The sequence below is a fragment of the Dipodomys merriami genome, unplaced genomic scaffold (genome assembly GCF_024711535.1).
Source record: "Dipodomys merriami isolate MVZ:Mamm:240054 unplaced genomic scaffold, mDipMer1.0.p SCAF_36, whole genome shotgun sequence".
NCBI classification, from domain to species: Eukaryota; Metazoa; Chordata; class Mammalia; order Rodentia; family Heteromyidae; genus Dipodomys; species Dipodomys merriami.
The window spans coordinates 3606425-3894782 of record NW_027205159.1 but is presented as its reverse complement, the minus strand read 5'-3'; the positions used below and the strand labels follow the sequence as shown (position 1 = coordinate 3894782).

Here is a 288358-nt window from a genome sequence, read left to right as displayed (position 1 = left end):
GGAGAGGAAGGGAGAGGAAGGGAAAGAAAAAAAGAAAAGGCTCAGCACAAAGGAACACTCAGCACACGTCAGCAATGACAACAAAACTGATGATGACTAATGTACAGAACACAATGACCCAGCCTGATCTATGCCTTGAGGGACCAGAGACCACAAATGTGGAGGGACTTACCTAGAGGCAAGCCCAGCCTTAGTTACATGTGTTCTTGGCACCCATATACACAGCCCCATCCCAGGTGCTGGGGCTCTGCCTACTTAAGACAGAGGGAACTTGGGGAGCCCCAGGCAGCTGGCTCAGAGTTCCATCTGCCTTTCCAAGTCCTGACTTTGTTCCTGCCCAATCCCACTCCCAGGTCAGGCCAGGACCTGCAGGAGCTGCTCTGCACAGACATTTGGGGCCAGGTTCCTGGAGGAAGCCAGGGCATAGGTCAGGATCCAGCCCCAGGTGCTCAGGAGGTGGTTCCATCCATGAAGGGTAAAGGTGTCCATGGCAGTAGGTAACGGGAGGTTGCTACCATCTAGGGACATCTTGGGTCACTTTTCTTCCTACACCAAATAAAGAATTATGAGACGGGAAAAGTTAGGACAGAAGCAGAGTTTATTTGAAAGCAAGAATAAGGCTCTAGGGAAACAGGGAAATCTCTTAGCTACTGGAGGGTTGGTACAAATGCCTAATTAAAACTTCCTGCGAGGAGGCCCACCTTGTGCCATATGAGGTCTCGTCTACCTGCTTCTTGAGCAACAAAGGGGGGTAAGAAGGAGAAGGAAGAGGAGGAGAAAAATACAGCCGGCAAGAAGTGGGACCTGGAAATTGATAGCTCATGGTAGGATTGTTGGAGCTCTCTGTTATATCCTTTTTGGGCAAGTCTCAGTTGCTCTAGCATCCAGTTGGCTCACTGCTCACTTCACCCCAAGGGGAAGGCTCCCATCTCTGTACGAATGTGCTCCAGGGTCATCAGGACCATGGCTTCTCTTGGGGCCTAGCTCTGCCTCCCAGAGTCTTCAGGAAGAGAAGGGGTGTAGTCTGTCGCTTTCTATCTGCCTCGTCTTTCCCTTGTGGCCTTTTCCTCAGAGCAGGGTAGGAATTGATGAAGTTGGCTTCTATTTCCCCTCCCACAGCCAACCAGGATATCTGTGGAATACAGCAGCACCTGGGTTGGCCTTGGGGACTGGTCTTCTAAGGAAACAGCAATACCCACAGGTAGACAGAGCCCCTAATGATAGAGCCCATCACTTCCTCCTGCCAGGTCCCCCCAGGTACCAGAGTTCCCACTGAAGAAAAGGCAGAAATTGGTGTCTACTACCCACACTGAGTGCCACAGCTCTGAGGTCTATATACAACATGCAGTCACTTACCTTTCCAGTATGGACCAGACACTGGGTAACAAAGCCAAGTCAGCAGCGAGTAAGGAAAAGAAGGGATTCTGTCTGACAGCATCTCAAGGTCCAAACCCTGTTCCTTTCTAGCCAGTGTCACCCTCTGCAGTTCCCTGCTCAAATAGCCATTGCCTTGCCCTGGCCTCTGTCTCGTGACCTTCTCTAGGACCTCCTCCTTTCATTACCAGGGTGGTAACACCTCTCCCCAGCCTGACCAGGTCTGCAGTCCTGGAAGCCTGGGTTCTCACAGTGGTGAACCTTTAGTAACCTACTGCTCTAGCTGTGTGGAAGAAGCAGAAAGGACAGAGCCACAGGGCTTGGAGGAATTCCTAGGTTTCAGAGTGGCAGCTGGAAGGATGAGGGTCATCAGCACACCACATACTTCAGCAAGTCTAAGCGCGTTGTTTTGCATATGGTCAGAAGTTAAAAGCGGTTCCTTCTGCTAAACATTGGTGACTCCTACCTATAATTCTAGATATTCAGGAAGCTGACATCTGCTATTCAAAGCCAGCCTGGGCAGAAACATCCGCAAGACTCAATTTCCAAAATAAACAACAAAAGGCTGGGCTGGAGGTATGAGCAAGTAAGCTAAGCTGAGCAAGCACAAGGCCCTTAATTCAAGCCACAGCACATGTGCGTGTGTGCGTGCGCCCGCGTGCACACACACACACAGCACACACACACACACAGCACACACACACACACACACACACACACACACACACAGAGCAGCAGCAGCCCCTTTTGAGTTGGCAATGCTTCTCATATTCCCAGATCTTGGTTAAAAGAGGCCCCAGAATGTGTACTTCTGCCTAGGGAGTGTGAGCGGGGTCAGACTGGCAGCTAATCCAGACCAAGGGAAAGGAGTCCCTGGTGGTCTCCCTAGACATCAAAATCAGGACACATAAGACAGCCACTTATACCATCAGCCTGCTGGCCTCTGTCATGTTGACCTGCAACCACAGACCTAGACCTAGGAGCCCTAATTCATCCATCGAATCCCACCCTCCCTCCCTTCACCCCTGCTCCAGCTCTGCCCTCATGCAGGCCTGGCCCACTTACTCCCTCCTGCCTCTGGGGAAAAGGCCCCTTTGGGCAAAGCACTTTCAGAAGGCCCTCACTCCCAAATCACCTAGGAGCACTGGCTCTGGTGGACCTTGGAAGGAGTTAAAACCTAAAACTGTGGCCTGTTGTCCTCACTCTGCATTTGCCTTCCCGCCCTCTCTGCGTCCCCCTCCCACCTGCCCCAACTGCCCAGAGAATCAGGCAGAAAGTAGGACTAGGCCATATGGAACATTAGCACTCTGCCTAGGGTCACCAGGGGGGAAGTAAGTGGTGCCAGTGTCCTATGTCAGCACCACAGGCCATGGGCAGGGAGAGAAAAGAGATGAATGGACAGGAGACACAGTCTTGCCTTGTGGAAGGAAAGTAACCGGACATCCTTAAACCCAGCCCTCTCCTCACTGACCTTCCTCCCACAGGGAGCAGAGCCACTGCCTCTATCCTTGAAGGCAGCTATGTGACAACTGTATCTGGCCAATCCGGGACACGAAACTTCCCTTCCACCAACTGATCAACGAAGCCTTCTTTGTCAGAGCTGTCCTCTTACCATTAAGCACACCTAGACCCTTCCAAGATGTTGCCAGAAGACTCCCCCAAAAGCGATGAATAGTGGATCCCGTTTGAAGGTATCTGCATCCAGTCTCTGCAGCTCTGATAGATTCGAGTCTCTTGCTGCCGTCTTCCATGCATCCTACCCTGGCAGGAAGGTGCCTCTCAGCTGTCTCATCTCTGGTGGGACCAGGATTCTTTCTCCTAACCGGGCCGCACATGCTCATCAGCTGAGGTTGAAAAACTGCTGCTCACAATGTGTTCCCCAGCTCCACCCCGGCCCTCCCTGCCTACCCCACCACCACCACCACCACCACTAAGGCAGACCTTCGCATCTCCTCACTCTGAAACTGGCCTATCAAGACAGGAGAAGTGCAGTGATTTGCTGAGTCGGAGACTCACACACTACCTTCTGGACAGGACTTAGCATTTGTACAGATTGAGCATCTGAAACTTCTGAAATCTGAACATCTTAAGCAGAAAACTCCATCATGCAACTGTTGTATACACAATATTATGTATAATCCGGTTACTGGTGACTCACGCCTGTCATCCTAGCTACTCAGAAGGCTGAAATCTGAGGATCACAGTTCAAAGCCAGCCCGGGAAGGAAAGTCCATGAGACTCTTATCTCCAATAAAGCACCAGAAAACCCGAAGTGGCGCTGTGGCTCAAGCAGTAAAGCACTTGCCTGGAGCTGAAGAGCTGAGGAATAGTGCCCAAACCCAGAGTTTCAAGCCCCACGACCAAAAAAAAAAAGTGTATAATATTCCATGAAATAACCTTCAGGATATGTGTATAAGGTATATATGAAATAAGTGAATTTCATGTTTACACTTGGGTTGCATCTCCCAAATATTTCATTCTGTATATACAAATCTTCCCAAAACATTTTTAATCCCAAACCAAAACTCTTCTGGTCCCAACTATTTGTGACAGGGGACACCCCAGCCTGTATTACCACTGATTTGGATTGCCTGTTAATATAGGATGACGTGAGAAAATCCCCAGTAAATTCACATCCCAAACTTAAGTCATGCTTTTCTATGGTTTCTAAAATAACAAATTCTTTGCTACATGGCCTAAGATATGTTTTGACATGTTTTAAATCCTTGGTCATCAGCTAGTTCCTGGAACATGTGTACCAGGTGGATCCTTGGGCATATCGTCAGCAATATTACTCCTCCAGGGCTGCCATTGCTCCAGCATCTCAGGTCAGTTAACCAGTCACAATTCCAGCCCTCCTCCTAAAAGTGGCATGTCATGCCCCTAAAATGTCCTCAGTGCTATAGAGATGACCCATGAGCATCAAAAAAGTTAAGACAAAAGTCTCCCCTTGTTCCCACTCACGATGTTACTTAGGGAATCCCCCCTTTTCTTAAAACTCTTTCTGTTTGTAGGAATTGGTAGTCTTATTTATTTTTATTTGTTTATGGGGGTTTTTTTGTGTTGGCCCTGGGCTTGAACTCAGGACCTGGTCACTGTTTCTGAGCTTTTTTTTGCCACTACTCTACTTCACTTTTTTTTAGTGGTTAACTAGAGATAGTCTCCTGAACTTTCCTGACCTGGCTGGCTCTAAATGAAGATCCTGAGATCCAGCCTCCTGAGGAGCTAAGCTTACATGTGTGAGCCACCAGCATTGGCTGGTTGTTTTATTTTTAGGAAGCTTTTGTGTTAAAATTGTTGCTGCTGTTTTTCAGTCATTCCATCCTCTTTCCCTTCTTAGCAAGGGGGCAGGAAAACCTGCCTTGATAGAAGTCATCTGGAGTTATGAGTTGATGCAGATAGCAGTTGTACAAATGATCTTTGGAAGCCCAGAACAGCTCCCAAAAATCCAGTGACCACACATAGCATTTGTTCTATAACTCTCACATGCAGGAAACAACACATTTTTTAAAGTTTTGCCACAGGAAATTAAATTTTTCTCTGAGTACTTCCCAACCCCTACCACAATTACAGACATGTACACCTTACCACCCATGAAATTCAACCTCACTTAGATCTTGGCAGGGCCCATGCTGTCCCAGAGCCAAACAAAAATCCATAGGATTCACTACCCTGGTCATCTCTCTCTGCCTTGGAGTCTGAACAGGTCAACCTCAGATGCTCATGAAGCACGCAAGGCTACCCTGCTTGGTGATGTCCATGGCCAACCATCATGTCTCCTATACATCCCCCATATACATTCAGTGTTAAAAGATACTTTTTTTTTTTACAAAAAAGGTGAAATCATGAAACTTATGCAAAGATAAAAACAAATTTGTAAAAGCTTTTATTTTCCTGATTCTATGAGGAATGCAAGCAGATGTGGTACCTGCACTAAAAAGAACAAAAATAAGTCAAAGCAGTAGAGATTTGGGCGGGGGGGCGAGGGAAGCAAGGCTGAGATGAACTGCAAGTAGAGACAAAACTTTAAGGAGGAGGAGAAAGCTGATTTAATCACTATCAGACAGTACACAGCTTATATAGCTACTAATTGACTACAGTAGTGGTAAAACAATTCCAAGATAATGATCAGAGCGAGATGGATTTCGATAACCTAAACCAAGAGGATACACAATGGATTGTACATAGTTTTCCAATGAAACACACTTTTTTTTTCTTCAACTCAAACATAGATTCTACCTTTTACTTCCTGGTCTAGATTGTTCTAGAAAAGGTGCTTAGACAGTGCTCTTGGAAAATAAAATCACTGATTCCTCACTTGGGCCCATAAGTTAACTGAAAGCAGGAGAAAAGCTCAAAGCTCCTTATCAGTGCCACCAAACCTCGATCTGTTCTAATTACACAGCCATGTTTGAATCTAATTTCTCTGCCAATCATGACTACTATTGTGGTTAATTGGTATATTGGGCAGATGGTAGATGGTGGAGACTTAAGGCTTTTGCCCTAAAATTCTAGTAACAATTAAAAAAGACAAAGCTGGCAAAGAGGTGAAGGAAAAATAAACTCTTACACAAAGTTGGTGGGAATATAAATAATGCAACCACTATGTAAATCTAGATGAAGTTTCTTCACAAAAACAAAATAGAATTACCATATGATTCAGTTATACTACTGCTAGGTAAATACTGGAAGAAATACAAGCCAGCATACCATAGAGGTATCTGTCTACCCATGTTGAGTGGCACTATTCAGAAGACAGCAGCTAATGTGAGGGATTAAGACAAAATGCCTGATTCCTCTGGCCTTCACCAGAAGTAAGCCATCTACTGTTCTAGGCCCAGTCGGCCACCTCCCCATCAATCTTGAATGGAATCAGAGCACCTTTGAGTTTCTTTCCTTCACAGAAATATATCAAGACCATGCCTGACCAGCTCACTCAATTGACAAACAGAGAGTATGTGAGGGTGCTTTGAAAATAGTTAAAAAGTAACAACCCCGCCCTTCCCCCAACACACAAATAAATACATAAATAAAACCAGTAAGTCCTCTTTGGGTGCTCTCCAGGCTGGCCTTCCATGCCAGGACCCAAAGCACCTAGCCAAAGCTGCAGCATATACCATTTCCTTATATAGAGTACACACAGTGAGCCCATGCTCTCCAGGCTCATCAAGCCAAGGCCTGGAGGAGGTGCAGCATGAGCCCCTGACCTCCAGCACCGCTGTAGGGGTCTCCTCCCTAGGTATGTCCACCTTTCATCCCTAGGGAGATCTGAAAGTTGAAGAACAGAACAGGTCTCTTGCTAAGGAAGCAGGAGAAATACATGCTAAATTCACTAATGGTGTGGATTCATTTGGCAAGCCCAGATTCTGCTGGCCCTTTAAGAAGAGGCAGAAGCATCTCTGGTCCACCTCTGTGCAGCTGTTCCTCTCTTCTCCTTACACACTGGCTGGCACAGTCACTCTCATGCAGCTGGCCAGGAGGAAAAACCCACTCATATTGAGATACGCTGTCATATCTCTCTCCAGATGATACTTGAGCCTCTCTAGACCCAGGACTAGATCCAGTGGGTCTGAGCTGCTGTTGGACTTTGCTGTCTCTGCGTGTACGCATTTTCCATCAAATCCCAACACATTTCAAAAGGCTTGAAAAACATTTATTTGCACTTACAAGGCTCCATGAACAACATTAGTATTAAAAACATCGGATCTACTCTGCTAGAGGAGGATAGTGTTATTTTAGATCTTTCTGTACCATATCCATTTTTACCATCTATTTATTTCCACTTTTATTGAAAATACAGGGGTAAATTAATGGTAGAAACACTTCCATCAGCTGTATAGAAAGACCTGGTCCCTTCAGCACACAAATCTTGTTCTGGTTCCATCTTATCATCTATGTCTGTCAGCAAATGTGTAGCATTTCCAAATTCGGTTAGGGTTGAAATAGAAAATCTTTCTTATTCTCGGTACTGAAGACTTAACCCAGAGCCTTGCTATGGGCACTCTCTATAGATCTATACCGTCAACCTGAAAAACAAAATCAATAAATCTGTCTGACTCCTTCTTGTAAATTCCTATCGAATCATCCCCAAATTTTAATTTACAGAATTTAACATTTTGTTCCTAGTTACCAATCTTACAAATATCAGTCCAAGATTTTAAAGTACTCTTTCAATGTTTCATGGATACATTTGTACATTTGTGAAGAAATCATAAAGATAGTTCTTTCGTTAGAAAATAAGGGCTGAGAGTGTGATTCAAATGTTAGAGCATCTACCTAGCAAGTTCAAACCCAATACCAAAAAAAAAGCTCTCATAGCATATAGAGACTGTGAAAGTTTTACTTTTTATATTGTTATTATTAAGGTGTTGTACTGAGGATTTGTCATGTCATAAGTCAAGTAATGAATACATTTCTTTTTGGACACTGTCACCTCCTCCTTCGCTTTCCCCAGTTTCTCCCTCCAATCTTTGCCCAGAAGTTTCATAGTTCATTTTCAATGTAGTATCTGCTTAATGCTGCTCTGCATCCCTCTGTTTCTGCATGCCCCCCATATCTACCTTAAATGACAGACAAAACAAAAACAAGAAACAGAAAATACAAACAACACCATTTCTATCCACAGCAAACAATCAGAAAAACCATGTTACCATTTCCTGGATTTCATTTCAATCAATAGTACTTTAAATATTCAGAGGCATTGTGCCTTTGGGTTCTTCCCATAAGAGTATCTTCTTTTAGTCCCACTAAAAGAAGTGTGAATGTCTAGAATCCTGTATCTTGTCTGGTATATTTTAGATCTAGCTTCCACGTATGAATGAAAACATGCTGTTGGTCTCTCTGAGCCTGGCTTATTGCACTTAACATGATTTGTTTCATTTCCCTGTAAATGACATATATATATATACATATACATATATATATATTAATCTTTCAAAAAATGTGGAAAATTCCACTATGTATAAGTACCACAGTTTTTTGAACCACTCATCTATTGTAGGGTATCTGAACTGTTTCCATAACTTTGATATCGTGAATAGTGCAGTAATGAACAAGCATGTGTAAGTATCTTTGTGGTATCTGGGCTTATGATGTTCTGGTTAGATGCCCAGAAGTGGTATGGCTGGGTCGTAGGGAATATCTATGTTTAGTTTTTTGAGGAACCTCCAGACTGCTGTCCAGAGACTAATTTACAATCCTACCAACAGTGCAATAGGGTTGCTTTTTCCCCACGTTCCTGCCAGCATTTGTTGTTCAAATTTTTTAATTTTTTGTTGTTATTATAAAGGTGATACACAAAGGTGTTCAAATTCTTGATGTTGGCCAACTTAACTGGGGTGAGATGGACTCTTAGAGTTGTTTTGATTTGCATTTCCTTTATGGGCAAGGATATTGAGTATTCCCTCATAGGTTTATTTGTCATTCTACCTCTTCTTCTGAGAAGTCTCTCCTTAGCTCCTTTGCCCATTTAGAGAGTAATTTATTAGCTTTGAGAGGAATTAATTTCTTGAGATCTTTGATATTTTGGATATTAGACCTTTGTCATATGCATTTCTAGTAAAGATCATCTCCCAGTCTGTTGGCTGTCATTCTAGTTTAGTAACTATGTCCTTTGCTATGCAGAAATGTTTTATTTTTATATAATCTTAAGTCTCTCTCCTATCTGCTGTGCCCCTGGAACTCTTTTCAAAATGTTTCTACCTGTGTTTATAAGTTCTAGTCTTTTCCTATTCCCTCTTGCAGTAATTTCAAAGTTTCAAGTCTGATATTGAGGTCTTTGATCCACTTTGAGTTGATATTAGTGCACAATCACAAACAAGGACCCACTTTTACTTTTCTACATGTGGAAGTTCAGTTTTCCAACACCAATTACTGAAGAGGCTACCTTTTTTTCCACTATCTATCTCTTGGTTCCCTTACCAAATATCAGGTAATTGTAAGTATAGGGCTTTATTTCTGAGTGTACTAGTCCATTCCATTGATGGTCAGGTCTGTTTTTGTGATAGTACCAAGCTGTTTTTGTTATGATCTGTAGTATGATCTTCAAGTTGCTTCTTTTGCCTGGAATTTCTTTGGCTATCACGGCCTTTTGTTGTTCCATATGAATTTTTAGATTGTTTCATCTGTTTTGTCCACCATTTTATCACATTTTGTATACCATTTGCAAATGGTTATAATTTAAACGTGGAATTGAGGGATGTAGGTTTGCTGGTGGAAGAGAGATGAATGTCTGACAATCTTACTTTCTGTTATAGATGAAAAATTTGTGAGGTTTCAAGAGAAATGGGAAGTATCACCTTCTGTTGTAAATGAAAACAGTGTGTGGGGTTTCCCAAGAAATGGGAAGTGCCAGCCAAGGATCTGAGAGAGGTAGGTGATGAAATGGACAATGAACACAGACTACTAATAATGATGTGCCAGCCAACCACAATAGATAAAGGCCAAAGGGAAACACCAACTTTTACAGTTTAGTAAAATGTAACCCTTTTGGGAGAAAAATTCTTCTTATTTGACATCAGGCTGTTTACTCAGACATCAAATATAAATTAAATGAAACCAAAAGCACATGTATGTATGACCCATTGCCTACAAAATGTGTCACCTTCTTTCTTGCCTAACTGGGAGTCAGTAGCAGCCATCACCATCATAATTCATTATGTAAAGAGCTATTTATTGATCCAAGAAGAAAAAAAGAAGAATCAGAGAGGAAGACACTTAGATTCAAACTCGACTCCATTGGCTAGAGTAATATGAAACTGGACACTTAATTTCATTGCTATGAGCCACAGTTTCCATGCTGGTAAATTACTAATTGATGGTGCTAACATTATAAGTAGCCAGAACGATTTAAAAAGTGATTTTAAAGATGACACACTTAGCTTTAGTGCCAGAGTTAGCTTTTTGTGTTTGCTTATTTTATCAACCAAGGAAACACTCCAAACTCCATTACTGTTATCAAGTGGGAGAATGAATTGGACTAGAATGACCTCTAAATACTACCAGCTTCAGACTCCTTAATTAAGGGCTTAAATTTTTTACTATAAATGTTATAGTAAATTCTTAATAATCTATGGGGGTGGTGATAATTGAAAATCTGTTTTATCAAATCCCCACAGGATTACCTCTCAGAAAATCAGGGCACCAAAGCCTCTTTATCAAAACATGTGGAGTGTCAACATTTTGCCAAGTATTATATAGAAAGAAGAATCAACCAGGCACTGGTGACTCATGCCCGCAATCCTAATTACTCAGGAGGCCAAGATCTAAGGATAGTAGTTCAAAGCTAGCTGGGCAGAAAGTCCCCAGAAGACTCTTATCTCCAATTAAGCAAAAAAATCAACCCAGCAGCTATATCCAGACATCTAAAATCCCTCTGAAAAGGCCATCACATCCCTGAAGGCAGGGTCTATGAGAATCTAGATGTGTATTTCATTTCCATTTGTGTTTTCTCCTCAGGAGCCCTAGAGAAACCCGGACAAAAGGATAACCATGCAACCTTGCCCTTGGTCCAGTGACCACTGGAGTCCTCAGACTACTCTGTTGATGACTTTACAAGTCAGCACACAGAGTAGCACATGCGCAGATGGTGGGACCTTGTGCTCTTGCCCCAGAAGAGCAGGTTGGTGGTGAAATTCCTTTTGCAATCTCCTCTGAATGTCTTTTAGTTGTTCTTCTAGTACTAGGGCTTCAACTCAGGGCCTAGGCGCTGTCCCTGAGCATATTTTTCCCAAGGCTAGCAGTCTATCATTTGAGCCACAGCTCCACCTCTGGATTTTGTTTAGGGAGAAGAGGTTCACAGATTTTCCTACACGGGCTGGCTTGAACCCTAATCCTCAAATCTCAGCCTCTTGAGTAGCTAGGATTATAAGAATGCGCCACTAGCACCTGACTGAATGTCTTTTAAAACAAAACCCTCCAATGGCACCCAGCAGGAGAATGGAGGGTTAGATGATTTAGAGAACTCCAGACATTCCCAACAACCACTGCAAGGTGCAAAAGATCCTCAAGGTCTCAGAGCAGCACTGTGCTACCTTTCTTGCCAGTTTGTTCCAGGGTGTGTGTGTGTTTGCCAGGCTTGGGCCTGGGCACTCTCCCTTAGCTTTTTCACTCAAGGCTTGTGCTCCACCACTTGAGCCATAGCTCCTTCTCTGGTTATTTGCTGGTTAACTGGAGATAAGAATCTCAAGGTCTTTTCTGCCAGGGTTGGCTTTGAACTGTGGTTGTCAGATATCTCCCCTGATTAGCTAGGATTACAGGCACTAGCTACCAGCACCTGGTTCCTCTTTCAGTTTTTAAGACTTGTTGTGCACTCATTTCCCTATACCCTCATGCAGCATTCTCTTCCTTAGTGGTTTGGTTGTGATGTCAACACAAGGGCCACTCCACTGATCCGACTCAGAGGACACTGCCCTTCCCAGCCCCCAGGGGAAGCAAGTGAGAAGTACAAATTCCTGCATCCACAGCTGCCCCACCATCTTATCATCTAGAATGTACAAGATGCAAGCATCTTCATTTTAATGATCTAACCAGGTGAATCTCTATCGCTCTTTAGACTTCCAGTAAAGAAAATTAATGATTGGGCCTCCTTTCTCCCTCTCTCTTTCTGCTAGCTCTGAAGAAGGAACAAAGGCAGTCATTCAAAACAGAGCAAGGGTTGGCAAACAATGTGGGTATTTCCTCTAGGTACCAAGGTGAAAGCTGTCAGAGAGGGGACAGGAAGAGAGGATGAGGAACTAGAAGGGGCCCTCCACTACCACTCTGATTCTAGCCAGGCTCGGGCACTGTGTTCACTGCCTGAGTGGACAGGCACAGGTCTGTGTACCTGTGTACCTGTGTACACAGAGTACCCCAGCTCTGTCTAAATCCCTCTTACTGATGGCTTCCATGTATGAGTTTAGCATGGAAAGCGAGTATCTGAACCCCACTTGGGTGGCTCTCTGACTATACAGACATGAATACTATATATTTTCAGACACCTGTCTTGGCTCTCTAGTTCAGTAGGTCTTGGCATCCCATCTCCCATGTTTCAGACACTCTATTAGCCACAAAGAACCCATAAGAGAACAAGTCTACTGCTGCAACACAATCCTGCCCTTCTCTGAGTATGATACTCAAAGACTGCAACAACTAAATCAGGTCCTTTGTCTCCTTTGAATCCATGGGTACAGAGGGAGAAGTAAAATGGCAAAACGGCACTTACTGAAGCAAATGGTAAGCAGTGCTCCTGCCATACAGGAGGGATTTCAAGGAAGGGCACCGCATGTGGGAGGGGGCTGTTGTGTACGGGTTAATAAGGTATCTGTCTCTTAGAATAAGCTACATGGCTCTCAAGATCATTGGACAGCCTGTGGACCATATCAGTTCCCAGATCCAACTAGATTCTCCACACAATCTTTGCAAGCTCTCCATATGTCCTTTAACCCCTCTTAATTGTTCTGGTTCACATTCTGTCCAATTGGGGTACAATCAGCCCAGTGTGCACATGCAAATCTTCCAAGGGCAATAGGCAATGACATCACTGTTAAACCCATTGTTCATGTGAAAATCTTCAAGGGGTCCACACTCAAGGCCAAGGTGATGTCCTGTCTAATAGCCTGCACACAGGACTGCTGGAGGCCATGGTGAGGGTAAGGAATGCAAAATCTCTATGAACAAGGGTGCTTGATTGCTTAGTCTGGCTCTTTTTCTGCTCTCAACTATTCATCCTCACTCACCCTAGTCTAAATCACAGGCAGTCTACAAGAGAAAAGCCCAGTTAGCTAGAGATGGAGACCCTCCCCCTTGGAACTTGCTGCTGTACTTCAGTTACTGAAGCTCAGTTCTTCTGCTTAGGGGCTGAAGGTCAAATATGAATGACACAAAAAAGGTTGAGTTTTCCTTATTGACAATGAGAAGAGATGTCTTTCTCTTATAGCATTTACTTCACCAAAACTTGTAGATATACGATTTTTTTTCTCTGTCTCTTTGAAATGTATGCAAATATATTTCAAATTTAAACAAGCCTCTTGCCAGCCTTTTGGCCTGGAATGTCCTTCTGTAGGAGCCGGGAACCATCGTGTTGAATTACAAACATAAGGGAATGAGCATCTCTATCTCCCAATTTCTATGGAAGATGGGAACCCAATACAGCACTTCAGCTTGAAAGGCAGATTGATTCCTGTGGTCAGCTTTGGAGTTCATCTTTCTTTGTATAATTGACTAACACAAAAGACAATCTGTTATTTGGGATGAACAGTATATTATAAACAGTGTTGGCCTGTCCCATATTTAGAAGTCCATATTAAGAATATATATGTAATTATGCAATAGGTTGTATCTCATTGGCCATATAAAAAACTGAAATTTCTTTCTCTTTTTTTTTTTAATTTTATTTTATTTTATTTGAGAACATACTGTACAGAGGGGCTACAATTACATGGGCAGGATAATGCATACATTTCTTACCAAGCATTGCAGCCTCCTCCTTTGTTTACCCTTCACCTCCCTTCCCCGCCTCCCCCCTCCCCCCACCCAATTATACCCCCCTCCCCCACCCAATTATACCCCCCTCCCCCCCCCACACCGACATTGTAAAGCTGGTTTTGACATGACATTTTGTACTTCTCATTGTTGCAACAGGTCCACCTGAATCCTTAAAACGACTTTTCTTTTTTTTTTTAATTAATTTAATTTTATTGTAAAGGTGATGTATGGAGGGCTTATAGTTAAATAGTAAGGTAATGAGTACATTTCTTGTTCAACAGTGTTACCCCTCCCTCATTTTTCCCACTTTCCCCCTCCCCAACTCCTCTTTCTCTCTTTGCAGTCTCTCTGTGTCTCTCTGTCTGTCTGTATGTCTCTCTCTCTCTTCTCTCTCTCTCTTTCTCTCAGTATTGGGGATTGAATTCAGGATCCCTTCTGGGACCTTCTATTTCCAAGATGGTTTCCTATGGCAGATTGAAATCTCCTAGCTGCCAGGCAGCATGGACCCCTGATAGCTCTCAGAGCTGCATAGGAGTGGACTCCCAGCTATGTAATGGACCCTTCAGGACCACAGATCCTCAAGATTACAGTTCCTAGGAGTTGGGCTACTAAAGCTGGAAGATCCCAGAAGTGACATGAAGCCACAGGTGAAGCGTATTTTAACTTCTTAGAACCCAAAGTCCTAATCATTTAAAAAACATGCTTTGGGAAACAAAAATATGGGGATTATACAGTGCGTGTAGAGTCAAGATTTCACTATGACTTCTCTACTAGCACAAGAAAGGACCAATATGCTCATGCGTCATCTTTGAGGCTGGGTGCTGCCTTTGTCATCCACACCCCCACTCCCTGGTGGAGACAGCTGAGCTGACAATGGGAAAAGCTCTAGCCCTGTGCCAACAGGATCAACAAGGAGGTAGATTGGGGAGCGGCTTGCCTCCTGTTTTTTATAGGTTAGAATCAAAGTGACTCAGTGATTCTCCTGGAAATTTCCATCACATACATAGACACACACACACACACACACACACACACACACACACAAATACACACACATACTCACATTACTCACACTCGCATATACATATACATATACGTGCTTTCATGTGTATGCTACTCTGCTCCAGACCAGCTGACCTCTTCCTCTGCACGGTTTCAGGCTCCTTCACTAGCCTAGAGTCTCCTGTCGGAGACTGGCCGGTGAAAGGACCTGGAAGGTATTTCTCTACACGTACAACTCATTGTCATCTCCCCTGCTTTGCTCTGGGCCACACCAGGCTACAGATATAGCTTGGGTTCTGTTTGGCCTCTCTCAGGTGGAAAAGCTCTCACTAATGCCATCCCGGGCTGCCCCAATGCCCCTGTGACCTTCCTGGTCTTCTTATGCCTTGGAGAAGTGCTCCTCCTGCAAGAACACCTGCTGCCTACCCTGTCTCTGGACCTAGGATCTGGAGAAGTCCTACACCCAGAAAAACGGCTGTCTCTCCCTTCTGACTGGCTCCTAGCACCTCACTCCAGGCCTCTAGTTAACTGTGTGCTAAGCTTGGTGCAACATGATGGGTGAGTCCCCAAAACGGGTTAACTTCATTTGCTTCACAAGGGAGTCTGGTTTGTGTGATGATCCCCAGGCCCCAGCCACTGCTCCCTGCCAATTATCTTGGCTAATTCTGTTCTACTATTGCTAAAGCCCCAGAGAGATGCCCTCCTCAACCCTGTGAAGGCTCCACGAGATGGAGAAACTAGAGACTCCCTGGGTGGTAGGGAATTTGCAGGGGGAAAAAAGCAAGCTAGCATGTAGTTTAGCATGTAGCATGTGTGTGTGTGTGTGTGTGAGTGTGTGTGTGTGTGTGTGTGTGTGTGTGTGATTGAACTCGGAACTTTTTCACTAAAGGCATTCTATCACTTGAATCACATCTCTTCTTCTGATCGTTAAGTAGAGATGAGAGTCTCATGGACTTTTCTATGACCGAACTGTGAGCCCCATATCTCACCCTCCTGAGCAGTTAGGATTATAGACATAACTCACCCTAAGTGTACAAATATTTGTGACTTTAATTTCTAAATTTTACTCCTTGGTGAATATTTCCAATCTATATGCTTCATGTCCCATTCTAAAGGAGTATAAACTGAGGCCCTAAACAGTACATGGGAATGACTGAGGCTCTAGTACCAGGAAGAGACATGATCCACTGAAGCACTCTATGCTGATGACTCTCAGTCCCCCAAGTCAGGCTGGTGCGCACTGCCTGTATGTGAGGGGCTGAGTCTCAAGGATAGCAGGCAGCATGTGCCCCTGGTTTGTGTTGGATGTTATGCTTTCTCCACATAGGAGTTTACCTATAGCAATTTGCCCATGAAGAAGCCATACCAGAATTTCTCTGCCTACTTGAAAATAGTGAGCCCATTAACTCCTTACAAAACAAAAACACATTAGGAGAGGCAACTAGCCAGAGCCCAGGTGGCCACATTCATTCCCAACTCTATGGGAGAGGTTGTGCCATGAGCCTTGGAAAGTATGAGTGAAAGCTGGTCCAGAGGTACTGAATGTCCTTAGACCCTGAGATGAGCCCACAGGCTTCACGAGGATGCTGGATGGAGATTCACAGTTCCTCACAGCTCCAAAGAAATTCCAGACTCCCACTGGGAGGAGGTAGCAAGCACAGCCTCTCTGGGTTCTCAGGTGGGAGATACAATCAGATGATACTTGCCCAGTCTAGCCTTCCTGTACTGGAGATCCCAAAATACTTGCTGCTAGGATTCCAGATGTAAACTAGATTTAGCACTGGTTCAATACATTTGTGCACAGTCTAGAAGACCAAAGGGTACCATTGCCATTGTCCAGTATCTTCTGCCATTGCAGGCTGACAAGCATTGTGAGCGTTGAGTCCATTGTGGTGGGGACAATGACAGCTTCACAGTTTCCAAATGTGGCAAGGTGCCAGCACTGTGATCCAAGAGATGGGATCCCATCTTCCCAGTGATGACAGAGGTTGTGACTCCCCTGATGGTCCAGGCAGGACTGCAGAATTGTTCTGAGTTATCCCAGGAGACATTTGATAGAGCTTGCTCCAGCTCCTCCAATGGAAGCACCCTGAGTGGGCCAAGGCCTGAGCTCTGCACCAATGTGACAAAGGGAGAAGTACAGAAGCCAGGTAAGGAAGTTCCTGGAGGACAGAGAGCCTCTCCTCTCCTACTCCTTGCTTCCCGCACCAGTCCCATCTCTGCCTGTTGTACCCTTCGGTAAGCATGCCGGTCTCACTTCCTCCAGCATACCTTCCCTAGCATGGTGCTACAGACTTTCCCTGCTCTCTGTGATTCTTGTAGCCTTGCATCTGGTTTTCTCTAGGAAATATATCTGGGTATTTTTTGGAGACATTTGCTGAACATTATTCTTTTTCTTAAGGTGATAAACTTCATCTTAGGACAGAGTCCTCAGCTTTTTGTGTTTTGTTGTTTGCTTTTATCTGTGCTAATATTTGACCTAAGTTGGTACCCAGAAGCATCCTAGTCCCATTAAGCACTGTATTTATTGGTATATGGCTGATTGATATTTGTTAAGACAGCATATAGGCAGAAGCCATCGCTAGCAACATATCACATGTGTTAGCAATAAACAATAGCAAGCTAGGCACCAGTGGCTCACATCTGTAATCTTAGCTACTCAGGAGGTTGAGATCTGAGGATCATGGTTTGAAGCCAGCCCAGGGAAGGAAAGTCTTTGAGACTCTTATCTCCAATTAGTTACCAGAAACAGAGCTGTGGCTCAAGTGGTAGAGTGTTAGCCTTGAGAAAGAAAAAGAAAAGAAAAAGCAAGAGTGTAATACCCTGAATTCAAGTTCCCCAGTAGTGGCACTGGCACACACACATACATACACATACACACCAAACACACATACTGCACACATATGCACGTGCACACACACACGCACACACACACACATACACACACACACACACACACACACACACAACAGACCTGTCCTCCATCCCAGTAGCCAGGTTAACACAAACCTGGCTCCACCTACAACCCAACCTGGAAGAATCATCTGAATAGTCCCCTTGCAAGTTGAACAGTGGAGGTGACGGGCTCCAGAAGACTGATGGCGGTGAAAATTCAGGGTCAAAGACCTAAGGAGAAATGAATTCTACTTCCAAAATTCCCGTAATCAGGTCTATGTATATACCTCTACTGCAAGAAATCAGGATTATTAAGAAATTTTGCATCTCCGCTTCACAAAGATGTGTCAAAATCTGGAGATCAATGAATAAAACGGACAACTGATGTTATATGCGAATTCAATCGTGAGAAACAGAGAAGCCACATCTTGAGAGGTCGAATTCAGAGTTTTTTTTAAGAAAGCTGGTGACTACAGATGGACTCCTGGCTCAAAGATTTGCAGCCCAGAACACAGCTAGAACAAAGCTGTTAAAGACAAAAATCCACATGATTGGGTGAGAACAAAGTATAAGCAAAGCAAACCATATAGAGAAATACACTTGACAAAAGTGTAAGCAAAGCAAACCATATAGGGAAATACTCAGGGGTAAGCAAAGCAGACCATTTAGGGGAAATCAAGGGTGAGTATTTTCTGTAGCAAAGCTTTCCTCAAGCTAAACAGCATGACATCTTCAATTCAAAGAATGGCCTGTCTCACCTTGAGGTTTTTCAGAGCTGGGTAGAAAGCTCATACCAGGATGGCTGTGAGAACCAGACAATGATACTTTGTTTCCCCTTAGGAGGAGGCAACAATGCTTGCTCATGTAATTGTAACCCCTCTGCATGGTATTTTCACAATAAAAAAAAATAAAATAAGACAATGATACTTAGACCCAGTCTCCTTATTTCATTCCCTACTGGTTTTAGGTACATGTAATCAAATAATAAGACAGTTGCATTGGTCCCTTAGGACCATGAGCTTCACTGAGTTACTTTAAACAAAATTTACAAAAAAGGCTATCTTGGGCTGGGAAGGTGGCTCAGTGGCAGAGCGCTTGCCTTGCATGTATGAGGCCCTGGGTTCGATCCCTCAGCACCACATAAGCAAAAAGAAAAAAAAAGCCAGAAGTGGCACTGTGGCTCAAGTGGTAGAGCGCTAGCCTTGAGCTAAAAAGCTGAAGGACAGTGCCCAGGCCCAGAGTTCAGGCCCCATGACCGAACCCAAAAATAAATAAATAAATACTAACACAAAAGGCTATCTTGTACTAGGTGTGTTTCATTAGCATAAAAACAACACGTACCCAGCAAACCTTTTCCAGGTCAGGGTGGGTAAGATTTACAAAGAAGGCTCTAGGGACGGAGTTGACAGAAAGGGTGACGCAAAAATCTTAGCTTCAACAGATCTGAAGTGGCATGTGATAGAGCCAGGCAGGGGTCCCATCTACTTTTACCATGGTGGGGGTGGTCAGGATGATGATGTATTCCTTGACAGACTTCTTAACCCAAATGGAATCTCCAGGTTGGAAGGAATAGGCTGGATCAGCGCTGGGCTTGTTATTCACCTGCTGCTCAGTTGCCTGTAAGTTCACCAAGCTAAGGAAGCATTAATAACTTAACCTAAGGCAGAGGCCTATCTTTAGTGAAATCTATCTCCCAATGCTCTCCTGGTTGCTTCTTCCTCTGAGTATGCTGGCATGGCTGGCAGGCTGGGGCCAGGAACAGTGAATAAAATAGTTAGGGGCCCTACTGGATTTTAAGGCAGCTTCTCAGGCGGTGACTACATGATTTCCTTTTACGACCACAGAATTCCCTTCTTGATGGCTGGGACAATGTACCAGGGCACCAACTTTTGTTAACTAGATTTCCTCTAATAAGGCTAGGATTTCGTGGGCAGACATAGAAGACTTGGGCCCCTAACCATTTCTCACAAGTATGGTCTCCACACTTAAGGGAGCCTGTACTTATTACCACTGTTTCTCCATTCCTATTACTTTTTTCTTTTTCTTTTTCTGTTGGTTGTGTGGCTTCAACTCTGGGCCTGGGCACTGTCCCTCAGCTCTTCAGCTCAAGGCTAGCTCTCTACCACTTGAGCCACAGTTACACTTCTGGTTTTCTGATGGTTTATTGGAGGTAAGAGTCCCATGGGCTTTTCTGCATGGGCTGGCTTTGAACCATGATCATCAGATCTCAGCCTCTTGAGTAGCTAGGATTTCAGGTGTGAGCCACCAACACCTGGACCCATTCCTATTTCTTTAATCTATCTTGCCTCATTTTTCCAAAAATGACTTTGGTCCCTTGATCTTGGTGGGTGGAGGGAGTTGATAGGCAAAGATGGATCTTCTTTCTGTAACTGCTTCATGATGAATAGGGGCTGTCACCCTGCCTAGCCAGAGACCTGAGTCTGAGCCTATTTTACTAAGGGATTGCCAGGATCAGATGTCATTAGAAGCATTTTTTTTTTTTGCTCCAAACTTGAGAGGAAGCCATATGAGAAATTAGGGAGAATAACAAGCCACAGAAACAGTGTAAGATGCAGAAGTTTAATATTCCTCCACATATTAGTACCAGAAAGGGAAACCATTACGTAAGGAGCTCATTAAAGCTAAGAGCAGAGCTATATACATTTAACTTTTTACAACTGCACAGATTTTTTTTCTTGGGCTAAGGTAGTACAGCCTGTTTAGCACTCCAGTTTGCAAAAGCATTTTTCTGTCTGACTGAAGAATCTGATCTTTGGTGACCCTCACAATGCCTAACAGTTACCTGTGAAGGTTCCCAGACAGCCCTCAATAGGGACATGATTCAGGTCCATGCCCTATTGGGTACAAACCTCTTTCCCTGGACAGATGAATTTATGTAGCTGGTGCCAGATTAAACTTTACTGCCAATTAGGGTCAGGAGCAGATACTGGAGTCTGGGATTTTTTGTCAACTTTAAACTATCCCCCATTGGACAATCCTAGTTTTTCACTACCCACTATAACAGATGACTAACAGGTAAGGGTGTAAGTTTCTGCCCAGTTACAAAGTAAACAGATATGGGCATTCGAGAAGCATGCTTTGGAACTATTTTTTTATGGCCTCCCAACTCTGATTACTTTTGAAGGGCCAAGCATAAGGGATAACATTCAGGATCTGATACCACCTCTTCTTTATCTGAGCAGTGTCTTCCAACCACCTCTGGATGACCCTCTTTGCCAGGACTAGCTTTGTCTCCTCCATGCTGAGATAATACCCCATGGCATTTCCCTTTTCTGTTTCTGGCCTGAGCTTGGGGTCTGGATGCTGTCCCAGACTCTCCTACTCAAGGCTAGTACTCTACCACTGTAGCTCCAGCACCACCTCCAGCACTCTGCTGGTTATTTAGAAATAAAGAGTCTCACAGGAAATTTTCTTTCTGGGTGGGCTTCAAACCATGATCCTCCGATCAAATAAGCCTTTGCCAACCAGCCCTTTGCTTCCAATTAAAGCAATAAGAGATCAATAGAAATAGTTTTTAAGCAGGGCTTACCTGGAACTTATTAAGAATCAAGGTACATCTGACGAACTTGTAAGTCATCTGTCCCTCTGTGGGCCTGCCTGTAATTGCCACAGAAGATCTGAAAAGGCAAACCTGTCTACTACTAAATTTTGAAACGGTATCTAATTAGACAATCATATTCTCTTAATTTTTAACTAAATATAGCACTTTAGGACACTAATTGGAACCTTTGTGATTACACCAAAGATTTGTGTGAAAATGGCTCTGTATCCAAAATGGATCTGTATCTACATCCTTAGAAAACAGACATCAGACAGCAAAAAAGACTTTGAAATAAATCCTTAAGTGAACTTTGGTAGTCTTGATTTTTCCTTTCTCCACTTTGAAACAAGCATTTGGATATTTCTTACTTCCAAATTCCCTTCAGCCAGAAAACCATTTCCAAAGCCTTTTTTTAAACTAACTTTCAGTTCAGCACTTTATACTCCCATTGCTTTAATTTGCATTTAATATAACCCTTAGAAATCTTGAAACATTTGGCAATGCCCATGTATCTTTTTGTAGCCTGAGTTTAAAACTGCCCTTTGTTTTCCACAGTCTGAGTTAACTCTTAGAAAACTTTTGAACTCAACATAGTTTTCCTTAATACAAGAATTACATGTAAACTGGCACTGCACTAAGAGTCCAGACCTTACAAACTTAAGGAATCTCAGACTATTTTTTGCTTTTTACAAAATGCATCTAATTGCAAGATAGTATGAAATTTAAAGTTCCATTTTTAGGACATGGTACTCTATTAACCTTTTTAACTCTCATTTTAACCCCCTGTTGTCATTGTACTTGATTTTGGTACCTTGGTATTGTATATACATTTATTTGAATTAGGGAAGGAAAGGGGAGCAACAGAATGATGAGACAAAGGACAAGGGGGACACCTATGCAACAGCGATATTCACAAGACAGTATGTTGGAAATAATCTGTACAACTTGGGTGAGGTCAGAGGGAAGGGAAAGTAGGAGAAAAATGAGGGAAGGGGTAACAAGTTTGACAAGAAATGGACTTATTACCTTACTTTTATAACCATAGCCCCTCTGTAGATCCCCTTGACAATAAAAAAAATTAAATTAAAAAATAATAAAATTTAAAATCATGAAGACAAAAAAAGCTTTTCCAATTTCTTAATATATTCCAAGGGGCCATTTTTAGGAATATTAATCACATTACCCACATTACCATCAGGTTTTCAGTGTCTGTCAAGGAAAAGAAAGAAACAGAAGCCTTTGCTTCTCTTGGCGGGCAACACCAGCCAATCCTATAGAATGAGCATACACCCATCTGACTCCCAGGGGCAGGATGAACCACACCTTCGTGCAGCTCATCCCTCACCTCTCAAAGATAGGCAACACCGGCCCATCCTATATTTGCCATGTCCTGGCAAGAGGACATCTCCAGCTCCTGGTGTGGGACATGTCTTTTCCTTTCATGTCCCCAGAGGAACTGAAGCAAACCAAGCTTTTCTCTTGATTCCTTCCTGAGATAGAGACAAAAGCAGTTCTAGACAAATAGAACTCTGACAGTGATTTAAAAAAAAAAAAAAAAAAACCTTTATACTTAAATTTGTGATACTTAGCCCCAAATCTTAGGGAACTGAAATAAAAACCTAAGTCCTCAAGATAGCTCTTTTTTTTTTTTTTTGGGTCCAGTCGTGGAGCCTGAACTCTGGGCCTACGCGCTGTCCCTCAGCTCTTCAGCTCAAGGTTAGCACTCTACCACTTGAGCCACAGCGCCACTTCTGGCTTTTTTTCTTTTTGCTTATGTGGTGCTGGGGAATCGAACCCAGGGCCTCAGGCATGCAAGGCAAGCTCTCTACCACTGAGCCACCTTCCCAGCCCTCAAGATAACTCTTAATTACAGGGCTAACAACTTTATGAATTAAAATACCAGATTACCTTGAATAAGTGGACACAGACACAGACACACAGGCAAACACACACGTGCATAAAGGTCTTAAAGTGTGCAAAAATGATTATCAGTCAAGCATTTTCTGGAATTCCAGTGGCAAGAGATATTTTTGCCAACAACCAAAGTATCTTATCCTTACAAATAACCAAGATCTAAATGTTCAGACAAACGTTGCAAGCAAAGCACATTAGCTGGGCCTCATTTCTCTTTCTTAGCAAGGCACATTAGCATACAAATGGACCTTTGAATACCTTTAGATGTAGGAAGGGTGGGGGTCACCTGAAGCTAAACTCTTGGCCCACCAGGTGGCCTTAATCTGTCTTTTACCCATTTCTAGACTAGAGCACTTTACATACCAATTCCAAACTGCTAAGAATAACCAGAGGTCAGAGGAGCCATATTACAAACTGGTATTGATTCTTAAGAAAATAGAATGAGACAAGACTAAGACAGAAACTCAAAATAGAAGCCTGCTGGGTAGACCTGATCCAGAGATCTCCCACCTCAGAAGTAACCAAAACTCTCTACTGTCCTGAGAGCCCAAACTCTCCAAAGTATAAGGGCCCACTGGGCAGGCCTTACAGAGATCTTCTACCTCAGCAGGACCCCAAACCCTCTGTGTCATCACAGACCTGAGGACCTGATGTGGTGGGACTTGAGCTCCTGCTCCCCTTACCTCTACAGTTCCAGATGGATTGACTCCCAGAAAACAGAAAAACAGAAAACAGAGCAAAACAGAAACTCACTCCAGAGGTCTTGTAGGTGACTCAAAAAAATTTGGTGGCCTGTCAGTTGTCCAAGAGCTGGCTGTCAGAGTGGCAAGAGCCAACAGGCCTTGAGAAAGGCACCTGTCCTTTGGAATCTCTCTTCCTTGGCAAGTGGCTCATCAAGGCAGTCCACCAGTGGCTTCAAGGAACTCAGGTGCATCCCCCCCACCCCCCTCTCCCATCCCCCCCCACCTTGGCTCTGAGATCTCACTGGGGTCTTCTGTAAAGTCTGAACAGGGACACCTCCCTCCCTCTTGGCTAAGTTTCTGCCCAGTATCTGTTACCTAGGTAACTGGCAGACCTGGAAGCAGTCACCTTTCCCTCCTGCTAGGTCACATCCTGGGTCACCTCTGGTCACATGCCTCCCATCTGACCTTAGGAGGGTCCCAGACCCTGAGGTCACATCCAGATCCAGTGTGGCCACACCTTTCCCCCACCTGGCCACACCTCTTCCTGTCCCTGGCCTAGATAAGTTCTGGCCTAGAGGTGGTTCACCCCCCTTTCCTTTTCAGCCATGTTTCTCCACCATGCATGGCCAGGGCAGCAGTTGGGTAAATAAACTTCTTCTCCTACCTGAATAGCATGTGATGTTATCTTCACTGGCTACCTAATGAAACCTACCTGTTTAATATACCTTACAGTCTCCAAATATTATACAGGAATTCAATCACGAGAAATAGAGAAGCCACATCTTGAGAGGTTGGATTGGGAGTTCTTATTGAAAAGCCAGTGACACAGATGGACTCCTGTCTCTAAGACCTGCAGCCCAGAATACAGCTAGAACAAAGCTTTTAAAGACAAAATCCACATGACTGAGGTGGAAACTAAGCCTTAACAAAAGTGTTCAGCAAAGAAAATCATATAGAAAAATACTATAGCAAGGCTTTCCTAGAGCTAAACAGCATAACATCTGCAATTCAAAGAATGGCCTGTTTCACCTCTAGGCTAAAAAGAGCTAGGTGGCAAGCTCCCACAATCCAGCAAGGAAACAGGACAGCTTGTGAGAGTAAGGCAATGTTACTTAGACCCAGTATCACTTATTTCATTGACAAGCTGATGGCCATATATCCCTGGTCTACAAGTTCTAAACTTCCGATCTGCTATCTCAGTCATCATCTTAAACATGGGCACACAGAAGTTGACCATCAGACATTTCAAGAAAGTGTCCAGTGTGAAAGAGAGGAACCAAAAGGGAAAAAATATTCACAGAAAAACCAAAAGGGAAGAGGGAATGAGAAATATTAAACAAACTAGAATGAAAGGAGACTTGAGAGGAGAAAAGATACTGTCTCTGACTTACTTGTACATAAGAGTAGTGTCAAACCAGGCACCAGTGGCTCACACCTGTAATCCTAGTTACTCAGGAGGCTGAGATCTGAAGATCACAGTTCAAAGCCAGCCCAGGCAAGAAACTCCATGAGACTCTTATCTCCAATAAACCACCAGAAAGCCGGAACTGGGGTTGTGGCTCAAGTTGTAGAGCGCTTGCCTTGAGCTGAAGAGCTGAGAGATAGCGCCCAAGCCCATGACTGACAAAAGAAAAAAAAAGAAGAGTAGTGTCAAGAGAAAGAAATAATCATAGAATAAAAATATTTTCTCAGGAAATACAAGAACTAGTGAATCCAGTCTATCAAAGACTTTGTGGTACAAATTCATTACTGTGAATGAGTGCAGGGGAAAAGCATACAAGGCAGCATCCCAGAAAAGCAAAACAAACAGCTATTATTCTGTTTCAAATAATGCTCAGGGGCTGGAATGTAGCTCAGGGGTAAAGTGCTTGCCAAACAAGTGTAACATCCTGGGTTCTATCTCCAGTACCAAAAAAGAAAAGACAAATATATATATATATATATATATATATATATATATATATATATATATATATATATATATATATATATATATATATATATATATATATACAGTTAAAAAAAAAAAACCAAGGCTGGGCAGTGGTAGCTCACACCTGTAATCCTAGCTACTCAGGAGGCTGAGATCTGAAGATCATGGTTCAAAGCCAGCCCGGGCAGGAAAGTCCATTGAGATTCTTATCTCCAAAAAACCACCAGAAAACCAGAAGTGGTGCTGTGCCTTGAGCTGAAGAGCTGAGGGACAGTGCTCAAGCCCAGAGTTCAAGACCCACAACCGACAAAAGAAAAAACAACACAAACAATGCTTGGTGGAGACAGAATTATTACTATTCCAGCAGTGAAATGGCAACAACCGCATAGAGTATTACTAACCAAGGAATTAACTTGAGCCATTTTGTTTGTTTGTTTTGTTTTTTTGCAACAGTTCTGGAATTGAAAGCTCAGCACCTGGGTGCTGTCCCTGATAATTTTTTTTACTCAAGGCTGGTGCTCTACTACCTGATCCACAGCTCCACTTCCAGCTTTTTGGTGGTTAATTGGAGATTAATAATTGGATTTTCCTGCCCAGATTGGTTTGGAGCCATGATTCTCAGATCTTAGCTTCCTGAGTAACTAGGCTTATAGGTACGAGCCCCTGACACCCAGCTGTCCAGAGTTTTTATTGCAGTACTCTTATGTAGGCACAATCAGTCTATATGTCCTTTCTCATGCTCAGACATGACCAGAAGCCTCCACCCTAAATTACATTGTTGGCTTTTCTTTTGTGACCAGCCTCTATGCTACGCCACATGGTTGTTGTAGATATGTGTGAATGTAAAACATTCACTTCCCTGTATCTTTCTGAAGAAAGTAATATAGTTTATGTTTTCATAGAACTAGAGAGCAAGGCATAAAAATACATGGCTTTGCCAGGTACTGGTGGCTCATAAGTATAATCCTAGATACTCAGGTGGCTGAGAACTCAGGATTGCAGTTCAAAGCCAGCTTAGGCAGACAAATCCATGAGACTTAAATTAACCACCGAAAATCCAAAAGTGGAGGTAGGACTCAAATGGTAGAGCATAAGCCTTAAGTGAAAAAGCTAACTAAGAATGGCCTGGCCCTGAGATCAAGCCCCAGTACTGGTACATACACAGACACACAGATACACACAGACAACACACAGACACAGACACACACACAGACACACAGACACACAGACACACACACACACACACACACACACACACACACACACACACACACACACACGAGACTGCAAATCCTTTCTCCCTCTTAAATCTGGTCTACCCTTGTAACTTATTTTGCTCAAAACTTCTATGTTCCTTGTTCTTTATTGGTGTTGTTACACTGTTGTGGACTAATTGATTGACCTATGGAATTTGAGCCAGCTGACAAGTATTTCCAAACTTAGAGCTCCAGAAGCTTTCCTGCTACTACTCTAGTAGTGAGAATTCTCCCACCACCAGGTGGCCAAGCCCAAGAAAGATGCTGAGGAAGTTCTTGGGTACCACAGACAGCCTACCCAGCCAGAGTCTCTCAGGTGAGCAATCCAGAACAACAATGTCCATCAGTCTAATGAAAGCTTAGTAAGAGACAATCAAAAGTTTTGTTACTTGGACCATTTCATTTCCAGGGGTTATGATCCAGCAAAAGCTTTTTATTTTCCCCATGTGATCCAGAAAGCAAGAGGTTTTACTCAAAAAAGCTGTCAAGTATAACAGGCCTACCTTTCACACTGCAAACCCAGAACAAGATTACAAATGCAGCTTTACATACTTTACATGCTAATATTTAAAAGATATGGACCAGGCAACAAATAGTCCACGTACAAAGCATGATTAGCTGCAGGAATATCAGAGGTGCATGAAATAAGCCCCATAATGTCTTCCTTGGCTTAGCCATTGTTTCTGTTACATATTGTGTACCTGGTGCATCATACTGGGTACATGATCTCTTTCTGGAGTATAGAACCACAGTAGAGGGAAAAGAGTGGTTCAGAGGAGAGTGAGGCCTTGAGGAAGAAGAGACACGTGAATAATTCATCACCCCAATAGGAAACCCATACTAGCAGAGTTTCAGTCACTCCACAACTCAAGTCTAGGCCAAACACTCAACTGGTATACAGAAAAACATGAACAGGAGCAGACTGCACACTAAAGAACGTTTTCTAAAATTATTTACTCATTGATGATGGCACTGGAGAAGAGAAAGGGAGTAGAAAAGACGGTGAGGAGGATGAGGAGGAGTATGGGAAGAAGGGAAAGTGATCCTCCTCCTCCTCTGCTGTCTGAAGCCAGCCAGGCCACAAGGCTCCAAAAAGCTCTTGGTCTGTGATACCAAACCAGGTTCAGCCAGACCAGAGCTATGTCAACTCATGCTGTGTTGTTTACCTGGGCCGGCTGGCTAGCCTATCAGGGAAGTGGCTCATACCTAGGTACTCAGGAGGCAGAGATCCAGAGGATCATGGTTTGAAGGCAGCTTAGGATAAAAAAAATTTGAGATTCCATCTCAAAATGTAGCTGGAGGGGTAGCTCAAATGGTAGAGCTCAGCTTACCAAGCATTGTGAGGCCTTGAGTTCAAACCTCAGTATCAGACAAAAGAGAAGAGAAGAAAAGAAAAGAAAGAAAGAAGGAAGGAAGGAAGGAAGGAAGGAAGGAAGAAAGAAAGAAAGAAAGAAAGAAAGAAAGAAAGAAAGAAAGAAAGAAAGAAAGAAAGAAAGAAAGAAAGAAAGAAAGAAAGAGTGAGTTCCTGGGACTTACAACTGTCACTGACATGTGCTGGCTGGACAAGTGTGAAATGATTTCAGTATCAGGGCACTGGATCAATAGTGCCAAATATTAGCAGGATCTAAGATATAGTCCCATATATTTGATGATAGTAGGGTTTGAATTCTCTCTACCACTTGAATCACACTCCCAGCTGGGTTTTTTTGCTTTAGTTATTTTTGAGATAAGATTTCACATTTTTTACTGGACTAGCCTTAAACAGTGATCTTGTATCTATGCCTTCTAAGTAGCTGCAATTAGCAGCAGGCTCCATCATGCCTAGTTTGTTGTTAAGATAAAATCTTGCTAACTCTTTGTCCAGACCAGCCCTAAACTGTAATCTTCTGATCTCTGCCTACAAGTTAACTGGGATTAGAGGGCTGTGTCTTTTTTAATAGGGGTGTGTGTGTGTGTGTGTGTGTGTGTGTGTGTGTGTGTGTGTGTGTGTGTGTGTGTGTGTGTGTGTGTAGAAAGAAAGAGAGAGAATGAGTAGATTAGTGGTTGTCTCAAGCTGAGGGCATGGGGTAACTGGAGGGCTGTGGATAAAGAAAATGGGGTATGATGCTGACACTGGTAACTTACACGTATAATCCTAGCTACACAGGAGGCTGAGATCTCAGTGTCACAATTTGAAGCCATGCCAGGCAGGAAAGTACAGGAGACTCTTATCTCTGATTAACCACCAAAAAAGCCAGAAGTGGCACTGTGGCTCAAGTGGTAGAGTGCTATCCTTGAGCAAAATACCTCAGAGATAGCACACAGGCCCTAAATTGAAGCCCCAAGTCTCTCTCTCTCTCTCTCTCTCTCTCTCTCTCTCTCTCTCTCTCTCTCTCTCTCTCTCTCTCTCTCTCTCTCTCTCTCTCTCTCTCTCTCTCTCTCTCTCTCTCTCTCTCTCTCTCTCTCTCTCTCTCTCACACACACACACACACACACACACACAAACACACACAGAGTATAGAGTATATAAAGTTTCTTATAGGAGTGATGAAAGTATTCTAGCTAATGGTAATGGTTACATAATTTTATGGATTTAATAAAAACCACTCCATTTGAGGAAATTCCATGGCACAAGGAAGCCTATTTAACCCTTTATACTATTCCTGATGAAAACACAGCAGCATCTATCTGAACTGAAGGGCACCCTACAGAATAGCTGGCCTGCATCCTTCAAAAATGTCAAAGTCAAGAGAGATTGTAAAGCTGGACACTGACGGGTCAGGAGGCTGAGGTCTAGAGAATCACAATTTAAAGTAAGCTTTATAAAAAAGGAAAGAGAGACTCAATCTCCAAAGAACCAACAAGAAGCCAGAACAGAGGCACGGTTTAAGTGGTAGAGTCCAAGCCAAAAAAGTAAGCTAAACAAGTATAAGGCTATAGTTCAAAACCTTTCTGGGAGTGAGAGAAAGGGGGGAGGGGAGGATGAGGGAGGGAAAATAAGAAAGGGGAGGAGAGAAGAGGGATGGAAGGGACAGGATAGGGCAGAAGAGGAGAGGACACGGGAGGAGAGGGGAGGGGAGGAGAAAGAAAGGGAAAAGAAGTGAAGGGAAGAGAAGAGATGGGAGAGGAGGGGAGAGGAGGAGAGGAGGAGGGAGGGAAAGGGAGGAGAGAGGAGGGGAGGGGAGACAGGAGATGGGAGGAGAGAAGAGTGTGCAAATGCAAAGACTGGCATGCAAATTGGTTAGGCTGACCCTTGGAGATCTGTTTTCTGTAAAGGATATCAGTGGATGGACAGCTTCCTGACCTCACTTTGTTTTCAAGAGACTCATTCAAATTATTGGCAAAAGAATCATGAAAAGTCCTCTATATTATGAGGGCTGGAGGCACAAATAATATAAAATATTAAGGATGGGAGAATCTGAGTGAAGGGAAATATGCAAACAAATAGTTCAGGCTTTTATAATTACGCAGAAGTCTACAATTATTCCAAAATAAAAAGTTAAAATGAATCCAGCCTAGCAACCTTTCCTACCCACTCTTCTGTACTGATTCCTGCTCTCAATGGCTGTGTGAGAGATCGTCAGCTGGCTAAATGAAATTCATTTAGCCAATTCGTGTTGTTCTTCAGTGTTGTTCTTAGTTTACAGCACAAAATTCATCTGAATAAATCTTTACCTCTTGATTCTTTTATTTTTATAGGCTATAGGGCCAGGAGGAAGATTACTAGAAAGAAAAGTTTATTGTATTTAATTTTTTGGTTAATTATCTTAATGGACAAAAATTGTGTGAACCAATCTCATAAGTAATGTTGTAAAATACAATGGTGTGGAAAGGCTCAACTGAGCTAAGTAATATACATACTATCTCACCTAAGAACACATTTTTGTTTAGAACACATAACATTTATTTTCATACGTTGTGATGAAAACACATAACATTTGTTCTCAGCATTTTTTTTGTATTAACTAAGATTTGAACTTGAGTCCTGGCACAGGCTGTGTTTGCTAGGCTAACATTCTACCAGTTGACCCACACCTCCCAGCACAGCTTTTTGCTGGTTATTTTTGGAGATGTAGTCTTTTGGACTTCTCTGCCCAGGCTGGCTTCAAACCATGATCCTCCAGATCTCAGTCTCCTGAATAGCTAAGATTACAGGCCTGAGCCACTGGTACCAGGCTTGCTCAATAATTTTTTTAGAAATACAATGCATTGTTGTTAACTATTGTCACCATTTACAAGATATCACTCAAACCTACTCCTTTAAACTGAATTTTATATGCTTCAATCATCTCTCCAACCATTCACACACACACACACACACACACACACACACACACACACACACACACACACACACACACACACCCCTACACACTTACATATACTTGAACCCCTAGTAACTACTATCATCCTCTACTCTTTTTTTTTTTCCCGGTCATGGGACTTGGACTCTGGGCCTGGGCACTGTCCCTCAGCTCTTCAGTTCAAGGCTAGCACTCTACCACTTGAGCTACAGCACCACTTTGGTTTTCTAGTGGTTTATTGGAGATAAGAGTCTCAGGGACTTTCCTGCCCAGACTGGCTTTGAATTGTAATCCTCAGATCTCAGCTCCCTGAGTGGCTAGGATTACAGGAGTGAGTCACCAGTGCCCAGCCATCCTCTACTCTTATGAGCTCAATGTTTTAGATTCCATATGGTACTTTCTTCCTGTCCTTGTCTTATTTTGCTTAACAAAATGTTCTCCATGTTTATTCATGTGTCTGGATTGGTAGCTATGTCTTGAGCTCTCCAATTTGTTGTGACCATGGAACTCGGATCAGGAAGTTCCTGCCTGTGCCTATAAGGTCAAGTGTCTTTTCTACTCTGACTTGCAGTAGTTTCAGAGTATCAGGTTTGATGTTAAGGTCTTTAATCCATTTTGAGTTGACGTTGGTGCATGGTGACCGGCGAGGGTCCACTTTTATTTTTCTGCGTGTGGCCGCCCAGTTTTCCCAGTACCAATAGTTGAAGAGGCTGTGTTTCTTCTACTGTATGATTTTGGCTCTTTTGACTGTAAGTAAGTGATTTAATTTCTGGATCCTCTAATCATTCCATTGGTCTTTAGGTCTTGCCAATACCAAGCTCTATAGTAGAGCTTGAAATCTGGTATTGTGATCCCTCCCGTGTTGTTCCTTTTGCCTAGAATTGTTTTGGCTATTCTAGGTCTTTTGTTGTCCATATTAATTTTTGGATTGTTTTCTCTATTTCAGTAAAGAACATCATTGGGATTTTGATGGTAATTGCATTGAATTTGTATATCAATTTGGCAGTATGGACATTTTCACTGTATTAATTCTGTCTATCCAAAAACATGGAAGGTCTGTCCATTTCCTGGTGCCCTCTTATGATTTCTTTCTTTAGGCTTTTATAGTTTACACTAAATAGGTCCTTTACATATTTGATTAGGTTAATTCCTAGATATGTTTTGAGGTTGTTGTGAATGGGGTTGTTTCCTTGATTTCCTTTCTGCTTGTACATTGTTGGTATACAGAAAGGCAACTGATTTTTGTGGGTTAATTTTGTATCCTGCTACTTTGCCAAAGTGGTTTATAAGCTCTCAGAGTTTGGGGATGGAGTTTTTGGGATCATTAAAGTATAATATTATGTCATCTGCAAATATGGATAGTTTAATTTCTTCCTTCCCTATGCAGATCCCTTTAATGTACTTTTCTTGCCTTATTGTCCTCGCTAAGGTTTCTAGAACTATATTGAAGAGGAGTGGAGAGAGTGGGCATCCTTGCCTTTAGGGGAATTTTCCCCATTTAGTATAATATTGGCTATTGGTCTGTTGTATATGGATTTTATTGTTTTAAGAAATGTTCCTTCTATTCCTAGTTTCTCCAGAGCTTTTAACATGAATGAATGTTGTATTTTATCAAAGGCCTTTTCTGCATTCATGGAGATAATCATGTGGTTCCTGACCTTGGATCTGTTGATGTGATGGATTACATTTATTGACTTACGTATATTAAACCATCCCTGCATCTCTGGGATGAAGCCTACTTGATTATAATGTATTATTTTTTTGATATTTTTCTGGATTCTGTTGGCTAAAATTTTATTGAGGAGTTTTACATCAGTGTTCATCAAAGAGATTGGTCTGTAGTTCTCTTTTTTTTTGTTGGATTTTTGCCTGGTTTGGGAATGAGTGTTTTATTGGCTTTGTAGAATGAGTTTGGGTTGCTCCCTCTGTTTCTATTTCTCAGAGCTTGAGGTGTATGGTTATTAGTGCTTTTTCAAAGGTCTTATAGAATTCCATTGTGAATTCATCTGGTCCTGGGCTTTTCCTTGTTGGAAGACTTCTGATTGTTTCCTCTATCTCATTGTAAGTTATTGGCTTATTTAACTGATTTCTTTCTTTCTTTTTTTTTTTGACGGTTGTGGGGCTTGAACTCTGGGCCTGGGAGCTTGTCCCTCAGCTCTTCAGCTCAAGGCGAGCGCTCTACCACTTGAGCTACAGCACCACTTCCGGTTTTCTAGTGGTTTATTGGAGATAGGAGTCTCACGGTCTCTCCTGCCCAGGCTGGCTTTGAACCGCGATCCTCAGATCTCAGCCTCCTGAGTAGCTAGGATTACAGGCGTGAGCCACCGGCGCCCAGCTTGATTTATTTCTTCTTGGTTCAGTTTGGGCAATTTGTATTTCTCTAAAAATTTATCCATTTCTGCTAGGTTTTCCTTCATTAGTGAGAACTATTCTGGAAATAGTTCTTTATAATTATTTGGATGTCTTGGATGTTTGTTGTAATTTTTCCTGTGGTACCACTGATCTTATTGATTTGGGTCTCCTCTCTTCTTTCTTTTAGTTAATCTTGCCAGAGTTCCATCCATTTTTTTAAAAAAACAGCTCTAGTTTATTAATTTTTTTTTTTTTTTTTTTGTCGGTTGTGGGCTTGAACTCTGGGCCTGGGCGCTGTCCCTTAGCTCTTCAGCTCAAGGCGAGTGCTCTACCACTTGAGCTACAGCGCCACTTCCTATTAATTTTTTTATAGTTTTCTTAGTCCCTATTCCATTAATTTCAGCTCTTATTCTGGTTATCTTGCTCTGTCTAGTATATATACATTTTTTCTTGCTTTTCTAGCAGTTTTAGTTGCATCAAGAGGTTATTTACTTGTTCTGTCTCTATTTTCTTGATGTGTGCACTGAAAGCAATAAATTTGCCCCTCAGGACTGCTTTTGCTGTGTCCCACAGGTTTCTTTGTGATGTTTATTCATTTTCATTGAATTGTAGAAATGTTTTAATTTCTTTAATTTCTTCTGTGACCCAGCTGTTGCTCAGAAGTGTGCTGTTCAATTTCCATGTATTTGTGTAAGTTCTATAGTATGTTTTGTTATTGAGAACTAGCTTGATTCCACTATGGTCGGATAGAACACAAAGGATTATGTCATCCTCTTGTATTTGCTTAAATTCTGTGTGTGAACTATGATATGATCTATTTTGGAGAAAGTTCCATGGGCTTCTGAGAATGTACTGGGTTGTTGTTGGGTGGAAAACTGGGTAGATGACAACTAAGTCCACTTGAGATATGACTTCATTTAATTCAGAGGCTTCTTTTCCAGTTCTCATCTGTCCTTTGATGAGAGTGGAGTATTAAAGTCTATTATTATTGTATTTGGATCTATTTTTCCTGTAAGTCTGAGAGTATTTGCTTAACATATTTGGGTGCACCAATGTTTGGAGAGTATAAATTAATAAAGTGATATCCTCTTCTTGGATTGTTCCCTGTATTAATATGTAGTGTTCTTCTTGTCTTTTGTATTGATTTTAAGGAAAAGTTTATTTGGTCAGATATCAAGGTGGCAACTCCTGCCTTCTTGCTAGGAGTATTTGCATGGTAGATCTTCTCCCATTCCTTCACTCAGCATTTGTTTTTAGCCTTTGGCTGTGAGTTCGGTCTCTTGAAGACAACAAACTGCCAATCTGCAGTTTTTATTTTGATTGATGAATGAGTGAATTAATATTTATGGTTATTATTGAGAGGTGCATTGTATTTCCTGTCATTTTCCTGCTTTCCTGCTTTTCCTACATAACTGTTTTTTTGTGTGAAAATACCGTACAGAGGGACTACAATTACATGAGCAAGGTAATGAGTACATTTCTTATCAAGCATTGTTGCCTCCTCCTTTGTTTCCCCTTCCCATCCCTGCCCTCCCATCCCCCTACCAAAGTTGTAAAGTTCGTTTTCAACATAATGTCTTATACCTCTCATTGTTGCAATGGGTCCACCTGTATCCCTATTTAAACAATTTGTTTTTTTTCCTTCCCCTCCACAAATTATACCAACATCAAATACAGTGAAAATGGGTTATACCGCAGGGGAAGGACATACAAAGCAACAAAGAAATCATCTTATAAATATGTTAGAAACAATAGCAAGAACAACCATTTGAGTCCTTATCTTGGGGTGCATTTCGCCTAACATCAACTTATCTGACCATTTCTGCTTGTCTCAGACATATACTAGTTATTGCAAATAAGGGAAATCATGGGACCCATGTTTCTTTGGGCCTGGCTTACTTCATTTAATATAATTTTTTCCAAGTCTTTCCATTTTCTAACAAATTTTTTTCTTTCCTTTCCTCCTGTGCTTACTAAGTTGGCCTTCTAGGTGTATCTGTCTGATGTGGATCCCTCATATTGATTGTTTTCTTCAGATTGTAACCCCCCTCTTAATATCCTTTGTAATTCTGGCTTATTGTTTATGAATTCATTTAGTTTGTCATAACTAACAAGACACTCTGTCAAAAAACTGCACTTTTACAATTTAGGTGGCAGGGGATAGTGGGGGAGTGTAGTTGTGGAGATGGGAGGGAAAGGAAGGTTGGGGAAAAACAAAGGAGGAGGCAACAATGCTTGATAAGAAATGTACTCATTACCTTGCTCATGTAACTGTAACCCCTCCTCTGTACAGTATTTTCACAATAAAAAAACTCACTTATAAAATTTTTAGTTTCTTCGTTGGATGTAAATGCTAGCTTCACTGGATATAGGAGTCTGGGTTGGCAGTTACTGGTTCTCAGGGCTAGGATGGTACTTTCCCAGGCTTTCCTTGCATTCAGGGTCTGTGTGGAGAGATGCATTCAGTGTCTGGGTAGAGAGATCTGCAGTGATTCTAATTTTTTTCCCATTGTAGTATAGCTCCTCCTTTGTTTTTCCCGCATGCAAGATAGTGTCTTTATTGTCCAAATCTAGTGTTTTTCTATAATGTGCCTAGAAGTGTTCCTCCTGGGATCCTGCTTTTTAGGTGTTCTGTATGTTCCTGTAGGTAAGATTTTATCTTTTAAGTTGGGGAGATTTTTGGTGATAATCTTATTAAGCAAGTGTTGCATTAGTTTATTCTGGTATTCCTTACCTTCATCAACCCCATTTATTGTGAAAATACCATACAAAGGGTTTACAATCACATGAGCAAGGTAATGAGTACATTTCTTATCAAGCATTGCTGCCTCTTCATTTGATTTCCCCTACCATCCCTTCCCACCCATCTCCACAACTACATCTCCCCACTCCCCCTGCACCCACTTTGGAAAGCAGTATGGAGATTCCTCAAAAGACTCCACATAGAGCTCCCCTATGACCCAGCAATCCCTCTTTTGGGCATTTACCCGAATGATCACAAACAAGACCATACTAAAGCTACCAACTCAACTATGTTTATTGCAGCATTATTAACCATAGCTAAGATATAGAAACAACCCAGATGTCCCTCAGTAGATGGATGGATCAAGAAAATGTGGTATATGTACACAATGGAATTCTATGCCTCCATCAGAAAGAATGACATTGCCCCATTTGTTAGGAAATGGAAAGACTTGGAAAAAATTATATTAAGTGAAGTAAGCCAGGCCCAAAGAAACATAGGTCCCATGGTTTCCCTTATTTGAAATAATTAGTATATATCTGAGACAAGCAGAAAAGGTCAGATAAGATGATGTTAAGCGAAATGAACTCCAAGATAAGCACACAAGTTGTTTTTTTTTCTTGCTATTGTTTCTAACATATTTATAAGGTACCATGTGATTTTTTTGATGCTTTGTATGTCCCTCCCCCATGGTATAACCCCTGTTTACAATGTATTTGATGTTGGTATAATTTGGGGAGTGGAAGGGAAAAAACAAATTGTTTAAATAGGGATACAGGTGGACCCATTGCAACAATGAGATGTACAAGCCATGTCGAAAAACAAACTTTACAAAGGTTAAATTTCTTGGCACTGTCAACTTGTTCCTTTCTTGGCACTGTCAGCTTGTTCTTGGACTTCCCGTTGGTATATTTTGAGTGTTTTTTTTTCCATATCTGACCTTTTTTCCAGTTGCTGCATTTTCTCTTCAGTATCTGATATTCTATTTTCCATTTTGGCTTCCATTGTGGTTTGCATGGAGGAAATTAAACCATTTATGATTTCTATGTCAGTTTTCAGAGTATTAATCTTATCTGTTAGCAAGGTGTTTACTCCATCTATTTTTTAATGCATCCCTTGTTTGAAATCTTAGATCTCTTTTGATAATTAATTTCTTTGTTCTTTAAATTTCAGATACTATCCAAGTCCATGCATGGGCATTTTCTGCACTGTTGTTCTCTGGACCACTGTGGCTTTGGGGTCCCTGGTGGTCATAGGCCTGGCCGCTTTGGTGGGTCAAGCAGCTCTGAAGTTTGTCTCTGTTTACACAGTCTGGGTTGGGTACAAGCACCTTGGGAATCTTCTGTGCTGGCATTCTATGGACCTCTGTGGCTCTGGGGTCACGCGCACCTGTGGACCAGGCTGCTTTGGTGGTTGGCACAGAGCCGTGCAGCTAATAAAGGGTAGGGGAAGGGTCTTCAGGCTTTTCTGTCTTCGTGTAGGTTCTGAAGTTTTTTCCTTTTCTTTTTTCACTTCCTGTATTTCTCTGGGTGTTGGCCTTTTTGCTGTTTTTGGTCTTTTGGGGAGATCGAGCTTTGGAACTCGAATTCTCTCTTTGGTTAGAGAGAGCTATGGTGTTTCCCTACTGTTCCATAGCTATCTTGGGTCCCCCTCCAGGTGGCTTCTTTATTATATTTTTATTATCTCTAAGTAGTTGTACAAAGGAGTTACCATTGAACAAATCACTTTATAAGTATATTGTATCTTGATCAATATCACTCCTTTCCTTATTCTCCCCATGTTTCCCAAACCAATCCCTTCCCCTAGTTTCCTAGGATATGTATTGAATATTATGAATGGCAGTTGACTTATGTAATGGTTTATAAAAGCATCCCCCAGAGGACCATGAGTTCAAGCCTTGTTCTTAGGCAGTGGAACTATGGGGAACTGGTGGAACCTTTAGAAGGTGGTATCTAGAAGGAGGCCTTTCTATTATTAAGGGAGATGAGGCCATGAAGAGAGTGTTGGGATCTGGAACTCTCTGCTTTCCCTCCTCTTTCTTAAAAAAATTCTTGGCCATAGGTAAGTAGTTTTATCTACTACACACTCCCATCACAGTGTTCTACCTCACCACAGGCCCAAAAAGCAGTGAGGCCAACTCACCATGGGCTGAAACTACCAGAACTGTGAAACAAAGTAAACCTTTCCTCTTTTTGATTGCCTTATTTTGTTACAGCAATGGAAGACTGGATACCCTAACTGTACTTACAGTATAATTTGTGATTCAGAAAGCTTTCTGTATTCAGATACTTCTACTTTGCCCAATATGTTTCCCAGAGTTATTGACTTGGCTTAGAAAGTCTCGCCTATCTAACATAAAAGTAAAACTTGATTGCTTAAATTTTATGATTATTATTTAAATATTTTACATTAAATTTCTATGAAATTTCTTCTTGAATATGGAGAAAGGAAAAGTTTAATTTATTTCTTTTTTGGAACATTTTTTTTCTTTCCTAGACCATGGTTGAAGTGATATACAATATACATATATATACAAATATATATATATAATATATATATTATACTTATACATATTTTTACAAATATACATTTTTATATATACATATTTATATATCTATATACATATATAGATGTATAAATATAAATACACATAGTTTTACTTGCTTACAGGTAAGTGGAATGAATTTGGTGCTTCACATATGGCTAAGCAAGCATTCTACTAGTGGGCTGGGTGAGATACAGTGTTTGGGTTACATTTAGTGTGTTTCTCATTTGCAAAGCTTCCAACTCTTCAGGTGTTGGGGATAAAGAACTCCAATATTGGAGAGACTTGAGGACAGGGAGACCAATGGGTTCTCCCCAGGGACTCTTAGCCCACACTCCAGGAGGCTGGGGGCCACCACTAGCAAATACCTTCCTTACCTCAGGGCTCTTAACTCTGGTCTCTCTTGTCTGCTAGAGCAAACCCCCTCAGGACTAAGGCCTGCCCCTTAGTTCTGCCCATTTCCTGGGCTGCACTTGGTTGAGAGAGGAAGCAAGGAGGAGGAGGTTGTGGGAAGAACACCAGGATCATCTTCCAAACTCTCCTTTCTCCTAAACCTCCTCAACTCTTTCCGACCAAGCCAATGACATCCATCCATGGAAAAGGAAGGAGATGAAAGGGGTGGCCATGGTTGCAGAAGAGAACCCAAGACATGGCTGTGAGTGATAGCTGCACCTCTGCTTCCATTTTTTCGCTTTGGTTTGATGCCAAAATTATCCTGGGTAATCAAATATCCCAGGGTAATGAATTTCTGCAGACTCTAGCTTTCTCTCTGATAAACGTGAGCAGAAACTGCAAACAAAAAAAAATGGCCTTTTGACAACTTCCTGGCCACAGGCCAGGTTGAGAATGCAGAGGTAGGGGGTAGACAGGACACAGAAGGTCAGGCCTGCTACTCTGTCTTCTTGCTCCTGTAACACTGTGTTGACCCTTTTTCTGACAACTAAAGACAAAGTTTCCAGAGTTTGGGAGCTCTTTGTTCCTGATTGATCTTAAAGGTCTTCTCCAACTTTGGGGGTACAAGAGACTCAGCCCACTCAGACAGTAAGATTTTGTTGTTGTTGTTGTTTGGGGATTTAAAAAATAATTGTTTGGTTGTTTTTTTTGTTGTTGTTGGTATGTGGATTTAAACTCAGGGCCTTTTGATTTAGTTATTTTTTCCTCTAGTGTCTCATTTTTATTATCAGACCAAGCCTGAATTAAGATCTTCTGACTTGTACTTCTCACCTAGCTGAGATGACAGACACATGCCACTGTGGCTAGTTTGTTGGTTGAGATGGGGTTTTTGCAAACTTGTTTCCTGGACTGGCCTCAAAGATACCTACCTACTGGACAGTATATTGGAAACAAACTTTACAACTTTGGGCGGTGAGGGAGGGAGGGGGAACAGAAGTATGGGAGCTGGGGGGAGGGAAGGGATAGTAAAGAAGGGAAACAAAGAAGGGAAGGGGTAACATACTCATTGTCTTACTCATGTAACTGTAACCCCTCCATACCACATCTTAACAATAAAATAAAAAAAAATTTAAAAAATACAACTTCCTAGTCTCCATTTCTCAAGTAACTGGGATTACAGGCATCACTCATCATGCCTGGCTATATATTATCTATAAAACTCTTTGCGATCTCATTTTTATAAGCCCCTGAGAAGTTTTCTCCAGGCTGGTCTTGCTGTTCCCTTTCCGTTGGTACCATTTTCCAGACAGGGAAGCTGCAGGCTGGCACACAGGGAATCCCCTTCCAGATGGGAGAGGCCTGCTGGGGGAAGAATTCTGAGAAGCAGCAGGGTGCGTATAGCCACAAATACCATAAAGTTCATTTGTCAAAGAGCATGACACACTTCTGAGAAGTCACATATTTAAAGTGTAAGTTTCCCTTTCTGGGAAAAGAATGGGAGACGTATTTCACCCCCATATTCTTGTTTCCTGGAGATTCAGAGTACACGTTACCTACTGCAGCATTCTTTTGGAGGACTTTTTTTTTTATTGTAAAGATGCTATACAGAGGGTTACAGTTACATGAGTGAGGTAATGAGTACACTTCCTCTTGAACATTGTTACCCCCTCCATTGTTTTCCCCTTACCATCCTTCCCTCCCTCCCTTCCTCGAGGTTCTTTTTTTTTTTTTTGATTGTGATTAAGTGATTACATAATTTCTGGAATTTCACAGTATTGTGGAATAATGATGCTCATTTAAAGTCACAAGTTCATTCTAACTTTCCTGGAGCAAATTGTCTATCACAGTCTATAACATATAACGGTGTTCACATGTTATACACCATACATGTGATCAGCAGCATGGGGATATTTAGTAGTGGTTCAACCAGATGAGTGGGAGTTCTTTGTTTCTTAAGTCCTGTTAGTTTTGTCGTATCACCTAACATTTTGGATTTAGCATCCACTTACCAGGGAGACCATGTACCATTTGTCTCTTCGCTCTTGGCTTACCTCGCTCAACATGATTCCTTCTAGCTCCATCCATTTCCCTGCAAATGCCATTATTTTGTCATTTCTAATGGCTGCATAATATTCCATTGTGTATAGATACCACAATTTTTGGATCCATTCATCTGTGGTGGGGCATCTGGGTTGTTTCCATATCCTAGCTATTGTGAACAGTGCTGCAATAAACATGGAGGTGCATGTGTCCTTGTATATTGGTTCCTGTTGTTCAGGGTAGATGCCTAGAAGTGGTATGACTGGGTCATAAGGGAGGTCAATCTTTAGCTTTCTAAGGACCCTCCAGACTGCTTTCCAAAGTGGTTGTATAAGTGTACATTCCCACCAGCAGTGTAATAGCGTTCCTCTTTCTCCACATCCCCTCCAGCATTTGTCGTTGGCTGATTTGTGGATGTGGAACATTCTGACTGGGGTAAGGTGGTATCTCAGGGTTGTCTTTATTTGCATTTCCTTCACCACCAGGGATGATGAACATTTCCTCATGTGTTTCTTTGCCATTTTTATTTCTTTATTTGAGAAGTCCCTCTTTAGTTCCCTTGCCTTGTTAGGTTTTGGAGGGATTAGTTTCTTGAGTTCCCTGTATATACAGGATGTTAACCCCTTGTCTGATATATTGCTGGTAAATATTTTTTCCCAATTAGTTGGTTGTCTTTCTAGCTTGGTTGCGATAGCTTTATCTGTGCAGAAGCTTTTTATTTTAAGGTAGTCCCATTTGTCGAGTCTCTCTCCAACTTGTTGTGACCCTGGGACTCTGTTCAGGAAGTTCCTTCCTGTGCCTATTAGTTCAAGTGTCTCTCCTACTCTGTCCTGCAGTAGTTTCAGAGATTCAGGTTTAATGTTAAGGTCTTTAATCCATTTTGAGTTGATTTTGGTGCATGGTGATAGGCTGGGGTCCACTGTTAGTTTTCTGCATGTGGCCGCCCCGTTTTCCCAGCACCAGTGGTTAAAGAGGCTGTGTTTCTTCCATTGTATGTCTTTGGCTCCTTTGTCAAATATCGGCTGGCTGTAGGCCTGTGGATTTATTTCTGGATCTTCTATTCTGTTCCATTGGTCTTCGGGTCTGTTTTTGTGCCAGTACCATGCTGTCTTTGTTATTATAGCTCTGTAGTAGAGTTTGAAGTTCGGCATGGATAGCCCTCCCATATTGTCTTTATCCCCTAGAATTGTTTTGGCTATTCTAGGTCTTTTGTTGTTCCATATGAATTTTTGGACTGTTTTCTGTATTTCAGTGATGTACGTCATTGGGATTTTAATAGGAATTGCATTGAATTTGTATATTAGTTTTAGAAGTATTACCATCTTTACTATATTAAGTCGGCCTATCCAAGAGCATGGGAGGTCTTTCCATTTCCTAGTGTCTTCCGCAATTTCTTTCTTTAACTTTTTATAGTTTTCATTAAATAGTTCTTTTACATCTTTGGTTAATTCCTAAATATTTTATTTTTTGGGAGGTTATTGTGAATGGGGTTGCTCCCTTTATTTCCCTCTCTTCTTGTACATTGTCAGTGTACAGGAAGGCAACTGATTTTTGTCAGTTTATTTTGTATCCTGCTATTTTGCCGAAGTGATTTATGATTTCTAAGAGTTTGGGGATGGAGTTTTTGAGATCGTGAAGGTATAGTATCATGTCATCTGCAAAAAGGGATAGTTTAACTTCTTCTTTCCCTATGCGGATCCCTTTAATGTCTTTTTCTTGCCTTATTGCCCTGGCTAAGGGTTCCAGGACTATATTGAAGAGGAGTGGAGACAGTGGGCATCCTTGCCTTGTTCCTGATTTTAGGAGAATTGGTTGTAGCTTTTCCCCATTAAGTATAATATTGGCTATTGGTCTGTCATAAATGGCTTTTATTGTTTTTAGAAATGTTCCTTCTATTCCTATTTTCTCCAGAGCTTTTAGCATGAATGAATGTTGAATTTTATCAAAGGCCTTTTCTGCATCTGTGGCGATAATCATGTGATTCTTGACCTTGGCTCTGTTGATGTGTTGGATTATATTTATTGACTTATGTATGTTAAACCATCCCTGTGGGAGGACATCTTTCTTAAATTATTAGTTTTTAGCTGTTAGTCTTTCTTTACACTAGGAATGTGTTCTTCACACATCACTTGAAACCATTCTCTGAAAATGCATCCTTGAGATGGACACACGTCTTAGTGGGGGTGGACTGGTGGCCTACATCAGAACACTAAGCTCAGAAATGGTATGAACAAGGTCACAAATGCTATGTAGGGCACAAAAAGCAAAGACAACATTATATAATGAAGAAGCAACATTTAAAAGACTGTATTAGCTTCCTTTTGCTGCTGTAACAAATGCAACTCATTACCTTACAGAGAACTGACTTTGAACTTCATGTTACTAGGTGGTATCAGTAGGTAGTACCTTATCCTGAATATAGTGAGAGCCTTTGTCTGGCCTTTTCTAGTTCCTAGAGACCACCTGTGTCCCTTGGTGATGGCATCATGTGATATCCAAACCTTTCTACTGCCTTCATCACCACACAGACCTCTTCTTGTCTGGCCTTCATATCACCCAGTAACAGGGACTTTGGTCATTGTGATGGGTTTACCCAAATCCCTCAGGTAGTTCACACATCTCAAGATCATTAATCCAGTAAGTCCAACTTCTAAGGATTATGACACACTTGGGGACCATCACAAACACTACAGATTTTCGTCTAGGCAACTGGACCTCAGCATCTGAAGTTTCCCTCCAACAACTTCACCCAACTGAGAATCAAACATAGTGAAAAAAAATTTTGTCTGTACTGTAGAGGTCTAGATCTAATTCTTGTAACTGTCCTTTTAACAACTCTTACAACTGTTCACAGAATGTTGTCATTACTTTAAATATTGTAAGCCACTTAAAACTCATTTAAAGCATACTGGAGGATGGGAAGAAGGCTCTGTGCAAATACCATACTGGATTTTAGAAGGGACCTGAGCCTCTCTGTGGTGTGCCCATATGATCTTAGAACTCATATTCCATGAGTACTCAGGGATCTATTCTTTTCTCTCTTTTTTTTTTTACCAGTCATGGTGCTTGAACTCTGAGCCTGGGTGCTATCCCAAGGTTAGCGCTCTCCCATTTGAGCCACAGTGTCACTTCTGGATTTTTAAAGTAGTTTATTGGAGATAAGAGTCTCACAAACTTTTCTGTTCAGTCTGGCTTCAACAGTTATCCTCAGATCTCAACCTCATGAGTAGATAGGATTATAGGCATGAGCCACTGTTAACAACATTCTAGGTGAAAACTTGAGATTAAAAAAAATACTGTATGAGACAAAAAAGTTTAAGAGAGAAGCAACCAAAGGGCCCATTAATAGTAAAATTCTATTTTAGTTATGCAATAGAGCATTCTCCTTGAGTGGAGAAAAGTTGGGAATTTTTATTCATCAAATGGTCCCATTTGTATGCAATCTGTAGCCAGATTCCATATGGTTGGGGGTTGTGGGGGTGGGCACACACTTGAACCTGATATACTTTGGAAGAAGAAAGGGTAGGCATACAGAAACATTTCTTCAGATCCATAAACCATAACATCTTTAAGGTTTTTCCATCTGTATGATATATTCAATGCATGTTAACTATAGAAATATGTGGAAAGCACCAAAAAGAAAATAAAAAGCCCCACAACATTAGAAACATTGTTTTGCAAATATTCTCTCTTGTTTATTTATTTGGTAGTACTGGGATTTAAACTCAGGCTTGCACTTTCTTGGCAAGCATTCTACCACATGAGCCACACACCCAGTTCTTGCTTTTGTTTCTGCAGATGTTTTCTATGTTATGCTTTACAAAGTTGAGCCAAGACTGAGGCTTGAACTCGAGCCTCATGCTCTTTCTTAGCTGTACAAGTTAGAATCATTTGAGCAGTGAATTATTTTCCTTATCTGATTCTTTATTTGAAATAAATTTTTATTTTTTTAACCATAAAAATTCAAGAAACTCCATTTCAATGAATGGTTTGACAAAGTGTTACACACCTGTCATAGCAGTAACAAAAGAAAATACAAATAGGACACTCACAATTCAGGCCTGGGCATAAATCAAGAGCCTAATTTGACTATAGCAACACAAAAGGAGTTGGTAGAGTGGGTCCAGGAGTAGAGAAGCTGTTTAGATACACACAAGGTCCTGAGTCCAAATCTCAGTATCCCTGGCCATAAAGGAAATGTAAATCTAAACAACATTGAGAATCCATCCCACCCCAAAAAATTGGCCAGCATTGAGAATTTGAACAATAACTAATGCTGGCAAGTATACAAGGAAGAAGGAACCCGGAGGGAATATAAGCCAATACAACCACTCTGGAAGACAGTTTGGAGATTTCTCAAGAAACTAAACATAGAGCTACCTTACTCTCGCCATGCCACTCTTGGGCATCTACATACCGCATTGCAAGTCAGGATACAGTAAAGACTCTTGCACGGCTGTGTTCATTGCTTCACTATTCACAATAGTCAATTTATGGAAACAGGCCAGATATCCTACAATGAATGAGAAAATTTGGTACACATATACAATGGAATTTTACTCATTTATTAGAATATGTCATTTGCAGGGAAATGGATACAACTAGCATTATGTTAAGTGAGGCTCAGAAAGACAGACTGGTTACAAAATATCATTGTCCCAAATAATCCAGAGAATCTGGATAAATGATGGGGTGTGTTGGGAGAGGGGATAACCAAGAGATCCTGGAATTTATCATAACAGAAAGCAAGAAAACCACAGATCATTATATCTAAAACCTGGCAGCCAATATGAAGGGGCTCCCAAGCAGTTGATATTTGAGACCATCAATAGTCCTGAGTGAAAACATAAAAAGAGCCAGGTGCTGGCAGCTAACACTTGCCATCCTAGCTACTCAGGAGGCTAAGATCTGGTTCAAAGCCAGCCCAGGCAGAAAAATCCTAGAGACTCTTATCTCCAATTAACCAACAGAAAGTTGAAAGTAGCTGTGTGGCTCAAGTGGTAGAGAGTCAGCCTTGAGTACAAAAGCCAGAGAGCTTGAAGTGCTGAATCCAAACCCAGCATTGGCACAAAAATAAAGATATAAATAAAGAGGGCTGTATCAACCAATTATGTGTTATGCTTGCTTAGCTCTTGAGTCAAACATACTGTTTGAGAGCAAACTCATGTGGAAACCATTGAACTTCTAATGAAATTAAGAAGTTTGGTTCGATTTTGGTGTGATACTGTTTAGAGAATGTAGAAATGAATCCTGAAACTGTATGGGGAAAATGGTCTGCTATCCATGAGGAAAGTGAGTTGTGAGTTTATAGCTTTAAAATCTGAAGCAGGGTGGCGAAAACAGGATTCCTTTTGTCTATTATTTTTGCCTACTTAAAATTTTCCACGATAAAAGATTTTAAACATGGTTACCGGCATAAGCTGTGATTGACATACTGTGTAATGACTCTGTTCACAATAGAGTAAGAAATACACATTATGTAAGAAATCAGGTCCAGTCTCCTCCAAACTCCTTCTGGTTGAAATGTTGGCACATTTGTGGTGTTTGGGGTATGGCTTCTCTGTAGGATTGTATCAGTGCCTCCAGGACAACCAGCTGGAAAATAAAAGGAAAGTAAATCCACAGAGACACTCACTGTGCTCAACTGTGGGTTCTGTCACCCCAGAGGTCTGCCTTCAGTGACCATGCATTACCCATGATGCATCACCTTCTTGTACCTGCACAGAGCTAGACACGGCTCCAGCAGCAGAAACACCTTTGCCAACTCCTGGGTGAACCCGTGTTATTCTGCTCTGGTTGTTAGAACAAACTAGGTGGTGTTGATGGTGTGGAAACAACAGAGATTCGTTGTTTCATACTTCTAAAGCTACAAGTCCAAAGACCTAGGAGCCCAGTGGGTTGACTTCTCCTGAGTCCTATCTCTGTGACTTGCACATTCACCTTCCTACTGTGTTTTCCACTAATAACCCTGGTGTCTCTTTCCTTCTTATAGACACTAATCCTCTGGGTGCCTTTAAGACCATCCTATGATCTCATTTAACCTTAATGATTTCTGCAGGACTTTATATCTCCAAATTGGGGGTTAGGACTTCAGTAAATTCCTGTCTTCCTCTATTTTCCCCCTTACCACAAACTTCCTATATTCTTAACTAGAAGTCTTAGCAGTGAAGTTGTCTTTCAGATACCTGGTGATTTGCTTTGGTCCTGAAATCCATCCATCCATTCTCATAGGAAGCAATAGAAGGGTCAACACCAATTTCTTTAAGTGAAAGCAATCAACTATAAGTTAATAATCTCTTCCAGTAGAAAGGCAAAATACATTCTACCAATGGATATGTATATACAAAACAAGCTGTAGGGATACACACAGATTTGGCATCTGTCTCTGTTTCCTTCTCTTTAAGAAATTTTCTAGCAAAGCTCAGGAATTATGGGCAAGTGACAGTACTATCTGGCCCGAACTCCCTCTTCTGGGAGTTCTGTTTCTAGCTACTGGTGAACTTGTCTCATACTTAATCTTCATGCGTTATCTAGTGCCCTTAGTTCTCCTACTTGAAATAATTTTTATGGAAGAATGGTTCTCCTTGTGTGGTTCCCAGACCAGAAATATCCACACCACTTCGAACCTTGTAAGGAATGTACATTTTCTGGATGTACTCAGACCTGGAAAAATCAAGACACTGCAGGGTGAAGCCCAATCATATTTTAACAAGCTTCTTGGGGAGTTGGTGCATGTTCAATGTTGGAAGAGCTATGTGTTTACAGCCCAGAAGTTGGTCTCTTTCACCAAAGCTTTCTTTTGGATCTGAACTAAAAATCTCATCCTCTTTGCTCACTTTTTGCAATCACTTCAGAATGTAGCATAATAGCTAATAAAAGTAGAATAGTTTATAAATATTTCCTGAATGGATTATAAACTTAGTGCACAAACTCATGAAAACACTCCTTTTGACAGAGATGCCTCACATACTGTGTGTGTGTGTGTGTGTGTGTGTGTGTGTGTGTGTGTGTGTGTACGTGTGCGTGCAGGTCCTAGGGCTTGAACTCAGTTTTGAGGCCTGGGTGATGTCCTTGAGTTTTTTTACTCAAGGCTAATACTCTATCACTTGAACTACAGCTCCTCATCTGGCTTTTGTGATGGTGAACTGGAGATAAGAGTCTCACAAGACTTTCATGCCCTGGCTGGCTTCAAACCAGGATCCTCAGATCTTAGTCACTTGAGTAGCCAGGATTACAAGCATGATTACCAGCACCTGATATTAGATTCAGTTTTATGTTGGCTAAAAAACAACTTCCGATTGCTAAATTGGATTAGCTGAAGGTTCAGATGAGGGCACAGTCCTACAAGATGAGAAGTTGTTACTTCTGGCAGATTCTAGGATGAGGTGTGTGTGTGTGTGTGTGTGTGTGTGTGTGTGTGTGTGTGTGTGTGTGTGTGTGTGTGTGTGTGTGTGTGTGTGTGTGTGTGTGTGTGTGTGTGTGTGTGTGTGTGTGTGTGTGTGTAAGATGAGAAGTTGTTACTTCTGGCAGATTCTAGGATGAGGTGTGTGTGTGTGTGTGTACTGGTGCTTGGGCTTAGCAGGGCCTGTGGTCTAAGTTGTTACTTCTGGCAGATTCTAGGATGAGGTGTGTGTGTGTGTGTGTGTGTGTGTGTGATTCTAGGATGAGGTGTGTGTGTGTGTGTGTGTGTGTGTGTGTGTGTGTGTGTGTGTACTGGTGCTTGGGCTTAGCAGGGCCTGTGGTCTCATTTGGCTGGTAGTCTATGAGGTGTGTGTGTGTGTGTGTGTGTGTGTGTGTTTGTGTGTGTGTACTGGTGCTTGGGCTTAGCAGGGCCTGTGGTCTCATTTGGCTGGTAGTCTACCACTTGGGCCATCTTTAAGGATGAGTTCTCTTAACTCCTGACACTGCAACAGCAACAACACCTGCCCTGGTACTAGCTCGCTCTCTAGAATGATATAGAGGCATGAAGAGTTAAGATGGGAGGGGGCCTTACTTCAACACCAGCCAAGGAGTTTCTGTCTGGACTCCAAGGTGATAGGTCAAACTCTTACAACAGTATGGAGTGACTCCTGAAGAAGTCATACTCAAAATATTGCTAGTCAGTGTATTCTTAGTGACTAGGTTACATATGAATGCACCATGAGGACACCAAATTATCCAGCTGCTATTACAGTTTTTACTTTATTACAGTCTTTGCTCCAATCTTTTTAATGGACTTTACAATGGCAGGAACCAATACCTGGACACAGTGTGTGTGTGGGGTGGGGGGTGGGGGGGCAAGCTAGCAGTAAGCTCTCTGAGAACTTCATTTCCCTGACAGGATGGGCCCTTATTTGCTGCTTTGCGACTCACAGGTTCCTGATGATAATCCCTTCCTCCAATCAGGACAAGTGTTCTATCTAAACCACTAGCTGCCAGGAAAAGCCGTCTCCTGGTTGCACAGACCCTGCAGCATGCAACTTGTGGTGGGGCACCTCTTTGCTTGAGGAAATGGAGGAAATCCAGTGCAGGAAGCTGTGTTCTGACAGGACATGGAAGTCTTGCAAGGAAGAACGGGGTCTTCGGACAAATTCACACCACTGAAGACTGGAATCATGTCTCAGCCAGAGGCAAATTTGCAGACTAGTCCAGAATTAGGACTAGTCTGCTCATCTCCAAAGGCTGGTGTTTCTATCCCTTGGCACATATTATGTTGATCATCTTTTTGAGTTGAAGCTCTGCAAACTTGTATCTGCTCTGACTGAGACATGATTCCAGTAAAATGTTGCCTAAGATGGAGACCATGGCTGCAAATAGATCAATTTCACTTATCCAGCTCTAGCCAGAAACCTGGGTCTTAGAACACTGAGCCCCTTCCACAATTTGCAAAGCTTTTATTTTCTGTCTCTACTACAAATTAAATGTGAGAAAGCCAAAGATAGACAGAGCACCTAATTTATAGTCCTTAAGGGGGTGAATTATAATCATATTATGTGTGGTCATGAACATTTTATTTCAAAACTAAAAACGAAACATCCATTTGACATTGCTAGATGCCATTATGAACACCAGTAGCCTAGCAGGCTGTCTTCACTGTTTGATCTTTGAACAACATACATTTAAACTTAAAACCTATACCAGTGCTTTATAAATCTGCCTAAATATTGGCATTCTGTGCTCTTCAGTAAAGTTGTAAGGCTAAAGCAGATTGGTCTGTGACTATGTATTTGCTTGCAACCTAGAAGGTTAACAATGGAAAGCTCTCTGGTGCAAGCCAGAGCAGACATTAGCTCACCCTCAGATGAAGCAGGAGTTACCCAGGTGGTGACAAAGCCTGCAGAATTCTCAATCTGATTACTGGCCAGGGTAGAGGAGAGGGAAAGCTGGGGGAGCCAGTCATGTGACTGGGAGGCAAAATCAAATGTCTTGAGCCTTCCAGAGGTCCTCGAGGGAGCTAGAGGAAGTCCTGATCTTGGCTGTTGTGGACCCCATTCCTGTGGCATCCACAGAAACACTGCTGCCTGAATCCTCATTCACTCCTGCCCATTCATAGCTACAAGGACTACCAAAGCCATCTCACAAGGGGAGATTAAAATTGTCCTCAAATGGCTCACAGACTGATCACCACACTTGTACATACCTTGTACCAAACCAGCTCAAGGCAGATGCCTTCCAGCATCTGAAGAACCACAGCACCAAACATGCCACCAGCAGGGACATGGGCTTGGCTATGCACTGGAAACCCATTGCCTACCCCTGGCCAATGCTATATATACCTTTCATACCAAGTCTGATCCTGTCCCATATGCTTCATCCACTTTCCCCAATTTTGCCATTTTGACTTTTGCATAGGATGCCTTCAAATAAAGTCGGGGGGGGGGTACCTTTACCGCAGGCTGACAAGATATGTATAAAGTTCTCACCCAGTGCGGAGGGCAGCAAATACACACAATCCTACTGCTCTCATTGTCATCACTACTCACAAAACAAGGCAAGGATCACCAGAGGTTTGCCTAATTCCTTCTACCATTTCTGTTGCCCTTTCTTTCAACCAACCTTTACTGCAACTAACCTGGGGCTCTTTCCAGCTGGGCTACTCTGCTGTGATGAGGCTGATGGTCTAGATTCACGTACAGGGAATCTGGGTGCATATGGGTGGCACCTCCCATTACACCCACAGTCCAAACTCATACTAGCTCTTATGGCAGCTACTTGCTGTTGAAGCTTTTAGGTGTAGAAGTTTTACTTATACACTGAGACTAGACTAGAAGCTCTGCTTTCATCTCTAGAATAGCGAGCACTTTTTTAAGTCACATGCTCACTCATTTGTGGCTTCCTCTGTCATTTCCCCCCAGGGGCCCTGTACCTTAAGACTGCTCAGCACACAGGGATTGCCTAACTTGTCTAAGCAAAATGCCAAGTTCCCAGAAGTTTAGTAGCTCCCACTTACTCAATGATGTGCCTTGCAAGGGAAGACCAGGGACAGTTTGTTCTTCAAGAGGTAGCCCTAAGAACATGTCCTACCATTGCCAGTAAGACATGCAAGGTAAGACAAGGTGCTGTTGAAATGTGACTGTTGCATTTATCTGCCTCCAAAGAAAAAAAAGTACCTTAGCCATTGAGCAAGCTCCTGCATCCCTTCCTAGCTGTGAACAGTGTCAGGTTTGAAGAGTCAAAGAGCCCCAGCCTTGCTACGATTGGCATCCCATAGCAGTGAGGGCCCAGGTCTGTAGACATGGCCCTGATGCTTCCAGAATGACCCTCATTCCAAATCTTGACCTCCAAGATCTGACTTACAATGAACCTGATATTCATCATTAAAATTGCTTGGAAGAAGGGCACACTTTTCTACAGGCCCAAACTGAAAATATGCCTTAGAAAAGATCTACTTGTGGGATGGCTTTTAAGGCTATTTCCCCATGGGTTAACTCCACAGCTTTTGCTTGAGGATAGGGAACTTGCGGAGTATGGATGTGGTAGTCAGCTCCAAAGCTGAGGGAAACACTTGCTACACAGCTGAAGAACCAATGCCAATAAATATCAACACAGGCTATAACACAAACTACAAAACATGCCACCTCCCAAGAAGTCAGTCACAAAGGACCACACCACTTACAATGTGGTCCAGACAATGTCAAGAAGAAAACTCAATGAGAGGTTGCCTAGAGCTTACACTGGTGGAGGAACTGAAGACAATAGCTACAATGGAACATCTCTCTGGGGTGATGTCTAGAAATTGTATTAACAACAGATATACAGATCCACACAAAGACTTTTATTGTACTAGAGACCCTATAGTGTTATCACAGCAAGCCAAGCTCCAGCTGGTAGTAGAGGGGTGTTATGGATAAAGTGACCTGGCAGTGTCCTGGACACCACCAGTGGCCTGGCTAGACGTATATGCTTCCTTACCAGCCCCCTATGCAGGAAGGGGGGGGGAAGTTCCCTGGAATGAACATTGCTATTTCATCTGTTATTTGAATGCATGTTCTGGGCAATAAAATGAGGAGCAGAGCAGGTTTGGAATTTGATATATGGTTAACAAGTCTGAGATGCAGGCTCTGTATCCATATCCAGACAGGAAATACATGTGAACAGGACTGCGAAATAGGACAAGACATGCACAAATGCATCAAGGCAGGTACAAAGATGAGATTCAGGAAGATTCTGAAACAGAAGATTAACCTTAAAAAAGACCAGGTAGTAGAACCTAATACTTGAGCACATGTCCTTCTTAAGAAAATGTCATTACAATTTCCCTGATGTTTAATTCCCTAACCATTTCACTTTCCAAAACTCCTCATAAAGGAAACTGGGAGCAAGTATTTCTTTTGAGAGTATCACATGCAAGTCAAAGCAGCCATTTTGTGTTGACTTTGACTATGATGTCAAAACTTAAGAGTTGTTGACAGGAACAGGGCTGGCTTGACCCTGGTTGCTTCCTCTAATGTAGGAAGAGAAAATTTTACTCATGTCTGACAGCCTAGGTGTTTATTTTTCATCTTAGAGAAATGAAATTGCTACTATGTAGCATAAAGGAGTAAAGCTGATTATTTAGTGATGGACAGTAGGCATAGTAGGTGTAGGAAAGGCACTGACCCAACGAACTAGGCCCTGATCTTTCAGAGATGACCACATCCACTTCACCAGAGCTCAGACACAACCCTCTTACACCATCCAGTGATCAGGCTTATTATGAATGGACTACTTCTCCTAGCCTTTACACTTTTTTACCTTTTGATCCATTTCAGCCTTGCAAATATTCAGCCTTACTTCTTCCTTAAGGACCCACTTGACTCCATTTTATCCTCAGAAACACAGTGATAGGGAGCTCCTCTATTTCTGAGATCTCCATGCAAGCATGAGTACTTTATGATCCTGGCAAACTTTGGGCAAGCCCCCATCCTGTTGCTGGGAGCCTGGTACCCTGGCCTGGGTGGAGAGCTCTGAGCAGGGGGACAAGCATGAAATAGAGGTTTGACATGAAGGAAATACATCCTGAAGGGTGAGAATATACTTGAAACTCATACATTAAAAAGATCATTTTTACTTAAGAAGCAGGGAAGGAACAAATCAAATTTTCATAATATAGAGAAGTTAGCACTGCTAAAATGGGAGATGGTATATATTTCCCACCAGTCTGAATTGAAGATTTATGGTTAGTGAATTTAATGCAGCTAGTCATTTGTATTATTGTCTAACAAATCTTTAATTAGCATAATTAGGGGTTATTAATCACCATTTAAGTGTGCTAAAGGCAAAACCTAACCCATAAAAATTATTTTAAAATAAACCATTAGTGTAATAAATCCATCTTTATAAATATTTCCTCCAACATAAAATGTGCATGATAGAAAACTCTGTACTTAGTACAGAGTGGACTGTTTCTGTGTAGAAGAGTACTTCCCCAATAGTTCAAAGGTGGCATCATCCTGAAACTGTTGTCTTTTGTAATTCTCCCACTCTACAGTTCTGTGGAGAAATCACTGTAATGTAGCAAAGGGAAAAAACAGTCCTGTCCTACAAGAATGGGAAATCTCAACAGCTCGTTATCTTTCATGGAGAAGCCTCACTGCTGCAACTTAATCTCAACCTGGTTTATAAGGTGGTAATATGGTTAAGATGGGAAGAACTAGACATCAAGGAAAGGAATGCCAGGAACTCATCCACGAGGACAAAGGATCCTGTTTCAGCACCAGGACAGTGGCCACTGAGATCCCTAGCCTGTGGACCTGGGGCAGCCACAGCTGTGACTTGAACCACAAGTTCTAGATACTTATTTTCAATGGGATGTTGGCATTATTTGCAGCACAGCACTTAACTTACACAGAGCTTCCGATCTGTGGATAATGGACCGTGACACCATCTTCTTTGGTACTTACTACTTTCAATTGTTTGGTGTTTCATCATCTGCCCACCTTTTAAATGTCCCTAGAGCTAGGGCCACAATTACCTGAGTAGTTCAGTCTCCTTCTGATACGTGCATTCACACCATCTGATGAAAAGGTTAACCACAGATAGTAGACTGCCAGCACAAATTTGAATCTGACTGAAGTCCTTTGGTGACTAAATCTGCTCTATGCCAGTTGACAGCTGGATTAACTCTTCAACCTTCTCTAAGTTAACCACTAACCAGTAGAATATTATTTAGCCATTAGCACCACTCCAAAATCATACCTGATGAAAAAAACACTCTCATCTAATTGACCCTCCAAAACAGAGTAAGGTTTTCTCAGCTTAACTTGTCTTTGTGAACATATATTCAGTGATTGTTTTTCAGCATTTGTATTTTTCACATTTTATGTATTATTTATTAGATGTTTTGTAGCTCAAAGGAGAGCCTTTAGCACTGCTGTCTCAGGAGGAAGAAAATGACCAGCTGCAGAAGGGATACCAATAATACAGGCTTGCTTAGGCTAAAGCTTGGCAAATAAATGCAGATAATTTACATTTAGGGAAGGGGGTAGAAGAAAACCCCCATCCACAATTATAAAAGAAAATTAACCATGTAGGCAGATGAAGCCTAGAGAACACCAAGCTTCTGTCTGGGGGAATAGAGTTCAGAGCGCCATGACTCAGTATTTCCACTCAGAGCACAACAAGGTATAGCAAGAGAACAAAGCCATGACCGTGTGCTGCTTCTTTGCCGAGACATTAGCATCCTTCAAATGGAGTGATGACCAGGAAGCCAGGAAAAAATTATTACTCAAGACATTTATTACAAATGTCACGAACATATTCATAAAGTAAAATTAGTTTAAAAAACAGAGAACGAGAGCAAGTGATAAAACAAGAAAAGCCAGGGCTCTGAAATTACACCTAGAACACAGGAAGATGTCATCTTTACGAATAAGTAGAATTAACTACATTCTTAAAATAGTTTTAGTGCATTGCATTTTTAGAAAAGGGACATACCCTCACCCCCAAGAAAAGGTTCCTGCAACACTGACAGTTTTGTGTGACTATTCTAACCTGACCACCGTCTGCTTCCAACCCCAATGAGAGCAATGAGATCACATGTGTTGGTGGCAACAGCTGACCATCAACCTCTAATGGTGAGTCTGGTGAAAATGAAGCGTTCTGCCTTCTAAACTTAGAAAGCAAATTCCAACAGCCACAATGCCCTTTTCACCATCACGAACAGTTTTTGTTGTGCCTGCTTAAACTTGTGACAAAAATAACAGTCAAACTCCAATTGGATAGTTTTGGTATTAAATTAAACATTAAGGTGTTCTTCCCAAAACATAAACTAAAATCACCTCTCAATGCATTAAAAACAATGAGGTAGGCAAAAAATAATAATAAACATGTAGGTTGAATTTTTCTTTCTTCTGCAAGCGCAGACTGTGGTAAAACTGTTGTTGCACTTCTAGGTTTAAACAAAAATTAAACCTTTAACTGAGGCAGTGCTAATACTGTCACACAACAAAGTTCTGGTCATTATACAAAATGCACACATTTTCTTTTTCTTTTTTCTTTTCTTAGAACCATCTGCACATGATTTAGGTAAAACTTGGTACACAGAAAAATGACTGAGTTGTTGGCCAGGACATCATCGGTCCCCCCAAAAATCCAAAGCAACAAAATGGGACCCTTTAACCCACCCCACCCCAATCCCGCCCACAAAAAAAGTTATCCTAGTTAAGTGTGTCTTTCACATTTTATAAATATTAACTTCTTAAACCTGCACCTTCTTCTTTCTCCACATATTGTCACATTACAAAAAAGAAATGTCAATTAAATACATTGTTAATGTTACTATATTAATCTGCTCTCTCCTTTAGCCAACTGCTCCTCTCGCCACCACTCTTCACCTCCTTGTGCCCATCGCCAACAAAACCGATGGCATGTTCATTGTCGCCACCTTCAGACACCCAACAGGACAGAGTCACTCAGAGACAAGGAATTCTGGAGCTGCAGGTAAGGTGTTCTTTCTGGCCTGATGCTCAACCCCAAACACTTCTAGCACCGATGGTAGAATCTGAACAGCACCAGCTGCAATGCAGCCTTGATTTATTTTTGAGTAAGGAAAAAAGAGAAATTGGCAAAAAAAAAAAAAAGTGGGAAGGAAGGGAGAGAGAAGAGCCAATACACGAGGCTTGCACACACAGCTGTCCTGGCTGCACCGGTGCAGCTCTGAGCTCCAGTTGCAAGGAATTCCAAGTTCTCAGGATCTTGAAGACTCTGGAGATCAACAATCCCTGGATCACACTGCTTCTACCAGCTCAGAAGAGAAGTCCTGCCTAAGGTCATGAAATAAACCTGACTGCTGCCACCAGACCGAACAGAGGCAAAAAACACCTGCAAAAGCAAGAGAAGAAATGGTAGTTAGCAGACCACGGGGTACCTTTCTGGAATTCCAATCAGTCCCTACAAATATGCCTATAAAGACAATCTAAAAAGTTCCTTAATTTATTTCAGAATCCATTAAACTAGGGGAATACATGATCAAAGTCAACAAAAAATACCCCATTCCTGAAAGATAGTAGTAACTAAAAAGAAATCATAAGGAAACATTACCTTGTCATTGCGTTCACATAAGAATTTTAGTCTTTGAGCCCTTTTGTGCATAAACACACCATCCAAGTGACCAGTTTCCACAGATCGGATCTCTATGGCCTTTTCTCCCCAGCCCATTGTCTGATTGGATCGAATATATGCTTTAGGGGAAGGGAAAAACACAAACCATTAAGGTGAGGAACCAGTCTTGAAAAGAAGTTGCTTATACATGCAAAAACATTTACCTAAATACCCAGAATTCAGTGATTTTTGTTTTTAAGTAGCCTGCCTCAGAGCTGGAATCAGGTCAGTGACGAACTGCTTACCTACCTCAAGCACAAAACCTGGGTTCAATTTATAACATTATCTAAAAACAAGACCAATACAATCAAAATAAACCCCCCATTTAACAAAAAAAAAAGAGTTGTAGCTTTGTATAGAGTTTGGTGTACATGTTCCCATCAATCCAGCCATGAGAGAAGGTAGGGGGCAAGAAATGAGGAAAACGATAGGGACTTATCTGCAATAAAACTAAAATTGCTTTGAGATTTAAACACAAAGCCATGAAGACTTCAAATACGAGCCTCTGTTCCTGATACAAGATTGCTTCTAGCAGTGGCTCTGTCCTGCAGCAAATCATATCCCATTCTTTGCCTCTCCTTTCTTTTCACAAATCAGTCTTAAAATATCTGCCCTGCCAGATGCCAGTGGGTAACCCACTCCCAGCTACTGGGGAGGGTAAGATCTGGAAGACTGTTATTTGAAGCCAGCCAATATGCAAGAAAGCTAAGTGAGAGAATGAGGCTCTGAGTTCAAGTCCCTCAGTTCAAATGCAGGCACACAAAGAAAAACAGAAACAACAACAACAAAAAAACAAATTTGCCCTATTTTCTTTGGATGTCTTAAGGATTGAATGAGAGATAGGAATAATATAGTTTTTAAGTCTATAGTAATTACTTAGATTTTGTTCTAAATGCATCTATGATACCACCATCATCCTTTATTCCTACAATGTAACTTTCCACTGTCAATATATTGCCAATCATTCTGCTCAAAAGGTTTGAACATGTAAAATTAGTATGACTGTTGGGCATAGCTGGTATGCATCAGTAATCTCTAGCTACTTGAGACAAGGCAGAAGGATTGGGAGTTCAGATCTAGCCTAGCAATGTTAGATTCTATCTCAAAAATGAAATATAAACAAAAGGGTTGGGGTGTGGCTTAAGTAGTAGAGCCCTTGCCTTCATGTGCTGGGCCCTGAATTCAATTCTCCAAATAAATGAACCAACAGATGAATGAATGAATAAGTACAAAAACTAGATGCAGTCTTAAGAGAAAGCTTACAAATGCTGCCTCATCCTTCTGTTACATACCTACAGATGTTGGCATCTCTCCCCACTGTAGAACCACGTCCTTCGTGATCCTTCCATATGTGTTCACATAAACCCCCTCATCTTCATAACATACTAGAAGCTCCATCCCATCCGTGTTGGGGAGGATAATGATTGCATGGGGTTTAATGCTACATTGGATCTAGAGAAGAGGAACAGAGTGTAGGGGAGCATGTTTATAGCTATTTCCAGCCCTGTGAAAGTGCTAAGACTGTACAATAGGAAATAAATAATATTTTAGAAAATCCATGTGATATATACCCACAAGTCTACCATTCCAGGTTATGTATTGACTCACATTTTCTGAGACTCTTGAGACATATTTGGATGGTAGGCTCCATTTGAGAACCATTCCCAACTCAGAGGTGCTCTGGACTATCAGCAACTGCCCCAAACCCATCCCATGTTAGTCAAAGCAAAGATGAGATGACTTTAGGAAGGCTTCACAGTGCCAGGAAGGTAGATTTCCACCTGTCTTACAGCATGGAGCTACTGAAAATGATACTTCATTTAAATACTCACCCCCAAACCTGGGGAAATAAGGAAACCCTGCTTGTGTTAGTTCACTAAGCAGAGTAAAGGAAAAGTCAAAACAAAGTGAAGCCAGTCAACCAACCATAGAGTGTGGGTTCTTTCTTACGTGTGTTGGTAGATATATGTCATAGACTGATCCTGAATCCACATCAACAGCATGGAATCCAGCACAGGATCCATAGATCACTTTCAACCTCTGGCCTTCCTCAACAGTGAGATCCACCAATAATGGCTTATGTACCAATTCTCCAAATGACTACAAAGAAGTAATCAAAACAGAGCATTAGATGAAGCAGAACTTAGTCCTAGCAGCTCAGACTGGAGAAGCTAGGCCTAAGAGTTATCCAATTATAAAATAAGATTTTATTATGCTAGTATATATATAATTAGTATCTGGAAGACATTTCTTCCAGAAATCAAGTCCCAAATCCCTCCTACCTAGCCCAAGAATCAGTGCTATCACTTACTATACTGTTGTTTTTCTTGACCAGGAAAACATGAAAAGTTAAACAGTGAAGACTTCCTGCAGAACATTTTTTGACTATTCTAAAGCAGTGTTGGAATGAGAAGTCCTAAGAGTCACATACTAGGATTATGATCCAACTGTCTATACAGTTATTAGAAGAGCTATAGATATCCCTTACTTTAATTTTCTCACTAAACAGTAAGATCTAGTATTGGATCTGTATTGTGCTAAATAGCTTCAGGTCTTTATTAATTAGCAGTATTGACAGCTCACAGGAATGGAATGGTGATGAAACAAAACAGGTTTAAATAAGATGATATGTATAAAAGCAACTAGTACTGCTCTTGGTATATAAAGGAACTAGGTTGCAAAATACAATACAATATTCTAATGAATTATCTTTATTCAAAAACACTAGTATTTACTTCCTAACTCATTCAGCTTCACGGGGAAAATAAGAAAAACCATCTTCAAAATATAAATTTTCCAAATTATTGAAATTTACCCTTTCAACCAAACAAATCAAAACTGTTTTAAGTAGAGTAATTCTGTATGAAAAAGTCTTAATTTCTTATTTGCCACTATAATGGTTCAGAAGCTACTCTCAAGGTTTTGTGTCTAATATCAGAAATGATATTATCAATTCATTCCTAATGACAGCAATACCAATTTTAATTAAGAATTTCATAAAATTATATTTAGTATAAACTAAATTATATTAAAAATATGCATGAAAAATATTGATAATTTTCTAGTTCAAAGGGGTGTTGAAAAACAACTTTTTTCAAAATGTTAAAAATACTAAAAAAAAACAAAAAATTTATTCACTACTCTTTAGAAACATAATTCCCAGAGACATATAGGTAATTGAGTATATAGGTAATTGAGTATATAGGAACTCACAACTAGAAAACAGTCCTAATTTTTTTATAAAGGCTCATTCATTTACTTTCCTAAAACTGTATGTACAATGGCAAAGCCATCATATTTAGGGGCAGTTGTAGGGTTTGAACTCAGGGACTCACACTCTTGCTTGGCTTGTTTGGATGGTGCTCTACCCCTTGAATCACACCTCCAATTCTGTTTTTGTCTAGTTATTTAGAAGATGGTGTCACCAACTTTCTGCCCAGGATGGCTTCAAACTGTGATCCGCTGGATCTCAGCCTTCCAAGAAGCTAGGATTGTAGGCATAAATCACTAGCACCTGGCATTTTTTTTAATTTAAAGAAAAATAGAACTGTATTATATATATTTTAACTTCATTCATTTCCATTTCTTATGTTAAGAACTGCTGTAATTTTTAATAGGTATTCTACTTAGAACTGAACTGATGAATATTTTTCAATCATATATCGAGCTATTTATACATACTCATGTCTTTATATGAATATCTGCTTTTTAATGGATGATTAAAGTAATGTTTTATTGTATGGGTTTGAGAAGCAGCTAAGCTTATTATGTTACAAATTGCCTCTCTTATGACCAAACTATATTCTGTATTAACAGATAGTGTATTATATTATTCATTTTATTTTTTCAGGCTTTTTAAACTAAATCCCTAGCTTATGGTTTTTTAGCTTACACAGTTAATACTACTTTAAATGCACTTGCTGTTGTTACCTTAAAGGCCATAAATTTGTGATATGGCTTAGGTGCCCACGCATAGACTTCCACAGAACTCTTCAAAGCAATTACAAGAAATTTGATTCTTTCATATTTTACTGAAAAACAAACATAAAAAGCAAGATACGCATGTCAGTATCAACAAAGAACTTTAGCTATCTTTTTCAAACTTTAAAAATATGCCTTGTAGCTGGGTGCTGGTGGCTCACACTTGTAATCCTAGCTACTTAGTAGGCTGAGATCTGAGGATGGTTCAAAGCCAGCCCGGGCAGGGAAGTCCGTGAGGCTCTTATCTCCAATTAACCATCAGAAAATCACAAGTGGCACTGTGGCTCAAATGGTAGAGCACTAGCCTTGAGCTGAAGAGCTCAGGGACAGCACTCAGGCCCAGAGTTCAAGACCCATGACTGACCAAAAAAAAAAAAAAAAAAAAAAGCCTTATATTGAGTCACTGAAATGAGCAAGGAAAAAAATGCAGATCAAGATCAGGCCTTGTACATTGCTTTTACCATTCTTCAATGTATAACCTATGATTTTCCATCCTCCGATCCTGATCCTGTGCTAGGTTCAATTCTAGTGTTCTTCTCTATATTATCAATGTATATTTTCACTAATGTTCCTAACTTTTTAGATTCTAAGTATTTTATTGTCTCGAGGGCCCAATATTACTTCAAAAGGTAATGGCATGACTGATGAGCCAAGAAGCTCCTGAATCACAAAGGAAGTATCAAGGGTCTTCATGGGGCTTTCATAGACTGAGGAACACAGAAGATTGTATCAAAAGAGTTCTGAGTATTGAATTCTACCAGGAAATCGAATTATCCATGCATAAGATCCAGTATTACTGTAGACCATATCTGAGTTCTAGAATTTTACCTGAAGTTAGGAGCCAGAATAGAAGCAGTAAAGCAAGTCTATTTTTAACCATAAAAAAACACCTGCCTCCTTTCCATGGCGGTTTTGAATGTTTCATATACCCTTGGCCACATGTGACTTACTGCTCCCCTACACATATACCTACCCTACACATATACCTACCCATCTCTATACAAACTAATATACTATTACTTAAATATTTGAAAAGACTTGTTGACTTGATAGCTTTCCTTGTTAAGATTATACACACTCTCAAAAACAAGAAATCAATGATATTATTAAGGCACTAAGGATTATAAAAGGCTGGCCAAACCAGCACTGCTTAGAATTTTCTGAAATGATGGAAATGCTGTATATGTATGCTAATACAACACAGCTCCTAAACACTTGTTGCTATTGAACACTTAAAATATATTCTAGGACCACTAAGGAACTAAATTTTTAAGATTTATTTAACTTCAATCAATTTAAGTATTTTTAAAATAGTTTCCTGTTCTTGGAGGCAACAGTAAACTTAATTAATGAATATATTGCTTACTCTTATATTCAGAAAATATCTGGGATACATTGTTTGAATTATGAAAAATTCAGCATAACCTAATACTCCTTATCACAAGTACAGTTTCCCTACAGGATAATCCATTTATGTTATGACTCCTTTGTTACTTACTGGTTTGCTTATTAAATTTAGTTGTAGATGACCTTAGCACTAACTCATCAAATAAAATACTTCACAAACACACTGCACAGAAAATCACCTCAAAATCTATACCAAAGAAATAGCATTACTTTACAGCATCACCCACAAGTATTCCAAATATTGTAGTAGATCCTATTATCATTGTTAACAATGAAAATGGGATCGCAGATTAAGATATCAAGGATTATAAGAGGCTGACTAAACCAGCACTGCGAAATGATGGAAATGCTTTGCATCTGTATACCTATGCTAATGCAACTGCTATTAAACATGCAGCTATTGAACACCTAGAATATATACTAGGACTAATATTATATAAACAAGAAAAATGTCAAAAATTATATTCTTGGAAGCAGAAGAACAGACTATAGTATGGTATGTGCTTTCATAAATACATAAGAAGTATGCAAGCAAAAGTCAACATTTCATGGGTCCCTATCTTCAATAAGTCTTTGGTATATAAGTATTTCAAATACTACTAGTATATATCACCATTCCAATAAAACTTTAATTCAGCTTTCGTCCAATATTTTCTCTAACATTAGTACTAGTTTTTCTCCCTCACATATAATGAACAATTGATACTGGGTTTGCTCCAAGAAAAAAAACAACACAGTTGCCATGTCACAGTGACCAGCCAGCCAGTCTCATTCATCAGAGAACACAGTAGTTCTGTTCAGTATAGTTGGTGTAAAACAAGCCATAATTCTACAGGCCAAATTCTCAAATGTTCTTACAGTGACTGCTCAGGATGCATCATCCTTCAAATAGAGAATGAACAAGCAGTATAAAGGAAGAATCAAGCCAGCTGGTTTATTTGGCAGAGATTCCTTAAAAAGGTTACTTTGAGCCACAAAAGGCATGGAAACTAATTTTTAGAAGGAGTGGAGGATTAGAGATGTTCCAAGAGTGTTCAAAGAGTGCTTGCCTAGGATGTACAGGGTCCTGGGTTTGATCCTAGCACTGAGAAAATAATTTGAAATAAAGTAATAAAAGGATGAAAAGACTCTCACGAGATAAAGATGTAGAGAAGACTAAGAACAGAGTGAGAACACAGATCCAAATCTGTGCTGTTTGTAAGTTCAGAAGTGTAGTGAGGCATTGTCTAAATGAGACTTCAGGTCAGAAGACACCTTAGAAACAGAACACCACAAAGGAGTCACCACAAGGAGTTTTAAAAACAGATTATTACTATAAATTTCAAAGAACACATGAATCATGAACTAAACCATTATTAAACTCTGAAACAACAAATCACTTAAAATCTAATATAACATACCAACTTTATAGTGTACACATCCTTCCAAATCTCCTACGGTTGTCCATCCTTGCTTCTTCTCAACTTCCGGATCATTGTGAAGTATTTTATTTCGTAACCAGGACAAATAGTAAACACGTAATTTATCCTTTTTGCCTAGCAAAATAAATATAAGTATTTTACAATCATGTACAACAAAAAGATTTCTTCAAAGAAACTTCTATAAATAGTAAATATTATTCACCCTGAGGAAATTATTTTATATAGGTTTTATCCGAAATTCAATTTAAACTTTTCAGATGAACTTTTGAAACTCCTATAGAACTATCATTGGGCATAGGCAAGTTGAGAAGGTTTTGAAAGAATAATAAACTCACACTTACTTCAAAAATAACAGTTATAATGTAATACTGTGAAATAAGTATTATCCCTGTTTACTGCCATACTCCTAAACAAAATTCTGTACTGGACATCAGTGGCTCATGCCTGTAATCCTAGCTACTCAAGAGCTTAGATTTGAGGATCAAGGCAGGAAGCCAGCCAGGGCAGAGAAATCCCTCTAACTCTTATCTCCAATTAACAAGCAAACAATCCAAAAGTGGAGGTGTGGCTCAAGTGGTGGATTATCAGCCTTAAGCAAAAAGCTAAGAGAGTGAAAGGCCCTGAGTTCAAGCTCCAATATTGACATTAACACACCTTCACACACACACACACACACACACACACACACACACACACACACACACAAACACACACACACACACAACACATCTACTCACATGTACACACAACTATATTATCACTAAAAACACTTAAACAGGTATAAATTTAACAAATAGCCCTTTTCAAGATCTAGTTTAGTAAAACAAAACTGATGAAAGATACTAAAGAACAACTGAACAAATGAAGAAACATTCCATTTCATGGACAAGGCCCCACACTTTCAAGATGTCAGCCCTCCCAACTTGATCAAGCTATGGCACTCACAAATTTGCACATGATGTACACACATGCCTAGTAAACATACAACACAAACGAAGGGAGGGATGTAGGGTGGGAGAAGAGAGAATCCAAGTGGACCTTAGATTCGGCAATAACTTTGTAGTTAAAAACACAATCCAGGGGAAGGGAAAAAACAAATCGTTTAAATAGGGATACAGGTGGACCCACTGCCACAATGAGATGTATAAGTTGTTATGTCAAAAAACCAACTTTACAACTTTGGCCAGGGGTGGGAGATGGGAAGGGAAGGGAAGGGGAAACAAAGAAGGAGGCAACAATGCTTGATACTCATTACCTTGCTCATGTAATTGTAACCCCTCTGTAGTTTCACACACACACACAAAAACACCACAATCCATGAAAGAAAAAAGCAATCATTAAAATACCAGAAGATACTGGTAAAGAAAATGAGTAGTAAGTCACAGGGAAAAAGTATGTATAAAATACTTAAAAATCTTCTAAATAAAATAAACAAAAGTCTTAAAACTGAAACATAAGAAAACAGCAATCCAATTAGAAAACAGGCTAAAGATCTAAGCAAGGTACTTTACCAATGCAATATACAGATGACAAATAAATGTATGAAAAGACACTCAAGTTTTTATATATCATTAAGGAACTCAAAACAATGAGACTCCACACTAATAGGATGGCTAAAATGCAAAAACAGTGACAATACAAAATGCTAACGGAGATGGAGAACAACCAGAAACTTTCATTTATTGCCTGTGAATGCAAAATGATACTGCCATTTTGAAAGGTAGTTTGGCAGTTTCTTACAAAACCAAACAGTCTTAGCATATACTCCAGTTAGTTGGGTTTCTGAGCATTTGTCAAATATGAGGTAAAAGCTAGTTCATAAAAAAAAAAAAAGCTTCAAAAAAGCTTATATATTCTTGACACAGCTTAAAAGCAACCAAGATGTCCTTCAATAAGTTGATTTCCAACTTATCTGTTTCTTCTCATGGATTATGCTTTTAAGGTTGTACCTAAAAAGTAATTTGCCAAGTCTAATATAATGGAATATCACTCAGAAATATAAAAGAATGAGATATTAAGTCACCAAAAGACAGGAAGGAACCAAAATTGTGATCCACATATTTCACACACACACACACACACACACACACAATGTTTTGGGTAAGAAGCCAATCTACAAACCTAAGGCTACATTACTGTATGATCCAGATTCATAGTCATACAAACTTTATACACTGCATGATACAACTTATGACCTTTTTGAATACGAAAAAGATATGGAGATACTGAAAAAGAATAGGATAATTTGGCAATAGGTGATCATTGTTCCTAGAACCTCAGGAAAAAGGATAAATAGAAAGCTTTAGGGCATCGAACTATTGCTAAATAATGGCAGATCCCTTCCATCTGACACAGTTAAGAGAATGAGTGAACTCTAACATAAACTTTAATAGTGTCTTATCATTAAAATAATATACCACAAATGTGCCACTAATACAAAATGTTAGTAATAGGAGAAATTGGTTATCTGCCACAATTTGAACATTCTCCTCTCAGGTTTCTGTAAACTAATATTGCTGTATTTAATTTAGCCAATACATTAGAAAATGAGGTAACAGGTTCTAGAATATTTGTAAACCAAGTCACAGTTCTGCTTTACACTTACCAGAAATAGTCACCAAGACGTTTAAGCCCTCAAGCACATCCATTTGCTGAAATCTCCTTCTGTTGATGAGAGGATAAACCTTCCCTTGTCCACTTCTGTCCAACAGCATCAGCCCGCTCTCTGTGCCCACTAGCAAATTCACTCCTGTTTCAAGGACACAGAAAGGCCTGAATTTTATGCTATAATTGGCAAGCAGCTATGTTGTAAGGAAGAATAACATTCCTTACTTGGAAAGAAGTTTTCTTAGAAACTCAGAAAAAGAAATTCTTAGAATAGTTGGAAAGCTAAAGCAACCAAACTTGCAATGCACCAGTATATGGAAGTGATAGAGACAAAATTTTATTTAAGAATAAGATGTAACGGACACCTCATCCCTTCAACTGCCTTCACAATCCATCCTTTCCTCAGTTTCCTTGTGCTATAAACTCACTTATCTTGTGGCTTTATATATCCTACACCTATTTGGCACAAAAGATACTTGAACAAATGTTAATCTGTTACAATGGTCTCTCCATGTTTTCTTCACCTTCATTGGCAAACTATTGGAATATGTTATATTTATAGACAGAGCCCTCTATAAATCTTTATCAGTTTATGATCTGGCTTCTATCACTCAGTCTCCACCATCAGCAATACAATTGCATTCAGTTCTCTCAATCTTCACTTCTTAGGAATATTTAAATACTGGGACCTGCCCTGTATCTCATCCAAACTCTGAACATAGACTTCCCTGGTTTTCCAATTCTTCTGCTGGAGAAAGCAAGTTCCTGTTTCTTTATCCCTTCTCAGTTTCTTACAAAGATGCTGCTACTGCTTGCTGAGTGCTGACATACATTCCCTCCTGAGCTCCAGCATATCTAAGAAACAATCCACAATTTCCCTGTGTTTCCATTTGGTACAGCCTTCTACTGCAACCATTTTTCCCACTTAGGAAAGTCAGCTAATTATCACCAGAGGTAATACCTCTTCTTTCTGCCACTTCCTTTTCCTTTCCTTTGTTCTCACTCTAGTTTATACCTTGACTACCTTACAACTGATATTCAAAGATGTTCATTTACATTTTTGTAAAAATTGCTACTTTCTTTATGGCTACATATTAATTTGTAAATTTTACATGTCTACATTAAGGCTCCCTTACAAAATAATTTGAAGACATATAAATTTTTAACTTAGCAATAAATAAAATTTTTAATGCTTACATTAGGACTGCCTGTTCCTGATTATTTTAAGAGTTCACTGATTAGGCTACTAAAAACTATAAAAATTGAAAAATTGTATCCAAAAAATTCTATGTAGGCTGACAACAAATGCTTTACAATTCCATTTCAATTCAGTGATAAATTATGATACTGTAGGCAAAGCAATATATTAAGTGCAGATAATTCATAATGAACATAAATAGAAAATAATCATGATCAAAATGATGTGCCAAAGTAACTGGCTCCAACAGGGGGGAAAAAACACCTCATTAAAAACACAATAAGCAGCTGGGCGCCAGTAGCTCACGCCTGTAATCATAGCTACTCAGGAGGCTGAGATCTGAGGATCACAGTTCAAAGCCAGCCCTGGCAGGAAAGTCCGTGAGACTCTTATCTCCAATAAACCACCAGAAAACCAGAACTGGTGTTGTGGCTCAACCGGTAGAACACTCGCCTTGAGCTGAAGAGCTGAGGGACAGCACCCAAGCCCAGAGTTCAAGCCCCACGACTGACAAAAACAAAAACAAACACAATAAGCCAGGCAACCAGTGGCTCATGCTAGTCAACCTAGCCAATTTGGAGGTTGAAAGCCTAGGGATTGTAGTATGAGGCAAGCGAGAGAAGGTAAGTTCTTTGAAATTCTTAGCTGGGTACAGTACATTCCTCTTTCATTCTAGCTTTGTAGGTGGCTGAAACTGGAAGGACTGCAGTTCCAAGCCATCCCGCACAGAAAAGTTTTCAGGACTCCATCTCAACAGAAACTGGGCATGGTAGTGTGCAACTACCATCCCAACCACTGTGGAAAGTCTAAAATAAGTGAACTGAAGTATACAGGCACACTTGAGCAGAAAATGACACCCTATCTAAAAAGTAACCAGTACAGAACAGTAGAACACTTGTCTAAGAAGCACAAGGTCTTGAGTTCAAACTCCATTACCAAAAAAAATTGTGCCAGTAATAAGTAGTAAGCCAGGCACATTAATGTATGTTTATAGCCCCAACTATTTTCGAGGCTGAGGTAAAGGGATGGCTTGAGCCCTGGAAATTCAAGGCCAATCTGGGCAACACAGACTCCTATCTCAAGTCTGTAAAGCTAGTTTCTTAGTAGGTAGAAAATGGGGTATTGTGGTTGGAGGCCAGCCCAGGTTAAAAATTCTTAATCAAATCTAGGTGTGGTCACACACATCTGTCATCCCAAGCTCAGGGAAACATCTGTCATTCCAGAGCAAAGAGAAGTACAGACTGGAGGACTGCAGTTCAGTCCAGCCCAGGCATGAAGCAAGACTCTTAAAAATATGTAATTGAAAATATATGATGTAGCACTTTACAAAGTAAAAACTAGTTATTTAAGATGATTAAAAAAGAATGCTTACTGCAAGCATTTTTAGGCAGTACAAAGCACTAACCTAACCTCTGTGTGGACTTTACAATTCCAAAATAATGCTAGCTCTAACATATTCTTTTTTTTTTTTTTTTTTTTTTTTGCCAGTCATGGGGCCTGAGCTCTGGGCCTGGGTGCTGTCCCTCAGCTCTTCAGCTCAAGGCTAGCACTCTACCACTTGAGCCACAGTGCCACTTCTGGCTTTTTCTGCTTATGTGGTGCTGAGGAATTGAACCCAGGGCCTCTTGCATGCAAGGCAAGCACTCTACCACTGAGCCACCTTCCCAGCCCCTAACATATTCTGAATTTTCTCCAATATGGATATAGCTCCAATAGTAAAGGTTTTAACTTTTTTGAGTCTGAATCTTATAAAAAGACTCATTTTTAACTTAAGAGGAAATCGGTGAGTGCTATCATAGTGGTCTAAGAAAATCAATCCCTAGTCAGGTGCCAGTGGCTCACACCTATAATCCTAGCTACTCAGGAGTCTGAGATCTGAGGACTGTGGTTCAAAGCCAGCCTACACAGGAAAGTCTGTGAGACGATCTCCAATTAAGTATCACCCCCACTCAAAAAAAAAAAAAAAAAAAAAAAAAACAACCAGAAGTGGAGTTGTATCTCAAGTAGTAGAGTGCTAGCTTGAACACAATAATTCAAGGACAGAGCCCAGATCCAAAACAAAAAAAGAAAAAAAAAATCAACTCCTGAAGTGCTTCTACCCAAGAGCATCTCAAAGATAGTAATTTATAGAAATATTTTTCAATGTTGTCATTTCTCTAACTAGTCTTTACATGATGATAAAAGAGGAAGTTGCACTGCATCCCCCCCTTTTTTGTGCCAGTACTAGGGCTTGAATTTAGGGACTCAAACTTTCTTGCTCATAGCTGACACTACCAACTCCAGCCTTACTTTTTCTAAGTTATTTTGGAGACTGAGTCTCACAGATGTTTTTACCCAGGCTGTCTTTGAAATAAGATTCTCTGATTTCAGCCTCCTTAGTAGTTAAGACTACAGGCATGAGCCACTGGTGCCAGGTAGTTTCACTGCATTTTTAAAAATACAGAATTGAAATACTCCCCAATTTTCTTAAAAGTATCAAAGAAGCTATTTAGAAAAAAAAGTTTTAGAAAACTTCTAGTTCATAGAAAAAAAACAACAAAAAGCAATCAGTCAAGAGTGTGTGTGTGTATTTATATATATATATGTGTGTATGTGTGTGTGTATATATGTATATATATATATATATGTGTGTGTGTGTCTATATACATATATATAGTGAGAGAGAGCGGGGTGGGGGTGGAGTGGGGCGGGGCGGGGTAGGGGGTTGTCCAGAATCCCCTAAATCATTGGAGAAATGTAAGACTCTGACCAAGCCAATCTATTCTGGACAAAATGCCATCTGGTAAACATGGGTCACCACCTACAAAGAGAATTGACATGCTCTACACATTTATACACTGAATGTAATATAATAATTTTTGGGGATATAAACACTCCCATTTGAGTCCTTTACTATAAACTAAAATGATGAGCACCCCTACTCTGTGAAATGATGGTAACTGACATTTACTGAGAAAAAAACACTGTGGATGCTGTACTAGGTGCTGACATGTAATGCCCTTATCCCTGAAAAAGCTATTCTTTACCTTAGTTGATAATAAAGAAAAATCCTTATGACATGATCATCACAGGCTTTAAAGTATGCTTTAGTTGTAACAAAGGCAGAAATCCTGACATTACAAGATAAACAAGTTGGTATATTTCTAATAGGTATTGACAACTGCTCCAGCAACCTTGAAAGAGAGGGGCTAAACAGGAGCTTAGTAACATGGCAAAAGAGAAGCCAAGGATAGGCTAAAGTAAAAAAGATGGATGAGAAGGACAGAGCTCCTTCTTCAATGAAAGTAGTAGTAATAGGAACACACCGATGTTCAAAAGATGAAGTTGAGGGCCTCATGTCAACATCACAGATTTCCATACATGCAAAAGGAAGAGAATGGCTATGCATGAGTATCCTGGTGATGAGGAGAGGAGAGCTGATTCACCATTGTGGGGAATGTGGCAGACACTGATATTTAATGAATATACTTGGGGAGCATGCACCATGGAACTCAAACCAATGGATCTCTCATGCATTCTGCTCAGTTATATGTATAATAATGAAGGAATACGAGACTATTTTCTTGTTAAAATAGTTAATATAGTGTTGAAGGCAGTGGAAAAACAAAAACAAAACATGAGCTAGAATACAAAATAAGGACAAGTACAGGCCAAGGGCTAGCAGAAAGTTACGCTTCAGCATTTGAGAAGGCAGTGATGCCTGTGTGCAAGAATGTCCTCTCACACTGTCTTAAGTTCTGAAATGCTGCACAAACACAGGCAGGTCAACAGTCCTTCCTATAGATTTTTTTTTTAACCATTTCTAGTTCCTTTATTTTTATTATTTTTTTACTAGAATTTTTTATTTAAAATGTTATTATAAAGGTGATATATACAGAGGGGTTACAGTTACCTAAGTCAGGTAACGAGCACATTTCTTTTTCAACAGTTTTACACCCTCCCTCATTTTCTCCCAGTTTTTTCCCTCCTACCCCAATTCCCCACCTAAATTGTATAGTTCATTACCAACACAGTGTCTAGTGAGTATCACTGCTAAATTAGTTCACCCTTTGTCCCACCATTTCTCCTACAAATTTTTGATCAGCAACTGTTTTTTTAAGTCTTGTTTAGATGCTAGGCCCAAGTCACAGAAAACAAGGGGGGGGGGGGATCTAACATTTAAAGCAATGCATCTGGCCCAGGTGCTGGTGGCTCATACCTATAATCCTAGCTACTCAGGAGGCTGCCACCTGAGGATCATGGTTTGAAGCCAGCTAGAGCAGGAAAGTCTGTTATATTCTTCTTTCCAATAAACTTCCAAAAAACCTGGAAGTGGAGCTGTGGCTAAAATGGTAGAGAGCTAGCCTTGGGCAAAAGAAGCTCAGGGATAGTGCCCAGACCCTGAGTTCAAGGCCATGGACTGAAAAACAAAAACAAAAACAAAATTAAATTAATTTTTTTTTAAAAAAGCAAAGCATCTAAATGAACTTCATCCAAACATGGGCCAAGTGTTGTTTCATCCTTTCATAGCTCCCCTTTACATGAAGAAACCAGTCCTGATCATTCTTTCTAATGCCCAGTTACTGAGATGACTCCAGGCACAGCATGTACACTCAATCCCACTAATGCACACTTAGCCACAGGAGGGGAATTACAGGATTCACTGGCCTTTGCGCCCCCCGCAATACCTCCCCAATATTCAAAGGTTATTTTCTAAAAAACAAGTAACAATCTTCCCTTCGAGTAAAAATAAGAATGGCAGTAGATACCTACCCCATAAAGCAGCACACAGAATCTCCGAGTTAAACCTCTTCTTATATTTACGAATTTCGGGGGTGTCACTCTGTGGCCTAGTGTTAGTAGGGTTCACATTGACCACTGAGCCCTTCCTGGTAGGATCTTGCCTTATGGCTTCAGGTCTTATTCCATCACAGGAAAATCCTACTGAAATACAATACATTTGAAATTATTTTCTGTACACACGTACAACTCCTGTCTCTCTTCTTCACTATACAACAAGCAACTACTCATATACTACAACTAACATTTTGAAAGAAATGCTTATGGAAATTGACTATGTAGCCGACTGTAAATAAGGCAATACAAGTGGGACAGGAGGCTTCTGTACTTGAGGTCTGTGCCTCTCAAAACCTTCAAGCTATGCTTAAGCCACCTGAAAGAACTATGTAAAGGGACCAACCAAGACCTATTTCACCTGCTTTCTTGTCGTTGCTGTTACTTACCCACAGAAGTTACTGTTGTTCCACTAGATGGAGAAATTTGTAGTAATCTGGGGTCTATAAAAGGTGTAAAGGAGGAGGAAGATTTGTGTTTCTGGAGTGTGCTACTAGCGGACTGAGTCTGCAATGTAAATTTCAATTTCATTAATACAAATAACATTTAAAAAGTGAACATTAAAATCATTTCAATCCATTTCTATACTATTCCCAATCCAAACTCTGGTCTTCCTGCATCTTTCCCCGAAATCATTTTCACAGGGAGTCTCTATGTGGCACCCCTATGGCCACACCACCAGCCATTTCACTTGCAGTCACTCGGAGAGCCAAGCCTCTGCCAGAAAGAAGTGAATTTCTGACATTGAGGCTGCCAACTACCAATAAACCTATACTTTGGAATCCTGGTTATTTCTTCAAAAATAAAATAAATGACTATAATGTAAATTCCTAAATGAAAGCTGAAATTTCTTCATCTCAATTCATCCCTTCTGACTATATCATCTACTTGCCTACAAAAGTCCAATTTATCTATACTGGAATACTGACAGAAATTTTATTCTATTATTTTAAATTGGGCTTTCTGCCAGAAAACCCCAGGAGCTTCGGCTCCTCTCTGTTTAGGTGCATTACCCTAAGACCCATACCCAATGGGCTTGTAAGTGAAAGGTGCGAGTGACAAAGTAAAGCGTATCTTCTGGGATCTTTTAGGAGCACTAGTGTTTGGTTAATAATGTAACTTAACACCAAAAAAAAAAGACACAAAAAGTGAAACAAATTGTTAAGTGAAAATGTAATGATGATTAAAAACAAAACAAACGGAAAAAGAAACTTGCCAGTTTAGTGAGTTAAGGGTTATAGTAAAATATAGTAAAATGGAGCAAAGTGTAAAATATAAACATAAGAAGGAATAATGTGAATATAAGTGGAATGTATATATCTCAGGGGAAAAAAGAACATGTCTGATCCAGTACTTTTGTCTTGTACCATTTCACTCATCATGGGCACCTGAAAGTCACCATGTCTTCTGCCCAAGCCCTCTCCTAAACTCCCCAGCTGACTTGTGTGCTAATTCACAGGCATTCCTCTGCTTCATGAGCCAGTGGCTGACCCAACCAATAGCCAATCTAACGCTGAACTGGGGAAGCACTCAACTTGCACAACCTAGGAAAGGATTGTTCTGATTCTTTCTTATGAGAAAACCAAAGTAGGAGCAGCAGTCAGTTAAGGGTTTACATTAACAAAATTGGCTGAAGCTATAGTTCTGACTCCTTGGGTATTACACTAAAGTCTCATCTGGGAAGTCAGATCACTGTGTAAGTACAGGGTGTTAAAGGCAGGCTCTCACTGCTCTTGGACATGACCCTACTCAAAGAACAAAAAATCATCCAGCTAATACTCAACCACACAGCATAGCCATGCCACAAATGCACAGGAGTTCCCATACAAAACCTGAATTAAAAGCACATTTCAGATCTTAGTCCTTGCTTAATATTTTCCTAGATTTCTCCCAAAAGCCTTTGGCCTCTTCTTAAAACTGAATGGCTAAATTTCCTGGAAAGAAACCCTTTTGTAAGAGTTGGTATAAACAAGATAACCAGCCAGGAAACGCCTCCCTCTAAAAAAAACAAAAACAAAAACGAAAGAAAACAAAACACTAAATCCAGGCCTGTTTGAAGGAGATTCCCATCCAAGTCAAGTTTGTGCAGGTAGGCCCAAGTCTGAATAACCAAATTTTCCTATACTTCACTATTGTAGAAAGAGATTGAAAAAGCAGATTTCACATTATCTACAAGAATTTCATGCCAAATACACAATGGATCTGAGAACACAGCAATCATTTCATTTAGATTTAGAAAAATAAACTGAATAAAGCCATGCAACTACACTTATCCAGAGAAAGTAAATGGTGAACTAGCAAGTTTGGAAGGAAATCCATCTAGGGTTAGGAGGTCTGTATGCAGATCTGAAACATGTTACTTGGGGGATTGGGAAGAGGGTAGGTGACAGAAGAAAGCAGGGGTAGGGAAGGAGAGGACGTTGGGAAGGGCTCCTTTGCAAACTAGCTCCTAGGCAATGCCGGTCTAACCCCAGGAAAGCAGCCAGCTGTGGTGTGAGACATACCTCATTAGCAGTGAGCTTGTCCTGGGGTGTCTGTGGGGACATGGTGGGTGTCGGCTGGCTGGAGGATGGGGAGGAGGAGGTGGAGGAAGTGGAGGAGGAATGGCTTTGCTGTAAGAGATCTGGCAAGAGGTGAATGCGACCGGCAAAGCCATTGCTCTCATGATGGCTGGCACGCTTTTGGTCAACTGTACTCTGTAGAAAAAACAGGCATACTGGTCTCGCTCAAGCGCTGCTGACATTGCCTCCAACCCTACAGATAACTGCTTTGTTTAAGGTGCTGTGTAACTTTGCAAACTCTTAAATTACCAGGGAGAAGTTATGGAAACTAGTCTAAATTGCTCACAGTTCCTCACTAAAATGCACTGAGCCAACAGAATTCAAGGTACTGCATCTGGTGGCCGCACAACTTAAGCAAGACATGCTTCACCTGGTCATGGGTGCCACGAGCTGGTTGCAGGCCATTATCCCTTATTTTCATTCGTAAATCTTTCTTTGTAAAATTCTAGAGAATACCCTGTGGCTTCTTCGAGTCCTGGTCTTTCCCACCTGCTTTCCATCCAAATGCACTGCCCTAGCATGAAACAAGTTTAGGACAAAGTCCCAAAGGCCATCTCGGTGCCCTGTCCTATTTCAATGAGGAGCATTATCACTTGGATGAAGTCAAAGCTAAGAATGCTGTAAAACTAGTGATCCAAAGTGAATATGTCTTGTAGCACACATTTAATTCTTCAACAAGTGGGAAGACTAACACAGAAGAGAGACCTCCTGACCTTTGTGCCAAGAGTCTCTATAGGACTGGGATGAAACCTGCCCTGCCTGCCTCACTTGCTCCTGCTGCAGCTCCACAGACACTGAGAGTTGGGTACTCTCAGCAGAACCTCTATGGCTGCTTACCACAGGCTCCAGATCTGTGCCCTCACTCTGTGAGCCTGAAGAGGACTCCCTGTGACTCTCCAACTGTTCAGACACAGACTGTGAGACTTAGCGTGGTGCTTGAATGAGGGCTGCCGCAGGCATGCAGAGGAGCAGCAATGTGGGGTGGAAGACTACTGACTACCTTAGTAGCATGCAGCACACACCTGCCTCCCTAGCCCCAGACACACTACCTTTAGGGCCTTGTTAACATGAAAACAGATGATGATGTAGAAACAGCATGAGTGAGTGAATGAGCAAGTGGGTTAATGACTACAGGAGAAGCTCAGCCTCTGACAACGGGAGGAAGACATGGGTACCTGGCGGACGATTAGAGTGCCCTCCTTGGAAGGGGTCACAGCTGGTTCACTTTCAACATCATCATGAACTATCATGGTTTTCACAGATTCTGTTTCACCATTGCTCAAATTCAGAGATGACCTAAGAAGGGAAAATCCAGACATGAAGGGCACTACTTCCAGAAGTTGAGGACATCCTGCTGAAAAATTTTTCATCTTCTCAGTCAAGGTTGAGATGAAAATACACGTATAGCATTTCTTCAAGGAAAGCAAAGGCTTAGTTCTAGAACTCCAAAAAGGATTTCCTTGCAGTTTAAGTTTATAGAGTACTTCTTGTCAATTAAAAGAGTTACACTAAACTGAAATTTCCCTTCTGTCACATCTTTAAATGAAAAGAAACAAAAGTGCATATTAAGGGAGGCAACTCATAGACACACACAGAGAAAAGGGAATTAGATACAAAAACTGCCCTGTGTGTTGCAAGTCTAACAAAACTACATGTCAATGGTCACAGACTCATGTGACAGGTTTAGGGAAAAAGGCCTCATCCTCCCTAAAACACCCAGGACTGACACTGCTCTGGTGTCCTCTGCTCCTGAAGTGGACTCATCAGCCCCTTCCTGTTCCACGTCATCATCCTCCTCATCTGTGGTTCCTGACTCTTCACTGGAGGATGAGTAGTCCGTCACTTTGTGAGGTGGCCGCACATCTTCCACTGCTCGAAGCTCTTTGGCCAGTGCAGTCAAATCCTAAGCAGTATAGAAAAGAGAAAGTTAGGTGAAGGGGGAAGTAGCAAGAGAACAGATGAGAAGCTCCATAAATTACCACAATGTCTATTTTAGAAAACTATTATATATAATATTTACTAGTTTCAAGTGAAAATGAGTTTTTATGGCTTTTTGTAGAAAGAGAGGAAACATAGGTAAAAAATAAAAAAGAGGGGCTGGGAAGGTGGCTCAGTGTAGAGCGCTTGCCTTGCATGCCTGAGGCCCTGGATTCGATTCCTCAGTACCACATAAGCAAAAAGAAAAAAGCCGGAAGTGGCGCTGTGGCTCAAGTGGTAGAGCGCTAGCCTTGAGCTGAAGAGCTGAGGGACAGCGCCCAGGCCCAGAGTTCAGGCCCACGACCAGACCCCCCCACCCAAAAAAATAAAGAAAGAAAGAAAAGAAAAAAGACAGAAAGTCAAAGATGTTCTACAACAAGTTAAATAAAATGCCTATAGTAAGATGACAGCATTGCTATTGTTTTAAATATAAGGTAAAAGTTGACATCTTGAGCTTTTTTTTTTTTTTTTTTTTTTTTTTTAATTTTTATTTGTTTTCGGTTGTGGGGCTTGAACTCTGGGCCTGGGTGCTGTCCCTCAGCTCTTCAGCTTAAGGCTAGCACTCTTCCACTTAAGCTACAGCGCCACTTCCAGCTTTTTCTGTTTATGTGGTGCTGAGGAATTGAACCCAGGGCCTCATGCATGTGAGGCAAGCATTCTACCACTGAGTCACCTTCCAAGCCCCTTGGAGCTTTGTTTTAAAGACATCAGCCTATGAAACAAATTTCCTTCTAGGGAACTGATAATCTGAAAACAAACTTCTAGTTTAATAGATCTGATTATCTGTTTAGGTTCTGTTTCTTCAAACTTTTATTAAGAAACCTGAGAAAAATAACAATGACAGTAGTACCAGTATATAAGTTATGTCTCAGTTTGCTATTAGAAACTGGCCACATTTCTGATAAGGGCTATGCAGGGAGAAAGAGGCCAGGTGATCCAGGATCCCCTCCTCTCCCCCCGGCCTTCCATCCAGCATTATGCTTATTTCTCCATGATACTACCAGTCAATGTGAACATGAGAAAGGGGGAAAAAGCCTCCAAAAGGCTTCATTTTCCTTTATTCCTATAGACTGAGATATTTTAAGATTCTTATCAATTTACCAGATAATTTTCACAAGTGACTATACTCCATATATACTATATTTTTCTATTGGGTAATTTTTTTAAGCTAAGTATTTTCTTTTTTAAAGAAGTTGTTTTCTTCTTCTTTGCACTTGAGAATACATTTTGTGTTTGAACTTGAGCCTCTGAAATGAGAGTGATCAAGTGTAGGGCCAGAAGTCCTATTTTATGTTTACAGTATCAGCTTTTCAAAGAGTTGTTCAAAAAGCTACATTTAATCACAACAATATGGAGCATTTTACCCAGTAAGAAAGCTGAAGTTGTAAAAGCTCAAGGTTTTTAAAACCTAGAAAAAGAACTAAAGGCAAGTTGAGGAAGAGGTGCTAGTGGAATGCAAGCTCTGTTTACTGGTCAGCAGACCTACTAAGGTGGGGTTCTTCAGAGAAGGGGCTTACCACTTCGCCCTTCAGGGTGCAGCAGTTTCAGAGTCCAGGAAGGAGCGCAGCAGTAAGAACAAAAATTGGGGGAAGGATAAGGGAGGGAAAGAAGTGCAGAAATCAGTTCAAGCAAGAAATCAAAACTCAACCTTCTTAAAATTTCACAAAACACCCACAGTTACATGGCAGGTTAATATGACAGAGGAAGTATAAGAAGCAGTCATAACTATCACCCCAGAGACCAAAAGACAGAATTTAAGCCACAGGTGAGTTTAAAAAGGTGACTTTATAAAGTGTATTTTAAAAGCCAGTATTGCAAATGCCCAAACTCATTAAGAATAGTTAAAGGTTAATAAAAGCAGAGCAATCAAGAAGTTATTTCTAGTCTATTTCTATTAAGAAAATTTCATTAAATAAAAACTACACTTTGTTCTGTTTCTTTGTGGAGCTGAATGAACAGAAAATGTATACTGAAACATTAAAAGAAAGGTTTCATTCCCCTAAGGACTCTTCATTGGAAATGCGATACCTCAGGTGAGAAGGCACAAAAGTGAATTTTAAGATATTCCTCCTAATTATACTAGTGGCTGAGAGGGGCCCAAATGAAAGAACTGTGGGCCTCAATTGCCCCTTTCTGTTGTGGTGCTGGAGACTGAGCCTGGGGTCTTTCGTGTGCTAGCCACTTCTTACTGCTGAACTATATTTCTACCCACTCAACCACATTTTTAATACAAAGATCTCTCTCATGTGTGAAATAAGAGAGATTGGTTTTGTGCAATTCTTACAGCAGGCTTGAGAGGTCTAAACACTTCTTTTTTATCATCAGGTTTTTTTGCTGCATTTTCAAGGCGCTGAGATGGAGAGCCTTCTGACTTGGATGATGCTGTTAATTTTAAGAGATAAGAAAGGTAGACATACATAAGATAAATAGATGCATGTCACAAAATTGTCCCAGCCAATCCTGCCTTCTGTTTCTCCCTGCTTACCCACTACTTGCTTTTTGGGGCCCATTTATAGAAAAGTCTGAACATGCACTCTGAAACCTAGGTCAAAATAAGTCTAGGGGGCCTGCCCTGGTAGTCTTTCTGATATCTTTCCTGTAAAATCCACGACTAGCACACTCTACTTAACAAGTACTCAAAGATAATATCTTATTATGTCAAGAACACCATGGGGTTTTCATTTTCTATTGTTATGTCATCAATAACTAATATTGATGCAGCATAAATCCTGAAGCCCAAACTGGAAAAAATGGATTCAAATCCCACCTCAGATATTCAGCCTATCACCTTGGGCAAGTAAGTCAGTTAATCACATTCAGTTGAAATGTATTCTCAGTGCTAGGTATGTGTAAAGCTCCAGATATTTAGCTTTCTAATAAAAATAATAACTCTAATGACATGTCATTAGCAATCTAATCAAAAGCATTGCTTTTATGATATGCAGCTACAGGAAAAACATAGATCTTTTATACAGATGAAGGACTTCCAATATATAGCCTAAGGTTGTTCACAGGCAAAGAGCAAAGGAGAGATCACCTACATCTCACTCTGAAGCGTTCACCAGAGCCACTCTGAGAGCCAGGATGGGACCCTGGCTGAGATCCTGAGTTGCTGGATCCGGAGGAGCTGCCACTGCCTGGCCTGGGCACCAGCTTCTCCACTCGCTCCCATAGGAGCCTGGGCTCAATACTGCTGTTAGAAAAGAAAACACCTGCTGCATCATCCCAAACCAATATAATAAACATGTACTGGACATATGAAATATAGGGATAAGAGGATGGCTTTAAAATAGCTTTTAATACTCTATTACCCAGAGTTATAAGGGCTTCATTCCTAGATTTTTATCTCAGATATCAAAAATAACTTTAAAAATTCGAAATAATGTTGTTTACCTCTTTTGTTACAGCTTACAAACTCAGACTGTGAAAAATACCACATATAATTACACACAAACTATCTTCTGTGTTTAGGGTCACCCATCTACCACAACTCCCATATCCTGAGCACTCACTCAGAGTGTACCCCTTTGAATATGGGGAATGTTATAGAAAGCATTGGCTGGGCCAAGGTTCTTCTCATAGAACCACAGCACACACCTGGTAGGTGAGAATTCAGTACACAGTCACAGGAGAATACACAGTATTCCCTAGATATTAAGTGTTAATGGGCTCCTTGAAGCTACTAGGTTATCATCTGCCTTACCACTTCAAGTTATACTAAGACTGTGCAAGTGGCAAAGGACAATCCAAGAGGTTCAGTGATTATTAAGTTATGCAACAATCAGAATAACGATCTCTTCTTTTCTACAACAGTGCTGGCAAATGGAACTTTTCTACAATCATGAAAATGGTGTATATCTGAGCTGGTATTTAGCTGCTACTTACAAGTGGCTATAGGCCATTGATACAATTAATACATTGTTATTTTAATTAAGTTAAATTCAAATTTAACAAGCCTCATGTGGCGAATAGCTACCATACTGGACAGAACTGCTCTAACCCCCACCCCCAAAAAACATTATTTGGCAATTTACCAAATATTACAATATTTACCATAGACTATTAGTGACCACAGATATTTTTCAGTAACTTGTCTGTGACTTCTATTTTAAAAGGCTTATAACTTCCTTTAGATAGAAAGTTCTCTCAGATTCTAAGTCTCTTAGAACCTGGCCCTCATTCCTTAACAATCTCCTGCAATGATCACTAAAATTACTACTTAAATACACCCAGATTCCAAATACTCTTTAATACACATCAACATGGTTTTTATTCATGTTAATGGTTATTAGGACCTTTTTATGTGTACACAAAAGTCTATACATAAAACTGAGTCTCTAAGAATGCCAGTGTTAGGAGGCAAGAGCAGACTGTACAGTACACCTACTTCAGTCACTCTTCTTTTACCTGGTGGAATTTCTCTGTCCTGCTTGGCTATTTTGCTGTCCACTGCCCTGCAGTGGAGAATCCCGACGGGACAAAACAGGGGAACGAGATGTTGTTCTCACAGGAACCTTTAGGCAGGAAATACAGTAATTAAATTATTGAAGACATGAAAAGGACAAAGATTTCCTATGAAAATATTTTCAATACAGTCCTCCTTATACTAATCCTTCCTATGACCCATCCCCTACCCCCACCCCCATTCTTCCCTGGTCCTCAACTGATAGAAAGGGAGTGAGAGAAATTTCATTAAAGGTATCCAAGGAGCAAGGACAAACAGCCTTTCTATGCTCCTGTAACACTTAATGATGTTTGGACAGAAGCTGGTAGCAGGGGACATACAACAGCACTTTGCTGAGATAATGTGCGAACCAAGAAAATAAGCTCAAAGAAATCAAACAATGGTCTACAAATGAATCAGCAAGAGGCAAAGACTAGCAGGAAGCAAGAAAATATTCAGAGGAAGCAAGTTCCAGGTGAAAGAAAAACACTATAAATTGTGCCTTTTTATTCTTTAAAAGAAAAAAATCACTTTCTTTGAAATTTCCATGCTAATTTTTTCCTTATAAGACCTTTGCTGAAAATTCTGATATTGGCTAGTGTTGTTAAAGTATAGCTTCCACACAAACCTGTAAGTTCTAATTCTACATTTTTCAGAAGCATAGCTTTTGTGGATTTTTTTCTTAAATCACTTTGCTACCATATGTTTAAAGACATAGTTCATAGTAACAATAAAAAATTAATTAACCACTGGCTAAGTATAAATGCCTACCTCTAGAAATTTCTTCCCAATGTAAAAAGTTCCTTTAAAACTTCACTGCCCCTTTAATTCTGGTGAAGTCACTATACCCACAATAATAAAAATAAATAGTATTTTTAGGATAACAAAAAAGAAAAAGCAGCACACATCTGTCTTTCTGCTCCTTACCCTTGGAGGCACCTCGTCACTGTCTGATCTAGACCAAGCCTTTTGGGTGGGGTCAGGCACCTCTGACTTAGAGTCAGAGCTCTGATTGAGCACCTCACTGCGGGAAGGTGGACATGGGTCCTGAGAACGAAGATGGTGGTGTGCAAATTTGGGAGGAGAAGGGTCACTGAAGGAATGGGATCGCGAGACAGGGGAAACATTGTTCTTGAGAGATGCCAGGTGGGACCACTGTACCTTACAAGAAAACAAAACACAAAACATTCAATGCGTTCTGCATAAAACTGGCTTTTCTGGTTAATACCATATCCAAAGCAGGAATGGCATGGTGGAATGCAAACAGGCGCAATATAGTATTAGGCAAGTGGAGCAAGTAAATCAGGCTTTTGGAAACAGGTGATCTGGTGAGCACAGTATGTAGAAAAGAGTAAATGTACATAAGGAAAATTCCTGACATCCAGAAAAACATGCAGATAGCAGTAAATGTGAAGATTTATAGACCTATTGAGAGGGGGACAATGCACTATAGGCACATCTGCATCAAAGCTAATAAAGGTAGGAAAAACACAAGATAAAGCAATCACACAAACACCTACTTACACCCCTCATACTACCTGGCACTCTGAGAGTCAGACCAAGTAACAACACAGTACATTTAACGAGTGAGCACAGTCCCCTCACACCTTGATAGAATGTAATAGTATAACTTAGAAACAGCCAACTTATCAAATATACCATTAATTTAAAAAATGCTTACAAATCTTGACACTTATGACATAATATGGCTAGATTTATATATCTTCATACTTTTTACAAAAAAAAATTGTGATTTCTTTGAAAATATTCAGTACCACGGAATCCCTGAACTATTAGACTATTCTTCTTACTAAATAAAATTTTAAAATAATGACACTATTTATCATTTGAGTTTATTCAGTTGTTTTTATAATGGAAAATCTACCTCTGGAATAATCTATAAAATACTTTCATTAAACTGTATCTTACTATTTTAAATACTTGTTTCAACATTGCAATTTATATAATATTACATCAATGAATTAATGAAAACCAAAAATATCAAGTTGTAATTTGTTTGATCTCTCCAGATGTAGTTCAGGTAATAATTTCTATAACTTATAGGTGAAATTCAAGTAATCCCACTTATTGATATAATCTCATGTTACTAGTATACTTAAGGTTTTCAGAGAGAAAAATATACAAATAAAGTTCTAAATGAAATGATAATTAAAAATGTGATTTCAACTACAGTTCCACATGAGCAGTTTCCCCCAAAGATTATCTCATAGATGTATGTTTTAAGCACAAGCAACTTCAGCATAGGAGGAAAGAAAGCATTTCTAGGCAATAAAATATTAAACATGAAATAAAACCATAGGTGGTTTGAGGCCAGCTCCCAGCTAAGGTAGGAAAGTCTGGGAGACTCTTAACCTCAACCACTTAATAGCCAGAAATGAAACTGTGGGGCTGGGAAGGTGGCTCAGTGGTAGAGCGCTTGTCTTGTTCGATTCCTCAGTACCACATAAGAAAAAAGCTGGAAGTGGCACTGTGGCTCAAGTGGTAGAGCACTGGCCTTGAGCTGAAGAGCTGAGGGACAGTGCCCAGGCCCAGAGTTCAGGCCCCACGACCGGACCCAAAAAAAAAAAAAAGAAACTGTGGTTCAAGCAGGCAGAGCCCTAGCCTTGAACAACAACAAAAAGCTCAGGGAAAGTGTCCAGGCCCTGAATTCAAGCCCTAGGACTGGCAAAAATAGAAAAGGAACATCTATACAACCTAGGAACTCCTATAATCTATTGTTGGTAACAAATAAATAAAGACTTCCAATTTCTTATAAGTTTAACTTCTAGAACAAAAGCTTTTTTCTTACATTCTTCTAATGTATCTCTACTAAGCTGCCTAGGTTCTGGAGGATCAACTACTCTGGGTCTGTCAACTGCTGACATCCCACCCACCATTCACCCCTGTCTCTGTGATGTTGAGGCTTACATTATTTGTGAAACAAGTATGCTCCTTATGTATCTTAGACTGGCTTGGAAATAACAACCTTCCTGCCTTAGCTCCAGCAGTCTTGTTCTTATTCCTTTTTTGTTGACTTTTTCCTGCTGCAGTTCCCCATCATCTAAGGGACCCAGTTGCTGTAAAGCTCATTCAAATTCCCATGTGAGTATGTTTTTCGAACACTGGAGTCTACTTCTGTCTCAAAAGCACTAAGTTTTGTTCCCCTCAAAGACCAATGTAAAGTGCACCTTGGCTTAGGAACCTGTTTCAAGCAGCTTGGATTGCACAGCAGAAAGGGAAGGGAGGGAGATCTAAATGTTCACTACTTGTGGGGAAAGTACAGGATTAGTATTGGAACTCTCTCAGATCTCTGGCCTGGGCAGTCTTTGCTGTCTGCTTTCTGTTTCAAATAGCACAGTAGCTTTGCTTTTAATCACAAAGTACTCTAATAGAACTACCTCACTCAGTTAAGGCAGAGTGATTTCCCCTGATCTCCTCTGGTGGAATATTCACCTAACCCATGAGATCTTGTTCAGATTTTGACGCCTTTGGGCACTGGGCCATTTTTCCAGAATCCAAACACTTAAACATTAAAAAAACTCTGCATGCCTGGGCGCTGGTGGTTCACACCTGTAATCCTAGCTATTCAGGAGGCTGAGATCTGAGGATCGTGGTTCTAGGCCAGTCTGGACAGAAAAGTTCATAGACTCTAATCTCCAATAAACCACCAGAAAAAACAGAAGCAATGCTGTAGCTCAAGTGGTAGAGCACTAGCCTTGAGCTGAAAACTCAGAGACAACTCCCAGGTACAGAGTTCAAGCCCCATGACCAGAAAAAAAAATCTGCATGAATTTCAGGAGCATCTTGAGTGCTCTAAGATCCAATCAAGGTACTGACGAGAAGCCAAGGATCATAAAATGTTTGGAAGGAAAGGTCTGCTTCTTTTCTAAGTGTTTATGATACTAACCTAAAAAACTATAAGAAATAAGCATTTGTTTTAGAAGACAAATGGCTTCACATCTGAGTTAGGTAAAGTGTAAACATTTGAATAATACACTGACTCTAGACATGCTTTATGAGTTTATCAGAAGTCCTTTAAAAAGAAAAAAAGAGATTGATTTTTATTTTCTTATGTGTATGTCCTTAGCTATCAGTCCAAAGCTACTCTTGCTTCTCTCTTTCTAATGTGGTAACAAATTAAATGTGGCTTTTAAGCCACCACATGAGTCTTCTCCACCACAGCAAAGCTGGCTGACGCTACCTGTGGCTCCGCTGGTCTCTGCAGGGCAGGATGCACAGACTCGGAGTTGCCATTGGAAAAAGACTCTGATCGGGAAGGCACTGCTGGCTCCAATACTCTGCCTGTCTGCTTAGACTGGGCTTCAGGGGAGCTGTGGTTAGTTTTCCTAAATCTATCTTCCACCTGCATCAGAGAATTAGAAGACATAACTCCATGTTAGTAGGGGAGAAGCAGACCTGCCAAAGAAATTCTGAAAGGAGAATTCTAAAGAGAAGTTTTCTGATTTCTTCAGCTACAAGAAAAAAGACATAAAGCAGAACTAGGATTCAATTCCAGAAACAAAGAAATATTAAGCAAGGTAGCTTCAAAAATCTCCATGCCTTGAGTTTTTAGACTATACAATGATAAAATTAAGGAAAACTTAATCTGTCACAACCAACTAACCAAATAGATTTTAAAAAATTAGTATCAGGAATCTAAAGCACATTTTAATTCCTTCCAAAATAAAGGCATTTCAGAATGGGGAACACTTGTTCCTAAACTCTGTTAGGTAGACATGGAAAAAGGATGCCACCTACAGGTCAGACTCAACACTTCTGTAAGTATATCCGCTCCTCCTGCCTAGCAGTCAGAACAGTGTGAATTTGCCATATCCTACTGAGGCTCTGTGAGCCAAGTACTACAACTGATTCAATAACAAATTGGATTAAAAGTGCCCTTCATTCTCACACTATTTTTGGATCAGACGATCATTCTTCGCATTCACATTTTTGAGAATGATATTGACATACAACCTTCTTTTGTGTAGTTTAGCTTCCAATCCTTCTAAGATTTGTCATTTGAGGCACCCTGGTAATTTATGGGGGGAAAAAATCACTACCTAGATAGGAGATGTTGGGCAAATTCTCTGCTAGCTATCAATCAATGGCAGGCTATTAGCTGACCTCTAAGACCTGTCCTGATACTCATGGGTCAAAATCATCACTAAATTACTTCCCATAGCATGGACAATTCAGGACCAACGTCAAAGGAAGGAAGGAAGAAGATACCTCTCGAGCTCTGTCAGCAGGCTCATAGTGGGGTTTGGGTTCAGGAGCGTGATAGCTTGGCTTGCCCCTTTCCTGCTGCGGTGGTGGCTGCTGCTGCTGCGGGTGCTGCGGGTGCGGCCTCCTGTGGTCATGCTGTAGAGATAGGAGATATGCTTGTTCTTGTTGCAACTGCCTCTGGAGCCTCTCTGCCTGCCGGTGCTCCTCCATCTCCCGCCATCGGCACTCCTTGGAGAGGGAGAGGATAACACTAAATCTCTGAGACACTGTAGAGCTCACCTCTTCTCTGGATTTGTTCTTGATTTTTTTTTAAGACAGTTTTTTCTTCTTGTTTTATAGCAAAGCAAAATGACAGGAATTTTAAATGACATATTACCTGTGGAAAAATCTGACAGTGTTGCTAACTACAATTTCACTGGACAAAGTAAGAGAGAATTAAATTAAATGTCAGATTCAATAGTGTACACACTTCATAAAAACCCTATGTCATTAGCTAATAGCCCTTAATGCTCTGGTGTAGTCTCTGAATGCCAAGTTCCGTTGAAAACCTTGCTTATCTACCAAATGAGAACTGTTAACTTACTAGTGGTAAAAACTGTTAACTTACTAATGGTAAATAAATCAGTACATAAAAGCCACCTTGCACTGTGCCCAAGAAGTATGACCACAGTGAACGTTTCCATCTGAGCCTGGCCACCCACAACAGAACCAAAAAGTTCTAGTGATCACCACAGCTTGCTGACTCGAGGGAGGGACAAACAAGCTCTAACGCTAGGGAACAGGACAGAGGTGGGGCGTTACCAGTAACATGGCCTGCTCCTGGAGCAGCTGCTGCTGAAGAATTTCCAAGTGCCGCTGCTCCTCTTCTAGCTGCCGCCTGATATACTCCTGTCACACAGAAATTACCCAGCAATCAATTTATCCAAAAGGAAAGCATGAGAACCACCTTCTTGGAGCACCAAGAGCCACTGCTCCAATAATCTTTAGTGAGAACTTACTTGGTGGTGAATTATCTAATCTAAAAAAAAAAAAACAATCTATAGGTAAAGGCTTCTCTAAAAATTTCAAATTGGCCAGTAGGACTCAGAGTCCAACACATTCCAATGATATATATGAAGGTGTCTAAGGCACTTCTGTTAGGATGCTGATGTCATAATCAATAGAGACTTTAAAACGAGGATGTCTTTCTCTGAAGGATGATAGAGTCCAGAAAAATTAAGTTTCATTAGAAAGGATCAGAGCTCTGATTAGTTAAATATATGCTTATTAGTTTAGATAAGCATGGATCACCAACTTCTGAAACCTAAAACCAAAACATGTTAAACACTAAAATAAAAAAAACATGATTTGTACTTCTACTTATGATTCAGAAGGCACTTGGAATGATTGCATTCTGAAAGCTGTGGTCTAGGAACACCAGAATCAGGAAACTCTGCAAACAAACAGCCCCAGGAAATTCATGATGAGCGTGTATGTACACAGGAAAGCACATGTACATGGGTGATGCTGTAAAGATGAGGGTGACTTTTTTTCAATAAGAGAATAATCAACCTCAATAATTACGAAATTAGGTAAACACATCCGAAGTATGTAACCTACCTTGAGGTTGCATGCATTATCATTTGGACAGGAAAATCAGGATCCTAGTTCCTTGATCCTATTTCCATTCAGGTCCAGCATACTACCTACCACACATTTTCAACCCTCATTTGTCTCTCCAATTCTTACTGTATTTGTATGAGGTTCTAACATAGACAAATACAAAATAGATTTGGAGAGTAATAAACATTTTACAAGTAGTAGAATGTTCCTTTTTCACAGAGGAAAAAAAAAATTGCCTATCCTAGAAGGTGAGCAAACTAAGGGTAGGTGGAAAAATGCCCTGAAATTCAGGTAATGTTTTTAGTGTCTGCTACTGATCATTCCTTGTTTCAGGTCCCACACCTTAAAATGAAAATAAGCCACAGACAGGGACTTAACAGATAGTTAATCAGTAAGAGAATACTGCAACAGAGAAAATCACAGTATATAAACATTCTTAGAATTTCTATTTTATAAATCATATTGAGTTAAAAAAAAAAAAAAGCTAATCTGCAGGGAAGTTTACCCATAAGGCCACTAGTAAAGCCTCCTGAATCTGACTGAAACATCAAGTCTTGACCTCCTGTGATCAATAGCCAATAACTGCCTTTGAGATAAACATGATCATACCCAACTGATGATGAAAAAGGACCCTGAATTCCACCTCAATTCTTCTGTTAAAAAACAGAATTAAACCCTAACTGAAAAGTCATTTGTTTTCAGCCTTCACAGGAAGTAGGGGGGAAAAAAAATCACACCTTACCCAAACCACAAAGGATCACAATAGATATATATGAATATACACATTTACACAGGAATGAGATGTGTCCTACAGCAGTACTGCCATGGAGAACTGCTATTTTGCAATAGAATAAGGAAAGCAGAGTGACAATAATTTTAGATTTCTTTTTAAAAATACAGAATACTTGCTGCTCATGAAATCTTAATGATTGTCACTAGAACACTGAAGTATTACCATCATTCCTGCCTGACACATAAAATTGTTAAGAATTATCTCAAAGTGATTTCTTAAAAGCTGGTGTTTTCTCTAATTTGTAGCCCTCAGGTACAAACATAATCAGAATGTTAAAAAAATAAATTCACTAAAAAAAAACAAGCATACTTCAGTTAGCTGGTAGACAATGTGAGGAAAGTATTGAACTTATCCTATACCAAGGAAGTTTTAGGAAAACACTGGTGAACATGCAGATTGAAGCCTCAGAAAATCAGAGGAACACAATTAGTTAAATAAGTATCAAGGAACATAGCTGAAGAATTACATTTGGAGGTTAACATCATGGTTTGTGAGTATTTTTAACATGCATTTCCAGTCTTATTTAAATTGGTCCCCATTCATACGATTTATTTCTTTACTCAAAGCTCCAGATGGTGATCAGTTCAAAGACAGGAAAGATAAACAGGCCAAGAAGTTATTTTTTTGTTTTTATAAGTACATCAGGAAATAAAAGAAATTTCTAAATAAAACTATACCTGGTGTTAATAAAATGCTACACACACACACACACACACACACACACACACACACACACACACACACACACACACACACACACACACACACACACACACACACACACACACACACACACACACACACACACACACACACACACACACCCCTAGAACCTGCTATTTTTGGCTGAACTAGATAACAATGTTTGTTTCTTTAAAGTTGCAAATAAATACGCAGAATTGTATGCAAATCTATATTATTGTATTCACTTAGCCATTGCTGGGTTTTTCAATCATTTCTTATTACAAATTTGGTAGTGAGATTTTAATTTCCTCATAAAAAAGAAGGTAGTCATCATCCATATGACCTCACATTTGGGGCTCTTAACATTTAAAGCCAAGCCTGAGAATACATAATCAGATATCTGTCACTATCATACTATCTGGAGACTGATGGTTTCAAGAACTTTCTAAAGTATAATGATTTACCGATTCTTTTCTAAGACTAAAGAGTTATTAGTGAAGTTCTAATGTTTCACTATTTTTTAAATATCTAAAGTTCTGAATGTATGTATGAATGCAAATATATATACATATGCATGTGTTCTTTTTCCCTCAAATCCCCTAACTCACAATGAAACAAACTTTATAATGAAGGGTGATTCTTCTTTGTGAACTAACCTGCTCCCTTTCCACTCTCCTCTTTTCTTCTTCTGCCCGTCTCCTCTCCTCCTCTTCTTTACGCCTTCTCTCTAATTCCTCTATACGCCTCTTTTCTTCTTGTTCTCTCCTTCGCTGTTCACGTTCTTGCTGCCTTCTAGCTTCCCGCTCTCTTCTTTGTTGCTGTATAAGTAAAAACATATAATTACCAGGGATTTTCAGCTATGGCTCTTAAGCATAGATTGCTTACCAGTTACAGGTAGATCCTAATTAGATACTAGACCCATCATTACTGGTCAATAATTTCCATACTGTCCTTCAGCCATGTGTGTAACTAACAGCTTTGCCATTTATATTGGTCAAAGGTGAAATGTTCCTATGAATTCTTTCATTTTGCTAAGCATCATCCATACTACTATCTGTAATCACAGCAAATAGGTTACAGTGAATTCTTCAAGGTTAACATTAACAGAGTTCTTTCAAGCCCTTTGCCAGAATAAAAAGACATGAGAAAGGAATAAAAGGAAATAGTAGGCAAAGAAAAGGAGTTATCATACATTATATGTATCTTAGCTACTCAATTATCATTTCTCTCTATAGCCACAGGACAAATACCAAAGCACTGGCATGGTATGGGGTTTGAAACTATTGGCTATTCCATGAATATAAAAATGCTAGCATCTAGATCAGTACTGTCCAAAAGAACTTCTCGGTTAGTGAGAACATTTTATCTCTGCAATGTTCTTTACTGTGGCCACTAGTCACAGTTTACTATTAAGCTAGTAAAAATGCATAACTTATTTTATTCACTCAAATCAACTTTAAAGGGCCACATGCTACTATGGCTACTGTACTGGTGGACAACAGTAGCTCTAGAGGATAAATACATAGTAAACAGATAATGTTATCACCAGCAATACTGGCCTAGCCATAAAACAGTATTTTGTTATAACTATTGGTAATGTTAGACACAAATATTTATAATGGGTAAACAAAATAAGTACTTATTAGAAATTAAAGTATTCCTTCTGGGTCATTCCTCCAACCCCTCAATTATATTTCAAAGTAGACACTTGAAAATGATTCCCTAAGAAATGGAAGAAATGCCATATATGCAGAGTAACTGCACAGAGATTGTAATGGTATATTGTGGTCTTACTCTGTGAAATTCTCTACCTCTATTATCCATCACATGAAATTTTGACTCATGTTTTGGTCCTACCCTTATTCTTTCCCATTGTCTGCTCTTAATGCATGAATCCAGTCCACAAACACACCAGCTTCACATGGGTGGAGGCAGGTCATAAAAAAGAATAAGCTCCTGCACTAGTGCTTAAAAAGTGTAACTGTATAACCTGAAAAAACAAACCCAAAAAACTACCTACAATAAAACTATTTCCTCCTATCTCAGGACTCCTTGAACAATCTAACAAAATACACTTGAGGAAATAAACTCAAAAATGATACCCAAACTATGTTTTCTAGAGATTATCCCCTTCAAAATAAATTAAGCTAAGACACTTTAAATTTTCTACCTTTGCAAGGGTGAAGAGAACTTACCAGGACATCATTTACAATGAGCATTCAGTAGTTCAGGACACAACCATTTTTCTAACTTGGTGATTAAAGTTATTTTATTTTGCACCCCCCTAAGTAACTTTGTTTTCTTTAAATGACTTACTTCCATTAAATATTCCTGGTTAGGCATATTTTCCAAGAAAATCACCCTTTGAGCATTTGGTTGAGTAAAATATGTTAAAAGTAAAACAAAAAACAAAAGCCATGTGGTAACTGAGAAGATAAATATAAACTCTTGAGTGCTCTCTCTAAAAGGGCATCCAGGCAGCTACAATCCTGAGAAGTGAGTTTTGTTACTGTTCTCCTGCCCTGTGACTGAGGAATAGACTCCACAAAGTTGAAGCCAAGCCACAATATCTGTGGGTTCATAGGGAGAAGGGACTTGCTAGAACGCACTGGGTATGGCAAAACATAGGCAGGCATCCTACCTCTGGATGAAAGAAAATATCTGCAATAACAAAAAGGAGCTATCCAAATGAAAATATAAACATAGATAGCCAAACAACTACAACAAAAAAGAAAGTGTCTGAATCTTTAAAAGAGAAATCAGGTTCCAAAATTAATCACATTAAGAGGTACAGAGTCTGCAAATATACTGAATTTTAAAATACACTGGATATTATCATGGTTTTATACATAAAGGAGGTACACTAAGGTAGCATGTGCACATGCTTTATAAATTTGGGAGCATTTGAATGTACCAGAGAAAACTACGAGGAACAATGAAGTGAGTCCAGAAACAAGGTCAGGGTTTCACTGTGCTTTGCTAGCACAAACCACTTAATCTCTGTTGGCCTCTGATTCCCAACTTGTCCAGACAGAAGTGTGTATTGTGAGGTAGGGACAGGGTGGGAGTCCAGTGCTAGAAATGATCATAATGAGTAGAGTACAATGCATACTCTTTGGAAGAAATCAACCATTGGTATTTAAAACATCTTCTAAGTGAATGGTGAAAGAATCACTCCTCTTGAAAAAATGTGGGATTGATCCTTCCTTATTCATCACCCTGGAGTATGTGCTTCCACACATTGAGATAAACAGGGCAACAGGAGATTAACAGAGAAGTGAAATAGTCTGTGTCTACATTATGGCCTCTAAAAGTGACCAGGACAATCCATGAGTACAAAGGGGGAAAAAAGCTTTTATTTTAACAACTTTTATTTTAACTGATTATAAAATACAGCAGAGTTCAAACTCATAGGTAGATATATCTTGGTCAGATATACATGCCCAATTTTTTGTCTTGGTTTTACAGGAGGATGTATGATCCAAAATCCTTTGAGGAATCTGTGTCACAAACAAGTTGTCTTATTTCCCTAACTTCCAATTCTAATTCCTCAAAAGTGAGAATTTTGAAAGGTCTCATTTTCCCCCTATCCTTCTTTCTAAATAATATGCTTATGGAGTTACTTTTAAATAACTTTCTTTTTTTTAATTTTAATTTTTTTGTGAACATACTGTACAGAGAGGTTACAATTACATGGGCAAGATAATGAGTACATTTCTTATCAAGCATTGCAGCTTCCTCCTTTGTTTTAAATAACTTTCTATCTTGGATACCATCTACTGACTTCTCCAAAAGAATAACCATCATAGCATCATCTGTTCCCACTCTAGTTTCGACAATTTCTGGTAAAATGAAAACTACATGCATGACTAATCAATGTAGGGGTAACTTGTCCTTGAGTTTTTTGAGGGTTCATTTTTTTTTCTGTTTAACTGGTTTTCTTTGGCCTATCACAACATTATAATGTGTACTGCACTACTATGAAAGTTCTTTTGGTGATATCAAAGAAATCAATTATTCTTTCTTTACTCTTGAAGATCAACACAGTTGCAGCCCTGCCCTCCTTTTGTATACTCATTGTTCTCCAGTAATTCTTTTTTTCTACCAACTTCCTGGGAATCCTTGGGGACTCCCCTGGATAGAATCTCACTTCTTGGAACCTTTGAGATTTTCTTCCTTATTTTACTGAGAGGTATCTTTCAGTACTTTTGTGGAGAAGAAGGGAAAAGAGATTTGGGAATCTGTATAGCTCAAAATCTTTATTCTTAAGCTATACAGTCATTTTTGAATGAGTAATTTTTCCCTCAGTTGAATTTCCTGTCCAATTCTCAATACTTAGTACAGGACCCATTCTGCACTTTCTACCTGCTCCTACACTGCAGTTTTTAGGGTCATTTTTTCATTATAACATACTAAAAAATTTAAATGATGTATGTTTCTTCACATGGCCCTTTTTTCATTCATGTGCTCTGTATATACTCCATGAATCTTTCAATCCAGATATCTAGAAATTAATTCAGGGAACCTTAATTATTTCTTATATCTTCTCCTTATCATAGTACCAAAAGTAGCAGAGCGGAGCAGTGGAAGTGTGTTGGGCCCATATTCACCCCCTAGAATGTTTACAGAAAAAAGAGGTAGTATATATCTATATTATATATGCTGTTCTATTACCTATCAATTTATATCCTCTTACATACACACTTTCTGGGAGTTCTAGATTTTTGTTTATTGTTTTGTTAATTTTTTTGTCAGTCTTGGGGCTTGAACTCTGGGCCTGGGCACTGTCCCTCAGCTCTTGAACTCAAGGCTAGCGCTCTACCACTTGAGCCACAGAGCCACTTCCAGTTCTAGTTTTTTAATTAGAATTATTTTTGAATATTCTTACTTAATCAACATATCTTCTCTAAGTACATTTTGTGTAGGTGCATGTGCATATCTGTGATATATTTCCTCTGTTCTCTCTTTTCTTCAGGTTCCTTTTATGTTGTTGTGGTGGCTCTCGAGATTGAACCCACGTCCATGCACTGAAAGGCACATGATCTACTACTGAGTTATTTTCCCAACTCACCTGACTTCCCTTTTTAAAAAATTTGGTTTGAAATCTTCTACATTAAAGACACTTTTCACTATGTATAATTTTACCTGGTTTCATTAAAGATATGAAAAAGAAACTATAAGGGCTATAAAGACAGGTAACTCCAGGGCAACTATTTCACAATATTCTGAGGATCCTACCAATACTCTGCTGGGATGGGAAAATGGTATGGAAAAAACACATGACATGTGTAATTAGTGGGGCCATCAAACACTTTGTCCACTAAATAAGATCAACACAGTTGTAGTCACACTGATTTGTATTTAAACTTTCACTAAATGCCCTTCATTCCCATACACCTTTTTTCTTCATACTCAGGTGTGCCTGACTTTTCCATGTAGAAGCTCTATTATTCACTTTCTCCAGGAATATCTGCTCCTAATGAGAAGGAGGAATATGCATAGAGCAGAAAAGCTAACTATTCTCTCTTACCACTGTGCTCTCTCTATATTCTGCTCTCTAACAAATATTATTGTATTTAGTCCCATCTATTACTAGTCATTTCAGACTTCTTCAGGATTTTCAGTAAGAATGAGCTTTTCTTACACGCACTACTTATTTGCACAGTTATATTCTTCTTATTCCTGGTATATACCATTTTTATTTTTTCAGTCATTTCAGTGGGATTTCTCAATGGCAGTTTAATTATTTTCAGTCAATATAATTAAAATAAACTATACTGTAAGTTTAATTCAAGATATATTATCAAAAAAGGAAGAAAAGGCAAGCAAATAATATCTTAAAAGCAGTGATACCTACATTTGAGAAAAAAAATCTCAATTATCAACTGAAGGACTCTAAATGTTTTTTCTTTTTAGTTTCATGTGAATTTTTTATGGCTTTAAGTTCCCTGAAAGCAGGACCATACCTGTCTTTTCCTCCCTGTAGTAAGAGGAATGTATTACTTTTTTTTGTTAGGTGGGGGGTTACTAGAGTATGAATCCAGGAACTCACATATAGTAAGTGCACATTCTACAAGTGAGCTACAATCTCAGCCTATACACTACATTTTAAATTAAATCACAACAAGTCCATGGCAGCCAAGACGAAATCATATTTAGTGTAATTCAAGATTCAAAATCCACTCAAACACAAAATCTAATCAAATGCTACCTCAGTTTTTGTGAGATCCCGAAATAAGTTCATAAATGCTTTAGCAATATCTGCTACAATTGGATAATGTTTCATAATTTTAAAACACGCCCTTTATTTGGGATATTCTATAAGGTTCTCTGAAGTATTCTAAAGTAGCTCTGAGATTCACATAAGTCTCAATTCCCAATTTATTTTCAAATGGTTATGAATTTGTACAAGCTCTTTCCTGCCAAAAATACACAAAGGACAACAAAAAGAGACTCATCCATTTTAGAAATATTTACTAGATACTCATATAGGTATACTATAAATTAGCAAACACCTTAGTAGGCTAAGACGTGCACTAGAAAAACTCACAAGAGGAGCTGCGAAGGTGGCTCAGTGGTAGAGCGCTTGCCTTGCATGCTCGAGGCCCTGGATTCGATTCCTCAGCACCACATAAGCAAAAAGAAAAAAGCTGGAAGTGGCGCTGTGGCTCAAGTGGTAGAGTGCTAGCCTTGAGCTGAAGAGCTGAGGGACAGCGCCCAGGCCCAGAGTTCAGGCCCCACGACCGGACCCTCCCCCCCCCAAAAAAGAAAATCTCACAAGACAAGGTAGAAAAATGGTGACTTTCCTTAAGACTACACCATTAAGCCCATTAAGAATTAGGAGAAAAATTGGTTGAAAGACCAATGGTTAAGACAGCAGTTACTTATTCCTTTTCTGCATTATGCTAATATTTGAAAGTATAAACTGGAGCAGGAGCAAAATTGTAAACCTCTATAGTCAGAACAGCCTGTCAATGATAACACAGAGAAGAATCACTAAAGGAAGCCCTTATTAAATATATATTAACAGATGACTAATGTAAAAAGCTGACTTTCAGTAGAACCTCAAAGAAAACAAAAATAAAACATCATGCCATCAACACTGATCCTCATTGGATTAGCCTTATGCTTATGATTTCAAGCCACAAAATCCAAGGCGTTCTAATGAATTCACCTTTTCAGGTTACACCATTAAGCACAACAAACAAGATATAATCCTTTGAAGCTTCTGCAAACTGATGTCATTATTTTCTCAAATATTCTTTCTTGAAAAAAAATCAAAGGAACTGAACATTTTTATGATGCTGCAAGCTGATTTCCAAATCTCTCAAATTAGAAAGATATTTCCTTATTATTTGTTTCCCTAAGCATGCCTAAATAAATATGTACTTTTCCAACTTTGCTTTAATTATCCAAGTTCCCTTCCAAGTTCAGTATTTAGAGTAATGCTTTTATGTCACAATGTAAAGTAAGTCATATTTACTTTAGTGAAGCCCCTTTAAATATACTCCACTGGATTTTTTTATAGGCTTTAGTGGAAATCAGTCTAGTCTACATACTTAGCTACTTCTAAGAAGTTTGAGGTCATCTTACTAATGACATACAAACAAGCCACACTAGAATTTTTTAATATACAAGTTCTGATTGTAAGGTCTGTCCTGAGTTGGCAGGGCAGTCTCCTCCCTCTACTTGGCTAAGTCTCCACCCAGTACCTGTGTCATCTAGGTAGCTGGTAGTTACCTCCCCCTCCTCTCAAGTCACATCATGGGCTCCCATCACAACCTCCATTGAACTGTAGGAGGGTCCCAGGCCTTGAGGTCACATCCCACATCTGCATGTGGTGTGGCCACACCTTCCCTCACCAGGCTGCACCTTCTTTCCACCCCTTCCCTACTTAAACCCAGGCCAGACCTCAGCCCACCCCTTCAGCCACCACACATGGCAAGGACAGAAGTTGAGTAAAATAACTTCTCTTAGCCAGGAGCTGGTAGCTCACACCTGTAATCCTAGCTACTCAATTAACCACCAGAAAACCAGAAGTGGTGCTGTGGTTCAAGTGGTAGAGTACTAGCTAGCCTTGAGCTGAAAAGCTGAGGGCCAGCGCCCAGGCCCAGAGTTCAAGCCCCACCATTGACAAATAGAAATAAATAAATAAAATTAATTAATTAAACTTCTCTTCCTGCCTGAATACAACATGGTGTTCTTTACTGGCTACTTAATTAAACCTACCTATTTAATTTACCTTACACGGATGACACCATAGTAGAGAAATAGTAGACCTATCCCCAAAGACAACTCTGTTGTTACATCTTCAGACAACAGGTAACATTGCTAAATTTAACTCTTTATAAAATGTACTATCAATACAAATAACCACTAGACTGATGCCAAGAGAATATTTAAGAACTTACAAGGGAAACAAGGCAACAAGAGATACTTATAAACAAGGCAGTCACTCTCTGCAAAATAAGCCACTGCTGATTGGACAGAAACCAAGGCTTTAGCTCTAGGGGCACCGGCTGCCAGGTCGCTTGACTACTGCATATATTAAAGTTGAAACTGTGAAAAAGGTAGCCTTGTGCCAACAAGTACTCTTGATGTCAGACATTAATGATCTGTAAAACAAAGGCCTTTTTATAAGCAATGACAAGGTGAGGAAATGGTTCCTATTTCTTTAAAATGCATGCAAATACTGCTAGAATGTCTTCAGGGTAAAGGAACACAATGGCCTTTCCTTCTAAGATCTCAGAGCCAAGAAATACGCTACAAATATATGATGATTTATTCATTTTTTGCTGAGAAACTTCTATATTTTCTTAGTGCTGGCCGAGCACTAATACTAATTCCATTTAAAACAGAACATTTCTTTTTCTCTTGCTTTCCTGTGCTTTAAATTTCTTCCACTTCCACCCACCTCTCCAAACTGCAACTTAAGGTTTTATAGAAATGAATGTAACCATGTTCTTCTTGGTGAAAGCAAAGCAAAGCAAAGACTACAAAGACTATATCCCCTGAACCTGAGGAAAGTAGATTCTCCAAAATCACAAAGCAATAACTGAGACTCCGTGGTGAAACAATTTGAAAGGCTATGATCATTAAAAACTAGAAATTATTTCTTAAATATTAACAGAAAGACTGTGTGATAAGGAAAACTTCAGAACACAAGTGTTCAAGAAAAAGTGGCCAAGGACTTAAGAGAAATTCCTCACTTGATTTTAATGGTATGTATCTAAAGTCTTCAGGGTATATCATGGTCTCTAACTCATATAAGTCTGGAAAGAAATAGAGACTTTTAAATAAATAAAAAAATTCTAGAATCATCAAAAGTTAGACTTTGATGCTTCCTATACTAAATACAGTATACTAAATACTATATACAGTTTGAAAAATCAATTAAGAATGGGCTGATATTATGATGACACCAAACTTATTTGAAGCTAATCTTCCTTAGGAAATTTTCTTTTTCTTACGTTAACACTCTCATGAGGTCAAAATAAACACATAGAGACCAGAAGATTGAAAATTTAATAAAAAATGTAGTATGTTAAAAATCATACCCCAAATAGTGACTAATGTAAGCTTAGCATAGATTAACTTAATAGTGACTAATGTAAGCTTAGCATAGATTAACTTATCTTGTGAATCAGGGTTTTTCAAAGATATCATTTGAACATTTTTGTTAAACTAAGACAAAGACAAAGACAAAGAATGAGAACATCATGCTTCCTAAATGTGTGGGTGTCATAAAGTTCTGAGGAAAGATAATGGATACCAAAACATGATTCAATGAAAAGAAAACACACACACACACACACACATTAGGATAAATAGCAATTAATACACTTCATTTCTATTGAAAAACAAATGACTGAATAGAAGGAAAAGCTAATATGTAATTTTTATGAAAAAAATTAGCAAGAGACAAAGTTCTCTATGAGTTAAAGCTATGATGCTCCAAGCATGAAAAGTAACACTAAAACCTTCAGTATGTATGGAATCTGTGGAAATTCTGGATCTGGATAGTATATAGTGGAAGCTGACAAAACATGAGTGTGCCCAAGAGAAATATTCATATAGAGAGCTGTGAGGGACAGGGGGAGGCCCACTGTAGGACTTCTAGTATGAAACTGCTGTTTGTAAAATGATCCTCCTGGGACCACTAAAAAGCAACAAAGAAACAAAAATTTCATTTTCAACTACACTAGATAATAGACTTCAAATATTGTGAAGGGTTTCCAAAAGAAACCCAAGTTAACAAAGGAACCAAGGATGAGGAAAAGGACAAAAAAAAACCAAACAAACAAACAAAAAAAAAGAGATACCAGCAGCAGGTCTTGAAAAGCAGAGAAAGGGTGGTGATAGGGTGATGAAACAAATAAATTTTAAAGATGAAGGGCCTGTGAGAGATGAAGAGGAATGTTCAGGTGGCAGAAGACGGCACCAGCTTGTGGGCCTGCCTTATGGCAGCTGCAAAGAAAGCAACATCTGTGCTGTGCTTTCTCTTACCCTCCCACTTTTGAGTGCTTGTTTTTGCCAATCTACTAGAGAAAGCTGTTATCTCCTTTTAGTTTTAATTATCATTTACCTTATCATTATAAGGCAGACTATCTTTACCTACTCCGTTCACAAAACAAGAAATTTCTATTCTCCAAACAGTCTGAAACCTTAATGCCAAGAAAAGGCTACAAACCATTTATGGCTCAAAGACACAAATTACCTTTTTGGGAGCTACAGTGCAAACAACACTTAATTATCCAGACTAATAAAAAGGAGTGAGATCACCAGAATCCAAACCAATGATATCCATGTGTACATTTCCCATTTCGGCTCTATTGTTATCTCTATCACTAAGAAAAAAAAGTGCAAAGAGGTAACCCTGAGTTTGAACTTATATGGACTAGGTGAAACATTTAAGATACAAAATTCTTAGGATTTTTTTTGGCAGATATTCCTAACTCACTAGATATCCATCTAATAAAAACAAAATGACTTTAAAACTCCCTCATCTCAAACCACTGCTCTCTTCACCTTGCAATCCTTAGTGCCTACCTTGCACAGAGGTTGGTAACAGACGTTCGTTTCATTATTGACAACCTGAAAGCCAGTTCTACCACCTGGGATGCAAAGCTCTAACTGACCAGGATACCTCGGTACTTCTAAGTTACAAATCAGTAAAGAATCTGCCTTTTGGAGCAATGATTTCCAGAGGCAATCTTCTCTGTCTAACCCCAAGTATCCCAGTATCAGAAAGAACAGTGGAGAAAATTATAAAAAAAAAATAACCAGAGCCTCACCTTTTAATACAGCAAATACAATGGTCAATAAAAGCAACTTGCACAAACCTCCAAACCAATTCAAAGAACACTGAGAAAAATCTTAACAAATATATTACAAAGGATTTGCAAATAAACTAAGAGGAGTATTATACACACCAAACTGTCCCTGCTACAGTATAAGATATAGCTAAGTTTTCTTCTTTAATCCCTGGCTAAATATTTCCAAACTCCCTTAGTTAACACATACACTAGTTTTCTAAGCAATGGGCAAGTTGCAGAGTTTTCAGAATCCAGGCTATAAACATGCAAAATGAAACAAAGATTCTTGTTGAGTAGCATGGGCAATAGTATATGTTATTAAACTGAACTCTATTGGAAAACAATGATATAGGGCTTTATTACTGTTGTTGGTTCATTTTATAGAAGACAAAGATAAAACAGCACGATGTGATATCTGAATTAAATGTAAATTCCAATGCTTCTGAATAAGAAACTTGGGACTGCGAGATATACAGCAAAATGTAGCCAAGGAAAAAGTCTATTGACTCCCAAGTGAAACATAGGGTAATAACGTATTCCCATGAATTAAAAATGAAAAGGCTGTAGGTAACTGTATTACCAACCTCGACAATGTTAATGAGTTAAATGAGCTGGTGGCTCAAAATATACTTCCATACCACGAGGTATAACTACTCGCATATTAAAATTATACTTTCTGTATCCCTTAATATATAGCTCAAGTTAAGGCATGTAGAGAAAGATGTTTTTCATCAGAAAATGTTAAAAATTTCAGAAAAATATGCCCATTTAGCTGGGACCCACAGGCCAACAGTATAAAAGAAATCAGGTCAAGTCTGAGCAAGCCAACTTAACCACCATGGAAATACTTCACAAAGCTGGTCTGAAGCCATCTTTGGGACACTGGAGCTCTACATCTCACAATATGCCAATGAGTTACTTTTTTGGTAGGTCTTGCACATTTTTTACAAAGAAGGAAAATATTTCTAAGGCCTTAAGGAATGTAAAGGTCTGCCACTCTAAAGCACGAGCTTTCCTTCCGAAATTCTTTGGATAGATTTACCAGAGGATAGATGTTACTTTGGTGGGCTACAAAGAATATTCCTTGGAGTGTCTGGATACCAAGTGAGCAAAAAAATGAGAAAAGGCCAATGTGGACTTTTTCTTTTCTACCTCTTCTAGTCGCCTCCTCTGCTCTTTCTGCTGCTCAATCCTTTTCTGCCTCTCTGCCAGCAGCTGTCTCTTGTACTCTTCCTGCTCCCGGAGCTGTTGTTCCTGTAGTAGCTGCTGTCTCCGCAGAGCCTCAGAACGTTCCTTGTTCTCCTGCTGCAGCCTCAGGAAATCTCGACGCAGAGTAGATTCACCAGGCACATTAACGATGGAACTGCAGGAAGAAAACCATGCACATCACCCTGACCTGTCTGAGAAGGTAGCAGCACTAGTATCCTATCTTTCTACATTCATTTCTTTCACATATTTCTCCACAACTGAATCCACCAGTCCAACCAATATATCTACCAGAAGACTTCTATCTACAACTCAATGGCCCTGTATTTTCCTTTAGTCATGTCCAGTCACATCTTACATTCTGTTTTGCATGTTTGCTTGCAAGGGATTCTGACATCAATTCAAATAAGGTAAAATGAAAGGCTGAAGTCACCTTTTTTCATTTCACTGGTCTCTATTCAATTCTTTTATTTCCCATCACTGCACAGATATATCAGAGTGTTCTTCAGTACTTACTGTTCTTTCATCTTCATCTGGCCAACCACAAGGTACTACCATGTATTTCCTTTCACTTTCTTTATGGTCAAGGTAAGCAACTGAGACCCAATGGATTTCATGGATTAGCCATTGCACAGATAAACTAGCTAGCATTGTTTCTTGCCCTTGCATTCCTGATCTAGAATAGTATGACAAACAAGCTCCTTACAATGTCTTTCACTCAGTTTTGCCCTTATCCAAAAGCAGTTACACTGCCCATGAAATGTTTCAATTTGTCAAAAAATTAGTTAAAATGAATTAAAATATTTTCCTATATTAGAAAAAATGTTTTAATAAATGCTTTTTATCTCCCTTCTAACTCCCATCCTTTGGCACACAGTTCTCAGAAGTATTCCTAACATACTCTCCCCCTCTCCTCTTTTTGTTCTATTACTCAAGTCCTGGGTAATAGCAACCTGAATATCAAGCAAATCCATCACTAAAATCCAAAAATGCTAGACTTTCTGATTAATATGATGAGAAGGTTCATCCTACCAATTTCAACTCCTCAACCATCTGTGTCACTTGGAGTACCCAGAGAAACCATAAAATGAACAAAGATGGAATACACCCTAATACAGGAAATCAAATAATGGTAACTGTATTTATGGGAAGAGAAAAAAATGAAAATAAAATAAATGCTTTGGGGGACTGCAGAGTTTGTCAATGGAGGCCCTGATGGCCCATGAGCAGAGCAATTCTTCAATTCTTTGTTTAGGACTGTACTACCCAGCAAAAGGTTTATCATTCAAGCCTTTTGGAGCAATGATTGCAAGAGGCAGTCTCCTCTGTCCAACCCCAAACATCCCCACATATATAATCCTCAGTTTTCTTGTCAGGTACTCTCATAGAAGAGAGAAGAATAGGAGATAATACGGCATTTTCAAAGCAGTTTTAGATTCTTTTTTATTACCCAGGAGTCTTAGAAATCCTGGCATTGGAATGAAACTTAATCTCTTCATAAAACAGGATGCTAAGGAGTGCTTTGTCCTTACCTTGGCTCTCCTTCTTGTTCAGGCACTTCCTCCTCTTCTTCTTCACTTCCACTGTACTCATACTCAGTTTCATCTATAAATTAAGAATGAAATAAATGGACAGTTCACAAATCCTGACACGTGCCTGCATAGGCAAGTATTTCCAAGAGCATTAATAGGAGAAAATATTTCTCTTTGTGAAAACTGCAAAGTTGTATGAAGGACTTGGAACAGAATGATGAGACCCCAAATTCCCTTATCAAACAGTACAAATAGTAGCAATTCTCTAGGTTAGCCACTACTCTCCATGGAAGAGCCAACTGCACTGTTAAAATAAAATCCTTTATGACAGACTTTTTGTGAGAGGCTCCACATGGCATACAGGGGAGAGTGACCCAAGAACATTAGCGAATCATGGAAGTCTATCTTGATACCAAAATTGAGACAGACAGGAGAGAATAACTGTTAACCAAAGTAATCAAGAGAAACTGTTTAAAGAGCCACTGAGAATCAGTAGCAGAAAAGTCTGCTGGATGGATAAAAAGTATAATAAGTAGATCTTAATATAGTAAAACAATGGGACGAAAGCTGTCCTACTCAGGCTTGAAACAAAAATTTTAACATAGATAACTCATTTTCATTTCTACAGTTTTTATCTTGTTTTTCTGAAGTAACAGACCATTTTATTGCTTCCTTCACAGTATCAGTATCTACCCTTTTGTGAAAAATTTCACCCAGAGAACAGTCAGAACCAAAGACTGAACAGATTTTATTTTTTGTCAGTCCTGGGGCTTAAGCACAAGGTGTGGGCACTGACTCTGAGCGATTTTTGCTCAAGACTAGTGATCTGCCACTTTCAGCCACAGCTCCACTACTGGCTTATGAGTGATTAATTGGAGATAAGAGTCTCAGAGGGACTTTTCTGCCCAGGCTGACTTCGAACCAGGATCCTCAGACTCCTGAGTAGCTAGGATTACAGGTGTGAGTCACTGCTGCCCAGTCTTTTTTTTTTTTTTTAAATAAACAGACTACTTATAAGGGAAAGAATACATTTTTCTTTTTTTGACAGGGATACCCAAGATTAAATTCATTTTCCTGTAATAAAAAGACTTAAGGACTTAAAATATGATTTAAGAAAAATTCATCAGCCCACATATATAACATCAGTTCTTCTTTATGCTAGAAAATCTAAGCTGTCTAGTTTTAGGATTTGCATACAGGACAGTGTCTAAGGGAAAGGCCAACCTAAATGGCTGATAGAATTGTTATTTTGAATGGTAAATTATTAATTATTACCAAGAAGTAGAGAGTATGTGGAAGGTCAATGTGAAGAGAAATTAAGTTGTTGTGGCTTGAAGATAAGAAACAGAGGTCAGATGCCCTGCCATTTCCATGTGCATGCTGTGGACAGACAATAGAATCTGTACACAGCTCAACCCTTAGTCTAGACACTCTTTTCATCCTATCTTTTAAGACAAAGCTCTGAAATTGTCTCCGTTGGTAAGCCTTTTTTGACAATATCTAGCCTATATTTTTTAAATTATCAAGTGTAAGGAACACAGGAAATGATAGTCTGTACCTAATAAACACCTGGCACATAGCATTGGTTCATAAATGCTAATTAATATGATAAGAGTAATGGGGAAATTATTCAAATTGTAGGTAATATTTTCCAAAAATAAGACTACTATGTCAACCAAAAGCTAAGGAAAGATTATTTTTAACCTTTAATTACTTTGTTATAATCATGCAGCTTAATATACAAAGTTCAACTATTTTAGTCACCAATGGTGACTTAACTTGAATATCTAACTTGTATAAAACTCAAAGTAACCAACAAAAAGCCCATGACAGGTCTCTAGGATGACTTTGAGACACACATATTCATACAGTCTCTCAGGGTTAAGTATGACAGTGAGGGTTGGAGAGACAGGTTTGCATACTAGGCAAGTATTCTGCCACTGAGCTACACCCCTACCCCCCCCCCCCCACCCTTGACTTACTCTCTTACTGCCTGGACTAGCTCTTCTCTGTGTGTCTTCTTTGGCCTTGAAATTTGATTCAAAATAAATTCATGAATAGGCTGATAGCTATCCAAATGCTATTGTGAAGTTATTATAAGATCAGTATGAGGCACCAGCTTCAGAAGCTGGATTATAAAGATAGTGATGAAGAACATAATGTTCCTTGTGGAATACAAAAAAAAAAAAACCCCGAGACACTCAAGTAGATGAGCATAGTATGTAAATATATAATACAAAGATGCGAGGATACATAGGATCTCTCAGTAACTAGCACAACAGGTTATTTGGTATTATACATTAATAAGAAAGAAGTAGTCCTAGCATTCTGTGAACAATGACTAAGCTCACCACCTGGAGCAGAGTAAAGCTGTAAGATCCCGAGTTGCTAAGCAGAATAGAAAGGTAGAATACATTCATGATAGACCCTGAGTAAAGAAAACCATGAAAGCAACAAAAATGAATTCAAAGGAGTGGCACCAAAGATATGCAAAGAAGAAACTCATCCCATCATGCTGAACTACCTACCACATAGCCCTAGCCAACTAGCCCTTGAATCATTAACTAGATGACAGAGACAAAATATCTGAGCATTGGTCAAATGAGTATAATCTCACAGTTGGGAAAGGAATACCTATTATATTTGGCAAGTGCCTAGAAAGAAACATTCTAAGAGTGTGAAAATAAAACAATTTTTAAAAACAAACATTTATACCTTTCTCTCCTCTCTTCTTTCTGGTCCGGTCTATATGATCCTTAAGCTGGATTCTAACTTGCCTTTCATTAGGCTGATCCCTTATAAAAGGGTGTTTCAAAAGCTGTTCTGTAGAGGGTCGCTGCATGTAGTTCTTTACCAGGCATCCTTCTATAAAACTAAAAAATTTCTTTGACCTGTAAAAGGAATTGAAAAATGCTATTAAATTTCTACTACAAAGGGCAAATATACAAAATACTGGCAACTTACAAGCTTGAAAATAAAGAACTTCAGAACTCACTTACTGTGAACTTTCTGCAAATGTGCAGCACTGATGATGCATAGTTTATAGCCTCACAACATACTATAAACAGAGCTACGAAGGAAGCCAGGTTTAATTAGGTTTAAACCTAACATTGCTCACTAATAGTCTAAATCATGGGGATGGAAGAGGCAAGGGAATAGTGAGGTCTTTTCTTGTAGGGAGGCAGACAGAGGATAGATGTTTGGTTTCTAGAAGACAAGAATAAATAAAGACAAGAACAGCTCAAGAGATGAGCAAAAGAGTTACCTTTGTGATCAAATGTAAGGCCATTTCAACTTACTAACTTCACACTCAAACCAGTCTAATACTGGCTAACTGGTCAGTTCTCAAAATTTAACATAAAAAGGTAGAAATGATAGTGTTCTAGGGATCCTGATTTTGCCATCTATCTTTATACTACTTGCCAGTTTCAGCTTTGTCCATTTCTCTGTGCTCACCCCTTATGAGGATCTGTACATGGACCCTTAGTCTAGAGACACTCTTTTCATCGTATCTTTTAAGACAAAGCTCTGGGATTCTCTCTTTTGGTAAGACTTTCTTGACAATATCTGTCCTACATTTTTGAAATTATCAAGGATTGTCTGCATTTAACAGACTATATTTTGGTTCTGTCCTGTTACTGGTTTAAAATAGCAGAGGTTATGAATGATTTTTGTTTTTCAATTTGTTGGCCATGCCCAACACTAAGCATAGCACATCATAAAAATTATTTAATAAATTTTTGTAGAATAAATCAGTTAATTCTTAGTATGATGACTTAGAAAATTACTTCACTGCCTATAAAAATCACTTCTACTATCTTGTATTTTCATGCAAACCTACTACTTTTTTCTATTGAAAAAATTATTTATATATATATATTCAGTATGCATTTAAGGTTTATGTTAGTTTCAATAATAAATATAACAATACATAAATAAAATGGAGAAAATGTGTGGCTTTTAAAAACCTTTCTAAAATTGGTAAATGGAATTAGATGACAGCATATAAAGAATGAGAAAAGGGGCTGGGAAGGTGGTTCAGTGGTAGAGTGCTTGCCTTGCATGCATGAGGCCCTGGGTTTGATTCCTCAGTACCATATAAGCAGAAAAAAAAAGCCGGAAGTGGTGCTGTGGCTCAAGTGGTAGAGTGCTAGCCTTGAGCTGAAGAGTTGAGGGACAGCACCCAGGCCCATAGTTCAGGCCCCACGACCGGACCCCCCCCAAAAAAAAAAAAAAAAAAAAAAACAAAGAGAGAGAAAAATCCTACCAGGAGAAGAAATATGGAAAAAGAAGAGTATTGAGGGCTAGATGGTAATGAAAGGAAAAAAAAAACCATGAAGACAACTGGAATGAAAAAAATGAGTATGCATTTACACCTAAGAGGAGGAAAGAAAACTAGTAAGTATCAGAAGACCAGTAACCAATAAGAAAAGAGGGCACAAGAGAAGCTTAAAAAGTAAATAAATCTGGAATAAAAAGCTTGACAATTAGACCTTAAAAGAGAAAAAAATTAACTGGAAAACTACTAAGAATCGTTTCAAAAAGGAGAATAAACAAACAAACAAAAAAAAAAAAAACCCCACAGTAGGTAGGCATCAATGAGGCATTAGAGCCCATGAAAACAAAAAAAGGAGAAAAGGCCCACATGCATGAGAAGTTTAAACACAGACAACTGATAGGAAAGGACTCTGCAAGAAGTATAGGAGGGAATAAGTAGACAAACTAAAACAAAAACAAGCAAATATTCTGTTCTCTCTCTTTTTTTGTTCTCGTCCTAGGGTAGAAAATCAGGGCCTGGGCACTATCTCTGAGCTTTTTGGCTCAAGGCTAGTGCTCCACCACTTTAGCCACAGCTCTACTTCTGGCTTTTTTGGCAGTTAATTGGACAAAAAGAGTCTTACTCAGTTTCCTATCTGGGCTGGCTTCAAATCTCAATCCTCAGATCTCAGCCTTATGAGTAACTGTATTAAAGCATGAGCCACAGGGTCCAGCTTGTCCTCCTGTCGCTCATAAACAAAACATTGTCTATCTCTTTTACAGACTTGAAAATTAATCCCACAATGTTGAAACTTTACAAGCTTACCTCATAAGGTCTCAGTAAGGGCTTTCCATAATTGTCAGCATTTTACTTGACAAATAAGGAAAGCCAAAAAAGGCAAGGTGACAACCACCCCAAAAGACGGGACCATGTGTTTTTATGCTCCTCTTGAATTAAAAATGGCATACTTAGCCGGGCGCTGGTGGCTCACGCCTATAATCCTAGCTACTCAGGAGGCTGAGATCTGAGGATCGCGGTTCAAAGCCAGCCCGGGCAGGAGAGACCGTGAGACTCCTATCTCCAATAAACCACCAGAAAACGGGAAGTGGCGCTGTAGCTCAAGTGGTAGAGCGCTCGCCTTGAGCTGAAGAGCTAAGGGACAGCGCCCAGGCCCAGAGTTCAAGCCCCACAACCGACCAAAAAAAAAAAAAAACAAAATCAAAAAAAAAAAAGGCATACTTAGCACCCATTACTTTAAAGCTGGGTGCCAGTGGCTCTGCCTTTTTAATGGAAAAAATATTTAGCAGCATACTACAATTATGCTTAAATATTAAAATGGAACTGTTCTCCTTAACATGTTATAGTGTTACACCTGGCTGCTTGCCATAATATATTGTAATGTAAATAGAATTTATTAAGAAAAAAAATTCACAAAACAAAATGCAATTTTAATTGATTTTTTAGGGGATTTAGGATTTTTTGGTACCAACAGGGCCATAATCTTATCAAAGAAGAAACTGAAAACTACAAAAAAGAATCACAAGCCGGCACCAGTGGGTCATGCCTATAATCCTAGCTACTCAGGAGGCTGAGTTTCTTTTTTTTTTTTTTCATTTCACTGTGTTTAATCTGCTTTCTATAACTCAGTAGAAAAACATTGAGCAAAATAAGGAACAAAGGACTTAGAAGAGTGAAATACATGAGCAGGTAAACAGGAAATAACAATTTTTTTCAAAAGTCTTTATCTTTACTAGTCAAACCCTAATTCTACTTATTGTAAAGATATACACTATTCATGGTTGACACAATTTCTTTTTTTTTTTATTCCCTTCCCAGCCTCCCCCCTCCCCCCCCAATCCCAATCCTTCTCCTTCCCCCTCATTCCCCCCCCATTCCCCCCCCCCCCCCGCACCGACGTTGTAAAGCTCGTTTTGGACATGACAACTTGTACTTCAAATTGTTGCAACAGGTCCACCTGTATCCTTAAACAACTGGTTTTTCCCCATCTCCTCCTCAAGTTATACTGACATCAAATATAGTGAAAGCAGGGGTTATACTGTGGGGGAGGGACATACAGGAGGCTGAGTTTCTGATCTGAGAATCACAATTCAAAGTCAGGCTGGGCAGGAAAGTTTATGAAACTCTTATCTCCAATAAATTACCAGAAAACCAGAAGTGGTGCTGTGGCTCAAGTGTTGGAGCGCTAGCCTTGAGCTGAAGAGCTAAGGGACAGCGCCCAGGCCCAGAGTTCAAGCACCACAGCCAACAACAACAACAACAAAACCGTTTAAAAGAGACGTTGAGGGAGGAGGAAGGGAGGAAAGAAGAAAGGGAAGGAGAGACGTCAGAGAGACAACAATAATCCAAATATAGCTCACCATTTTTTTGACTTCAGCCGAGGGGGAGGGTTTCTGGGAATGAGAAACAGTGCTCTCATTGGATGCATGTCACAGAGAGCTGGGAAGAGTAGATAAGTAGTGTCAGTATGGCACTTATTTTACTCACTGTTGATATTTAGGGCTAATATATGAATAATAGCAAATGCTCTGTTCCAATATCCAACTGATACGTTTCAGTCGAGCAATATATACAAATAGTTATGAACTCTAGGGCATGCCTTCAATTTCTCATATAAAGATATCAAAATACAAGAAGATGAACAATAATGTCCAATTTCAAAAGACACTGGGAAGTCTTCATAAATAAATAAAGATAAATACCAATAATATTATAGAAGGTAAGATTTTAGGCCATCTCTAAGGTCACAATAAAAATGATTATTTTTAAAGGGTTGTTCTAAAAGGACTAGTAAAACACAGTTTGAGGAGGCCTTCATGTAATGCTTGGAATACAAGTAAGCCCAGTAAAGCCCTCCAGAAATGTTACTGCTTGGTATTACCTGTTGTTACTGTGGAATAGTAAACTAGAGTTGTTTAATTCTGTGTAATTACTGTCTATGTTTCCATCACTCATTAATAAAGGAAGGTTCAGCACAACCATATTAATATGCCACAGGCAGTGGGTATTTTCATCTTATTTATTTAATCTTCAAGAGAATTACAAGACAGTTGAGAATTGGGGGTAGAGAAGACTGCAATAGTATTCCCATTGTGAAGAAAAACAGACCAAGGATCAAGCAATACCTTTAAGTCTCAGTCCTTAGAGGGAAACTCAGAGGACATATGGTATTCAATTATCAGCTGTAAAATTTTTGTTATTCATTTAACAAATATTTATTCAGCAATTATGAACCAGGCCATTGTACATACTTTGTATAAACTTTTTCATAAAGGACTTGTAGAAAATAATCTAAAAGCACACAGTATCTAAGGTCTCTTCATCTAAGTGCCCCACTAGAAATGGCTTTCTCCATACAGCTGTTCTTTGAATCTTTGAACTAGTTTAGTTTGCATAAAACAAATGGACTAAGAAAGAAAGTTACTTACGCGGAGCACCTTCTGCCATCTCAATGGCTGTAATGCCACAAGACCAAAGGTCACTCTACAAAAATAAAACAGTATACCATCGGTATCATATTAGCTACAAAACTGATAACTCATTTATATTTCTGGCTATTCATGTAAATGAAAGTTTTCTTTAGATAAACAATCTGAAGGTGGTCAGAAAATTAAAAGCACAAATGCATCTGCAGGAACTCTTTTACATTCAACTGAATAAATGAATGATAAGTGATACTGCTAGGGGCTGGAGGTTCATGCTTAGAATCCTAACTACTCAGGAGGCAGAGATCTGGGGGTCCAGGTTTAAAGCCAGCCTGAGAAGAAAGTTCACGAGACTCTTATCTCCAGTTAACCAGCAAAAAGCCAGAAGTGGGGCTGTCGCTCAAGTGACAGGAGTGCTAGCCTTCAGTTAAAAAGCTTATGGACCCAGGACCTGAGTTCAAGCCCCAAAACTGGCATGTGAATGCATGCACGCTTCCATACCACACACACACACACACACACACACTCTCTCTCTCTCTCTCTCTCTCTCTCTCTCTCTCTCTCTCTCTCTCTCTCTCTCTCTCTACTGATTTGTTAATTAAAAGCATTCTTACCTACAAATAAAACGTCCACAACTGAATTCATAAAATCAATTGTAGTTCATAATTCAAATGACACTCTTGAGCATCTGCACTCAACATTTAAACCACACAAGGGAAGTGTTTCAGGTAAGCATCCTTTGTATGCATGGAATCTTTTTCCCTAATTCCACTGAAATGTTAACTTTAACATTAAGCTTTATCCTCTTCTCAAATACATGTTCTATGAAGACAATCATTTTGGTCTATTTTATTCACTTTTATAATTGGTAGGCATTTGATAAACATTGATGAATTAATAAACATTGATGAATTAAAGTATCAACCAATAGTTCTTAAAATCCAAAAACTATTTTAAAAACAAAGTATCATTTTCATTAACACTTTCATTTATATGCTAGAATTTTTTTTTTTTTTTTTGGTCAGTTGTGGGGCTTGAACTCTGGGCCTGGGCACTGTCCCTCAGCTCTTCAGCTCAAGGCTCGCGCTCTACTGCTTGAGCCACAGCACCACTTCCGGCTTTTTGTGCTTATGTGGTGCTGAGGAATCGAACCCAGGGCCTCATGCATGCAAGGCAAGCACTCTACCACTGAGCCACCTTCTCAGCCCCTATGCTAGAAATTTATAAGCAAGAAATTACTTATTTCTGAATAACCTACAATTATGTTACAAAAGTTGAGTTGTATGTTTAAATACAAGAATCAGGATAGGCCTACAAATTTCTCCTCTATTTTTATGGCGTTTTCTATGCTACAGAGGGGGTGCAAGGGACTCTCACCCTAGGAAACACTCATGGAAGCACTAGTGGGCTGCAAGACAGTAAAACAGAAAGTGCCCCCAACACCTGTGAGTTTATCTTGCTCAGGTCTTCATACTTACTGAGCCCTTCCAGCTGACAGAAAACAAACTAAAGACAACAAAGTAATCAGGCAAATGAAGAGAACATAAAGTTTTACAACAGGCCCAGCCTCTTTAACAAGTCAGTTTTATGAAAAGAGGGATGAGATGCAATGGCCAAACAACCTAATATGCTATCTTATACTACACTGGATACTAGTTTAAACTAATCAGCAGTAAACTAATTGTATCTAATTACAGACTTTGCATTAAGAAATTATTTTTATGTTCTTAAGTGTGATAATATTTGGGATGTTCAAATTTTAGATATACCTATTAGAATGGAAGTCTAATCTATTTTAAAACACTTTATTATAAAAATAAAAATTCCTCTGTAACATTGGCTTAAGTAAAGCCTCATTATTTGAGTATTTGTAATAAATACTGAGATAAATTAGAGATCTTAAGGCATTAACTCAATTTTGAATCATTAATAGGTTCACTAGCCACTATGGCTCATTTAGTTAAGGCAAAATTTAAGAAAAGAAAAAATCTGTAAACAAAATCAAATTGAGTCTGGTTATGAAATATGGGTTTTACTAGGTGGATAGATGCATTTATTCATTCACGTCCCTAGAGGTCACTCTAATGATTTTAATGTATTTGTGTACATAATTGGAGGTATAAAGCTCTTTAAACAAGAATATTGTAATAGTTCATAGATGAAGCTATTGTATACTTTAACAACATTCTTTAAAAGAAACATTTAATTCTAATGTATTCTTCAAGCTAAAATGGACAATAAACAGGAGGAAGCATTTAAATGATGAATGAAAAAAAGTTCTGCTAACATATTCCTCAGTAAAAACACAGGTAAAGCAGATGGCCACAAAGAGTTAGTATGTAAGCACTGTTCTGGAAAATGTACACAGGAAAAATAGTTCCAGAACTTTCTCACTAAAAAAACAGGTAGGAAATAAAGGACTGCATTCCATTTAGCCAAGCCCCCAAATCATTGAGAGGATAATGACCCAGTGAAGGCCCAGTAAAGCAGGTGCTTCTTACTCTGTAGTCGTAGGTGGCATCTGGGTTCTCATCACAGGCAATGACCTCAGGAGCCATCCAATAGGGAGTTCCTATGAATGTATTTCTCCGTCCAACTGTCCTGTCTAGTTGAGCGCTTACACCAAAATCCACTGTGAGGAAGAGAAAAAAGGGAAAGTGGGACAAAATTAGCAAAAATGTAAGGAAGAGGCATCTTCACAGTAAACAGAAATGGCTCTACTCCCCAAACATGCAAAATTCTCCAAGGCTAGCAGCACTTTAAAGGAGTATCTTTTCCAGAGCAACGTCTCTATTAGTCTAGATGCTCCTAACAGGCTTCATCCCAGCAGCAAGGGAAAAAGTCACAGGACACCTGTATGAATGATGGTCAACAGCCTGCCACAAACAATCAAGTTAGGGAAAGCCTCAAGTTCAGAAAATTGAGATACGTATTAACAACAGGAATAAGGTTTTCTTGAAAAGAACTTATACAATATTTCACTAAATATAATCTAGAATGCACAAACCCTCTGTCCCCAGGCACACTGGACTTCTGGCTTTTGACAGAAAACTATGATGATTAACAAGAAATCTCATAAGCAAAAAGTCATGGCAGGAGGGCAGGGTTGGCAGGAAGCCCACCTTTTTAAATGTTTGTCCATCAGTATCTGCCAACATCATTACTACATGTACATTGCTATGGTCCCAGCAGAGGAGTAAGGAACGGATCATGCAAGGGTCTACCAACATGCTGAGTGATTCATTGGGTCAAACAGTCCACCCTTATGTAGAGAACATGTTTATAAAACAAGGAAAGAAGGTGAATACTCTCTGAAACAGAGAGGAATAGACAACCAAGTCAACAAAGTAAGCCTAAGCAAGCTTCATAGTAACTTGGACCACAATGGCAACCATAGCTGCAGAAAGGCTACTGAAGGTCGAGCACCAAACCAGGGTAAGGAACTCATACAGCTTCCCAAGTCATTAGATGAGATGATGACTTAAGTGCTGCCTAGCTTAGGGTAAGGGGAATTTTCCACTGGACAGACTAGTCCTGAATGCATTCCCAGCACCACAAACACAAAAATAAAAATAAGAATCATTCTGGCTGCTATATGTATACAGCAGAGGGATGAAGCATGGAAGAAGGGAGGGTGGAGTCTAGCTAAACAACAAAAGTCAGTTCCACACTGAATTCTTCAGGACAACAGAAATAGAAAGCCTGGGTAGGAGAAGGTACTTTCACATAGACATAAGAGGGGCAGGAGTGCTGCCGGCTTGCATCAGAGACAAGCATTAGGTTACACTGCACAGTAGCCACATACCAAGTTTCACCTCTGCGTTCTCAGTTAGCAGGACATTCTGGCCCTTGATATCCCGGTGAATAACATGATGAATATGAAGATGTGCCAGCCCCTGAAGAGGAAAAATAGGTTTGAATTTAATTCTTTGCCCCTGTAACTCAATAAGCAGGAACATACTTTTTATAACAAAATGCACATGTGGACCACAGGTTTTTGTGAACCCACATGTAGAACACAGAACCCAGGAAGACATCATCAATACAGAAAGAAGCCTCGCCATCATTCCCAGGGGCTAAGTTCTACTATGCGAACAACATGGCCACTTTCTAGCTGTGCCTTTGAGACATGCTGAAGATTACCATCTGCAATTTCTCTTCTATAATTTGTGCTATTTGTGTACAGGGTGGTTCCTTTCCCACGCCACACTTCTATGTTTCAATGGGTGACCCCATGGGCATATATGAGCAAGACACATCCCAAGGGAAAAGCAAAGGCTAAGGAGGGTTTAAAAATCTGGCTCTGGACCCTGGCTTGTCTTCCCACTGCAAAGCGGCAAACTGCTAACTGCTGACCAATCACACCTCTACCCCAGTGTAAAACGATTCTCTTGTCAGAAGGGCCTTGTGTGGAAATAAAATACCTTTCTTTTCCAAGAAAACAAACCCTACCAGGCATATAGCACTTTTTGATGAACTTGTATCTGGAAGGAAGCCCAAGAGGTGGCAGAAGAAAAAAAACACATGTTGCATACAAATACGGTCTGGAAAGCTTCGATGCAGCATTCTCACAACTCATTGACTTGTTCTGCCCCAGAGCTGGATGGAAAAGCCCTATCTATTGCTTAACTCCTTAAAACACAAGCACAACCGATTTATTCTAGTATGTCTCAACCCCAAAATGGCAGATTATAGGTAAGGGTTCTTTAAAAAAAAGGGTCTCACTGTATAGCTCAGGCTGGCTTTGAACTCATGATCCTCCTGCCTTGGCCTCTCTAATGTTAGATGGGATTACAGGCATGTATTACCCAGACCCAGAGACTTGTGAATTTTTGAGGAAGAGGGGTATGAATGTCCATTGTTTCTGTTTATTTGGTAGAATATGAGTTCCAGCTACTCTGGAAGATAGAAAATTTTTGTATCATAGATAATTTTGTATCATATAAAATACAATAGAGTTTATCTGATGACTGTTAGGCTTTCTAACACAGGATATGCAGAACTAGATCACAACACACTGACTCAAAAAAGCCTAAAAATCTACAACACCTTGGGGCTTCAGTTGGGAACAAAGTAATAATACCTTTTTCAGCATGGTGTAATATCCAACACAAAAAGGAGAGAGAAAAACGAAGCTTCTCTAATTCTTAAAGAATTTCTACTTGTTTAACAACGTCAGTTCATTTTTGTTCTTATTTTGTTCCCTTATGCAAACTTCCTTCTTTATGCTATTACAGTTTGTCTTATTAAGTATCCATGTAATTTTGTCAGCTGCCACAGTACATGCATGAAAGCATACTTGTTTTCTACCAGGAAAACTATATGAGGTGTGCCTAACAGTCTGTAATGACAACCTTAGTTATATTACTGAGAAGAACTAATAATTTTGCTGTATGAATTACCTAGGAGTATGTATGTCTTTGACTATTCCCAAGCCAGAATTAGGGCACAATTACTTCTCATTAGCAAATATGCCATGTCCAAATATTAAATAAATAGCTCATTCTCAAACAAATTAATCACTGCTTCAAAATTAGGAAGTACTTTTCCTGTAACTGTATCTCATTTGAGAGTATAAAGACAAAGACACAGACTGTCCCTCAGAATTGGTTATGGAAAGCAGTACATGCCCATCCTTAGTATGAAAATGTTACCTTTGCTACAGAGAAGAGATATGAATGTACAGTGGGCTGGAAGGAACATACTGGCTTTGCAGGTCCGGACAGTTTTAATAGACTAGTCCAAGAGAGGACTTCTGCTATCAATACAAACTTATGACCCTTTCCTTCAGAAAACCTCAAAATAGTGTATTAACTCACAGCACACTAAGGAATAATAAAAAGTTTTGCCACTATCAAAATTAGCTACTACCTTAACCGCATCTGGGAGAATTCAGGTTATCTATCAGGAGTGTCTGTCTTCCTTTTCCATAAAACTTTACCTCACCTTCCTTAGTAACCAACTCTTACTAACTCCTTTAAGGAACACATACCATCAGAGACTATACTAAATCTTCCTGGGGCATTTGCCTTTAGTTAATTTAAACCCCCACTCTATGTCAAGTAGGTGAAGAAGGCTCTTAGTTCATTTGCCCATTTGGTTCATTTGAGGTGAAAAGGATTTGCAGCCTTTCAAAGAGATGTCCACTTACCCACTATACTCAAGCTGATTAGAAGCCACCAACAACTGAGGCTTCCCTGTTCCCTGAGGTTGATAGCAATAAAATGGTTAAATATTGTCTTTGAAGACTAAAATACATTTGATGCCTAGGATAATTCTCTGCTTAAGAAATCTCATACTTCTGGGCATAGTTGGCAAATGCCTGCAATCTTAGCACTAGGGAGATGGTGCAGAAGTGTCTCAAATTCAACTGCAGCCTGAGCTACATAGTAAAACCACCAAAACAAATAGCTGGGCTCTGGTGGCTCATGCCTGAAACCTAGTTATTCAGAATGGCTGAGATCTCAGGATCACAATTCAAAGCCAGCCTAGGCAAGAAGACTTTTATCTCCAATTAACTACCAAAAAGCCAAAGTGGTGCTGTGGCTCAAGTGGTAGAGTGCTAACCTTGAATAAAAAAGCTCAGGACAGTGCACAGTCCCAGAGTTTAAGGCTTAGAACTGTTACACACGTACACAGACACTAAATAAAAAGAGGGACAGATGAACATACAGACAGGGGGAAGAAAGAAAGATAGAAGAGAAAGAAGTGGGGAGGGGAAAAATAATTACTGCATATTCCAGCATAAGTGTGTGTGCGTGTGTGTGCGTGTGTGTGCGTGTGTGTGTGTGTATAAAACTAAAACTTACTGAGTATTAACCATATATATGAAACTCTGATTTATGTGCACTCATTTAATTCTTTTAATAATGGTATTAGCATAGAGCATACAGACAGGAAAAATGAGTCTTGAAAGCTAAATGACAGCATGCAAGAGATGAATAGCATAGGCACGACTCAAATCCAGGTCTGGCTAATTCTAGTGTCTACCTTTTACTGTCCCATGTTGCCTATTATTTGCTGAATTTTAATCATTGTTCTCGTTTGAGAAAAGAGTAATATTTTAATGATAACATCTGCCTATACTGTCATTTTATACAATTCTTGTTCAGGGAATGATCTGTTCTCAAAGGCTTCACCAAATATTTTAAATAAACTGAACAACTTACATATAAAAAATGGGTAGCTTTACCTATAAATAAAAAACAACTAGTTATAAGACATGTTTATTAGTGAGAAGAGCAGAATGAGATTTCAGTTTAACCCTGTAGCTATTTTTTAAAAGGTGGGTAAATAAAAAATAAGTGATTTGAACATGAAATGTAGGGGTAAATAGAAAAACTGGTGGCTATAAGACTGAAAGAAACCTAGTAACTCACATGCTGCTTTTAATATGAAATCCCAAAACACTGCCTGTTTGTGTTGAGCTGACTTTACTATTGAGAGAAACCATCTAAAATAGGTCTAACAATAGCAAATACTGCAAGATAATGCCGAAGTTCATGAAATGATTTAAAAACTCTGTTCTCAGCACCATCAACACTGATTTGTGAACACACATGATTCTTATAAAAACAACAGTTTGAGATTCTCTTCCCCTTTTCTCTGATTTTATTTTAAACTCCAAAGAAATGCTGTCAATTGGTAGAGAAATTCAGAGAGATACAAAAAAGTACATTTGTCCCTAGGTATCTGAAGAGGATTTGTTCCTGATTATCTCCAATGGTCCCCTATACCAAAATCTGAGAATGCTCAAGTTCCTTATATAAAATGCCATACTATTCCCATAAAGCCTATACACATTCTCCTGTATGCTGCTTTACAAGTTCAGTACTTTCACTATTACTAATGTGATAAGTAGAGATCTGATATTCTCTCCAGGTCTAGTTATCTCTAGATAGATGACTTTGAATAAAGAATACAACATAAATGCTATATAAATGTTTATTTTGTACCGTTTAGGAAATAATCACAAAAAAGTCTATATATATTTAATATGGAGGAAATTTTTTGATTGCTTTTAGTCCACAGATTAGACTGAAACTATGATGTAGCATGAACTACCAAAACTATTTAAGTGCCCCTGGCTATCTGTAGATACAACTGATGACACAAAATACTTGGGGCTATGAAAATTCACGTTAAAGCAAAAGATCACAGGGTGGGCAGACAGCCCCTGTTTTCCTTACCCTCAGGATTTCTCTGGAGATGTAAGCAATCCAGTCTTCTTTGAGTGTATTCCCTTTGGTATTCTTCACAAGATCTGTGATGGACCCAGCTCCACAGAACTCCATAACAAGCTACAGGGCAGACAAGACACACTGTGACTTAACACATCCCAGTTTTCAGCACATGCCCAAGAAAAAGTTAGAAAATGCAGTTTCATTGCATTGCACTGCTGCCTTTCCAGAATACCTGATTGCATGTGTGATTATTTTGGAGATCTCCACATAAAGAAAGCTTGTTTTGCAGCTCAGTTTTCACTATATACTCATAGTTCGACAATGTCTAATGTTTTGCAGCGTACAACAACCGTTCAATGGTATTGAACTGTTCCTTTGCTTTCCTAAGCACATAGGCTTTTTGCTCTTCATTATTGACAACTATCAGAAATCTGATTCAAATGTTCCTATATCCTTTTTAATTTTCCCCAAAGATGTTCTACTTTTCACATATTACATCCCTCCATGTGGGTTTAATTTTAAAAAGTTAAAAAGCAATGTGCTATTTTTAAGTTACTGGATTTAAAATTGTTTTACAATATCCAAATGTTTAAAGAACATGACCACAACTATATATACTTTTAATGTACCAAAAATTTGAACTGAACTGAGCTATTCTAAATTTTTAACTATGATGTGTTTGCATAACCAACATAACATTCCCCCCTTTATTGTCTTAATTTTTTATACATTTTCTACATTGACCTTTTAGAATCATTAGGAGAAGTATAAATCTATATTCCTATTTTACAAGTTCAATACTTTCAACTAATGTACGTACACACTGATAATCTCTCAGGGTCATCATCTTAATAATAAATGCACTTAAAACAAGATCAGGGTAGGTGTGACAACTCCAGAAATTTTCCTGGAATTTAGTGTGTTTTTAAGCAATTACTACTATTACTATCAACTGACTGACAAAACTTTGTATTCTTGAGCTCTGTCTCTTACTTTCAGGGAATTTTTTAAAAAAGAAATTGTGGAGCTTCATCTTAAATCAGTTCCTGTAAGTTTTTGTTGTATTGCTTTCAGTTCCCAAACTCACTGCTATCTGGCTATATCCTTTCTAGAATATGCCATCTTATATACTTTCTCAAATATGCCATTTTATTCCTAAAAAATAAGCTAGCCTCTTTCCAAGCAATATAAATTCAACATCAGAAGAAACAATTAGTATATTTTCAACAATACATTTCGTCAAGAAAACTTTTAGAATCTACCGGTTTCTGTATCTTTGCTTGTCCCTTGTAAAGTCCTTATTGTCCCTATAAAACAATCACAAAAGAGCAGCCATAAAACATGCAGAAATATCCTCATACCCAGAGTTGGTCATCATGTCCTGGAGGGCTCTTTTTAATGAAAGCACCATAATATGTTGCAATATTTCTATGATGAGAATATTTCTTCAGCATATTTATCTCCAGTTTGATTTCTTCCTCTTCATCCTTAGAAAAACCAAAGAATAAAATACATAGCTTTTGAATGATGAACAAAGTTCTAGTCTCACCACCGCTTCCTCTACCCACCCATAGAATAACAAAAAGAAGATCCAGTCCCTTTACCAGTAAGGAATGCTTATAGTTGCTTAATCTTCAGGGGTCTACCCTCTGGAATGTGACCAAGATTGTGGGGAAAAAAGTGTGAAAAGTAGAGAAAAGTGTAGGAAACTGCAGGATGAACAGTGAGTAGCAATTCAGCAGGCTCCTCCATTCAACCCACCTCTCTGTCCTGCAGTCTGTTGAAAAAAGGTAATTGTAACAGGTATCGTTACAGGAAAAGATGTGTTCTTCCTAGAAAACATTTGTGAACACAAATCATCTAGCCAACTTAAGGCCAGAAAACAATTGCAAAATGATGGTAGATGATCAAATAAATGGCTTCAGGGGGCAGTGCAGACCTTAGTAGCAGGCCCAATGAAAATCCATGAGACCAAGAGGCGAGAACAGAAAGCCCCAGAAACAAAAACCAACTAACCATTAAAACAGAGCAAGTGCTAGAGCTGTGACTCAAGTTGATAGAATGCCATTCTTGAGCAAAAAAGCTAAGACAGTGCGTAGGTCAATCCAGAGTACAAGCCCTAGTACTGCCCTCACCACCCATCACCGCCCCCGCCCCCAAAGGCAAACCATTAAGCAGGTGGTTTCAGACTTGGCTTTCCCCCCTGGCCTCTTGTTTTATATAGGATGACTAAAATTTGTGTGAAAAGATGCAAGGTGAGAAAATGAAGGAAAAAGATGAAGACACACAAATGGAAAATGAAAATGTAAGTTGCCCTTGTGAATGATGAGGGCTGAGATGATTACAGCCTCTGCTTTTCTCTCTCACATACTTGGGGAATAAACTGCACCGGTTAGTATATGCATTCTGTTCCCTTTGTATGCAAAAACTTCCTGCAAACAGGCAAGCTAATGAAGATTTGCAGGTAACACGAAAATATGGGGGAAAACAGAATTAATATGAGAAAGAAGAATGTGTGGGAAAAGATAAAATCAACTCTGGGTAGAAAACTACAGTGTAAAATCTTGGGGATAAATCTGACATCTTTGGAATTCTTCATGCTTGCACATATGACCAAAAAGAAATCATTGGCTCCCCTAAAACTTCCTTGTTATTTCTGCACTGGAAGACTCAACTACCATCAACTAATGTTCTTCTCTCTTTAGAGAAGAGTTGGGGGTTATAAGTAGTGTAGGTGTGCATGTCCAGTTTAAGAGCAAGAGAGAGACTATTAGACACATACACACACAATTTTGAAGATGCCTACTTCTCTGGCCTACCATCACCTAGAACACTCTTAAATCCTTATAAAGATGTTTGGCTTATTAATATTATACTTTAAGATAAAAGCTAAGCCTGATTAGATATTAAATATGAGACAACATGAAAAAGAAAAAAATAATTAAATACAAATTTCAGTTGTACATTACTGTTTTAACAAACCAAATGCATAACAAGAACATAGTCATCCTAAATTCTCAAGGTTGCACCCCTCCTGCCTGGTATAATTACCAATGTATTAGTGACATAAATTCATTCATATTAGAAATATAAATATTAAAGACACAGTTGCCTTGATACTATGATGATAACTGCAAATATAGCAGAAGTTACATGGATAAGTAGAATCTATACAGTGATTCTCGTCCAAGCCCTATATATAAGGAAATCACACCAAAGGTGATATGTCACTTCAGTCTGTGATTTAAAAGTGGCCATGCCAAAAGTAGCAGTGAAAAATGAGGTACTAAATAACTAAGGGAACCATATAAGCTAAACAAAAACAGCTTTTAGCCTGGCTAGTATAGAAAAACATACTTTTACTTAACACTTTTTTTTCAATGAACTTTTTGCTAAAACAGAAAAGGGGTGACAATTTATAAAGCAAGAATAAGCAGGCCCCAAACAAAACTAGAAAACTCAATTCATCAAAAACTTCATTTATAATCTTTCCACACACTCTCATTCATATGCACAGAACAACATACAGTGGGGTGGTAATGGGCTTGCTGGCAAGAGAGGTCTGTCAGTACATGGATGGTACATGGTGTTCCTCTTGGGACAAGGCCCTCTGTTAAACCTGTGCCTTGTCTCAAAAAGCCAAACATTCCTCTTCAGTCAGGTAATCCATAAAGCTTTTATTTTCTACTTTTGTCCAACTCTTCCACCCCCCAAAAAACAGGAATTTGATAAAGAGTACACCAAAACAAAAAGAACTATTGAATAACAGAGAAAAGCAGAAGGGTCAAACTTAATTTTAATTTTTTGTAGCTAGATCAGTGAGACAATCACTCCCCATAGCAGATTACACAGTCTTATTTTATCCACCCCTTAACCTCTGCTCCTTATTCTACTCCTCATACTGCTTAAGTTATTCCCAGCTCACTGTTCCCACCACACTTGACCACAGATTTCACTTGCTGACAGAAGTAAGATTTTCCTGTAACAAAGCTTCCAGAGCAATAATTGAGATTCATGACATATTTCTATTAGTTTCAGTTTATTTTCCCTTTTAGCAATACAACCAAAGTCTTCTAGGATCTATCTTCTTCTTTAAGAGTCAAGAGCTTCTATAGGCACTTGATGTTTTCATATTCCACTGAGTTAAAATGCAAACATACCTTGTGAAGTTCTTAAAGGCTTAAATTCATTACTATTCACTGGTGTGCCAAGCACTGAATACGCACATCTGTGAATATGGATGGCAGATTATCATGGCACATTGCTTTTGCTAAATTCAAAATGCTTCTGGAAAAGACATAACTAAAACCAGCATGCATCATCAACTGCAACTCACACTGTAACAACTTCAAAACTGGGCTGCAACTTAGAATAAATGAAATATAAGAACAACTTAAATACAGTCAAATCTGACAACAGCACACCAAATATAATTGAGATATCACTTAGAAACAGTGATCAGATAAACGTTATTTGCCAAATTATTTATCAGGTCTTATGTAAAATCCTGAAGCACATTGAATTTAAAAGAGAGAGGGGGGGGAATCATACTCTCTCAAAATTACTGTTTTAGGATAAAGTACAGAGATGCTTTGAACAAATTACCTCTCTTGCTTTTATGATTTTACAATAGATGAATATTACACATCTTATAAAATAAAGGCATTGAGTACCACCAATTGTCATTTACTATCTAATTGTGAATGGTCGCTCTTGGGGGGGGGAGGGAGCACCAGAAATATAGTTTGCCATTGGCTTTGAGCCAATTATAAACAAAAACCCTAATTATGACTGACTATTGCTTATTATATGGTATTTTGTGCTGTCTTTAGAATAGAGAAATAATGAACCAACTTCAAATTTTCTCTAACATTTAATACAGATATGCCACCACCAAAACAAAACAATACCTCATTTTAACAGAATATACAGTAGTAAACAGACTTGGACCTGGCTAGCACTAAAATGTTATAACAAGTCCTACATAGGACAAAAAAGTTGGTTTGGCAAAACAACATGAAGGAATTGGTATGTGTTTAGTCAAGAGCCCAAACTATATACCATTTACATTCTTTCTGGCTACAATAAGAAAAGAAAACCCTGAAAGGTAATTTAAAAGGGGGAAGAGTCCTTTTGCGGAAACAAAGAAAGGCTCCCCTCCTCATTTTCTCTAATGATGGGGCAGCTGCTAGCTTTTACTTGAATGATTTAATAATGCAGCTGATACCAATTACTATTTTGGGGCTCTGACCAGCAGAAGCAAACTCATTTAAAAAAAAAAAAAAGGTCTTTGTCTAGCACTGAAATCTGACTAGTTTCAGATACTCTTCTGGCTGTCATAATATGGGGTAGGGGGGACACCTTAATAGGGGCCATTTTTACAAGCAGCTATGGTTTTATAACTTGAGTTCTATGATAAGACTTTTCCACTTCACCAACAAAATGCACAGGACAGGGGATAGGAAGGGGTATACCCTTATTCCTTTGAGGGAAGGGGAGAATGGTGATAGAGGAAGATAGAACCCAGGGGGCATGATGGTAAATGTCTGTAATCCTAAATCCTAACTACTTAGAAGGCACAGTAGGATTGAAGGTTCTGGAACAAAAAGGAAGCAAGCAAGCAAGCAAAACAGGCTAGAAGTATGGTTTAAGTAGCAGAGCACCTGCCTAGCAAGTATGAGGCCCTGAATCTAAACCCCAGAACTACCAAAACAAACAAAACTTCTTTACCTAAGTTCTTTCTCATTCCACAGATGGTAATAACTATGTGAAGAAAGATAAGTTAACTCCAGCCAGGCTAACAAGGATCCAAGAGGGTCCACCTGGAAGCTTTGAACAAAGAAGGGCAACTAATTGTCCACTCTGTAAATTGGAGGGAGAGCATGCAAAATGAGATATGATGGTTTTTATATCAAAATGTACAATTAAATACATCTTAGTATGAAAATATCCATCCCTTAAAATCAATGGACAAGGTCTTTTAATTAACTACATTAAATCTTTCTTTGTAGGACTGCAAACTGGTAGGAAAGAAAAAGACAAAATACTATTTTGCTTTAGAAATCAGTTATCTCTGAGAGTATATAAGATGAAAGCAGCAAAAAGCTAATCAAACTCCATTTTTATTCAAACATAAAATGTTATATAACTTATGTTCACTGTTCTACTAAACCTAAATGAAGTGAACTAGATAGACTGTAAAAGAGGATACATTCTATGGCAAAACTGAAGCAGGATCTGGTCAGGAAGGAATAAGTTGGATATAATGGCACTCCCTGGCTATCCCACCTACGGTGAGGAGGGACAGAGTTGGAGGCAGGATGATTGTGGGTTCAAGACTAGCCTGAACCTGTTGCAACAATGAGAAGTACAAGTTGTCATGTCAAAAACGAGCTTTACAATGTCGGTGTGGGGGAGGGGGGGAATGGGGGGGAAGGAGAAGGATTGGGATTGGGGGGGAGGGGGGAGGCTGGGAAGGGATGTGAAGGGTAAACCAAAGGAGGAGGCTGCAATGCTTGGTAAGAAATGTACGCATTATCCTGTCCATGTAATTGTAACCCCTCTGTACAGTATGTTCACAAATAAAATAAAATAAAATAAATAAAAAATTTAAAAAAAGACTAGCCTGAGATAGGATATGTACTCACTACCTTACTCATGTAACTTTAACCCCTCTGTATAGTATCTTTACAATAAAAATATATATAGTAATAAAAAATAATTTTAAGAAGACTAGCCTGAGCAAAAACAATGAGACCATATCTCAAAAACAACATATGAAAGGGCCAGGGATATCCCTCAAGTGTTTGAGTGCTTACCTAGTATGTATAAGGCCCTGGAGAATAACAAGTTCTTTAAAATTAACTGATGGCCACAAGATCATTCAGTCTCAAAATGAAAATCCAACAGGAAGCCGGGCGCTGGTGGCTCACACCTGTAATCTTAGCTACTCAGGAGGCTGAGATATGAGGATCATAGTTCAAAGCCAGCCCAGGCAGGAAAAGCCGTGAGACTCTTATTTACAACCACTAGAAAACCAGAAGTGCACTGTGGCTCAAGCGGTAGATCACTCACCTTGAGCTGAAGAGCTGAGGGATAGTGCTCAAGCCCCAAGTTCAAGCCCCACGATCAACCAAAAAAAAAGAAAAAGAAAGAGAAAAAGAAAAAAAAAAACCCAACAGGAGACTTAACCAAAATGGAAATCATACATGCTTGACATCTTGCTCAAGTAATAATAGTACTGTTTTGAACATATTTCAGTCTAAAAAAGTATGCTTGCTCTATTTCTGCTACTGAATCATGAACTTTTTCTGGTAAGTATAGTAGCCCATAAGCCCTGATCTTCCCATCTTCTTGGAGGCATATACAGAACTTTTCAAAACACAATGACATCTGCATGTCTGTCTTCTGCAAAACTTTGCTCTTACTGAACATTTTAGTGGGACTGCATCACCCAGATTGAACCTAGAAATAAATGTTATTTAAAAAGGAAAATTTCATACCATTCCTTAGAAGAATTGGGAGGACAGTGAGCAAATGATAAAAAAAATAAAATTAATTATGTTTTCTATAATACATCTCATTCATCAATAAGCTTAGGAGGCTGATGCTTTCATGAGAAAACCAAGAAACCACAAGGAAGGCAAAATGCATCTGTGATAACCCTATCAAAAAAGCAAATAATAAGCCAGGCACCAGTGGCTCATGTAGTATAAACCTAGCTGTCAGGAGGCTGAGATCTGAGGATCACAGTTAGAACCTAGCCCAATCAGAAAAGTCCCTGGAAGACTCTTATCTGCAATAAACTACTCAAAAATTGGAAGTAGGTCTGTGGCTCAAAGTGGTAGAGCACTAGCCTTGAGTAAAAGAGCTCTAGGACAGCAGCCAGGCCCTGAGTTCAAAAACCACAGCCACCCTCCCCATCCCCCAAAGCAAATAATTAAAATAATGAACATGGTAATCTTAAGTGAAGTCAAATAGGTAAAATCACTATTTTCTCTAGGCTATGAAAGACACAATTCGATCTTCCCAAAGATTTAAGCCCTCAACACCTATGTTTGATATCAAGTCAAGCAAACCCCAATCACTAAGGTAAAATACTAGATGCAATTGTCTTCAACAGTATCACCTGAAACAGTCCATATTACTACCAAATAAAATTCTCTCTAGTAATCTTTTTATTATGAGATTAAAAAGGAATCCATTATGTAAAACATAGACAACGAAACAGTATAGTCTTGCAGCAACATTTCACCATCCACAATGGTACATATTTCTAGATAATCATTCATGTTTTAATGAGTGGAAAAAATGCTACCATGTATTATTTCTAGATTACAGATATTTTCTTCTTTAACTTTCTAATTTTCTACAATTGGCATGCATCATTTTACTAACTTGGAAAAATTAATAAATAAGAGCTTGTAACAGAAGAGTTAGTCCTAGGAGAATTTTCTTTATATCTTTATGTGAGTTCCCTCTGTCTGGGACTAACGAGGGTCCTCTCCCATATCTGCTGCTTCAGGGTCACTGCCAATCTGATGTGGCTATTTCACCAGCAATTGGTGCAAAGAGAAATGCACAGGAGCCAAAAGAAGTACATTCTTGCTGGTTAAACTGCTTTCTACTGGACCAGTGGCTCCACAAATCCTCAAGGTCATTTCTTCCTATTTGTTGGGATGGGCCAAACCAGATCTATGATTTCTCAAGACCAGCTCTGTCCAAGCTTAAGTCACTCCTGGAGTAGAAGGAGATGGTAAATGAGCACTTACCAACTTTTGTCTTCACTTTCCTGATCTGCCAGAGAGAGGTATCTTAGGGAGCATACTGCCTCTGTTTATTTAGACTCTGGTCTAAGCAGTGACAAATTCCATCAAGTTTCCCATAGTACAAGTATAAAAAGTATACTATGTAGACTAAGCAGTATTGTATAAAGGCCTAAAAACAGGTGGAAGTAGGAACAGCTATAGGGAGCACAGTTCTAAGGAAGCCTAAGAAGAATACTTGTCTCTGCATTTTACACTGGCTTTGTCCTGTGCCCTCTCATGCACCAGAGCTCCTGTTTATAGACTTGATATGATGAGCTAAAGAAGGCCACAGTCTGAAAAGTATATTCAACAGAAAAGAATTAAGGGAATCCCTGCTCCTGGCCAAGATAAAGCATCAATGATCAGTCTGCTGAAACAACTAAAATTAGATAAAACATCTATACATATGCACATACATTTACACATACACATCACATACACACATATATATGCACAGTAATGGATGAAAGACTTCCCAAGATTACAGCCTTTTGAGAGATTGCAGGGTACAGTCAATGGAGAAGAAAACTAAATGAAGCCCAGAGAAGCCTGAGGTAAGGAGGTACAGCTGGGTACCTGAGGCGATCACTGTGACTACAGGTACTGAGTAGAGTTACAGAGAAGGAACAAGTAAGGCACAGGAATCTAGACTCCTTTAACAATTCTGGAGAGCAGGGCTGGGAAGGTGGCTCAGTGGTAGAGCGCTTGCCTTGCATGCATGAGGCCCTGGGTTCGATTCCTCAGCACCACATAAGCAAAAAGAAAAAAGCCGGAAGTGGCACTGTGGCTCAAATGGTAGAGTGCTAGCCTTGAGCCGAAGAGCTGAGGGACAGCACCCAGGCCCAGAGTTCAGGCTCACGACTGGACCCAAAAAAAAAACAAAAACAAAAACAAAAACAATTCTGGAGAGCACTGTCAACATTGAAAATACATGAGGTAAAAGAAATAAGCAAACCCCTGCCATAAGCAGTAATCTGTGTTTACTGGATAAAGAATGGTGCCATGGATCAGACTAGAAAAAAACTCATAATTCACAAGTACCTTGGTTAGGGCACTAAGGATGACCTAGTCTCGATGATGATCTGGTCCCCCTCAAAATTTTAAAGGATCTATTTTTTTTAACTTAAAGGATTCCTATTCATAAGAAACTGCATCTCAAAAAATATGAAAATACAAAATGTGTCTAATTAGGTAAAATTCACAACATCTGGAATGCAGATGAAAAAGACAAAGAATCCATGACATATACTCATAGGGCAGGCGGGGAGGAGGCAATCAAAACTAAGGCAAAAGATACCAGAAAGAACAGGAAAAAAATAAACTACCTACAGCCTATACATTTGTTGGTAGTAGTATGCTTTTAGAGGGCACTTGCTCATGAAAGAAGTTGTTTTACATGGTTTATGTGAATTTAGAAAGCAACAACTTGGACTTATAGACATTTCAATTCTTCAACAAGGGTGACAAAGTAAAAACATCATACATTATATAAGTCATTTGTTCCCACTTCCCAGCCACTAAAGAATATAATTATGATTTTAAAAAGAAACCTGTAGGGAAAAACTTCAAAATTAACGTGAAAACATATTTATAAGATGATTTCTTTGTTGCTTTGTATGTCCCTCCCCCACGGTATAACCCCTGCTTTCACTGGATTTGATGTTGGTATAATTTGTGGAGGGGAAGGGTAAAACAAATCGTTTAACTAGGGATACAGATGGACCCACTGAAACAATGAGATGTACAAGTCGTTATGTTGAAAAACGAACTTTACAACTTTGGGGGGGGGGGGAGAGGATGGGAAGGGATAGGAAGGGGAAACAAAGGAGGAGGCAACAATGCTTGATAAGAAATATACTCATTACTTTGCCCATGTAATTGTAAGCCCTCTGTATGGTATTTTCACAATTTAAAAAATTAACATGAAAAGGTATGTCACAACTGGAGTGTCAAAACTACTTCACAACCCATACTTACGAGGTACAGAGGAGGTGGGTTGACCAACACTTAAATAATTTAGTAATTTTCTAATTCTGACCTTAAAAATACTAGTGGCCATGCAAGGAATTTTTGATGTTTCATAGTTTTTCCTCATTCTTAAAAAAGCCTTTGTCTTCAATTTCCATTTCTAAGTTACTTTCTTTTTAGTTGTTGTTGTTGATGATGATGTTGGTCATGGGGCTTGAACTCTGGGCCTGGGTGCTGTCCCTCAGCTCTTCAGCTCAAGGCCAGAGCGCTACCACTTGAGCCACAGCACCACTTCCAGTTTTCTAGTGGTTAATTGGAAATAAGAGTCTCACAGACTTTCCTGCCTGGGCTGGCTTTGAATTGCAATCCTCAGATCTCATCTTCCTGAATAGCTAGGATTACAGATGTTGAGCCACCAGTACCCAGCCTTTCTTAAATTTCTTAAGGTACTGCAAACTGCCCATGTGTTACTCCATATGCTTCAGTATACACTACAGTAGTAGGTGAAATTTAAAAGAAAAAGAAAAAAGAGGAAATAAAACAATGATCACTTGGAATAAAAAAAACTAATAAAAATTTCCCTTAGAGAACAATCTTTCAAATTTCATAGCTTTAAACGAAAGCCAGTATTATCTCTTCCTTGTCTCTTGGTGCTCTAAGGATAACAAAAGTAGGCAATGCAGTATGTCAACAAAGAAATAAAGAAATAAAGAAACAAATTTTGTTTTAAATATGTACCCACTGTCACTTTGTTACTTTCAAACACACTCTTCCTCTGGATAATTTGCTTGCTGGGATAGGGTCTCTTCTTGGTTCCACAAAGGCAGTTTTTCTTCAGATAAAATTAAAAGCACTTTTGACTAATATATCAAGAAGTCCATGGAAGATCCATCAAGAAACTACTACATATGAAGGCCATTTTCTTATCTCTAAAATTCAAACACGTTTTGCATAGAAGTGATTCAAGACTTGAGATAAACACAAAATCTAAATAAACACAGATTCTAGATATTCTAATTCTTAAAAGACATAGTTAATTTAAGAAATGTCTAGTCAAAAAATTTAGGTGTGAACCTACATCTAGCAGTATCACATTGTATTCACTCACAATTTCTGTGGAAGGTATATGCATGCACTACAGGTTAATAAAAAAAAACTACTGGATGACACCCATAATTATAATGCCTTCAATAATTAAACTTCAGGTCCCTGTTTTTCAACCCCAACTAAAAAACGTAAAAAGCCTCTCACTCTCATTCCACTTTTTAAAAGCATATCAAATGGTCTGAAGAGAGACAATCAGAAGAACATAGAATCAAAAGTGGACAAATGTAAACTTATCCAGCTCCTGAAGGATCTGATTCTATAGAGCCACACTGTGAACTATAACTGGTCATACAAATTGATCTAACAAATCCCAAGCGGAAGGCTTCACTCTAGACCAAATCATACATTCTGGTCTAGCTCACTGTGTAAGTGATCCTCCTTAGGGAGGTCTGGCTGGGTGCACAGAAATTTCTTAAGTGTAGACCTTCTTTCCCCTCATTTCAAGGCCTGTACCCTTACCAGGCCAATAACAAGTCTCAGAAGAACCTAGACTGGCAATTTGTAAAAAGTATAGAAGCTTTGGGGTGTAAACGTGTTCAACTACTCTGGAAAGCAGTATGGAGTTTCCTCAAAAGACTACACATAGAGCTCCCCTATGACCCAGCAATCCCACTTTTAAGCATTTACCCAAATTAAAACAAACAAGGCCATACTAAAACTACCAGCACAACTATGTTTATCACAGCATTATTCACCATAGCTAAGATATGGCCCTCAGTAGATGAGTGGCTCAACAAAGTGTGTGTGTGTGTGTGTGTGTGTGTGTATGTGTGTGTGTGTGTGTGTGTGTGTGTGTGTGTGTGGTGTCCCTCAGTAGATGAGTGGCTCAACAAAATGTGGTTGTGTGTGTGTGTATGCACTTCCATCAAAAAGAACGACACTGCCCATTTCTCAGGAAATGGAAAGACTTGGAAAAAATCATATTAAGTGAAGTAACCCAGTCCTAAAGAAATTTAGGCCCCATGATTTCCCTTATTTGAAATAATAGGTATACATATAGGATAATACATATAGGATAATATTATCAGATGAGCTGAAAAGCTCAAAAGCTATGTATATACGCCCATATAAGATGATGCTGGCTGGGTGCCGGTGGCTCATACCTGTAATCCTAGCTACTCAGAAAGCTGAGATCTGAGGATCACGATTCAAAGTCAGCCCAGGAAGGAAAATCCATGAGACTCTTATTTCCAATTAACCACCAGAAAACCGCTAGTGGTGCTGTGGCTCAAGTGGTAGAGTGCTAGCCTTGAGCTGAAGAGCTCAGGGACAGCGTCCAGGCCCAGAGTTCAAGTCCCATGACCAAAAAGGAAAAAGAAAAAAGAAAAAAAAAAAAAAGATGATGTAAGTGAAATGAACCCCAAGATACGGACACAAGAGCTCTGTCTCTGTTGTTATTGTTTTAAATGTACTATGTTTTTCTTTTTGGTTTCCTTTGTATGTTCTTCCCCCTATGGTATATCCCCTATTGTCACTGTACTTGATTTTGATACCCTGAATCTTGTATATACATTTGTCTAATCTGGGGAAGGGAAGGGGAATAGTGCTAAAACAAGGACACAGGATGACCCATTGCAACAGTGATACCCACAGGACAGTATATTAGAAATGAACTTTACAACTTCAGGCTGGGAGTGGGGGGTGGGAAGGAGTATAGGAGGTGGGAGAGGAAAGGGATAGTGGGACAAGGGAAGGGGTAACAATGATTAACAAGTAATGTATTCATTGCCTTACTCATGTAACTGTAACCTCTCTGTATAGCACCTTTACAGTAAAATAAAATTTAAGAAACAAAAGTTTAGAAGCTTAAGAATCATGTGGTCTAGAGTTCAGACAAAAAACTGCATTTTATAACACTCATTCTCCTATTTTAAAAAAGTCTCATGTTCTTGACAGTATCTACCACATTATGTTTCACTGTATACACCAGGATGCTGATGTTTTGTTGTATACAAGATGAAGACAATAATGCCTAGTAAAACCCCTTACCTATTTTTAGCAAGGGAGATACAATCCAAAGTGAGTGAATAGTAAAACTAGGTAACATGAAAAGATGTTTACATTGTCTACCACATAGTATACAACACATTATTATTATTGGAAAATGTACTGTAATAGTCTAGCTTTATATTCTGAACAATCAATATAATATTGAACACAACTACTCCTAAAGAAGCTTGTAGGAGCCAGCCTTGGTAAACTTAAGACAAGTAAGTTCCTGACATCACTTTCCTGTTAACAGCAGTGGAGAGAAAGCAATTAATACAACAGCAGGCACTTAGCCAGGCTGCCAAACACCAAAGTGGTCAAAAACAGCTAACCTATTTTTTCCTGGCTGCTAGTTAGGGCAAGTTCTAGCTCTGTAAATTGTTATCTCTATTAATAAAAGGACATAATAACAAACTGCAAAAATAAAAAATCCAGACACCAAAAACTGGCAATGAAAAATAATCAGTTATTTTGATCATATGATCAATTAGGACTAAGAGAATCCATTGCTTAGATTCCTAGTCCTCAACCACATTGCATTAAGAAATGTACCACCACTCTGAGCACTCATGCAGCCTCCTTGTATTCTGGGATATATCACAGCTCATACTGAGTACGATAGGTACTTTATCAGAAAACAACTTTTGTTTTTGAATGTGATTTTAAAAGATATACAGCATTATAGTCTAAAATATAAACTTCATTGCCTATAGGAAAATAAGCTTTTCTACAAAATAACATCTAATGTTTTAGTGTAGTCAAAAATACAAACCAACAGACAAAGTAAAACTTCCATAAACTTTAAACTTGACACTTAACATTCTTATACCCCCCTAAAGCCCCACACAGCAAGCTGCAGCATCCCCACTATTTAACATAAAAGAAGGATGCAGATTTCTTTAGGTCATTAGAAAGTTAAGTGCTTAGCACATTGTTTGACTATTAATCATTAAACAGAACTTTTGGAGACAGTCAATTCTACATGTTTCACAAAACTGTGAGAAATCATTTTTGTCTAGAAATAGCTCATTAATTTGAGATTATGATACTTAGCCTATTTTCCCTCCCTCTAATGGAGTCAGACATACTGTCAGGAGGTAGACTGGAAGCGGTGGGAGTTTCTAGGAGGAAGATCTGAGAGAAGGGCCTCAGCATACTGCAGCTGCTCTCTGTCTGCCAGCACTAAAATCGTGCCACTACTCCCTGATGAACAACACAGCCCTCCCTCTCCCAAAGCCTCATCTTCTGGCACTCTGAATGACCATGAAGCAAAATACATTTGTCTGGAGTCTCCTGATGCTGGTGAAGTCAGAACAATTGCTTTAAAACTAGAACTCTCAGAGGACAAGGAAAAGAACACGGTTGTCAGAAAGAACAAGGACCACCAACTACCACATGTCAGTCTTCAAAGTGACTGAAAGGAGTAAGATGAATTTCTCTATCAAAGGACAAGCTTATCACTACTGTAATACACACATACATACACACACGCGCACACGCGCACACGCGCTCACGCGCGCACACACACAGTAAGTCTCTCAAATGACATCTCTTCCTCTAAAAGTATACACTGACTTATAAAGACTAAAATTTAAATCAAGTACTTACAAACTTAAGTGTTCCCATGAAGACCCTGAAATGTTATTACTAACTCAAATTTATCAACATAAAGGATAGTATCTTAGGAGAACCTGCCAAGCTCGTTGGCCTCCAACTGGCAATAAACTGTCAAATTTACCATATGCTATTACTCAAAAGGTGAAGGCTAAGAAGTAGCTCTGTCACTGTCCTTGACAGCCTCTTAAAGCATGTCTATATTCACCCATTCATGGATGTAAGCAAATGCAATTCATATGTACATACTGAGGGCCCAATTCACAACAGACATTGTGAACTAGAGTGAGAGAGCAGGCACAGGGAAATGGACACTTGCACACTTGCAGAAGAAAACAGTTGGATCAATACTGACAATAAATAACTTCAGAACACAGGGATGGGGAAACAAGAGGCAGGATCAACTGGTTTCCACAAAGGATGAGGAAAGAACCACTCAAGGTATAGAACTGCTCAGGCAGATCTTACTTAACAGGTAAAAGGAAAAACTCTTCCCAGGGAAGAGTTAGAATCAAAATAATCCAAACAAGAAATCACAAAGTACACAGAATGAAGCAATGAAGAAAACCCATGGGGCAGCAAAACTGTATTCATACTCAAGCCTAGATAAACTAAGCTATCAATAAATCAAAACATCTGTAAGAAATATAAAATAAAAATCCTCTTTTCCTGCCAGGCTCAATATAAATGAGTCTAGTGGCAGTATACATAGACTTGAGTTGGTGCTATCCTGTCTTTACGGTGCTTCAACCTCCTTAGAGCCCCATCTACCCCATTTAGCACTGCCAACAAACTGTGTAACAACTATGTAAAGCAAAGTAAAGATGTGGATTTCTTCTTTAGAACACTACAGAGATGAGTGGCACATTGTTTGGCTATTGATAATCATTATACACAACTTTTGACCAATCTACTATACATGCATTCCACAACTGTTACAAGTCACTTGGGTCTAGAAGAAGCCCATTGATTTAAGGTTATCTTCCTTAATCTACTTTTCTTCCCTCTTTTGTGTATGGATGCTTACACATTTGTGTATATATACAATAGCTGAATACTACCTCTGAAAAGCTGAATTTCTTTGAAATACTATGTTTTTCATGCTGAGCTGAAAACTGACACACAAAAGTGCTATTGTAACTTCTGTTTGAAGAATAAATACATTTTATCAGTTCGAAAATCAGACTCAGAATGGGAGAAAGGAGTTTAAAACTATAATTTTGTCTCACATTTACTTACTCAAGTGCAGAGTAAATAAAAGGTTAATTTGACAGTTGATATTTGACAAAGGAGCCAAAGACATACAGTGGAAGAATCATAACCTCTTCAACTATTGGTGCTGGGAAAACTGGGTGGCCACATGCAGAAAAAGGAAAGTGGACCCTCGCCTATCACCATGCACCAACATCAACTCAAAATGGATTAAAGACCTTAACATCAAACCCAATACACTCTGAAACTATTGCAGGACAGAGTAGGAGAGACACTTGAACTTATAGGCACAGGCAGGAACTTCCTGAACAGAGTCCCAGGGTCACAACAAATTGTAAAGAGACTGGACAAATGGAACTATCTTAAAATAAAGTTTCTGCACAGACAAAGAAATAGCAACCAAACCAGGAAGACAGCCAACTAACTGGGAAAAAATATTTACCAGAAAAGTATCAGACAAGGGTCTAATATCCATTATATACAGGGAACTAAAGAAACTAACCCCTTAATGGCATTTGCAGGGAAATGGATGGAGCTAGAAGGAATCATGTTGAGCGAGGTAAGCCAAGAACGAAGAGACAAACGGTACATGGTCTCCCTGGTAAGTGGATGCTAAATCCAAAATGTTAGGTGATACGACAAAACTAACAGGACTTAAGAAACAAAGAACTCCCACTCATCTGGTTGAACCACTACTAAATATCCCCATGCTGCTGATCACATATATGGTATATAACATGTGAGCACCGTTATATATTACAGACTGTGATAGACAATTTGCTCCAGGAAAGTTAGAATGAACTTGTGACTTTAAATGAGCATCATTATTCCACAATACTGTGAATTTCTGGAAATTATGTAATCACTTAATCACAAAAAAAAAAAAAAAAAAAAGAACCTCGGGGAAGGGATGGTAGGGGGAAAACAATGGAGGGGGTAACAATGTTCAAGAGGAAGTGTACTCATTACCTCACTCATGTAACTGTAACCCTCTGTATAGTATCTTTACAATAAAAAAAAAAGTTAAAAAAAATTATCATAAAAAAAAGAAACTAACCCCTCACAAATCTAACAAACCAATCATGAAATGGGAAAGGGAACTAAAGAGAGACTAACATATTTATAAGATGATTTCTTTGTTGCTTTGTATTTCCCTCCCCCACGGTATAACCCCTGCTTTCACTGGATTTGATGTTGGTATAATTTGTGGAGGGGAAGGGAAAAAACAAATCGTTTAAATAGAGATACATTGCAACAATGAGATGTACAAGTTGTTATGTCGAAAAACGAACTTTACAACTTGGGGGGGGGGGAGGGAATGAGAAGGGATAACAAAGGAGGCAACAATGGTTGATAAGAAATATACTCATTGTTTTGCCCATGTAATTGTAACCCCTCTGTACAGTATTTTCACAATAAAAAACAAAACAAAAAACGGCAAAGAAACGCATGAGGAAATGTTCATCATCCCTGGCTGTAAAGTAAATGCAAATAAAAACAACACTGAGATACCACCTTACCCCAGTCAGAATGGTCCACATCCTAAAGTCAGCCAATGACAAATGCTGGAGGGGATCTGGAGAAAGAGGAACCCTATACTGCATTGCTGGTGGCAATGTATACTAATACAACCACTTTGGAAAACAGTCTGGAGATACCTCAGAAAGCTAATTATAGACCTCCCCTATGACCCAGCTATACTACTCCTAGACAGCTACCCTGAGCAACAGGAACCAGTATACAAAGACACATGCACTTCCATGTTTATTGCAGCACTGTTCACAATAGCCAAGATTTGAAAACAACCCAGATGCCCCACTACTGATGAGTGGATCCAAAAATTGTGGTACCTATATACAATAGACTATTATGCACCCATTAGAAAGGACAAAATAATGACATTTGCAGGGAAATGGATGGAACTAGAGCAGATTATTTTGAGCAAAGTAAGCCCCAAAAAAAGAGACAAACAGCACATGGTGTCCTTGATATGTGGATGCTAAAGCCAAAATACAAGAAGATATGGCAAACAGGACTCATTTTGTCATATCACTGCTAAGTGACTCCACATTCTGGACCATATATACGGTAGATATATGCACGCAACAGAGGGAAGCCAGGAGGAGGAACAGAACAAATGGGAACAGCCCACACTAAGCAAAAGGAAAGAAATGTAAACATCACCTGATGTGGAAAAAATAACTTGTAATGCCAAAACTCATAGACTTCACAAACTGTATAGACTATGATAATGACAATTTGCCTTGTGAAAATTAAAATGTGTTTGTGACTCTAAGTATCACTATTCCACAATATGTGAAATTTATGTAATCACCTAAATTTATATAATCACCTAAATTTATGTAATCAATTAAAGAAAAAAAAAGTGAGAGAAGGGATGGGTTAAGAGAGATGGATGACAATGTTTCAGACACTTTGTACTCATATACTGTTTTGTAGAATGGGAACTTCTTTGTACAACTACTTAAAGATAATAAAAATAAAATAAAATAAAGGACTAATTTGAGACTTGCTAGTCAGAACTGAGATATCTCACTAAGATATCACACAGAAGAGTAACACTCTTAATTTCTTGGAAGGAAAGTCATCGAATCTTAGGGATATAAAAAGAAATACTGAAGACCTCTGTGCTTTTAAATGGTACTTTGACCCTTTTCAGATATTATTATAACAACTGTCAATCAAAAAAAGATGCTCCCCATTAAAACTAATAACGTTACCTTTTTACTATTAACTACATATTAACTATAGGTATAATTTAATTTTTATATGCATAATATATAAATTCACATCATTCTAATATAGAGATATTAATTATCTACATAAAGGAGGGTTTTTTGTTGTTATTTTGGGTTCTTTCCTCCCTTGTCACAGTTTTTCTTTTCTGTACCTTTTGTCTTGTATGTAAGTCTGTTTGGGGGAGTGCAAGAAGTAGCACAGAAATGGAGAGACAAAGGGTGAACTAATGCAGCCGTGACACTCACTAGACACTATGGTTGAAAATGAACTATACAACGTATACAACGTACAGGGAGGGTCAGGAGGGAAAAACTGGGAGAAAGTAAGGGAAAGGGTTCAAAAAGAAATGTCCTCACGGGGCACCGGTGGCTCACACCTGTAATCCTAGCTACTCAGGAGGCTGAGATCTGAGAATCACAGTACAAAGCCAGCCAGGGCAGGAAAGTACATGAGACTCTTATCTCCAATAAACCACCAGAAAACTGGAATTGGAGCTGTGGCTCAAATGGTAAAATGCTTGCCTTGAGCTGAAAAGTATAAGGACAGCATCCAGGCCCAGAGTTAAAACCCCACGACAAAAAGAAAAAGAAAAAGAAATTTCCTCATTACCTGACTTATGTACCTGTAACCCCTCTGTATATCACCTTTACATAAATTTTAAAAATTTAAACTTTCAAAAAAAGAAAACAAACTTCAGTGGTACTATGCTAATCCTTCTTAAACATCTCTTGGAAAAATGCATAAGAACTGTTAAGAAACACACTGCAGACACAGTAATTTTTGTGAGTCTGACCTGGTCCAACAGGCAGAGTGCACAACTGCAGGCTTTCTAATAAGGAGTTTTATCTTTGAGCACATTCTTTCAATGTTTGAAGGCCTTTTAAAGAATAACAGTGTGCCTATAACACTGCAGATGTGGGTGCTAAAGTTTTGCCGGTCAATGAGCTGACTTTGAAATGTTGCCACTGAAGTCAACACTTTGCTACAGTAGTAAAAAATGTCAGAAAAATTAGAAGGTAATAACTTCTCACTAAACTTTTTTACTTTCTTTGTCTCAATGTATAATGCTGACAAGGAGAGGGGTTCAACAAAGCCTTTATTTTAAAAGCATTTTCATTAAGATTGTGTATCTTTATCATAGACTTTCACAAGACATTGCCAGCTTAATAAAACAGGCAATTCTAGGAAATCCTCATTTATTACATGGGCAGCTTCATTTAGGTTGTGAATTTATATTCAGGTCCTTTGAAGGTAATTTAAACTAGAAAGTTATTATTGGACTTAACTGGTGGGAAAAATGTACAAGGGTACAAAAATGTCATTTTAAGAAGCTTTTGCACTTTTAAAAGTAGAAGTGCTTCAATACCCACAGGATATTTGAAAACATCTTTTCCCAACTGTACTGATTCACCACATATAAAAGGCTACAATTAAAAGACTATCAAAAAGTTTGTAATTTTACAGTAGTTTCTTACACAAACAGCAACCACAGGTAATTTCTTTTAGCTTTGGGTTCTTTACATGTAAGGAGAAAGAGAACACTCTAGTAGGGTTTTATCATTATTACTATTATTATAAAGGTGTACAGAGGAGTTAGTTTCTAGTAGATTTCTAATATGCCTTCCAGAACCAACTCTGAATCATTAACAAATGTTTATTAGCATCTACTACATGTTAGGCACTTCGATAGTACTTAGCAGATTCAGCACTGAAGAAAACAAAGATAACTATTATAAAACTTACTATTCTTGGAAAATGAAGAATTGGTGGAATAGTGCTAGAAACAGGTAAATGATATAAGAATAATAAATGACCCAATTATCTTGTTACATGGGTACAGGGAAAACAGAACAAGGAAGGGGACTTGGAGTAAAAGGATGCTATTCACTGTATCTAGGCAGGAAAGTGAAAGAACAAGCCATGAAGTCAAAAGGAAATGGCATCTCAGGCCCAGATAATAAGCAGTAAGTGGCAGATCTTCAGGTGGGTACAGGATAGTAGGCAGGAAGAAGAATGAACAGGCCTGTGTAATTAGGGTGAGTCTGAAAGGGAAGTAAAATGGAAAGGATGGGCAATCAGACAGGGCACATCCAACTACTGTAGGAACCTGCCTATAATGCTCAGAACTAATTAAGGTGCCAGTAAAAGGTTCTGATCTGACTTCATTTCAGAAGAGTTACCAGACTGCTGTATAGAAAAGTGAGTGGTAAACAGGCATGAAAACAGGAAGGTGTGTTAGGGGCTTCTGTATAAACATAGATAGAAAGCAACAGCTGAAACCAGGTGGCAAGACATGATGAGAACTAATTAAGATTTATGTGGGTTACTTTCTTATGATAAGGTTATCAAAACATACTGCAGTAGAAATAATAGTATATTCTCTTTTACTATATAATTATTAACTTGTGGCCAACCTACCCCTCACTTACTATCCAGCACTTGCCAAGATAATTTTGACATATATTGGGTATTGTCTGAAGACTGCACCTATACAATTTCCCACAAGATGAACTCAGTAGTAAATGATAAAAGAGACCAGTTTCATAAGACTCCAGGTTTTTGTGGCTGTAGCTGAGGAACAGGTTTCAGGCTAAACAGACTATTGGGCAAAGAATTGAAATAGAATGAGATGTGAGTTTAGGCTAACAGACAATCAACTAGAGATGTTGAAGGGGCATGTGACATAACACATGTATCAAGCAGAAGAGGTTTCTGGTCCTGGCCACACAATGGCTTGTTTCCAAGATACCTTGGGTGACATCTGGGAATCTGACTTTGGGAGAGTCTCCACCAGTTGCAGAGCTGGTGAAAATTGCTAACTACCATGCCTAAATGTTCATATGAACGATAAAATGAATCTACTTACCTCCTGGAAATGTTGTTTGGATGTAGGTCAGCAGAAAATGTTTACACAATCAATCCAAATAAAAACTCTTAACCTGAGTCCAGTAAGCTTTCCTGGTAGATGGTAATCACATGTATTTTGGGAAGAAATAAAAATGTCCTGTGCACTTTACTAGAATAGGGTTCTAGTCATTCTAGCCTTTTCTAGATCTCACTTTAACCTGTGCTTATCATGCTTTGTATCCTTTCCTTGTACAATTTAAAAAATGGTCAGTAGGGATAAAGAAATGATGAGAGGATGGTATCCACACTTTAAAAAACAGAGCAAGTTTTGGCCCAGGTACCAGTGGCTAACACCTATAATCCCAGTTACTCAAGAGGCTGAGATCTGAGGATCTCAGTTCAAAGCCAGGCCAGGCAGGAAAGCATGAGACTCCTTTCTTCAATTAACCACCAAAAGGCCAGAAGTGCAGCTGTGGTTCAAGTGGTAGAGTGCAGCCTTGAGCCATAAAAAAAAAAAAACACAAAATCTCAAGGATAGCACCCTGTCCCTTAGTTCAAGCCCTAGAATTGGCATAAAAAGGAAGGGAGGGAGGAAGGAAGAAAGGGAGGAAGGAAGGAAAGAAGGGCAATTGTAGTTACTTCCTCATGTTTGAAGCCAGGCCAGAAAAATTCAGGAGACTTTCTTCCATTCTATTTTTTTAGCTCCCTTATCGAAGATTAGGTGGCTATAGGTTTGTGAGTTCATTTCAGAGTTTTCAATTCTATTCCATTGGTCCTGGGGTCTCCTCTTGTGCCAGTACCAAGATGTTTTGATTACTATGGCTTTATAGTAGAGTTTGAAATTTGGTGTTGATATTCCTCCAGCACTGCTCTTTCTGTTAAGGATCGTTTGGCTATTTGGGGTCTTTTATTGTTCCATATGAATTTTTGGATTGCCTCTTCTATTTCCTTAAAGAATGAGGTTGGAATATTGATAGGTTTCGCATTGAATCTGTAGATAGCCTTGGGAAGTATTGCCATTTTCACGATGTTGATCCTTCCAATCCAGGAGCATGGGAGGTTTTTCCACTTTCTAAGTTCTGTTTTGATTTCCTTTTTCAGGCTTTTAAGGTTTTCATCATAGAGGACCTTCACTTCTTTGGGTAAGTTAATTCCTAGGTATTTCATTTTTTGTGGGGCTATTACGAATGGAGTTGCTTTTCTGATTTCAGCCGCACTCTTCTCATTGTTGGCATACAGAAAAGCCACTGATTTTTGAGGGTTAATTTTATACCCTGCTATTTTGCCAAAGTTTCGAATCAACTCCTGTAATTTAGGAGTGGAGTCCATGGGATTCTTTAAATATAAGATCTTGTCATTTACTTCATCTTTCCCTATTTGGATCCTCTTCATGTTTGCATCTTGTCTTATTGCTGTAGCTAGGATTCTAATAATAAATTGAAGAGAAGTGGAGAGAATAGACATCCTTGTCTTGTTCCTGAGTTTAGAGGAAATAGCTTTAGTTTTCACCATTACGTATAATGCTGGCTGTAGGTTTGTCATATACAGCCTTTATTGTATTGAGGAATGTTCCATGGATTCCTATTTTCCCAAAGCCTTCATCAAAAAGGGGTGTTGGATCTTGTTAAATGCTTTTTCTGCATCTACTGAGATAACCATGTGGTTCTTATCCTTGCTCTTGTTAATTTAATAAATTATATTGATTTGCGTATATTGAACACATGAAGAAATGTTCAACCTCCCTAGCCATAAAAGAAATGCAAATCAAAACAACATTGAGATACCACCTCACCCCAGTTAGAATGGCTATAATCAAGAACTCTAATAACAACAGATGCTGGAGGGGATGTGGCCAGAAGGGACCCTACTGCATTGTTGGTGGGAGTGTAAACTTGTTAACCACTTTGGAAAGCAGTATGGAGGTTCCTCAAAAGATTCCACATAGAGCTCCCCTATGACCCAGCAATCCCACTTTTAGGCATTTACCCAAATGATCACAAACAAGCCCATAGTAAAGCTTCCAGCACAACTATGTCTACTGCAACATTATTTACCATAGCTAAGATATGGAACCAACCCAGATGCCTCTCAGTAGATGAATGGATCAAGAAAATGTGGTATATATACACAATGGAATTCTATGCCTCCATTAGAAAGAATGACATTGCCCCATTTGTTAGGAAATGGAAAGACTTGGAAAAAATTATATTAAGTGAAGTAAGCCAGGCCCAAAGAAACATAGGTTCCATGGTTTCCCTTATTTGCAATAATTAGTATTTGTCTGGGACAAGCAGAAAGGGTTAGATAAGATGATGTTAAGCGAAATGAACCCCAAGATAGGGACACAAGTGGTTTTTTCTTTCTTGCTATTAATTCTAATGTATTTATAAGGTACCATGTGATTTTTTTTGTTGTTGTTGCTTTGTATGTCCCTCCCCTATGGTATAACCCTTGTGTTTCACTGTATTTGATGTTGGTATAATTTGGGGAGGGGAAGGGAAAAAAACAAATTGCTTAAATAGGGATACAGGTTGACCCATTAGATGTACATGCTATGTTGAAAAACAAACTTTACAATTCAGGCGCGTGGGAAGGGGGAGGAGGGGGGAGTTTAGTTGAGGAGGTGGGAGGGAAGGGATGGTATGGGAAAAACAAAGGAGGAACCAACAATGCTAGATAAGAAATGTACGCATTACCTTGCTCATATAAGTGTACCCCCTCTGTACAGTATTTTTAGAATAAAAAACTTATTTTAAAAAAAAAGGAAAGAAAAATTCAGGAGACTGCATTCCTAAAAATAACCAGACAGTCACTAGTGGCTCATGCCTATAATCCTATTCAGGAGCTACAATCTGAGGATGGTTGAAAGCCAGCTAGGGCAGGAAAGTGTCTGAGATTCTTATCTCCAATTAGCAGCCCAAAAACTGAAGTGGAGCTGTGATACAAAGCAGTACAGTACTAGCCTTTTGTGAAAAAGCTTAGGAACAGGGCCCAGGCCCTGAGTTCAAGCCTCAGGGCCAAAAGACAAACAAGCAAACAAACAAACAAACAACAATAAAACCAGAAAAATATCCAGCTAAAGACATGGCTCATGCAGTATGCCAGCCAACTACATAACCAGTTGAGCAAGTTCAAAGTCCAAATCTCAATTTACAGAACTATGACATTTCCAGTTTCAGTGAAGTAAAGCTGCATCTGACCAAAGCAATTAATATATTGTCATATTTTTCTCTGTACTTAAAAAAAATCTGAACTTATCCTTTGAGGTAATTACTAGGTTAAGTAATTAAAAATATACTCGCATGTATATATTGCAATAAAGGTTGCCTTGGGCCTTTAAAAGGGAACTCTATATACCATTTTTGCGAATGCTCAAACACTTTTGAAAATTCTCTTTGAAAAATGACATTAGTGCCAAGGCACTCTGTAGAAAGAGTAAATACAAGATGGATACCATCCATGTGAGTAAGTGCTCTGCCATGAGCCAAAAGGAGCTATAGCTCCCCACCAATTTATAATCTAGCACACAAGCATGGAATGACATGTGGAAACTTCCCTATTAATAATTAAAACAGTAGTAGAGGATAAGTAATAGTACCTGCCAACAAACCACAAAGTGATGGCTACAACCAGGAAGAGACAAAGAAGCTACCTGTTATAGACATTGGAAGAAAAGAAAGCTACAAAGAAAGAGGTATCTTTTGTTGAGTCAGAAATAAAGTGACAAAGGTAAGCAAGCATCCAGGAGCCTTAAAATATCATCAGCAAATGTGATACTATCTAAAGGATGTAAGACTGTCTTAGTGTAAAGACCAAGACATGACTTTCTATATACTCAAAGTATAAATTCAACTTGAAAAGTACTTATGGGCCTCAAAATTATGTTCATAGGAAAAAGGAAAAAAAGATGAAACATTTCTATTAAATAACAATTCTAAATACAAAATTCAAGAATGTATCCATTCTTAATAACCAATAATAATTTTCTGTCCTAGAAGGATGAAATTGTGAAAGAAAACATCCTATATTGCTATTATTTGATCAATGTTAATGTTTAAAATAATTTTGATATCTGATTATAAAACATGAAAATGATGCACAAGTGACAACTCTTGAGTCTTCTGTGCAATAATTATACTAATTATAATTTTCTTGGGCAAAGAAATCAGTATTATGTATTTATTGTATGCCCAAGCACCAAGAATTTCACCAGCAAAGTGAAAGAGCCTATTTAATTCATTAAAGATGTGATCCTAGCAAGTTTTTTAAGGCCAAGAAAAATCTTTACTTTTATATATAAAGCAAAAAGATAAACACAGTAAATAAACAAGACATATACAGATACATGATATATCTAGACAAAAATTTCCTAAGAGGTCATTAGGAAAAAAAAAAAACCTAAGTTTCAGAAAGACGTGGTAACAAGGAAGAGTTAACAAACAATGGGAACACAATGGAATAATTATCAAAATCATTACCATCCTTTTGAACTAAATTAAATTTTATTGATCCCAATGGATGCTGAATTTTTACAATCACAAAAATAAAACCGGTGCCCTTTTCTCTGTCTACAGAAAGACCTACTAAGCCTAAGTTGAAGAGTTGTAGGAAAACCATTTAAATGAAGTTCAAAATTATAGAACATTAAAAAACCACCAAGCAGGTAAATTTAGCATCCTATAAACATGGTACAGCAGTATCTCTTTCAGTTCCTAAGAGAAAAGACAGTTTATTTTAAAAGAATATGGTTATCCAGGAACAATAGCATATGGCTACAATACAAGCTTCTGAAAGGCTTAGTCAGGAAGACCCCAAGTTTGAGGACAGTATAGGAAATTTGTATGACTTTAAGAAAAAAGGGAGGGCTGATTTTAAAAGTAGATGACAGAAAACATGGGGTAGAGGATGTTAAATGATGCCTCCAAACACAAGACAGCTGAATGTGGTCCTTCCGATGCATTTGTAATTCACCCCAGAATCTGGAATGGTCCTATGATAAATCTGTCAAAAACCATGGAATGGGCAGGGACAAAGTGCTACCAGTTACCTGAAATTGCAGAAACCAGTACCAAACCTGTAAGACTTGCTTTAACTTGCATCCAGGGAGCAACAAGTCACAACCCACATGTCTCTCCTTGCCTTTGCTTTGTTCTTTCTTAAGTATTTAGACAAACAAAAATTCAATAATAAAGACTCAGGACCTCATGTTTTATTCTTACTCTCAATCTGGAGAAAAACAGGCACCTTCATCTACCACAAGGTGGCAAAACTATTAAGTTTTACAGGAGTTGCTTGATCACTGGAGTGTGAGTGTTTTAGTCTATTTTGCCAGGACAAGAGTTCCCTGCAATAGTCCTTGCCATCTGGAGACCTAGCTTGTAAGCGCTGAAATGCATACTGCTTACCTTCCCATGCTTCAGTGTGTATGTGTGCCCCTTGCCTTTCCAAGAAGATGACTGGCAGAAACTGAGTTTTATCTGGCTGTTTTACCAGGATTTTATACAGATTTTATTCTTATACTTCCAAGTAGCACAATGTTAGCAATATGAAAGATACACATTTAAAGCTGACAACTAGTCCCCTGTTCCTCATGCCCAATGTTTTTATTTCTCAAAGGATATGCTAGGACTACTAATCACATCTTTTTTTTAAAAAATTTATTTTATTGTAAAGATGCTATACAGCAGGGTTACAGTTAACATAAGTTACCCCTTCCTAATCACATCTTAGTCTTAAGAGTAAAAGAACTTTAAAAGACAAAATATCAAATCAGCTTACTCAACAGGGCTCTTTAGAACTTGATGTTTACATTATTAATATCATTTAATGCAATTAATATGTGATTTATACCTAAGGTAATTACATTATACTACATATATAATAAAGTATGAATCAATGATCTGAGTGCTAATTCTTATATTGGCTAAGGAGTAGTGTATTCCTGAGCAGGAAGTATAAATACTGCTCAACTGTAGGGCTTTACTTATAGTTGTGTGAGAGTGGCCTCTTTCCAAAGGTTCCATTAAGGCAGAGGTTATCTACCTTAAGGGTATATCAGAATATCTTGGAGGGCTCTACCTTGAGTTTGTAGGGCAGTAGTCTAGAATGGAACCTGAGACACTGTGTTTCTCACAACACTGTGTTTCTCACAAGCCCCTGTGGGTACTGATACTCCAAAAGCCGTATTTCCCAATCTACTGCTTTAACAAAGTCTGTGACAGAGGCAAAGAAGGACAGAGTAGGTAGAGGAAAGAGGTTTGGAAAGAGGTTTAAAGAAGACCGAAGTTGATACAGGTCTCCCTTCTCAACAGTGATGAGATGAATTTTCATTCTAAAGAGTACAATAGTCCATCTTCATTGACATTTACACAAACACACACACACACACACACACACACACACACACACACACACACACACACACACACACACACACACTTTGCCTTTTTTCTCTCTCTACATTAATCCAAGAATGTTTAGCACATTGTTTTACTCAAAACAACAAATGCAACTCCAAGAACTAGAACTGCATGGCAACACTTGGCAAAGGTAGATTACAATCTAATCTAGCTCATGCTTTTTAAAATTGTCTTTCAAATGCCTATCATTTTATAGATTTTAAACTTCTAAATTGTATCAATGATCTATACATTCAAAAATAAAAAATGAATACTATAATCTGTAACAAATTGATAAGCCATAAAAGAAAAAAAAAATCTCAAGTAACATCTGAATGAAGAATTCTGTCAATCTCCTTAGCAGGTAAGTATACTTTTAAGACAAAGAGAACTTCAGAGAAATGGTATACTTCAACCAAGTGTATAATTTAACGAGGAACAAGATTTCTCATTCTACAAGAAAAATAAAATTTGAGACATACCAAAACAATGAACTTAAAGCCAGTTTTTTTGGTCATGTGTATCTTTCTCCTTTAGGGATTTTTAAAAATATTTTTTTATTGAAATTAAGTGATTACATAAATTTCACAAATTTCACAGTATTGTAGGATAGTGATACTTAAAAGTCACAATGCTAGTTTTGTGGGGGGTTTTTTGTTGGTTGTGGGGCTTGAACTCGGGGCTTGGGTGATGTCCCTGCGCTCTTCAGCTCAAGGCAAGCACTCTACCGCTTGAACCACAGTGCCAATTCCAGTTTTCTAGTGGTTTATTGGAGATTAGAGTCTCACAGATTTTCCTACCCAGGTTGGCTTTGAACCATGATCCTCAGACCTCAGCCTCCTGAATAGCTAGGATTACAGGTGTGAGTCACCGATGCCCAGTCAAAGCCAGTTTTTTTAAAATGTATTTGTTGGCTACGTCTACTCAAAAGGCTCACTGCACTAACCAATGAGAACACTCATCACTCAAATAATGACATGTAAGTTTGAGTTCAGCCTATATAGAGAGTAACAGGAAGACTGGGCTAAAACATTAAGACCTTGTCTACCCTTCTACTTGCTGCCACCACAAAAACAAAACAAATAGCTAGTTCTGAAACAAATAAGATCCTGTTAAAAGGATGGGTCTGTTGGAAGACCCATCAAGTCCATGTCAGAGGCTCCTATTGCTGAATTTGGTAAAATTTAATTGCATAATAACAACAGCAACTGTAACTGGTGGATACATTGAATAAATAAAGGGCCCTATCTGTAGCATTATCCTCTCCCACCCCACCCCCACAAAAAATAAGGTAAAAAGAAGATGGGAGTATGTACAAAGGAAACTCTTTATATATACTTGTGCTGACTAATAGAGAAGGCAGAAAACAATCATTTTACAATAAATTAAGCCATCAAATGAATGCTAATATTAGTTTAAAGGCTATTGGTGCCAAGTGTCATAGTCTATGCCTATAATCTCAGTATTAGGGAAACTGAGGCAGAAAGATTGTGGATTCAAAATCAGCCTCAACTACATAACAGATCAAAAGGCCATATAAAGTAAAAACTTGTCTCTAAATAAAGCTGCTGGTGACCAGAATATTCACAGTATACTCAAATATACTTAGTATACTTTCCTAAGTATATCAATGTTTACATATATATATACATACTAAGTATGGAGATGGCTTATGAAGTCAACTATGTGATGATATATTCTTATGATGGGAATGCTGTTGGCCATCCCTTTAATCAAGCATTCAAATTTGGTTTTACTAACAGTGTGAGAACTAAAACTGATGTGCCCCAAATGCTAGAGGAAAAGACTATTCCATTCAATTTCCTGCACCTTTTGTTCTTCCTGCTTTCTAAGCAGGATGAATAACTAGTGACCTGCTGTCTTTCAGCTTTACCTAAGACAAAGACAAGGCTGGGTTTTTCCTCATGAAAGCATCTGCGACTTTTTGCTCCTGAGATGAAACTGAGTTAAATAAAATTTGAAGTAAGGCAGAATCCTGTTCTCATCAAGAGAACCCCCTCCTGCTTGTGATCCTAGTTATTCAGGAGGCTGAAATCTAAGGATCACACTTCAACACTTCAAAACTAGCCCAGGCAGAAAAATTCAAGCAACTCATTTTTCAGATTAACCAGAAAAGGGCTGGAAGTGGCTCAAATGGCCAGCCTTGAGTGAAAAGGCCGTAGAAGAGCACAATGCCCTGGGTTCAAGTTGTAGTGCAGGCACAATCAAGCAATCAATCAGCAAATTATCACTGACTACCGTGACACTATATCCCTACACAGCAATAGCATTCATATAGTGGCAGAAATAAAGATTTTGGTAGGAAGATGTCATCAGTTATTCCAACTACAATATTGAAAATGTAGTACATTAAAATTTGTTGGACCTTTGCTGCCCCTTAAAGTAGTATTTAAGCAAAAACCATCTAATTGTCCATTGACCTGTATTTCAAGTAGGATCCTATAATGCAACAGAACAGACCACAATAGAACTTGCTATGTGAATCTTTGGATTTCAGTGAAACAACAGTAATTTTTCATTTTAAAAGTCTTACCCTCTCTGACAGAGAAAGAAGAACAATCATCCCACAAAATATCATACTTCAAGTATTTTTAGAGGTTTCAACATTTGACCTAAAGACCAAAGACAATAATGTTTTTCTAATTCTCACTGACAAAGATACACACTGAAAGGGCTTATGCTATTAAGAGATCAACAGAGGCTGCAAAAGAGATCTTTTCAGTTTACTGTGGATGGCATCTGGAAATTAGTTTAGCCATTACCATCCTTAATAAACCCAAGATTTGGAAAGTACAGTTTGATTGAAAGATATTTCAAGTTCAACGGCTAGTTAATCTTTTCAAGAATCTGTGAAATACAATGTTGAGTCTCTCTCAAAATTAGGTAAGTCAGAAGCAATTATGAGAGCAAAAAGTAAAATTTCAGATGAAAATAATTTAAAAATAAGATTGGATTTAATTCTTTATATTTTGATTCTATTTTTAAATTAAATCTAGACACTTATAGATGCACACACATCCACACAGGTGAGCCCCACAAACACCCACACCGTTTTTGTTTGGGCTAAGTTCTCTTTCCCATCTGAAGCTGCACAGTAAATCCCCATGCAACTATTTCAAGAACTATATTTTGCTACTACTTTTGACAATGATCTTCTCAGCACTTTAGCAGATGTTTCTGTTTTCTGACCTCTGGGAACTTGGCTGAATCTGTTTTTTTCACCCATGTTAAAAATAAAAGAAATGGCACAAATGTGGCTCAATACCCTAGAGAAGCTTTTCCCTACCCCACACTCCTCAGTGTCCCTATATATATGACCTCCATGATCCCTACTTAAATCTTTTCTTCTCCATTAGAGAAGATGTTTCCAATTTTGATGGATTTTTGTTGCCAAAGATGATCTCACTCAAATGTAGTTGCTTTTTTTTTGTCCTTTCCATTTTTTGTTTTGTTTTCTTTTTGAGAGCAAATGCTATGAACTCTTAGCATAGCCATCTGCAACCATTTATGGCAACTACTCTACTGCTGGACCTATGAACCCCTAATAGCATATGAAGGCAATTTGACCAAATGATCAGATGGAAGAGTAATTTATTCTCTTGTCCAGCTAGGAAGCACAGGTTTAGTTATGTTCTATATGTTGGGGTTGGGGGAGGGAGGAGGAAAGGGGAGAGAAATAACACTTTTATGTAACATCTTACCTCAGTGACATCCATAACTTTGATGGCTGCCAGCTGACCTGTTTTAACATGTCGACCCTAAAAGACAGAGACAAAGGAAGACAGATCAGTGTTTATGCATAGTCATTGGATCAGAATGGCTCTTCTCTTTTAAGCTTTTCTCATATTAACAAAAAATGATGATGAAATAGACCTGTGTTCTCCAATTTAATAACATAGCCTGTAATAATAAATGAACCACTTAAAAGCAAGTCAACTAGTTGCGTTTATCTATCATTAGCTCCAAGAAACTAAAATAAGATGCTCTTCTAAACATCAGGTTGACCATTCTTTCTATCATAACAATCCACATGAAAAAACTAAACTCAACACCCCTCAGATACTTATTTTTATGCCAAAAATGTATAAATGTAATCTACCCTGGTGAATTTCACAAGAATTATTATACTGAGAGTCTTGTTTAAAACTTTTCTACAACCAATGTACAGTCTCAAGAATAATGATCCAGAATAAAGGGAGTATTCAAAAAATACTGGGGAAGCAGCAAGGCAGACCTTCTAATCCCCAGCATTGGTAAGGCTTGAACTTAATACCTCACACTTGCTAGGTAAGAGCTTCAGCATTTGAAACATACACCCAATACTTTTTCACTAGATAATATTTGAATATTATTACTTTTGCCCAAGATGGCCTCAGACTGTGATCATCCTCCCTATAAATTCTACATAGGTAAGATTATAAGTGCTCATCACCACATTAGGCTTATTTGCAGATGCAGAGTCTCACTACCTTTTCTCCCCAGGGCTGTTCTTGAACTGCCATCTTCCCCATCTCTGACTCTTGAGTTTCTAGGATTACAGGCATGTGCCACCACATCTTGTCCAGCAAGATAGCTTTCTTAGCAGTATATTAAAATTCCTGACCTACAACCTAAAACTTTGTAACCCATTTCCATTAGTTGGTATTGTAAACAAATTTTCTATCATCATGTGATTACCCAGATGTAAAGTATAAGCGTCACTATCAGACTTGCTCCTCTCTATTCATTCTTTGCAATGCCCTGCTTATTGTTTTTCAGGCAGGTAACAAAAAGCCATGCAGGTAATCTGGGGATGATTTACTTAAGAGCTTAGTCCTGAAGGACTATCTCAGTCTTAAAATAGATGTAAAACATATTTTCTAAGATCTTATCTCTCTGTGCTCTCATGACAGCAAGTATAGACAACTTATAACTTCAAACCTAAGGAAATCTCTCCATTCACGCTGGAAAAGCTGTAGAAGTACTCAAGTTACAACATGAATAAAGCATGAAATGATTCTATTGTGTCAACTAGTATACTCAGTTACTGAGATTGATATGGTTGGTTTGCCTCAGGCCTGATATACAATAGTAGTGGTTGCTTCAAAGGGTATTGTGGACAATAATCAAGGGGCAAAGAACAGTGTAGCATTTGGGCAGTGGTCAAGCATAATGAAATAAAATGTGGCTAGACTTGGTCCCCTCAATGACAGTACTGAGCAGCTCTTATGACTAACTGGCAACACAATTCTGAGGCCAAATTATGACATTTTTTTAAATTTGAGAAGAAAGAATTGAACTTGGTAATCATGAGACCATCCGTGTGTGGATAACAAAGACCATCTCAGACCCAGTCTGCCCTCCAACTCTTAATTTCTTGCAATGGGTTTATTTCCAAATCACTAAAGCAAACCATACTGGCAGAAAACAAGTGATGGGAGAAAATGCCACAGAACTGCTCTGACTTTCCCTCTTCTTGAAGATATGTATTTTGCACAGGGTCTGTGCCACGTGAAATGGGGGGAGGAGGTCTTCTGAGTATGTGACATAGCAACACTTAGGATCCCCACAATCGAAGAAAATTCATGCATGTAAAAATTCTCTCCAGATGTTTATTTTGTGGTGCCTTTCTTAATTTCTAAACAAATTAACATGAAGCAATAAGAAGTGACCAGAAAACGATCTGTGCTTTGTTCTAAACCCAAGGCAAGTGCTTGAAACAATGGGACAATGGCAGAAAAACTGAGATTTGTGAATTCCTTTAGCATTTGTCTTATATATACCATGCATGTTTCCTTGTTTGAAGGATTACACACGAGGCTGAGATCTGAGGACTGCAGTTCAAAGCCATCCTGGTCAGGAAAGTCTATGAGATTCACCTCCAAATAACCACTCACCCCCACCCCTTGCCCAGCCCTAAGAGGCATTGATCTTCATGAATGCATACTAGTTCTCTAAACAAGGTCACTTTTAAACTTAAATCAGAAAATTATCTAAGAGCTCTGTTTCTTAGTTGCTAAGGAACAAGACATGGTACTAGAAAACTGAATGTGGATTTCCTTCGTTATCACTGTATTTCCTTGGGAAAAATGCTTAATTTAAATGAGCTTCCTAAGGGTTGCTATAGGACCCAATGTATTCAGATGCCAAGTCAAGTGCAGAGTAGTAGAAAGCCCTGTATAATGTCTGCCACATAGAACACTCTTACCTCACCACCCTCATCCATCCCACCATAGGCCCATGACAATTTTCTGTCCTTTCCTTCCAAACTCAAATTGTACTAGATAATCAGGACTATTTCTAATTTCTGGAAGACATGGTCAATTACAGAGGAGGAAGTAGAGTGCTAAAGTAATATAGCTACTACTAATCTATAGCACTCTGCTGTTATTTTTTGAAAGCAAAGCTCTAAATTTGAAACAAGTAATAATTTATCTGCTAAAACTATACAGTCATCTTTGTGTAAAAAAAACCTAAATGCCCCAGTCTGAAAGGGGGAAAAATTAAAGCTGAGATTTAATGCATGAGACGTTAGTGCATGCACATTACTTACTAAGGAGCAGAGTTTGTTAAAACATGCAAATTCGTCTTGTGATTTATGCCACACTACCAAAAGACAATAATTGACTTTCCCAGGATGTGCTACAAGTTTAAGTCTTCATAACCTAGGTGACCCATGAGAGAGATACTATTTATGCCTCTCCTGGGATTCTATTAACTTTAACACAAGGGCGGCCTTTTCTGTTTAAAAAAACATGTACATAATCACGAATGGTGAAAAATAGGCAGGGAATGTGATAAGGGGGTGAGATTGACTAGAATGCAGTATAAATGTGTAGAGATATAACAATGAAATCTTCCCCTGTATAACTAATATAATAAAAATAAACCCTACGAAGGCAGCAAAACAGTTCATTAAACTATTGTATGAATGAGAAACTTTGGCTACATTTTATTAAGTTGTGTGCCCAAATACAATGGCAGCAGGATCCCCTTAACATATTTACATAAAATGTAAGAGATGGATTCCCTCTGCTTCTACCAACCTATCAAGTTCCTGCTATCAAAGTATCTTGTTTTTAAAGAAACAGCTTGAATTATTTCCATTCCATACTTTCAAAGGGAGAGATAAAAAGATCCAGAATTAAAATTTTAGTCTATCAGTATCATTTCACAAAAGTCTGACTGGATCTCAGTAAACTGGACCACCCCTTCTGTAGAGAAACCATCGTGGTGTTAACTCAATTTTAGGTTTCTAAATTTTAAGGAAATAAATGTTTCTTTTTCAGAAAGAAAATTATTCTTGGCAAAATGGTCTCTCCTTATACTTCTAACCAAGTCAAAATTGTCACCTTGCACTTGTAAATATACAATACATGTAAATATGTAATACATGTTCCAAGAAAAATCATGCTATATGGGAAGTTGTTGTTTTGTTTGTGTGTCTATCTGTCTGTCTGTGTGCCTTCCCCTTACCCCCTTCCCAGCGTTTGAACTCAGAGCCAGATGGTGTCATTATCTTTTTCACTCAATCCTGGCCACTTGAGCCACACAGAAGTTCTATGTCTAGCTTTTTACTAGGTAATTGGAGATGGTAATTGGAGACTTTTCTGCCTTGGCTGGCTTTGAACCACTACCCTCAGATCTTAGCCTTCAAAATAGCAAGGATCACACACATGAGCCACCAGTACCTGGCACTGTATTGTTTTAAAATGCAGGGCACTATGGCAGTCTGTCTGCCTCTAATGCACTCTGTCCCTGCCCCACAGAGAAGTTGCAGGGATAGGAAAAACATGGCAGTTTTCCCAAATTTTCCTCTATTACCAAATATAAGATGATCACTATATGATTCCATCATAATTAGTCTGATGAACACAGGGCTGGTGGCTCATATCTGTAATCGTAGCATCTCAGGAGAGTGAGACTGGAGGACCACGGTTTGAAACCAACCCAGGAAGAAAATTATGAGTCTTATCTCCAAGTAACTACCAAAAAGCAGAAGTAGAACTGTAGCTCAAATGGGGTGGACTGACTACTAGCCCTAAGCAAAAAGCTCAGAGAGCCAGGCGCCAGTGGCTCATGCCTATAATCCTAGCTACTCAGGAGGCTGATATCTGAGGATGAGGATCGCGGTTCAAAGCCAGCCGGGGCAACAAAGTCCGTGAGACTCTTATCACCAATAAACCACTAGAAAACCGGAAGTGGCACTGTGGCTCAAGCGGTATAGTGCTTGCCTTGAGCTGAAGAGTGCAAGGACAGCGCCCAAGCCCAATGTTCAAGCCCCGGGACCGACCAAAAAAATAAAAAATAAATAAATTTTTTCAAAAAAAATTTTTAAAAAGCTCAGAGATAGCACCCAGACCCTAAGTCAAAGCCCCAGGACTGGGAAAGAAAAGAAGGGAAGGAAAGGGAGGGGGAAGGGAAGGAGGAGGGGAAGGGGAAGGGAAGAGGGAGGGGGAAGGAGGAGGGGAAGGGGTAGGGGGGAGGGAAAGGGGGAGGGGAAGGGAAGGGGGAAGGAGAAAGGGAAGGGGGAAGGGAAGGGAGAAAAGAAGGGGGAAGGGAAGGGGAAGGGGAAGGGAAAGAAGGGGATGAAGTGGGGGGAATAAAAGAGAGGGAAGGAATACAATTAGTTTGATGATTTACTATGCCCAACTGTTAAGCAAATTCTGTCTCATTCACATTAAATGGAAACATGGAGGAATCATAGAAATGAAAGAGTCCTGATCTTAGGACTAAGGGATAGTCCTACCACTGCCTTATAGCAATTACCCCATCAAGAAAGTTTACACTCACTCTCCAACCTTCCCTGGCAAATCTTTGCTATTCAATGGTGCCACTTCACACCTTAACAAGGAATTTCACTGGGCCTGCAACCTAACTCACAAAGCTTTGGGGTTAGAATTATACAGCCTGAGAGATAGATAACAGACAGAATGAAACTATGTAAGTAAACCCCTAACTCAGAAATTATAAATGTTTTCCTCCCTCAGCAGCAAAGAGAGCTGCCTACCTCCAGCCTCAACTCCAGCAAACATGCCCTGTGACTGGGAAAGCACTCACATCATTGAAGAACAGGGCACAGACACCGGAGGGCTCCACTCCTGAACATTTAGTGAACAAGCATTTTCTGCACAGAATACTTTATTCTCCATTCTGCACAGAATATTTTATTTCCCATACAACTCAAAAGAAGTATTATTATCTTTATTTCATAAAATAGAACAACTAAAGTTTAGAAAGAATCCGGTTAACCAGCTCCAGATGCATACCCAGACCCGTTCTCTATATCTTCCCTATATACTTTTAGAAATGACCACAATGTTCTATTTAACAAATTTGTATAAGAACTATTCTACAAATAAGCATTTTTATTGATTATAATCAAATAGCAACAGTGACAAAATTAAAAATGTATTTTAATCAATCACTGGCCTAAACTTCCTATAAGAAAGAACAACCTACACCAATTCTTTATAAAACCTGAAGACCTATGTGGGCACATTCAGAATGACTTGTCCATAACTTTATGAAATTGATAACAGGCTTGTTTTTTGTTTTTTTCATGGGCTTAAACTCTGGGCCTGGGCACTGTCCCTTAGCTCTTCAGCTCAAGTTGAGGGCTTTAGCACTTGAGCCACAGCAACACTTCCGATTTTCTGGTGGTTAACTGTAGATAAGAGTCTGGGGAGGGGCTGGGAAGGTGGCTCAGTCCTGGGTTAGATTCCTCAGCACCACATAACCAGAAAAAGCCAGAAGTGGTGCTGTGGCTCAAGTGGTAGAGCGATAGCCTTGAGCTGAAGAGCTGAGCCACAGGACCCAGGCTCAGAGTTCAGGCCCCATGACCCAAAAAAAAAAAAAAAAAAAAGAGTCCCAAGGACTTTCCTGCCTGGGCTGGCTTTGAACCAAGATCCTCAGATCTCAGCCTCCTAGCTAGGATTACAGGCATGAGCCACTGGTGCGGGGCATGATAGAAGGTTCTTATCTCATCCTAAGTCTTCTTTCAGTAAATATTAGAAATGAAAATACTGAGGAGGTTTTCTGCTCAGATTAATCTTAAACAAAAACTTGAGAGCCAGTGCCTATGCTTCATATCTATAATCCTAACTACTCAGGAGACTGAGATCTAAGAATCAAGGTTCAAAGCCAGCCCAGCAAGAAAAAGTCTTTGAGACTCTATAACCAAGTAACCAGCAAAAACATTAGACTGGAAACATGACTCATGTGTCAGAGCTCTATCCATGACGCAAAAGATATCAGTCCCTTCACAAAGTTGGAAAAAGAGATTCCATCATAGTATGTGATATATGTGCCTGCTACAAAAGAGAAACTCATTCCCATTCGATTTTGTTTCTTGAATCTCTGTCCCTTGACTTCTTAGTCGTATTTGGTTAGTTAGAGGGCATTAATATTTTGGATTTAAGAAGTTTACTTGGAGATGAAGAGAAGGCTGTTAAGTTTCTCTAGTAAACAACTCAAGTTTGCTAACAAAAATGATTCACTTTTACCTACGATGTGCAGACTTCCACACTAGACCCAATATACTGGTCTTGTGTACTCTGAGGTTTGAGAAACCACTACATTAAGACTGCATGGAAATGACCAAACTCAAGTTCTCTTATTCTTGTCACACTACACAGCATTAATTATAATAATAGGTATAACTTATTTTCTTAGCTGGAAGTTTTGATGTGTATAAAGATTATACTCAGAACAGGTAAATTCTAATGAACATCAATTATGTGTTTCATATAAACCTGCAACTTATGTCCTAAAGTTACAGGACTACAAAGACTCAAAGAATGGGTAAGCATAGTAGAATAAAATAGATGATTTTAAAGATGACAAAGAAAATCAAATCTTAGAACAATACCTACTTGGTATAAGCCAAATCAGTTCAATCCTCAAAATATCTCAGGCATACTGCTCATGACTCAACTTGAAAATTCCAATCCACTCCCCATTCTGAGTTTCCTTATTTTTCTAGAAAATGTAGAACCATCATGACTGTGAGATAAATAGCCAGAGTTCAGCAATGGGCAATCTGCTGACCACTCTTTCCTTCTACAAAGGCAAAGACCAGCTTAACTGGTTCTGCAACCCCAAAACCACAAGGCTCACTCAGGAATTCTCTTTTCCAGGAAGTATCTATGAAATACCTAACATTATCAAAGGTAGAAAGATTACCCAGACAGCACTCCATGAGCCACCTAAGACAAGGAGTATGTCATTAAGAGAAAGACAGTTCACAGTATTTGAGGAAATAGTGTGGTGCTCTGAACATGTCTTTACAATAAAGCAGGAACCAGGCAGCCAAGAGTCCAGGGATCTGTGATCTGTGTGCTTTGTAAGTTCAGGCAGAGCTCATTCTTTTGCCTATTCCATCACACTATTTCCTATTATAATCAACATCTGTGTCTCTATTGCTCCCTCCCATGACCAGGTAGACAAAGAAAGCACAGAAATGTGTTAAGTATTATGAGATCAGTCAGGACTTGTGATTTAGTAAGAAGACAGTGCTATTATTCCTTTACAGGTTTAAAATGAGAGCCCCAATATAAAATTATATCTTCTTTAGGCAGGACCTACCTTATCTACACCACCATTCCCTTTAAAGAAACTTTACCTTGATCACCGGGAATAGCTAGACTAATGCTAAAAATGAAAAGCAAAATAGACACTCTCCAATAAATGAGTCACTGTTTTGCATAGCTGAATAGTTGAGTTAGTAGAGATTGAAAGTAAAATAAATTATGTATCACATCTTTTTTTTTAAAGGGCCAATCTTGATGGAAATCTTTCTAAATCTTGAATTCCTGAGTACCTTAAAGATGCTTTTCTTAATGGCTCAGGGAAATCATTATGAACATCAATTACTATCCAGTCCTTGCAATTAAGTGAAGCCTCAGGGACTATTACATCAGGCAGAACAAAGAAAGGGCCCAGGCATCTGGGCTCAGCACGTTTGTTCTGCCTTTTACAGCTTTTCTAGAACAGATGGGATGGGGAGATGGGTAGCAAGCTATGTTTGGTACAATGAGCTAACACTGTACCAATATCACCTCTGTATGAGGGAAATAGAGTCTACATGGACACAAGAGGGGGGAAAAAGTCTTGCCAGGAGAATGGCTGAGTAGTTACTTCAAAGGAGGAAGAGCAGATCTGGCTAGGTTAGTTGGAACAAAGGGCAGCTACTTTGAAAGATACCTAGTGAAGCAGCATGGAAAAGGACACTGCCCTTCCCCAGGATGCAGCAGCCCTGTCATCTGGACTACAACATCAAGAGTGAGGAATCTGTTTGAAGAGGGAGACTGGCAAATTTAAAAGCATCAATAGTACTGAGAATGGTGGCACACTCCTATCATCCCAGTACCCAGGACTCTGAGGCAAGGCAACCCCAAGTTCTAGGTCAGCAAGATCTTGCCTCAAAATAAATAAATAAATAAATAAATAAATAAATCACTACTAATAAAGGACCCAGGTAAGGAATCACAAAAAGGTCAACTGGATTAATTAACATTTTTTTCAACAAGAGAAGACCCTGGCAAATCTTTGTATCAAAGCATCAAAAACTGTCTATTTCAAACTGTGCAAGTAGTTATCACTAACATTTATTACACATATGCACTGCCTTTTCCTTTACTCACTTAAATAGCCCCCAATGACTTCAGATATGAAAACATTTACAGCAGCATGAAACTGTCCATTATTTTACTGTAATCCAGTTATTTAATATAATGACCTCTAAGGGAAAGGATGTTAAGATATTCAATAACTAAGCAGTTAATCTGGTCAGTCTAAACCTGCAATTGAAGCATAGGACTCGCCATAACAGATTAGGAATAAGCACTCTACTTCTGAAGGTTAAGTGACTTTGTGGGAAGGAAGCTGATCCTGAGTAGCAGCTAGCTACTGAGCTATTCTTCCTGACTGACCAACTTTGGGAACTAGAATGTAGCATAAACATAACAGACACAGCTACACCACACCAACTACCATGAAACCAGAACAGACATAGCACTGAACCCAAAATTCAATAAGCCCTTATGAAACAACATCAAAAAAAAAAAAAAACGTTCAGTGAATCTTCATAAAAAGCTTATTTACTATAAATGGCAGCCATTTACTAAGAACAAAAGACAAAACAGAATTCTGTGGGGGATCCCCTCCCCCAAGAGTTTCTCTACATTTCTCACAACGGCTTTTGTTGTTGGGTTACAGACACTAGCTAGCACAGTTTGTAGGACAAGATCCTTCCCTATAGGCATGATGATCTCTGAAGGTGGTACTCAGTTTCCTTCTGCTATTCTAAGTCTGAATGCAACTTGTAATTTATCTGTGCTGAATATTCAAACACTATTTTGGCTCATTACTCATCATTGCACACTATTCCTCTTTTAAAAAAGAAAAAAGGTAAAAGAGGAAATCTGCATTTAGAGTTTTTTCATTTAAGGGCCCATTATATAGGATCCCTTACCAGAAATAGGTACCCATGCCATCAGCTAAACTTTTTAAAGTCAGAGCACCTTCATGCCAATTCAGACAGTGTCCATCTACAACTTTAATTTGGTCAAACCCAGGGAGAAAAAAAAGATAAAGAAAAAAAAAATCCAGTGCCCATAGAAAACAAGAAGATAGAACTTTTTTTGCCTAAGCACTGAAAATCTCTCTGAGCATCTTTGGTTAAAAGGGTATCTTTGGTTAAAAATCATTGGGTACTAACAGGACAGCAATCTTCCTCAGGGTTATGTCTTTTGGGTTGTACACACCCCTAATTGCTTTCTCCAAGTAAGAATCACAATGAGATACTTTGTAAACAGGGCTTAGACTACTGGCACAGACAGAGCATGGGTGATGTCACCTCCCAACTACTATGCCTGCTTAAGGACCAACAGCAATCACAAAACAGGACTAAAAGAAATGGCAAGGTGGGCTGGGAAGGTGGCTCAGTGGTACAGTGCTTGCCTTGCATGCATGAGGCCCTGGATTCGATTCTTTCAGCACCACATAAGCAGAAAAAGCCGGAAGTGGCGCTGTGGCTCAAGTGGTAGAATGCTAGCCTTGAGCTGAAGAGCTGAGGGACAGCACCCAGGCCCAGAGTTCAGGCCCCACAACCGCCAAAAAAAAAAAAAAAAAAAGAAAAGAAAAGGCAAGGTAAGGTCTCCATTTCAGTTCCTTTCTTTCTTTCTCCCTAACAATAAGTAAACTCTCCTACACCACAAAGAAAAAGTTGGTAAGGAAGCATTCACTGTTTGTTCTTTCAACAAAAATATAAATAAGCATGCATTTATTTATTACACCTTGCACATAAAACTGCATAAATATTTTAATACAAGAAGTCCTCACAAGAAAGAAGAAAAACATACCCACTTTACAGAAAGGAAGAGGACATTTGGTGAGATTAATAACTAGCCCCAGTCTTACTAAGAGAGGGTAAGATGGGTTCTGATTCAAGTGTATCCAACTTCAGAGCTGTGAGTACTGATCACTTAATTGGATTGGTACTTTTCCTCATAGGCCTTATTGACTTGAACCTGCTACCACCACAAACCCAGACAACAACTTGCATGCAGGTCCATTAGAGATGAGTGTGTCCCTTCCTACAGCATTTTTTTAAGGGGGAGGGGGCAGTCCTGGGCTTGAACTTAGGGCCTGGGTGCTGACTCTGAGCCTCTTTGTGTAGTGCCACTTCCAGCTTTTTCAAAGTAATTTACTGGCCATAAGAGTCTCATAGACTTCCCTGACTGGACTGGCTTTGAATCAGGAACCTCAGATCTCAGCCTCCTGAATAGGATTACAGGTGTGAGTCACTAGTGCCTGGCTTCCTATGACTTTTGGCTTGCCCTTCCCTCAGTGCTGCCCAGGCTATTCCCAAACTTTTCAGCCCACTGCTAACTCGTCTGTCAGTCTCAGCACTCAAGGCACCTTGGGAAAACTAGTTGCCAAGGAACTAACTGTCGCAAACATTGCCCCCTATTTCACACTACCCACAGGACCACCTTGTATGCTGCTGACCTCACAGGTCACTTTGCAGAAGTCCTAAGAGCACTGCTGGTCTTCTGAACAAGCCTGGATAAGTGGTGTAAAGGGAATAAATCCAAAAAAGACACAAAAATAAGTAAGATTTCACAACTGCTTTGGTGGTCAGAAGAATGTTCCATACATTGTGCTTGCCCCACAAATCAGGGTTAAGTGAACATGAGCACTCACAAACCTATGAAAATGCCTACTTAGCTCTTTCCATCATCTTGGGATGGCAGTAGAAAAGACCCAGCATTGTTCTTTTCTCCCCTGAGACCAGCCAAAAGCCATCTGTTCCCCAGATCCACTCTTTCTTTGATGAGACTGTCTTGTTACTTCAAGAAAACTATGTTTCTTTCTTAAATATTGTTCACGTTTGCTAATTTATAAGGTAGATAATGGCATCAAAGTTGTTTTAAATATGCACTTCCTTAATTGCTAACAAAGATGTGGTAGCACCTTTTATCCAGCACATTATCTGTACATCTATTTCTATGAACTATGTTTGTTTCTATGTTTGTCTTTTCACTTTACATGTTGACTTTATGCATATATTAATTCTTTTTTTAAAAAAATTGTTTGTGTGCCATTCCTAGGGCTTTAACTCAAAGCCTGTGCACTGGCCCTGAGCTTTTTGCTCAAGGTTAGCACTCTACTACTTGAGCCACAGCTCCACTTCTGACTTTTTCAAGAGTCTCACAGGCTTTCCTGTCTGGGGTGGCCTTGATACATGATTCTCGGATCTTAGCCTCCTAAACAGCTATTACAGGCAGAAATGGCCAGCACCTGGCTATTTTCAAATTTTTAATTAACTTACATGGAAGCTACTTTATTTAGCTTATTGACATATGCATCAAAAATTACCCTGAAGACTTTAGGTTCTTTAGCAAGATTTATGAATGACATTAAAGTAAAACAAAATTCTGATCATCTGAGTCAGCTGCTCTGCCACTAAATGTGACCTTGAAAAGGTCACCAGAAGTATGGTTATCACCAGAAGTATACTTCACCAGAAGTATGGTTAACTCTTCATACAATGTCTGCACAATGTCTGGTCTTGAGGTCTGCTCCCCAAGTAAACATTTTGAGTCATCAGGCACTGACTGGTCTAAACACCAGGGATTCAACAATAAAATAAAGCAAGCAAGAACTGGGCTCTTAGCCAGGCACCACTGGCTCACACCTGTAATCCTGGCTACTCAGGAGGCTGAGATTTAAGGATTGCAGTTTTGAAGCCAGCCTGGGTAACAAAGTCCAGGAAACTCTTATCTCAAATTAACTGCCAGAAAACCAGATGTGGGGTTTTGGCTTAAAGTGGTAGAGGTAGAGTGCTAGCTTTGAGTAAAAAAGTTCAGGGACAGTGTCAAAGCACGCGCGCGCGCGCACACACACACACACACACACACACGCACACACGCACGCACGCACACGGCTCTCCTTGGAGGGAAGCACAAGCAATAAGCAAGAAAACGCAGTTTTGAGTACTTACAACTACTATACATCCTACTAGTTCAAAAGGAGTGGAATAAGAAGAGATACAGGGGAGAACCTGGCAGAGCTTAGTGAGGGAATAACAAGGATAGGGAGGTTCTTGTTTATATTGAGTGGTCAGAGATGCCTTTCTCCCACCCAGTCATTTGAGCAGAGAGCAGATGGGAGTTGATGAAGACTTTCCCTGCTTTCTGGTTTTGTGAGCCAGAACATTCTACAGAGAAAGACTCTCACAGGTACCAAAGAGTGAGCCACACTTAATTCCCCAGACTCTACTGCTCTAAGGCAATGTGGTAGTTTTGTTGAAGCTTCAATTACAAGTGAAATGGCTTCTACTTCTATCAGTCAATAGTAGATACAACAGCAAAGGACCCCATACTACAAACCACCATGTAAACAGTGCCTGTTTGCTGAGAGCACGGACCCCTTTGGGCCTGCCCAGCAAACACTGGCTACTTCTCTCACAAAAACTCAAATCTGGTTAGAGAAAGGGCTACAAAAGAGGCAAAATCAGGGACTGTGCCAAAAATAACCTGACCAAGTTATCCATTCACTGGATGACAATGTATCTGTTCCTCAGTTGTCACCTTTCAAGTAAACTCATATGATACTAGTTTATAGGTCTAAGTTGGATGTTGATAGAGCCTGGCTATGATTTTCTGACCATAGTACAGAAAACAATATCTCCTTTCTCTAAGAACAACACAGAAAAACAAAGGGAAAATACACACTTAAAAATAAAATCCTAAATTGTAGTGTTTATCACTGTATGTTTGTATGTGGCTTTTTAGTCTCTGAAGTTCCAAGATTCAGCTGCTGAGTAATATTATCAAAAGTTGACTAACAGTACCATAGTAAAAATAGCCTCTGTGTGGTTTGTCCTGGTTGCACTCTGATTTCAAATTACCCTGGCATCTTATTAAGGAACTTCCTTGTAGGTTCTGCAGCCAGAAATGACTTTCTAGACACTAAATAGCAGGGTTCTTCTTCATGGCAATTCACTGAACTAAGACATCACATTTACCACAGTTTTTGTTTTGGGGGTTATGAAGATAAAATGCTTTTTTAACTGAATGTTTCAAAATTTTAGCTGTATACTTTTTAAACCTACATTCTAGTTTCTCTTGAAAAATGGGTTTATGAAGCTTATCTTTAGACTAGGCCAAAGGAAACCAGATCTACAGTTGAACCTGGTGAACTACCTGCTTAAGCATTGCCCCCTTAAGCCAACAGAAGGCAGTTCTCAGCTTCCCCACGGCTCTCCTCACTTGCTCAGGCAATTACAAAGCCCAGACCCAGTATTCTTGCTTGGAGAACAATGACAGTGCTTGGGAGAAATTTTTGTTGTTGTCACTAGGTGACTTTTGTTTTGTCTTTACTCAAATGTGTTTTGGACCCATCCAGGTCTATCGGATCACAATTCCTAAAAGTGGGGCCTGTGAATCTACATTTCTTCCTGAATAATTCAGCATATTTACAACTATGGCCTTATTGGAAATACTGTCAAAGACTTCACTATTTACTACCAAAACCTACCTCCCCCTCCCCAAAATTTACAAATCTCCCAAAACAACAGTACCTTGTATCACACATGTAGTAAAGGGAGTGTCACACTGCAGCTAATGCATGCTTATCTCTTGAACATTTGAAAACCAGGTGTGTCCCTCAGAGTATGGGAGAAAGCTAAGTAGCAGATGCCACAAAATACTCAAACAAAAGAACTGTTTCCTGACAAAAAAGCACCCCACCTTCTTTTCCCACTCACAGGAGTATCCATATTAAATCTATTATGTAAATAGGATGCTTGAGAACAGGACACTGATCAAAAGAATGATGGGACAGGAGGTATGAACCATGACTGCCTAGGGCAAGGAAAAGGCAGGGTCACCACGACTTCATTCAGCAGGCTGAAATCGTTTTATTAAAAGAGGGTCAGGGGAATAAATGGCAAATTGCTAATTATTAGATTTTAAGTTCTGATCCCAAAGACTAGGCTAGGTCAATGTATCTGTGGAAGGCAATCAGCAAATACCTTTTCAACAGTCAAGATGCCACAGGTTGTTGCTTGATGTGAGCAATCTGTTTAGTAATCTCTAAGAGCAGACTTTTGCAAATATTCTCAAACATGAGACACAACCTTCCAACCTCTCAGGTGATTTTTCCTTTTAAGAGGCTTCCACGCAAACCTACCAAGGCACTCTCCCTACTTCAACAGACCATCCAGAGATAACCTCTCACAGATAGAAATTCTTCATCAAATGGAGCTGACTGAGGATGGCCCTCTTGTCTGTGGGGTAAACAAGGCATCCATCTCCTCTCCAGGGCCAGACACTCCTGGCGTTCCTTACAAGCACAGACCAGTTATCCTCAGAAAGTCACTTTGTCAGGGGGAAGTCCTGAAATACTGCTGCAAAATTTATGAATGCCTACCACTAACATTCAGTCCTTCAAAAATAAAAAGAGGAAGGGAAGGATCAAGGAACTAATTCTCCCTTAGATGATAAAGCAAGGATACCAAGTTTGAGAGACTAAGAGCCTGACAAGAAGTAAACCCCAAACTTTGGAGAAGTCCTACAAAGTTGTCCATATTCTATCACACCTGAAGCCCTCCACAGCTTCTTGCAGGGTCCTCAAAGTGCAAAGTCTACAAGAAGCCAAGTCTCCCCCAAAACTCAGATATTCTTTCAAATTCAAAAATTAAAGAAAGTGCATAGGGAGGTTTTTGAGGTGATAGAAATGTAAAGCACTCTGATGATGAAACTGTACACTATTCTGATTGTGGGTTCACTGATCTATACAAGTTATTAATATTCTACATAAACTTGTCAATGAAAAGAAAGCTAGACTCAAACTTACTTTATGGTAATTTTTAAAATAACTGAAGGGAAACAGCCACTAATGATTCAAAATCAAGAAGTACCAGAGTGCTTAGTCCTCTTTTCCTGTTTGCTCAGTAAGGGCCCCTCAGACAGACAGACATATCCGCTCAAGGATTGTACGCTGTTGGCACTGGCTTCCTTCCCTGCCGTTTCCTGCCTCCCTCTTCCCATGCTATCACATGGTCATTCAAGAAACTTTCAACTCAGAGTCAGTTCTAGCTCTGGGTCTTCAACTGAGAAAATATCAAAGTTAAAACAGGTATAATTCCTGCCCAGGTGTTAGAATCAAAGAAGTGCTGGGTCATGAGGATGAAATAGGGCACAGAGAAGCAAAAGAAAGCAGGCCTTGGAGTCAATGGCATTTAAAAGTACTTCCCCATGCCAACAAGAAAATGTACTCCACTCTTAACTTCTGCAAAGAAACTGACTTCATCCACTCACATAAATCAAAGCTGGATATTTACATGAAAGTAGTAGGCAGCAGGGCTTGGCTTAGACCCAAAGGTGGTAAAGCAGTACTACTTCTTCCCACCCTCACCTCTAATGGTCATCTGCACTACAGAGTAAAGATGAGGGCTATGGTTAATGCTTAGCACAAAGTGAGAATGCAGAACATCATATGAAACTGATCAAACACTTTGCAACAGGATTGCCAGAAAGGGCTTTTTAAATTTTTATTCAGCACTACTTTTCTCATCTAGTACTGAAAGTGAACCAGTTTACTACTGGTGGGTAGATAGAGAACGAAAAAAGCTCAACAGCAACTTTTCTTTTTCAGCCTGTCTTGGGTAGAGTCACAAAGTAATCTCACTTGGGTCTTTGAAAAGGGAGTCAAATCAGGCCAGCCTGTTTTATGGCTTAGAGATACAATTCTTGCCTAGCATGCATGAAGTCCCAGGTTCAATTCCCCAGTACCACATAAAGAGAAAAGGGAAGCAGCATGGTGCTCAAGTGGTAGAGCATTAGTCTTGAGCAAAAGAAGCCCAGGGACAGTGGCCAGGCCCTGAGTTCAATCCTCAGGACTAGCAAAAAAAAAAAAAAGAAAAGAAAAGACTCAAAACAGTCCTCAGTCTAAAAAGAGCAAACTTTGAATAGTGGCAAGTATTTCAACAGTTTTGCCTCTTTTTAATTGGAAGGAGTGTCCTAAGCTGACACTTTAAAGACATTTTCCCTAGAGTTCACCAAGTTTAAAGAAATGTTATTGGATATCCTTTTTCAACTCTAAACTGCAACTTTAAGATACAGTGTTTGTTTCAAATGGAGATAACTGACTGAGGAGAAGCCCAGGGAGATACTTGGCTCTTCAGGGGAATAAAATACAAGGGATCTATTTCAATATGATTTTCAAGTGGCTGAAATCCCAAGCTTAAGCCTGTAAGCTTCCAAACTTCTCCATCAGGGGTCATGTCTGAGTAGAGGCCAAGGACAAAATTTATTTAGGCACTTTCCTTTCAATGGACACTGAGCCAACAGACTCTTGAACCCTAACAGAACAATATCAGCAAAGAGACAGCAGGGTTTGCTGGAGGCCTCGCTGAGCTTTGCCATGTCATCTGAAGGATAGACTTGAGAGGTCCACAGAGAAACCCTGCTGAGCTACCAATGACCACAGATCAGGACCATCATCAGTTACAAGTTATCAAGCTGCTGTTTTTCACTTGTAGTATACTACTAAATCATGCAGGGATTTAGCTTATAATTAAAGGACAAAGATCAGGTAAACTATGAGTCTTATTACACCTTCTACTTTTTCAAATGATGTATCCACCTTGGATTCTATGTATCTCAACTAATGTGAATGAGGGAACAGTAGTGCCTTCCTTAGCTGCTAGAAGCCCTGTAACAACTCAACTACTTTATCATTTTGCATGACTCTATAAGTTAAAAATATAGCAGAAGTAATGATATTTCTACTATGGAAGCTGGCTCAGAGGAAGATATGAAAGGGTAACATCCTTATATAACTAAGTAGAGACAAAGATGATGGTGTGACCTTCTGATATAAAGGCCTGGCCCTTTATATAAAAAGGGAGAATATAATTTACTAAAATGTTCCAATGTTAATTTCTCACCTCATTTTAGATCCAATGATATAGATAGTTCTCCCCAGCAAGTTATTCAGGAGGTAGAAGATAGTTTTCTCCTGCTTCTTTCCCCATTCTTTTCACTTATTTCAGTAACAAGCATCTCCTCCCAATAAGATCAAAACGTTCTGGGTATTTCAGATGACTTCCCTTCTATCAAACTCCCATCTCAGCATAATCACAGAGCCTCCATCTTAAATACAAAATAAAAACAACTTGGAAAGCTCAATGTGGTTAAAAAAAAAAAAAAAAAAGATGTGTCTCTTACTGATATAAGCCAATTGGTGAGGCTCTCAGTCAATCCCCAAGTCCCTAAGACCTTCCTCAAAATCAAAAGCCCCAACAAATAACTCAAAATCATGACTCTAAACATTTCTGAATGAGCATCACAAATATTATAATCTTACTACAGCTTAGAACCCAAGGATAGGAGAGAAATACACACACACACACACACACACACACACACACACACACACACACACACACACACACACACACACACACACACACACACACACACACACACACACACACACACACACACACACACACACACACGTCAAAAATTCTGGAAAAAAAAAATTCCCATCCTACTCTACTCCCAATTATCTTATCCATACTGCTTCTTGAAATTCTTGACTCCACTTTTATGTAAGAAGAAACTCAGGCCAGGCATGGTGGCAAACATCTGAAATCCGCATGTACTTAGAGAGAGGAGGATCACAGGTTCAAGGCCAGCCCAGCTAAGTTAGTACCATAACCTATCTTAAAAAGCTAGAAATAGCTGGGTGCCGGTGACTCACGCCTGTAATCCTAGCTATTCAGGAGGCTGAGATCTGAGGATCGTGGTTCAAAGCCAGCCCGGGCAGGAAAGTTCATGAGACTCTTATCTCCAATAAACTGCTAGAAACCCGGAAGTGGTGCTGTGGCTCAAGCGGCAGAGCACAGGGACAGCGCCCAAGCCCAGAGTTCAAGCCCCACGACCGACAAAAAAAAAAAAGCTAGCAATAAAAAGGCCATAGGAAGTAAACATGAAGAGAATGAACTATATCCCCAAAATTGACCCAGAGGTTCTGCTAGACCTTCAGAGCCCTCCCATAATTCAACTTTAAAGACATTTATGATCACACTCTATGACAAGTCTCTTACTTAACATAAAGCAGGGGTATACTTCTCATTAAGTCTACATGACTACTACCAGCTTTCCCCCAAATCACTCAGAAAGAAGAGAGAAAAAGTCCAGTAAATTCATTTTTCTACAATTTCAAAGATGCTTATTGCACAGAGACTGGGCAGCCACACTAATTCAATTTACAAAACAAGAGAGCAAGTTTTCCCAGAAACAGCTGAAGGTCTATTGAACTTAGCACCATGTACCAAGTACTTCCCACCTAATCATGCCTTGGAGTTACTAAACAAGCAAATTGAAAAGAGGGGAAAAAATAAGAATGACAAACAAATACCTTTCGAGGAAATGAAAGCACTATATTCTGTATATTTAATTGTGAAATTCTAAAACCTACAGAAAAATAAAGGAAAGGTCCTAGATATAATAGAGTATGATTATGAAATACCTAGATTCAACATTTGCTAGCATTTTATCTATTTCCCCTAGTAAGTCATATTATCTCCCACTGAGCCATTTCAAAATAAAGTGCAGACATCATGATACTTCCCAAATATAAGATATTACCTAGCCATTATCACAGTTAAGAAAAATAATAATCCCCATATTATCCAGTATTTGTCTACAATCATACACTCATTTGATTTTCAGCTTGCTTCTACAACAATCCAGTACTCTTTGGACTCCATGGCATAGACTCACTTTTTGAAGGAAGTTGGCCAGCTGCTTTACACAAAGTCTCAAATTTAAATCTGCCTTTCTTCCCTTGTGTTACTAATTTGTTCCTCTCAACTACAAATTTACCTTTTAGATTCGGACTAACATTTTGGAGAACATTTCATGAATAATGGTATATAGTTCCACTGTACAACAATAGATAACATGTCAAGTTGTCCAAATACATGTAGTGAACCTAAGTTTAATTAAACAGTTAAGTATGTATTTTAATCTATGACTGCATCACTTAAAAGCATTTAGGATTTCTACTACATAACCCTTTAAGAGCATATAAGAGAAAGAAAAGGCAAATGTTAATAAAATAAGGAAGTAGATAAACCTAAAAAAATATAGGAAGTATCAGGAGGTATTCGTTATGTCGGTAGAGGTTACAAATTACAAATGGAACTAGAAAATTGAAATGAAAAGCTTGTAGGAACTCAGGTACAATCTGTTTTCCAAAAATCTAACAGTTCTAAATCAGGTATAATTATTAGGTGATTAATAATTCTGCAAAAGTGGCCCTACATGAAAATATATTTAAGAATACTATATATATATATATATATATATATATCATGCTATATTCTTTTTTGAACCATCAACTGTTTAACAAGCACATTCAAAATTTAAGAATCATCTATCTTATTTTTTTGGTCAGTCATGGGACCTGAACTCTGGGCCTGGACGCTATCCTTCAGCAGTTCAGCTCAAGGCTAGCGTTCTACAACTTGAGCCATAGCTCCACTTCTGGCTTTTTCTGCTTATTTGGTGCTAAGGAATCAAACCCAGGGCCTCATGCATGCAAGGCAAGCACTCTATCACTGAGCCACCATCCCACTCCATCTATCTGCTTTAAAAATAACATCTTTAACAATAAAAATCAGCAAAAAAACAATCTCAGTCCTTCAAAATGAATAAATTCAGCAATGTGGAGATATGCCATATTGTCATTACAGTTTCTATTACAGCTTGGACTATAGTCTCTTGCATATGTTAATTCATCCAAGCACAAATTTGACGGCACTTAACTTAGTTAGAAGCCAAAGAAAATGGATACAGGTAATGTGTGCTGACCACTTGAAGGAAGACATGAGTCTTTGAGGCCAGTTGGACATATAGGCCAGGAGGAAGGTCTGCAGGATCTCATTAGCAGTGCCAGCATTTTGCCTGAAGAAAACCTTATTTCTACTAAAACATTGTTCTATCAAGGCCAGATCTGAAGGCTATGGTTGTAAGTAGTTCTTTCTAAGAAGTATTTATCAGCTGGGTACAGGTGGCTCAACGCCTGTAATCCTAACTACTCAGAAAGCAGATTTCTGAGCACTGTATTTAGAAGCGAGCTCAGGCAGTAAAGACCATGAAACTCCTATCCCAATTAACCAGCAAAAGCTGAAAGTAGAGCTGTGATTTAAGTAGTAAATTACTATCCTTGAGTATAAAGCTCAGGGACAATGCCCAGGCACAAGTTCAAGCCCCAGGACAGGAATGAATGCATGAAGACACACAGAGACACACACACACAGAGACACACACACAGACACACTCAGACACACAGACACACACAGACACACACACAGACACACACACACACAAATCAAAATTTATCTGAGACATCACTAATTACCAGTAGATAAAACCTGTCTTCTCTACTGTTTGTGAAAGAAACAACATAAAAGTTTTTGGGAGGCCACTGTTCTGGACAAGTTTTCTACACCAGACTCTAGTAGAGCAGACCAAACCAGAATGAAATCACTGTGCTAATTCTACAGAATCCAATAGACCAGTTTTCCAAAAGCACAGGAGACTTTGGTCTACATCAGTCAGCATAATAAAAGTCCTCTCACTGTAACCCTACCATAAAAGTCACCTCATTTTGTTGTTGTTTTAATTTTTTTAATAATTTTATTTTTTAATTGTAAAGGTGATGTACAGAGGGGTTACAGTTAGATTAGTAAGGAAATGAGTACAATTTTTGTCAAGCATTGTAGCCCCCTTTCTCATTTTCTCCCTCTATTCCTCCTCCCTGAATCCCTTCCCTTCCCCTCAAGTTGTAAAGTTCATTTCCAGCGTAGTGTCTTGTGAGCATCACTGTTGTATTGGTTTACCCTTTGTCCTTTCATCATGCCACATTCTAAGTCAAATAGGATTTCTCAAATGTGTGTTTGTGTATGTGTGTTTCTTACATATAATGATCATTGTAACAACTCCTGGGAGGCATAGAGTGGGACAGTACAAAAATATTCTCATCCACCCAGAAACACAACAAATAAAAGAAAGGTTGTACAAATGAATTGCATGAAGCTGTAGAGCTTCTGCATGGCAAAGGACATAGCTAGCAAGATCAATAGAAAGCCCACTGATTGGGAGAAGATCTTCACTAGCTATACAACGGATAAAGGTCTCATATCTATAATATACTTAGAACTCATAAAATTAAATCCCCCAAAAAAATCCTCAAAGAAACAATTGCCCAATAAATAAGTGGGCTAAAGACTTAAAGAGAAACTTCTCTGAAGAGGAAATAAAAATGGCCAATACACATGAAGAAATGTTCAACCTCTCTAGCCATAAAAGAAATGCAAATCAAAAACAACATTGAGATTCCACCTCACCCCAAATAGAACAGCTATAATCAAGAACTCTAATAACAACAGATGCTGGAGGGGATGTGGCCAGAAGGGAACTCTACTGAATTGTTGGTGGGAGTGTAAACTTGTTCAACCACTTCGGAAAGCAGTATGGAGATTCCTCAAAAGACTCCACATAGAGCTCCCCTATGACCCAGCAATCCCACTTTTGGGCATTTACCCAAAAGATCACAAACAAGACCATACTAAAGCTACCAGCACAACTATGTTTAATGCAGCATTATTCACCATAGCTAAGATATGGCACCAACCCAGATGCCCCTCAGTAGATGAATGGATCAAGAAAATGTGGTATATATACACAATGGAATTCTATGCTTCCATCAGAAAGATGATATCGCCCCATTTGTTAGGAAATGGAAAGACTTGGAAAAAATTATATTAAGTGAAGTAAGCCAGGCCCAAAGAAACATAGGTCCCATGGTTTCCCTTATTTGCAATAACTAGTATATATGTCTGGGACAAGCAGAAAAGGTCAAATAAGATGATGTTAAGAGAAATGAACCCCAAGATAGGGACACAAATGGGTTTTTTTTCTTGCTATTGTTTCCAATATATTTATAAGGTACCATGTGATTTTTTTGTTGTTGCTTTGTATGTCCCTCCCCCACGGTATAACCCGTTTTCACTGTATTTGATGTTGGTATAATTTGGGATGGGGAAAGGAAAAAAACAAATTGTTTAAATAGGGATACAGATTGACCCATTGCAACAATGAGATGTACAAGACACTATGTCAAAAAACAAACTACAATTTAGGTGGCGGGGGAGGGGGGGTGTAGTTGAGAAAAATGCTAGATAAGAAATGTACTCATTGCCTTGTTCATGTAACTGTAACCCCTCTGTATTTTCACAATAAAAAACTTATTTTAAAAAAAAATGTTCTCATCCTCATTTTCCCAATGGGAATTTGAGCTCAAAATCAAAGATTCAGCCAGGAACACTAGGGTTAAATTTCTATTAACATAACACTCAGTGTAACAACCTTTCTAATAAAATGAGTTATATATTTAGCAACAAGGCTCAGTTTGGTACAATTCTTCAGGAAAACCTTTACATGCAATACAAAGCTATATATGTGCAACATTCATTTTATGAGTGTATGTGCAAATGTAGATACAGTTTTATGCACAGTACATATATATGCACACACAAAACCTTTTAAATCATGTCCTCTTATTAAATATAAATAATATTTGTAAGTGTGTTAAATTCTTTCTAAAGAATATCAAACTTCCTATTTAAGATTGTGTCACTATAACTTCACATGAGACTCAAAATGCCAGAACTAACTGTTATATACTCAGACCAAATCAACATTTTGGCTAACAGCACACTTAAGTGTCCTGCAGCTGGCCTCTCTCTGGCATCACCTCCTTCTCTCCATCCATGGCCTTGGGCTGGAACACTGGGTATTGGGCATTCTGTTTTGTTTCCTTTCTTTAAGAAAGATTGTTTTAAATGCTTCAGAAAAGCTCTTTCTAGGTTAAACTTAAAATTAGAAAATTAGCCTATTTTATAGAAATCATTCCTATCAGAATGTTATTAATTTATTTCTTACAGAAACTAACATTTTTCACATTAAGTCACATTTAACTGACTAAGTAGCTGCTACAGTCTAGAGTCTATGATTGCTAAGGCTTTCTATACCAGAATTATTATTAGACTTAAAATTCTTTTGAAAATCTTTTGGGTTCCCCTGGCTTACATGTATGATTTTAGCTACCCAGAAGACTGAGATCTGAGGATCAAGCAGAAAAATCCTGAAGACTTTTATCTCCAAATAACCAGCAAAAAGTAGAAAATCCAAGATAAAAATGCATGGTTCTGTGTTCAAGCCCCAGTACCATACCAAAATTAAAAAAAAAAAAAAAACTTTGCAAATCTTACTTTACTAATATTACCTTTTGCTAGAAGATACAAAGAAGTGCACAATTTTTACACTTTTTGGTAACACTCTAATTATTCTTCAACCAAGAATAAAAATTTGCTTTATAAACCCTCTAACTAGGCCATCACAACCCCATAAAAATCACAATCATCAGGATAAAGAGTAAAAGCAAATGATACAATGAATATATACAGTATCCAAAGTCACCTAACCTAGGCTTGATTCATAAAGGGGAATACTAACAACAATGTAAAATGATTATGCTGTGTACAGCAGGGCTGAGAACAGAGCTTCCTTTTATCTACTACTGCCTGGCATGCAATATAAGTTCTGATTCCTGTGTCTCTACAAAATTGTGTCCTGGAGCTTTGTGCTAAAAAAGTAGAATGGATTAATCTTCCCTACACTCCTCAAAGTTTCTAACCCCAAATCAGAGCAGAAGCAGGCATGAGTCCTGTCTAGCCCTTCTGCTTCTACACTGTCCTAGATTTGCATTACTCACATGTAGCTACCTATAAATTGAATGTCAGATGTTAACCTTACCACAGATGGTGACCATTCAAATTCACTACCACTCAAAATTCACATCCTAGTCCCCATATGCCTAAAATGGCTGTTTGAAACTAGCAAAAGACAAACTACTACTTTTCCATAATCCTTTCCTTTCCCCATTCCAATCAGATCTACACAGGGAGGACCAAGCACTGAGAAGCCCAGAAGGATTTTATCAAGCCAGAGTGCCTCACACCCTTTGCTAACCCCAGTGAGACAACAGTACAGCTTTGTGCAACACATGCTTGGGGGGGATTCTTCACAGCAATGTAAAATGAGGAAATTGCATTTATTGCCAGACTTTTGTTAAAGAGCTCCCATTTAGATGGCCATGCCCTTAATAATCTCTCCCTGTGCCACTTTAGAGGATTTACCTCCACAAGAGCTGACAACTCAGCAGATGGTATCAAAAGTACTTCTGTACTCAGGGTTGAATGGGAATATGAGGGCCTAGGCTGGACAGAAGTTCTATTCAGAAGCGCCTCTTTTGAAACCTCCTCTGGCTTCTAAATCTCAAGAATTCAAGTCATTGCAAGAGAAAATCTCACTGCCCCGAGGGGATGGTGGAGGAGGGGACACTACCAACTGTGTTTCCTGTAGCTGCCATGGATTCCTTGCCAAGGTGAAGATAGATTAGGCATACTATAGAGGATTCTATTAGGCATCTGGCAATTGCCAGATTCCATATTCTTAGTGAGGATTTCTTCTAGACATTTAACATGAGGCATGTCTAAATGGAAGATATAGGTCATTGCCAGGATCCTATCACTAACATCATAATGCTTAACTGAAAACCCAACTTATTTTCTGTCATATACTTTTTAATCTTGAAAACAATCCTGCTTCACAGGGACTATGGGTCCTGATTTTCCCAGATAAGGAAATGGAGTGAGTGAGGTTAGGTAAGTTGCTCAAGTTTACAGATCTGTTGAGGACTTGCTTAAGAGTCTACCAAGGTGCAGCAATCAGTCAAGCCCACAGCTCTCCAGCTGCCTGACTCAGTATGGGTACTGCATGAACTCAATGCAGGAGGCACATGTGGCTGAACAAATACTAAAGTGCTGCTTTTTCCTGAAAGGGCCTCTTCTCATTGTACTTACTTATTTGTCTACAGAGAAAGGGAGTGCTAAGAAGGGCAACAACTGAGTTATTTCTGTATCTCTGGCACTTAGCATAATGCCAAACACAAAACACACAGGACTGATGGCAGATAGATGAACTAGCTTAAGTAAAATTTCATATGCATCACTGAAAAAGAAGATAAGCCATCACTATTCTACACAGTCGACAAGATAATGAAAGAAAGTAAATCACAAGAAAAATAAATCTAAAAACAGCAAATCCTAAAACTTTATAGAATCTTAAAGTGCTTGATTTATAACCAAAAAATTATGTTGCCCCAATAGTACTCTTACTGCTAAATCAAGTCCAAAAAACATAAATATCTGACTTTGAAGCTCTAGGTATTATTCTCTAACTATGTTCTTCTAAGAAGACTTCAGCTCCAAAGATAGAGTTAGTTCTTTGGCTTCAACCTAATCTATTTTAGCTAACTGCCAACATGTGAAACACTCCATTTCAAGTAACAAAGCTGCTCTTACCCCTCAGTATATGTGTGTATGAATATGTATGTGTATGTACATATATATGTACTATATATATATACATGTGTATATATTAGATTCACACACAATGTTCTGCCAATGCCTCTGCTACTACTATTTTATGCAGAAAATCATATCTAGTTCTAGTTCATATACTGTTATCTCTCAATACATGTGGGAGCTGCAAGATCCTAAACAGTATGAGAAAATGAAATTATTATAAATTAATATATATATTAATATACTGTTATCTCTCAATACATGTGGGAGCTGCAAGATCCTAAACAGTATGAGAAAATGAAATTATTATAAATTAATATATATAATATATAAATTATGTATTAAATAGGAAAGCGGGGAAAAAAGAAAAAAGAGTTGTTAAAAAAAAACTCATTTAATTTTCTCTTCTATTACAGCTTTCCTTCATAAACACCCCTTCTGCCCTGCCCCTTTCCTCTCAGTTGGGAAATTCACAAACTCAAGAGGAAATGCCAAGAAGATGGTGTCATGCAAGACTCCTTCAAGAAAAGGAAAATAGATAAGAGCTCTTTCTAGGAGAAAAATGCCCAAGGGAACCAAAGGAAGCAAACTTTGTTCTCGAACAGAAAAGCCTATGTTCAAGGAGCCTTTACAGCCCATTGACCACTAAAACAAGACCTCTAAAATAAAATGGCAGTAGTTATTTACAGTGTTAAAAACCCAACAAAGATCAATATCTGTTTAACTCCAAGAACATGCCACCCGAAGTGTGTGATTATTTCTAATGCCTATGTTCCTGACCTCTGCCAAGTTTCTCAAGCATTTTCTTTCCTCTCTTCAGACCAGATGCTTCCTAAAAAGATAAGCATATAAAGCAAAACTATAGGATCATCAGTTAAGATTCCTCAATGAAGTGGATGACAAGCCTAAATCCTAGGAGAGTTTAGTGTCCTTTGACCTTGGTCAATATAAACATATAAGCACAGAAAAAGAGGTCACTGACAATGAAACTGTCCTCTGTGTGTCAGCCATTTTCAAATAAGAACTCAACATCGTGTTATAACCACAGCTATCATTTATCATTTTCCAAAAATAGAGGATTTCATGACTATATACCTTCCAAAAAACAAGCCAAGCCAAACCTCAAAGACCAGCAATATTCAAATTCGATACTCTATGTGTCCCAAAAGCCTAGGCAGGTAACCCATATGAGCACAGCAATAAGAAGTCTAAGCAATCCCCACCCATCCACAATATGCAATTCTAGCACTAAAGCTGAGAAGCAATGATACTAAATCCATTTGTGATCATGAAACAAGAGGAAACAACAGTATTTGAATTTATTTCATGGTTGCTTAAGGAAGCAGTACTTAAGTAAAGGTACTTATGAAAGTAGTACTTTATGGAAAAGTACCAAGAATAGTTCTTTCATATATGTATTTATGGTTTAAAACTCCAAAGGTTCACAATGTAAACATTTTCTTTCCCAGTAAAAATGCTATATTTTAATAATTTCTTCCATTGTAATTAAGGAATGAAAACTTAAGTATGCGTTGCATCAAATCCTCACTGACAATTGAGCCAATTCTTTAAAGCAAAAATTTACTGCCTAATTCAGGTTATATGATTCAGGTTAAGTTCTTTAACATAATTCTAATGATTCAAAAAGAATATCCCTCAAAATACAGATCCTGCTGAGGGCTGGTGGTTTATACCTTTAATCCTAGCTACTCAGGAGGTTGAGATCTAAGGATCTCAATCATCAGGCAGACAAATCCTCAAGACTCTTATCTCCAATTATCAGAAATTTTTAAAACACAGAACTAGAATTGGAAGGGGAGGAGTGTTTGGCACAGTGGTAGAATACCAGCCTTGAGTGAAAAAGCCAAGCAAAAGCAGGAGGCCCTGAGTTTATGTCCTAATACAAGTGTGAGTACACACACACACACACATACACACACACACACACAATCAATCAATCAATCAATCAATCAATATATAAGAGCATCTTTTAGTTATTTAGAAATAAGCACTATCTAAAATTACTTAAGAAAAGACAAGGGTGATGTAGAGTATATCTAGGAAACAACTGATTTTTGCCTATAACTAATAAAATAACCAACAAAAATAGTAACTCATAAACGCTGAGAATTCAGGCTGTGAGTAGTTTGCCTAGATGTACAAAAACATGGCAAAAGTTATTATACACAAATAAGCACTGACTAATCAAAATATAGACAAGCAGTAAACATAAGTACCTGTTTACACAAACTGCCCTGTCTAGGAACACAAATGCACTTAACAGGTCTAAATCAGCTATGTATTTCAACGACAGAACAGTCTGCTCTGTATTACAGAAGAGGGAGAGGAGAAGGGAGAAGGGACAAAACAGAACTACAGAAAAAGATTTTTTAAAAATTTCATCTGTCAGAGATGGTGCTCAAGATATAACCTTCCAGAGTTTGTCCCTTCAACAGTGTCTCAGGTCAAGTGCTAATTTGCATAATTTTTTCCAATAGAGTTCCTCTGGGATCAGAGATAATAGGAGAAATGGCCTAGGAGAGGCATAAAAACAACTAAAAACCAATAAAGTAGATGGGCCAGCTTTGTCTAGGCAGTAACATATTTCCCAGCACTGGTCATGTGAATTCCAAGACTGTAAAATATATATTTAAAAAAAAAAAAACTTTACTAGGAAGACCACAGAAAACTTTCTAGAATATAATCACAGATTACAAGAATTTTTCACTTAAAAAATGAGCTTAAAAATAAATTAAATTTTTAAAAGCATTTGATAAACCTTGTCATCCTTAATTATTCATGATTCCCAAATCTAGCACAAGGTTAATTTCTGAGTAACTTTTCTTAGTTAATATAACAAAAAGGAAGCAAGTACCTATATGGATAATAATTTTACAACAGTAAGCATTCATTTTAAATTCTTCCTGGAACAAAACATAAGTAAGAACAAATATATTTGTGTGCTGTTACTAACCCTTTTAAGAGAATATGCAACGCACTGGTCAATGTTAATGCTCTAGCCTCCTGGCCCCCTTTTCCTCTTGACACTGAAGTTCCCTTCTGGAAACTCTTAAAGCAAAAGAAGCTTTTCCTTTCCAACATAGAAGCTGCTGAAAACAAGACACTTACCACTCGTACTACCAGCTAACAAACTAGGTCCATTCCTCACGGTGTTTTTGTGGAGACTGGGTTTAAGTTACTCTGCTTAATACAAATTTACATGAACAATGCTGGCTTCAGACACAGGGAAGAGACCTTGAAAGAGATTTCCCATAGAATGAGCCAGGAATCAGCTCCTGAATCTGATCAGTTAACATTAAGACATGAAAATGCATTTAGTGTTCTCCCTGAAGAGAAGATTCCCTCTTCCTTTAAAAAACATTTCGCAAGCCGGGCGCTGGTGGCTCACGCCTGTAATCCTAGCTACTCAGGAGGCTGAGATCTGAGGATCGCGGTTCAAAGCCAGCCCGGACAGGAGAGACCGTGAGACTCCTATCTCCAATAAACCACCAGAAAACCGGAAGTGGCGCTGTAGCTCAAGTGGTAGAGTGCTCGCCTTGAGCTGAAGAGCTGAGGGACAGCGCCCAGGCCCAGAGTTCAAGCCCCACGACCGACAAAAAAAAAAAAAAAAAAAAAAAAACATTTCGCATTCTCCTAAGGAAAAAAATATCTAACAAATATTAAAAAAAGACTGACAGTGTGGCTCAAGTGTCAGAACACCAGCCATGAGCAAAGAGGCCAAGCAGAAGTGCAAGGCCCTAAGTTCAAACTCCAGTACCAAGATCCTAACAATGAAATAGAAAAGCAACGTGATTCTTTGAGACTTTGTAATTAACAGAAAGAAAATCCCTACCATGCTAGTTGATCAACCATCTGAGGACCCTGCTTTATAAGAAAGAACCACTAGTAACCTAGTCCCTAAGGGCTGGCTGTCTTCCTGATCTGGCAATGATGAGGGCTATGCTTTGGTGGCTCCTTGCAAAGCCCAAGGAGAAAACTCCAAGAAGCAGAAGCAGATAAATACCTAAAAGAGTCATTAACATCAAGATGGCTTAAGTTTCTAAGTCACCAAAAGCTGAGGTAACTTTCTAAAACAAATATAACATTAAATCCAAAGGAAAAAGCAAAATCCCTAGCATTATTGGCAACTTCTGTAATGAATATTGCTTAAAATAGATTATCTTCTAGACCAGAGCTTGGAAATGTTTTTACTGGGCTCAACAAAACTAAATAACTACTGTGGGCAAATGACTAGAAGGATAACACAAAAGTGTCAAATCTAGTTCACCCATTTGTTGAACTCCCTATCACTATATTATATAAATCAGAGCTACATGAAGCCTTGAGATGTCAATAACTAGATTTCTTATATTCTAGGATCTCAACAAAAAAAGAGGCTGTATACACTGCTTTGGAAAGTCCTATAAGGAATGTATTTCCACATCCTCCCTCAAGCAGCACAATGAGAATGTTTGTGTACAAAATGCCAAAGGCACATCTCAAAAGCTTTTATTTCAAACAAAGATTTTCTTTGAGAATGGGTGTTATGAGGAGAGAAAAGACCTACTGGTGCTGATGGCAATGACCAAAAGTGACTTAACCATTTCAAGTCCAAGACAAATTTGGGAAGGCTGTTTAGGTGTGGCAAGAAGTGAAAACACGGCTCTGCCACTAACGAGCTTTATACAATCTCACACAAATCGCACAAAAAGTTCCAAGTCTCAATTTTACAGTCTTAAAAAAATGTACAACCAAACAGTCTGCTTACATTGCTTTAATTTGAAGAATTAAATAAGACAGTGTGCGTACAAGTATGCTCTGTAATTTCTGGCATGCACAAAACACACAAAAAATTCTGACTACTGCTATGATCATCATTTACTCTGTGACAAAGACAGACTGGCATTGTCCTGTGGTCTGCTTCTGCTCTCTAATATGATGACTCGATCTGTGAAAGGCTGCCAATGGTCCCTGCAGTCAGAGCCTGGCACCAGAGAAACAGCAACAAATCTCTTGAACCTACCACAGTTTCATACACAGACATGGAACAGAGGCTGACAGTAATTCTGATATGGAATGCAGAGATGGCTGGTAAATCTCTTGGAGCAGTTCAGTGGAATGAATTCCAACCTAGTATCTTCAAGCTTTAGGATCCAGAAAGTTAATTTAATCCTGCTAAGTGTCCAGTGTGCTCTTTCAACATCAAAATATGACATCTCAAACTAATCCTTGCACATGAAGTACTCCTGGAGTGCCTGTTCCATGCAATCCACATCATTCTATTTCTTTGCCTCCTCCTTTACCTGGGAACTTTCTAATTCCAAGTGACTTCTGGCATAGGGCTTGAGCTTGTTAATAACTAGGACCAGAAAATGGGCAGGGTATTAAGTGAGTAAGGGCATAAGTAAATATAGGTTAATATGGGGAGTGGCATTCTCTCTTTATCCAAGAACAAACCAATGTGAAGCTGTACTAATGAGGTAATGCCATCTTTCAGATAAGAACCTGAGTCACTGGGAAGTGAATTGCTCAAAAACAAGTTGGTACACTGAGAACACAACCTGGGAAATTTAAAACCTTGTGGCCCAATGTGGTTCTTATGTTATTTTCAGATTTTCGAGAAATATTTTATAGACCAGGTTTTCAGTATCTTGGGATGACTTCATTTGTCCTGGTGCATGGCATACACTTACAATTTCAGTGGAAATTAGTTTGAATCTACTTTACAACACTGAAAACAGGAGGAGGTTAAGACAACCAAATCAAACAGGGAGCTGAAAGACAGCTCTCTGGCACCATCAGATAACATGTGTAGAGCTCACCTGCGCGCACCAAGGTCCCCTATCCTATGAGGATGAAACAGCTCTGAAATAAAGGGCTGGGAAGGTGGCTCAGTGGTAGAGTGCTTGCCTTGCATGCATGAGGCCCTGAGTTTGATTGCTCAGCACCACATAAGCAGAAAAAGCCAGAAGTGGTGCTGTGGCTCAAGTGGTAGAGTGCTAGCCTTGAACTGAAAAGCTAAAGGATGGTGCCCAGGTCCACAGTTCAGGCTCCACAACCGGCAAAAAAAATAAAAAAAATAAAAAAAATAAAAAGAAGTAGAAGAGGAGGTATAGCTGACCTCCCCATGGCTGATGAACACAGTGATGACTCTTTGAGGCATAATACAATATTAAGGAAAAGCAACTTGAGAGTGAAAAGCAACTTGATATACTATATAAATAATACTCAAAATTTATCCGCTGAAGGTTTTAAAAGTGCAAACAACTCTACTTATAAATATGTACTTCCTGATTCTTTTGTTTCCCTCCTCACCCACTCTTTTTTGTTCCCCTTCTCACCCACTCTTCTTCCCTCTTCTTGCCTACCATTCCTTTTCCTTCTTCTATACCCCTATGCAAATAGTTTCACCCAACTCCCTCCTGATCCGCCCATTTTATGGAATTCCAGCAAAGATCGGTATTTGATAGTACCTTACACAGAAACTTTAGATGCATACAAATGCAAGCCATCCAACTAGGTTAAGAGACTTACTGCCTGTGTATTCTACCTACAGGTGTCTGCAGTCAGGCCCCTCAAAACTCATCTGTCTTCAATGACTGTCCATTTACAGATTCAGCACCTCCTAATACAATTCCTAATCTAACATGTCACATATCCGAGGCACAGGAGTTGTCTGTTTCACATTCATTTTCCCCACCACACTAACCGCTCCACTAGGGCAAGCAAAGGCCACTCTTTACTTTGGGTCTAAATATCTGGAAGCAACATAGGCTCAAGCACTCAGTAGATGCCCAATAAACATTTGCTGAACAAACAGAAGCCTTAAGTAATGACCTAGTCTGAACCCCATCCTGCAGATGAGACATCTTAAGGTCTGGGAATTAGCTATTTGTTTTTAGGATAGCAAGCTGGAGCCAGAAGTTGGAGAGGATCGGTTTCTTCTTTTTCGTTCAGTGGGCCCTTGGTATTCAGGAGTTCTGGTTCCCTAAAAGACTGCCACTGAAAGAGCTTGTACTGTACACTTGATTCATTTTTTCCCAAAACATCACCAAACCTCTAAGAAAGACATGTTGTCTCTCAACAAACCTCAAATTTACTTTATCACTTAAATTAAGCACAATTTTTACCTCGCTTTTTTGGTCACTATCTGCTTTTTATTCACATATTTATTTAAAATGTATAAACTTACAAGAAATGTATATGTAGTCATTAAATTACAGTATCAAATATCATCAATTTACCTATCTTTCTGCGAAACATGTTTAAAGGGGCAAAACAGGATGAACAAGACACATGAATAATTAGTTAGGAGTTGTGTTTGCTTTTAACAATTGATGCCACCTAGAATTCAATTTCATTTCTCTGCCAAATAAAGATTTAAAAGACTGTAAAGTATTGAAAGAAGAAAGAGCAAATTTATTTAAATGTAGAAGGAAGACAAGAGAAACAGACTCTTTGTAAAGAGAGATCCCAGAGCTGGGAGCCCCATGAAGTCCTCTCAAGGGCCAGTTGTTGCAGTACTGGGCTCTTTCTCTGAGCTTTGTATTGATTTCTAAATTGCTTGTATACCATCTGCTTTTTTGTAGGCAAAACTAAGGGCAGAGAAACACTGAGCAGGGCCCACATTAATTACACACTACTGACAATAGCCAAACTGTAAACTTCTCAGTCAGCATCAACTGAGCTGTATAATGTGTGCATGGGAACTTAACAATTTTGTCTTTGAAATTTCTTTTAATTTTTTAAAGTCTTCCTTTTCCCATTTTTATTAGCATGAACTAATTGTACAAAGGAGTCTCATAGTGATATACTTCCATAAATCCATAAAATGTACTCACCCCTCTATTTCATTTACCCTGTCTTTCCTCTGTCCTTTTCTGACTGCTTAATGGTTTCCATTATGTTACCTTCAAATGTATTTATGTAATGTCCTTTAATCAAGTTCACTCCCCAGAACTCTCTCTCTTCCATTCCCCACTAATCCTCTCCAGGTAGTCTTCCTTTTACACTCCTATGATTAATGTTAATCAATTTAGGTCTAGATTTCCCATATAAGTGAAAATGTGATGTTTGGCTTTTTGAGCTTGGCTTATCTCATTTAACATGATGATCTCCAGTTTCATCCATTTTTTCTGATTAATTAATATTCCACTGTTTATGCATACCACATTATCTATCTCTCTATCTCTCTATCTATCTATCTATCTATCTATCTATCTATCTATCTCAGCTGTTGGACACCTAAGCTGATTCTATAGTCTGGGTATTGTGAACAGTGCTGTAAACAACATGGGTATCTCTACTGTAAGTTGATTTACACTATTTCAAATATATATCCAAGAGTAGTATAGCAGGGTGACAAGGTAGGTCTATTTTTAGTTTTTTGAGAAATTTTCATCATGACTGACCTAGTTTGCATTCCCACCAGCAGTGTATGTTGCATCCCCACCTCTGTATCTTCACAAGCATTTATATTTTCTTGACGAAACTTATTCTGACTGTGATTAAATGAAATCTCCCTGTCATTTTGATTTATATTTCTTTTTACAGTTAAGGATATTGAACATTTCTTTATGTATTTTATCAGCCTTTAGTTGTACTTGTGAGAACTATTAATTCATCTGTCCATTTACCAACTGGGTTATTCATTCCTTGGTGTTTAAAATTTTTTGAACTCTTTGTACATTCAGAATTTCAATCCCTTGTCAGATGAATAATTGGCAAATACTTTTTTCCAAAGTTTCAAGTCTAACATTAAAGGTCTTTGATCTTGGAGAGGGGAATTTTTGCTTTTGGTGCTAGTGCTGGGACTTAAAACTTATGGCCTCACGCTTTTCACTCAAGGTATATACTCTACCACTTGAGCTACAGCTCTAGTTCCAGCTTTTTGCTTGTTAAGTAGAGATAAGGGTATCATGGGCTTTTTTTTTGCAAGGGCTCGCTTTGAACCTTAACCTTCAGATCTCAGCTTCTTGAGTAACTACAATTACAGGTGTAAACCACTAGTGCCTAGCCTGATCCACTTTGAATTGACTTTTCTACAAGAAAAGGACAGTAATCTAGTTCAGTCTTCTATATGTGGATATCCAGTTTTCCCAGCATCATTTGTTGAAGAGGTAGTGTTTTCTCCGACATAGTTTTGCTTCCTTTGTCACAATTCAGATAGCCATAATTGAGTGAAATTGGTCTTCTATTCTATTTGTATATGTGTCTGTTTTTGTGCCAGTATCATTCTGCTTTTGTTACTGTAGCTCTGCAGATTAATGTGACATCAGTATAGTATCTACAGCATTGATCTTTTTGTTCAGGATAATTTTTGCTATAGGGGTTTCTTTTTTGTTTCCATATGATTTTTTTTTTTTTTGGCCTGGGGCTTGAACATAGGGCCTAGGTGCTATCCCTAAGCTTCTTTGTGCTGGAGGCTAGCACTCTACCACTTGAGCCACAGAACCACTTCTGGCTTTTTCTAAGTAGTTTATTAGTGATAAGAGTCTCACAGACTTTCTTGCTTGGGCTGGCTATGAATCACAATCTCAGCCTCCAGAGTAGCTAGGATTGATTACTGGCATGAGCAATCAGCAGCTGGCTTCCATGTGATCTTTATTGTTTTTATTATCATGTTTATTAGTCAAAACCATATGTGGTAAATCACAAGTAAAGCAGGCTTACTATTCTCTGCTTCTCAGCTCTATAAGCACATCAGGAGAGAAAGAAGAGCACTCCTATGAATGTGGTATCTTATTTAACATACCCCACTGAAAGTTGATCTGTTTCCTCAATCTGTTTCTTGGTTGATTTCATCTGATAACAATATGTATGTGTAAAACTGCAGTACAGTGAAACTGCTAATTCCTAACTGAAATGATATTAAAATCCTGTCATACTTTCCAACACACAGATAGGGAGGTGGCATTAGCATCAACACTAACAGAACAAGAAAGGCTACCTTGCTCCCTGCAGCAGGTATAAGTGCTGCTCCCCAAGCTGTGGGACCTGGAGGCTGTTCTGAAAGTCAAAACAAACAAAAGTAAAATGAAAAGATAAAAGAGTAGACTGCTTATAGTAGAAATTAAAATATCTGGCTATATAATTCTGTCACCCTCCCTCCTCCTTTGTTGGTTGACATTATCCTCCTGACCCTAGCCAGTTGTCTCCATTCTTTATGTCTAAAAGCAAACAGTTTCATTGTATTCCAAGTTCAGAATCAAGAAATGGTAAATAAAAATTGTGTGGACATCACAACACCATGTGTCCAACATATCAATATGCTAATAAAGACATTAAAAATATCTCTGCTTCTCTCAGGGCAATGATATTATCAAAGCTAAGGACAGAGTTATTACTCACTGCTTCTGTTCCTCAAGTGCCTCCAAAGCATTTCATCACTAAACTCAGGAAAATATTGCCACAGTGAAAGCAGTTTCCCTCCTTAGTAAATCCTACCATTAACCAGGCTTACTTCCTGAACTAAAACCAGGCAGAATTAATTACTACTGAAATGACATTTAGGAGCTTTCCTGTGAGTTGGTTAATTTGTTCTTAGATAACTTCTGTAATCCCTATATGAGGTTTAGAAAGAAAAAAGTAATCCCTCAGAGGAAGAAGAAATGAACAAGGATGTTGGGTCAGGACATCCTGTCTTCTATCCCAATGGAGCTGTCTTAATTTGTGGTCACTTAAAGTATAGACTATCTCTAATTAGAAGATCTTTCCCTCTAAAGAACTCTTTTTTTGGGGGGGGCGGGGGGTCTGGTCATGGGGCCTGAAATCTGGGCCTGGGCGCTGTCCCTCAGCTCTTCAGCTCAAAGCTAGAGCTCTACCACTTGAGCCACAGCGCCACTTCCACCTTTTTTTCTTTTTGCTTAGGTGGTGCTGGGGAATTGAACCCAGGGCCTCATTCATGCAAGTGCTCTACCACTGGCCCACCTTCCCAGCCCCCCTCTAAAGAACTCTTAACTCTTGAAATGCCTACTCTTATGATAGGAACCAGATTCGTTGTCACTCTCTCTTCAAATATATACAAGAAATATATACTATCCATGACCAAATGTAGCACTAAGACAAACTTTTATTTTTCTATTCTCATCTTAAACTCTAATAGCACTTCCTTGGGATGCCAACCTCAAACTGTCTGAAAGAAAAGAAGAGAAAGAAGACAGTATGTTTTGTTTACTTAAAGTAGTAATAGTATCTTTTTACCGAAAGCAGCAATATAACTTAGACTAGAAATCTTGAGTGTTTTGAAAAATCATGTGTAATCAAGTGAGGTACAAGGCAGACAGACCTCTTCTAGGGAAGGTAAAGTTCATCTGGCTAAGACTCCAGCAGACAAGTGCCTGGCCCTGCCATCCACAAAGCAGACACAGATCAGCGTAGGCCTCTTATATCTCCTAAACATAAAGGATTTTAGAACCCCTCTGGGGCTGATAAAAAGACAGGCTCTGAAAAATCTAACATCTACAATTCAGTATGTACAGAAAAAAAGAAAACATCTCATTAAGTAATAAAGACATCAAATTCTCTTAATGTGCTGGTCTAGATGTGACTACTAAGCACTTAAAGGTGGCAGATCCCAATTCAGATGCTATAAATGCACACTACACACTGGATTTCCCAAAGTAAAGGATGTTAAATGCCTGATTAATACTTTAATCTGTTAAACAGTATGCTGAAGAAATAATACTTTGGCTATAATAAGTTAAATAAAGTCTCATAAAATAAATTAATCTCATTTGTTTATTTCCACCTTTTTTCTGTGCACACTAAAAAAGTTTAAATTCCATATGGCTCCCACTGTACTAGTAGACCGTTACGAGTCAATGAAGATTACACTCTTCAAGACTTCCCACAGCACTGTTTCAACCTAATATAACTTTTACAAAGAAATCTTAAAACTATATTTTTCTTCCTTAACTAGATTTCTACTAGTCCCTAGAAGAACAGCAAAGGAAAGACCCTTAGGGGAAAAAAAGGGTCTAGTTTCAACACATTCCTCTTCTCTCAAGAATTAACTGTTTCCAGGAGTAATAAAAAAAAATTTGTCTGATCATGTCTGGGGCTGGGAAGGCAGAAGAAAAAAATAGGTAATATCCTTCATTAATAAACTTCAAATCCTCACAAAGAACACAACATGGTCCTATCATGTGACAGTGAACAGTTAAAATGTTTTTGATCCAAAAATGAATGACCTATCAATTGTAAGTTAGTCACTGAGACAGAGATCACAGTTCTGTTTACCATGTTAAGGAATACTGCTTGCCACACATTAATCTTAAAAAAAAAAAATGATATAGGGAAAGGGGAAGCATTGATCAACACCAATTGGCTTAGGTCAGTATGCATACTGCAGAAACATCTGACCTTACAATCCCTTTCCAGCTCTCTTCAAGATACACTAACATGGAGGTTTAATAGCTCACAAACACAATCTAAGTATTCTTCCAATTTCAAAAAGACTGACTTGACCTTACTGTAAACTCACCAGGCCCCTGAAGCAGAAAACTTGAAGCTAAATAAGAACTGAATATTAACTGATATTTCTATCTTTAGGAATCTATTTAAAGTAAATAAAACCTCTTTAAAAGAGGACAGGGTGGCTGGGCCTAATGAAAGCCTCTCTCTTACATTAGAATTTAAAATTTGAAAAAAAAAATGGGCTTACTCTTTCAGATGTCTAACATATAACTGACAAACTTAGAGAAAGAGAGAGGGAAATCAGTTCATTCATGCTGAAATAAATAGTTCACAACTCTTCTACCACTTCAGGAAATGACTTAGGAATGATACATCTGTGTGAAAAGCAGTTAAGTGCTCCCTTTCTTACCTGCCAGGCCCCTCCACGCAAGCACTACAGCAAAAAAAGCTAAGGGGCAAGGCCTCACATGCATACTGAGCTCCTGAGTATTCTTCATGAACAGCCAGAATGGGACTCTCCCCATAGAAAGAAGGCAGTGCCACAAGGAAGTGGAAAGAGAGCACTAACTACTTTATTTTCTCACTCATTTGGTCTCTTTGGTCATTCAAACCAAATATAGAACTAAATTAAAGGGGCTTCATACTCTTTGGCACACTTAATTAAGTTTCATAAAGTGAGAAAACAGGGACAAAAAGGGACAAGACACAAAAAAGAAAGCAAAGAGTAGGGTAACTGAAGAAAAATATACCTATGTGATATAGAAAGCCAAGGAGGAAAAGTACAATTTATTTTAAAAGACTTAAGGAAAACAGTATCAGTCTAAACAGGTCACTAACCAGAGACACTACCTAGGTTACCAGCCAGCTTTCAGTCCACAGCCTACTTGCCTTGGGCTGCTGCTGCCTCCTCAAAGTACCTGAACTACTCAAGGTCAGAGCCTGCTGGTGCCTGTCAAGGAGGACTCCCAAAGAAATCCCAGGCAACCAGGGGCTGAGGCTCAGATTCACTTGGGGATGGGGATGGCACTTGTCCTCCACAGACAGACTAAACCCAACTCAAGAGCACAAGACTTACTTTCTTTCTTTATTTATTTATTTATTTATTTATTTATTTATTTATTTATTTATTTTAAAGATGATGTACAGTGGTGTTAGTTACATAAAGAAATAAGTACAATTTTTGTCTAACAGTGTCTTGTAGTTCAACCTCTGTCCTTTGTCTCACCATTTCTGTGATTCCCCTTCCCATCCTCAAATCAGATAAACTTATATGCAATACAAAAATAGTGACAACCAGGGGTAAACCAAGGAAGCGGGATGGGGGGGGGGGGGATAACTGCATATAATACACTAAGAAAAATAAAACCTCTTGTTTCCATATCTTGTAGTTCATTTTGATTAGCCTCATTTTTAAGGTCATATATACATTGCTCTTGAGCTATCCTCTGCTATCCTAGACATATACTAATCATTACAAATGAGGAAAACCATAAAGCCTATGTTTCTTTGAGTCTGACTTACTTAGTTTAATATCATTTTTTTCCAAGTCTTTCCATTTCCTTACAAATGAGGCAATGTCATTCTTTCTGATGGGAGCACAGAATTCCACTGTGTATATATACCATAATTTCTTGATCCATTCATCCACTGAAGGGCATCCAGGTTGATTCCATGTTTTGGCTATCATAAATAATGCTACAATGAACATACTTGGAGCACAGGACTTTAAAGGGACATTTACAATTCTTCCTTCTTCTCAAATGGCAAAACATCTTGGAGCAATTTCACACAAATCTACTATACCTTTGTAATGAATTCTAAAACAAGGATTGATTCAAATAATATGCCTTTGGCCCTTCCAAGAATAGTGAGGGAGGGCTTTTCATATCCCCTAGAAATACTTAATTTTATTCCTCTGCTGACATGGATGTCTGCTTCAAAATAACTATAAACTTTGAAAACAAAGAGACAAACACTCATTTTCTGGCACAACACTAATGACATTTATGGTATCCAGCTATGAGAGAAACACTTGACATAATAATGTACATAACCTTCATAACTTTATTAGTTATTAATATTGGTTCCACTTTCAAGTAAGGGCACTGAGAATTAGAAAAGTGAATTTCACAAAGCACCCATGGCTATTTCTAGAAAAGGAACTCAAACCCAGGAACTGCCAAAAACAAACCTTAAACCAATGGTTCTCAAACTTTTTAGTCCCAGAACCTTTTTAGTCATAAAAATTGCAAATTCTCAAGAATTTTTGTTCAGTTGGATTGTGTGTGTGGGTGTACCTACTGTTACCACATTAGAAATTAAAGCTGATTAATTAAGGGAAGGAAAGCAAAGTAAAATGCATCTAATTTAGTATGGGTAAAAGATCCCTCATTAACATGCAGATTATATCCCTAAGGAAGAAAATACTATTGAAAGTGTATAATCAGTAGTGTTATCAGGGTCTTGAAGTATCACTAAGTTGGATTTGATTCTCAGATTTGTATTTTATTTTAACTCTTTATGGCCTTAGTTAAGATAAGTAACCTCTCTAAGTCTCCATCTCATCATCTATAGTAATAAGAACAACAATTAATGTACAAAGTAATTTAAAGGTACAACATGTAGTACACAATTTAGCTCATAAACACTCAAATATTTACTATAACCATCAGTGCTATTATGAGGAGCCACAGAAAAGGAGAAAATAATGGCAGAAAGAACTTTCCACTTCCAGAAAACTTAGCAAGGTTTTCTAAACAGACTTGTTTCCTTCCCTTACTCTAAAAATAAGGTTCTTTTCTATGTGAATAAAGGAAAGACTTTGCTTATGCTGACAGAACATTAAAACCTATCTTAAAATTACTTTTTCCCATTTACATGTCAATACCCCTCTCTGTCTTCTCAACAAACTTCAAAACAATAATACCTATACATACCAAGGTCAAAAACACTGCTTCAAATTTTGATTTTACTAGAGACAGTATAGACCTTAACTGTGAGGGTCCGGATTTCTATAATAAATTAGAGGTACAATTTATAATTATACAATATAGTAGCCTGGCTTTAAAGTATGATGGTTTGTGTGGGAAGGGGACAGCAGGATGATAGCAGGCTACCTTACCCTGAAGCCATAAAAATCAGGAGATATTCTACTGAAGACTTAATAGTACTTTCCTTCCAGAATACTCAACACTGGCATTCCTGGGCCTATCAACGACCACAGGACCATAGGGTCCAAAGTCCCAAACTTTCAATGGTTATTCCTCCCTTTCTCGTAAAATAATGGTAGGCCTCCTCAACAACCTAAGAAAGAAAGGCCAGAATAGCAGACAAAGGAGAAAAGCTGTCCTACCTAACAGACTTATAATGTTTTCTTCACTTAGAGGTTAACAGTCAGCATCTATTCTGATAGCCCCAAGATTTCCCCTTCTCCCATAGGCTATAGCTGTTTTCTCAAATTAAGTGAACTAAACAAGGAAGTAGTTATCTCTAATCGGAGTAAATTCTGAATTAATTTATGGGACTTAAGACACACTCACTGGAAATTTTATCTGCTAATTGAGTTGTTAGAGCAAGTCATCTTTTTCTGTTATTTTGTTTTACCTTATTTAAGTCTATATATACACTTGGTCTTATTCTAAAAGGCTTTGAATGTTCAGGCTGAGACAGTGACAAACACCAGAAAACTTAAAATCCCCAAGAACTCAGAGCATAGCATGCCAACATTCAAGAAATAATATTCTATTGAGTGTGGTGTTATACATCTGTAATACTAGCCCTGGAGAGAAGCACCATGAGTTCAAGGTAAGCCTGTGATACATAGTAAGACGTTGTCTCCAAAGAAAAAAGAAAAAGAAAATACAAAAGAAAACCCAATAGTAATGCTCTACTTTATATTTTGCAAATTAGGCTGAATTATCATATTTTTCAAGTCTTTATAATCAAGTTCATTTGCAAGAATATAGTTTTATATAGATAACTATTGTATAAAAATACCTTCATAATCATTTTTACTATAGGGTCATCTATACTGTAATCTGAAAACAACGAAAACACTTAATGTTTTCACTTAATGTTTTTCTTTACTTGCCAAACATAAATTGAAGAAGGAAAGAACAGAGTTGACAGCCAGCTTTGAGAAGCCCACAGCGAAGATATTCATAAAGCCAAGCGCCGGTGGCTCACACTTGCAATCCTAGCTACTCAGGAAGCTGAGATCTGAGGATCTCGGTTCAAAGCCAGCCCGGGCAGGAAAATCCGTGAGACTCTTATCTCCAATAAACCATTAGAAAACCGGAAGTGGCTCTGTGGCTCAAGTGGTAGAGGGCAGGGACAGCACCCAAGCCCAGAGTTCAAGCCCCACAAAAAAAAATGAAATAAATAAAAAGATATTCATAAAGTCAATAATAGGACTATCTGCCACTTCATCTCCTAACCTGCTTTCTGTGCCCTATGCTATCTGGAAGTCATAGACTGTCTTACTGGAATCACAACCTGTTGAAAAGAGACGTGTAAGAATTGACAGCCATAGAGTTCAAGCCCCACGACCAACAAAAAAAAAAAAAACAAGAATTGACAGCCATCAGCACTGTCACTTACCACTGCATTCATTCATATGAGCACAATCTCAATGCTCTCATCAGCCCTACTGTGATCAGCCCTACTTTGTAGCTGAGAACTAATAAGCTCTTTGTTAAGTGTCTCTGGAAAGGTCACTACTATTGTGGCAAGAATCTGGAAAGCAAGCAGAAAGCAAAGAGGCAAGAAAAAAAAAGTGATCAGCAGCACTTGAGCCAAAGTTAAGAGCATTCCAAAGCTCAGGAGAGTGATGGAATAAATCAGTTTCAGGTTCAACAGGGTTGTATTTTTTATGGTTTTTTTTTTTTTTGGGGGGGGGGGGAATCAAGCAAGTAAGTCAGAAATGCTTCTGTAGAAAAACATGATTGTATTTCTTTCATACTACAAACCTCAAAGCACTCAACTGCCTCCCAAAGGCAATTATTATCAATTTTATTCAACCCAAACTGAGTTTAATTGCACCCTATTTAAAAGACATCTTACTGCTTTCATATTTAATCTGCATATCAGTTTCTCCTAGTATTGAGAGGAAGGCATTTCTTTTTCAGCACACCATGCCTAAGGCCATATAATCCTCACACTGGGCCTGGTGTTCATCAAGAGTCCAAGTCAGTTTCTACTCATAAACTGTTTTTCTAATTTCATGTGTTTAATGGATTGTGAACATCCAATTTTATATAGATCCTTGAGAGTTTTAAGTATCACAGCTTTATTTAGGAAGTAAAAGGAACTTCTCTGATTTGGGGGGAGAGTATAGTTGCAACTATTGGTGTGTGTGTGTGTGTGTGTGTGTGTGTGTGTGTGTGTGTGTGTGTGTGTGTGTGTGTGTGTGTGTGTGTGTGTGTGTGTGTGTGTGTGTGTGTGTGTGTCTGATTTGGGAGGAGAGTATAGTTGCAACTATTGGTGTGTGTGTGTGTGTGTGTGTGTGTGTGTGCGTGTGCGCGCACGCGCGCGCGCCAGATCTGGGCCTTAACTCAGGGCCTAGGCTGTGTGTGTGTGTGTGTGTGTGTGTGTGTGTGTGTGTGTGTGTGTGTGTGTGTGTGTGTGTGTGTGTGTGTGTGTGTGTGTGTGTGTGTGTGTGTGTGTGTGTGTGTGTGTTTGTGCCAGATCTGGGCCTTAACTCAGGGCCTAGGCACTGTCCCTGAACTTCTTTTGCTCAAGGCTAGCACTCTACCACTTGGGCCACAGTGCCATTTCCCATTTCTAGCTTTTTCTGTTTGTACTAAGGAGCTGAACCGAGGGCATCATGCATGCTAGGCAAGCACTCTACCACTAAGCCACAATCCTAGCCCCTATTGATGACTTTTAAGACAATCTCTAACAACAGCTCTGCCCCCTGGAGGCTGTATAATGTTGGCATGTTACATTATCTCTGAAATTCAAAATAATACCCACAAAACTTGATAAAGAGCAAGTTACCAACACATTTTTCACATCTTTCCTTTCCATGTCCACTCAGTCCTGGCAAACTAAAACTGTGTAGTGAGAAGGTTGAAGGGGACAAGAGTTCACTTGAGGGAGCAAGGAGGGAGGAGAGAACAGAGGAAAAGGGATATAATTTGGGCCCTCAATGATAATGAGTAACCAGAAAATGACAGCTTTTTTCCTTCTCAAACTTTCTTTCATCTGAGTCACCTGTTCCAGACATAGGATCCTGGCCTTGAGCAACTCAAAGGAGTGGCAGAGAAAGGAAACATATTATCTCTACTGTGTGTATTAATCAGCATGTTTAATGAAATGCTACACAGCCCCACCTCCTGACTATTCTAGGCCTGTCTCTCCTCCTGTTGTTACTACTTAATGTTTCCCAATGATGCACTGTGAACCATCAAATAGACAATTAGTAATAAGGAAAAAAAAGAAAAGAAAAGCACCTCACATTAGGCCAGTCAAACTAATTAATCTGTAGCAACAATGTGATTTTTTTTGGGGGGGTCCGGTCTTGGGGCCTGAACTCTGGGCCTGGGCACTGTCCCTCAGCTCTTCAGCTCAAGGCTAGCGCTCTACCACTTGCACCACAGTACCACTTCCAGCTTTTTTCTTTTTGCTTATGTGGTACTAAGGAATCGAACCCAGGGCCTCAGGCATGCAAGGCAAGCGCTCTACCACTGAGCCACCTTACCAGCCCTAACAATGTGATATTTTAAGTCCTTTGTATCCAAGTTTATGTAGCCAACATAATTTAATGAAAATAAAAAGCCGGCACTGAACTTACTGTGGAGTTCCAGGTAGCAGCTTACTCTTGCTGTGATAAACTGACAGTTCCAGCCCCAGCAGACACACATTCTTTGCCAAACTTACAAAGTATTAGATGAGCTGGGTGCTGATGGCTCACATCAGTAATCCTAGCTACTCAGAAGGATGAGTGCTAAGGATCATGGTTCAAAACAAGTCCAAGCAAGAAAGTCCATGACACCCTTATCTCCAATTAACTACTCAGAAAAAGCCAGAAGTGGGGCTGTAACTCAAATGGTAGAGTGCTAGCCTTGAGCACAGAGAGGCTCAGGGACAGAACCCAGGCCCTGAAGTTCAAGCCCCAGAACCAGAAAAAAAAAAAAAAAAAAAAAAAAAGTGCTAGATGGCAGCTCTTCCAGGTGACAAATAATTTCACAAGATTAAATAGTATTAGCATCTTTATCACTTCCGTTTCAGACTTGTCATAATGACTAATCTTTAAAATCAAAACTCCAAAATTTCAACATTACCTCTTCTCTTTGTGTGAACAGCTTATGATAATACAACAAGCACATAGTACTGTGAGCAAAAATGAGTTGTTCCCAGACATAAAAGAAGAAATGAGGAAGGGAAGAACGAAGAGTGATGAATCTTTTTGCTGCCAGGGTTTTAATTGCTTTTAAATTAATAGGTACCTTTCTGAACATTCTTTCACTCGATAAGCCTTTATTAAGCACCTATCTACCGAGTACAAAGTATTTTTGAGTGTCAGGAACACTGACTCTGTATCCCAGAAATTACTTTCCAGATGGAAGGAACAGCAATGAGCTGTAGTAAAAAGGTGAGGTGTTACCAAGTTAGACTAGGGCACTAGAGTGCACACTGCAAAGGGACTTTTGTAGGACAATCAAAATCCTACCTACACACTAAAAATCAGCAACAGAATGAGTTATTATAATGGACTCAGCTATGTGCCAGAAGCTGTGATAAGTGTAATGGTGTTAAGTCTTCTCCGAACACTGGTCAAAAAGTCATAAATGCAACTCTGTCAAGTGCTGTGACAAGAGATTTTGGGTTTTAAATACCTAAAAGGTGGGAAGTAGGCAAGCAGGGCCTCACAGAGAGCTAGGGATAGCACGAAGGAAGGGACCACCAGGACTGGCCAGCCTGGGCCTAGAAAAATCATTAGGTCTTTGTCTTATGAGTACTAGGCAAATGTTGAAGGGACATGACCAGGACCTTGTTCTGAACAGCTCCCAGGCAAGATAGAAAAAACAAGTGGTTAGGAATCCTGACAGCAGCAATGGTGGTGGCAGAAGCTCTGCTATTTTAGCTTTTAAAGTATTTGATGTCAGCTTGCTAGTGAAAGAACAAACACACATGAAAACAAGATTTCTGCAAAGTGATAACAGGAAAAATTCCTTGTAAGTCTCAAAGAAGTAGACTTCTCCCACATGGAAAAGCTTTACTCCCATCATTTTGTCCTGAAGGGACCTGTCCACAACTATGCAAAGGCATTCTGACAATTCTGTGTCAAAATTACAATTTGATCTATCAGTAGATCTCATGCATTACATTTCATTAAGCTATCCCATTTATACTCTTCTGGCTACCATCATGTCTGTTTCTACTTCTGGTTCCTTTCCAGTAGCATCCATTCCTTGGCTTCAGCCATGGTTCTATGGCATCCGCTATAATTACTGTATTGGACAGGTCTTTCTAAGCACCAAGCTAGTTTCTTCCTGTACTACAAATCTTCAACCCTGACCCTTCATAAAAAAGCCTAAATTATTTGGCTAACAGAAGGTCTCTGGTCACAGAGGCCTTGACCACCCCCAAGAAAGGACTGAGAAGAGTTATTTAGGGTGCCCTAGGAAGTGTTTATTACAAAACTTACATATCTTTTTCATTTGATCTCAACAGGAAACTAGTATTAAAAAAGTAACAGATGGTACCTACTTGGTACCCTAACTTGAGTATTCAAGAACCTTTCTGAACTTGGAAAAAATTACATTGAGTCAAGTAAGCCAGGCCCAAAGAAACATAGGTCCCATGATTTCCCTTATTTGCAACAAATAGTATATGTCTAGGACAAGCAGAAAAGGTCAAAAGCTATGTACATTTGACCATATAAGATATGATAAGCAAAATGAACCACCAGATAGGGACACAAGTGGTTTTTGTTGCTGTTGGTTTTAATGTACTTATAATGTACTATGTGGGTTTTTTTGTTTTGTTTTGTATGTTCTTCCCCCATGTATAACCCGTTTTAACTGTATTTGATTCTGGTACCCTGCATCTTGTATATATATTTTTCTAATTTGGGGAGGGGAGGGGAAATAACAAAAGGCTAAAACAAGTATACAGGTGACCCATTGTAACAATGAGATGTACAAGATACTATGTTGAAAATGAACTTTACAACTTGGGGGGGGGAGGGAGTTGGGGAGGTAGAGAGGGAGAGAATGGTAGGAGAAAAACAAAAGGGGTGGTAACAATGCTCAATAGGAAATATACTCATTACCTTACTCATGTAACTGTAACCCCTCTGTACAGTATCTTTACAATAAAAATATATATTAAAAAAAGAATTATAAATAAAAAAGAACCTTTCTGATCAGATATCACAGAAGAAATATTTTTGCAAACCTCTGACAATTTCTACCTGTCTAGTACATTTTAAATACACACACACACACACACACACACACACACACACACACACACACACACACACACACACACACACACACACACACACACACACACACACACACACACACACACACACACACGCAGCTAGCCTGATCAAAAATGTCTAGTCCAAAAGTTTGTTGTTAGACAACACCATTTTCCCCTTTAAGACTATTCCCCACATTCTCACTAGTCTCTTTTCTTTCCTTTGAAAGGTTGCTTTTCCAGGGCTGGGAATGTGGCTTAGTGGTAGAGTGCTTGCCCAGCATGCATGAAGCCCTGGGTTCGATTCCTCAGTACCACATACACAGAAAAGGCCAGAAGTTGGGGCTGGGAAGGTAGCTCAGTGGTAGAGAGCTTGCCTTGCATGCATGAGGCCCTGGGTTCGATTCCTCAGCACTACATAAGCAGAAAAAAAAGCTGGAAGTGGCGCTGTGGCTCAAGTGGTAGATCACTAGCCTTGAGCTGAAGAGCTGAGGGACAGTGCCCAGACCCAGAGTTCAGGTCCACGACCGGATCCAAAAAAAAAGAAAGAAAGAAAAGGCCAGAAGTGGTGCTGTGCAAATGATAGAGTGCTAGCCTTGAACAAAAGGAGCGCAGGGACAGTGCCCAGGCCTTTCAAGCCCCAGGACTGGCAAAAAAAAAAAAAGTTTCTTTCCTAGAATGGATTTAATTTTCTAGTATAAGTCCTCTTCACCATAATAAAAGGGACCTCCGTTCTACTATACTGTATATTTTCATGTAAAGCCTTTAACAAAGGATTTTTAAAGGGTTTTGGTACAGGACAAAGAAACCTAAAGATCTAACACCAGAGAGGGGAGGTGTTATGATTTTAGCCTGATGCTTTCTCTTTGTCTCCAATCAACACTTTGCCATCAAACAAGTCCAAACATTAGCTAATTGGGCCTAAATCCCTTTTTTGACTCCCAGCTTTCAAATTCCACATAAGCTGAAATTCTCATCTGCAATTCTCTAAGGGTTGAGATGTTGTGGACCTCTGTGCTCCTCTCAAAAGGCTTCTGCTCTTCACAAATGTTCTCCAGCCAGCTCTCAGTGCAGAGATTATGCTGCTCCCTAAACAGACACAGCAACTTTGCTGCCTCAGCCTCTCTCACCACAAAATAACAGAAAGAGGTAGGGGAGTAGGGTTATCTGACCCATAGCTCCCAGGTTATGAGTGGGAAGAAGTGGGAGGTACAACGGCTAGTGCACAGAGCTTGACATCTCCAAGGTGCACAGGGGTAAATGGATAACAGCAAGTACCGTCTGTCTGCAAACTAATGATAGCTGAAATGGTGTGTGTGTCACTACAGAAAAAAAAAAGAACAAAAATGAAAAATAAATGTATTAAAACTTGGGCTTTCTGTATAATAAAGCTGATTACAACCTTTTAGGTAAACTCCAGATACTCGTACTAAATTATACTGAGTATAAGTCGTGATGTAAATAATTACATGCCTCAGATTTATCTGTGAGGTTTTTCTCCTAATTTTTTCTTTAAATACAACAATAAATTTTGGAGCCACAGCTTGCATATGATTGTTACCTATATAGTATAAAAGAAAAAAAAAATGTGAGAGGGTCTCCCCACAACATTTTGCCAGGTCATTAGTTTCTTTATATTTTACTATGTACAGATTTTTAACTAAAAGCAATCCCAAAACTTCAGTCCTTCCTATTATAATACTATAACATGATGCTCTGTATAACAGAGAACAAATTAACAATTCTCTTTTCCTTCCTTTACAATTTCCTTCCTTACAATTTGATCTATCAGTAGATCTCATGCAGATGAGGAATTCTTACCATTTTACAAAATACAAAATACCCATCCGATGTCACACACTGCTAAATGCATCACTCACGCATGAAGCCATGATTGTTCTGACCAGGCTGTGATTCAGGAAACAAAGGGTACAGGAGGTAACATGACCTTTTCAGAGTAGAAAAGTAGAACTGGCTCCAAATCTGTGCTCTTCTAACTGTGCCTGCACTCAAACAAAAATATGCCCTCCAACTAGAGTCCCCTATAGAAGGGGCACCTAGGCTGGCACTGTTTGAGGCCACCTATCCAAATAAAAGGATACAGGTATTTTTGGTTCTAAAACCCTTGTCTCTCTCCATGGCTCCACATTTCCATTCTGCTCGATGGCTTGACAAGGTAAGAGCCTCAGGATGACAAGCTGTGGATCCACCTCCTAACTCTTCTTCCACAACATGAAGCACTATACCCACTGGCCACTGCTCAACCTCCACTGTCAGGGTTGTTTTTTTGTTTTTGTTTTTGTTTTTTTAAAGACAGCTTTCATTCTACACTTTTAATGCCAATTAGCAAGGTGTTCTCATGAAAGAATTTTACCCTTTCTGGGTTGCAGGAGGCTGATGAAGCAGCTAGATCCTATATAAGCCTTTCTTTCTTGCCCTTGGTTGTATATTGACATCTTTCCTCTCTTGGTTCCCCAAAAGAGTAAGGTCTTCCCTGCACCCTCACTAGACATGGCCTTCTCTCCTTCCTCAGGCACAACCTGCAGGTCTGGGTTTTCTGCTCTTGTACACACACAGTCACCCAAGACAGACCATGATAATCTGAACACATATAAAAACAGAGGTTGGCCTTTAGATTATCATGGCTCATGGAAAATCACATGTCAAATCATAGGTCAGTAAGTCACTGGTTCTAATTGTCTCAGAACAGATTTTCAGGATGTGTTAACACTAGTAGAGGCTCAGACTAAGAGGGAAGATGCTAACCCCTAAATATATGAAAGACAACAGCAACTGCCAACCCTGAGGAAGTATTACAGCAGAAGAGAAGGGATCCAATTCACTGGGCTCATATAGACACTCAGCCTCAATCCAGACTTCCACACAAAGAAATGTGATGTAGCCACAAAGAAATAGGTTGCACAGTGAAGACTAGATCAAGAGATGAAATACAAAACAAAAGATCCTAAAGAATGCTGAATACCCTATGTGAACACCAGACACCATCGGCACTCTGGTTTGGCAACAAATGCAACACACACACACCCTCAAGTTTTTCTTTTGCACCCAACTATGTGGGATGCTCATTTTGGCATGGGACACTGGGGGAGACACTGTCTCTTTTCACATCATCTTACAGACTTAAAGGCCAAAATGGTTATGACCTTCATCAAGCTTAACACACCAGATATGAGCAGAAGCTAAGGGAACAATTTAAATCACCCAAGGGATCTGAAACAAGTCTACAAAGTCAGCCTTAAATAAAATGAGCATGGTATAACCCTTACCATTTACTTTCTATGACTATAGAATTTAAAAAGCTGGCTGTGTGGTACACACAGTGTAATCCTAGTACCTACAAGGCTAGGACAGTCTCAAATGCTTTCTTTTGATCTTAGCTTTTTTTTTTTTTTTTTTGAAAACTTGAAATACACCAGAAAGGTGGGAAAAGTAGTAGAACAAGGTCCTGTGCAGCCCATATCACTAGCTGAAATAATTACCAATACTTGACTAGGCCTATTTCATCTTTACTCCCACACAACTCACTCTTTGTACTCATTTATTTTGAAGTGAATCCTATATACACAGCACATTATATTCACACACTTGACTATATATAAAAATCAAACATTTTTGAAACTAGTACTTCCAAATCTAGCTATGGAGCCATTTGGATAAGTTTAAAAATCAACAGCGGGGGTAGGGGAAATACAAGCTGGTTTCTGGGATTCATGTATAGGTCCAGAGAAGGCACTGCGTTTCAATCTGTTTTGTAATTTCACAGAGAAAATCCACAGCTGAGAAAGAACTATTCCTAAATCCTAGACCCCAAGCTAATCCTGCTCTTACCCTCAAGGACAGAATCACCTGAATGTGGGAAAGGTACAGAGATAGCAAACTAATAGATCTACAACACTAGGTCTTCACTGATCTGAGCTAGCCGATGAGTGGGACCAGGTGACCCATAAACCATAATCAATTTCTAATGAAACCCTATACAGAGTTCAACACAGCTGTCTTTTGAAAAAGCTATGTATGTATGTATGAATGAATGAATGTTCTTCAGCTTTTCTCATCCTTATTAAGAACTCACATCGGTTCCAGCCAAGTGGCTAGATACTCAAGGCATACTAGTGACATAAGTAACAGGCTTTCCTAAGCCAAAACCAACTGAACACAACAGTGATTTTAATAGTTCTCCAGGAGTTATTCAAAAACCAAAATATAGCAGGGCACTAGTAACTCATGCCTGTAATCTTAGCTACTGAGGAGGCTGAGATCTGAGGATCATGGTTCAAAGCCAGCCTGAGCATGAAAGTCCTAACGCTCATATCTCCCAACGCTCATATCTCCAAACTGGAAGTGGAGCTGTGGCTCAAAATCGTAGAGACTAGCCTTGAGAGAAAGAGCTCAGGCACAGTGTCTAGGACCTGAGTTCAGTCCCAGGGCTGACCGAAAAAAAGCAAAAAACAAAAGCAAAATATGACTTACTTTATATCCACCTTTGATATTATCCAAAGCCTGTTTTTCTTACCATTACCCTAAACTATACAACTAAACTATGCAGCAATTCTCTCCTGTACTTACTACAGTTCAAATATGTTTAAGAAAACATTACTAATATATTAGTTTACACAAATGTTTGCATTACATGCAAAAAAGAACATCCTCAAACAAGATGTTATATACTACTACTATGTCAATGTTTGATGTATGCAAGATCAACTCAAATTATTTTTGATTCTGAAGGAAAAAGAATGTGAGTACGAAACAGACTCTGAAACCCTTTTAGTTCTTAGCCTCAACAGCCTCTTCCTCTAAAAATATTTACAGATATCATCTAAGAAGTATGCTGTAATAAAATGACACATAAGATTATAGCTACAAAATGAAGACTATACAAAATATTAAAATTAACAATATACTCTCAAAGGAAGAGCATCTAATATAATTGAAAAGTTTAAACTGTGAGTCCAAAAATCAATAGTAATTTATAACACCCTAGAGATGGAGACCTGAGGAAATCTACATTTCCCTCTTTCCTCTTGTATATAAAACTAAGAAACAATTTCCATAATGAATTAAATCCATTTCCCAAAATTAGGAATTATAAATTCTTATAATAAATACACAAAACAAGTATTGAAAAGAAAAGGTGCCAAGAACTTCAAAATTCAATATCCATCCATTTTAGACCAAAATCAGCTGCTGACATGTACCTGATTACAGTTTAGCAACATGAATACGCTATAGGATAATCCACCTTTTAAAATTGCCTGGGTGATACTCTACAACAATCAAAGCTGACTTCCTGAGGCACAGGCATCAATTTTTGTTCATCTACTGAATGACTAATAAGCAAAGTTGGGACTTGCTGCCATAGTAAGGTGGCCTGTAACACTCCCCAAGACGATCCCACAGTGCCTCTGTGGTGTTTCCTTCACATTCTTACTAGTGCTGCCTCCCTGGGAGGTAATGGGAGGAAGAACTCTACGCATGAGGTCAGGCTGACTTTTCTTGGGTTTGGAGTTTAGATTTGGGGTTATTTTAATTTTTTCCAATGAGGTAGTAGAAAACTGCTCTAAAAAACAAACGTTTGCTAGGGATAGTTACTTAGGTGTAGGACAATTCTGGAACTCATGTCAGTTAACACAATCAACCAAAGACTATAATAAAATCAAAAGACAGTGCATCACCCTTAACGTGCTAACAGAGATAGTATAAAAACAGTAATTATCTTCCCTAAAGTTTTCTTTCCTTGCCCAATCATGGGTGAGAATGTTAATTCTTTACTTTCTGATGATCAGAATACCTGAATTAATGCCAGTTAATAATCCTAGGCATAGTGCTAAATGTAATTCAGATAGAGTACAGTGTTTGAAAAGCTAAATTATAAAACATGGCTTTTGTTAATATGAATCACAGGAAGTGGTGTATTACAAATATTATTCTCTAAAGACTGGCCTAATGCAACAAATTGCAAAATCTAGTATCAGCTCTGCCCCAATTAAGGAAGAAATATTCCCACTTGTTTTCTAAATTAAGGCCTACAACCAATAAATCTGGATATTAATCCCCTATCCAGAAACCCATAACAGATATCTTCTTTTGGGGGAGTGGGGATTAAGGCAGGTAACCCAGGCAGGGCTTAATTCACAATACTCATGTCCCAGGCTCCTGAGTATTGGGATTACAACAATCACAATTACACTTGGTTCAGAAGATGGTTGTTTTTTTGGTACTGGTATTTGTAACTCAGGACCTTGTGTTTGTTAGGTAGGTGCTTTATCACTTGAGTCATATCTCAGCCTTTTTTTTTTTTTTTTTGCTTTACTTATATTCTGGATAGGGTACCAGAATTTTACCAGGGCGAGTCTCACAATATAATCCTCCCTCCTACAGCCTCCCAGCCTAACTGGGATAATAAACACAGGTGACCACATTAGGCCTGCCGGTTGAAATGAGGCCTTGACAACATTTTCCCAGAAGCTGGGAAATCAAATCATAATCCTCCTGACATCTGCCTCCTAAACAGCTGGGATTACAGGCATAAGTCACTGTACTTAGCCTTCAAATATCTTTTAATTAACCTGAATACTTGAATTTTTAGAAAGCACAATACATAAGACACTCAATAAAATTATTTTTTAAACATGAATGAGAAGCCAGGTCTGGTGATACATGCCTACAATCCTAACACCCAGAAAGCTGAGGCAGGAGGATTGCCAATTTCAAGCCATGCTGAGCTGCATAATGAGTTTAAGGACAATCTTGGATACATAGCAAGACCCTATTTTTAAAAGTGGAGGAAAGGCTAGGAATGTGGCTTAGTGGTAGAGGGCTTACCCAGCATGCATGAAGCCCTGGGCTCAATTCAACAGTACCACAAAAACAGAAAAAGCTGGAAGTGATGCTGTGGCTCAAGTGGTAGCGCACTAGCCTTGAGCAAAAGAAGCTCAGGGACAGTGCCCAGGCCCTGAGTTCAAGCCCAGGACTGGCAAAAAAAAAAAGTAGAAGATGAGGGGAAGACAAAGGCAGGGAAGAAGGGAGAGGAAATAAAGAGAAGGGAGGGGAGGACTGGGTTTGATTGACAGCTGCTAGGAAAAACATGCACGAGGCCAGAAGTCAACATGCTAGATTGGCAGAGTAGAAGGCCAGCACACCCCAGATCCTTGAGTCATCATGAAGCTAGATGTAACCATGTCTTCTGTTACTCATAGCCAAAATCATCCTGACCAAGACAACAGTGAATGTAAATTAAAGGAAATATAAAGTGAATCTTGGTAAGATGACTACAGTGATGGAAAATTATTTTGAGTCAGTCTGCTACTGTCTGAAATGGAATATATGTCTTCAAATATCTTAATAGGTTTTTAAAATTCAAATTTCACCCCTTTGGAAACAGAAAAGTAACTTGATTTAGATAATAGCAAGGGGAAGATAAGATAATAAATCCACTTGTAATTTTTTTAAAAAATCCAAATCACTTGAAGCAAAAATGTGAAAGTCTACTAGTCAATCTACCATAGAGTTGCAATTATCTTCAGTTAGTCACTGTGTTTTTATTGTTTATCTATATAAAATGGGGAACCAGGGGACAAATAATGGCACTCAGAAGTTCCTTCCAGAACTATCATTGTACAGTTTTAGCACTTCAACACAAAAAAATACCAGCTATACTTATTCCCTAAAACACATTTAAATACAACTGTGTCATACAGATTTCTGCCAGGATTGATTTCTAACTTACTTCTTTCTCAAATGCACTTGAATTCTTCAACCTCTTTCTAGCTTCCATGTATGGCTTGATAACTCCCTGGTTCTTATATCTTGCTTTGAATTTTCTATTCTAACACTGAAACTTTTTCCAGGCCTGTTTTCATAGGCACAAGAGAAAGCATATAATTAAGAATCAAAAAGCATGCCTAAGAATCTTTCCCAAGTTACCCACTTGGATTATATTTACATCTGCCCACTGTTCACTTCTCAGGACTCAAAACACAGGTAGAAAAAGTAACTACTATGGTGACCTACCTTGCCCAGAAACTAGGCCTTACCAAACACTTTACTCTCCCAAACACTTTTGCTTTGATATCAGGACATGCACTGCAAACCAAAAGGGAATATGAGAATCATCATCATCAGTTGATGATATCACCGAATGACCAAAATGGGCAACAAGGTGGTAGCACTTCTCTGAACTACTTTCTAACCCAGACAGTGAGGAAGTGTGCAAGAGCAAGAACTGAGGGTGTTCCCAAATCTTGGTAACCCTAATCCTACCAGTCCCTCAACTCCTCATCTGTGAGCTGAAAGGTTGGGCCCTGCTCTCTAATAAGGTGATTCACAGCAGGACTTGAATTCAAACCGAAAATTACATTCTACTAACAAAATCATCAATATGTACAAATATATAAGACCATTCATACTACACAGATAAGACATAAGCCTAGCCCAAATAAGCCACCCTAGTGGTGTTCTAATGAAACTGGCTTTTTCAATCTCTCCTGTGCTTGGTATGTTGTATTACCTCAACAAGATCAAGGCACGTATTAGAAATGCAGAGTCCCAGGCATCATCAGAGACCTGTGGAGTTAACATCATCTTTGCCTCTCAACCCTAACCTTACTCCCAATCTGCTCTCCTCCTCCCAACGTCATCCTGGACCCTATGCTCTCCTAGCTTTTCCCAGTCTACTAACATCTGGCCTATCAACTCAATCTGTCAATGCCCTGGGAAGTGTGGTGGCAAAACTCAGAAGTCAAGACTGAAATGTCTTGTATCTGTGATTTTAATATCTGCATGCACATGAGGGCATATAAAAGTTTTCATAACTCCAAAACTTCCACAAACCTGTGTTGCCACCAGTGTCAGCATTCTTCCTCTGTTCTCCTAAGTCTTTACCTCTCTTTTTCTGCTCATTTCACTCATCACAGTATCAAAGGCAGTCAGTCAGTCCTGACTGAACTTAACACATCTACAGTCTTTTCTCAAGTCATAAAATCATTAATTGGGACTACTGTACCACAACTCACAAACAAATGTCATATATACTATATAGCTGGTGTACAAGATACTCTCCAAAACCCCAATGACACTGAAAAATGACCAGCAATAAAGTAAGTGCCAACCTGTCTACTAATGAAGGAAGACTACGAATTTTAAAAGTAACTAATAAATTCAAACCAAGAGACTGTCTTTTCCCTGCACATAGGAAATTAAGAGATATTTTTAAACCTCAAATCTCATCAACTATTTTACTTCATCTTCTGACAAATAAGCGGCAGAAGTTCACCTGTAGCTGTATCTCATATCTCCTTTTCAATCAATACTTCTGAGAAGACAAACTTGATTTTCTCTCGTAGATACCAATGAAAGCCCACACACTGAAAGCTGAGTGCTCATGAGTTCCTCCTGCCCAACCCTACCTCTCATTTCCTGTTGAGCTAACAAAAGCTAAGTCTAGCACTACAAAGTTGAAAAGCATATGATAGCCTGGTATTATCACCCACTCTGAGTTAATGGATGAAAAGTCCTAGTCCTAAAACTAATACATGAAAATACTACAACTAATGGTGATCCAATGCTTTCATAAATATTCAATAAATGAATAGAAAACTGAGATATGGCAAGAAAAGATAAGGGTAAAAGGTTTGCCAGCCCGAGCCTTACAGCAGAGGATCTCCAGTTAACACAGCCAAGTGACTTTTGCTGCCTAAGGGACCTGAGGAGACCAGCAGAATCACGAGGCTAAGTAGGGCCAAACTGCAACTGCTGACCTAAAGAATAACAAGAGTGCAAAATGATGCTTTATTAAGCCTTGTACTGATTAATTAGTTGTGCTTGTGTTAAGTTTGAAGAGTGTTTCTTTACCCAACAAAGACTAACTAAAATAAGCAGTCACTACCATCAGACACATTGTTTGTCTTCTTAAACTCTAATTCTTTTTTCATTTCTGTAATCACCACCATCTAGAATACTGTCTAGTGTTTTGTGTCAAATGAATATGTTACATACCTGATTAGAAGGCCCTCTGTATTTTTTAATTTTTAAAAAGGAAAACCCCAACATTATCAGTTAATAAACCAGTACTCAATAAGAGCAATCAGTCCTTTTAGGTACTGGTGGGATAAAAACATTGTGTATTGTTATGGATTGAATTGAGTGCTCCTCAAAATATCTATGGGAAATCTTCAACTGTTCAGGCACTCAGAATGTGAACATATTTAAGAAACAGGGCTTTTAAAAATGCAACTTACTTAAAATGAGGGTCCTAATTCATTCCAACAGGTGTCCTTGTAAGAGGAGGAAAGTTGGACCCCAGGAACACCAGGGAGCTATGTGAGACACAAGGAGATGTCTAGCATTTTAAAACAAAACAAAAAGCCCCAACCCTGGACTTTTACCTCCGTAACTGTGAGGAAGTAAATTCCTGTTGTCTAAATCCTCAGGCTGTGGCAATTTGACAGAGGCCCAACAGAATGCAGCTGTAGAGTTCACATCCATTTGTTCTTACAGGTCTTCAGGCCTCATATTTTACATCCACGACAGTAAAACTTCATTGAAGAATTAACAGAAATGTTGAGTAGCAAATATATATTTTAAATTGATTTTCTACTAAGAGGCTATTGATTTTTGTCCCATTTCTGTGATCAGTGAGCTCGATTTTCAGAAAAATATCTGCATCCTTTGGGACAATTTTCAATCTGTTCTTTCACCAGAGGAAGCCCCCTCCTAGGCCTAAGAGTTTACCTGGAAATGATTATGAGAATGGTCAAATGAATTCCGCAAACAACTCAGAAAGGAAGTTTAACTGTCATTTTTATTCAGGGTTGATTGACAGCAATGCTGAACTTCTTAAGTTTCTTCAGCACTATGCATAAAGGGGGAGGCAGTTCCTATAAGATCACTGGAAAACATTTCTTATACTCTTTGTAAAAGGGAGAAAGTTGTCTTGATTTCTTAGAAAGAAAACTCTAAAAATATTCAGGTAATTGTTTTTAAGTATGAGTCTGTTGCAGAGATGGCACAATATTCACATCTCTGAATATTGTGCCATCTCTGCAAAATTCATTTCTCTATTCAGATTTCTTCACAAGTAGAGGAAATAAATTTCAGTAAAAATGTCCTGCTGTAATAATGCAGTCTGAACAGGTTGTTTGGGTAAAATCTGTGTTCTATATTCTCAGTTAGTTCCTCTTTTGCTAATATTTATAAACCAGCAGTTGAAGCTTTAAATAAATATTGTTTTGAGAAAAGAATAATAATAAAACTGAAAGGACTGCACTGTTGAACTATTTTTTTATTTCTTTGTCAGTTCTGGGGCTTGAACTCTGGGCCTGGGCGCTGTCCCTCAGCTCTTCAGCTCAAGCCAAGCACTCTACCACTTGAGCCACAGGGACACTTCCGGTTTTCTGGTGATTTATTGGAGATTAGAGTTACAAGGATTTTCCTGCTCTGCTGCAATCCTCAGATTTCAGCCTCCTGAGTAGCTAGGAATCATAGGTGAGCCACCAGCACCCTGCTAGCTGTTTTCCTTTTACTTGGCATTACTGAGGATTGAATCAGACAATTGCGTGGTCCCTTGAGTCCTGTCCCATCCACACTATTCAGCCCGTAAGATACCACTGCTGGTTGTAGAAGTAATGCTCTGAATTGGATGTGATGTCCATCTGTATTCTGAGTAAGATTCCAAGTAAAGATATGAAGCAGCCAGGCACTGATGGCTCACGCCTGTAATCCTAGCTACTCAGGAGGCTGAGATCTGAGGATCATGGTTCACCCCAGGCAGGAAAGTCCGTGAGATTCTTATCTCCAATAAACCACCAGAAAACCAAAAGTGGTGCTGTGGCTGAAGTGGTAGAGTGCTAGCCTTGAGCTGAAGAGCTGAGGGACAGCCCCCAGGCCCAGAGTTCAAGCCCCAGGACTGACCAAAAAAAAAAAATATATATGAAGCAACTTATTTTTTGTAAGGCCAGATGAGTTTCACAATTATAATTGAAATGGAAAGCTTCTTGGAAATATTATTTTCTGTAGGGTCAGAAAATAGAAGATTTATTACTGCTAAACTGGACCCTTGTACTAGAAAACCACTTTTTTTTTTTCTCTTAGATGAAACATCTTAAGAAAACTAAAGATATCGATTAAGAGAAATTTTTTACTTGATTAAGTTCTTAAAATTCAAGGCAAACTATTTCCTAGTGGCAAAAGGCCCAAGTTTTTAATTTTCCTTAAATCTCACTATACTTTCATAATAATGACATGTATGTTATTTAAGTATATGATTTGTAGATATTCAGATTTTCTTTTACATTGAAATCTTCATATGAACTCAAAATAATGTAGGTAGAGTTATTTTGAGTATAAATATCTTGGCTAGGTTTCCTTTCTTTGAATCTTTCTCCTTTTTCTTCTTCTGTACTATATGATCCTTAGTTTATCGTATTACTAAGATTTTAAAAGCATCAGTGGCATTACTTTCAGGGGAAAGAGGATCTGACAATGTCTCTAGATACATCCTTACATGTAACATGGAGTCAGTCTACTATATGCATGACTTGTACACATATAAACAGACATCAGTCTGCAACCAGTACATTTTAATTGTGAGAGAAGTGCTAGTTCATAAGGCTTTTGGAAACTTAAAAAAAAAATTTCCATGAAAATATGGCCAGATATTAGGAAATAGATGAGCAAAATCAACAGGTTCTTTGGGGAACAAAGTTGAAAGACTCACACTTTCCCAATTTGACAACTTTTAGAAAGATTCAATAAAACAAGACAATGTGATGCTGGCATAAGATAGACATAGTTATCTATGGAATAAAGTTGAAGACCCAGAAAGTTTTTAAAGAGGCACACTCACATTGAAGGAAAACTGATTTTTAACATTACCAAAACAATTCAATAGGAAAATAATAATCTTTTTAGAAATAGTGTTGGGATAAACTTCACACCATATACAAATTACTTAAAACTGAAGCTAGGTGTGATGAGCATGTCTGCAATCCTATAGTGAGATTCTGCCTCAAAAAAAAAAAAGGGGGGGAGGAGGAGGAAGAAACTGGGGCCAGATACAGTGTTGTACATGTGTAATCACAGCTCCTCAGGATGTGGAGAAGGGGAGGAAAGTGAGCAAAAGCTAACAAGACCTCATCTCAACCAGTAAGTCAGATGTATTGCTACTTCCCTATAATCCTACACACTCTGGAGGTCATAAGTGGGAGGACATTAGTTTGAGGCTGCCAAGGCAAAAATCCAAGATCTTACCTGAAAAATAATTGAAACAAAAAAGAGCTGGGGACATAGCTTAAGTGGCAGAGTACCTGCCTAACAACAGCAAACATGAGTTCAAACTCCACTACCAGCAAAAAATAAAATAAACAACAAAAGTCAAATGAATTTATAAGAAAACACAGAGTAGATCATCTTCATAATCTTCTACTAGCAAATGGCTTCTTAAATAGGTATGACTCAAAAGTAAAAGCACAACAGAAAAAGGTCAAATGGATTTCAGCAAAACTAAACTTTTGTGCTTGAAAGTATACCATCAAGAAGATAAAAAGACAACTAAGAGAATGGGAAAGGGAAGCTACAAGTCACCCACCTGGTAAGAGATCTGTATCTTAGACAGAGATAACTATAAAATTCAGAAACCAAAATATCACCCAACTTGAAAAAAAATTATACAAATTCAAGTGGCCAATAAGAAAATTAAGATATGCTGGGCATTCTTAATCACCAGAGAAATGCAAATCAAAAGCTACTAAAATGAGGTAACACTTCATATCCACTAATAAGGCTCTAAGGAAAATGATAAATTATTACAAGTATTGCAAGGATGTGAAGAAAGTGGGAATTTCCTATCTTGCTAATGGAAATGTGAAAACAGTTTCTCCACAGGTTACTCAAGACTTACCACACCACAACCCACCAAGTACACTCCTAGATATTTCCAACACAATCCACACAAAACTTACACATAAATGTCCATAGTACTTTATTCCCAATAGCCCAAAAGTAGAAACAACCCACATATCCATTAAGCAATTAATATAAAGTGGTGAAGAAACCAGACACAAGTCATATTATTCTTATAATAAATATATAATAGGTAAAGCTGCACAACAGAAGGTCCAAGAATGGTAGCCTGGGGCTGAGGTGGGAAAGGGGGAGAAGCAGTCATAGGAGGATCTGGACCTGGGTGTACTCTACTCAACTGTCAACTTACCACAAACTACTGAATTGTATGTCTCAAATGGGTGTAGAGTATAGCATGTGAGGTACATCACAATAAAACTTTTCTGGGTTTTGTTTGTTTTGTGAGTACTGGGGTCTGATTAAACTGAGGACCTTGTACTTGCTAGGCAGATGCTTTACCACTTGAGGCATACCTCCAGCCCTTAATTTCTGTTTTCAATAGTTCTATAAAAGCTAAGTTCATTCTCCTACATTCTAATATCAGAAAAGGAAAGGAGCTTCTTTCACAGCTTGTTAAATTATTAATATCACAAAATTAGTGAATAAACTGGCAGACTGAAATAGCTGAACTTATACTGCTGGCCAAAATAAAGTTTATAGGAACTGGATTTACCTTTCCACTTGAAACAAAAAAACTACAAAAATTAAATTTGTAAAAGAACAATTAGTATTAAAATTTTAAATTTAGGGCTGGAAAGGTGGCTCACTGATAGAGTGCTTGCCTTGCAAGCATGAGGCCCTTGGTTCAATTCTTCAGCACCACATAAAGCAGAAAAAGCCAAAAGTGGCGCGGGCTCAAGTGGTAGAGCACTAGCCTTGAGTTGAAGAGCTAGGGAAAGCCCCCAGGCCCAGAGTTCAGCCCACACAACCAAGCAGCGCGCGCGACACACACACACAACACACACACACACACACACACAGAGAGAGAGAGAGAGAGAGAGAGAGAGAGAGAGAGAGAGAGAGAGTACAGAATAAATGGTACATCAGAAACTATGAAACATTTCCAAGCAGCTTAATACATCTGTAAATGGGAGTCCCCAAACCTGGGAAGGGAAAGGGAGGTAAGCCCCCAGGCCCAGAGTTCAGCCCACACAACCAACCAACACACACACACACACACACACACACACCCAGAGTTCAGCCCACACAACCAACACACACACACACACACACACACACACACAACCAACCAACACACACACACACACCCAGAGTTCAGCCCACACAACCAACACACACACACACACACACACACACACACACACACACACACACACACGAAGTACAGAATAAATGGTACATCAGAAACTATGAAACATTTCCAAGCAGCCTAATACATCTGTAATGGGAGTCCCAAAACCTGGGAAGGGAAAGGGAGGTGGGAAAAAAAGTTTTGATTTAAGTGAAGCCACAGATGCAAGGAACTTAAAAGCCATGAGCAATAAAAAAAAAAAAATATATATATATATATATATACATATCAGAAAAAAGTATGAGACTTCAAAACAATGGGAAAGTTTAAAAGCATCCAGAAAAGAATGATATGTACGTATAAAAGAACAATATAAGGATTAACAGACTTCTCAGAAACACTGTAAATGAATAGACAATGTCATAACTAAAACAATGAGGAGAAAAGTCAATTTAGAATAAAATATCTTTCAAACGTGAAACTGGAAAAAGAAATGTTTTCAGACATACAAAAGCTGAGAGAATTCATCTCTAGCAGGCTGTACTATAAAAATGCTAAAGAGAAATTCTTTAAGGAGGCTGAGATCTGAGGATCATCAACACCAGCCAAGGCAGAAAAGCCCCAGTGAGACTCTTATCTTCAATTAACCACTCAAAAACTGAAGTGTTGCTGTGGCTCAAGCTGTAGAGCCCTAGCCTTGAACACAAAGAGGCTCAGAGACAGTGCCCAGACCTTGAATTCAAGCCCCACAACCAACGAAAAAGAAAGAAGAAAAAGGAAAATGATACCGAAAAGAAATATAGATCTACATAAGAAATGGCAAGAATCAGAAATGGTAATCACATTGGTGTGTTAGTTTTTATTTACTATTTAAATCTTTTTTAAAAATACTTGACTGCTGACACAAATGTTTTGCAATTTGGAATGTATATAGAAGTAAAAAGTATGCCTAAGGTCAAAGAAGTAAAAATGTTAAGATAGTACTGTAAATATTTTATAAATGAAATGTATACTCTGAAGGTAGGCTGTAAGTTAAACATGTGCACTACCAACCATAAGGCAATCCAGAAAATAACTGAGAAATTTACAGCTTATAAGCTAACAAAAGATGTAAAACGAAATCACTGAAAAACACTCAACCACAAAGAAAACAGGAGACAAAAGATAAGCTTATCAAGGAGAGCAGATCCTCACAGGTATGGGGGGAGGGGAGGAAGAGGCAGGGAATGTAGAAAAGGGGAAAAAATAGCATTATATAAATTAAAATTACATAAGCTTTTAAATTCCTATGTAAAGTGGCACTGTGGCTCAAGTGGTAGAGCACTCGCCTTGAGCTGAAGAGCGCAGGGACAGCGCCCAAGCAGAGTTCAAGTCCCACGACTGACCCAAAAAAAAAAAAAAAAGAGTCTTAAATTCCTATGTAAAATTTAACATCTAATCACTTTTTCCATGTAACAATAAGAACAAAAGAAAATTCCCACTTCAAAGGCTAGTAACTAAGAAGTCCTGTTTTTCAGTAAGATAGAAAAATGTAGAAATATTTCACTCTAAATCAATTTTATTTATTTTTCAAGAAAGCTACAAAAAATATTTTACTTGGTAGGCTCATAAGAAAATTATCTTTTATCCATATTATCACATGTAACAAGAGACTGCATATACAAGTATCTTCTAAGACAATGTCTCCATTTGCTTCAGCACACTCTATGATATTCCTACAACTGGCAAAATCACCAAGGAGGCCTTTTTCACAGGCACATCTATCATTAAAAGACCCCCAACTGTACCTGGCAGCTAAGAAAGAAGCACAAAATTTCATCCTATAAGCATACCCTTCCTAAAGCTGAAGTACAGATACTTTGTTTAAAAAAAAGTACTTAGTAGTATCTATTTAGTAGTATCTACACAATAGTCCCATTTTCCAGAGAACAAATCAGTCCGTGCTGTGTGTGTATTTGAATGTGTGTGTGTGTGTATAGCAGGTATGGTCTACTTTGGGTCATCCATTCACCCAGTATCTTAAAACACAACCACCCAAAGCAAATTCTTAGCCCTAATGAAAGCTCCATCCCTACCCTACCTGATATGGAGATGTTCCAGTGCTAAAGGGATACACAGATAATTGTGAACTGAAGGAGGCAAATTCTAAACAGCTGTGAACACCAAACAACAGCAGATATTGGAGGAAAAGCTTCCTAAGACACAGCTGGCTCAAGGAAAACTGAGTGTAGTCAGTTAACAAAATCAGTAGAACACACCCCTCCTATTATCTTTATTCAATTCCTCCTACCTTGAGGAGAAACTTACCATAGTAAGTTACAGTCTGAATGGTTTGTTTTAAATTCAAAGAAACTGAAAGTTTCTGAGCTGAAGAGCTGAGGGACAGCGCCCAGGCCCAGAGTTCACGCCCCACGACCGGACCCCCTCCCAAAAAAAAAAGTAAATTCAAAGAAACTTTATTTCTCCTCACTTATCCAGACTCCTTTTCTTCTCCATTTGCAATATTCTCCTTTAAGACTGTATATTCATTTTCTGCCTTACATGTTGAGCTGTATGCTACACAAGAACAAAAGCTGACTAGCTGACTGCCTTTCTTGTTCACTGTCACCAGTGGGTAAGCCTCACATGGTGCCTGGCACACATTATACATCAAGTACTTCAGTAATAAGTGAATGAGAGAAATCTTGCCTACCAAAACACATTCAAAATACCTGTGGACAGTGAAATCAAAAAACAGATAGTAAACCTGTAAATTACTAGCAAGAGCAGAATATCTCCAAGTCTTTTTGAAACTCAGGAGGGAACAATATGGGAACCAAGAGCTGTGGGGCTCTACCAGGCCAAATTCCAAATTCCAAAGGCCCTAGAATTTGAGTCATGCGTGAACAAGTGATGAACACACCCATAAGACTTTTGCTTTGCATCACTTCATGCACAGCCCCCAACCTCATGCAATCCTGTGTCTAACTTGGAATTCCCAATAAAATATATGTCCCTTGATGTACAACCTTAACTTAGATAATACTCCATCTTTAGCCTGAGATCTCAAAAAAGAATAGGTATAAAATGACACAACAATTACACAAAGCCTCAGAAAAATTGAAAAGAGGAAGGAATCTGCTAGTGAATAATATTCTTTCCATAGCATGTGAGAATGCTCTCAAATGCAAAAATTTTATAATGTGCATAATTATTAAATTTAGTGAGGTTAATTGAATATATTAGGTTCCTAATCAAAGTTATCTTTGAAAAAAAAAAACTTTGTCAGACATCTCTTGTAATTCTAACACTTGGAAGACAGAGGTGTAAGAATCTGAGTTCAAGGAGAGACTCAACTGGCCATCAGTTATTAAACAAATGAATACTGAATCCCCCTAAAAAAAGTAGTGAAAAGGAAAAACTGGCAAGAGCTAGCCCAGTTCATGCCACTGATCTCAATAATCTATTTTATACTAATAAAGAAACTGAGGGCCATCCAGGCATAATGATATTTTCTTTTCTTTTTTCTTTTTTTTTTTTTAGTTGTTGGTCGTGGGGCCTGAAATCTGGGCCTGGGCACTGTCCCTGAATTCTTCAGCTCAAGGTTACCACTTGAGCCACAGCACCACTTCCGGCTTTTTTTTTCTGCTTATGTGGTGCTAGGGAATTGAACCCAGGGCCTCATCAATGCAAGGCAAGCACTCTATCACTGAGCCACCATCCCAGCACAATGATGCATATTTTGTAATCCAAGATACTCAGCAAGTGAATGGCAATTCCATGCCAACCAGAGAGGAGATGTTAGTAAGAGCCCGACACAACCAATAGGCCAAGCATATGTCTATGATCCCAGCTTTTCCAGATGCAGAGATAGATTATGGTGCAAATCTGGCTGAAGGCAAAATTGCAAGATCCTCCCCACTCCAAAAAACAAAAATAGGGCTAAGGGGTATGGCCTAAGTGGTAAAGCACCTGAGAAGCAAGCATAAGACCTAAGGTTAAATCCCACTAACACCATAAAGGGAAGAAGAAAAAAAGGGGGAGAGGGAGGGAAAGAGGGAGGAAGGGAACTATTTTCATATTCAAAGAAATAACTTAAGCTCACAAAGGGGACCAGCAGTGAGAGTAGGGGAGAGTGAAGCCTTTGGAGAAGCAAAACTCTGAAACTGGTTTTCCACATTCAGAATTCAGAAGGCCATCAGAATCTAGTTAGACTGATGAGAACTGGGAAGACCAAGGAAAATTCCTGCTCCGTTATCCCTTCACCAATAGCCCAGTATAGTTCTCTCAGGCAGCTCTTCTAGACAAGACTATGATGATAGGCAAAAACACCTTCTGAATGCAATGCTCAAAACAACCAAAAATTGAAACAACTTTAATGTCTATAAACTGGAGAACTTTCAGACAAGTGCATGGTATATCTATACACTAGAATACTAATCCATAATCCATAATTGAAAGAAACAAATCACTATACTTCTAGAAGTATGAATCACAAAAAAACATGTCAAGTGAAAGCATACAGAACAGGCCACATATTGCATGATCTCATTTAAATGTTTAAAAAAGCAAATTTGCAGAAAACAGAACTATTAGTAATTGCCTGGCACTCTGAGTTAGAACAGAGATTTAATTGTAAATGAGTATAAGGATCTTATTAAGATGATCAAAGTGTTCTGAAACTTCTTGATGATGGTTGTCCTGATCAGTAAATTTACTAAGAAACACTGAAAGAAAAGCTTAAACTAGATGGATTTCATAGTATATTAAAAATGCTTCAATAAGGCTGGGAAGGTGGCTCAGTGGTAGAGTGTTTGCCTCACATGCATGAGGCTCTGGGTTCAATTCCTCAGCACCACATAAACAGAAAAAGCCAGAAGTGGCGCTGTGGCTGAAGTGATAAAGTGCTACCCTTGAGCTGAAGAGCTGAGGGATAGCACCCAGGCCCAGAATTCAATCCCCACAACAAAAAGAAAAGAAAGGAAAAGAAAAGAAAAGAAAAGAAAAGAAAAGGAAAAGAAAAGAAAAGAAAAGAAAAGAAGAAAGAAAGAAAGAAAGAAAGAAAGAAAGAAAGAAAGAAAGAAAGAAAGAAAGAAAGAAAGAAAGAGCTTCAATAAAGCTTCTTTAAAAAAAAAAAAAGGTGGGGGCTGGTAAGGTGGCTCTGTGGTAGAGCGCTTGCCTTGCATGCATGAGGCCCTGGGTTCAATTCCTCAGCACCACATAAGCAAAAGAAAAAAGCCGGAAGTGGCACTGTGGCTCAAGTGGTAGAGCACTAGCCTTGAGCTGAAGAGCTGAGGGACAGTGCCCAGGCCCAGAGTTCAGGCCCAGGCCCAGAGTTCAGGCCCCACGACCAGACCCAAGAAATAAATAAATAAATAAAGGTGGGAAGGAAGAAAACTGGGAAAAGATAAGAAAAGGAAGGAAAACCATGGTTCCAGGTCAGAATAAAGAGAAAAATTTAAGAGTCTCTATCTCCAAAGAAAAAAGATGGAGTTGCTGTCACAAACCTCTCATTCCAGCTATAACTCAAATCCTCAAATAGTGGACCAAGGTCCAAGTAGGCCCCTGAGCAGGAAATAAGACCATATTCTCAAAAACATCCAGCACAGCTGGGCATCAGTGGCTCATATCTATAATCCTAGCTATTCCAGAGGTTGAGACTTAGAAGATGTAGGCTTAAAGCAAACCTGGTAAAATTTGTAAGACTCCATTTCCAATTAACCAGCAAAATGCTGGACTAGAAGCATGGTTAAAATGGTAGAGTGCCAATTGTGATCAAGAAACCTTGCAGCAGCAAGAGATCCTGAGTTCAAGCTCTGAACTGGCACAATAGAGGGGGGAGAGGAGAAAAGGGGGAGGAAGGAAAAAGAGAAGGGAAGAGGAAGGGAGAGGGAGGAGAGGGGGAGGGAGAGGGAGAGAAAGAGAATGAAACAAATCAGTACAATAGAGCAAGAGGTATGGCACAGAGTTAGTAGCCCAACAAATGCAAGGTCCTGAATTCAAGCCCAATATCACCAATAACAACAACAAAATAGAAAGCCAACTTGGCAAACAACTCCTTTATTAACACAGGATTAACACCAGGTTGAAAACAGAAATTTCTGATGATCACACAGGAACCTAAAACTTCCACATCCTACATAAACCAAGTGTTCTTTCTTATAAAACTATTGAAGGATTTGTTTTAGGAAAATAAGATAGGAAACAAAAAAGAAGACTGTGGTACCAGACAGACAGAAGTTCTGTGAAAACAGCTATAAGCTAAAACAGGACTAGAGGCAGTCTTTCCTGCTTAGCTTCAAGCTGGGTGGAAAAGTATGAATCAATAGGTTACCCGAAATAAATGATCTGGTGTTTTAAGCATTAAATAATGTTATTGATGGAAAGAGGAAGAACAGACAAATACAGTCGTAATATTCAATGTATATATGGGAATACAGAACCAGGTAACTTGAAGAAATGAGGGGGGTTAATAGACAAGGGAAAATGATGAGAGGGATAATACCAATCAAGATGCACTGTATACATAAAACTGACATGGGACATGGTAAATTGAAACCCTTTATATAATTAATAGGCTTCATGTCTGTTTTTGTTTTAAAGAAAAAACTCATTGATAAAGCCTAACTTTGCTAGGATTTCATAGTATATTAAAAGTGCTTCAATAAGGCTGGGAAGGTGGCTCAGTGGTAGAGTGTTTGCCTCACATGCATGAGGCTCTGGGTTCGATTCCTCAGTACCACATAAACAGAAAAGGCCACAAGTGACGCTGTGGCTCAAGTGGTAAAGTGCTAGCCTTGAGCTGAAGAGCTAAGGGATAGCACCCAGGCCCAGAATTCAATCCACAGGACAAAAAAAAAAAAAAAAGCTTCAATAAAGCTTCTTTTTAAAAAAAAAAGGTGGGGGCTGGTAAGGTGGCTCTGATGCCCAGCTGTACTGGTTGTTTTTGAGAACAGGGTCTTATTTCCTGCTCAGGGGCCTACTTGGACCTTGGTCCACTATTTGAGGATTTGAGTTATAGCTGGAATGAGAGGTCTGTGTCAGCAACTCCATGTTTTTTCTTGGAGATGGAGACTTAAATTTTTCTCTTTATTCTGACCTGGAACCATGGTTTTCCTTCCTTATCTTTTCCCACTTTTCTTCCTTCCCACATTTATTTATTTATTTATTTATTTATTTACTTATTGTCTTTTAAGGTATCTGAGAGATTTACAAAGTCACGATAATATAAACAATTATACTTTAACTCAAAATTACAACATTCATTTAAGGGAGGTGGCAAGTATAAGATTTGTGGTAGTTTAAGGCAAATAGTTTAGCAATAGTAACTACTATTACAGAAAGTCAATAAATGTATAAAACTAAGGAAAGAATAAATACATACACACACACACACACACACACACACACACACACACACACACACATTTTGGGGGGGGGTAGGTCATATGGCTTGAACTTTGGGTCTGAGCACTGTCCCTCAGCTCTTCAGCTCAAGGCTGAGCACTCTACCACGTGAGCCACAGCACCACTTCCGGCTTCTTCTGTTTATGTGGTACTGAGGAATAGAACCCAGGGCTTCATGCATGCGAGGCAAGCATTCTAGTGCTAAGTCACATTCCTAGCCCAAGAGCCAATAAATATTAATTCAAAAATAAAAGTACCAGAGGCTTATACCTATAATCCTAGCTATTGGGGAGATTCAGATCTGAAGATCAGGGTTCAAAGCCAGCTCAAGCAGACAAATCCAAGAGACTAGTATTATCTCCAGTTTAATCATCAAAAAGCCAAAGGAGCCTGGGACCGGTGGCTCAAGCCTGACATACTATCTACTCAGGAGGCTGAGATCTGAAGACTGCAGTTCAAAGCCAGCCTAGGCAGGAAAGTCCATGAGACTTTTATCTCCAAATAAAACCACCAGAAAACCAAAAGCGGTGTTGTGGCTCAAGTGGCAGAGTGCTAGCTTTGAGCTAAAGAGCTGAGGGACAGTGCCCAGGCCCAGACTTCAAGCCCCACAACCACCAACAACAACAAAAAGCCAAAGAAGGGCTGTGGCTCAAACGGTTCAATGCCAGCTTTCAATAGAAAAAGCTAAAGGCCAACACCCACAACCTGAATTCAATCCCCACTAACTACTGGCAGAAAAAAAGAAAAAAAAAAAGAAATACAGCAGTAAGTATCAAATGAAGTAGCTGGAAGCATGGAAAATTGACAAGTCTAGGGGAATAAGCTAGTACTCAGGTTTTGAAATAAGCATTTTAATGTTGATTCTTAAGAAATTTTTTAAGGTCCTGCTTATCAAATAATTAAAATAGGAAAAATATGATGTACTAGTATTTTTCAATTATTTAAAAGCTAACCCCCTTTGTATAAGTACTTAATTTAAAAAATTATTTTTTAATTAATAGGTTAACTTGCCCATAATTAGCCATATTTGAGACAGTTAATAATGCCTAGAGGTCAAAGACACTTGGCAATGAAGCACAAAGATTCAAGTACAAGTGCCCTTACTCCTTACTTCTCAGTGGCAGGATGATCAACTTGTAGGCACAGAGAGAATGAGTCCCCAGTTATCCAGTTTCCAAAGTACTGACTAATCCCAGCTTATTAACAACCCTGCAACAATCAGTCTTGCTAGCTCAATGCCCTTCAAAATACAGTCTACCAATTAGGTTGATACGTTTTTTGATAGCAACAGGTAAAGGTTTTGTCCTTTGATTTTTTTTTTTTTTTTTTTTTTTTTTTGGGTCCGGTAATGGGGCCTGAACTCTGGGCCTGGGCGCTGTCCCTCAGCTCTTCAGCTCAAGGCTAGTGCTCTACCACTTGAGCCACAGTGCCACTTCCGGCTTTTTTCTTTTTGCTTAAATGGTGCTGGGAATCGAACCCAGGGCCTCAGGCATGCAAGGCAAGCGCTCTACCACTGAGCCAACTTCCCAGCCCCTGTCCTTTGATTTTAAAAATAAAAAACAAGCGGATATTTTGTATGTCTTCTTTTCCATTTGAACTTTCTAGTCATTTATTTTTTACTGTGTTTTACTATACAGAGAAGCCCTGCTGAAGTTGCCCCACTTTTTTTGGGGGGGGGGCAGTCGTGGGGCTTGAACCCAGGGTTTGGGCACTGTCCCTGAGCTTCTCATACTAAAGGCCAGTACTCTACCACTTGAGCCACAGAGCCACTTCCAGCTTTCTGTTTATGTGGTATTGAGGAATTGAACACACACAGGGCTTCATGCATGCCAGGCAAGCACTCTACGGCTAAGCCACATTCCCAGCCCAGTTGCCCCACTTTAAAGGGTACAAGGCTGCCAGGTATAATAGTGTACACCTGGGCAACAGAAGGAAAATCCTGGAAAAACGAAAACACTGATACTAGGGAAAGAAAACATGGGCAAATCCCAGCACAATGGTTCAAGACCACAATCCTAGCTACTTGGGGTTGTAATTTGAGACCAACTTAGGCAAAAAAGAAGCTTGTTAGACTCCACCTTAACCAATATCTGGGTGCAATGGTGTACACCTATTAGCCCAGCTATCCTATCCCAGCTACCTAGAAAATTCAATTACTAAAAGCAGTGGCACAGGCTGTCTCCCCAAAACCACCAAGAACCACAAGAAGGAGAATGGTAGCCCACATCCACCTGGGCATAAAGCAAGGAGACATCACCTTGAAAATAACCAATGCAAAAAAGGAGCTGGAGGCTTGGCTCCAGGGTAAGTGGTAGAGTGCCTGCCTAGTAAGTATGAGCCCTGAGTTCAATCCCTAGTACTGACCCCACCTCCCAAGAAACACAGGCTGTAATATACTTGATATTTCAAGAATAGGCAATCTCTTGGCTACGTACTGATGCCAGGTAGGCAAACAATTACTAATAAAAGCAAAGAAACAAAATTAAAGACTCTGTATGATATTCTTATGTCAACGCATCTATAAGTTAAAAGTACCTGATTTACAATATTTATTCCTCAGATGATTATTTTTTACCTTACCTGGCATACCTGTTCAGTGATGCATTATTTCAAAATATGTCTTTTTCTAGGCTGGGAAGGTGGCTCAGTGGTAGAGCGCTTGCCTTGCATGCATGAGGCCCTGGGTTCGATTCCTCAGTACCACATAAGCCAAAAGAAAAAAGTGGCACTGTGGCTCAAGTGGTAGAGCACTAGCTTTGAGCTGAAGAGCTGAAAGACAGCGCCCAGGCCCAGAGTTCAGGCCCCACGACCGGACCCAAAAAAAAAATACGTATATATATATATATATATATATATATATATATATATATATATATATATATATATATATACGTATATATATATATATATATATATATATATATATATATATACGTATATATATATATGTATGTATTTTTTTTTGCCAGGAGTGATGAAACATGCCTATAATCTCAGCACTCAGTAGGCTGAGGCAGAGTAGTATTGAATTATTGAGACTAGGCTGAGCTATTTGGTGGGTTCAAGGCCAGCCTTCTTGAACCATGCAACAGGATCTCTGCTCTTCCAGGCTCAATATAGGAACATAAATACCACACCAGAAGTTCTGGGTATTATTTTTGGATCATGTTAATATGCAGAAATACACATATATCCAATATTAATTTTAAAACACAAGTTTTCAGTTATGCTAATAAATGCATATTTGCTACAAAATCTCAAGCAGTAAAGAACTGAAAACCTCAGATGACTGGATTCCTGTAAAGCTTTCTTTTGAAAGGCTGAGCTACAACCAATACTTGTTCAACTGGCTGGCTTCCTCCCACCTTCCCCTATCTCCCAATCCTTCCAGCATGAAGGAAATCTGTGTCTCAAAACAAGTTTGAACATGTCACAGCCACAGATCAGCTGACATAACCCTCCGAATGGAAACCACTAGTCGTGCCAAACTCACATTGTCCAATTAGATGCCTCCAACTAAAAACAAGAGATGCTACACTCAAAAGATAACATTTAGCAAATCCCTCACAAAGGTTTATGTGCCTGCCCCAAATGCTACACTAATGATTTTTAATAGCTATCCTATTTATATGACATCACTGAGTAACCAGAAGTAAATTCGGCACTTTCACCCTGCTCCTCCTGAAGGAACCATTTAAATGAACATATCAAAGCCTGCAGAGCTAAGTGAGTTTGGCAAGTTAAATATAAAAAAGGAGGAATTCCCAGGCATCTGCCCCAAACTCATCTCCTCTCTGCAACTACCACCAACTACTCCTTCTCTTTCTGAATCAATGCCTTAGGCCAACCATCTTCCCTGCTCCTTCCCATTTGGTCAAGTCTCTTATTCTTAGGGATCCTCATGCCCAAACAACCTTTCTGCAGTTTCTCAATGTTAAAAGACTGATGTCCCTCCTCCCCTCAATTTCAGCCCAATAATGTCTCCCTGAGATACACACTAACCCCTAGAACTCCTATCATTCCACAGGTCACTATTGGTTAACCTCTTTCTTAAATAAATGAGGGAACTCGATTATTAGCACAGTGCCTAAAGGGGAGAATGTCAGCTCTCAGTAAGAGTCCTATAGGACTCTTCTGTTCCACCTCCATTGTTTACCTGATACCTCTCCTCCAAGGACAAATTCAGACAGGGTGAAATGAGCTCTGTCCTTCATTGAGGCTATGGTTCCTATGGTTCCTTCTTTGAGTAAGCCCTGATTCCATACATTTCATCTGTTGGATTCTAAACTCCTTGGCAATTGCTGATTCCCATGTAACCTAGTACTATCCTATCTAGCGTCACTTCTTCCTCAGCCTGGTATGCTCACAAAATACAAAATAACAATCACCCAAGAAAAATACAAATGACAAAATAGTCAAAAGAACAACAAAATCAAAAAGCATATGGAATCAAAGGTATTTCTGATTGTAATTTTCAAAATTATCACTGTCACTTTTGACAAAGATAACTGAAATTCATACTTGTTCAACCTGGGGAATCAGTAAGTGCATCTACATACCACTGTACTACAGATACCTCTTCTACAAATACATAGTATTATCTATAGTATTTTGCATATAATCTTATAAAGAACAGATCTTCACCAAAAAAAAAAAAGGGGGAGGTTGGGAGGCAGGTGCTGTGATAACTGAGGACCTGTCACATGCTAGACAAGCACACTGCCACTAAGCTACATCCCAAGTCCCACACACACACACAAAAAAAGGTCTTTTAATAAAGCTTTAGGGCTGGGAAGGTGGCTCAGTGATAGAGCACTTGCCTTGCATGCTTGAGGCCCTGGGTTCGATTCCTCAGCACCACATAAGCAAAAAGAAAAAAAGCCAGAAGTGGCGCTGTGGCTCAAGTGGTAGAGCGCTAGCCTTGAGCTGAAGAGCTGAGGGACAGTGCCCAGGCCCAGAGTTCAGGCCTCACGACCGGACCAAAATAAATAAATAATAAAGCTTTAGTCTATGAGTACCCTTCTCCACAAAACTTCAAAAGCATAAGATTATTTTTAAAAATCCTCTAGATATAATATGCTGTTTTTCTGTGGTTTGAACCCATGATGTGCAAGTACTCTACCATTGAGCCATACTTCCAGCCCTTTTTTGTACTGATTGAGAAAGGGTCTGGCTTTCTGAAGAGGTGTATACCTGGGCTGTGATCCTATTTCTCACTTTCCACTGTAACTGGGATGAAAAGTACACTATCACACTCCAGCTTCTTCCACTGACAAGAAATCTCATGGTCTTTTTTGCTAGTGCCACAGCATCTAGCTACTGGTTGAAATGTGACCTTGCAAACTTCTCTGCTCAGGATGGCCAATCAAGATCCTCCAGATCTCTAGAATTATACAAGCCTGAATCAGAAACACACATTTCAAATCCTTTTTTATAAATTATATATTGTTCATCTATACTGAACTATTTACCATTCTTGTCAGATACTTAAAAATTGGAAGCTATCCTAGCCATTTTCATAGAAAACGCTACAAACTCTTCTTTACTCCCACTCACTTTACCTCAACACAGTTCCTTCAAACTAGGCAACAACTGTCATTAAAACCTACATACACATACACAAATACATAATACCAAGTTAGAACTGCAGGTTGTTCAGATTACGAATATCTTACCTAAAAATGCTTTTCTCAAAAAGATTCTTTATAAGGCTGGGAATGTGGCTTTGTGGTAGAGTAATTGCCTAGCATGCATGAAGCCCTGGGTTCAATTCCTCAGTACCACATAAACAGAAAAAGCTGGAGGTGGCACTGTGGCTCAAGTGGTAGAGTGCTAGCTTTGAACAAAAGAAGCTCAGGGACAGCACCCAGGCCCTGAGTTCAAGCCCTAGGACTGGCAAAAAAAAAAAAAAAAGTTTCTTTATAAATAGTGAATTGCAGTAATCTAATACCAAAACCACCAACTGCAAATCAGCCAATAAAAATGTTAAGCCTGTATACAAAATGGTGTTTCTACTCCAGGAGATTGAAGTTCCTGGCACCAGTTCATAAACATGAAATAACTGCCAATAACATATACTGAGAAAATCAGGAAAACTTTAGCACTGGTGTCTATCTTTAAGTGTGATAATGACATCATGATTACATTTATTTAAAAAAAAAAGACAGAAGCTGGGTACTGATGGCTCATGCCTATAATCCTAGCTACTCTGGAGGCTGAGATCTGAGGATCTCAATTCAAACTCTGCCCAGGCAGGAAAGTCCATGAGACTCTGAGACTCAATTAACCACTAACAAAAAGCCATAAGTGGAGCTATGGTTCAAGGGACCAAACGTTAGCCTTAAGTGAAAAAAAGCTCTGATCAGCACACACAAACTGAGTTCAAGCCCCTGACAGGCAAAAAAAAAATAAAAAAAATTTAAAAAGCACAGAAATGTTTATGTTTAAAATTATATCTGAAGTTTACCTTAAGATAAAGGAGAAGTAGAAATATAAATGAGACAAGATTAGTCATGGGGGGGAAAACAGACCTATCAATTCTCTTTGTATATGTTTGAAAACTTCTGTAAAGATTGTATGTCTATCTAGATATACATATTTATGTACCTACATATACACACAGTTGCTTGTGAGCAAAATCTTTATTCTGGGTTTTACATAACTTTTAAACAGATTTCTCAATGCTTAAATTTACAAAGTTTCCCTAAACTGCACAGACGAGTCATAAGAGAGCTGTGTCACTGCCCAAATCCCAAAAATGTCATAAATGAGCTCAGCAAAACTACTTCAAAAGCTTGGAGGTGTGAGAGATGGCACCAAAAAGGAAATGAGATGGGGAAACAATAATAACCCTGCCCAAACTGTTCCCACAAACAGTACTCACCTCTTAAAACCAACTGGGCTTTCAACTATCACCTTCTAGCTCACTTCACTACCCTTAACATCCACAATGACCCAAGAAAACACAAACAATCCAACTACTGTGTAACCAGGTCAAAAACAAGCTTTGGCTAACTCACTTGGAAGAGTATACTCACCACTTAAATTTGGCCAGAAAAACTGGGTTAAAAAAAACCAGCGTGTTGCTTAAACAAACACTAGGGCTGTAAGCCAGTTACCAGCCACTAAGTGAATTGCAACACAATCTCTTTCCCAAAATTTTCCAAAGCCTTCCAAATTCAGTTAAGCCTAGCAGACTAAGTTAACAGGACTCCCCCTCAAATCCAAAATTCTGGCCCAGGTCCCAAAAGTTAACAAACAAAACACATGCTAATTCACTTGGGATCACCTAAGAATATTGACTCCAGTTCAGACCACAAGCCAGTCAGTACACTGCCCCAGCCAGTGGAAGCTGAGGCTAGGGAGATGCATTCAAATGAGATAGAGACCTTATTCAGAAAGCAGAAAAAGAACAATGGGACCCACACTTAATTTGGCCTAAGAAAACATGCACAGTCAGATTCGAACACCCCCCCATTTTTAAATGAAAACAATGACAATTCTTCATAATGAACCACAAAGCCTTGCTTTTATAGGAAGATTTTTTTTTTTAATTCTAGCCCAACCTCGTACCCACTCTTACCAGCTAGTTTAGCTAAGTTTCAGAAAACATGTAGTAATAATAAAGCAAACAAACCCAGGCCGGGAGAATTTACCATTCTGTTTTGAATTCTCAAGGCCTCAGCCTCCATTACCTATCTACATACAGCTCTTTCTCATCTCCAGACTGTGTATTCAGTGAACAAAAAATGAACACTACACTGCTAGTTACATCAGGTGTCAGCAACTCCACAGAGTCACGGATACGGTCCTTCCTGTCTTCTGCAGGGTGGAGGTTGGGGGGAGGGGTTCAAATGTAAAGAAAAAGACTTGGGTGGGTGTGAAACCAGGGCATCTTCTCTACTCCTCTCTTTCCCTCATCCCTGTTTCAATTACACAGCTGTCAAACAGGTTATTCCTGGAATTCAGATTTTATAATCCCCACACTGTAATTCTTCTTGCTGTTGTTGCCCAAACACACACTCCTCCCTGCTTGCCCAAAATCTTATACCCATCCGGACAGAGGAGGATAGCCAGGATTATAAAAAGCAGTCCCAGGTAACACCAAACTCCCCACCTTGAGCACCTGGCAAGCGCTCAGCCCAAGAAACACGATGACAATGTTGAAGAAAGCCAAGGCAGTGGTTGAAGATAATCATAGGCCAGGCCTACCCATACTGAATTTTAACTCACACACCAACCAAGGCAGCCAGAAAAGGGAGGCTGGGGGGGGGGGGGGGGAGGAGGAAGCAAAAGAAAGAAAGAAAGAAAAAGAAATCTCAGGTTGTCTTGGTAGCTAAAAAAAAAATCTTTTTTCCCTGGTTCTGCAGAAAAGTGCATGCCTAACTGTGTAGCTTATTTCCTTATCTCAAAGCCAGGAAATGAGGTCTTTTAAGGCCAGGGTGAATGGAAACTCGCTGTTCAAAAGAAACAAGGCAAAACCCCCCTCCCAACTTTTGGCCAGGCGGCGTGGCCTTGTCACCCTCTCCCTCCCTTCTTCCCCCCCCCACCCCCTCCCCGCCCCAACCAGAAGTTTCAACACGCCACGGGGAAACAAAGAAGGCGCCCCCCCCACCCCAAACCGACCTTATAGACTTGTCCATAGGTGCCATTTCCAACCACTTCTACCAGCTCGAAAATCCCAGCAGGGTCCTGGAAGGGGAAGCAGGGGAAGGGTTATACCCATTGCCAAGAGGCCCCCCCGACAAGGAATGCCCAAAGCGGGGCAGCAGTCCGAAAGAAAGGGACAGTGACACAAAGGGGGTGATGTGGTCCCTCCGGGTCCCTCCAACCCCAGCGGGCCCCCACCCAGGACCCGGGCGCCCCGGGCGAGAACGCGGGGATGGGGGGGGTGTCCTCACACTTGCCGACAGCGGCAGACAAAGGGGCGACCGCGCCCGCCCGCGCGGGACTCAGCCCACGGCGGCCGCCCCATCGCCCGGGCGGCCAGGGCGCGGCCCCGCTGCCCGCTCTCCGCTGCCCGCTCCCCGCCCGCGGGGGCCCCGCCACTCACCCGCAGGGAGGAGAGGTCGATGTCCACCAGACTTTTTGCAGGGGAGTCGTTCGCCATTTTCCCTTTTGGCTACCCGCCACCCCCCCTTCAAACAAATTAATCACAATAAATACGTCTATACTACTGCTCTGGGTTTCCAGCCGCTGAGGCGCGCAGGCCGCCCACGGTGCTCCCGAGGGCCGGGCCCGGGACTCTTCCCGTCAGGCGGCGGCGGGCTGGGCCGCGCTCCTGGGGCCGCTCGCTCGCGGCTCTCGGCCGCCCGAGCCGCGCGGACGGCGGGTGGGCGGGAGGAGCGTGCGCGGGCGGCGGCGGCGGCGGCGGCGGCGCTCACACCATGGCGCGGCCCCGGCCGTCAGGCCTCTGGGCGTCGCCCCGCCGCCTCAGGCCCCGGCGCCCGCGCCCCGCGCCGCGCGCGCCTCGAGGACGGGCCCGGAGACACCGAGAGTTACAGCGAGTGAGCGCGAGGCAGCAAGACAAAGATAACCCGGGAGGCGGAGGCGAAGGCGGAGGCAGGCGGGCGTTCGGGCGGGCGGGCGGGGAGAAAGGGAGGGAGGGTGGGAGGGGGCGGCGGCGGCGGCGGCGGGAGGAGGAGAAACGGGACACCAAAAATATATTCTGAGTAGAGAGCCGGGGGTGGGGGGGGGAGGTGGAAAAGACAGCTCCCCCTTTCCTTCCAGAGCAGGAAAAACGGGTGGAAACGCACTCACACCCCGACGCCCCGATGCGTGAATATTCATCAGGGGTGGGGCCCGAACAATGGCGGGGCGGCGGGCCGCGGCCGGCACTCGAGACCGGCGCCCCGAGCGGGGCCTGCTGCGCGACCCCGCCCCGCCGCCCCGCCCTTGGCCCTTGGCGCGGATGCGCCCCTCCCCCGCGTGGGGCGCCCCGCCCTCGGGGGGTAGGTCCCCCTCCCCCGAGGTGCCGGGACGGGGGATACGCCCCTGCCTGGCTCTGACAATGAATGGGAAGACATCGACCTGGACCCCGAAGCCCTAGGGCGCCGGCACCCTCGGGTCGCTCCGGGAGAACGGGGTGTCAGTCCTATCCGGCTCCAAAGGGGACTTAAGCGGGGCGCATCCGAGTGGGACAGGGGCTCCCTCCGTCCTAGGCCACTCCTCCCCCTCCCCCCACTCAGAGGAGATTCTCTTAAGACCCTTGCTTCCGGTTTGCCTACACTGTTTTCCTTTCCTTCTCTCTCTCTCTTTCAGGCTAAGTTTGTGTGACAAGGTTGTGGTGTTGGGATTTGCTGAGCATCACTTTGCTCCCCCGGTTCCTGGAAGTTCGTCGGTTCCTGACGGGGCTCCTGGAAGTGCCTGACAGTACTCAGAGAGAGTCTCTGACCAGCCTAGTGCTTTGTACCTGCCTAGGACCACAGATGAACAGATGAACTCCTAACTGTAACCTCCGAAGGGAACTGGTGGGTAGGTTAAGGTAATCTGATCCTGTTTCAACAACAGTCATCTGTATTATATTCCTGACCGGGCCAGAAACGTTCAGTGGCTCCCTATTACCTTACAGGTAATAAGTGTTCTCAAAGATGAGTACCTCAGATTGGCCAGGAGGGACTGTAAAAGCACTGATTGTGGGGCTTACCTCCGGAGTTTTAGATTTAGGAGGTGTAGAATGGGCCTGAGAATGTGTTTTCTTTGGCAAATTCTCACGTGAAGCAAGGATTGCTGTCACAAGGACCCCACCATAATGAAAATAGAAGACCCCCCCCTCTCATAACTGGGTTTCAGCATTGACACATCACTAGTCATTGTACCTACTGTTCATATACATGTTTTGTTCTTGGTGCTTTACCTACAGTATCCAATTTACTGCCCGAGGGTAAGGAAACCAAAGTACTGAAAGATAAGGAATGAACCCATTCCTTTATAACCTATCCAGAAAGGAAACGGGAATTTTCTCCAAGTAAACCTACTCCCAGAGTTCAAGTCTGTCCTTCAGCCAGGTTTTCAAGTTTTCTGACATGAGACAGTCAGATATATATTCAGAGTCCCAATACTCATCTCTGAAGTTTTTCTGTAAATTGAGTACTATTTGTAATTTTTTAATCCATCAACAGCTATGTTACCTTTCTACTAAAAGCATTCTCATAGTGTACTAAATAACACATAATCCACCTCAGCAACAAGGCTCAAGCTTTTAAATGGATGGTCTAATTATTCCATATAGTAACTTCAAATAGTACTCATTTTTCCTCCTTCACACATTAGGAAATGAAATCTGAAAGTAACTTGTGTATACAACTGGCCCTGATACAGAAATAACAGGGCCATCCAAGACAGTACCTTCAACAGGTTCAGTTCTAACCCCATGACACAGAGGCCCACAGCCTATCCAAGATCTCCAACAGGTCAAACTCAACTCAGAACCATCTCTTCATACTATAGGCTTTCTCTAAATCTCCTTCCCTGGTAGGTTACTATTCCTTGTTTCACCACTAGGACAATTATTTTCCATTTTCAAGTCAATTATCAATACCTTTTTTTTGAGGGCGGGGAGGGCGGTGTATGACTTGATGAGGCTTTAACTCGGCAATTTGCACTCTCCACTTTTTCACTCACCCCTGGTGCTCTATGGTTAAGCCCCACCTCTGCTTCTGCCCTTTTTTTAATGGTTATTTGGAGATGAGAGTCTCTTGGGTTTGTCTTTCTAGCTGACTTCAAACCTCAATCTGAATAGTATCGTAAGTGTGAGCCAGCAACTCCCTGCTCTAAGTCAGTACCTATTCTTGAAGGGACATGAGTAACTATTGTCCAACAGCTAAGGAAGAATAAATAGCATAGTGTTCCCTCAGAGAACCACAGTGTAGTAACAATCATAAGACAGTCTTCACATATACATGTAATTTGCATAGCCATAGCACAGAAATATCATTGTAAATTCTAGCAGGAGAGAAAAGAGCACTAAACAAGTCTTCTATTAAGCAAGCTAGACTTGGCAAAAACTGAACTGGGTTTGAACTCTAGTTCTATTACTTACCAGTTATGCAACCTTGCTCATGATGCTTAACTTTTGAGCCTATTTCCTCTTCTGTAAACCAGATAAAGACTGGAGATAAGACCAAGTAAAAAGCAAGATGGAGGCCAGAGTGAAAGATGTGTTGACAGAGGATGCAAAAGGTCTTAAAAACTCAGGCTTTCTGATAAGATGCCTGTATGCAGTACAGACTGGGAGGTTAAAACATTTGCTTGTGGTGTTCAGAGCCTTATTTACACTTGCAAGGATGTTGCCTTGAACAAAGGAAAGGATGGAGTAGCTGAATGGTGGTGACAAAAGAAAGTTTGATTTTGAACCCCAATCTAAAGTTAATGAGCTTCTCACTCAGAGAAGTCTGCAGCTGCTTAGCTTGAGAATCTTCCTCAGCTTGAAGGGTAGAGGCCATGTTTTCAGTGCACAGCATGAACTAGTTCAAGCTGCCATAGCAAAAATCAAATAATTATACTTGTTGTCCCTTATTGGTGCATTCACTTTCTGAGATCTCAGTTAACTGAAGCCAACCAGTCTGAAAATATTACATGGAAAATTCCAGAAATAAATTTTTTTAACTTTAAGTAGCTTTCAGTATTCAAAATTTTCTACTTTATTATTGTTTGTTCTTAATTTCTCACTGAGCCTGACATTCTAAATTAGTTTGCTAATTAAACTATCATAGGCATCTATAAGAAAAAAAGATACGGGGGCTGGGAAGGTGGCTCAGTGGTAGAGTGCTTGCCTTGCATGCCTAAGGCCCTGGGTACAATTCCCCAGCACCACATAAGCAAAAAGAAAAAAGCCAGAAGTGGTGCTATGGCTCATGTGGTAGAGCGCTAGCCTTGAGCTGAAGAGCTGAGGGACAGCGCCCAGGCCCAGAGTTCAGGCCCCATGACCAGACCCAAAAAAAAAAAAGAAAAAAGATATGTATGTATGTATATATACATATATGCATATTTCAAATACGTTTTCTCATTATTCTTCAAATACCACTCATTTTTCCTCCCTCACACATTAGGGAATGAAATCTGAAAGTAACTTGTATGTAATATATATATATATATATATATATATATATATATATATATATATATATAGTAGAGAGAGAAAAAAAGAAAAATTGATGCTGTCCCTATTTTAGGCATCTACCAACAGTCATCACAGATAAGAGGAGGACTACTATAACAACAACAGCAGCAACAACAAACTCTTAACAGTTCTAGAGGCTACAAATCCAAGATTAAAGTCCTAGAGTATTCACTTTGGGGCAAAGATTCACCTCCTGCCTTATAGAAAATCACCTTCTCTCTGTATCCACACATGGCTTTTCCTTGTTTCATGCTCAAGCAAACAGAGAGAAGGCATCTGGTATCCCTTTTTGTCACTTTTTTTGTCGGTCATGGGGCCTTAACTCTGGGCCTCTGCACTGGTGGCCCTTACCTCTTCAGCTCAAGGCTAGTGCTCTACCATTTGAGCCACAGCGCCCCTTCTGGCTTTTCCTGCTTCTGTGGTGCTGAGGAATCCAACCCAGGGCCTCATGCATTCAAGGCAAGTCCTCTACCACTGAGCCACCTTCCCAGCCCCTCTGGTATCCCTTTAAAGTCACCAATCCTACTTAAATGGGCTTCACATATGACCTCATTTGATCTTAACTACTTCCTTAAGGTCCTATCTCCAAATGCAGTCACATGGCAGGATTAGAGCTACAGCATATAAATAGAGGGGAGATATATTCTGTAAGAAGCCCCTTGCCCTACTTGATGCCAAAAAGTAAACTTGTTGTATCCATTGTCCCTAAAAACCTATTTCAAGACACAAAATTAACCTCTTCAATAAAATGATACATAAGAAAATACTTGCAGTTTAGCACTTTAGTCTGAGGGGAGAAAAGAGCTTGCTTGGAAAAAGGAGAAGTTGAAAAAGTAAGAAAAATGGCCACACTGGGCAGAGGATTCAGTTCAGAACATCAGTGTGTTAATCAGCTTTCCATTACTGAAACAAGTACCTAAAATAATCAACCTATAAAGAGGTTACTGTGTATTGCAAATGAGAGGTTTGGAAGTTTTAGTCTATGACAAGTTAGGCCTATTGTTTTGGGCCCTATAGTGAAAGAGCATGACATGACAGGAAGCATGTGACAGAGCAATCACCTAATAGAAGCCAAAAGTAAAGAAAGGAAGGAGAAGGATCCCTGTGTCCCCTTCAAGGGCACAGGCATTTTCTATGACAGTTTGGCACTCTTGGAACTAAGCACTTAACACATGGCCTTTGAAAGATACTTAAGTACCAAACTGTAAAATAGTGAAACAGATTAGGAAGAATTGGAAGACAAAACTGAAACCTGGATACAATGTAGAGGTTGAAAACAAATAGAACCCAGACTATCATTCTTATCAACTGAGAAACAGCTGGACCTTGACCTTCCACAGAGCTTGGATACTGTTTTCATTCATTTGGGCTGCTAAAAGAAAATACTGAATCTAGGTCACATACAGAGAATAAAGACTTATTTCTTACAGTTCCAGTGGTTGAGAAGTCCAAAGTTAAGGGTCCCACATTTGGCAGGGGCCTTCTTACTACATCATGTGATGGCAAAAGGTGGAAGGGCAAGTGGGTTTGGATGTATATGCATGCACAAATATGCCCATTTTAGCATGTGGAGGGAGATGCAGAGAAAGAAATGGGACTAAACTCATCCTTTAATCAGGAGCCCAATTCCACAGTAACCTACTCCTGTGATAACAGCATTAAGGCCATGACCTCATGACCTAATTATCTCTAAAAGGTCCTGCCTCAACACTGTTGTGAGGGTTCTAACATGGACTTTGAACAGAGGATGAACTGCTCCTGAGCACAGCAGGCCTTGGGACATGAATATTCATCTTCCTGGGGTACAATAGCAGGCAAAAGTCCCAGAGAGAACTTAATAATGCAAGAATGTTAGGTTGAGAGTAACAGCCCCTTGTTTACTTAGTTTTTATTTCTGGCAAACAAAATAGGGGTATGTATTTTCAGCCTCAGAATGGAGTAGAGTAAGGAGGGCAAAGGTATAACTTGAACACTCACTAAAGACTTAGATCAACTGGAAATAAATGATGAACTTGACTAATGAAAAAGAACAATTTAGTCAAACTAGGGAAAGGTGGTGAGGGATATTCAGAAGGGGAGATACATAGGCTTAGGAGTCAGAGATCTCAGTTCCTGCTCTGAAAAGCAGTGTTGAATAAATTGCTTACTCTCTCTGCCCCCCCCCCCCCAGTTTTCTGACTTGTTTAAAATGATCAACAAGTCTTCCTAAAGCTTTGGGTAAGAATCTCTGGTTTATATCATCCTGGCCTTAGTCCAGTTGTAGTCAGAGTAGAAGAGGAGTGGCATGTGTGGTAGGATTGTTAATGGAACATGAGAAATACTGTAGATTTGGCAGCAAGGTTCCATTATTTAAAATCCATCTTCCAGTGGCTGGAGGTACAGCTCAGTAGTACAGCACTTGCCTAGCATGTGCAGGACATTGTAAAAAAATAATAATAATAAAATGCCAGGAGTGGTGGTGTGTGCCTGCAATCCCATGACTAGTAGGCTGAGTGAGACAGGTAGACTGTGAATTTAACGCCAGTCTACATAGTACCCTACACAGAAAACAAAAAGTCATAGACAAGTTCAAAATATTTTTGTGTGTTGGTTGAATTACAAGGAACCACCTAGGAAGCTGAAATATGTATTCTTAGGGGGAGTGATGACACAGGGAAGAAGGGTAGATTAATTGAGAGAGGAGAGGTAGGTGATTACAATCCTATTATTCAGTATACATATGTGAAAATGAAACCAGGTAACTTGAGATGGGTAGGGTTGGAAAAGATGGGAAAGAATGATAGATGACATTAATCTAAATGTCATAAACTGACATGTTAAATTCAACCTCCTCTGTACCACGATTTAAGATGATTTTTTAAAAGTTTGTATATGAAGCACCTACTCTAGTGCCCCATAGGGTGGAAGGTGTGGAAAGTAGAAGGCAGCTCAAAAGAGTAACCAAAGAAGTGGCCCATAGGTAGGACTGACATCCTGTGCTTGCTCCCAGGGCTGTGAGTATTGGCACACTTATGATGAGAAAGTTTTCCTAGCTCAGATCTCCCAAAGGCAGATCCTGAGACAAGGATCTGGGTCCAGGAAGTTTATTTGGAAGATCTCAGGAAGCAAAAGTGCAGGAGGAGAGAAAGTGAACAGTGGAGTGGAGATAAGCTAATGAGTGTATTCCCAAGGACAGCTCTGCTTAGATGTTCGTTGCTTGCTACAAAATGGGAGGGAGGATATATGAATTTATTTCATAGGTACACTGCATGTGGACCTGTTGTCTTAGTTTGTTTTCTGTTGTTAATAACAAAATTCGTGAGAATATGTTTGTTATAAAGAACAGAGGCTTATTGGCTCACATTGGAGGCTGGAAAGTCCAAAAGCATGCTATCAGCAAGGCCTTATGCTACTTCAATCCACAGCAGAAAGTACAAGGGCAATAACAAGCAGTTGTGTGCAGTGGGATAAATCATAAAGAAGCATCCTTACTTTTTAAACAATCCTCTCTCATAGTGACTAACCTAATCTGCAAAAGAGTAAACCCTAGGAAGAAAAGCATTCATCACTCTTCCCAAGGCCTCATCCCTTCCATAACAGCCACAGTTGCAATCAGATTTTGACATAAGTTTTGAAGAGGAGGAACCATATCCAAACCATAGCACCTGCATTCACAGAAAAGGTGTACATAAACTGTTTTTTAATAGAATGAGTTTGGCATGGTGATGCACACCCAAAATATTAGCTTCTCAGGCTAAAGCAGAAGAATTTTGAGCTCAAGGCAAGCCTTAGCAACATTGTGGGACCTCCCTCTTAAAACATAATCAGAATAATTTTTCAAGTACAATGCGACTTGCTATGTGTAAAACTATTTGAAACTCTTTTTTTTTTTTTTTTTTTTTTTTTTTTTTGTCGGTCGTGGGGCTTGAACTCTGGGCCTGGGCACTGTCCTTCAGCTCTTCAGCTCAAGGCTAGCGTTCTGCCACTTGAGCTACAGCGCCATTTCCGGTTTTCTGGTGGTTTATTGGAGATAGGAGTCTCACAGTCTTTACTGCCCGGGCTGGCTTTGAACCGTGATCCTCAGATCTCAGCCTCCTGAGTAGCTAGGATTACAGGTGTGAGCCACCAGCCCCCTGCTTATTTGAAACTCTTTAGAGAATTACTGTCCCGTAATTTACCTTTTATAAATTTATACATCAAGTTAAATCATGAGAAGCCCTTTACCTGAAAAACATCCTTTAAAGGGCAGGGATAACCCAAGCTATAGAATCAAGATGGGAGCCATGGGAAATGTTTGGGAAAAACTGGATGAGGATATGAACAGTTGTCAAGTATGTCTGCTCTTGGTAGGTAGATGGAGGAAAGGAATCTGGTTCTGCCAAGGGAAGGCCAAGCTAGACCTGCTAGCTGAAGAAATAAGTCTATTATTGACATTTCTCCAGATAGTTGTACCCTCAGCCTGTACAGCTACATCCCAATAAATGGGTAGACCAGAGGGTCTTTCTTTTTCTCAGCAATTTAATATGTCACAATTGAAGTAGGTCATGAGTTAGAATATGATGTATCCGATCCTGACTAATGCATCAGCACCCCATTAAAGAGGTGGTTCGGTCATGAGCAAGTTTAACCTTTTAAAAATGAACCACAAGGCTCTACAAGTGAGATTGTAAGCTCTTCAGGGCTGATTGGCAGTTGTGAGCTAATGGGAATGATTGTAGTCTCAAACACTTTAAAATATGACCTATCACAATATATTAAGTGGTGAACTTTAATGGCTATAGTTATGAATTACTGATTTCTTTTAAAAAATAAGTACAATTACCATTTTCATCTTTTCCATATCTATATCCTATATTCTGTGACCACTTAGTTTAGAAAAGGTAATCAAAAGCAGGTCAAGAGGCCATCCGTGACTGTTGTGGACACCTGGGCTTGTCCTAACTCTTGGCCACAGAGAGCTCCTGGAAGGTATTTGGAAGCTGAGGAGGGGAAGAGAAGAGTTGAATAAAGAAATGCAACTGGTTAGGCACAAGGTCTGTGAACTCTGGAAATATAACAAAATGGGATCATAAAATGGAAAGGCTACTGATTCTCATCAGATTCCATCTTTTATTACATTAAAACTTACCATGTTAGCTGCTGAGCTAGTAAAATGCTGTATTCTGATTTTTAAAACAGTCTTATGGCGAGGAGCAACCCAAACCTTAGCTTTAGAATTACAGCTTTGTTCTGTGGAGAAAAGAAAATATAGAGAAGTGGGATGCCAGCAGATGGCAAGAGGAATTAAAGATAAATGAGCTGGATGTGGACTCAACATATGCCACTTGGAAATATCACCACCCATTTTTGAAATTTCCAGGAACTGGGAGTAAGGCAGGCACTCAAAAAAAATGGGGGAGGGGGAGGAGGAAGAAAGGAGGGGAGAAGGAAGAAAGGGAGGGAGGGAAGAAAGGAAGGAGGGAGGGAGGGAAGAAGGGAAGACAAACCAGTTGCCTAGGAAAAACGCTAAATGCTGTTTTCATAACCATTAATTCTTTAGACATTACACCTCTGAGAAAGTCCCTTTCTGTACCAGTGTTCTCTGTGAAGTGAATATATTTCACATTGTGTTCTGCAGAACCCCAAGGTTCCATGGAGATGAATCTTGGCTTCCTGACTATTCCAAGGGATTTCTGGGAAGTTAGGACTGCTGAGTTCACTGCCTGGCCCTCCTTCCTTCCACCACATAAATTCTGCTTTATATGTTGTGTAAACTGAGAGTGTAAGACAAGATTTCCACTGCTAAGAAAATTTGGAAAAGTCTGAGTTAAAATATGATTAAAACCAAGATGTCCATAATCATATGGCAAAGATATCTACCTATTAATAGATTCAAGAGTTCAAAACTAAGCAACACGTTAAACATCTGTAGAGTCATTATCATGACTTGTACAGAGATAGAAAAAGAATGCAAGAGTTGAAATCAAGAAAACTGAGCTCTAGATTCCAAATCTACACTTGTCCAAGTGGATATGTCACTGAACTTATTTTTATGGGACCACATATTTGTTAATTTTCTCATGCTTTACTCTCATACTAATGCACTGGTCTGAGGGTAAGCTGTGACCCTATTCCAGTCTGTATAAGTTAACTTCAGTCTCTTGAGGGCACTGTGGTATGAATGCAGTTTGTGCCTACCAGAACTCATATTGAAATGTCATTGCCATTGTTACAGAATTGAGCGGTACTAATGTCTTAAGGGGAGATTGAATCACTAGTGGTTCCACTTTCATGAAGAGATAAAGGTGATCCCAAGAGATTGGATTAGTTATGGTAAGAATAGTTTGGATTAAAGCATCTGGCCCTCATTGTCTTTCTCCATTCCATTTACCCTTTGGCTTTCCATCCCAAGTTAAAGCAACATGGGACTTCCATCAGAAGCAAAGCAGATGCTGCTGCGTGAGCTTGGACTTCCAGCCTCCAAACTCCAGCCTCTCTTTATCATAAATTACCCAGACTCAACAGAAAACAAACTAAGTCATAGGATCTCTGGTAGTCTGGTGCTTATTTTATTTATTTAAAATAAAATTGCTCAGGCTGGGAATGTGGCTTAGTAGTAGAGTACTTGCCTAGCATGCATGAAGCCCTAGGTTCAATTCCTCAATACCACATAAACAGAAAAAGCCAGAAGTGGTGCTATGGATTAAGTGGTAGAGTGCTAGCCTTGAGCATAAGAAGCTTAGGGACAGAGCCTAGGCTGTGAGTTCAAGCCCCAGGACTGGCAAAAAATAAATTAAAATGACTCACCTCCTATATCTCGCAGAACACATTTTAGATAATCAAAAGAATTATGAATGTGTGCATGTGTGCATGGTAGTACAGGGGCTTGAACTCATGACCTGGGCACTGTCCCTTGGCTTTTTCACTCAAGGTTATTACTCTGTCACTTGAGCTATAGTTCTATGTCCAACTTGAAAATAGTGTCATGGGCTTTTCTGCCTGGGCTGGCTTTGAACCACAACCTTCAAATTTCAGCCTCCTGAATAGCTAGTATTACAGGCATGAGCCACCAGCACCTAGTGATAATCAAAATAATTTTAAACTCTTCAGAAATGAAATCTAAGGGACATTACCTGTAATAATAAAACAGTAGAATCTAGGTCACGACAATTACATTGAAAAAGGAATATTTTTAAGAAGTTTATAATAACATGGAAAAAGCATGTTGTGATATGAATTCCACATATGACTGTACAAAATTTATCTAAGATTATACTCATAAATATTTAAGATTTAAAGGCACTCCTGGGGAAAATAATGGTATTCTCCAAATTTTGGTAATTTTTTGCTAACAAAACTGGTTTGTTTTTTTTTTCCTCTTTCAATATGTGATTCTGTGAATTTTTTCTAGGAACATGTCATATTAAAATTTTTAACAGAATGAAATAAAGTAATTCTATTAATCTCCTAGTGGCTAGTCTAACAAATTTCCTAAGGGCTTAAGCCAACATAAATGCATTGCCTCACAGTCCTAAAGGCTGGAAGTCTGAGGCCAAAGTGTAGGCCGACTGTGCTTGGAAGCCTGTGTGGACACCCTTCCTGCCTCTTCTACCTTCCGGTGGTTGCTGACTCTGTGTTCCTTAGCTTGCAGCTGCATCACTGCTCTGTCTTTGTCATCACATAGTATATGCCCTGTGTTTCAGAGTCTTTTTTAACAGGGTGGGTAAAAGCATTATCCAACCTGAAAGAGTAATGTTTTTGACAAGCATCTTCCTATATTTAATGAATTTTATAGAATCTGGTAATGATGTCATTAGTAATTTTTAGACAACATATCCTAACTTCAGCACCTAGTATGTATTTGTCAAGCTAGATGGCTGAGGTAATATAATTACAAACTAGTCAAAATTTACATTGTACTACTTCTCTGTTTCTTTATCATTCAGGGTCTTTTTTAATATACATTTTTATTGTAAAGATACTGTACAAAGGGGTTACAGTTACATGAGCAAGGTAATGAGTTCATTTCCTATGGAGCATTGTTATAACCTCCTTTATTTTTGGCCTACCATCCCTTTCTTCCCTACTTCCCTAACTCCTCCCTTCCCTCCCCTCCTTCCTCTCCGCAAAGTTGTAAAGTTCGTTTTCAACATACTGTCTGGTACATCTCATCGTTACAGTGACTCATCCTGTATCCTTATTTCAGCATTTTGTTATTTCCCTTCCCCTCCCCAAATTAGAAAAATGTATATACAAGATGCAGGATACCAGAATCAAATACAGTGACAACAGGGATTATACCATGGAGGAAGAACATACAAAGAAACAAAAAAAATATCACATAGAACATTATAAGTACATTAAAAAGAACAGCAACAAAGATAAAAACCTCTTGTGTCCCTATCTTGGTGTTCATTTCACTTAGCATCAGGTAATATGATCATATGTACATAGTTTTTGACCTCTTCTGCTTGTCCTAGACATACACTAGTTATTGCAGATAAGGGAAACCATGGGACCTATGTTTCTTTGAATTTGGCTTACTTCACTTAATATAATTTTCAAAGAGTAATTTTTGTGCATGTGTCAATCCTAGAGCTTGAGCTCAAGGTTAGCATCTTGAGCCACAGCTCCACTTCTGGCTTTTTTTCTTTCTTTCTTTCTTTTTTGGTAGTTAACTGGAGATAAGAGTCTCACGGACTATTCTGCCCAGGCTAGCTTTGAACTGTGATCCTCAGATCTCAACCTCCTGAGTAGCTAGGATTACAGCATAAGCCACCAGCATCCAGCCAACATTTTGATGTTTCTTTAGAAGTTGAAGACCATTATTCTTTCTTACCCTAATGTAATGGTTTCCATCCTTAAGCACAAGCTCATTTGGGAAAATGGAGGTTTGCATAGATCTCCCTCACCCTCTCTTCCCAAGCCTCTTCACCAACTAAAGTGTTTATTAGGTATATACTGTGATCAAACTACTATGCTAATCTACCCAAATCAAAGAGCTCAGAGAAGTTTCTTCTGACCAGGAGCTGCAAGTTGCTTTGATTTACACTTATTTTCAAACAGACTTTTTAACAAGTGGCTACACTTTGCAAATTACTAATTAGGATTAAATTATTTTAAAAAGTCAATTGAGGGGGCTGGGAAGGTGGCTCAGTGGTAGAGCGCTTGCCTTGCAATGCATGAAGCCCTGGGTTCGATTCCTCTGCACCACATAAGCAAAAAAAAAAAAAAAAAAAAAAAGTCAATTGAGGAGCTGGGGGTTTAGCCCAGTGGAAGGGCGCCCGCCTGGCGCGCGCAAGGCCTTGGGTTTGGTCCTCGGCCCTGGGGAAAAAAAAAAGTCAATTGAATTTCCTTTTCGTTTAAATTACTTTAAAAGTCTTAGACCTTTTTACAAGCATATAACATATGATAGAGTAAAGAAGAAAACTAAGGCGAAAATAGTTCTAAATAGAAGTTGATGTTGCCAAAGGAATGTTTTCACCTTTGAGCTGTTAGCAGTTTGCTTGAGAATATGTTTTACAAAAAGTCTTCCTGTCTTAGAGCTCTTTTAGTGACTTTTTATCATAGCAGAACTAAAAGATTTAAGTATGTTTATTTAATTTTTTGGAAGAATGTTGTGTTTTGCTACATTTGACAGTAAAAAATATTAATAAGGAATTGTGGCAAGGATACAGTGAAACTGACTTTCTTTATATGCCCTGAATATGATTATATTACTGCTGTGTACTGTCACAAGTAAAAATGTTTCTCTTGCTACACACATGCATTTGTTTACATGAGAATGTAAATGATATCTTCAGAACAGCATGTGTATACCATTGTGCACTTACACTCTTTTATTTCCATTTTTGTGTTGGGAACACTTTGTGTCAAAATGATAAGGAAATTAAATGCAAAACTACACTAATACGATGAAATTTAACTGCCTGCATACAAGTCAAGAAAAAAAATTGTTGTTTATTCAAGAAGCTGGTATTTGGCTAACCCTGAATATTAGATGACAGAAAATCTAGAGCCAAGAATTTTTCCTCAAAAGAATTTTATTTGGATACAAAAGTATCTCTTCTTCATTCATGATCTGAGGATCATTGTTCAAAGCCAGCCCGGGCAGGAAAGGCCGTGAGACTCTTATCTCCAATAAACCAATAGAAAACCAGAAGTGGCACTATCGCTCAAGCGGTAGAGCACTCACCTTGAGCTGAAGAGCGCAGGGACAGCTTCATTCTCAGATAGGGCTGAGTCTATCTTTAGGAAGTGGAAAGGGTGAGACCAGCCCTGGTCTCCTAGGTCCTCAGCCTCTATACCTCCTAACTTTTCATGCCTCCTCTGCATAAAGAAGGCCAGAAATTGCTGTCAGCCCCTGATACCTGTGCTTACCCATCTGTGGTTTCAGCATTGAAAATATTTGTCAAAATCCTGCATTTGAACCAAAGCTGTACAGATGAAACAGTGTAACATTTATTAATGATATGAAATGTGGGTAGCCTGGGGCGCGACTGTCCTTGAGCCAGCACTGACAGAGTTTTATGCAGATGTGGCAGAGGAAGTCAGCAGTTGAACATGTCTGCTGTTCTGCCTTATCAGTGATTGTCATGTGTCTGATAGCTTTCTATACATTACTTTCATTATTCACTTAATGTTCACACAGGTACTTCTGTTACCCTTATTTTATGGAGAAGAAAAGTTTTGGTCCTATTGGTACCTTAAGAAAGTAAAGCAAATCCAGCCGGGCGCTGGTGGCTCACACCTGTAATCCTAACTACTCAGGAGGCTGAGATGTGAGGATCATGGTTCAAAGCCAGCCCGGGCAGGAAAGGCTGTGAGAACTCTTATCTCCAATAAACCAATAGAAAACGGGAAGTGGCACGGTAGCTCAAGCGGTAGAGCACTCGCCTTGAGCTGAAGAGCTGAGGGACAGCATCCAAGCCCAGAGTTCAAGCCCCACAACTGACAAAAAAAAAAAAAAAAGTAGCAAATCCAAGATTAAAAATCAGATCCATCTGAGAAACCCATGCTTTGTTGTTTTACTTTGCTTATTTTTTTCAAGGTTTTACTATGTAGCCCAGTGTGACCTTAAACTCCTAACCATCCTGACTCAACCTCCCAAGTACAGGCATTTGCCTCTATGCCAACTCCAACTCAGACCTTTGACGGTTACATTTTAGGCAATTTATACATTTTAGCTAAGCCTAAATTAAAAGATCCAAGTCCTTAACATGAAAGTATTTACAAAATTCTAATCTGGCAAGGTATGGTGGCTCACACCTATAACCCTAGCTATTCAGGTGGTACAGAAAGGATCACAGTTTAAAAACAACCTGGGCAAAAGTAATAGAATAGGACCCCATCTCAATAACTAAGATGGGTGTTGTGGGAATCCCAGCTACAAGGGAAGCTGTAAGTAGGTGGATAGTGGTCTGAGGCCAGCTCCAGGCAACAAATGCAAGACTTGATTTGAAAAAATGACTATAAAGCAAGAAGGGCTGGGTGTGTAGCTCAAGTAGTAGGCCAGCTGCTTAGCAATACAAGGTCCTGAGAGATCAACAAAAACAAAACATTTCTGATTTATAAAATAAAATTTATTAAATAAAATATACAGAAATAAAAAATAAAATTCACCATAACCCTTACCAACAATCATGAACATTTAATATATTTCCTTTACTACCTAACCAGATTTATATATTTGTGTGTATATGTCTATCTGTCTGTATGTGTGTGTGTATATTTATTTATAAATGTCATCATTATCATACAGTTCAGGGACCTGCTTCTTTTCACTTCATATATTGTTAAGAGGCTCATATAATTAAATACTGTTACAACCTAATTTTTTAATGGTTTGTTTTCTCATAGTGTAAAATATTTGATCAATTTTGTGGTGTTGGATAATTAGGTTCTTTCTCTCTTTCTTTCTTTTTGTTTTTTTGTTTGTTTGTTTGTTTTTTGATCGTTCATGGGGTTTGAACTCAGGGCCTGGGCACTGTCCCTGAGCTTTTTCCCTCAAGGCTAATGTTCTACAACTTTGAGCCACAGTGCCACTTCTAGTTTTCTGGTAGTTAATTGGAGATAAGTGTTTAATGGACTTTCCTGCCCGGGCTGGCTTCAAACCATTATCCTCAGATCTCAGCCCCTCTAGTACCTAGAATTGCAGGTGTGAGCCACCAGCACCCAGCCTAATTAGGTTATTTCTAATCTGTCCCTGTTCTAAGTTTTATACACCCTAACATAGTCGGCTCTCATTCACCATTTCATTTTCTGTGGTTAGTTACCAACTGTCAACCATAGTCCAAAAATATAAAATGAAAAACTCCAGAAATGAATAACACATAAATTTTAAATTATATGCCATTCTGTGAAACATGATAAAATGATGTCTCTCAGTGCATCCCATCTGGAGGATGAATGATCTGCATGTCCAGCATAACCACAGTCTCAACACTACTACTCATGACTCAATTAGTATGAGAAAAAAAGTAGTGCATAGGGCTCCATATGTGTGCCATTCAGGCATCCCCTGGTGGTCTGTCTTATATTTCTCACAAATGGTTGAAGAGGACTACTGTAACTTCCTAAGATAAATTCTTGAAGTAGAATTGCAACCCAAAAACTACGAATACTTGTAAGGTCTTGGTTATATGTCATCAAATTTCCTACAAAAAAGCTCTGCCAGATTATAAGAAGAGAAGAATTAAGATGAGAGCTTCAAGTTCTAGTGTAGGCCTCAAGGGAATGCAGAACATGGGTCACTTCTCAAGACACACATCAAAAGCAGCCACCTGATATTTTCTGTGGGTTCCAGGAAGGATCCTGATTTGGCCAAGAAGACCTAGGGCAGAGTGTGCTACCTCAGGTTCTGCACTGATTGGCCAACTCTAAGCTATGGGCTCAGTGGTCCCTAAGAAGTATGTAACCAACCACAATAAGAACACCATAAAATGGCATAACCCATGGTTTTGTCTGTTCCTACTTACAGCTTTACAACCATTAGCATTTTTGGAGAATGGGAGAATCAGATTTAGATAAGTTGGGTGACTTACTCAGGATCCCATCTCCCTGTCAAGAGAAGCCCAGACCATGTTTCAGTATCTTGAATCAGGCTGTTTTTCAAGAAAAGAGCCTGTCTATCAAAGATCTTTCCACTTGACCACTAGAAACACTCCACATTACATTGAGGAACCTTGTGAACTTCATCAGCGAGTCGTCATTATTTTTCAACATTTGCTACATTCCAGCCACATAATAGATGCACTCCCAGATGTATATGGTCCCAAGCCTTTGGGCTTGTAGTCTTGAGAAATGGACAAGCCTGGCAAATGTGAGAAATAAAGGGAATGCACTTAGTTGAATGGGGTCTATAAAAGGGCACTCTTGGTAATTACATGTCTGGTTACACATTCTTGACAACTATTTAGAGCTCTGACTGACTGTGCAAAGATAATACTCAGTTGTTGGTCTGAGCAAAGGCAAACTAGGCTCAACCCTGCCATTTTATAGTGTTAAAACCAGAAATCAGGAATGGGCCTGAGTGAGGTGAACTTACTTATTTCTCCAAGGATGGAGAAATAAATAGCCACAGACTTGAGAGGGGATTTCTAGATCTGCTTCTCCATTTCAGGTGATTTAATGATTTACACACATATGCATTTGACTTAAGCATTACCAAATACCTACTTTACTATCTTTACATAATATTAAAGCAGGACACATAAGAACCATGCAATCGTTTGCAAAAAGGAGGGAAGCAGGAGTCTCTTTTTTAAATTGTGATTAAGTTATTACATAAATTTCACAAATTTCATAGTCTTGTGAGATAGTGATACTTAAAGTCATAAATTTCTAACCTTCATGGGGCAATTGTCTTTATTGTGGTCTATAAAGTTTGTGAATTCTATTAGCTTTGACAATACAGCTATTTCTTCCACATCAGGTGATATGTACATTTCTTTCCTTTTGCTTAGTGTCAGCTGTTCCCTCTTTCTCTCTCATTCTCTCCCTCCCATTGCTGCCATTGAGTTGCTTAGTTTATTTTGATCAGTGTCCAGTGCAGCTGATGGGTCCCGCTGTTGTATGTTTTTCCATTTCTCTCTGTTTCTGTTTCCTCCTCCTACTTTCCCTCAAATGTGCACATATATACTATATATGTGGTCAGCAGTATAGGGTCATTTAGTAATGATATGACCAGATGAGTGGAGGTCCTTTCTTTCTCCAGTCTTGTTTACTTTGTTGTATCCCCTTACATTTTGGATTTAACATTAACATATCAGGGAGACCATGTGCCATTTGTCTCTTCGCTCTTGACTTACCTCACTCAAAATAATTTTTTCTAGTTCCATCCATTTGTAGCAGGGGTCTCTTATAGCCATGGTCTCTGGGGGCATGCAGCTGTTACTTGAGATTTGGTACTTCTGTATCCGAAGTGTCTGTGGTGGGAATCCAGAAGAAGAAATAGCATGTCAACCCTCAAAACTGACTAGAAATGTGTGATCAAATGTGCCGAACAGCCGGGTACCAGTGGCTCACGCCTGTAATCCTAGCTACTCAGGAGGCTGAGATCTGAGGATCACAGTTCAAAGCCAGCCTGGGCAGAAAAGTCCATGACTCTTAGCTCCAATAAACCACTAGAGACTCTTAGCTCCAATAAACCACTAGAAAACCAGAAGAGGCACTGTGGCTCAAGCAGTGGAGCTCTCGCCTTGAGCTGAAGAGCACAGAAATAGCGCCCAAGCCCAGAGTTCAAGCCTCATGACCGACAAAAAAAAAAAAAGGCCATACACCACAGGGACTTGAGTATTTTACTTTTTTAGTTTGTATATAATAAAGCATGTGTAATTACCAGTTGAGTATTTTGTTATTGTTGTTGTTCTGATGTTACTACATAGATAGCTCTAGAAATAGGTGCTAATAGTCTAGCAAATCTGTTGTCCTGTCTTGAGATTCTAAACTGTGCTGAAAATTCTGTAAGTCACTTTCAATTTGAATATGTGTGTATATGATATGTTTATTTACTGTTACCTAGTAATAATAAAATGATTAGATTAGCCACTCAGTGCTAAAATGTCCATATCTTAGTATGGCTGAAAGGTTACATGGTTGTTAACAAATGTAAAACTTCAGCATGCTGTTTGCTTCAGAGTAGTACATATGACAATGTTATATTAAAACAGATTGCTTAATATTTGGTAAGATCAGTATGACAGAGCTGAGGATATCATGCAGTACACTATAATGCAGTTCAGTTATTACAGTTTCACTGTATCCCTGGCTTTAAAAATTATAATTCTGTATCACCAAGTTTTTGCTATATTGTGGGATTTTGCAGTATATAGGATTTATTTAATATTCATGGCGTAAACTATATTAGCCTAAAATTTTAAGCTATATAAAATGTTAATCAAACATATTAAAAGAATATCAAACAAAAAATACAATATGTCATTCATCAGTGGATGAATATGATACTGTACACCATGAAAAAGCAGTACGCCATTGCCGCTTATGCAAGTTTGCAAACATGAGAGTGTACACAGCACACTATTGGCTGATGGAATGGACAGCGACCATCCACAGCACCGTGTTCTGTATCCTGGACACTGATTGGCTCAGTGACCATAGCATCAGTCTGTTTTCTCTCCCACACTGTGCCTATCCGTCCAGCATCTCTCATTGTCCACCTCACATCAACATCTGATCACTGCACATCTGAATTTATTTCAAGCCCTACAGTGCCACCCAAACATTCTGAGCCTTCTAAAGCAGTGAGCCCAAGCACCAGGGGAAGGCACTTACCATCAAAGACAATGTGGAATTTCTTGACATGTTAAAGGGAGGCAAAAGATATGACTATAGGCGGCCATTATGGGATCAATGAATCTACTGTTCACTATATAAAGAAAGATGGGGAGAATATTAGATCTACAGTAATGATAGCTTTTTTTTAATTTGGTTGTGGGGCTTGAACTCAGGGCCTGGATGCTGTTCCTGAGCCTCTTTGTGCTCAAAGAGGCTAGTGCTCTACCACTTGAGCCACAGAGTGGCTTATTGGAGATAAGAGTCTCATGGGGATTTTATTGCCCAGGCTGGCTTCAAACCACAATCCTCAGATCTCAGCCTCTTGAGTAGCTAGGATTATAGGCATGATCCACCAGTGCCAAGCAGCAACAATGACTTTTAACAAGACTGCAAAGAGGGTAGTCATTTCCCACAATACAGTCATTGTGAGGACGGAGTATGTATTGGCCCTGTGGATAAATGACTGCAGAATATCTCACTGGATACCAACACCTTCCAGATGAAGGCCAAGAAACTTAATGGTAGTTTTATGAAAAGTACACATGTTCATGATGGTGATGAGGATGAAGAAAAGGATGACTACAGAAGCAGTACCATCGAGTGTTTCTCCCACCAGACTAACCCCATCCAGTGCCAGCAAGGCCTGATTTGACAAATTTCAAAGATGCTTTAGACTCAAGAGCATTTCTCTGCATGAAGAAACTGCTTCTGCAGATAAAGTCAGAACTGAGGAGTACAGTGAGCAACATGTTCAAATCCACCATTAAGGATGGGGGCTGTAAGTCTCAACGTTTTTAGCATGGATGACACAGTCTTATTTTGGAAACAGATACTACCTCCCAGTTTAATTATGAAGGGCAAAGCCAAATCCCCTGGTTTTGAGGCCAAACAAAGATGAAGTAATGCTGATTATGTGTGGGAATGCTGTAGGTTTATGATAAAGCCAGGTGTTATTTATGTCAAAAACCCAAGGGTCCTAAACAAATAAGAATGTTTTGCCTGTGTACTAGATGTGCAACCCTAAGACCTGGATCATGAAACTCCTCATGGTTTATTTGTTTCACCAGTGCTTTATCCTGGAGATTAAGCTTTATCTGGCAGAGAAAAACCTCAAGTTCAAAGTGGTTCTGATTATGGACAGTACTGGAGGCCATGCTGTTAATCTGTTGTATGATGCGTCCAGATAGAGTTCTTGCCACTCAACACTACATCGCTCTTTCAGCCCATGGATCAAGGTAGTATTCCTATTTTTAAGATGCTTTACATGGGAAACACCCTGCAGAATCTGGTTGCAGCTATGGACTTGAATGAAAACTTCTCACTAAAAGCATACTGGTGTGACTACAATATTGTATCGTGTCTCCTAAATATTCAGAAGGCCATAAAGGAGATGAAGAGTGAAACAGCTGGAAAAATCTGTGGCCAGAAGTGGTCCACAATTACAAGGGATTCTCTCCTCATGAAATCCATCACTGCGGTAGCCAAGGCCATGAGCCTGGCAAAACTATTGGGAGGATACGACTCCTGATGATGTGAATGACTTGATCAATGTCCACTCAGAACCACTGACAGATGAAAACCTGATGGAGATGACAAGTGAGCAAGTGAAGAAGAGGATGAGGAACAAGACAAACTATGAGGTTGGAGAAGAGAGGGAGCTTGACCTAACACTTGATCATCTTGTAACCATGGTCAGAATGGCCAAGAACTTAAAAACAATAGGACCCCCCCCCAGGTGCTTTGTTTGTTGCATTTCATATATACAATCTAGAATGGCATGTCAGTTTATAAAAACCTTCCCACTTAGAAGAAAAAGAAGCTCCAGCAACTCCCCAAAACTGCGTTCAACACTTGGACAAAGAGATCAGTTACGTCTATGCCTTTAGCAGAGATAGAAGTTACAGCCTGGGATGAAGATACCGCACCACCTGATGAAGCTCCTGGTGCAGTGGTGCCTTCAGAAGAGCTGTAATGCTTTTCTTGGCTGTGCAGTACCTTCATCTCATCAGCATCACCTTCATCACCATCAGTACCACACAGCTACATAATTCATGATCTTCATCATTCAAGTTTTAGTATACTTCACTGGTGAGTACCCATATAGAACCTTATATGTTGTATTGCGTAGGTTTAAGAGTGTAGAAAGTGTTTAAGAGCATATGAAGTGTTTATAGGAGTGTGGGAAAGGTTTATAAGTGAGTGGGAAAGGTTTATAGGAGAGTAGGAAAGGTTTATTATTATAAATAATAAACAGAAAACTGCTACTCTGCAGGTTTTTACTTCTTGTGAGGGTCTCTGGAATGTAACTCCTGCAATAGGTGAGGGATTGCTATAGTGAAGTGATTCTCTAGCATGTTCCCAGGTTTTGGTTCAGTCCACAGTATTAGAAAAGAAGCTGGGCACCAGTAGCTCACATTTGTAATCCTAGCTACTCAGGAGGCTGAGATCTGAGGATCACAGTTCAAAGCCAGCCCAGACAGGAAAAACTGTGAAAATCTTATTTCCAATAAACCACCAGAAAACCAGAAGTGGTTCTGTGGCTCAAGTGGTAGAGCACTATCTTTGAGCTGAAGAACTGAGAGAGAGAGACAGTGCTCAGGCCCAGAGCTCAAACCCCATGACCAAAACAAAACAAAACAAAAAGCAGGAAAAAATAGTTATATAAGGAAGGGGTGGTGAAGCTTAATCAAACTGATTACCTGTAAATAGCTATTTAGCTTAAAACACATTAAGGCATATCTATTATAAATCTTTCTCATTTTAGAGGGAAATAAGCTCAAATAAGATACTGGGGTTTGATTCCAAGGCCTCATACTTGTAGGCAGATGCTCTATCACTTAATATACTTTTTGCTTTACAGATTTTTCAGATATGGGGTGGCATTTCCGTGTCAGTCTCAGACCATCATCCTCCTAATTACAGATTCCTGATGTAGCTGGGATACATCTAGTTATTAATTTTGAGGGGGGCGGGGTCTCACTAGCTTTTTACCCAGGCTAGCCTCAACGTACAAAAATTCTGGTTATCTATTCCAAAATAAATAGCTGGAATTACAAATGTGTATCAATATGTCTGGATTTTTTTCTTTTTCTTTATCCGTGTGTGTGTGTGTGTGTGTGTGTGTGTGTGTGTGTGTGTGTGTGTGTGTGTGTGTGTGTGTGTGTGTGTGTGTGTGTGTGTGTGTGTGTGTGTGTGTGTGTGTGTGTGTGTGTGTGTGTGTGTGTGTGTTGGTCCTAGGGCTTGAACTCAGGGCCTGGGCACTGTCCCTGCACTTTCATTTTCTACCACTTAAGCCACAATTCCACTTCTGGCTTTTTGGTGGTTAATTGGAGAGAGTCTCACAGACTGTCCTTCTCAGGCTGACTTAAAACTATATTCTCACATCTCAGCCTCCTGAGTAGTTAGGATTATAAGTAGTTAAGATATAAGTGCCTTACAAGATACTATTTTTAATCAGCAAACACCATAAATATGTCAATTTTAAATCTGAATTTATAGTGGAATTAACAATGTCTCAGGTTTTTACTTTTGACATAATAAACTTCAAAAACCAGCCAGAAAGCCGGGTGCTGGTGGCTCACACCTGTAATCCTAGCTACTCAGGAGGCTGAGATCTGAGGATCACAGTTCAAAGCCAGCCTGGGCAGGAAAGTTCGTGAGACTCATCTCTGATAAAGCACTAGAAAACCAGAAGTGGCACTGTGGCTTGAGGGATAGTGCCCAAGCCCTGAGTTCAAGCCCCATGACCAACAAAAAACAAAAACAAAAACAAAAACCAGCTATATTTTCATTTCATGAATTGTTTGGGGAAAAATAGTCATGGGAAAGAAAGAGTCATTGACCCAATTTACATTTGTATTCAGGTGAGAGAATTCTGTTCACTGTATTGAATTCACACCCTTTCAGTGGACACTGGGAATACAAGGTAGAATTATATCAAGTTAAAAATGAAAACTCCAGGTCAAAAGCTAAGCTAAATTTTTTTGTCAGAACATCTGGTATGATCTGGATTTGTCTTGGGCAAATGAATACACACTTCCCCCCTATATTTGTGGAAGGAAGATGAGAAAAGCTATAACTGGAGTTGAAGAAAGATTTCCAAATCAATAGAATGGCTTAAATCTGAAGTGAGTTGTTAAGAACCTTAAGTGGCAGGAAAGATGAGAATGGACAAGATACTATTGTACTTGCTATCTAGTATAAGAAGAGTACAGTTGGTGGGAATTTTGTAACATGACTAATTTCTTTTTTTTTTTTTTTTTTTTTTTTTTGCCGGTCATGGGGACTGAACTCTGGGCTTGGGTGCTGTCCCTCAGCTCTTCAGCTCAAGGCTAGCGCTCTACCACTGGAGCCACAGCGCCACTTCCAGCTTTTTCTGTTTATGTGGTGCTGAGGAATCGAACCCAGGGCCTCATGCTTGCAAGGCAAGCACTCTACCACTGAGCTACCTTCCCAGCCCACATGACTAATTTCTTATCAGGTACATGCACCAGTGAGTTGACATTGCTCTGTAGTTGACCATTTCTCTGCTGGTGATTCTTCTCAGCCACAGGTGCACAAAGTAGGATTATCTTCTTCCCAGGAACCAGACATCTTCCTGACGACAGATAACTAAGCAGGGATATGTATAGAAACTTTATGTCATTTCTTCAAGTGTAAATGGAAGAAGTGCTGTGGCTCAAGTGGTAGAGAACTAACCATGAGCTGAAGAGCTGAGGGACAGAGCCCAGGCCCAGAGTTCAAGCCCCATGACCAACCAAAAAAAAAAAAAAGAAGAAAGTGTAAATGAATTGCTCTTTAGCACACCCACCCACCAGAGAGTGACTACCCTAACAATAGCAGGAGGCTGTATGAGTGTGTGTGTATGTGTGTGTGTGTGCGTGCGCACGTGTACATGCACACACTCCCATGTGCCAGTACTAGATCTTGAACCCAGGGTCTGGACACTGCCTTTGAGGCATGATCCTCACATCTGAGCCTGATGAAGAGCTAGGGTTACGGGTGTGAACTACTGGTGCCTGGCTCTACATTGACTTTTGCCTGACATTCATAAACATTCTTCTTACATCCTAGAAAGGGAGGAGGAGGGGGGAGAGAGAGGGGGAGGGGGAGGGGGAAGGAAGGGGGAGGAGGAGGAGGAGGGAGGAGGTGGGAGGGAAGAGGAGGGAGGAGGAGGGGGAGGAGGAGGTGGAGGAGGAGGTTGGAGGGAAGAGGAGGGAGAAGGACGGGGGAGGAGGGGGGAGGAGGGGGAGGGGGGAGGAGGGGGGAGGAGGGGGAGGGGGAGGGGGAGGAGGAAGGGGAGGAGGAGGAGGAGGAGGAGGAGGGAGGCTGCAGACTTGATCAGAACTGTGAGGGATTCTGTTTGTAGAAAGTGGGGCTGTTTTTATGAATAACCAAAGTGGCAGTGTTCTCCAATTGTGTACTGAAGACTGCTCTCTCTGGAATATTTGAAATGCCACCATTTCTGACTTATCTCAGAGTGAGCATTGTTTTCCTTTATTTGTCATCTTCCAAACATAGTAGTTCTCTTTTCCCAGTTTTGCTTTCCACCACTTCAGTAACACATGATCAAATGTAGTCAGAAAATATTAATAATTGTCTTCTAAGAGAGAAACTACATTCACATAACCTTATCATAACATATTGTAATTGTTCTATTTTATCATCGCTGTTAATCTCTTACTATGTCTAATTTGAAAATTGAACTTTATCATTGATACACATGTAAAGGGGAAAAAACATAGAGCTCAGTATTAAGTGAGGTTTTAGGCATTGATTGAGGGTTTTGGAATGTACTGTGTATGTTACTGGCATGTAAAATATATTTAATTCCTAATATCTTATTCCAAATTAATTTTTAGTTGATTCTCTGTATAGGAGGAAGTAGACTATTTGACAACTTCACAATGGAGTGATAGAAAAGTGAATGACAGAAGGATAAGAAAGTAAAAGATGAGACTAAAATGGAATGTGTACCAAATGCTCATGAAAGGGGGTTCCCTACTGGGGACCAAGCATCATAGTCTCCACTGGAAGTGAACTGAATCAAGTTGGCTGAGGAACTAAAGACATGTTTCTCCCTGCTTTCCACTGAAGAAATAAAACATGGCAATAAGACAAATAACTCAGGAAAGAAACTTCCATGCTTAAGAAATATGAGGAATTCCTAGGAGACAGAATAAGACTGTGTAAAATTCAGGGACACAGAGCAATTCTGAATTTTTCTCTGTACATATAAGGAACAGGCCTAGGCTTTTAAGTCATTGACGTACTTGATTAAACAACTACCTCTGGAGCTTTCTTTCTTTTCTTTAACAGTCCAGTAGGGACAGAAGTGGATTCAAAAACGATCACTTTCATTTGGGTTAAAGAAATATACAAATGGACTCTGAAGAGCCTCCAGATCTTTCCAGGGACAATTCTGGAGAAAAAAAGAAAGGGATGGAAAGAGAATTCAGGATTTGCTCCAATGAGCAAGAATTCTCTTGAGGGGGAATTTAGCACAGGAGATCCACAGAATGGATAATGGGGTAGGGCTTCAAGAAACTAATAAACTAAAGAAAGGAAGGAGATGAAGAAGATAAGCTACCCATACCAATAACATCCAAAATATTCTCTCCACGTGCAAGAAAAGGCAGACTATGCTAGTCAAAATATCCAATGACAGCTAAAGAATCTCAAAGATGAATACAGGTAGCCAAAATTAACAAAGGTTTTGGATGGATGAAAGCAATGCTTAAAAAAAATACATTAAAACCATCAAACTAAAAGAAATAAACCTTGAATTAATAGACTTAAGAGGAGAGAAAAAAATGCCTTAACGTATAAATGGTATCCTCAGATATCAAGATGGTAAGAACACATTCATACAAGTCAAGTATTCCATAAATGCAGTTGGGTTCAAATTCCTCTATTAAAGAACAAAAACTCTAACTGGGTTAAGGAAGAAGTCCTGCTACCACCACATACTAGTTATGTTGTGTTTCTTAGAAAGTCTCTGGAGTTAAATTCTGGTTTCCATATCATTATCAATTAATGACTGATGAAATAAAAATGACAGGAATTGAGCTGAATGGAAAGATGTATTTAACTGGAAGTATAAGATCAACCCAATATTATACCTAATATTGAAGGCATATTGATTATTTTTTTCATTCCTTCCCTTCTCATTCTTTTTTTTTTGGGGGGGGGGGGAAGCCAGGGCTTGAACTCAGGGGCAAATTGATGTCCCTTAGCCTTTTTGTTCAAAATGGCCCTCTAGTACTTGTGCCTATCAGCATCCAGTCTTTTTTTTTTTTTTTTTTTTTTTGTCGGTCGTGGGGCTTGAACTCTGGGCCTGGGCGCTGTCCCTCAGCTCTTCAGCTCAAGGCGAGCGCTCTACCACTTGAGCTACAGCGCCACTTCCGGTTTTCTGGTGGTTTATTGGAGATAGGAGTCTCACGGTCTCTCCTTGCCCGGGCTGGCTTTGAACCGCGATCCTCAGATCTCAGCCTCCTGAGTAGCTAGGATTACAGGCGTGAGCCACCAGCGCCCGGCTAGCATCCAGTCTTTTGCTGCTTAATTGGAGCTAAGAGTCTCTTAGACTCTCCTTTCTGAGCCGGCTTCAAATCAGGATCTTCATATCTCAGCCTTCTAAGTAGCTAGGATTACCGACTGAGTCAACAGTGCCCAGCTTGATTGTTTTCTATCAGGAAAATAACACAGCAGAGAAAAAAGAGGGGAAGAATTATTCCAATAAAACTGGGACAAATTTTACCAAAACTGATGGAAAATAGAGTTTTCAGATTTAAGAATTCATTATGTATTGTGCAAGAAAGAATAGAAGAATAATCCAGGAATGTAATCTTAAATTTTTAAAACTGCAAAGATAAAGGGGAAATCATTAAATAGATTTATATGTGTATGTATGTGTGTATGTATATATAGAGAGATAAATGGTTATTTATATATGAATTATATATATCATATCAACACTCTAAATAGATGTGAGGAAGAACGAGAGAAAGTTAATTATAAACATCTTAGAAAACATTAACACAGACTTCAAATTTCATACCTAGTCAAACTAATATTCAAGAGGTTAAAGGAAAGAGATTGTTAGACATTCAGTGACTTGAAGTTTACATGCAGTAGTGTTTTTTGCAATAAAATATGTAACAATATGTAAAATGAATAAAATATGCTTCAACAAACAAAAACCAGTTATTATAGAAAGAAAACTATTATAGAAACTAGAATTTAAAGGAGAGAGGGAAAGGAATGGCTCTCTGCAGGATTCCTAGATCCAACTTGTCATGGCATCATGGAATGCATGTATATATGTTGTATAAAGTATATAATCATCACATTGTATATTTGGCTCAAAATAAAATTATATGGCAGAAAGTAAAATGTAGTAGTCTTGAGACTTTATTTCCAATTAACCACCAGAAATGGAGCTGTGGCTTGAGCAAAAAAGCTAAGAGACAGCTTCCAGGCCCCAGTACCAGCACACAAAAAGAAAACACTGAAATGGGTAGAGAGAGAACAAGCAAATGCTGAAGAACATAAATGGAGCATTGAGTTAAACACAATTGATGGTGGTTCCATTGCCTCCTGACTCAATTACAATGCAAGGGGCAGATTTTTCTTACATGCCTAAACTCCTAAAGTCAAAGAATTACAAAAACATCTTAGGGAAGCAGTTACACATCTAACATTGCTAAATAATTAAGTGTCTAGGAAAGGCTAATGCTTATTTGGCTGTAGGGGAATCCAGAAATAAGCAGCTTTGTATCACAAACCAGCAAGAAGGCTCTAGAATGGAGAATATGGAGAGTGGAGTGCATGTGAGACTAAAAATGTAGTCTTGTTTGAAAGCCCAAAGATGATGCAGTTGGAGCTCTAATTATAGGACAGAGAGAAGAAGATGACTAGAGTGAAAATGAATAGAGGAGAGGGATATTGGGCTCAGGGTTCAGCATTCAGAAGAGTGAGTTGTCATACGGAACTGAACAGAAATACTAGATATTGTAAAAGGATGAGGCTCCTGTCTCCTTCCTGCACTTGGTCTAGAATGCTGGTGGTCTGCATTATTTTTCCAGCCAGTAGATACTGTCTTTTCTCAGGCATTTTACTGGCCTAAGGAAAATACCTTCAAATGTTGATGATGTTTGGGCATTCCCCAACTACACTGCCTAGCCAGATCTGGAACACAAGCCTTTCACCCACAGAGAACCCACAATGGGGATTTTCCCCTCCAATATGCTTCAAGTGACTCAGTTCTAAGTATGAAAGGTCATCTAAGGACTGACGGAGAGTTAAGGAAAGCCTCCACATAAAAACAGAAATCAACGCCAAAGACCAACAAAAGAGAAACTGAAATTTGGGAGAGACAGGAACAATGCAGAAATAGAAAAGACTTAAAAAAGGAAATAGACATGACATTTTCAAAGCTGGAAAACAACTGTATATAACGAACCCCTCTATACATCACCTTTACAATAACAATAAAAAAAGAAAAAGAAAATACCTGTATGAATAAAGATCAGAAGACTCTAAAGCAAAGGAATGCTCAAAAATTGCCTTGAGTTAGGGATGAAACTCAGTGGTACAGCAGTTGCCTAACATAGAGTAGGCCCTAGGTTTGATTCAAAGCTTGGGAGTGGAGAGGAAAGTTCCTCTGGGGATTAAAAAGAGAGATTAAGAAAACTAATAAAAATGAAACAAAACAATAATGAAGATAATTTGAGAAAAAATTTCAAGAAATACAAGAAAACAAAGAACATAAGCAAGAAAAATGATAAAAATAAACTAGAAATAAGGAAAGATGCATCCATTTAGTAGGCTTTTGGAGTTTCACAAACAACAAAGATAAAGTTATCAAGCCTATAACTGAAGAAATTTAAATCAAAAGAACCAACTAAAGACCCTGCACAATACATGGGAAGAAATGCATATTGATGCAACTCATTGGGAAATTTTGGAACACTCAAGACAGAAGATCCCAAAAGCTTCTTGAAAAAGTCAAAACAACCTGCAAACAATTCAAGTTCAAATATTATCATATCTCAAGAGCAAAATCAGAACTGATAATGACTTCAAAGTCCTGAAGGAAAATTATTTCCCTATGCAGAAATTTCCCCAAACCGCCCAATAAATAAGTGGGCTAAAGACTTAAAGAGAAACTTCTCTGAAGAGGAAAGAAGGATGGCGAATAGACACATGAAGAAATGCTCAATCTCCCTAGCCATAAAAGAAATGCAAATCAAAACAACATTGAGATACCACCTCACCCCAGTTAGAATGGCTATAATCAAGAACTCTAATAACAACAGATGTTGGGGGGATGTGCACAGAGGGAACCTTACTGCATTGTTGATTGTTGGTGGGAGTGTAAACTTGTTCAATCACTTTGGAAAGCAGTATGGAGGTTTCTCAAAAGACTCCACATAGAGCTCCCCTATGATCCAGCAATCCCACTTTTGGGCATTTACCCAAAGGATCACAAACAAGACCATACTAAAGCTACCAGCACAACTAAGTTTATCACAGCATTATTTACCATAGCTAAGATATGGAACCAACCCAGATGCCCCTCAGTAGATGAATGGATCAAGAAAGTGTGGTATATATAACAATGGAATTCTATGCCTCCATCAGAGAGAATGATATTGCCCCATTTGTTAGGAAATGGAAAGACTTGGAAAAAATTATATTAAGTGAAGTAAGCCAGGCCCAAAGAAACATAGGTCCGATGGTTCCCTTATTTGCAATAACTAGTATATGTCTAGGACAAGCAGAAAAGGTCAAATAAGATGATGTTAAGCGAAATGAACCCCAAGATAAGGATTCAAATGTTTGTTCTTTCTTGCGATTGTTTCTAACACATTTATAAGATGATTTCTTTGTTGTTTGTATGTCCCTCCCCCATGACATAACCCCTGTTTTCACTGTATTTCATGTTGGTATACTTTGTGGAGGGGAAGGGAAAAAACAAATTGTTTAAATAGGGATACAGGTGGACCCATTGTAACAATGAGATGTACAAGACGTTATGTCAAAAAACGAACTTTACAACTTTGGGGGGGGCAGGGAAGCAGGGCGGGGGGAAGATGGGAAGGGATGGGAAGGGGAAGCAAAGGAGGAGGCAACAATGCTTGATAAGAAATATACTCATTACCTTGCCCATGTAATTGTAACCCCTCTGTATAGTATTTTCACAATAAAAAAATGAAAGAAAGAAAGAAAAGAAAGAAAGAAAGAAACAAAGAAACAAAGAAACAAAGAAACAAAGAAACAAAGAAACAAAGAAAGAAAGAAAGAGAAAGAAAGAAAGAAAGAAAATTCCCCAAACCATCACCCAAATGGAGAGGAAAAAAAGAAAAGGACACTTTCAGGCTGCCTCTTCTAATCTGTCCCGAGAAGTTCAGACATGACCCACCAAAACAAGGAACTGAACTAAGAAACAGGAAGACATGAGGTCAACCTCTGAACCAAATACTGCAGAATGGTCAAGGCTGAGAGCAGGGAGAGCCAGAGGGAGACCTCCACATGGCAGTTCTTGAGATAACCAATTGCAGGAATACAGTGTGGGCTGTGTCAGATTAAATCTTGTGGGGGGAAAGCTGGGGGTGAATTAGTGATAATTACTTTAAAAAACAAGCAAAGGGAGCATTCTATTTCCAGTAAAACAGAAAGTTACATGAAAGAGAATATATAATCATAGTATATTAAACAGCTTACTCTGATTCTTGTTTACATAAATATAATAATGAATGCTGAATACTGATATAAATGAAAATTATATTTTGAGAGGATGTGCAAAATAGAATTGGGTTATGGTGGAATCATATAAAAGAGCTAAATATGTTCCACAACAGGAAATAGATGGAATCATTTTGAAATTCAAGATATGGTAGGGAGAGGATTCTTGTTTAGAAATGTGGAAGCAGTTATGGAAGGGAATGATGTGTAAATGAGAGAAGAAGTTAAGAATAGGAGGAGTAAGGAAAGTACTTTTGTTGTAAGTATTATAAAATTATTAATGCTTAAAACCACATATTCATATAAATTAAAATTATACAGATTTAAAAATGTAGACTAAGTATGGCAATATCAGGCAAACTAAGATTTAAGTCAAAGGTATTGGGTTAAGAAATTTCACTCTGGTAAAGGTACAGTCTGCCAAGAAAACATACTATCATGACCTTTTTTGTCTTCTTAATTACATAGCCTTATTATATATCCAAATATGAAAAAAAAACCATAATACAAATCTGTTTTATGTGTGCTGGCATTAGTGCTTGAACTAAGGGCCTGAGCACTATCTTTTAGCATTTGTGCTCAAGGCTAGAGCTCTACCCTTGACCCACAGCTCTATTTCTGGCTTTTTTTGGTGGTTAATGGAGATAAAAGTTAATTGGAGATAACACACTTTACTGCCAAGGCTGGCTTCACAATCCTCATCTCTCAGCCTCCTGAGTAGTTAGCATTACCAGCACCCAGCAAAAAGCAAACTTTTAAAAACAAAGCACTTAATGTAGGTTTTAGAATAGAAGACCCAGAGATGAACCCACAGACCTATACCATCTAATATTCAATAAGGGAACCAAAAACATAGGTTGGAAGAAAGTCTCTTCAACAAATGGTACTGCCAAAACTGGATATCCACATGTAGAAAATTGAAACTAGATCATTATATATCACCTTGCACCATCATCAATTCAAATGTATCAAAGATATAAAACAGGAAATCATGAAACTATATTATAGGAAGATGTAGGGGAAACATTAGGGTTCCTGGGCACTGGTAAAAACTTTCTAATTGAAAATCCAAAATCACAACAAATCAAAGTCTTGATTAATGGGATTACATCAAACTTAAAAGTTTCTGCACATTGGGCTGGGAAGGTGGCTCTGTGGTAGAGTACTTGCCTTGCATGCATGAGGCCCTGGGTTCGATTCCTCAGCACCACATAAGCAAAAAGAAAAAAGCCGGAAGTGGCGCTGTGGCTCAAGTGGTAGAACGCTAGCCTTGAGCTGAAGAGCTGAGGGACAGCGCCCAGGCCCAGAGTTCAGGCCCCATGACTGGACCCCCCCAAAAAAAAAAAAAGTTTCTGCACAGCAAAGAACATAGCTAACAAGATGAATAGTCCATAGAATGGGAGAAGATTTTTAGCAACTATACATCAGACAAGGGCATAGAATCTAGAATACTTAGAGCTCAAAAAATTAAATCCTCAGAAATTAAACCCCCAAAGAAACAACAACCCAACTAATAAATGAGGTAATGACTTAAAAAGAGACTTCTCAGAATTAAAAAAGGCTATGTGAAGAAATGCTCAATATCTCTGGCCATAAAGCAAATGCAAATCAAAACACTAGGATTCCACTTTACCCCAATTAGAATTCTTAATACACTGTTGGTGGGAATGTAAGCTTGTTCAACAACTTTGGAAACCACTTTGGAGGTTCCTCAAAAATGAAACATAGAACTACTGTATGACCCAGCAATCTCACTCATGGGCATTTATCCAATAGAACATACACATACATACAATAAGGCCACCAGCACAACCACTTTCATTGTAGCATTGTGCACTATAGCTTATAGCTAAGATATGAAATTAGCCCAGATACCCCTCAGAGGACAAGTGGATTAAAAAACTGTCATATATATGTATATGGAATTTTACTCATCTATTAGAATAATATATAATGGAATTTTATATAATGGAATTTTACTCATCTATTAGAAAGAATGATATTGTAGCATTCATAAGAAAATGGGAAGATTTGGAAAAAAATAAGTAAGACTCAGAGAAACAAAGCTTGCATAGTTTTCCTCATTTGTGGTTGACAGAATGTATAAATCTATAAGTTAAACACAGTATGCACGTGGTTATGAATAAATTAACTATAGTAAAATAGACTATGGAGAGCTCAAATAGTATAATTTTTTTTATATAAAGACGAGGTGAAAACCCAACAAAATCACCAGAAAATGGGTACATGCAAGAGGAAGGATGGGGCCAAAAGGAGAAGGGTAGATGAATGAAGGGGTGAAGAGGAGGAGGATACAATCAAGAACTCATTATATATACCACAAAATTAAGAAAAGTAGAGGAAGAGATGGGTCAAAGGGGGAGTAAGAATGTTGAAGGGGATGACATTGATCAAGATGCATTGTATTTATAAACTGCTTTTATAACGGCACCTTCTTTATACAACTACATAAAGATAATTAAAAAGAAATTTTAAAACCTGGCACTGGTGGCACATGCCTGTAATCCTAGTTACTCAGGAGGCTGAGATCTGAGGATTGCAATTCAAAGCAAGCCCAGGCAGAAAAGTCCATGAGACTTTTAGCTCAAAACTACCAGAATGACAGAAATGGAGCTGTGGCTCAAAGTGGCAGAGTGCTAGTCTTGAGCACAAAAGCTCAGGGACAGTTCCCAGGCCCTGAGTTCAAGCCCCACAACCAAAATAAATGAAATACAAACAAAAAGTACTTGATATGGATTTTAGGTTTTAACATGTTTTATTGTGATTATATATATAATCACATATATGTATCTTCATATATATGTAATCATAAATTTTAAATGTGAAATTTTAACTACTTGAAGTATATAATTCAGTGGCATTAATTATATTTACATTGTTGTACAGCCATCACTATTGTTTTCTCATGTTTTCCATCATCTGAACAGAAGCTGTAGCCACTAAGCAATAATCCCTCATCCCCCCACCCCATGACTTCTAATCCACTTTCTGTGTTTACATCTTTGCAAGTTCTAGACATTTCATCTAGAATCATGTTCTGTCTTCATGACTGGCTTATTTCAGTTAGCCTTTCCTCAAGGGTTCATCCAGGTTTGTACAATGTGTCAGAACTTCCTTCCTTTTCACGGACAAATAGCATCTCGTATAATATCTCACATTTTGTTCATCCATTTGTCTGTGGATGGCCCTTTGGATTGTTTGTTGCAACAGTACAAACATTGGAGCCCAAAGTGACTTTCAAAAGGGAGAAAAAAGAATGGACCAGTTTCTACAGAATAAACTGAGGTCAGGGAACAATTTACCCTTGAAGAGTTGTTTGTGTTAGACAGGTACAGAAAAGTTCTCTCAGACTCAAAAGCATATAAAAATGTATTTGCCCAGATCATTCTAGAACACTAACATAATCCTGGTTAGACAAAACTCAAAGTAAAGAGGCTAAAAGAAAACCAATGCTGGGGAACAACAAAATGGTGAGACAAAGGGCCAAGGGTGAACCAATGCAACAGCAAGACTCACAAGACACTATATTGGAAATGAACTTTACAATTTTGGGGGAGGAATTGGGGGGGAGGAAAAGTGGGAGAAAAACAAGGGAGGGGGTAACAATGTTCAACAAGAAATGTACTCATTACCTTACAATAAAATTTTAAAAAGAAAGAAAAGAAAACCTGTCTTATACCTGTATCCTGGCAACTTAAAAGGCTGAGATCTAAGGATCTCATTTTGAAGCTATCCCAGGCAAGAAAGTCTGTGAGATTCCTGTCTCCAATTAACCAGCAAAAGGCCAGAAGTGGAGCCATGGCTCAAGTGGTACAGTACTAGGCTTGAGCAAAAAAGCTCAGGAACAGTGCAGTGCCCAGGCTCTGAGTTCCAACCCCAGGACCAGCACACACACACATGTATGTGTGCATACATGTGAGTACCAGAAGTAGAACTGTGGCTTAAGTGGTAGAATCCCAGCTTTGAGCAAAAAACTAAAGGACAGCATCCAGGAGCTGAGTTCAAGCCCCAGTACCAGTACAAAAAGTAATAGACAACAGAAGAATTCTTTTGGTTGGTAGATAATATGATAGTCTATATACAATAATTTAAGATAATTGACAGCAAAAAATTAAAATAGAAAGTTGAATGAGACAGTAACACTTAAAAAATCATTTTCTCGGGCTGGGAAGTTGGCTCAGTGGTAGAGCGCTTGCCTTGCATGCCTGAGGCCCTGGGTTCGGTTCCTCAGCACCACATAAGCAAAAAGAAAAAAAAATCATTTTCTCATAAATAATCACTAAATCCTTTAAGAAACAATAGAGAAAATAAACTGTATCTCATTAGCAGCTATAAATGCCATTGAATTACAAGGAAACAAAAGACAAATATAAAAAAGGACAAGAATAAGCATTAACATAATAGAACATCAGATCTTGTTCTAAATCGAGAGATCTAATGTTTTAAAAATGTCAGTTGTCACATTAGTCTATAAATTCCAGTGCAAATTTCAATTGGATGTTTAAGGGAAAACTTGACAAACTGATTCAAATGTGAATCAGGAAGAGGAAATGAACAAGAACAGACACATATTGCAAAATAAGGATAATGAGGGGATTGCCCTGCAACATTGCTAAACAACTTCAAGACAATAAGCAATTAAAGAAGGGTGATAGTCAAACAGGGAGAGATAACCAGAAAAACACCCATTTACATGGGATAATTTATTACATCACCCCAGTGGCACTTCAAATTATTGGGGGTGGGGGAGGAATGATAGGAATATTAACTATCCATCGGGGAAAAATAAACTTAGATTACTACCTAACATCACATATACCAATTGATTTCAGATGAAATAAAGAAAGTTGTCAAATAAGAACTTCTTAACTAAGGAGAAGCAGTGGAAACTGTTTCTATAACCTTATTGTGAGCAAAGACTTCCTGTGCAGTACTACACCTTAGGCGGGTTGTGTAGGGCCAGGCCACAGTCCCTCAGGGCTGCCCCCGGGATCCTTCCTGCCTTGGTTTAAAACACTGCCAGGAGGGAAGGATTCCAGGATGCACAACTACTGGCATAGTCTCCCCAGTCTCTTCTAAGCTCTGTTCTTGGACAATCTGGAGATACCTGAAGGCACTTACACATTCCTGTACTGCATGCACATAGGAGAGAAGTAAGGCAAGATTTTCCTAAAGTTTCAAGCGCCAGCTAAGGCTGATACCTGAAACTCCTAAAATCACTCTGAGCCCCCACTGAGTTAAGTTCTCAAACGTGCCTGACGTCCACTGGGGATTTCACTGGCGTCATTCAAATGGGCCCATTTGAGTTTCATCCACTAACACTAACACCTATAGTGTGCTTAGTTTAAAAGAAGAACTTAATGCTTTAAGCTTAATTAAATTAAATTGTAAATATAAATGGTCACATATGATCACTAGTATATATGTTACTGCAGTTTCTTTAAAGCATTTTTTAAGTAGTTATACAAAGGAGTTTCAGTTCAACATGTCAGTTTATGGGTTCAATGCATCTTGATTACCTCTTCTATTACTCTCCCCGCATCTGCAGCTTTTATCAGTCTCAGCCTCCAAGCTTGGTAGAACCTCAAGGTAGGCTCACAGAGAGTACTAGGATTATGGGAACTCAAACTAAGAAATTCTGCCACATGAATATGTTAGTTCTATGGATGATGGAATGAATTTCAAGCTTAATAGCTTAAAATAATAAAAATGAATTATCTCACACTTGTGGAGGGCAATAAACCAAGTTAATCTTATTAGATAAGCTGAAGGGTTGACTGGACCTCTACCTTTGGAGGCTCTAATGAGACTCCCTTCCTTGCCTTTTCTAGCTTCTTGAGTGTGCCTGCATTCTTTGGCTTGTGGCCTCTTCCTCCTTCATCAAAGCAAGCAGTTTAGCATCTGCAAAGTACTTTCTCTCTAACCCCTGCTTCTGATCTCATATTACCTTCTTTGGTTCCATGTTCCCTCCATGTATAAGGACCTTGAGATTCCTTTGGGACCACCAGAACAATCGGGCCAATCTTCCCATCTCAAGATCCTTTAGTTAATCAGAAAACTTCTTTTTCCATGGAGGATAACATACTCATAGATTCTGGGGATTAGGATGTGGGCATCTTGGTAGAAAGGGAAGCATTATTTGGCCTGCCACAAAGGCTGACTAACCTTTCTTTCTAATCAACAGGAAACCTCTGTGCTGGCAAAATTCTCATCTTCGTGCTAGATGTTCCATTTTGTATTCACCTCAGTGTAGAGTGACCATGGTTCAAAAACTTGGGGAGAAGGTTGTTAGGCTTCCCCAAAGGGAGAATAGTTGCTAAGTTCCTGGGAACAAGAGCCTGGAGACAGCCTAGAAGGGGGAAAAGTGGGGGAAGGGGACTGGGGCAGGGATGAGCAAGTGTGATGTCAATGAGTGGAAACCTGCACAGTATCCCCAGGACATTGGAGAGGTATTGGCTGTTTTCTGGGCTGCAAAGTTATCCAAACAGAGCAATGTTTAGAGAAGATTAAGCTTGCAGTGTGTGCCAGTTGGGCAGGATAGGGGTGTGTGGGAAACTGGAGAATAAATACAGGCATAGAATGATTCGTTTTAGAGGGAGAAAGAAAATATATGCAAGAAACATCCTGTCAAACAGAAAACACACTAAAAATACCATTGCTAAGCTTTAAAAAATGGCAACATCTTAAATCATTTTAGGAAAAAAAATCATTTCTGATTTTATTGGTTCATATGCTCAAGGAATGTGTGTAATTGTAGAGTCTGTTAAATGGTTTTATTAGTGCCTACATCTGTCACTGAACACTGTATGTTCAACAGGGATACCTTCAACCTTGCTATACTTTCCAAGTGCTTCTTAGAAACATAGTTAATCATTCAGCTATTTGAAAGAGCCTAACAGTACAAATACTTAAATTAGCATGGGGGAGATATGAGGCACAGGACTCCCCTCCAATAGTGGAAGCAGATATGTATGCATTTATATATATTTGTAAAAGTTGTGACATTTTCTCCTTTCACCTTTAAAAAAAATTAATGAGCCATACTTTTACTAACCAGATGGCCCCTTCTACTATGGCTTGCAGTACCATCTGGAATTCATTTTGATAAATCCAAACATTAGAGCTTTGTTATCTTCCCAGCTAAATATAATATTACATTAATTAACCTGGCAACCTATGCATTGTTTTCACATGCTAAACAAGATTGCATTGTAACTATGGTATATATTCTGGTCCCTGAGGTTTAAACCACCAGAGAGAGACCAACCTGCCTTGAGTGAGCTCTAAAAGACTAGGATTCTAGGGTTTAGACACTATCCTGGTGACGTGGGTGGGGGTATTCAATGCACTTTTCTTCAAAGACTAAAGATGGCCAGAATCCCTTTTCATTTTCTTTAGAAAACAAATTTTCTCATGCCACTACAGAGTCTGGGACTCAGGGACTGCTTTTTCACTTAAGGCTGGCACTCTACCACTTGAACCACAGCTTCACTTCCCACTTTGTGGTGGTTAATTGAAAATAAGAGTCTCAGGAACATTTCTGCCTGGGCTGGCTTCAAACTGCCTTCTTCCAATCGCAGTCTCCCAAGTAGCTAGGATTATAGGCGAGAGCTGTCAGTGCCAGGTTCCTTAGAAAATTTTAATGTTCAGAGATATATACACTAGTGAAATAATTTGCCAAGCTTATAACTAAAGCAGCAGCCCTGTGTTCACTTTAAGAGGTACCCAGTTCCCATGAGATCAGCTGTTTCTTATCTCCATGTTTTGTTTTTTTTTTAAGAAATTGATACTTCCTTCATTTTTCTACTTTAATATTATCATTGGTCTTCCTTCTTTAGAAGAAAAGGATTTGGTTTCAAACATCACATAGTTTACTATAATCAACTACATTTCCTTACCTGTTCAACCTTTTTTTTTTTGGTCAGTCATGTGGTTTGAATTCAGGGCCTGGGCACTGTCCCTGAGTTCTTTTGCTTGAGGCTAGAGCTCTACCACTTGAGCAACAGCTTCTGGTTTTCTAGTGGTTAATTAAAGATAAGAATCTCAGAGACTTTCCTGCTGGGACTGGCTTTCAACCACAATCCTCAGATCTCAGCCTCCTAAGTTTTAGCTAGCATTACAGGCATGAGCCACTGGTGCTAGCTCACCCTGTGTTTGTTTTTCTTCTGCTTCCTACAAGAATAAATGACATTCTTCATTTTCTACTTAGATTTTTTTTGTGTTGATTCCTCTAAGATAGGGACACAAGTGGTTTTTTTTTCTTTCTTGCTATTGTTTTTAACATATATAAAATGCACTATGTAGTTTTTCTTGTTTTTTGTTTTTTGTTTTTGTTTTTTGTTTCTTTTGTATTTTCTTCCCCCACGGTATAACCCCTGTTTTCACTGTATTTGATTCTGGTGCCCTGCATCTTGTATATACATTTTTCTAATTTGGGGAGGGGAAGGGAAATAACAAAATGCTGAAATAAGGACACAGGTTGACCCATTGTAACAATGGGTCAAGACACTATGTTGAAAATGAACTTTACAACTTGGCGGGGAGGAGTTGAGGAGGTGGGGAGGGAAGGAAAGGTAGGGGAAAAAAACACAGGAGGAGGTAACAATGCTCTATAGGATATGTACTCATTACCTTACTCATGTAACTGTAAGCCCTCTGTACAGTATTTAAAAATATATATATATAAAAAAGTTTTATGGATTTTCCTACTTGCCCAAACCGGCTTCAAACCATGATTCTTAGATCTCGACCTCCTGAGTAGCTAGGATCATAGGTGAGAGCCACCAGGGTCCAGCTAAGTTTTTAGAATTACATTACACCTTCTGCAAGCCTGATATTTGGAAGTGATATTTTGTCATTTTCCCTAGAATCATTGTCTCTTAATGTCCCTTGCAAGGGGTTTGATCTACACTAATTCCTGAGCTTTCTCCAAAACCTTTTCTTTAAGTCAGTAGAAGACTATAAGATTTTTCTGTTTGTCCTTAGAATTGAGAAAGATCACCTGACCTGTGGGTTGTTCCTTATATTGCTCTGGGTATTTGGGGAGTCCTTTCCATTTATACCTTTCCATCCCAGGAAATTGTCTTATATTATGTTTTCATTTATTTTCCCATCTTAACCTTTCTCCATTCATTTATTCTTGAATTCTTTTCTAGATCTTCGACATTAATACACTAATATTTTAAGAAACATTTTCCAGCTTTTTTTTCTCTTTGTTGACTTCTACATATCTGCACTCACTTTTAATTCCTAAGATCTTTTCTGTCAAAAAATATTACTAACCATGTTCTTATCTTATCTTTACTATCTCTCTGAGAATATTGAATATGTCTTCTTTTACTCGTGACCTATTTTTCTCTCCCTACCCCCAATGTTTCTTTTATCTTAACCCTTGTGATTTTTATCAAATATCTGGTGACTCTAGGCTATATCCATTTATAATCGAGAGTGAAAATTCTATGAAGGTAAGTGAAGCTAATTTTCTGCTGGATTTCACTGGGCTGCCTCACTGTGCCCAAATATAAACACCATGTGGTTTCTATTAGGCAAGTTATTCGTGTAAGGAGGTAATCTCCCACCTTCTCCTGGGAGATACAGGTGAAGCTGGCTATGTTCATAGAGTCAGACTGGGGAGGCACTGAGCAATATTACTCTCCCTAGACATCATCTTCACTGCATGCCCTTGATTTGTTTTTCTTTTTACTTACTTTTCTTTCTTTCCCTCTTTCTTTCTTTCTTTCCTTCTTTCTTTCTTTCTTTCTTTCTTCCTTCCTTCCTTCTTTCTTTTCTTTTCTTTCATCAGTCATGGTACTTGAACTCTGGGCCTGGGCACTGTCCCTCACCTCTTTAGCTCATGGTGAGCTCTCTACCACTTGAGACACAGTGACACTTATGATTTTTTGGTGGTGAATTGTAGATAAGAGTCTCACAGACTTTCCTGCCTGGGCTGGCTTTGAACCGTGATCCTCAGATCTCAGCCTCCTGAGTAGCTAGGATTACAGGCGAGAGCCACCAGCACCCAGCTTGCTCTTTCGTTTTTTTATTGTTATTATAAAGGTGATGTACAGAGGGATTACAGTTACTTGTGTCAGACAATGAGTATATTTCTTTTGGACAATGTTACCCCTTCCCGCACTCTCTCCCAGTTTTCCCCACCCATTCCCACCCACAAGTTGTATAATTCATTTTCAACATAGTGTCTAATGAGAACCACTGCTACATTGTCCCTCCATTTCTCTGCCCTTTCTTATCCTTCCAAAGACAGATAAATAAACAAACAAGACAGAAAGACAAGAAAACAAAAAAAGAAGAACAAAGAACAACCTTCATGTTTCCATTTCCTGGAGTTCATTTCAATAAACATTATTTTATATGATCAGATGCATATAGGCATTGTGCCTTTGTATTTCTTTCCTAAGAATATCCTTCTTTCAGGATGGGAATGTGGCTTAGTGGTAGAGTGCATGCCTAACATGCATGAAGCCCTGAGTTCAATTCCTTAGTACCACATAAAAATAAAAATCTGGAAGTAGTGCTGTGGCTCAAGTGGTAGAATTCTAGCCTTGAGCAAAAGAAGCTCAGGGACAGTGTCCAGGCCTTTCGTTCAAGCCCCAGAATTGGCACCAAAAAAAAAAAAATCCTTCGATAGCATGCCCCTATCCTTTATTATTCCTCTTGTCCTTAGGTCTTTAAATCTCTCTGGTCTGTCCTTCCTTCAGAGTAAATTTGGGGGGGCTTCTTTGAGTATAGGTTGAGGCAGTTGCCTGTTTACCAAAGATGGATATAAAATTCTGACTTAACCAATTCTTACAATGGCTTTAAATCAAAATACATGTTTTTAGTCTCACTTGGAACTGAACTTTGAGGGGAAAAAAGGTATCTAGAATCTCTCATTGTTGAGTCTTTATGCTGCACAAATCAGTCTGCTTCTGAATTTCCTTCTGTCAGCTTAGACCCCAGCTCTCTCAATGACATAAGGCCGTTCACACAAACCCTGACAGTTTCCAGGCTCCAGCATCCTGTTGATGTCATTTCTTTTCTTGTTCTGTTGTTTTCTTGATCTGTGGCCTTTACCAGTCTTCTAGTTTCATGATTGCCCATTTGGTGAAGTTCAGGGGGAGACTGAAGGTAAACACATGACTCAGTCTACTGTATTTAGCTAGATAACGCTATAGAGGCCTTTCTAAGTGGATCTGAAAGTCTGATAAGGAGAGAAGTCTTCAAACATGGATGCTGGATGACAGGAAAATCACCTGACGTGTGAATGACTACAGGGTAGATGATGGCTTCATCACAAAGGCCTTCAGTTTTGGAATAATCCACAGTTTGTAGAGCAATGACTTGGGTTGAGTTGGGAAAGGGAGAGGGACAACTGAGTGGATAGAGAGCTGATTTGGGGCCAATTATTTTCTTATTATGTCTTAACCTTGTTGGTTTCTTTTCTTTCTCCATCTCTCTCTGTGTCTGTGTCTGTGTCTCTGTCTCTCTGTCTGTCTGTCTGTGTCTCTCTCATCTCTCTCTTTCTTTCTTCTTCAGAAGGAATTTAACTATGTTGACTAGATCGGCTTTGAGTTCCCAGGTTCAAGTGCTTCTTATATCTCAGCCTCTACTGTGTTTGAGACTACAGGCACATGTGACTATGTCCAACCTTGACTGACTTTATTAACATTTTCTTGTTTTGTATGGTAGGCTTCAACATGTAAAGGCTCCCATAGATGTGATTAGGGAAAAAGCCCTGGCCCTAGGCTTCTTTGGTGTCTATATCAGGATATCATCTGAATTCTAAGGAAAAAAAGTAGCTAGAAAAAAGAATGAGAATATAAAATGGATAAAATATTATATGTACTCTAGAAGGCTCATAAATAGCAACTTCTTTCCGTGTTCAAAATAGCAGGTAAAAACTGGAGACAATCCAGATGTCAATCAATAGAAGAACAATGGGTAATCCAATTATGACATGGTCATACCAAGGAACTCTACTTAGAAACAGATACATAAATTACTAACACATAAAACAGGAACTGGTTTCAAAAGCATGACACTACACAAAAGCAGCCAGACACAAATCACTGCACACATTCCCTTCTTTTCATAGAGCATTCTAGTCTATGGTACAGAAATCATAGTGGTGGCTGCCTGTGGGTAAGAGTGAGGATCGGTTGAGAATAGGCACAAAAGAATTTCTGGGGTAACAGAAATGTTCTGTTTTGATGGGGTAATTATTACACAGCTCTGTGCATTTTTCAAAGTAGGTAAATTTATATTTAATCCATGCTGTACATGTCACTACAATACTGTTTGTTAATATAAAAGAAGCAAAATGAATGAGCAAGACATTCAAAATGTTCCAGAATGCTCTTTATATTTCTCCCCCAAGTTTTAGAAATACTAGATTTTGGGGACTTTGTTTTTTCTAGAGCAATGAAGATTACTAGGTCTAGACCTTCTGCTAGTACAAAGGTAACCAACCTCTGCTATCTAACTCCTACTCCTCCTTCAGCTCCCCTTCAGAAATGTCCTTCCCACTGCTTCCTCTAACCAGGGTAACATTCCTTGTCTACATGTCTCTAACCGCTCTTCCTGAATCTGATTAACTCTTTATTGCTTTATAGTCATGTTATTTATCTTCGTTGTGTGTGTGTGTGTGTGTGTGTGTGTGTGTGTGTGTGTGTGTGTGTGTGTGTGTGTGTGTGTGTGTGTGTGTGTGTGTGTGTGTGTGTGTGTGTGTGTGTGTCCTGAGACTTAAACTCAGGGCCTGGGCACTAATCCTGAGGTTTTTTTTTTTTTTTTTTTTCCCCTGAAGGCCATCCTCCACTTGTGGATTTTGGGGGTAAATTGAAGAGTCTCACGGACTTTCCTGTCTGGGCTGCCTTTGAACCACAATCCTCAGGTCTCAGCTTCCCAAGTAGCTAGGATTATAGTGTGAATCACTAGTGCCCAGCTACTTTTCTTCTTCTGTTTTTTTTTTTTTTTTTTGGGTCCGGTCGTGGAGCCTGACTAAACTCTGGGCCTGGGCGCTGTCCCTCAGCTCTTCAGCTCAAGGCTAGCGCTCTACCACTTGAGCCACAGTGCCACTTCTGGCTTTTTTCTTTTTGCTTATGTGGTGCTGAGGAATCGAACCCAGGGCCTCATGCATGCAAGGCAAGTGCTCTACCACTGAGCCACCTTCCCAGCCCCTAGTTGTCTTCTTATTTAAACCTGTCTCTCTTCTAGATTTCAAGCTCCCTGATGTCCAAAAAATTGTTTGCTTGTTTTTTCTTTTTCTTTAGATTCCTCTGCCACAGTTTCTATTCAGAAAGAAGGTTCAGTAAATGTTTGCTTGAAGAGAAGTTTTTATGAGATAGCGGAAAATGCTTGATTTTTAGATTAGAAAAGCAAAAGTGGAAATCTTGAATATGCAAAGTGGGAGAGTTAGTTATATAGACCTTAGGTTGTTTTTATGTCTAAAAATTAGACATTAGCCAGGTGCTGGTGGATCACACCTGTAATTCTAGCTACTCAGGAGGCTGAGTCTGAGGATCGCCATTCAGCCCAGGCAGGAAAGTCTGTGAGACTCTTATCTCCAATAAACCACCAGAAAAACAAAAGTGGTGCTGTGGCTCAAGTGATAGAGTGCTAGCCTTGAGCTGATGTCTAGGACAGCACCCAGACATTAAAACTCAGCATCTGTGACTGATACCTGTAATCCCAGCTACTAAGGAAGCTAAGAATTTTGGTTCAGAGCCATCCCAGGCAGAAAAAAAAATGTGCAGGTATTCATCCCCAAAATAATCAGCAAAAAGCAATTCTGGAGGTTTGACTCAAGTGCTAGAGCACCAGGCAAACAAGGAAGCAAAGCAAGCTCCAGATACTGAGTTCAAATCCCAGTAGCATCAGAAAAAAATAGACATTAAACCCATTCTAACAGGGAGTTGTTTTAAAAGGCAGAAATCGGCTGGGAGCCAGTGTCTCATGCCTGTAATCTTAGCTACCAAGGAGACTGAGATCTGAAGATTGAAGTTCAGGCAGAAAAGTCTATGAGACTTTTATCTCCAATAAACTACTGAAAAGCTTCAGGAAGAGTTGTGGTTTAAGAGGTAGAGTGCTAGCCCTGAGCAAAAGAAGCTCAGGGACATCACCAACACTTCTGAGTTCAAGTTCCAGGACTAGGGCACACACAAGAGAAGGAATAGCATCTGTACACATTACTACAGTGCCTGGCTCTTAATAGACATGTCAGTCCATTTTCTTATAACTAATTACCTGAGGCTAGAATATTTGTAAAGGTAAGTTATCAGTTTAATTCATAATTCTAGAGTTTCAAGAGTATTATGCCAGATTTTGTTCAGCTCTGGTAAGGGCCATACGGGAGATTGTATGCCAATGTGGAGGGGATCATGTGGTAAGACCAAAAGTCTGAGGGGCAATAAGGTCAATTATGCCTTTTGTTTTAATAACAATTCACTCATGAGCACTCAATTACTCATCAAAAGAGATCAGCACCAATCCCTTTCAAGGGTGATGTCACCAATGACCTAACTATCTCCCACTAGGCCCCATTTCTAAAAAGTCCTCATTAGAGATCACCCTCCCAATACATGAATCTCTGTACAACAAACCACCTCCAAAATGTCTCAGTGCACAACAAATGGTCGTTATTATTCTTTGTTGTTGTTGTTGTTGTTCATCATGGGGCTTGAATTCTGGGCCTGGGCGCTGTCCCTGAGCTCTTCAGCTCAAGGCAAGCACTCTACCACTTGAGCCACTGCGCCACTTCGATTTTCTGGTGATTAATTGGAGATAAGAGTCTCATGGACTTTCCTGCCCAGGCTGGCTTCAAACCTCGACCCTCAGATCTCAGCCTTCTAAGTAGCTAGGATTACGGATGTGAGCCACCAGCACCTGGCTTAGTTATTATTATTAATGGATATTTTAGAGTAAGATGCTCATGAAAGATGAAGAGTCTAGGGACCCAAGACTCAGTTCCTCTTCTCAGAGAGCTCTCCAGTTTGCCCAGGCTCCAGGTGTCTGTGAAGGGATAATGACAGCACCACTACAGTATCAAAAGGTACCAGTGGCTCCCACCTGCCTGGATCTCTGCCAGCCCTGTTGCAGACAGGGTACACTGCCTTTGCTTTTCTGTCTTGGGCCACTGGGCTCCTTTTCATTTTACCTAAGGCATAGATTTACATCTCCAAACTTGAAATCTATTATTTTTTTCCTTCTCTTTTGGACCTCTAAATGATGTTATAAAAATAGAGCTCCTTTGAGTCATTTCTCTAAATGGTCCAGCTGGATGAAATTACTGCGTCAGCTAATAAAGATTATCTTTAAAAAGAGTCCCAAGACACTTAGGAAGCATTAGTCAGATTTAATAGCATTGTCTTTGTACATGTCCCTATAGGTTTTAGGAAGAGGCCATTTGTTCCCAAGTAGTGTACACAGAGTTCATATATATGGATGTTCAAGCAATGCTTATTGAACTGAAATAGCTATCATTATTTGAGAACAAATAATTTTCTGGGGTGTGCTCTGTACCCCACAAACCTGGAGTCTTACCTACTTTGAGGTCCTGAGAACAGGGCTATTTACTATCTGAGCACAACTGCTCTCTGTACTAAACTTCCTAAGTGATGTCTTAACCCAAACAGAAAAATAGTGCAGGAGTGATTATTTTGATTGCTGACATAAGTTTGGTTCTTTTAGTAATGTTTATACAGGGACTGTCCAGGGTTTTGGCGTTTGCATTTGCTTTTCTGCTGTCATTGTGGCCCAGAGCAGCCTGAAGAGTGTTTGGGTTTTAAAACCAGGCATAGTAGGGTTTAAGCCTTGGCTCAGCCACTCAACAGCTGCGTGACCTCAGGCAAATTACCTAACTGTGCTGAGCCTCAGTAGACTGGTCTGCAAATACATACATGACTTGGTTATTATGCAGATGGGAGGCCATGTAGATAATAACACAGCCTGAGATACACAGAAGACCCAAATAAATTGTAGGCATAATAACAGCACCACAACAGTGATCATTTCTACCACTGTAATGAAGATGACAAGAATAAATCAAATGTTAGTGGCTGGTTTGCACATCCTTTCTCCAGGACAGCCACTTACAAAACAAAATGGTTTTGCCATAATATGAGGAATGTATTGGCACTGTGTAAAGGCAGGTACTGCATAAAGTGACATTTTTATCATTGCACATAGCTTACCACAACTAAAACAAATATCCTCTGGGTCCCAGTCAGCTTCTCATGTGAGAAGAATTTGCCTTTAAGTCTAATAATTGAGATTTTAAAAAAAAACCCTTTCCTGATGAGATCCAGTCTAGCTCCTTTAGAATGAGCTGAGATCTCTCTCTCTGTGCCCAGCCTGGGATCTGGCTCAGGCAGTGCCTCAGACTCCCTGTTCCTCTCTGAGGCCCCTTGGGTATCCTTTCTCTTCTGTGACCTCAGGCTAGTCATCTCACCTTTCCTGGCCCATTTCCTCATCCTTCATTGCCATGGCTGGAGCAGCCAGATGATCCCAAAGTGAGCAATCTGAGAAGCAACCTGACCTCTAAGACTTGCTGACCCCAAGCAGGGTTTCCAGTAGGAAGAGATACATTTACACAAGGAAAAACCTGCTTAGTGGGTTTCTTTTCTCTGAACTGTGGAAGTTCTCCTCTTCTCTCAATAGCTCCATTCCCTTTCTCCACATGAATTATATCACCCCTCTCCCAGCAATCTCTTTCCCATATTAATTGGTAGACCTTTACCTGTGACAGCGTGTTCACCCATTTATTTTTGTCTTTTGCCTGGATGCCAAATCCCAACCTACTAAGAGTTTTACACTGTAGATTCTATTGCTAACAAACACATGTCTAGTATCTTGTCTTTCAAAAAGACTCAAAAATATCTTATGTCTTCTTCCCTATACAGTAGGATATTTTCATACAATTGACAGGTGAAAATGGGTTAGGGCAGAGCAGGTCTGATAGAACCTAGATAGAAACCTGGATCCTCTCACACTAAGTGCTTTCAGATTGTTCAGATTGTTCATTTTCATTTTCCGTGAATATGTGTAGGGCTTAGGAGAATCCTTTCACCTGTAAAAGTTGACTACTGCAATAAGAATAACTCATCAAACAGGATCACAAAATGAGGAAATCCACCTTGCATCTCCAAATGCTTACTTCAGCTTGTGGCTCTTCTCAAAGCCTGGTGCTTTTTCGTCTTGCTTATTCTACTGGTGCTTTACCACTTGAGCCACACCTCAATTCCTGCATTTTTCTGGTTAACTGAAGGTGAGTCCCTCAGCTTTTTCTGTGTGGACTAATTTTGAACCAAGTTCCTCTTGATCTCAGCCTTCTGAGTAGCTGGGATCACAAGTGTAGCCCCTAGTTCCTGGCTCTGCTTAAGGCTTTTTAGAACAGGGAGGCATCTGCCATCAAGTCCATCCTGCACTCTGTACAGATGAACAAGGAGGCATCTCCTAGAAATGTTTTGCTTTCAAGAAATGGGAGGAAATGTAAACAAACTTCTTAGACTAAGGCAAATACAACCAGTGTATACCTCTCCCCCCACTGGAGTATTTTGTTAGTGACAGACACACAGTGTGTCTGATATGTGAAATCATCCTTCCAGGTCACTCCTCAGGGACTGGAAGCATCACTCTTCCAGGGAGATGTTTCTTAGTTACAGCTTTTTCAATCTTAACAAAGTCACAGTTCTTATAGACCTATGTACCCCAGAACTGCTTGTCTATTTATCCTTCCTTGGGCCTCTGCGTCTGCATGTATGGCGTGGAGCCTCCAAAGCCTCCAGTCCTGAAGGGCTGTAGAGTTTGTGATTTAAATCGGACCAGCATAGTGCCTGACCCCAGAGGAGGCCCCAAACAATGGCAGTTACTAATATGATTTGCAACATCTCCTCCACAACTGCAGACTCCTACAGGTTAGGCCATTCCTTTCTGTAATTCCATGCCTGATAAACTGCTTCATGAATGTCTCCAGAACAGAATGAACAAGAATCATCTTGGCTAATTGTGTTTGACCATCTGGTGCTCATGGTCCCGGTGCTACCCAGACTATTTACTAGAATAATGCTTTACCCGGGAAAAGATGCAAGTCTTCTGACTCAGCACCATCTCCTGAGGAAGGAGTTATCTCCATCAGGGTTTCCTTAGATTGTGAGGACAAATGGGGGAAATGGAGGAAAATGAACCTCTTTATTAAGGAACATTCTGGAAGGAGGAAATAAGGATTGGGGAGGAAGTGGTTAGAATTGCTGGGTCACAGTGGAGCTCTTGCTTTGTTGAGCTGGGTGGTGGAGAGCTCTTACACACAGCTCACACTGGCAGTGTGTCAGAGCCCTGAGAACATGAGCTGCCTCCTGCTGTGTGGAAGGGCACGTGGGTTGCACACAAACGTGACTTTTGACTCAACTTAGAGATCAAGTTTGCTGAGAGGTTTCCAATTACCAGAAAAATCTACCCAATGGCGGATTTTATGGGGTGAGGAGCTATAACCCTGAAGCAGCAGAGCAAAAGCTCAGCCAAGAGTTCCAGAAGCCCACCCGAAGTCAGGTTCCAGAGACCACCAAGTCCACATGCTCGGTCTTGGACAAAACCACACAAAGAAGTGGCTGTGTGTCAGGGTCGGTGGAGTCACTAGAAATAAAAGCAAGAACAGTATGCATTAGAGTTTACATGAGGTGCTGTACATATCAAGGTTAATTTCAAATTTAGAAAGTGATGTTTATCTACCCAAATGCCACTACCCAGGCCAAGGGTACTTTTCCCAATAACCTTGCATCCTCTGGCTTGTTAGAATCTTCTGAGCATGCTCTCTAGATCCATGGAATCCTGTATCTGGCTTGTCTCCTTTGGCTCTTACCATCATTTCTTTCTTACACTATGTGTATGTGTATATGTGTGCATCCACGTGTTTGTGTCAGTACTGGGGCTTAACTCAGAACCTGGGCACTGTCTTTAACTTTTCATTCAAGTCTGGCACACTACCACTTGAACTACAGCTCCAATTCTAGCTTTTTGATGGTTAATTGGAGATAAGAGTCTAAGGTCTTTCTTACCTGGGTTGACTTTGAACCACAATCCTCAGATCTCAGTCTCCTGTGTAGCTGGGATTATAGGTATGAGCCATAGTCCACAGCACCTGCATTATTATTACTTTTGCAAACCTTATGTTTCCATCAGACTGAAAACTCCCCATGGTCAAATTACAAAAATCTCCATGTTCTATGTAGTACACAGTACTTATGTGGCTGAAGGTATATCAGAAATGTTTCTTGAGTAAACAAAGGGAAAAGTAAAGTAAAATCTACCTTGAGAATTCAGAAACTACCAAAAAAGTACTTTAAAAATAGTGGAGGAAGCTGGTGTTTCACGCCTGTAATCCTAGCTACTCAGGAGGTTGAGATCTGAGGATCATGGTTCAAAGCCAGCCCAAGCAGGAAAGTCTGAGACTCTTATCTCCAATTAACCACCAGAAAATCAGAAGTGGCACTGTGACTCAAGTGGTAGAGCACTCATCTTGAGCTGAAGAGCTGAGGGACAGCACCCAGGCCCAGAGTGCAAGCCCCACAACCGACAAAAAAAAAAAAAAAAATGTAGTGGAGGGTCTCACGTATTCACCAAAAGATAAAATCTACCAAGTGATTTGGAAAACAGATAATCCTTTAAAGGCAAGAAGAGCCTTTTTCTTTCACGTATGCTTGCTTATTTTGTGACTCCCTTCAGGAAATGGATCATAACTTTAAATCCTTTGAAATCCTTACAGTGAGGCATGTTTTTGACATTTTTTTCACTATGTTTTTTATTCCAAAGATGGAAGTATTTTTATTCTTCAGCTTATCACATGGTGGAGTATGCTCAATATAAACACAGTCTATAGAAACATAGACTAGAAATTATAATGTACACCTGGGTCTGTCTCCCAAGAGCTTATTTGCTAGTTTCTTTCTATGGTTTTCACCCAGTGTAAATGGACTGTGTATATCCTTTTATTTATTCTGTCTGTTATCTGCTTTTAAAACCTAGTGTGAGCCAGGCATCATTAGCTCACACCTATAATCCTAGCTCCTCAGGAGACTGAGATCTAAGGATCAAAGTTCAAAGCCAACCCAGGCAGAATAGTCTGTGAAATGCTTATCTCCAATTAACTACAAAAAAAAAAAAAAAAAACAAGTAAGGGAATGGAGCTGTGGTAAAGCACTAGCCTTGAGCAAAAAAGCTCAGGGACTGCCAAATTCAAGTCCCAGGACTGGCACAAAAACAACAGCAAGAATAAAAAGCCTAGTATGATATCATGGTCCCCTGTGCACACACACAGAGGCACACGAGGCTGCCTACTTCCCCAGCATCTGCACAGTTCTCTATTACCACCGTTAGAAACTTAGACAGGTTTCAATTTTTGCTACTATAAACCACATGGCAGTGAAATCCTTACACATAAATCTTTGACACACAAGCTTTTCTCAGGTTACCCTTAGGCATGGGCTTTATGAGTTCAAGGGTATAAGAATTTATTGGATAGATAACTGCCAAACTTTTCTCCAAAAAGTTTGTGTATTTGCTTTTCCAAGTTATACTTCACAGGAATTAATAAGTCCTATTGGACTTATTTTTAAGCTGTTGTGATTTTACAATGATGTGTAAAGCACTGTATGCTTTCCTAGCTATTTTTACACGGAATACACAATTTCTTGACCTTCACAGGGGTAGTTAGAGAGGCCTTAATTCCTGTTTTCAAATCTTAGCCATAAAGACCCATCCTGGCCTTCACTACAAGCCAGTATGCAGATGGGAGGCCTTGAACTTTTTCTCAAAGTTTCTCTCCCAGGCTGGAAGGGCCATTGGTGAGAAGAGGAGGCCATCTGAAGAGAGGCCTCTTGGTCACTCTACTAGTTTTAAATTTATGCCAAAGAACAAAGAGTGACCTGATTGGGGTATTCAGTTTCTTTAGCTGAATTAAGTCCTCCTTTTGGAACATGCCAAGTAGAGGAAAGAGACAGTTGGCCCTGGGGGCTGGCATTGGGATGGTCATGAAGCCCTGGGCAAGGGGGAGGTGGTGATCTCAAGCTCAGTGAGCAGTGTCCCCATGAGCTCTCCTGCCAAGCTTCCCATTTGGAGGCTGGGAAAAGATCTGCCCCAGGGGCTCTGGTCACTTTCCTGCTGGTGTCCTCTGAATCCAATGCTGTGAACTGATTTCCTTAGTTGCCTCTAGTTATTAAGAAAGTGCTCATATATATCTATATCTATATCTGCATATATATCATATTATATTGCCAGGCTCCAGTGGCTCATACCTGTAATCCTAGATACAAAGGAGGCTGAGAGCTAAGGATCATGATTCAAAGCCAGCCCAGGCAGGAAAGTTAATGAGACTTTTATCTCCAATTCACCAACAGAAAACCAGAAGTGGTGCTGTGGCTCAAGTGATAGAACTCTTGCCTTGAGCTGAAGAGCTGAGAGACAGTGCCCAGGCCCCAGAGTTCAAGCCCCACAACTGCTGAACAAACCCACATTATATACACATAATATATATATCATTGTACTGTTTTACTCATCCATCAGGAAGAATGCTATGTGATATGCAGAGAAATGGATGGACCTGGAAAAAAATTATGGTAAGTAAAGTAAATCAGGCCCTTAGAGACAAAGTAAGAAAATGGTTTTATTTTTTCTCTCATATGTGGAAGTTAGATCACACACACACACACACACACACACACACACACACACACACACACACACACACACACACACACACACACACACACATGATCTATATATATGTACCTATATGCACATACATATTAATATATACACAAATGTATTAAATAAAGTATGGTATATGGAGGGGAGAATTTCAATAGTGTAACTTCTTTGAATTAACAAACTTACAAGCTAATAAAATAATTACCAGGAAGCTGGAAATTAAGCTGTTGGTGTAAGGGGGGTTGAAATCAAGGTAGGAGTAGATGAATGAAGAGAGGAAAGGTAGGAGAATGCACTCATAATATTCAGTGTATATATGTGAGAATGAAAATAGGAAAATTGAAGGGATGAAAGGGGTTGGGAAAGATGGGAAAAACAATGACAGGAATGACATTGATCAAGATGTATTGAAAGTGGCATGTTGCATTAATCCCACTTAAAGTAAAAATGCATTTTAAAAAAGAAGGTGCTGCTGTTAAGCAGAAACTAACATAAGCTAGTAGAGGAGGGGTTCCTTGATAGTTCCAGGCTCCCTTACTTCTTGTAGCCCAGACAGGAAACCTGTGTTATATTGAGGTCAGCATGGAAAGTTCCATATCCTAACACAGCCAGAAGATAGCTGAAGCCAAAGGGAATGCTTTTGAAAGACACTTACCTACAACAGGCATATTTATATAGATTAGGCTACAGTATCCAATATAGTAGCCTTAGCTACATGTGAACACCAAGCATTTCAAATCACTGAAACACTGAATTTTTTATTTGATTTAATATGTAACTTTAATTTGTATTGTGTATATGTGTGTGTGTTGTGTGTTCCCACTTAAATGTAATACTGCTTAAGACAAATACTAAAATTGCTCTCATTTTTTCCTTGTTTCATGTTCCTAGCCCATTTAGTTTTTTCATTTTCGAATATATTCATTTAAGGTATTAGTTTTCCTAGAGACATTCCATTCACTGAGTTGTTCAAGAGTTGATGTGTTAGCCAGGTGCTGGTGGCTCACGCCTGTAATCCTAGCTACTCAGGAGGCTGAGAGCTGAGGATCATGGTTCAAAGCCAGCCCAGGCAGGAAAGTCCATGAGACGCTTATCTCCAGCAAACCACTAGAAAACCGGAAGTAGTGCTGTGGCTCGAGTGGTAGAGCACTCGCCTTGAACTAAAGAGCACGGGGACCGTGCCCAAGCCCAGAGTTCAAGCCCCATGACCAACCAAAAAAGTGTTGAGTCTTTCACAACTATTAGTGTTAATATTGGAGAGATGATATTTGAATGAATCTCTTGTGGAAGAGATTACTAGTGGGTCATACAAACCATTAGAACTAGTTGGTTAGGACTTTTCTCAGCCCAATACAACTTCTATTTGGTTAACTTTTATTAATAGCCCTACAATTCAGCAAATGAATGTTATACTGACTAAAATGATCAGGCTCTTATAAATTTTTTCTTTTTCTTTTCTTTTTTTTTTTTGAGGCACAGTTTTATTATTTATCCTAGGCTGGTCCTAAACTCCCAGTGATAGGTGTGTTACTACACTTAGCTGTATATGAAGCTTTTCTTTTTTATGGTGCCATTATCAAGGCTCAAACTTGGAGCCAATCACTTTCTCTTGGTTTTCTTTCTTGACTGGTACTCTACTACTTGAGCCATTACCTTCAACTGGCTTTATCATGGTTAATTGGAGTTAGATGGAGTTAGATGGAGTCTCATATACTTTTCTGCCTGGGCTGGCTTCAGAGATCTGGTTAGTTTCAGCCTCTTGAGTAGATAGGATTACAGGCATGAGCCACAGACATCTGGCTTTGATATAAACCTTAACAAGAGAGATTAGGACAAATCAGAAGATATGTTCATTTTCTCTGGGTGTAGGAAACTTAATGGAACAGTAACAACAAAAATTTTAAACTACTTTATAGATGGATTGTTAAATGAAATAATCAGTAGAGGCTGGAGTGTAGTTGAGTGGTAGAACATGTGTTTAGCATGTGCCAGAGCCTGGATTCAACCCCTAGAACTACAAAAAATACATCATCAATGTTATTTCTAATTTATTAAGGCTACCAGGAGATAACATTCAAACCCTTCCATAATACTTTCCCAAGGAATGTCTTTGAGATACATAGATAAGATACAAAAAGAAATGGAGTGTAGCCTACACTTGTCAATTGATCAGTGGATATTACCAGTCATCTCTGACTGAAAGGTCTTGTAACAGGTATTATGAGGGATAGGCAGATGATGAGGGCTGGGGTATACCAGAACTTTACATATATTGTCTCACTTATTATCGCCGCTAGTCCTGCAAGAGTTCAGCCAACATACCAGTTTCATGAAACCATCAAGGGTCAGAACTGGGCATTTTGCCCATCTCACTTCCAAGTCTGATACCCATTGCTACATTCAGGAATGTGGCTTCAGTCCTTAAAGAGCTTCATATCTGGAGGAGATAAGATATAAACAGACCAACAGTGAAATCATAATACAAGTGTTGTCATGCGCAGCTTAGTAGGCTGACATAGGCTGTGAAGGTTTTGTGAAGAAGGCCAAGCCAGAGGCGGGGGTGGGAGGGGGAGAGAGAGAGAGAGAGAGAGAGAGAGAGAGAGAGAGAGAGAGAGAGAGAGAGAGAGAGAGAGAGAGAGAGAGAGAGAGAGAGAGAGAGAACACAGGACAGGCTCAGCCATAGACACATGGACTGAGACAAATCTCGCTTCTGATGGATTCTGATGATGTGTTC

General features: G+C 39.4%; 1 protein-coding gene across 50 annotated transcripts; it reads right to left on the bottom strand.

Annotated features, from left to right (window-relative positions):
- Nucleotides 1–55615: 55615 nt before the first annotated feature.
- Map4k4 (mitogen-activated protein kinase kinase kinase kinase 4) lies at nucleotides 55616–232686 on the bottom strand. Of its 50 annotated transcripts, none has more exons than XM_069988553.1 (32): nucleotides 232345–232686; nucleotides 231918–231983; nucleotides 152592–152648; nucleotides 121529–121654; nucleotides 120174–120284; nucleotides 115790–115880; nucleotides 114486–114616; nucleotides 111988–112042; nucleotides 110920–110998; nucleotides 106999–107174; nucleotides 104284–104356; nucleotides 102698–102908; nucleotides 90887–91048; nucleotides 87953–88039; nucleotides 87155–87379; nucleotides 86127–86288; nucleotides 82853–83086; nucleotides 81889–81995; nucleotides 80523–80674; nucleotides 79766–79863; nucleotides 77232–77407; nucleotides 76680–76800; nucleotides 75448–75639; nucleotides 73333–73450; nucleotides 72863–73030; nucleotides 66911–67054; nucleotides 64285–64419; nucleotides 61427–61527; nucleotides 59423–59596; nucleotides 58789–58948; nucleotides 57437–57576; nucleotides 55616–57217 (listed from the first exon to the last, which is right to left on the bottom strand). In XM_069988553.1, exons 1-32 carry the CDS (start codon nucleotides 232399–232401, stop codon nucleotides 57134–57136), a joined length of 4173 nt encoding a protein of 1390 aa, XP_069844654.1. In that variant the 5' UTR covers nucleotides 232402–232686; the 3' UTR covers nucleotides 55616–57133. The 50 variants fall into 50 exon arrangements, with proteins under 50 accessions (XP_069844654.1, XP_069844653.1, XP_069844652.1 ...); XM_069988552.1 differs by having other exon boundaries at nucleotides 72863–73033; nucleotides 80523–80671; nucleotides 232345–232680; XM_069988551.1 differs by having other exon boundaries at nucleotides 72863–73033; nucleotides 232345–232679.
- Between the last annotated feature and the right edge of the window lie 55672 nt (nucleotides 232687–288358).

Bases quoted from the DNA above. Each gene is read 5' to 3' on its own strand.
- Map4k4 (XM_069988551.1), bottom strand. From the start codon at position 232,401: ATGGCGAACGACTCCCCTGCAAAAAGTCTGGTGGACATCGACCTCTCC. The intron at 91,049-102,697 runs GTAGAAAAGAAA...TTACTTATACAG, and splicing joins AGAGGAGGCGACTAGAAGAG to CAACAAAGAAGAGAGCGGGA. The intron at 76,801-77,231 runs GTCAGTCCTGGG...TTCCCTTCTTAG, and splicing joins GCAGAGGACACCAGAGCAGT to GTCATCTCTGAATTTGAGCA.